Below are 204,852 nucleotides of genomic sequence, written 5' to 3'. Positions count from 1 at the left end.
ATACCGCGGCTTTATTGTCGCAACCTACAAACGACTGTCAGCTTTCTCAAGAACGTACCGTTGCCGCTGAAAGTCCAGCACCGAGGACAGCCAGTGGCGATGGTTCGATTAGACCAGCCAGTACCGGCAGTGTTAGCTCTTTTAATCCTACCAATGTTAGTGCGGCACCAAGTCCAGCACCTATACCAAGTCCAGCTCCATCAATGGCTCCCAGTCCAGCACCCAGTGCTCCTGGTACACCTGCCAAAACTAATCCTACCACAAACGATAATGAAAAATCCGAAAGTCCAGCACCGAGACAACCTAGCAGTACTAGCTATCCCGTTCATAAATTAAAAAAGGCATGGCTTCAAAGGCATTCAGGCGAAGATGGTACCGAGGATACAACAGGCATGGTTGGAAGTGGTTCCTGTGTTACCTTACCTCTCAACATTTCTCAAGCACCATCTCAACCACTCAATAACAAAGAACGCGAACCAAGCTCGAATTCGAGTAACACGACTACAACTACGACCTGTTTACCCAGCGCCGTTAATTCCATTTACAATATCGGTAGTATGGCAGTGAACAGCATCAACAAGAGTAAAGTCACTGCAAAAGGAAGTCGTAAGACAACGAATAAGGAACCTCTTAACGGTCATGCAACTGACGTAAAAAATCTTCAAGAAGATTCATCCAGCAGCGACACTGAACGAAAGTCGCCGCCTAAGAGAAAAACAACCAAGGTATCTATCATCTTCATATTGTTCTTATTATTAATTTGTTTTTTTTTTTTGAATGATTGTCGATAAAACATATGAATAATGTTTATCAGATATTATTTAGAAAATGTATAATTAGAAAACATTTTATTATAATTTATTATAGTTTATTTATCATTTTATTATTTATCTTTAGCATGAAATTGTTATCATATTTTTTAGATATTTGCTCAATATTTTATACGAATATCGCATGATTTATATTTAATATATGAAAATAAACAATTATTATGTTTCATAAGAAATAAATAAAGCACTCGCGTTTAAAAAATAACTAAATTTCGATAATCTAAACGTAAAATCGAAATATTTCGATTTATATTTGTTTGTATTTCGCAGACAGGAAGAACGGTTGCAGATACTTGTTAAATTTAAATTAACCGCCATTGGGCGCCACTACCATGAGCGCCGCCATTTTCTTGTAAAACTCAGTGGACTACGTGATTTCCGAGCAGTTATATAGCCGTTGTTGATTTTGTTCATTTATAAAGATAATATCATTAAAATAACATTTAATTGTTGTTAATTATTGTTAATTGAACGTGATATCAAAGTTTCTATAGAAATAAATATGGTAATACATTTAAATAATAGTAAATTATAACAATGCGTCTATAGCCACTTTACTTAACCTCTATCGCGGAACGTGATCGATTCTACGGTATATTTACTTTGTATTTCTTCAATATAATATTAAAAGATGTTTATTATTCAAATTTATTATCCATAATTATATTTTCAATAAAAATTTATTGATTATTTGAACTTTTTCAAAAGAATTTATATACTTTGGGTTGGTCTATACGTGGATACGTTTGTATGAATATGTATATGTATGCGTGAGTGCGTGTGTATATATTATATGTATAGATTTACATTATATTTCTTTTTTATATGTTCTCTGTTTCTTAAGCTATTTACATGTATTATTAATTTCTACTAGATTGATTTTTTTTTTGTTTAAGAAATATTTTTAGTTGTATTTAGTAGCTTTACGTTAATAGCAGGTACGAAAGCATGAACTTCCTGACTACTTAATAATCTGTGCCCTGTGGTAGGTAAAACGAAAGAAGGGAGCTGCACGGAAGCAACAAACTGCCGCAGAAGATCAGCGGAGACATAAAGAAGAGAAACAAAGCGTAGGGGCTGGAGCAGGAAGTGATTCTAGCCCTGAAAGCGATGCTGGATCTGGTAGCGATAGCGAACAATTGGGCTCGGTTCAACCAACTTCAAGAGTGCGACATACCACGGCCAATTCCAACAATTCCTCTGGAAACGGTTAGTTGACGTAGCTTGTTGTAAATGGACTTCCCATCAGGTGAACTAACTATTCACTTGCAGGGTAAGTGATACGCGTTTCATGATCATACATTTATTCCTTTCTTTAAAAGCTGTATGGGAAGTCAATAATAAGAAGCAAATTAATTTGATATTTTTGGTAATTTTATTCACTTTAACGTAGTTTATTTCTTAAATATATATTTTTCTTGTTATTATTAAACTTTAGCTGTTATGTTATATATATGATGATAATAAAAAGTTGATAACCGTGATAAATATTACACAAAGAGCTTTTTAACCCTGATATTAGTTATAATATAATTATTAAAATATTTAATAGATATTGTATTATTATTATTAAATATTCTACTCTCATTTGTTTGCATAGAAAATAATAATAAACTCAGGAAAAGAGGGAGAAGACCAAAGACTACTAAAGGTAACAACGATACAGGAGGAGAAGATCAACAACCGCGTCAAAAAAAAGAACGTAGAGATGATAGCACAAGTGGTGGTAACAATGGGCCAGGTGGAAGTGGTGGTCCTATACGAAGACCAGCCGTGTCACAGTTAAAGAAGACGGGTCAAAGCTGGTTGCAAGACGATATTTGTTTCTACGCCGCACCTAAATTAGCCAAGTGTCGTGAATGTCGGCACGCCATTACTAACGGACTTAAAAATCTTCCTCAAAATGTCTTCTGTAGATTCTTCGCATTTCGCAGATTACGATATACAAAAAATGGACAATTGGCTATCGCTGGATTCAGCGACCCGCACAAAGATACTTCCGAGGTAAATTTCTTTTTTTATTATTCGTTTATTGAATTATTTTTATTAACGCGCACCGTCTGAAAATTTGATTCATCATCCTTCTGCAGGAGTGTGATTGATAACGGATACCACTGTGCTGTTGCAGGAAGATCTACGCTTATGGTTGCCGGGAAAAGATAATCAGGACTCGGGCAATAGTAAAGATGATAAATCAGAAAAAAACAACGATAAAGATAAATTAGATAAAGTTATCAAAGGAGATCTAGACTTAGAGACAGCACACAGACTTCTTCGACAAGTAGGAGATCAATTTTGCGATCTCTTACATCAAGAAAAGGATGCACTTCAAGAACATATGGCTGAAGGTTAATATCACATCAATACTTACATACATATTGTTTAGATTTAAATTTGTCTAAGTTTAATTTAATTTATTTATTTGTCTCGATATTATCAAACATACACTATTATGCATACATGATGAAAAAAAAAAGTTGATAACCATGATAAACATTACACAAAGAGCTTTTTAACCCTGATAGTATGCAATATTAATTTAATATTATCATTTATTTAAAAAAAAAAAAAACAATTAAATATATCGTACAGCAATTATATTTGCATGATATCATTATTGTTGTCTTTTAAGTATTACATTATGTTAATTTTTGTGTTTATTTCGCAATTGTATGAATTTTTGGCTGAGTTATTATTAATTTTAATTTGTTCGCATGTTTACACGCTTTATGTATTCGTTGTTTATTTTACTCTTCATAGTGAGTGCGGGAATTACAGACGGAACAGTAGCATGGAAGAGAGTCCTACCAGGAGTAAGAGAATTATGCGATGTATGCGAAACAACACTTTTCAATTACCATTGGGCTTGTAGGAAATGTGGATTTGTCGTATGCATCGATTGTTATAAGGTAAAAAAAAAACAAAACTTTAATAAATGTATTGTACACTTTCACGGGAAAAATAAATCAATAAATAAATAAAAACAATTCTTTTTTTAGGGACGTAAAAATGGAACAATTAAAATATGGGGTGAAAGCGGCAAAGACAGGGATGATTTTTCATGGTTACTGTGTACGAACAGACAAGCTCACGAACCAGAAAGACTAATGCTAACGCAAATAATAGCTGGAGATAGTCTGCTACGGCTTGGACAACGTCTTCATGAGTGTAGATCAGAATGGGGAATCCCTCAGCATTGTGGTTGTTCTTTTGTTTCACCTGGTCAACCAAACGAAAGTTTAAGAAATTTAATTAAAGGAGAAACCGTTCCTGTTCTTAATGGTAACATTAAGCAAGAACCCAAAGAGGAAAAGAAGATAAATGAATCCAACGGTGCATCGGAAAACAAAGTTAATGGGGAAGATAAAAATTCACCTTTAAATTGGTTGGCAGATGTGGCATTGCAAAATCAAGATAAGAATGAAAGTGGTTCAAGTTCGGATTCGGATGAAGATCGTGACGGTAATTATTCTACCTTGAGAGAATTGTTAATAAGGCCATCCCACAAATCCAATGGTAATGGATCCAGATCTAATTCACCGACTAATAACACTAGTAATACCAATTCAGCATCCGGTACAAACACTCATAATAATATGACTAAATCTGGTAAAAAATCTAAAATGGATACACTTGACGAAGTAATAACCAGTGTTATCGAGCATACGGTAACTAAGGAAAGAGAAAGCGGATTGGATGACGACGAGAAACCAAGAGAATTGAAACACTTTGTACGCAGATATAAATGGACTCAAAGGGGTAGAGAACCATTACCGATAAGAATCATGACATTAACCGAAAGTAAAAGTTTATATCCAGATGTACCACATTCCTGGCTATGCGACGGTAAATTGTTAAGGTTAAACGATCCGAACAATCCAAACAATTATAGAATTTTCCAAGACCAATGGAAACGCGGACAGCCGGTCATAGTATCGGACGTAGCTAAATCTCTGGACATGGATCTTTGGCATCCCGATTCATTTGCCAGAGATTTCGGGGATAAGAAAAATGATCTTATCAATTGTATGACCGGTAACTTGGTACCGAATCAACCAATGAGAAAATTCTGGGAAGGTTTTGAACACTTTTCCAAACGACTTAAAGACGAGAGGGGAAATCATATGTTATTGAAATTGAAAGACTGGCCGCCTGGCGATGATTTTGCTGAATTGTTGTCGACGCGTTTTATTGATTTAATGAAAGCATTACCATTGTTGGAATACACTCATCGACATGGTAGATTGAATTTAGCGAGTCATTTACCTGATTGTTTTGTAAGACCAGATTTGGGTCCTAAAATGTATAACGCATATGGTTCCGCACTTTATCCTAACAAAGGTACTACCAATTTACATTTGGACATTTCTGATGCGGTTAACGTGATGGTATATGTTGGTATTCCTAAAGATGCCGATAATGATGAACACGTCAAAGGTAAATTTATGTTTTATTATAGAATTTAATTATTCTAGAAAACAAGACAATATATGTAATTATTTGAACATTATTTATACATAACTTGAATCAATGTTAAATGTTTTAAATGATAATATTAACGTTTATAAATTACAGAGGCATTAAGAGCTATTGACGAAGCAGGCTGTGATATTCTGACGCGTCGTCGTGTTCGTGAACGCGGTGAAGCACCAGGAGCATTGTGGCATATTTATGCGGCTCGCGATGCTGATAAAATACGTGACTTATTAAATGCAGTAGCATTGGAACGTGGTGCACGATTAGAACCACATCATGATCCTATACACGATCAAAGTTATTACTTGGATGGTCCTTTGCGGGAACGATTGTATCGCGAATACGGTGTCGAAGGGTAAGTTTGTTTCATTTATTCAAATTTAATCCCTTTCAACTCTTATACTAGTCACAATTATAATTTTCTACATATATATATATATATATATATATGTGTGTATAAACTTTTGAATATGAATGCTAAATTATTTAAATATATTTGTATTTTTAATTATTACAGATACGCAATCGTACAATGTCTTGGAGATGCCGTTTTTGTGCCAGCGGGTGCACCACATCAAGTTAGAAATTTACACAACTGTATCAAAGTGGCAGAAGATTTTGTATCACCGGAGAACGTGTCACATTGTTTCCATCTAACACAAGAATTTCGTGAATTATCCGATTCCCATACCAATCATGAAGATAAGTTACAAATTAAAAACATTATATATCACGCTGTTAAAGATTCTTTAACGGTGTTAGCTAATGCTAAAGAAGAGACCATTGCCAAAACTAAAACCGGTAATGAAACGAAGATTAAAGAAGAAACGTAGCCATAGGCCCCTCGTCGTGATCTTTAAAGATCCATGGAATGTGAAAATCATTGTCTTTTAATATATATTAATTACAAACAAATAAAAATTCGCGTTTTTATATGCGCGATTTTAGAAGTTACATATGCTTCGCCATTTTTCTAAAAACAAGATTTACAATGGAGATAAAGCAAGAACGAAAGGGAAGATGTGTTGCTGCGCGGTGTGTGTGAAAGAGAGAGTAAGATTTTTTTTTTAATGCTCAACACATTTTAAGAAAAGAATGAGAACAAACAAAGATAGAGAAAGAGAGAAGATTATCGGGAATAATGAACTCCGAATAAATAATTAATTAATTAATTAATTAAATATAAATATAAATGGATAACTAGATAGGTAGGGGAAGAAAAGCAGTGATGTAAGAAAAGAATTTGTTGTGATATTTGAAGGTATAAACTCGCGTTTAATTTTTCTAGAGAGAAACATTGGCTGAGCCAATAACACTGAGGTTTATTCGTTATTAATAATTTCGTTTGATACTTCCATTTTTCTTTTATTTCTTCTTCTTCTTCTTCTACTTCTACTTCTATTTTCTCTTTAATGTTTTTGTAATTATTATTTTTTATTATTATTATTCCTATTACACTTATTACTTTCTTTTAATATTTTTTTTTTTTCGAAGAAAAACGCTCTACGGAATGGACAATGAAGTCTATCGTAAGAGTTTTTCCATTGAACGGTTTTTTTTATAAATAAATTAAAATAAAATAAAATAAAATAAAATAAAATTAATGTCGGATCTCTCGGGATCGAAAATAAAACCGTAAAAATAAATACCCCGGTCTCCGCGGATTTTAAGATTGTGATACCAACAGGACTTTGGATATCATACCGTTATTTGTAATTAATAATTATCGTGCCTGTATTCAATACAGACTAAACAATGTCTCTATGTCATATATAAATGTAGATAATCGGTTATCGTATCTATTAAGAATCCTAAATAGAATCTTTAATGAGATTTTGTCTAGAATTTAGAATTATTAATAATAAGAATGATTAAGATAATGAATGATGATAAAGATATCTGATAATTATCATGAATAATAATAATGATGATGATGATGATGATGATGATGATGATGATGATGATGATGATGATGATGATGATGGTGATGATGATGATGATGATGATGATGATGGTGATGATGATGATGATGATGATGATGATGGTGATGATGATGATGATGCTTATGATGCTTATGATGATTACGATGGTGATGATGATGATGATGATGATGATAATAATAATAATAATAATAATACATACCTTTGTGCAATTAATTTGTTTGATTAAATTGTTAGCAGACTCTCGTTGCTGAGATTAAAACATTTGAGTTTCATTATCGTGTGCTCCCATCTTAATTCGGTGCTTTCGGTAGTGAATAATAATAATAATAATAATAATAATAGTAATAATAATAATAATAATAATAATAATAATAATAATAATAATAAATAATTAACAAATACATAATTAAATAAATAATAATAATGATAATGATAATGATAATCTTTTCAAACTCGAGGAGAGTTCATTTGATCATATTTTTCTCGCTTCTCTGTATTGTGCTCCACATATATATAAATAAACAACATAAAATTATATATACATATATATATATATATGTATATATATGTGTGTATATGAGAGGACATGATAATAAAATACTGCCTAATTGATTGACTTTGGAAACACAAAACAAAATACATAAATGCATGTACGTGTAAAATAGGATCAACAAATTTTGCGTCTATCATCTCTGCATATTTTGTCTGTGTGTATGATGTGTGTGGTGTATCTGTGTGTTTATTTTATTGTACGTGGTTGACGTGTTTACATCGTGTTGTTTGTACCTGTTTCTCTACAAACTTAATCTGTCGACTAAAAAACAATAGATGCATACATGCATACATACATGCATACAACATACTTTAAAACGTGAAAGTAATAATCGTCGTCGAGGAGGTGGGTGGGAAGGATAGATAAATTCAAGAATATAATACTTTTGGTGATTATTATTATTATTCGCTTATTCGAACATCTAAATAGAACAAGAAAGATTAGAAAAATGACAGACAAGAGTAATAAAAGTACACAATATATAATTGCGTATTGTATTATCAAAATTAGATGGATTAACTTTGTTTTATGATCATCCCAAATTCAAGGATACTAAAAAACAGGAGGGGTGGGAAGGGTGTGAATTAGCAAAAAGAGATTTTTTATTTTTTATCAAATTACCCGAACCATGTCTATTCGATAATATAAAATTTGTAAAGTAAAACAAAAAAAGAAAAACCAGTTAACGATAATGTAATTAATATCATAATAATGCTGTAATATTATTTGAAAAAAAGTAGAAAAGAAAAGAAAAGAAGAAATGAAATGAAAGAACCAAAAAAAGAAAATTAAACTAATGTAATAACTTTCAAAGTGCCAATGTTGAATGATGATGATGTGAATATGGACATCGAATTAAAACAAATGTGCGTACGCATAAATTGTTTAATCTCATATACGTAGGTGTGTGTAGAGAAGAATTTAAAAAAAAAAAAAAAAAAAAAAAAAAAAAAGAAAAAAAAAAGCAACAGGAAAAGGAAGCAAATGATTAAATTAAACAAGAACAACTAAAAACAGATAATTGCTGCAGATGACTGGGCAGAGGGGTAGGGAGGGGAGTTCCTATCACTGTGAAAAAAAGAAACCACACAATTTTGCGTCAAACAAATCACTATAAAAACCAACACAACAACAACAACAACAAATCGTCGGTCGCGTTAAAATGCAGCGGCTACGTTTACGTTAATTAATACGTAAACTGTAAAACAATTATTTCCGTCTTTTAATCGTTAAAATAGAAAACTAAAAGAAACTAAAATTCCTTGTATAATCCGAGCGTATAATGATTATTACGATAATTATAATAAGAACAATTCAGACTCCATTTTGAACTTCTTCAAGAAGAAAAAGAAAGGAAGAAACGCCATTGTATATTTATAGATGTTTTTAAAAGAAAAAAAAGAAAATCGCGACTAAAACAAACAAACAAATCTTTTATCGCGGGTCGCAATTTATTACAAGAAAAAAGAAGTAAATTAATAAATAAGTAAATAATAAATGAATAAAATAAAAAAAAAAATTAAAAAATACTTCCGACAAAAGTTATAGTTCTTGTTTTGTTTATTTTTTTTTTTTTTTTGAAAGATGGTCAAATGATTAATTAATTAATTGATTAACGGACTCGGTGAATAGAAGGAAAAGTGAAGTAGAAAAAATAATGGTAAAGAAATAATTAAAAACAAAAAAAATAAAAGGAGGAAAAGGGGGTAGAAAAAGAAAAAGAAGAAGAAGAATAAGTTAAAGCAAAGTAAAATCTTGAAAAATCCGCAATTTCTTTGATCTCAACATTTTTCTAGCATACAACGACTCGATATAATAATAATAATAATATTTAATGAATAAATCTTAAATATCGTAGTATTACTAAGTGCGTTAATATTATGAGGGATGATAATATGTATCAAACAAACAAACAACAGCAACAAATTACACTTTTATCGATTTAGAAGAAAGAACATTGTATAAAGTAACAAAAGACGTATTAGGTGTATTATTGCTAAAAGCAAAGCTATTATTATTATTATTATTATAATTATTATTATTATTATTATAATTATTATTATTACTATTATTATTATTATTATTATTATTATTTTCTTTTTTTTTTCCTTTTTTTTATTATTATTAATAATATTATACGTAATTAATTAATTATTGTTTAGACTGGCCAATAAGTTAATGCAGTTTGTGTCGTTTACTTTACTTAGAATAAAAAAACTGCTCGTATTTATTGGCCAACCTAATCAATTAATATTGTAATAATTATTATTATTATTATTATTATTATTATTATTAATATTATTAATATTATTAATATTATTATTATTATTATTATTATTATTTGTTCTCTTGCTACGTGTAAATATACATTTATACATACATATATGTATACATATACATATATAAATACGAAATTAAATAAAAAACGAAAGATAAATTTTAGAATTAAGTTGAAGAAGATGAAGAGGAAGAAGTAAGGATGAAACACTACTCGTAAAACACGAAAATGAAAATAAAAAGATTGAAAGAGGGTTACAATTAAAAAAGTAAAAGTAAATATTACACTCAATGCGTCTAGGTAGATAGTCCATTATACCATTAATTATTATTATTATAATTACTACCATTACTACGATTAAATATTATAAAAATACCCGAAGAAAAATACGATATCTAAATGTTGCTAAATATATCGCGGCCGAGCACGGTTATATGAGAGAGAGAGAGAAAGAGAGAGAGAGAGAGAGAGAGGGAGAGAAAGAGAGAGAGAAAATGTGAGCGTAATATTATTAATAATTAAAAAAAAAAAAATAAAAAAAAGAAGAAGAAGAAAGAAGAGAAGAAAAAAAACAAGTAAATAAAAGTCGAATGCACTTGTATATGTGTGTGCGAAAAAACCCTTAGGGATACGTATGTTGTGTGTGTGTTGTGTATGTGTGTATGCGTGCGTGTACGTGTGGTAATACGTGTGTCTGCTGTGCGATGAGATATACCTGTGTCTCTTACAAGAGCGTAAAAAATAGTGGAAGCCGGAGAAAGCACGAAAATAATTAAAAAAAAAAAAACAAAAAGAAAAAAAAAACAAACAAACACAATGGGGCCGCGTTTGGGGGCGGAATATTATAACGGAATGGATGAATTTACGTGTACAGCTCTTTAAAGAAAAAAAAAGAAAAAAATAACCCGGAGAAGGGAGGAACGATGAGGGAAAAAAAAGAGAAAAAAAAAAGATATCCTAAAAAGTAAAATCCACCCCCAGAGTCCCGTACCACCCCACCACCGGCCGCCCCTCAGTCATAGCAAGTTATGAACCGCGGGCCGGCAGGTCTGAGTATAATTTTTTGTACTGTGTAAATGTAAGAACATAAGTTTGAATAAGAAAAATGTTTATATTATGAAACACCTTGTCTCTTTGATTGTTATTATTATTTTTAATTTGTTGTTAATCTTTTTATATATTAAGAAGTACCATTGCTGTAGGAACTATACTGTGCATCAAATATGAAATAGTATGGATGTTTAATATTTCAGTTAAAATAGATTTTCGTAGTATTGCTTTTAATATAAATTATTATTAAATATGTTCGTTTTTGAGTATTTTAAAGGAATTTACTATTAATTAATTGGCTTTCTTAATTAGATTACTGGTGTATCTATGATGCATGTTGAATGCACCTAATATGGAGTTTTATTTATATTATATATATATGTGTAATAAATTATACATAATTATTTTGAATTTTGAAATCAGTGGCACCCTCTAGAAAGTAATACGTGTACTATCATGAAACACCGATTATCGACCGATATCGATAGTACACGTATTACTTTCCAGAGGGTACCAAACATCGATATCGGTCGATAATCGGTGTGTCATGATAGTACACGTATTTCTTTCCAGAGGGTGCCACTGATTTCCAAATTCCAACATGGCCGGAAGTTTTATATCGAATTTTAAATGTCACAATTTAATGGCAAAAATCGTGATAATATAAGTGATTTAAAATTGTGTTTCTTGCATTTAATCTCATAGTTGCTTAATTTTAACTTAATAAATATTTCACGTAACGGTAATGATTAAAAACATCTTTAATATTAGATTTTGTCAAAGTGAGTCAATCATTTTCAAGTGTTTTAGCTTTACAGAATAATTTATATATATACTTCTATATGAACAAAAGAAAAATTATTATATACTAGATATTTTCTATTGTAGATAATATATTTAAGAACATATTGTTACAAAAAATGAGTAGTATAACCCAAACCAAACCAATAGAGTCATCAATAAGAAAGAAACTGAAAGAATCATTAGACCCATATTTCATCGATGTCATTAATGAATCTTACATGCACAATGTACCTAAAGGCTCGGAAACACATTTTAAAGTAATTGTTGTATCCAAACAGTTCAACGACAAACCTTTGCTTACGGTAAGAATACAACATTAATCTCTTGCGCTATGATATAATAAACTGAGCCGCATGCCATATTCAGTACTATACTTCTTACTTTTCATATTTTGCTCATAAGATTTTTAAAATACAGAATGTCTTGTAATTAGTGATACAAGCAAGCAGCAAGCAAAACATAAAAGTGATATTTTGAAATATCCAAAAGTAATAAAATAGCAAAAAAAAACAAAGCCTTGTAAGAATAAATTGTATTTTACATTTTCGATTGAATTTTTCATATATAATTCAACCCCTTATGTTTGCTTATACCATCAGTTACAGGATACCCTGTATATTTCAATAAAATTGCTATACTTAAGTCGACGAAATAAATAAGATGTATTAGATATAATTTCGATATTATTCAATCAATTTATTTTTATTATAAATCATTATTAATATTAGACAATATTTAATTTGATTCAGCGTCACCGTATGGTACATGATTTATTAAAACTTGAATTACAACATGATATACACGCGCTTTCCATTGTAGTAAGTTTTCATTATTTATATATAATACTTTTAAAATGTTGAAATATGATTGATTGATTGATTGATTGATTGATTTCGTTTCGAATTATTAAAATAATCTTGTTTAAAACAAAAAGGCTAAGACACCTGAACAATGGGAAGAAAGTGACAAAACTTTAACGTCCAGTCCTGCATGCAGAGGAGGTTTCGGAAAGTAATGATTATATTGTATGTAATAGTACGTAAAAAGATTGTATATAATATTTCATACGATAATTGAAATATATATCTACCGAATAGAATTCAATAAAATAATTTAATATATATTTTTAAAGAACGGATCATAATTATTAAAAAAAAAAAAAAAAACAAATAAAATGTATTATTAATGTCACAAGGAAAATGTATCTAATCTTAATCTTCCCTCATTTTCGGTCAGATAAAGTATATCTGCCATAGACTGTTCAGCAATAGCTTCTTCTGCTTTATCATGCATCTGTAAATGGCATGTTACTATTAATAATATAAATGTAATATAATATCAAATTGAAATACAATTATTATGTTAATACTTACTCCACGGAAAGTGGTATCGGTAGGAGGACATTTAAAATTAGGTCCAAAATTGACTGAAACTGTTGCACTTTTATGTATTGAAACAGTTGGATAATATGCTCCTCTGTTGATATCTATAAAAGCTTCTCCTTGATTAACACCATTTTTGTAATACACTATTTTACTTCCCGATAGAGATTTCAAAGCTTTTAATGCTTCTGGTACTTGATCTTTCTCCTCGTAATAAAGATGACTCTTGAATTTTACTAATGGCTAAATTACAATGCATATTAATTATTATATAATTTAATGTATATAATAATAATATAAAATTGATTTAGTCATTTATTTACTCTGTCTTTATATGTATTTGGAAGATGCGACGCATCATATGTATCAGGTAAAGATATAAGAAATCCTAAAGTATCTCCTTCTCCATAACTATTGCTATAATGTTTTCCTCTACTTTCATGAAATCTTGTACCTTTCCTGTAAAATTAAAAACACATTTTATTATATATAAGAAAAAGAAAAGTAGATGAAGAAATCTTAACGCATACCTGGATCTCCAGGAATATCCAAATTTGTCGTAGCCTAACGGTGCTTGTAGATTAGCATATTCTTGTGCCCATCCAATTCTAGTGGCAGATCCTTCAGGCATTTCTTCAATTGTTGCTTCCCAATACCAAGTTCCTTTACATACACCTAAAATAAATTTAAATTAATGTTAAAAATATCATTTATTTATGATTAGAGTTATATATTTATATTATATGCAGTCTTGAATTCTTATTAGAAATATATAATACATACTATGCGTGGCTCTGACCATGCAATATCCTTTTTCACCGGTGACTGCTAATCTGTCTTCAGAAACCCTTAATTGTGGAGCACGATCATGTAAAGCAAGCAATACTGCGCTTGGACTTAAAGGTCTGTACAACCAACCAGGAATTGGTTTACCTGCCCAATCACTACTCTCGTCAAACTCCTATAACATTAACAATATATTATTCGTACACATTGTATACATTTGAAAAAATCGATCAAAAAGAATTAGATTTTATCTACTTGTCTAAAAGGTGCATGAGGATCTGGTTCAGCGAGTATATATCTGTATCCATCTTTGTTAAAAGGATGTTCTAAAGGATAACCATGTGCTGGTAATTTGGGTGCTGCCATATCCGAACTTCTCCCCTTTTTTCCAGGCCCAGCACCTGCACCTTCTCCAGGTAGTTTACGTTTTGCATTGCGACCACGTAGTCCTCCACTTAGCGGCACTTGATATTCCATGATAATAAAATTAATTACTAAATTTTTAATGGGCTAAATTATTGTGTCATTTGTTCAAAATTTGTTTATTATTATGTGAACTATTAAATTCAATTAATTTCATATATTTATTTTCATAAATAAATAATAATTATAAATATTTTGTTTATAAAAAAATTATATTCTTTTTTCTTCACAAGAAAATAATTTTATACAAAATTTATTTTGAATGTTAAACTATTTGATCTACACATTACTCTTATTAGTAGCTTGTTATGTGATATTGTAGTAGTGATTTCTTTGATAAGATAAGATATACATATATATGTATGTTAACATTAAGCTTACTAGTGTATCTCAACTTAAGAAAGATAGTATGACAGGTTTTGTTCATTATTATATTTTATTCACATAATTAAAAAAAAATATATATTTATATATTTTATTTTATTTTTATTTTATATATTTTATTGTAAATGTCTTAGAACAGAATTGAAATTAATTGAAAACCAGTTTATTTAGCAACGCTACATGTATAGAATGTCTGTGAATTTATGATAATGAAAAAAAACAGTACAAAGTCGAATAAATGGGGAATCATGGAGTGGAAAATTTGAGAAACCTTATATTAAAAAAAATAATGATAATTTACTTACCAACATGTTGAACACCCATTTCAGTAACTTTTAAATGACCTCCCTTAATCATTGCTTCATAATTAGGTTTAATTAACATAAGATCTGGGTTTGCAAGCCCAAATAGTGGGCCTTCTGTACTACTTTCATCCACGGTAAATAATGTACCAATATCTTTCATTAACGCTCTGTGTATCTACAATTACAAATGTATAAAATGATAAATTTAATTTTTAATACCTTCCAAATGGAATATACAAAAGCAATATGAAAAAAAGTGATAAAATTTGTAACGCATTAAGCGCCAAGCTTCTTCTGTTCAGCTTTCTCTGTAAAGTTTATTGTCGGTCACTAATGTTAAATAATATTTATGTGAAATTGTAAAAAGTACTGTAAAAGTTTAACTTTAAATTGAAATGTTTTAGCATTAACTTACTGTAACATGCCAAGAATTTGTGACTCTACGAGGCATTGTTGTCATACTTTCCCAATGACATTCGATGAAAGGTATTATATCTTTTTCCTTATGAAACATTGTTCTCTGTTCGCTTTCTTTTTGACAAATTTGTAATAAATTAGCTATAGCTGTTACGCACATTTGAGGAAATGCTGAAAACAACATTAACCATTAATATAATTTAAAAAATCAATTTATATAGACATACTTACGAGCTTGATTTTTTTTGAAACTTTCTAATCCGGTAGGCGAACAATTTTTACACATAAAAACATAATTCATCATGAAAGGAACTAATTTGCCTAATTGATATCCAATACAAGATTCGTGAAACCACCTCGAACAACTGGCACATAATAATTCTGCGATGTTTAGATTTCTTTCTTTTCCACTATAAAAAAAAAGATAAATGTTTTAATATACATATACAAATGCTGCATCATAATTTTCTTTTATAATACAAGTTGCATTTAGATTACCAATAACAATTTCCAGATTCGTTATTATTACTCCGATTGTTAATTTTGTCATTTGGTTCTGCTGGCTTTTGCGGTTTCTGTCTATTCTTGTCGTCTGGTTTAACTTTCATTTTATCGTCTACACTAACGGCTTGCACATTCTCCATCTTATCGCTGCAAAAAAAAAATAATTTCATTAATTAAACAATAAATATATATATATTTATATATATATTTGCATTTAAAAAGTAATAATAATAAATATTATCATGGCGGGAAAAAAAAAAGATAATTGATATTTAAGATTTTAACCTATAATGATGAAAATAGAAACAAAACAAAAGTAATTTTAATTTAGAGAATGAAAAGAAAAGAAAAATATAAATTAATTATTAAATAAAATTACCTTTCTACTTTTTCTTCTGCCATTGTTTTTGCAATTATAATTTATCTTATTTTTTTTTTATTTTTAATATGCAATGAAATAAATTTGATCAGTGAGAATAACTTTTATTGATTAAAAATAACAAATTTTTATTTTCGAAATAATTTTCTAAAATATTATTACGTAGATATATATACATAAAACATTTATTATCAAAAATATGGTATATTTATAATAACGCTAAATGATATTTTCATAATTGCAAAATATTTTTTATCATGTGTTTACAATGCGTCTGCGCATTGTTAAAGCTATTCACATTAATTTGCATCCGACGCATGCGCGACTGCAGCGACAAGCGTGGACAAAATATAAATTACAAATGCAACAGGAGTGTCTCTGACACACCTATAATATCATTGTAAATACAAAGCAGTTCATTGGTCAGTGTTGCATCGATAAAGAAACATCAGTGATCATCGCGCTATCTGGTGATGAATTTCGAAAATATTCCCACGTTTTGTTAGTATTAACCTCAAATGTAAATAGTTTTATATTCTTACCTTCAAAGTTTACGTGCTGATTTGTATGAGTTTTAAGATTAGAAATGTCAATTTTTTATTTAATTAATTAATTAATAATGTATTACATTCTATAGAAATACTAATCTTCTTTCAAAGAAACATTCGATGGAGTTTTAAATGTGTTTACTATTAAAGAAACAATACTTTTTCTAATCTATAAACTTACATAGGTTATATTAATAATAAACAGTGTTTTCTACATTCGTGAAAAATAATATATATATATATATGTGAAATCAGTTAAATTTGTGTCAGTTTTTAATTTATGTCAACAATTTATTAAATAAGATTATATCTTATGGCCTTCCTAAAATCACATAAGCATAGTTGCACAGTTGTTATATATTAGTTATAAAAGTTATATATTATAGTATTTATACGTCGTAATTAATAAATTGTAAAATATTTCATTAAATAGAATTGATTTCAGTTCTTTTATTGTACATATGTTCAATCGACGTTGTTAATTTTTAAAACAAAGTTTAGTTATATGTAATGCAATTTGCTATTATAGAATTGTATAATACGAAAAGAGCGCAATGATAAGCATTAATTTTATAATTTCATTAATTAAACAAATGGAAAGGATTAAACCTTTAACAATGTTATTGACGCATACAAAATCTTGCTTATATGCAAATCATTCACGATCGTTCTCTAACAGCAATAACATTGCATTTAACGCAGCAAATAATATTGATAATGATAAAATAGATAGAAATGAATTGGAAACTATAGCAATTAAGACAGGAAAAGAAAAGATGTTGAGTGATTTTAAAGAGCATACGACTATAGAAGATCTTGTAAATATTATTAATCCCAAACTAGGTGAAATTTGTCCTAGAAAATATATGAAAGTAATAACCGGTAAACTGGATATCTTCTATTTGATGGAAAAAAATACAGCTACAAAATTTGTCCAATTGATAATTAATGATCTTTCCAAAGATATAAGCTTTGTAGCGGAATGTAATCCTGGGATAGGTATATTAACGGAAGAATTGTTAGAAGCTGGTATTAAAAAGATATACGCTTATGAAACAAACCATTGTTTTTATCCTACGTTAAATAAATTACAAACGAAATATCCTAATAGGCTCGATATAAGAAACGCGAATTTAATTGAGATGGGTAAAATACATTTCATGGATCAACAGAATAACACAAATAGAATAAAAACAATATTAAATGGTATCCCTGATATACCTTGGGAAAATGAATCGACATACATGCAAGTTATCGGAGTATGTACTAATATGAAATTCTTTAAGCATTTAATATTGGCTATTGTGTTTCGTACCAGTTGTATGAAATTTGGAAGACCATCTTTTTATATGGCGGTAACACCATCTATTTGGAATGTAATTATATTTCAAATTATCGGACTACTGGATATTAATCTATATTCCTATAATAATTGATATTTTTTGTTGTATTTTTTAGGGTCTAAGTTCCCGTAGCAATAGAGCCATGTTGCATTACATTTACATTAACTATCAAATATTATTCAATTGTAAATATTTAGGTGATATAGAAAGAGTATCGTATATACCTTGGGCAAAAAAAATAGTAAGGTATAAAAACAAAATCCATGATCATGAGATCTTAAAAGTTATTAAAATAGAACCCAAAGCAGAACTTTTCAATAAATATTTAAAATTAGAAGAAATAATACCTTATTGGTATTTTCTTAAATATCATTATACAGACCAAGACAAAAGAGTAATACCCGAATTGGAGTAAGTGCAATAAATATAAACAAAATTAATTAAATCCCTTGTACTTTGATTTAACGTAATGAGCTTTTTGGTGCTATTTATCGTGCTTCTTAGATTTGAGCTGTAAAGTGTATGAGTTTTATACATTGTTATAGTACAAGGGATTACAAATTATTTTATTTGTTTCTAAGATGATATAATTACTATGTATAATGTATAATTAATGTCATATTTCAGAAAATGGGTACCAGGATGTGGACTGAAATTAATACGAATGAATTACAGTATATTTACTCGTTTTATAGATTTAACACCTATCGAATGTTTTAATCTTTATAAAGAATTTACATCCTGGCCGGAATTTAAAAGTTCTATGTTTCTATCCAGTGCGCATAATTACGTACAATTATTTAATCAAATCAATATACCTACCAAGGTTAAGGAAATATAATTGACAAATAAACAATTAATAAAACATTAATTTTAAGTAAATTATTATTATTATAGATCTTCGTTTTGTAAAATTTTGCAGTAAATAACTAAGAATACTCTATATATAATATTTTTCATCTTTAAAGTTACAGCAAAAAGTTTTAACTTATAAAGATATAAATTTTGTTAAAAATTGTCCAATTTATTGATTTAATTAACTTTCAAGATTAATATAATAAATAGATAAATTAGATTCGTATTTCTAGAGAGCCACATAACTTATATACACGTAAATTATATTAAATATTTTTATTTATAAATTAATATTAAAAGGTTTCCTTAATTATAAAAAAAAATATGAAGTAAAAATAAAATTAACATAGTTTCTTTAAGCATCAATACACAAATCTGATATATATTAATTGTTACATATTTTAAACATAATTAACATGTTCACTGAAGCCCAGGATTTATTTTTTGCATTAATTACTGTTACAAATATTAGAATACTAGGCTTTTGATGGAAATTGATGTTACAACAAATTACAGATATGTGACACTGGCAGTGAACATGTTAATATTAGTAATTAAATAAATGAATTAATATTAAATATTTAAAATATTAAAATAGAGTATTGCATACGTTCTTATCGATCATAGTTTTATACATACATTAACATATACATTAACAATTTTTCTCAGCTATACTAAACGAAGGAAGTCATATGGATTAAAGAATTTCTACAAAATATTCTATTTATAACTTAATAAATTCTTCATCATTTCAAGTCAGATTAACTCGATTCTTGTTGTTGACTATTACCAGTAGCTTCGATCAATTTTTGTCTTTCTCTATACATAGATACTTTCATATTTTCTATCTGATGATAACGCAATAGTTTTAACACAGCGAAAACAGATAAACCGACCCAAATGGACAAACTACTCCAGGTACCAAATTGCGCAGCACCCAATTCAATATGAAAACCAGAAGTATTGATACCATCTGCTTTATCGATATCATTACCAGCTGCTAATTCGCAAGAAGGAAATCGTTTAGTCATACATTGACACCAGGTCATAAAACCTAATGTTACAATGATTGCAGCAATCAATGTTATTATTGTTAGAAATATACAACTGACTACGTCAACAAAAGCTGATAGGAATGAACTATCTTCGCCACGATACATGAAAACGGAAAGTCTGTAAATCTGAAATGCTGCGGTTAAGAGTAATACGAGTCCAACGAATATGGTATAATTGCATGATATTTGTGAAGCCCAATTAACTACGAACTGTCCATCTGTTTCTTGCCAAGTTCCAGTCGAAAATAATAGACAGTGTCCTCTGAAAATTCATATGAAAAGTTATCAAATCAATTCTTCATCGTAACAATAAATAATAATTATTGTAAGACTAATTACTGAAATTCATCTTGATGTAAGCTCATAGGTACAATAATACAAAGAGATAAAATAAGTGCAACAACATAACCAGCTATTTGACTGAGAAGTAGAATATTAGTAAGAGCCATAATTATAATGCAAAACAACGATATGACAATTGGATGTTTTTTATTGTTGTTGGTTTTTTCCACTGGATATTATTACCAAGTGGTTTAATTTTTAATTCCAATAAATTATTATGGAAATAAAATCATTGACTTTCCATTAATGAAAGTCAATGATTGTCACTGAATATTTTTACTTAAAGCATCGATGGGCGTGTTTAGAAAATGCGTTTGACTTTAAACGCATGTGAATACTAAGACGTAAGGGTTACCAACCTCATAACATAAAAATTTTTAACTACACGTTTGAAGCAATAATATTTGTAGTAAACAAAGATAAAATAATGTTAATTAAAATAATATGGTATAATAATTGTGTAATAAGAAGAAAAATAATTGAAGAAAGTTTTGTTTATAATGCGCGAAACTATTCTCTCTTTGTCATATATAATATACATTGATTTAATCTTTTAATATACATATTACATTAGTAATATTTACTCATACGTTATTGAGATTAAGAAAATCTATAAACAAACACTATCAGTTTATTGATTTTAACGAAAGAATAAAAGAAAGAAATAAACAAAAAGAATAATCAAAGAATATATTAAATTGGAAAAATTAGACAGAATTTTCTTTCATTTTCTTTTTCATATCTTTCTTTACATTCTTTTATACATTATTATTTACATATACAAAAATAATAATAATTAACATAAAATAATTTATATCTCTCTCGCATAAACATATATACATATTATGATACATACATGTATATAATTATTTGATTAAAAAAAGAAGAAAGAAAAATTTGTAGGTTAAATTAAAGATAAAAAAATATTGTAAATTTTAATAAGTTGGTAACAATTAAATAGCAAAATTCATATTACAAAACGGTATATCCAAACGCATACATGCGTACATCTTTTACATAAATATATATGCATAGTTATTTGATTAATAAAAACAAAAAAAAATGTATAGGTTAGGTCAAAGATAAAAAAATGAAAAAGAATAGTATATTTTTATGAGTTGGTAACTATTAAGTAGCAAACTATTACTAATGAATAAAATGTAAAAGAAAAAGAGAGAAAGAGAGAGAGTAGAGTAAACAGAAAGAGAGGGACGGTGGAGTGGAATAGACGAGGGGGAGAAGAAAGAGGGGGAATGGTTTGGGAAGGAAGGGGTGTATAATACAGTCGACACAGGGCATGCTGTAAAGTCAGCTGATTTCAATCGATGGAAGAAGTGTGTAATGTTTTGGGCTGCCATTGAGTGGATAATGTGTACGTGAATTCTTATGAACAAATATATATATATATATAGAGACATGTGTACATATAACACGCGTGTACGTGCTGTGTAAGTTGTGTGTGTGTGTGTATTTAACTTGTGAAGGAAGAACAAAACATTGGGCCGAAGTTGTGTAGATTTAAAGGGGGAAAAAGAGAAAAAAAAAAGAAAAGAAACAAACACTAACTATTGTCTTTCGATCTTTTGCGCGTGTAATTTAACGCGATCGATTATGTCGCGAATTAGTTTAGTTAATTACAACACGTGTCGAGGATGTGATTTATTTTTGGGGTTAATTTCTTTGTCGATTACCATGCCAGCTGATGAATTATAATAATAATAATAAAGAAGAGGAAACATCTTTGCACGCAACACACGCACGGACGCACGCACGCACGCGCGCGCGCGCGCCCGTTCATACATGCAGAGATTTATTTAATTTTTTTTCCTCCTCTGTATTTTTATTTAAAATAATATCAAACACATGATTTTATTAAAGTAAAACAATTTATTCATCTCCCTCTTTCTTTCTTTCTTTCTCTCTCTCTCTCTCGTTGTAGGAAATTTTATTAGATAATTAACAAACAAACAAACAAACTTATGAACAATGTCTTGGCTTTGGTCGGAGGGGATAAAGAAAAGGATCTGCAGGTATTTACTGCAAAGATATCTCGGACAATTTTTTGAAGAAAAGTTGACGTTAGATCAACTTACTGTGGACCTTTACAATGGGACTGGTAGAGTTACCAATGTTACCCTTGATGTTCAGGTAAATCATATTTTTCTTTCTTTGTTTCCATTTTCTTATCAGTATTTTCATTTTATTTCATCGTAACACTATTTTTCACTCGCAGCTGCATTTTATTTTCTACAATGCAAATATTATATTCCATGTTATTCTTATTTTTATTTTCATCTTCTTTGTTTCCATTTTCTTATCAGTAATATTTTCATTTAATTTCATCATGACACAACTCTCGGACGCGTTATTTTCTTCGATTCCAAATTATTCTACAATTACACATTTATTAATTAAATATATGTACAATCAATTTGTTCATTTACATTGCTTCAATTATTCTTTTATGTTTCTTTTTTCTTTTTTTTCTAAAAAAATTTTATAAGTAATTTTATTAAGATAAAGTTTACAATGTAGGTACACGAGATAAGTTTATTTACGTTTGTTGTACACGTAAGCGTAATGTTTACTTATTAATTTTATTTTGTAGGCTCTTAATGAATTGGTCGAACAACAAAATCTTCCATTGGAATTTGTGGATGGTTTCATTTCGGAAATGTCCATTAGCATACCATGGTCGGCATTGCTCAGCGAAGCGAGTTATGCCGAAGTAACAGGTCTCAGGTTGACCATACAACCGAGACAAAGAACTGAAAATGGAACTTCCATGTTTGAATCCGTATGGAGTTCCATGACGTCCAGTATGCAACTTGCACAGGAATGTTTGCAACAAGATGCCAGTAATGCTGGAAATACGCAACCTTTGGAAGGTGTAGAATTGTTCGCTCAAGCAATTGATTCCGGTAAAGATTTTTAATAATAGTTAACAATTGAAATAAAAAAGAATAAATTTCACATTGTTCTATATGTGGATATAAATTTATTTATCAATCTATTTGTTCTTCAGTTCTGTGTAGAGCAAAAGTCAGATTCGTAGATACAGTTATAAGATTGGAACACGTACCTTTGGATTCAACGATGGGTGTGGCCCTAGAAATGTGTATACAGCACCTCGAATATACCGATGAAGCTGGGTTGGATCCTAGTCATAGTTCCATTGATCAAAATCAGTCCGGAAAAGGCTACGTGGTATCAGCCTTCTCGACCAAACGATTTTACTTGGAAGGTGTAACTCTTCATACTGATGAATTCCCATCTCGATCGAGAACCATTTCCAGAAGCATCATGACCACCAGCAGATGCTCTACACCTGACTCAAAAGTACTTTCATTATTATTTATTTTCTTTTAATTCAATTTTTTTCACTTCCACGATAATTCATTTATTTTTTTTTTTAGATTTCCGATGGCCAATTTTTTTCCGCACAAATATCACCGACTCAAAGTATGCAAAATTATCCTGATAGAAGTTTAATTAACAATTTAAGCGAATCGTACCCCATATTGTTCGCCAAATTTGCTGGTCGTCAAGAATTCAGATTAAAAATGAAACAAGGCGAAGGTGTATCGGGACCAAAGGTAAATTAGTAAATCATTTTCTTTAGGAATTTTATGTTTCTTGATATATTAACATAAAAATTTATATTATTTTAGGTAGAGTTGGAAATAACGTTGGGATCTTTCACTTCTTACCTGAGTCCTCGACAAGTACACGTTATTTTGGAATTAGCTCATGGCCTTGCATCCCCCGATTTGGAAGACGTAAGCAACGTTGCACCAAGGACTTGTACAGAAAAACCAATGGCTGGTAGCGATTTTAATAGAGTCGAACGTGAACTTATACATCAAATACATCCAACTCAAGGCATCAAATCAATGGTAATTGAATATTAATTTTGTTAGTAATCATAGAAAAATTGCGTAATACTTGATTGATTTATTGATTATATTTTTATTTAAGGATCTGAGACTTACGCAAGGATGGTCAACGGCATCTTTAGAAGAATCAGACGACGAAGAAGAATTTTTACCAATGCGTCTGCCTAGTTCCTCACCTATGAACGATTCAATACTGAGCAATAATTTAAGCATGGATGATAGTATAATAGCAAGTAGTATTAGTTCGAGAAGTTCTAATACAAATTTGCCAAAACACAGTAAACACAGGCATAGTTTGGATTCTGATACATCTGCTGAAACATCACAGTTTCACATCAGAGTATCATCTATTGCTGTAGTTTTATTACACGAAGATATGTTGACAACGAACGTAGAAGGCCTCGGTTTGACTAGCAGTAGTATAAAACAAATGAAAAATTCGGCTGAGGAATTTTTCAAACACTTAGGAATGTTTGCACCCAGTGGTTATGGAAATAAAGATTTTGACAAAGCGTCTAAATTACTTTTAGATGCTTGCCGTCTTAGCCATATTAGGTATAAATGTTAATACTAAATTCATTCTTATTAATTATAAGAACATGTATCTAAAGATTTATGTTTATTATTTTTATAGATTACTCGCAGCACCATTGGTCATCGAAGGAAATGAAAAAACTACTACGCAATATTCTGTAATATCAGGGAGTTTAACGTTAGCCAGTTTAGAAATTGTTGAATGTTTAGTTAATTCAAGTACTTGCAATTCGAACGGAACATTAAATACAGAATTCGTCGAATTGTTAGGATTTCAAAAAGAAACCTCCAATAATTATGGTTTCTCAGATAAAACTGATTTTAGAATGAGATTTCAGTATAGAGAGAAAGCCGTTCGACATGCTTCATTGATCAAATATGCACACCCACGCACAGAGATCAAGTAAGTTAATATTTAAATGAAATAATTCATATAACATTGTGTAAAATTTATTTAAATCTTTTTAGTATTCAACTGGAGCCTTGTAAGACTGAAATAGATATCACAATAGTGGATAGAATATCTGCTTTATTAAACCCGCAACCAATTTGTACCTGTAATCAAACGATTAATAGAGATACAGTAAGTTTTGTCAGATTTAAATGAATTAATATAAATATCCAATGAAATTAATAACTCGTTATATTTTGTAGAACCAACAAACATTGTTTTATCAAGCAGTAGAAAGTCCAGCGCTACCAGATTCAAAAATAGATATAAACGTATCTTCGTCGTCTTGTACAATTAAATTAAGGTGATTATACGATTGAAATCTAACATAAGAAAATATTATAATAAATAATTTTCTGATATATATATTCTACCGTATAGATTTCCTATACCAGACTTGAGACCTCTCCACGATATGAGTAGAGCACCGTGGTGGAAAAGATCTGTAAGACCAGATTACATGATACTCAAACTTACAGATGCACAAATCCATTCTACTATGGAAAGTCGGACTTCCTATTTGTCTAGGCACGAACTTCAGTTTAGAAATTTCTTATTGTCGTATTTCGAATCTGAGATGGATGTACCAATAGAAATAGCAAAAGCAACATCCGATGAAAAAAATGATGGATCATATCAACAAATAAACGAAGGCTTTGGTTGGGCAAGGATAGTTGTTACGATATACCCGATTCATTCGGGTGGACAATTGGAAGATAGTTCAGAAGGAGAAGCAGATTCAAGTTTAGATGACACTTTGGAAAATGCTCCTAGACATCAACCGTCGCCGTTCAGTTCTAAAAAAGTTATACACGAATCGGACACGCCTCATTCCAAACCTCACGCGCAAGGTGATAAAGGAAGTCCCGAACAAAAGTTAGTATTTATATTGAAACTTATTATAATTTAAAGTGATAAATAATAATATAAATATAAATAGTAGAATTTTCTTATCGACAGAGAAGGAGAAGAATTGATTATTCCCGGTACTCGGCAAGAAATGACAGAATTTATTGAAGAAGCAGCTCGTTCTAGAGTTCAAGTTGAAATTAATTTGCCTATAGTTTCTGTCCAAATACCATCTAAACGTCTTTACGAATTATTGTATAACAGATTCAATACGGATATGTTTTTGTGGGAACCTTCGGCCCCACGTCCCAAATATAATTCACATATCGAAAGTCATATCGGTCTTGATTTAGCTTCTACTTTGTTACAAGAATCAGCATACCCTAGGTAAATATTTTAATATTATTTATATACATATTTTATTTTATTTTATTTTATTTTATATTATATGAATGCATGATAAATATCCCATACCGTATATCTGTAAATATATATTATAGATTCAGCATGTGTAAAAGTGGTATACAATATGACTCTGATTCCGATTCAGACGAGGACAATATATTCCATTCTACAGCGGATAGAAGTTACAAACAACAACCTAATAATATTTCTAAGAACGGTCAAAGTAAATTTTCCTTGACACTGAATATTAATCAAGGTCTTTTGACTATGTACACACCTGTACGCGATTCCACGCGCAACGTTATTCCTGGCCAACAAGGCGAATTGATACTTCGATTAGAGGATGCTACGATATTTTCTGTCACCGCTTACAAAGGAAACATTAATATGGGATACATTTGTGCAATGATTAAAAACGCTTCTTTAAATCATTGCGGATTGACTACCACTCCCTCGCAAACTCCACCGCTTAGATCTATCAATAGTGTTATTCCGAGACACTGTCAAAGGACGATTTACAAATGCGAGTTGGGTGCAAACGTTACGACTAATTCTTGTAACAAAGATATGATAACTGTGGCTGTTCGTATACAATCCGCACATCAAACTCATCGCATAAAGGTGAATAAAATTTTTATCTCTCTTTTTTTTTTTCTTATATTTATTCCTTTTTTAATATTCTTGTATATTTTAATTTATGAAATATTTTTCATAGACTTTCAGAGTAGCAGTTGGCATAAGGAATGCTACATTGAGGCATAGAATGTGTTCCACGACGACTTCATGGTTTACACAGTTTACCGATTGTTTAGACGTCGCTGATCATCCAGTTGCTGGATATTCACCGCCAGGAATTCTTACAGAGTTACATTTACATCTTTGGGATTGCACCATTGATTATAGGTCTTTAATCGATTACAAATATATTTGAATAAAGTGTTATCGACAATAATATAATAAGAATTTCTTTTACAGACCATTATATTTGCCGTTGAAATCTGTTGTGACGCTAGGTAATTTTAGCGTGTCGAGTAATATAGCAGCTCAAACGAGTACTTCGACATTACGATTTATAGCCGAAGATATTGGATTATTTATATCAAATAAATTAGGAAAGGATGTTGATTTGAAAAGAGATTACGTGTGCGTAATGGATTTGGGTCTTTTCGAATTGTCATTAAGATTGAACGACAAAATGTGCGGTGGTGCACCGAGAGTCGATTTAAGAGCTAGCAACAACGTTTTACACGTACGCACCTGTTCGGATTCCGGTCGTGCATTGACCCAATTGTTAACATATTTTGCCAACGACGGGGATTTAACGTCTAACGCAGAAAGTACAGAAAATATAAGTCTACCTAATCCGGGAGACGAGGAAAGTTTACTCGGTGATGAGAGTATAAATACTTTGAGTAAAAGTCAAGAGGAAAGGGTTAACAGTTTAATGGAAGAAGCAATGGAAGAGACAGTTAAAGGTAAAATTATTTCAATCTTTTTATCTTTTGTTTTTTTTTCTCTTTTAATATTATTCATTTAATATTATATCAAATTAATTATTGTCTTAAAGGTACAACGATAAGTACAGATAATGAAAAATTACTGGTAAAGGAAACACAAGTAGAAGTATTTTTCTTTCCCGACGAACCACGTCCCGAGTCACATAATATTCCTGAAATATGTTCTAATTCGAAAGATTGTATTCAAACAATGTGTATAAGTGAAATAGAAGATGTGGATGAAGAATTTTGTATCTTAGGTGAAGAGGCAGGTGCCGGGATTATGCCGAGAGATGGGGTACCAGAAATACGTTGGCTTTCCGAAGAATCATTAAGGATCGTAGATAATCATTTTTCTATTCCACACGGTAAAACCGATTTGTTGAAAGCTCCCAAACATTATCCTGCCGCTGTATTAAGATATACGCTTTGCGAAATGACATTGATTTGGCATATGTACGGAGGAAAAGATTTTGATCATTCGGATGCGATATCGAAGAAACACGTTACCATTAACGATAATACTTTACGTATGCAAGGAAGGTATAGATCCTAAATTTTGAACATTCAATTTGATCTAATTAAATCTAAGAATTCATTAATAATACACTTTTCTCTATTTTTTTTTCTTCTTGTCATGCAGAAGTCGTTCTGCTGCCAGCGTAGGTTACGCAACGATTAATCCAAACGAAGTGCGTTTTGGTAGTGTACCAAATTCACCTCGTTTAAGAGCCAGAGAATCGATCAATTGGAAAACATCCGGTGGTCCTAATCGTCAACACGACGTATTAATGGAATTACAATTAAACAAAGTTCGATTCAGACACGAAGTATTTCCAGAGAATACGAAGGAAGCATCGAGACAAGTTTTATTAGTCAACGAGATTGAAATTAGGGATAGATTGGCCTCTTCTCATATCAACAAGTTCTTATATCAGTATAGTAGCGAGGCCAAACCTAAACAATCTCATGCTAATATGTTTACCATGAAGGCAGCTCATTTAAGGCCAGATCCTAAACTTTCTACTCAAGAATGTTGTCTGAAGCTCAGTGTACTGCCACTCCGCCTAAATATCGATCAGGATAGTCTATTATTCCTGATAGAATTTTTTAACGAATTGGGAGGTGGATCCAATCAAAATTTGGATAATTCATCGACGTGTAATAATTCTAAATCTTCTTCGGTATCTAAACAAGGAACACCTACTCATCATCCACCCGTTATGAGCATAAACGATTCGACTACGACGCCTAATGTTCAAATTTCAACGAATACGTCGCAAAGTAATACGATAGATCAAAATTTGCTTATACTTTTGGAAGATGAATTGACGATTAAGGAAAACAAAACTAAACCAAAGACGACTCATGAAGTTCGCGATGATTGTCAGCCGATATATTTTAGGTAATATTTTCTTAATCATTTCAATATTATGTAATTAAATGTTTCTTTTGTATATACGCGTAGTTTTATATCGTATAAATATTATTTTGTAATATTTAGGACGGTGATATTTGCACCCGAAGTTCTCGTAAGATTGGATTATCACGGTAAACGCGTAGATCTGACTCACGGGCCCTTAGCTGGACTTTTATTGGGTCTGGCGCAATTGAGTTGTTCTGAATTAAGACTGAAACGATTGGCTCATCGACACGGACTCTTGGGTTTCGATAAACTTGTAACATTTTTGTTGTCCGAGTGGTCGCAGGATATTAAAAAGAATCAATTACCCAGTTTACTCGGCGGAGTTGGTCCTATGCACTCGTTGGTACAACTGTGTAAGTAGAAAAATAAAAAATGCAAAAATATTAAAACGCGACAGATTATAATCTTCACTTATAAATTTCTTAACAGTTCAAGGTATTCGTGACCTCTTTTGGTTACCAATAGAACAATATCAGAAAGACGGTAGGATTGTACGAGGTTTGCAACGAGGTGCAAATAGTTTTACAACTTCTACGGCAATGGCAGCATTGGAGTTGACGTCAAGGCTAGTACATGCTTTACAAAGTACAGCTGAAACAGCGTATGACATGGTCAGTCCTGGACCAAGTGTACGGCAAATATCGAAAGGACAAAAAGGACGCAGAAAAAAATATAGTCAACCGCAGGATATTCGTGAAGGCATGGCTAATGCTTATATGCTGGTTAAAGAAGTATGCAAATTTGAATTTTCTATCACACTTTTAACTGCGATCAACGCTTAAAGAAATTTCAAATCTATGATAGAAATTAAATTCTCATTATTTCATTGATAATTATAAATACACAGGGACTTGGAGAAACGGCTAATCAATTGGTACGTGTTGCAAGCGAGGAACACGAACAAAAAGGTGTATCAGGAGCTGTGGGAGGTGTACTTAGACAGATACCGCCAACAGTAGTAAAACCTATTATTCTTGCCACCGAAGCAACCAGTAATGTATTGGGTGGCATGCGTTCGCAACTGGTTCCGGATGCTAGAAGAGAAGCAGCTCAAAAGTGGCGGCAAGATACTCACGATGCCAATTAACAATTTTATCCTCGAATTTAATCGCTAATGAACTTTGTTACGCTATAACAAATCTTGCTCAAAAGAAAACGAAAAAATAAAAAAAAAAAAAAGATAATACACAGAAAAATAAGTAAAAGATATTTAAAAAAAAAGAAAAGAGAAGAATAGAAAAGAAAAAAAGAAAGGAAAAGAAATAAAAAGTTTCGTCTACGTACTTGACTTATGTTAATAGATATCGATCCATGACGATAATTCAAAAAAATGAAAAAAAAAAATAAAAAGAAAGAAATCGCAAGACTTTCATATTCGTGTATGTATGTATATGTGTGTATCTGGTGCGTGTTTGTTTGCCCGTATGCACGAACGATATTATGAATGTCACATAATTGTGTCGTTTTTAGCCAAGCATACCATTCAAACTATTTACTTACGAATAGAATAATTTAATCTGTCTCAAAAGATGAGAGATTATTTTAAACGAAAAGAAAATATATATATATATATATATACATATATATATATATATATCTGTTTGTATTACAGGATATACGGAAAGTTATTATATTAAATTGTTAATACGCGTAAAATAGATGCAATATTCGCTGAAAAGATAGATGATATATAAAGGGTGTTCTATAATTAGCGGTGCAAGCAAGCAATGAACGCAATGGACGATTCTACGCGAAAAACTAACATAAGTCGAAAATGTAGAATAACATGCAATTAATCTTGGAAACTAAAAATTATGTTTAATAAACATAAAAGTAAAAACGATACAAGAGATATACCGACAATGTTTGTAAACGTGTTAAAAAAATACGAAATACAAAATTCGAGTTGAAATCGAATCAGGTGTATTCAAGAAATCTTTAAATTTATTTTTTATTTAAAATTGTATTCTACGTTTTCAACCGAGTTTTAAATGCAGAATCACTCCGTGCTTGCTTGTACCATCATTCGTTATAGAACATCCCGTATGCATATATATGTATATATATTTCAGTTTCACACTAATTTTCTTGTAACTTATAATATTATCGTAATTTCCTATAATAATTAAGTATAATAAATTATAATATCAAACATACGCTAATATCGTGAATAGTTGTTGCACTCAACTGCTTTCAGTGCGTATTTTTGTTCTAATATTGTGTATGTTTTATACGAATCTGTATCTAAACATTTTTATTAATAAAATGATCTATACTATTCACGGTTTGATTTCGTATAATATTATATAGTAGGATCTTTCTTTACAATGAAATATTTAAATTAGATTTGGAAAATTTTAAGTTAACATTTGAATTCAAATCTTTCAGCACAAAAAACTTGGCTATAACTGCAACAACAGAAAAGAATGAATAAGTGCTCTTAATAGCTCACTAACTGCTTAATCAAAATCCATATAGTTGCTCACTTTATTAATTAATTATTTAATTAGTTTATTAAAAAAGCTCGTATGTTTTACGTAAAGATTCCTTAATGATTAAATTATAATTTTTCTTAAAAATATATTGTACATATATATATATACTTATACTTTAACATTTCACTTAAATATGAATGTCTATGAAGACAATTATTTAATTCAAAGGGTGAAAAAGTAAGCTACTCGAATGAGCCACTATAGTGGCCATGGACCTGGAAAAAATAATCGCAAAAGCCACTTTAGTGGCAGGCCGGCTAAGGCCTATATCGGTAATTGTAGTGCTCTACGTTTATCATTTCGATCGTCGGTAACTGCCACTGTCGGTAACTGCTACTGTCGGTAACTGCCACTGTCGGTAACTGCTACTGTCGGTAATAGTACACTTAAATTTTTTTTACTCTACGTCAGTAATATTTTGTATTTAGGTTCCTGACGGTCAATATTATTAAAGTACAAACTCTTATTAAAAACGGTCGATGTTTTAAAAGTAGGAATCAGTTACCGACGGTGGCAGTTACCGACAGTAGAAGTTACCGACGATGGCAGTTACCGACGATGGCAATTACCGACGGTGGAAGTTACCGACAGTGGCAGTTACCGACAGTAGCAGTTACCGACAGTGGCAGTTACCGACGATATATATATATATATATATACAATATATTTTTAAGAAAAATTATAATTTAATCATTAAGGAATCTTTATGTTTAGAATATTCATCGTTGTTAATAGCAGCTTCTACTTTAATAATATTGACCGTCGGTAATCTTAATATAAAGTATTACCGACGTAAGTAAATAACTGTGCTGATAAGTTCAGTTGTGTTACTGATAAAAACACTTGTTTATCTAAATTTAAATATATTTTCTTTTCTAATAAAAAAAAAACTTTGTTTATCATAAACGACGAAAGTAAGTTGAAACCTGTTTGATATTAATTTGCTGTTTCTATTATTAAAACAAAAAATTTAAAAGAATTTAACGACAACGAAGATAAAATTAAAGACGACGAAAAGTTGTATAAATACAAAGACGATAATTTAAATGAATTATAAGACAGATTAACAGTGATATTTAATAATGCGTGTTATTTTACGAACAATTCGACGAGAATTAATGTTGACCCGATAGAAATACTTTTCTACTGGCATGTGAAAATGAATGCGGCCTACAGGTGAGAATAACGAGAATATTACAGTAATATTATTATTATCATAATTATAATTTTGTTTTTTAACTTTTCTTTCTACATGGTATATGTAATAATAGTTAATTTTGTAGGTTGAAATATTTTAAATTGTTTTTTTAAAATATGTGCGTAAATATGTCGTTTTTCTAACCTCCGCCGCCATCTTTGCTGCCATTTTAAAGATGCATTTCAATATGCATCTTAATCGTTCCTTAATTATATTTCTTGTAATTAATACTGAAAGTACAATTTTGTAGTTACTTAAGATTCATTTGTGTTGTAAGTTTTCTTAGTTAATACTTTTCTGTTGTAATGATTATCAATTTCAACGATTTCATAAGTGTTATTTATTTAATATTTAGAAATTCAAATGTAACGTTCGAATAATCTTAAATTACCCTAAAAAAAGTAATATAAATATTTAATTATTAGAGTATCGAAAATTAGGATGATTTGTATATATACTTGTACATATATATATATATATATATATAGCATGTTTACAAATATAATTATTCTTAACGACTAATTTTAAAATAAATTGAAGAAGTTTGTCCCTTCAAAGATCCAGGCAAACGTTTTTATACGCTTATATTATATATATATATATATATATTTTTTTTTTTTGTCGACAAACAATTATTGGCAATAGTATTTTAACAGCCCTACTCGTGGTAGGCTCAATACTTTTCAACCCACCTACATATGCCAGATTTCCTTTTTTCTTTTAATTAAATTATAAAATATGTATTTTTCCATTTAACTGGAAATGAACTGGTATACAATGTAAGAATATTTTTGAAGGTTCGATGGAGCCCTTTGTTAGTTAAAGAAGGGCAAGAGGAAGAAGAGAAAGAAGGGGACAGTACCAAGATGTGTTTTTGGTTGTGTCATCTATACTACGACCTATCCATCATCAACACCACCTACGTTGTTGCACTAGTGTGTTGGATTATGTTGGTATTGGTGTTGTAGAGTTGGAATGAAGGAACCCACTGGCCGAGTGGTTTCATTCATAAAAAAGTTCTTTATCACTTTCCGTAAGCGCATGTGATATTCCACGATGAAGGTCCAACCTCCCCCGAGTTAGAGTAACCATGTTTACACACGGTATTATTTTACTACCACGAATCCTCGGCACACACAGTTGCAACGTTGGTGTGGTGCATGGAACTGTTGTTACCTTAAAAATAAATGCAACACCATAGTTAAGTTTCCATAACCACTTGTCGTATCCAATCTAAACTATGGGGGTTGATTTTGTTTAAAGGTTCAGCTCTTTGATCTGTTTTCTCCTTGGTGAGTGGAATTCGAATAATTTCCTTATCTTTAATTTTCAATCGTATCTTCAATTAGGTCGATACGCTGATTTTTCTAGCAACGAATATTAACGAATTCAATTTTGGATTATACTGTAGTCGATGATAACCTACGATAACTGTATTTTCATTTCGTTTTCTTAAAATCGTAGTTATCGATAATTGTTTTGTTATTTACCGTTAAAGTATTTGCCGCGTGAAGTTCGAAGTTCAATCGATCGATCGATTAGTTTTTTTTTTTATGGGTTGACCTTTTCTACCTGCGTTGTTTTTCGCACGATTTTTCTCTCCACTAACAGCACACCGGTGCAATTTTATACCACTCGGACTCTTAAATCTTTCAATCACTTTTAAATCATCTCTGTTTTTTCTTTTTTCCTTCCCGCCATTTTGAACCCCTCATCCCTTCCTACAACAAACACTTCTCTACCTTCCCACACCTTTTTCATCCTCGTAAAATCTCGTTGTTGTTGTTATTATTATTGTTTATCTCCTCGAACCTCTAGCGTTTCTCAGCAAATTATCAATTACTATTCTTCGATCATGTTAGATATTTGATATCGTTCTCGCGTGTTTTCGATTTGAGAGAATATTGATTTTTCAAATTAAATAAAAAATTTTTCTAGGGAAATTAATTTATTTAATTCTTTTTTATCGATAAATGATAATAAGTCAAATACTTACCATAAGAGTTTAACAAATGATTTTTTTTTCTAATTTTTATATAAGAAAAATAATATTTAGCAAATAAGAGGGCATTTAGATATATTTTATTTATGATTATTCGTTAAATTTTCTTAGAAATATTAATCAAAATGAATATTTATATTATTTGAATTACCACGAAGGTAAATGATGATTGATTAACCGATAAAAAATAAGATTTATCGATCAGTGGTGCCCTCATGCGGTAGAATTAAATATTAACGTTAATTTGAAATAATTCGACAACTCAGCTGTCATGACGATAAGATTCGTTTACATTGGGTTCTTGATTAGTATCATTAAAACGATTGTAGTAAAGCGTGTCGGTAATCGTATTCGGTAAAAAAAAGGTGTCCTTTTCTTGTTTCCTTTCGTAACGAAAAAAAAAAAAATTGTGTTAACGTAAAGGACGAAAAAGAGAGTATAGTGAAAGTGAATTTGTATATGAAATGCAACGTATGAAAGAAAAATAGAAAAGAAATAATAATAAACCGAGTGAAATGTTACCCGTACGAAATTCATTCGCCATTTCTGGCCTTGAATCGAAAAAATTTAATAACGACGAGAATCAAATTAAAGATGGTGAATATAATAAATACGAAGACGAAGATTTCAACGAATTAGATGATAAATTAACAGCGATATCGATAACTAGTAATATTTTACGAAAGATACAACGCGAATTAGGTTTAATTCGATTATGTTGGCCCGAAAAGGATATCAGAGAAGAGGTTTACTTGTCAACTTTACCTAACAGTTATTGTAACCTAAATGATAAAGAAAAATTATTGCTCTTGTATGCCGAAAATTTTCGAAGACAATTTCATTTTAAATACAAGAAAAGGAAACCTATTTTATTGGCATGCGAAAATGAATGCGGCGTACAGGTGAGAATAACGAATATTATATAATAATATGATTGTTATTAAATGAAATATCAAATATATGAAAACACTATTTTTATGATAATATAATTATAGTTTTATTTTTTAACTTTTCTTTTTATATTGTATATATATATAATTATTAGTTTATAATTTTTTAAAGTTAAAATATTTCAAAATGTTTTTTAAAATATGTCGCGTTTCTCTAACCTCAGCCGCCATCTTTGCCGCCATTTTTAATATCAATTTGACACTTACCCTTGTTTCGAATTGCATCTCCAATTATTTCATTTAATTTAATATTAAAAATATATGAATGGACAAAGTTATTTAAAATTATTTGTCAGAAACTTTTAATCGTTGGTACTTTTACTTTTATTATCATGACGACAAAATTGAAATAATTTCTTTTCTGTTATCGATCAAACTTAAACACAGACTAACCATGAATCACCATATAAATGGTACAATAAGTATTTCATTATTAGAGTATTCAAAATTAAAAAAATGATTTGCGTTGTTTAATATTAATAATAAATTTGTTGACTCGATATCAAATGAAACAAAAATGAATTATAATATTAAAAATAATATCTATGTGTGTTATATAAAAAAGTTACGAATATAATAATTAAGAAATCATTTTGTATAGGTTATAATTACTAAGAAAAAAAAAGAAAGAAAATGGCGGGAGATAGGAAAGGGGATGATGGTGGTTAATAACGATGGAAAATAATTAATTTCAATCGGTGATAGATTGAATTAAAATGAATATATAGGCGAATATTTTTTTTGGTTTGGTTTTTTTTTTTTTTTTTTTTTTTATTATTATTATTATTATTCATCGTCGGTGTATTCTTTCGATAAATAATTTCCCTTTCGTCGTACAAAGGCATTTTTATCGTCGATATAAAAATTAAATCGCGCGTTTACAAATAAAATTATTGTTATTTACTATTTTGAAATATACATTTGAGAAGATATTCGTGTGTATTTCTTAAAAGGCATACGCGAATATTTGTGTGTCAACATACACACACGCACGCATAAACACACATACATATATATAACCATATGTATAGATGTGTTTTAAGTTAACAACGAGGAATGTTTTATACGTGTAATTTACACTATATATTTTTTGTTTTGTTTGTCTCTTTGTCACGTATATGTGTATTATTTAATCTTTACTTCTCTCTCTCTCTCTCTCTCTCTCATTTTTTCTTAATCACACATATACATACACATACAAATCTTTGTAATTGAACTAATCGGAAATATTTATATAACTGTGAACAGTTTTTTTATTTTTATTTTATTTTATAGGAATCTGTCTTTTTGTTTGTTTGTTTGTTTGTTTATTTGTTTATTTGTTCGTTTGTTATTCCGTTTTCTTTTATTTTTTTTTTTTTATAACATTACACTTTATTACACAACCCTTTTCCTCTTTGCTACTATCTAAATAATAAAAATAAATTTCCCTATACACGTTTATTATCCTAACATGCCTTTTTTAATTGTTTTCTTTTGTTGTTTTCTTCTCAATGTATCCCACTACACGTTACAATTGTCATACACTTTTTGTTCATATTTTTCTTCATATTTCTTCTTCGTCAATATCTCTTCTTTCGTTTTGTTTATTTTTCATTTGTTTGTTTGTTTGTTTGTTTTAATAAAGAGTACATGTGGTCACAGTCTTATTAACAATTACACTATTTTTTCAATGTCATTTTGTATTATTTATTATTAATTTGTTGTATTATCGTTACTATTTATTAATATATCGGATTATTTTCTATTATTTTTAATATAACTTTGGTTTATCGTTCAACTGTATCGCATATTTACAGGTTTATTTATTTAATTATATAATATTCGAACGGTTATTACATAATATATTTATCTATTTATATGCGTATTACACTATTTTCTTTATTTTATAATCGCGCGCGTCTATTATTTTATAATTTTAAACCTAAATAATTTGTTTGTATCGTTCTTAAAATCTTTTGTGTATACACATATTTACAATTATTTATTATATTACCTCTTACGCGAATAATTTATTAACTAATAATTTGATATTAAACGCAACGATAAGTTGATTAATAATATAAATTATTAATTAATATAATTCATTCGATAATAGAGGATTGATCGATCGAGAACAGGGTTTAAGAATTTTCAAACTATCATTTTATAATAATCGTTTAAATTTTTCCATATATGTATACACACGCACATTTATTTAATTAATTTATTAACTAAATTAGTTCTGGTCATTTATCTATCTATTTATTTATTTTATCGAAATGTTTAACACGTTGAATGTCGTCTGATTGCAAAAGAATTTTCTACTTTTTTCTTTTTCTTTCTTTTTTTTTTTCTTTCTTATTACATTGAAATTATATTTGAAACATTGAAACATATTAAATCGTATAGAAATGTAATATTTTATTTATTTATTTGTAATATTGGATTAAGCAAAATTTTCGATCTATTTTCAATCAACTATTGCAATTTTATATAACTTTTTAATAATAATTCGCATTGAATTATATTTGAATTTAGTTTTTTTCTTGAAATTAATTGCAAATACGGTACTTATGAACAATCAGACATTAAGCGTCATCTATTATAGTAATCTAAATACTTTACGAGGTCACCGATAACCCTTTTTCATTGCACATCGATAGCATTCAACGTGTTGAACAAGAAGTAACTAAGAATTAATCGCTAAATGTTGACTATTTTATTCACCGAAAAAAAGAAAAGAAAATACCCCCCCCCCCAAACGACGGGAATAAAAGGAAAATAATTTTGCGTCTTTCTTCATTTTGGTCAAAATGAAAAATCGATCGAAATGAAAACGAAAATACAAAATAATGATAATTAAAAAGAAAAACAAAAATTCGACAATGAAAACATAAATCAAAATTACACCGAAAACTTACGATTACGAGATGATAAAAACGGAAGACAAATATTCGTTATTAAGATACTTGTTAAAATAAAATAAGAAAAAAAATAATGGTGCGACGTAAAAAATAAAATTTGTTATTTCCACAGAAATTCGTATCAGTCAGTATAAAAAGAAGTACACTACCATATCCAGAATTAAATAATTGGCAAGGATGTGCGAAATTTGCTTCCGATTTTCTTATTTATGAGCCACATAACAATAATGTTTCTTTACTGGTAAGATATAATAATATTAATAATAATAAAAATTATATTATATAATAAAAAAGTAAAGTAGTCAATATATAAATATATATTTAATATATTATTAATAATATATTAAATATATATATAAATTAAAATATTAAATGAATTATATATTTTCATTTGATTGAATGAAAATTATTCCTTTATCCAAATTATTGTATTAGTTAATTTTGTTTAAAACTTAATTAATAATGTCACTGGAAATCATAATAATTTTTAACTCTATTACGTTTGATTTACTTTAATATAAAATTAGCATTGTTAAGAAATAAGAAAAAAAATATTAAGAGAACATTATATTCTGTTCTTTTTTTTTTTTGTCTTTCTAATCACCGTAATTCTAATTTCCAATTCACCGTAGCCGAAAATTAAAAAAAATTTAAAAAAAAACGAAATTTTAAAATTTTGCGTTAGTGCAAGTTATCATAGTTATTATGATAAAAATAATAATAAAATAGATAATAAAAATAAATAATAATGAAAAAGAGTAGGTAGAGTTGGTTTCTAAATAAAAAATTAACCTTTTCGGCTGATGTTGAAATTGGAATTATTATATAATCATATCATCATTTTATATCTAATCATTATAAAATAGCAAATAATTATGAAATCAATTATTACCAAATTAATTCTAATTTCTTTTTTTTTTCTTCTAATTTTATTTTTTTTTTTTTCTGATTTCTTTTTCTTTTCTTTTGTTTTTTTTTTTTTTTGTTACTTTTTCCAATTTTCTCTCCATTTTTCTTTTTTTTTTGTCGAATAAAAGCAATTATTACTACCTAATTCTATTAATTTTAATCTAAGGCAAAATTTCTTTTTTTTCTTTTTCTTTTTCTAATTTTCTCTCCTCTTACATTTCGAATGATTAAGTAAAAAATAATTATTAATTAAACTAACTTAAAATCCAAAGAGAAAACTTTTTTTTTTTGTATTTTTAATTTTTCTTCCAAAATTTTTTTTTATTTTTAATTTCTCTTCCAAAATTTTTTTGTATTTTTTTATTTTTTTGTATTTATTCATTTAAATTAAATTTTTAAACTCTACCCATCTTTTATAAGACGTTAAAAACTCCGTTGAAAATTTTCTAATGTAAAATCAAACTAATTTCAAAAATTAAATTCTAACCTAATGAATAACATATGGCCAATAATAGTACTAATAGTAATAATGCTAATAATAATAATAATATTAGTAATAATGTTATTATTATTTATGTGGCTCAGTCTTTTAATAATAAAATCGAAATTTAAAATTTTTTTAAATTTAAAAATAAAATCAAATGAAATAATTCAAATCGGAATATTCGTCTCCTTGATTATTTCTTTTTTGTCTAATTTATTCTTTTCCAATCGTTTCTCTATCATATTGAGAGATAGTTATAATTTTTTTTTTTTTTTTTTCTAGACCAGAAGAAAGCTATTGTAAATCGATTGGTGGTAACTTGAACATAAAAAAAAAAAAAAAGAAAAAGGAACAAAAAAATAAAACTAAATTCGAACGAATCACGTTGTTCGAAGTCAAAACTATGATAATATCGTATCGTTGGTATGAAATAAAAACGGAAAAAAGTAAAAGAACAAAAAATAAATAATCACCTAGCAGAACACGAAAAAAATAAAAAACTACGCATCTTATAATTATAATGATAATACGATTAAAAAAGAAGAAAAAAAACGAGGAGAATAGAAAAAAATAAAATAAAAAGTCGTATTGGGCGATCGCAGGGGGAGAGGAAAAATTTAGAAAAATAAATACAAAAATATATAAAATACAAAATGCGAAATGCAAATAGAAGAAAAATAAATCGAGAGATTCACGAAACAAGCTCCGCGTGCCCGCACTAGCCTCACTCGTATTCGTCCTTGACATCCGTTCTTTCCTTTCCTTTCCAACGAAACCGCGCGTGTCTCTCTTTTACATTTTTCCTCTCCACCTCTCTTCCCTCTCCTCATCGTGCAATCTCTTTTCTCTCTCCTTTCTCCCACTTCCACCCACCCCCCACCTACCTCCCACCCTACCTCACCAGCTTCTTCTTCTTCTCCTCTTTCTCGTCACGCAATTTCGCTAACTTTGTCGTATCGGACAAATCATTTGTATTTCATTATTTTATTCTTCGAAAGTATCCATTTTCCTAATTTACCCCCCCACCACCCACCCCCACCCCGAGCATTATCAGTCGTTAATTGGACTACTACCCTAATTCGTCTTTTATTTTTTTCTTCTTTCTTTCACATTTCTTTCTCTCAAATTTTTCCTATTCAATTTTCATTTTCTATCCCCTTTTTCTCTACTCGTCCCCCGCCCTCTAACCTCCTCCACCTAATCATGTTTTTTTTTGTTTTTCTTTTTTTCGTTCTCGTTTAGATCATATTTTCGATGTTGCCTTAGTTCTAATGAGATCATGTCGAATCGCTATTTATTTGATTAAAATATTATTTCTAAATTGCGTAGACGCGAGAAAAAAAGAAAAAAAAAAAAAAGGTATAACAATCGAAAAGTTTAAAATAAAAAAATAAATAAGGAAAGAAAAATAAATAATAATACAAAAGTTTAATCGTACGAAAAAAGTAGGGGAGATGGGGAATGGTATTAAAACCAAACTATTATTAATTAATTATTGAATAATACGTGCGAGTTGGTGAGTTCATTTTAAAAACTATTAGATTTGGTTGTTTCCATTTGGTTCCGGTTTCAAAATGACCTATCTATTTATCTATCTATCTATTGTTTATCTATTAATTATCTATCATTTCAATTTTTTTTTGTCTCTCTCTCATTTTCGTGCTTTGTCATTTTTTTTTTCTTTCTTTTCGTTATACACCCCTTTTTTTTTCTCTCTTTTAATTCTTTCGTCGTCATTCGTCTATTCGGAAATTCATTTATATTTTTTTAATCATCATCATTAGCATAATTATCACTTATCCAACGGTTACGGTTGCAGTCGTCATTATTCGCGCGCGCAAATACTTACAATGTTATATTAATTAATTTTTCGATTTAAGTTTTTATATCTTGTATATACATTTTACAAATTTATATACAATATATAAATTAAACGTACACATACATATACATATATATGTATCTATGCATATATATATATATGTATATGTACACATAGAAAAATGAATAAAAAATAGGATAACTAGGGTGGCCCCTAAAAGAGATTAAACAATTAATTAATTAATTAATTAATTAATTAATTAAAAAAAACAAAGTATAAAAAAAAACCCTAGAAAGAATGAATGATTAAACGAGATGAGAAAAGTATAATCGTCACGAGCGGTGTAATATTTAGCGTTGGAAACGAATCGGGTTTGTAGAAAACAAGAAGAATAAGAAGAACGAGAAGACGAAGAAGAGAATACACATACGTAGAAAGAAAAAGATCAAGAAATTAAGTCAAAGTCGAATAAGAAGAAAAACAAGAAAGAAATAGAAAGAGAAACCAAGAGAGTGAGAGAGTGAGAAGGTAAGAGAGAGAATGATATATATATTTTATATACTCGTGGTCGTGGTTACCACCTCCACTTCATCACAAGCAACACCAACAGGACACTAGCACAACTATAAAACAGCTACCACTACTGCTAGCTGCAACATTGCTGTTGGAAAGTGGTAGTGGTGGTGGTTGTGAAGGTGGCGGTGGTGTGGTGGTGGTGGTGGGGAGGGACCGGCCGACCGACCGAGTTGTTTCATTCATAAAAAAGTTCTTTATTACTCTCTGTGAGCGCATGTGCTATTCCACGGAGGAGGACCTCCCCCGAGCCCCCAGCGTAACCACGTTTACACATGGCATTATTTACTACCAACCGAGACACACGCCGGTGCAACGGTGCGGTGTACGGAACTCCTCCGATGCTGTTATTGTTAAAGTCTTTTACTTGTCATCGTTATTATTGTTATTATTGCTATTATTTTGATCGGTAATACCTACATCTCTCTCTCTCTCTCTCTCTCTCTCTTTTTTTACTTCCCATTCTGTTAGATAGATTTTTTCAATTCCAAGCTTTTCCTCTCTTCGACTGTCCGAACACCCACCCCCCACCCCATCTCGCGAATTTTAATTACCACCAATCCCCGATACATTAACGATAATCTAATAAAAGAAAAGAATGAAGTATAACCGCGAGGTTATTATAATGTCCACGAGCAGCCGCTTCTCGTGTATGTGTGTGTGTGTGTGTGCGCGCGCGTGTGATGTGCTTCTTATTTTATCGCGCATTCCCCGAATGTGACTTCGCGGAATACGAGATGGATTTCTGTCCTTATTCGTCTTCGTCCCCTTTCTCTCTTGCTCGCGACCAAAGTTCCCCCTTATGTACACGTCCCCCCCTCTCCCCATCCTCCGATCCCCATCCCTCCCCCCAACCCAGCATCGCGGACCCCGCGGTTCGTTCCACTCGATTCGTCTCGCGTTCGCGTCCTCGTATACTTTTCCCTTCTCGTTTCTTATTCCAACTTTCCATCCACCCCCCACCCCACCCTGCCACCCTTCCTCCCTCCCGTCCCGCTGTTTTCCTATTTTTGATCCTTTTTCTATGTTACGATCCCTAGAATTCCTATCATACATATTATACATATTTACATAAATACATATATACATATTTACATTTTTACATATATACATATATACTTACATATACATAAATATGTATGTATATTATTATTATTAATAATCCAAATTTTCAATTAAAACTTTAACTATATTGAATCACAGAGTAATATCGCGCGTTATAAATCAATGGTCTATTTTCTATTACGTTTACGGCTATTTGTGTTCCTACTATTTTTTAATTTTAATGATAAATAATGTATATTCATTAATTGAAATCTGGTTACCGATGGATCCTCGCATTGGTCGAGCCATTCGATGAGTCTGTCACAACATTTAATCGCATCCTCTTTAGTACGGAGGACATTGTTGCAGCAGGTTTCTTCGTCGGGTTCCCTGGTGTTGCTATTGTTGTTATTGGTGGTGGTATTGTTGTTATTGTTGACCGGGTTGCTCTTTGTCATTGTCGGCTGCTGCCTTTGCGTTTGTACCTCCGGTTGCAGCCGTTGTTGCTGTAGTTGCTGTTGTCCCAAAAAGGTATCCAAGCCCAATTTTTTGAAATAGCTTATTTCAATATTTTTCCCCACTTGTTCGATTGTTTGAGGAGGCGATCCAGGATATTGATATGGAAATAACGTTTTACCGTAGAACTTCCAGAACCATGGGTACTTTTCGTATAATGGTTGCATGTTAGACAGGTTCAACGGGATGTCTTGGCTATTTAACCAAGTAAATAATAACTCGCTCATACTAGACATGCTGGCTAATAGGTTGGCGGTGGTGATGTTGTTGATAACGTTGGTATTGGGCGATGATACTATGGGAGTGCTAGTGTTACTTATTCCCGTCCCAACAATTGCGTTTTTTCTTAATTTTTGTCCGAGAGCGATGTTGTTTGTGGTATAGACTCCACTATTATTCGGAGTAACGCAATTGTTAGTTCCGCTGGTACTGGCCGCGGGATATACAACACTGCCGTTAAGGCTTCCGTTGCTGATACTACTACTGCTGCTATTGTTGCTATTGCAGGCAAGGTTTTCGGTAGTTCTCTTTGGCGTTACCGGTGTCAAGTTCATCAGTGGTTCGGCTGTCGGTTTAAGATATTTTCTCGGGCATGACTTGCTTTCGGCATCTAGTTGGAGGAAGGTCGCTATTGCTGCGTTATGCATTTTACTGATGTTTTGGTTGTTTTGGCTGTTTCCCGCAGCATTGCATACGCCTAACAGAGAGTTGTTTTTCGCGTATTGTAATCCATTGTTACATAAAGTAACCGATGAGCGCGCATTCTTATTTACATTGGAAAGATGTTTAACGAAGTCGGAATAATTATTATCAAATGTATGTGCACTCATGTCGAGGTTGATGTTATTAATCACCTGTAGGACTTTTTCGTAGTTTTGTGGATCTATTCGCGACTGATGCATTACCTGCTGAAACGCCTGTTGTAAATTATTATCCACCGGTAACTCGCTGAAAGGACAATTCACCGATGACGTCGTCGTTGTTGTCGTCGTCCTTACGGTTTGATCTAATCGGGGCCTCTTTCTTGCCGGTCCTTCCTCTTCCATGATCGTTGACGATGATCCGGAAGCAATCCCATTCATATTTCTGTTAGGACTGGTGGATTGGCTTCCTGATGAATTAGATTGCTCGGAATTGGGCCCCGATACCGGACTGGCGTTTACCATCGCACGAAGTTTATCTTCGGATTTGTACCATCCTCTTAGCGTCGACTCAGGTACTCCGATATCGCGAGCAACAGCGGCCTTGCTTTCGCCACTGTAAATTCGGTTTATTGCTTGCAATTTTTCCGTCGTTGATAGTATACGCATGGGCCGTTTACCTGGCCTCGTTGCGCCACCCCTCTTCGAGGGGATCGTTGTCTTTTTCGTACCCGTCTTAAATGTTTTTTAAAACTTTAGATGAAAAAAGAAAAAAAATATCACAGATCGGTTTCCTATCACCGATCCAGAATAATGTCACTGTCTAGTCCAATCTATTTATATATATATATATAATAGTATTAAATCACGTGGGCGAATTTCACCCGATTAGCGCTGAATCGCGATCAGTGATCTCTCTGCCAAACAGTTCCAATCGAAACTATCAATGAAAATGTTCACTTTATTTATCTCACTGTTCTACTCGTAGTCAGTAAACTTGAATTTTAAATTTATTTGCAACTTACAATTAGTCCTCGTCAAGTTGATGCAATCAATTCACGAAACTTCGAATTCACAACGTCTCTCCTCTCCGATACGAATCGTCACGATTCTCGCACTCGTATCTAACTGTTATTTGCTCAGCAAAAAATAAAAACGAAAACTTCTCGAATTCGATTAGAAATGAAATATAAAATAAATTCTGTCTTTAAGAAGAAGTTACCTTAGAAAATATTTCTCTACAAACTTTCCTGTCGATGTTCTCTCTACTGCGCTCGAAATTATACTGATCTACCGGCCGACTACGGCACGGCCTTATACCCAATCCTTCTCAGCGGGGCTTCCTTTCCGCTACCCTTTCCACTCGTCGGGTTTCCCCCACCAGTCATCCCCACCACGAGTAAAAGACTCCCACCAATAGAGTTCCCCTCTCGCGACTTTCCGTGGGTACCTCTCCTCCAGCCCCCCACTTCTTCTCTTCGTCTACAACCTATCCGCGCATTTCTCATCCTCCTCTAACTTTCTCAGCCGCGAGATCGCGCGAACCTTTCCACTGCCCTGCTCCCGCTACCGCCCACGCCCCGTGGCCAGAGCTTACTACTCGTCCAACTTCTCGCTCCCTTTTCTACCCCTTCCCATCACCCTCTTTCTCCTCTCTCTCTCTCACTCTCTTTGGCAAACCTGTATACGGGAACCGTGTTTCTCCCTCTTTGTCGTCGTCGTCGTCGTCGTCGTCTTCGTCGTTGTCCGTCGTCCGTCGTCGTCGTTGTCCGTCGTCAGCCGTTTCTCTTCCCCCCCATCTTCAGCCCGCCCAACGAAACCCGCTCGCCCATTCGCTCGTCCATCTATCCATCCGTTCGTCCATAGGTCCGATAGGTCCGAAGACGAATACCGAATCAGTCTTCTATCTTGCGCACGCTTCCGGAATTTCGCAGCTTCCCCTCTTCCTAAGGACTACCCCCAAACCCCCCGTGGTGGATGCTCCTAACGACTCCACTTTTTTTGTTAGAAAATTATTTCCCAAATGAAAGAGGAAAGAAGTACACTTTTCCCTATCTTTTCGTCTTCGATATGTGCCATGACTTTTTTTATTAATTTTATTTTATTATTTATATTGTTTATTTATTTTATTTTATTTTATTTTATTTTATTTTATTTTATTTATTAAGAAAATTCTTAAAATGGGAAATGAGAGAGAAAAGTTACACTTTTCCTTTTCTTTACATCTTCAATATGTCAAATGATTTTTTTATTAATTTTATTTTTGTATTTATATTATTTATTTATTTATATTTATTTTATTTTATTTTATTTTATTTTATTTATTAAGAAAATTCTTAAAATGGGAAATGAGAGAGAAAAGTTACACTTTTCCTTTTCTTTACATCTTCAATATGTGCAATAATTTTTTTATTAATTTTATTTTTGTATTTATTTATTATTAAATAGTCGGTTAATTGATTTTCGTATTGATTTTGGTTGTTTATAAATCAAATTTTTATGTTTTGTTACATTATTTTATGATATCTTGGATGATATCCGCGACCGTCGTTTTCGTTAAACCACGTGTTTATGCAGTGAAATAGTATAAATGTGCCGTTTATTTTGAAAGTGACCTAACTCCACATAACCTTAAATTGAGATATTTAAAGGTTTGCGTTTCAATGCAATTAAAAATAAAAAAATGCAGTTAAAGAATAACAATGAGTTATGTTGCTTAAGTGTATCTAAAGGTGTTCAATTTACAGTTGCTATTAAAATAATGACAATTATTAAGTGAATAATATGCGTTTTCTTATCAAGAATGGTGTTAGGCCACTTTCAAAATTAACAACCAGATTCGTTATAAAATTTGAAGGAACCGAAAGTCCATTCAACATAATTTAAGATGCTTCAAATTGCGAAAAAACAATACTTATTTTATTTTACATATCTTTATAACACTTTAAAAACATCAATTATGCGATTGAAAATATTTTGTACAAACATAAATTACAAAACAATTTTCTACTCATCTACATTTTGCGTATGTGAGAGGGACTTAAAGAAATCATGATGTATGAAATAGTATAAATAAACGTTTTTATTGTTACGAATTTAGTTTTTGTTTTATTTTTATTTTTTTTTTAGTGATCGACAATGGCGAATTCATCGACAAATTTCTCAGCTTTAGTCGCGAACACGGTTCATTGTCTTCCAACGACTCGCAATTTTCCCTTCGTAAGAAAACCCTTCGAATATTAGAGGAATATTTTTGTTATCCTACGCAAACGTGATAAAATTTTTATTAATATTATTATTTATTATTAGACGATATATTCATTGATTTTCATATTAATAAGAATGTTTCTTTAATTAGAAGATTTCGCGTGATCAACCCCCCCCCCCGTGTGCCTAATGATATCTCAACCATTGTTTTTGCTCGACCACGTTTTTTTTTGCAGTGGAATAATATTAATAAACTAATAAAATAATTTGCATCGAGATACGAGTTTTATTTTTCAACCTTTTGCGGTCGGCAACATTTTCAGCCGGGTGAGTAGCAGGCCGACGCGATTTTCACGCATGTGTCGGGAACGTTATAGATACAATAAAATTACCTTCTACATAAATTATCTTATAAAAATTGGTATATTTCAATAATTTATCTATATTTATACCATTAAGAATATAATTTTGTAATTTTAATCTCTGTATTTTAGTTTTGTATGATAATTTACAAAACATTGTCCTCCAAGACTCAAAAGAACCGTTTACTAATTCTAATCTTATCTCTGTTAAAATGTTTTATTTGTCACTTGATACGAAAGGGTATCAACAGTTAAGGAACATTCTCAAATACCTATACGACATTCCTATTGTTTATAACGCAATTGTTAATTATTGTTAATAACGCAATGAAACATAAACACCGTTTTTTAGGCAAGTCAAAAATAGCTAAACTAGAATTTTGTTGGGCTACAATCTGATTTTTTGATCTAAGGGTAAATTAATGACGCTGAATCGAATAGTGCTTCGTTTTAGTTTGGCTTTTTTTTCCAAGCCTACGTTGTCGCGTCTTTTCATGTGTCCGTTGACCTCCAACGATTCAGATTTTCGGTTAGTAAAAAAAACCCTTGGAAGGTGAGAGAACTATTTTTCATCCTAAAAACGTGATAAATTTTTTATTGATATTTTTAATAATTTATAAACAATCGATTAATCGATTATTCGTATGCGTTTAATCGGACCATCTCGTGTAATCATCCCCCACGTACTCAATGATAGTTTTTCTTTAACCACGTGAAGTAAAACTGAATAAACTGAAATAATTGGAACCGATATGAATTTGTTTATTTATTCAATAGATGGACCGGACTCCTTATTGTATCGACGAACAAGATCGACATTAACAATTCAGAAATTATCCGGTTGTCAAAGAAAACCTTTCTTAAAACTAATTTTTTAAATATCGCAGAGTATCCATTGTATACCGTTGAGAAGGGATTCATCCCATGAGATGGCCATTAACTCACGGTTTAATATTTTTTTGAATGTTCCTGTAGTCCCAAGAGGATTTGTACATGAAAATTAATGGGAGGAATTTTGGGCACCTTTTTCTCGACACATATTGGGACAATTCAGTTCGACTAGAAATAAGCGGCAACTTTCTATTCGCCATGGTACGAAGCTAGTGGGCCAGTCCTGTCCGTTTACAAGACCCGCGTCTTTTCTTCGATCCAAGGTTCGACTACTAACTAGCCACGGGTTCTGTCTCTTTGTCCGCTATACGAAAATCATCAAATCACTTCTCCTACGTCCGGAACTTACCACCAAATTCCCTTGAGAAACTCGGGTTTACGATCACACGGTCTAAAATTTGTTGTCCTTTTCTTTTGCTTTTCCTTCTATTTGTCTATCTTTTTCTTTTTCTTCCTTCCCGATCTTTTTCCTTATTTTATAATCAATTTCGTTCTTTTCAAATGAACGATCCCTTTTCAACGAGTTTAACTGTCACGTGTCATTTTTCTTATTTCACCATGAACAAAAATCAGAAATATTCTTTAAGTAAATAGAGGAATAAATAAATTCCATCGAATGACAGAATCTCATTCTGTCATCTCCTGAAACCGATCAAATTTTACCGACATTTATATCAAAGAGTTATTTTTCGGCGAAAATTTTTTCGTAAAGATTGTATCTACGAGTCAACGTACCAATGAGGAGCGTACGCGTTTCGGTACCTCCTCCCCTAAACTTTCCTCGACCAATGGTCATCATTTTCGTTCCTTTTGGAGGTAAATTTTCTTTCGGCACGTTTGGGAAAATGTGATGGGAGTGATTTTTTTTTCCGAACGACACCATGAAGTTTGTCGGTATTTACGACGCGCGGCAAAGTGATTTCTTCAAGTATACGGCATGAAGTTGTTCTCTTCTTCTCTTCTTCTTCCTCTTTTTTTTTTATTCTCAAGCGGGTCACCCATCCAAGTACTAATTGTACTCAGCGCTGCTTTACTTAAATGATCGAGCGGGAACTGATACTATCACCGTACCATGGCATATATTATGATATTTTATTATTCTTTCTAATATATATAATATATCGATCGATTGAAAATATGTTTCTTTCCTTTTTTTTTAAATAATAATAATAATAATAATAATAATAAATTTTTCTTTTTTGTTAAGTTATTTTTTAAAGTTATTTTTGAGATTATTGAGGTTATGTTCGTTTTGGTACGGCAAAGAAGTATAACTTTTTACGTGCATACATAAATACACACACCAGTTTTTTTATTCTTTATTATATATACATAGATATATCGATATATTATATATATTATATAATAATTGTTATTATTTTTTTTTAAGTTATTTTTTTGAAGTTATTTTTGAGATTATTGAGGTTATGTTCGTTTTGGTACGGCAAAGAAGTATAACTTCTTACGTGCGTACATAAGTACACACACCAGTTTTTTTTTACTCTCCTTTCTTTCCATCTACCTTACCTTCCTCCTCTTTCCTTCCACCTTTTCCTATACCCCGTCCTCTCAGTCCTTCCGAGTTTTTGGAATCGTCCGTCGCGTGATTTGTTTTTTCTTTTCCTTTTTTATTTCTTTCTTTTTTTTTTTTGGACACCTTTTTTTTCTTCCACTTTCTCTTATTTCTTAATCCCCCTTTTTTTTACGTTCGTTCATTTATTCGTTAAATCTTTATTTTTCTTCCACCGTTCCATTCGGACATCTGCATTTTTTTTCTCTCTTTTTTTATACTCTTCTCTCTCTCTCTACCTGTGTGTGTGTGTTCTTTTCTTCAAAAGAAAAGAATGGACATCGTAGATTTGATTTTCCTCGGTAAGTGTCGTGTCCTTGAAACGGTGTCGTGGAGAGAAATGTAATATTTCACTGTGACTTTCCTTTTTCTTTTATTCTTTTCTTCTTTTTTTATTGTTAAAGGACAAATTTCGTCCGAATGAATTTATCGAGATACGTAAGTTCGAAAAAAGAAAAAAAAAATTATCTACTATTTTATTTCCTCCGACGTAAGGATTAACAAATTGTACAAGAAAAAAAAAGAAAAAGCAACAATCTTATTTATTCCCCGTTAAAAAACATTATCGCAATTATGGTTGGAAAAAAAATGGTTACGCGTAGAATTCAGATTCGAATCTAATGTCAACGGAAAAATCGTATAAATAAAAAGTCATTCCTGAAATACCATCGTACGTTACACGTACGTGTACACGAATACACGTATACGCGCGAAGTATGAGTGAGCGAGCGAGCGACGGATAGAAAGAGAGGGGGAAAAGAAAAAGAAAGAAAAAGAAAAAGAAAAAAAAAAAAAGAGGAATTCGCGACGATAGCGGAAATCCCTTATCGAAGGGTTTGCTTTCGAGGACCGGTGCGACTATTAACGAATTGAGTTGCGTGCTTGGTTACGTGCGTGCGTTTACAACACACTTACACACACACACACACACACACATACATACACGTATATAAATACACGCGTATAAAATACGTGCGTGAGAGAAAGATGAGGACGCGGAAAGGAAAAAAGAAAAGGGCCAATACGAGTAAAAAAGAGAGAGAGAGTGAGAAGGAAAGAAAATACGAAGGGAGGTGAAAAAGAGATAGAACGATGTGGGTCGGAGGGAAACAGGCGCCGCGGACGGAACACCAGAAAGGGGAGCTCACGGGCATTTGGGGGGTGGGACGGGGGTTCGGGGGGGTATTAGCAAAGAGGAAGAGGAGGAAGAGGAGGAGGAGGAGGAGGAGGAGGTAAAATCGATCGACGCATCCTGTGTGTGTACGACGACCCGTACTTTGAGTGCCGCCAAGAAAACAGTGGATATACGCGTGTGTGTGGGGCCCCTTCCCCTCCCCCTTGTCCTCCTTCTCTTCCTTCTTGTCTTCTTCTTCTTCTTCTTCTCTCTCTTCTTCTTCTTCTTCTTCTTGTTGTTTTTGTTCTTCCTACTCTTGAAACGTTCGACGAGCAAGCGAGCAAGCCGGTAACCCGTACAATTAATTTTCACCTGCCTTCTTCCATCGTGAGACAAGCTTTCGCGGAAGGATGTGCGACGAGCAGCACACGTGCCCTTCCATCTCTCTCTCTCTCTCTCTCTCTCTCTCTTTCTGTTTCTGTCTCTCTTTATTTATCATACGCTGACTCGTTCCTTCCTTTTCTCTCCTTCCCGTTCCCTATCTACTCCCCCTGTCTTGCTCGGTTGCCCCCCTTTTTTTCCCCCCTCGTACGACTCACGGTTAGTGTGAGTTGTCCTTACGTGTACACGCAGCCTATGGCTACGTGCCGCAATAATACTCTAACCGTGAACCATGAACGCCGATCTTAACGGTCATTGTTTCTCATTGCCTTTGCTGTTAGGTATTTTCAAACTGGTCATACGTTTTATATGGGGAATCTATAGTTTTTATATTAATACTGTTTTAAATATAACCTTTGTACTATAACAACATGCGAGACTCATGATATATGTGATCCAAATATTAGAAACACTAAATATAGTATAAAATTAGTCACATAATTTCACAGAATTAAAATTCAATAAGCATATACATGTTTAGAATATTTAATATAAATTAGAATAAAACAGAAATCGTTAGTGGTTATTTTTTTTCATTGATTTTGCTGTTAGATATTTTCAAACTGGTCATACGTTTTATATGGGGAATCTATAGTTTTTATATTAATACTGTTTTAAATATAGAGATATTAAACCCTTGTACTATAACAACGTGATATATGTGATCCAAATATTAGAAACACTAAATATAGTATAAAATTAGTCACATAATTTCACAGAATTAAAATTCAGTAAGCATATACATGTTTAGAATATTTAATATAAATTAGAATAAAACAGAAATTGTTAGTAATTATTATTTCTCATTGGTTTTGCTGCTAGGTATTTCCAAACTGGTCATACGTTTTATATGGGGAATCTATATTTTTTATATTAATACTGTTTTAAATATAACCTTTGTACTATAACAACATGCGAGACTCATGATATATGTGATCCAAATATTAGAAATACTAAATATAGTATAAAATTAGTCACATAATTTCACAGAATTAAAATTCAGTAAGCATATACATGTTTAGAATATTTAATATAAATTAGAATAAAACAGAAATCGTTAGTGGTTATTTTTCTCATTGATTTTGCTGCTAAGTATCTTCAAACAGGTCATACGTTTATGGGGAATCTATATTTTTTATATTAATACTAATTTTTGTTTATTAAATATACAGATATTAAAAATAAAATCACACAGTACCATATATACCTGTATACAATATTTCTAAAATATTTCCCGCGCGTAATTATAAAAACTAGAAAAAATAGATTATAATTTCTATTAACTAAACTTGAAGTAAAATTTCATTGACGACGACGAATCGATATCAATTATATTCAAAGAACCAAAGTGCACCTGTATTTGAATCTAATTCATCGAACTGTGATTCCGCAATATACGTTGTTACGTTTCCACGCTTTTAAACTTTACTTGGCATGGCGATGGTGATGGTACGATGGTGATGGTACGGTGGTGATGGTGGTGTACTCTTTGCCGAACGTGAATGAGGTAACTTTAATAAAGTGAACGAATTAAAACGTACCATTCGAAATGCAATTACCTTCCGATACTTCGAAATATGTACTGCCAGGTACGTACGTAGGAAGGTGTATGCGTGGGTGCACGTTTCACCTACGGTTTAATGTACTCGTATACGTGCGTGCGAATTCAAAGTATGCGCGTTGAAAACGTGTACTTGTAACACTCATACACGCGTACAAATATCAGTCCGAAGCTTTTCTCCTATCAATTTTCAAATAGGATCTATTTTTCTAACCAACCGAAATGGTTCGTTTGAATAAAAAATGACAAAGAGAGAGAGAGAGAGAGTATATGTGCAACGAAAAATCGATCAAACCCCATCGAAATATATATATGAGCCGTTTATTTTGAAAGTGGCCTAACTCCATTTTTTATTTTTTTCCGGTTACCCACGGTAATATGTACAGCTTCAAATTATCTATCAATAAAGCATTTAAGATTTTTTCTATTCCGAGTAAATACGGTCATTCTGGACACATAAGTTTTCAAAGTTAGTTGAATCGCTGAACCGTTTATTTTGAAAGTGGCCTAACTCCATTAGGAGTAGAGATTTTGGTGTGTTAGAAATGACATTAAAAACAAATAATTTACTGTTTGTCCCCCACCCCTCTCGATAAACGAAAATTACGATTACTTATCTATACCTTTGAAAGGAATATTGTTTTTCTATTTTTTTGTTTTCCATATGATTCATAGCACGTTTGTCACGTACTACAAATAAATGTTTATATTTGTTAACGCCAATTTCGTGATGAGTAAACCACTTAATCGTATTATTTGTAGAAATCTTGTACGTACTTTGGTTCGTTGATTAGAAAATCATATTTATTCGATATTTATCTGAAATATTTGATTTGTAATGTAGTCAAATAATAAAGTCAATGTGTGTGTGCCCGTGTAAATTGAGTTATAAAGAATGACAAAAGGGAAAGTAAATGAAGAATAAAAGAAAATAAAAGGTTCTAAAGGGGCCTTCTCTCTCCCCAACCCACCCCCTCCCCCCTCCACCCCGACCAACTTCGATAAAGATTACGCTGCGACGTGGTGGTTTCGAATGAGAGAGAGAGGAAGAAAGGATTGAAAAGTGGGGGAAGTTGTTGGATAACAGTGGGGGAAAATATAGAATGAGATGGTAGAGAGGGTTAAGTTCATTCATAAAAAAGTCAATTATTATTATTATTATAGTAGAGGAGAGATGCTGCGACTCCCGCTAAGGAAATAAATTAGAGGAATATCTTTCTCGAATCGTTCGCATTTTAATACGGACGATTATTTAAGCATAATTCTTTTTTTTTTTTCTTTTTTTTTCTTTTTATCGATTATTATTACGATTTCATTTGAAAATGATATTAAAGGTGAATTGTTGTGGTGATGTCCACGAGCCATCGATTCGCTTGTTGTTTATACGATTATTCGATTATTATATAAGATAAGAAATGTATTTATTTATATAATAATATCACTTATAATTAGAGTATATAATAAATATATAAATAAATAATAATAAAATATATTAATATATATATTTAGAAAATATTTTAGATTAGTATGTTACTTTATTGGTATTCAAATTTGTCTAATCAAATTTCTTTTCCTTTCTTTTTCTTTTTTTATATTTATTTGAAATAAAAATATTAATAAATAAAATTTTATAAAGTGTTAGGGGGGGTAGGAAAAATTGAATATTAAAATTTAGGAATCTTTTAGGTATCGTACACTCGACTCAAAAATTGGATAATATTTATAAATAAAATCTTATATAGTGTTAGGGGGGTGTGAGAAAATTGAATATTAAAATTTAGGAATCTTGTAGATATCGTACACTCGACGCAAAAATTGGAAAGAAGAAATGTATCGATGGTGGTTTATCGAAGCAATGTCTATTACCATTCCGATACACGTATATCCGATAGTATACCGACCCGTTGACCTTGAAACTTTTCTTTCCTCCCCAAGAATTCGCATTTTCTTCGAAACGAGTAACAACCCCTAGCTCGGTTCTTTTCTTTGGGTTATAACTTTAACCGATCAACGAGAGTTTTACTTCCGATTTCGTTTTCGTTCTTTTCAAAACTTTTCTCTTACCACTGGCTCTCTATGAAAACTGTTCTTCCTTCCCATTAATATACCATTTCTCCTCGTCGTTCTTATTTTTTTTTAAACATTTTTTTCTTCTTTCCACGCCGCGTTTTTCGTCGCGAAATTATTCTCCAATTTTTTTTTTCTCTAACGACCAATCACCGACCACCCGATTGTTTTTTATTTCAACGAAAATTCATTTTGTTGTTGTTTATATAATACAATTGGATCGATATTAAATTGTTATTATTAAAAAAATGTTTAATTTATCGATAAAACTTGTATTTAATTTCCTTCGAAAAGTTTTAGGCTAGACCGACTTTTTTTTAAAGAATAATTTTTCCTTAAAAGTATAAACGAAAAATAAAATATAAATGTTAATGAGACAATTAACTATAAATATTTATTACTCGAATAAAATCCACTTCGTAAAGTTAGCAAACGATTTTTATTCGTAGATTTCGTTAAATAGGAAAAGATATTAAGAATATAAGTGTGCAACAATAAGTGTGCAACAATAAGTGTGCTTATTCAACATAATGAAATAATTGGATACGGTTGACAAATCGGATAAATAAACGGATCAGAAAGTCATTTATCATTATAAGAAATTCTATTCAGGTATAAAAGTAACCATTCGCGATAACATTCAGGAACACTCAGTTTTCAAAGTAATAATTTGACCCGAGTTACAATGCTATAGCGCGCAAACGTGGTATACAGAAGGACAAAATCGTTAAAAAAATTTAAAAATGACGGTTATACTTCACGAACAAACGAATTTTTTCGTGAGGTCAGCCTAACGTGGCGCTACAGTGCGTCCGTCGAAGAACAAGAAAAATCCAGAAAAGACCAGCGTAAACGCGAAGCCATATTTTAGACGCGTCAGAGGAAATTCTTTCCTTAAATTTACGGCTGGAAAGTGGGAAATATATTTTGCTTTTTTTTTCCAAGACAATTTTCATCGGTTGATCCCACAAATAACTGCTCACCGTGTAGTCAATTATTTTAAATAATATATATCGTTATACATTTTTTGTATATTTGATTGATCAATTAACAACGTACCCATAAAACGTTGGATTATTTTCTTCGAGATTGTTCATTGTTTTGAATAATTTTCTTTGTTTATACGTATCAAACCGACCTACTCCCTTTAACCTACCCTACGTCTACCCTTTCATTATTTTTTTTTTTATTATTATACTTTGTCCTCCTTTTCGTCTCTCTCTCTCTCTCTATCTTTCACCCTATCGCGAGATTTCGGAATTTCCAGCCGATAAAAAAGAAGATCGATACCTCGGCACCCTATACCCAGCAAATGAGAGAGAGAGAGATAGAGCTAGAATACCCACGCTAGGTCGTACCAACCCTTGGGAACACTCGCGCATCACCAACACCTAAAACGCACACCTACATTCAAACGAGCGAGCGAGCGAGCGAGCGAGCAAGTATCCGACCAACGTCCGGTCTGGCATCGAACACAATTGTCCTTGGAAGAAATCCTCCAATTCTTCTGTTAGTTTGTGTCCGTCGGAATAGATGCTGTTGCTAACAGAAATACGAATAACTAAAAGAAGGAATAGAAAAATCAAAAAAAATAAGAAGAAGAAAAAATGCAACCGTGCCAGGGTAACCTAGAGAATAATGGGAAGCAGATTGGATAAATAGTCAAAGAATGGTGAAAGTAGAGACACGGTGAGGGTAGAAGCTAGGACGTTAAGGGATGACGGTAAGAAAATAAAGGACTGGGATGGAAATTGACCACAACCGCGAGTTTCCCATACACCCGACCATGGTTTTTTTAGAAAATTTCCTTTTCTTTTTTTCTTTTCATTTCATATTTCACAATACATCGTTACTCGTTCACTCACATTCGGTACGTTTCTTTTCTTCCCTTACTCTTCTTCTACTTCTTCTTTCCTTCTGTTTCTAACGAAATACAACAACGAGTACAAAATTCGGCGCGTGAAAGAATTTAGGAAGAGTAGCACCACACGTGTCCTTTATCTTATTTTTCGATCTAACAATAATAATAGTAAGAAAGAGTTAAGATTCTCGTATTGTCATCCGCGGGATAAAAGAAAAAGATTCAAGTTTAACGAAACTTTCTGTTACATGGTAACAATGGATTTTTATAATTGAATTTCGTACCTTTCAGCCTCATCTTCCAGTTGAATTGTTTCCTATTTACTACAATGACCGTTAGCTGTCAATGATTTTTAACATAGAATTTTCTGATATTTCTGACAATAACTACAATTATTAATAATCGAAGAGCATAGGGCATTGATGTTGTTAGATGATGGTTCGAGATTTTCGTGAAATAACAAAAGAATATTTAGAAGAAGAGAGGATAGAGTTAGAGGAAGAATAAAGTGAAATGACGTGAAGCGGGGAGTAGAGGAGTCGCAGCGGGGGGGGGGGGTTAAAGAAGGAAGGAAGGAAGGTACGAACGAACGAAGGTAAAAGAGAGAAAGAGAGAGATGAAAGGTTCTAGCGCAGCGTGTACGCGTCGTCGTGGGTAGAAGAAAGGGTGGGTTCGCTCATCGAACCCAGGCTCTGCTGCGGGTTGAGGGACGAACTAAGGGAAACCTCTCTCTCTCTCTCTCTTTCTCTCTCAGTCACTCCGTCAGAGTAGGGTGTTTCCATCTCTTTCTGGTTCATAGGTTGCCGTTTCTATCTCGCGTTATACCGTGAACTGGTGGTGCTCGTTCGCCGTGTATTCCGCGGTAAACGGGCAGGCTTGGGTTGGCGGACCCTCGCATGGCCTGCAGCTGTCTCCTAACCCCCCCTAACCCCCCTCTGTCTTTCTCCTTCTCTCTTTCTCTCAGTCTGTGGGTATCCTTGCTTTTCTCTTCTCTTCGCTCCTCTACTCACGGTCTACACCACCCTACGCGTTTACCAGATAGCCTCTCACTGACTGACGACTCGCTCGGTGTGAGTGAGTTTGACTACGTGTGTGTACTTGTGTGTAGGAGTGCGAGAAAGAGAGAGAGAGAGAGATTGGGGGGTGGGAGGTGTGCTGGCTGCCCTAGTCCCTATGTACTAGGTATCAGGGGCTGGCGGATCGTCCGCGAGGGACGCGGGGAACAGGAGGACTCAAGCTACCCTGGGTGTAAATACATAGCTCGACGAACGAACCAACGAACAAATGAACGAACGAACGAACCAACGGCCATCCAACCGCGGACTTTCGACGACCCGAGGAGCTAACTCGCGATAGAGAAAATGGGATATATCTACGGACCCTACCCTTCTCTATCTAACAAAACCTTCCTATCTACCTACCTACCTACCTAAGCTAGCTTCTGTACCATACCCTTGCTAACATCTGAAACATCTCTTCTCTTATACCTAGCCAAATTTCGTGAGGAATGTAATAAGAGTGTACGAAAAAATTCGGCTCTAGTTTTCGTCTTATTTATTTATTTATTTATTTATTTATTTAATAATATTTTATAGAGCCTAGGCTCCCTAAAGGCCATTAATTACAGCATAGTACAATGTAATGTATAGATAAAACAAAACGGAAATGAAAATGATGTAATTATTATTAAGGATGATTTGTCGGTACAATCGGAAACAAAAGTTAATGACATTTTCATCAAATCCATATCTCTTAATATCTGTTGAAATAGATGGAATTATTGTGAATTTAAGGATGATACAGTACAGTCACTAACAAAAGTTATTTCACAATTTTCACTTAAATTGAGATTTTTATGTTAATATTATTAAAATGATCACTAAATTTCATTCCTTTAGAAACTTTATATCAAAATTTCAATTATAAAAAATAAAATAGTTGGTTTAAATCATCTATTTCAACAGATATTAAGAGATATGGATTTGATGAAAATGTCATTAACTTTTGTTTCCGATTGTACCGACAAATCATCCTTAAACTTATCATTATATTAGTAGTAACGCACAGTAAGTAGATAAATGTAAAAATTAAATAGTAAATAATAAATAAAAAAAAGTATAATAGTTCTATAATAGTAGTATAGTAGTATTGGTTCATAGCAATAAACATATGGTTAAAAAAAAAAACAAATTAAATTAAATTAAATTTTATAATTTATTTAAATGGTTAAATAACCGTTACTGATTTTAATTCAACAAATTCTTTTTTTTTTCGTTTAAACATATAATATTAACGAACAATACTGTCGCGAAATATATTTACGTTAGATGAAAAGAATAAAAGTAATGAAAAGAATTCGAAAAGAGAAAAATTCGATAGAAAAATAATAAAAGTAACGTCGGTTAGGAACACTAGATTAGTATGAACGTTAGATTCTTTCTATGATTCAACGCACAGTCATCGATCCTATTGAACAATGATCTTTTCTATCTATAGAAATAATGAAGCTTGAAAAGTGAAATCGTTTTGATGAGACGCTACGATAAAAAAAAGACATTAAAATTTGTTTTCCTTCTCCCCTTGTCCCCCGAATCCGAATTTCTAAAATAAATATTTACCGGGTGTCCCCCTCGAGAGCCCTCGTTCTCCGTTTATTCCTTCATTCGAAATATTTAGCGATACTTTTTTTCTCTCCTTTAAAACGATCGATAAATTTTCACCGCGTTCCAAAAATCGACGGGTTTTTTTTCTTCTTCTCTCTCTAACCCTTTGTTATCCCTTATCGAAAATATCCCGCCGTTTTTCGCAGACGTTTCGAAACGTTACGAACGTTGTCGTATATCAGAAAGCCGAGTTATAGAACTGGGTCGATTTTATCTTTCTGCTTGGTGGGTGTAGCAGCAGCAGCAGCAGGAGGAGGAAGGGGGAGGAAGAGTGGGAAGTGTGAATTGGGGGTTGGTCGGGGTAGTTGCAACAAGTGCGAGTCAACATTTCTATTGCTGTTACCGTTATTGCATCTAAATTTCATTCCTCGATTCCCCCTCCATCATTTCCAATCCCGTCGACTGAAATTTTAGAAAAAAAAAAACCTAAGTCCTAGATGCTATCCTACATCTTTTCTTTTTTTGTTTTTTTTTTCATACTCGCAATTTGATAATAATGTTAATACATTTGTTGAATTTACAATGACAGGAACGTGAGGATTTACTCGCAAAATTTGATCTAATAGAAATTCAAATCATTATTTTTATGTCGAATATCAATTTTTTTCAAGTATTTTATTCGCAAATAACAAAACAACGTGCATTTTATATTTATATCATTATTAATATATATATAACTATGATATATTAATTATGTAACAATGAGATTTATTTACAATTTAAATTGAAGCAACAAGAGTGAATTTGTCGCGACGATAATAGAATTTTAATTATCCAGCTTAACTTGTTGCGCCTTTAATAAATCCTCGTGTAAACCCATATGATCCCCCATGGAACGAACGATATCATCATCGTCGTAGTCGAGTTGAATACTCGATTGAAATTTGTATGATAACAGGAAACTGCGAAGACTGTTCCCTTTTTTGTTTCTCCCTTTTATTTCATTTCTTTTTTTTTTTCTATACTACCCCTGGTATATTCTTCCCCCTCCTCCTCCTCCTCCTCCCCTCTACCATTACGGGATTCCATAGATGTTACTCTGGATTCGATACTGTTCAACCCATATATGCGAATGCGAATATATGTTTTCTGTATCGTTTATGGAAGAATACTTGGTAGTGTGTATGTATGTGTATGTACCGTTACATATATATTCATACACACATACACAAATATACACAAGTAAAGCAGCTAACGCAACAAGTTTCCTTTTTATACGGTGACCTAGAGGTTATTCAAAGGGAAACTTAATCCAAGCAGCGTGCGCGCGCGCACAGTTATTATGATATCCTAAAGATCGGGGAGGGATTTTAATTTATTGCTCTTTTCAAACAACACTTATAAACTTTCTTTTTACCTACATTCTAAAGTAACACTTTTATCTTCTCGTTTTATCTTTTATTTTATTGCTATTATAATTATTATTATTATTATTATTATTGTGATAATTAATAAACTATAATTGTAAGGGTCTTAATTGACTATTTGTCAATTAATTATTAGTTATAATAATATTTATTATTAATTATTCGTTTCGATAATAGAGAAGATATTTGAAATGAAATTTATATTTTATAGGTTAGGTGGATCGATTTCGATTTTACTTTTTCTTTTATTGGGCACAATTTCGAAGAACAAGTAAATTCGTTTCTACGTATTTTTCTTTTTGCGAGTTAATGAAAAATAGATTTTAAAAGAATAAAAGATAAACGGAGAGAATTCGATAATAGGTGTCCGATTAATTTCGTCGCGATTATTTTGTTTCTCGTTTATTTTGGCGATAATTATTTGAGGTTATGGTTTCATCGTATTACGAATGATAATGACTGATGGGTTTTTGATGAGATACTTAAGGTTACAAAAGATATGAAGAGGCGACAAATTTGATATAATAGTCAATACCCATTTATGATTATGATTATTATTATAACAATGACGTTGATTTTATCGTCAAGATTTATACCATTCTAAGATACTAGATTTTGTATTGATGGGGAGTAGGTTTTTACAAACACTACCACTTCCTTTCTCTTTCCTATTGTCACTTATTTTTTTCACTATTTGTCACTCATTTTTATAAGCTTATACAATAAAGCTACCTTTTCGTAAGCTCAGAGAATAAAATCATCGTAGTGAATGATGATAGTTGGCGCCAAGTTAAATAAAAGAATGTAAAAAAAGAAATGCACAATTCCACGAATTTTGAATTCGATGAAAATCAGATTTAACACTAGATTTACGGACTGAGCCAATTTGACTCATTGCAAATATTTGTTAACCGTATAAATATAACTTAAATATTATTTTTTAAAAACATATGTGTTGGTTTTTTAGTTACTTAATGAAATATACGTAAATATTAATTGCTCCCCATTACTCAATCCTCAATTCAAAAACAATGTTTGTAAGTCATTAGAAAAATAATGAACAAAATGTCCGTAAATCTAGTGTTAAATGGACAGGTTAGGAAACACACAAAAAAAAGTATTAGATTTTCAATTAATTTGTTCCCCGTACAAAAATTTCTATCTATAATATTTATTATTTATTTATTTTTTCCCTTCTTTTTTTAAAAATGAATGAAATGAAATAATTTCTTGTCGATATTTTGTTCTGTATATTTACATGTATATGTATACACGTACAAAATAAAATAGTAGGAACACGAAATAATCCTGAATATGAAAAGGATCGAGAAACTCTGGGTTTATCAGTGTGCACGTGTAGTATATATTTGCGTAGGGTTATTCGAGTAGTAATAGTAGTAGTTGTAGTAGTAGTAGTAGTAGTAGTAGTTGTGTAATGTTTATACAGGGAGGAAAATTCAACGATATAACAGAGGCGCAGTTCTGTTGGCCTCAAAACTAGACCGATAATATCTCTGCACTCGATGAAATCGAGTAAAACAAATCGAATCGGTCTTGCATTTCCGCCGTGTATTCGCCTGTTGCTCATATTAAATTGATATTACGTTAACAAATCATACTAAATACTATTATATAATAGTAATACACTTTCTCGAATGTTCTCATATGTTCGTTACAAGAAATAAATATATATTTTTAATAATTATTTCGAATCAAATCAACTTTATATCAAAATTTCAATTATAAAAAAAAAATAGTTGGTTTAAATCATCTATTTCAACAGATATTAAGAGATATGGATTTGATGAAAATGTCATTAACTTTTGTTTCCGATTGTACCGACAAATCATCCTTAAATTTATCATTATATTAGTAGTAACGCACAGTAAGTAGATAAATGTAAAAATAAAATAGTATATAATAAATAAAAGTATAATAGTTCTATAATAGTAGTATAGTAGTATTGGTTCAAAGCAATAAACATATGGTTTAAAAAAAAAAAGAAAAAAAAATTAAATTAAATATTATTATATATTATATATTATATATTATAAATATATATATTTATTTATTAATTTATTTAATTATTATTATTATTATTATTATCATCGATAGAAAATTAGATTTGATTTTATTTCGGCGCTAAAAAAATTTGTGTCCAAAATTTTTTTGACGTTGGGACGGAAAAGCAAGCAGACAAAAAAACGTTCTATTGAAAAAAGAATGCATTTGAAAAATCTTTGATGGATTATGGTATACCTGTATGCGCACGTGTCGTGCGTGTGTGCGTGTGTGGTCTTCTGTGCTATTGGTTCGATCGTGCTCTTTCGAAAAGCCACGACCCGTTTTCTTCGAACTTAACGATCGATCCCAAGCTTGGCGAACAACATCGACCATTCCATCCCTTCTTCCCTTCCCCTCCAATCCCTCCAACCCCCTACGGCAACTGCGACCTCTCGCACACTTTAAAAGCCCTTTCCGCTGCCACGGAATAGAACCCCGAACCGCGTCACGCTAGCGTCTTTTGTCTTTTCGCCATTAACCATCGTGATCGGTCTAAAGAAGTATAGTATAATAGTATTTTCACTATGCTCACACACACACACACACACGTGCAAACACACGCACCCGCATCATACTATAGCTAGAAAATGTTTATGGAAGTTTAATATTATTTAAAAAAAAAACCTCAAATGAATTTACTGTAATTTTTATCTCATCGCGTTTTTTTTTATTTATTTATTTATTTATTTTTAAATATTTGATATATATATCATTGTTATATATTAGAAAATAATCCGTATTTCCGGAGGATAATTTAATGCGCTACCCTGCCGAGTTGAAATGACAATTCATTGTCAGACTAGAAAATGGTTTAAGCGATACGAAATATTAACGGTGGAAATAGCATGAAAAAAAAAAAACCTATCGTTATTCCTTTGTAAGAATTTTCTTGCCCGGAAAAACGAAATGTAACATTTGAAAAACACGAATCTATTATATCTCATAGAAAATTTACGCGTTTTCTTGTCCCTTAAAACGTTCACGAACTGTAACTGCGTAAAAAATTATTCTTTCCAGGTATAGAAACATTTTGCTGTCCTTGAGCGGCACTTTGTCAAAGTGAAACTTAGTTTTTCTCTATTCCGACAAATTCAGGAAACGAATATATGTGTTCTGTGATAGTTTTTAAATATAATAATCATAATCATTTATCGTCAGAGTGATTTTCATTTTTAGATATATTCAATAAAATTTCTATACCGCCCGTATTGCACGTTAAAAATACAGAATATTATTTCAATAAGATTTATTATAAATTATTTTACTCCTCGACGTTTTTCACAGACAGAAATGACAAGAGGTTTCAATGAACCTTCTTGATCCAATATCGGTCTTCGAAACTAACGACAAAATTTTAAATAAACAACACCTTTAAATCATTTTCAAAGAACCTTTAAGAAACCATCATTTTTCATCGAATACAAAGAAAAACGCCGCCACCAAACTGTAATCCTTGACCTAAATTCTTTTTGAGGACTTTTGAAGGCCTACACAAAAAAAATAGCAGGTGAAATGCATAAAAAGAATATCCGCTATCAGACGTGGAATCAGGTGAGAAATACCAGAACTATTATTCCATTAATTCTGAGCAGCCGTGAATAGGGGCCAAGAGTTGTTGGGTTCAATGAAGAAAAAAAAAAAAAAAATGAAAAGAAATAATAGATAAATTTGGTAAATGGTGGTATTGTTTGGTAGTGGTAGAAGCAGTAGAGGAACACAGGGAACGGGGTATGGCATCAAAATCAAGCGATACTTTTTGACGAAAATTTCCTTTCAAATTTTCACGATGCTTTCGCACAGTGTGTGTCGGTGTAACACACGTTTCTGTCAGCTTATTCCGCGAACACCAGTACCACCAGTGTACATATACAAGGATTTAGTATTAGTAGAAGTAGTAATTGTGTGTATGCAACGTTTTGGTAGTAGTGGTAGGAAAAGGGAAACGCATTGGGGGGTAGGTCCGTCGCGTCCCTTTGACGGCGAGGGGTTAGGAATGCTACGATAGGAGTGTACGAGGGGTTCGGGGGGGCTGGGGAGAAGAGGACTGCTAGGTTAGAGTAGTAGCATGAGCGCGGCGTTAGCATAGAATATTTAAAAGCTGCTGCTTCACCGTCGCGTTCGCGTTGACACGCTCTCGAGAGCATGCGACACCACCACCACCACCACCACCACGTAGACGACGTTGGTACGAACCTACCCGTGCCCTTCGTCGCCACCCTTCGTCCTCGTCCTCGTCCTCGTCCTCATCCTCGTCGTCCTCGTCGTCGTCGTCGTCGTTGCCAGCCCACCCTCCGCCAACACTCATCCCCATCGGGGTTCGTTTCCATCCCCCTTCGGGACTCGCCAGTGATGCCAACACCAAACCAATACCACGAATGCTATATGTACGTGTGTATATGTGTGGGTTTCTACGTGTTAGTATACGATTGACCCTGTCCTTTTCTTTCTCTTTTGGGTACAGCTTTCTCTACTCCTCCTCCTCCTCCTCTCCCGAACCCCCCCATTGCCACCACCCGTCTATCTAAACGCGAAACGCTCGTCCTTTTTGCCCCATTCCCTCCACCACCACCCCCGCGGGTCCTCGCTATACCCCCAGGTCAACTCTAGTCGATATCCTCTGGCAGAAAAAGAGAGAGAGAGGTGTGTGTGTGTTTGTTTTAGTGTGTGCGTAAATGTATGTGAGAGAGAGAGAGAGAAGGACAACCGGGTCCAGATAAACCGGGAAAACTCGATAGAAAGCGTTCGTTCGGTCTATCTCTCTCTCTCTCTCTCATTTACTTTTTCTTTTTCTACTTTTCCTTCCTTCCTCTCTCCCTCCTGCCCTCGCCCTTGGACTTTGGCTGCTTTTAGGTTGGTTCGGGTGCGAACACGCATACAGGGAAAGGCTAATGGTCGGAACCTTACGGCTAGTTCGCGCGAAACGTCCAGATGTTGCTGCTCAGAACTTTTCTTCTGTAATATATATAACGTATAGATCGGTTTACTTTTAATGTTGAAACATTTGATATCTTCTAAAGGTTACCCCACGAGATTTTGTTCTTCTTTTTCTTTCGATCTTTAAGGTATATTTCTTATGGTTTTTTTTTTAGGTAGGGAGAGGGATTCTATGGCGGGGGTGCTGGTAGGAATTGATTTTGAATTCGTTCGATTGTTTCTTTTTGTGTCTTCAATTTTGTGTCTTCAATTTTGTGTCTTCAATTTTGTGTCTTCAATTTTGTGTCTTCAATTTTGTGTCTTCAATGAATTCAGGTTCCTGGGATCTTACGGGTTACAATGATACAGATTAAAGTTTACTTTTAATGTTGAAACATTTAATATCTTCTAAAGGTTACCCCGCGAGATTTTTTTCTTCTTTTTCTTTCGATCTTTTAGGTATATTTCTTATGGTTTTTTTTTTAGGTAGGGAGAGGGATTCTATGGCGGGGGTGTTGGTAGGAATTGATTTTAAATTCGTTAGATTGTTTCTTTTTATATCTTCAATTTTGTGTATTCAATGATTTCAGCTTCCTGGGATCTTACGGGTTACAATGATACAAATTTACGGTTTACTTTTAATGTTGAAATATTTGATATCTTCTAAAGGTTACCCCTTTAGTCGTCTTCATTTTTCTCTTCTTCTTCTTCTTCTTCCTCTTTATTTTCTCAAGCGGGTCACCCATCCAAGTACTAATCGTACTCAGCGCTGCTTTACTTAAATGATCGAGCGGGAAGTAGTTGTATCACCGCGCCAGGGCCGTTGACGCATAAATAGTCCACTGAAATAGGGCCATACACCCTACATTGGAGGTAGGGAGAAGGAAATTGATCTAAGGGTAAGTCGACGACGCTTGAATAAAAGAAAAACAATAATTATTTCTTAATAAAATTTATAATTTTTAGATTATTCCTGGCATAAGAAGAAGACGTAAACTGAGAATAAGAAGATAAGGAAACACAGAGAAATTTAGTTTCGTAATATGGGACCCATTTCTATCTTCTTTCTAAGGTTTCCTGATACCAGGAGGATAATCATAAGACATTCAATGGATCAAAACGCACAATGGATCAACGTCATCAGCTTAAGAACAACGTACAACGTTTTTTTAATTAATTATTATAAATTATATCTTATTTATATTAAAAATCAGATCTAAATTAAAGAAATGTAAAAGAAACTTTCTGTACACGATTGAAATTTATAAAATATACTTAAATTAAATCAAATTATTTGTTGAATTATTTATATTACGAAAAAACAATTCCTAATTCCTTTATTCTAAAAAATGAAGATATTTAAAGAACTGAAAAGTATGATTTAAAAAACATAAAAAAAGAATGGCGCGTGCCACTTCCTCACACATCATGTGATCCTGTTAACAATCTCAATTTCCAAGAAAACTTTAAAATTTTGTCAAAAATTAAATTTTGTAACAGGATCACATGATGTGCGAGGAGGTATCTCGATTCCGGACTTTTCCAAGAAATGACGTCATTTCCAAGAATTTCAGAAATTCCAAGAAATGACGTCATTTCCAAGAATTTCGGATTTTTCCAAGAAATGACGTCATTTCCAAGAATTTCAGATGACGTCATTTCTCGGAAAAGTCCGAAATCGAGATACCTCCTCGCACATCATGTGATCCTGTTAACAATCTCAATTTTCGAGAAAACTTTGAAATTTTGTCGAGAAAATTTTGAAATTTTGTCGAAAATTAAATTTTGTAACAGGATCACATGATGTGCGAGGAGGTATCTCGATTTCAGACTTTTCCAAGAAATGACGTCATTTCCAAGAATTTCAGAAGTTCCAAGAAATGACGTCATTTCCAAGAATTTCGGATTTTTCCAAGAAATGACGTCATTTCCAAGAATTTCAGATTTTTCCAAGAAATGACGTCATTTCCAAGAATTTCAGATGACGTCATTTCTCGGAAAAGTCCGAAATCGAGATACCTCCTCGCACATCATGTGATCCTGTTAACAATCTCAATTTTCGAGAAAACTTTGAAATTTTGTCGAGAAAATTTTGAAATTTTGTCGAAAATTAAATTTTGTAACAGGATCACATGATGTGCGAGGAGGTATCTCGATTTCGGACTTTTCCAAGAAATGACGTCATTTCCAAGAATTTCAGAAGTTCCAAGAAATGACGTCATTTCCAAGAATTTCGGATTTTTCCAAGAAATGACGTCATTTCCAAGAAATTCAGATTTTTCCAAGAAATGACGTCATTTCCAAGAATTTCAGATGACGTCATTTCTCGGAAAAGTCCGAAATCGAGATACCTCCTCGCACATCATGTGATCCTGTTAACAATCTCAATTTTCGAGAAAACTTTGAAATTTTGTCGAGAAAATTTTGAAATTTTGTCGAAAATTAAATTTTGTAACAGGATCACATGATGTGCGAGGAGGTATCTCGATTTCAGACTTTTCCAAGAAATGACGTCATTTCCAAGAATTTCAGAAGTTCCAAGAAATGACGTCATTTCCAAGAATTTCGGATTTTTCCAAGAAATGACGTCATTTCCAAGAATTTCAGAAATTTTAAGAACTGAGCCACCGATCTTTCTTAATTTGTTAGTTTTGGAATTCGTATTTATGTTTAAAGTTTAGTAACTAAAAAATAACTTACCTTAACGTTGCATTATTCTATATCTTTTTTTTCTGTTCACCTGTTTGGATTTTTGGTTTTGGAATTGTTTTTACGTAATAGAAATAATTCAACAAATAATTTGATTTAATTTAAGTATATTTTATAAATTTCAATCTTGTACAGAAAGTTTCTTATACATTTCTTTAAAGTAGATCTGATTTTTAATATAAATAAGATATAATTTACAATAATTAATTAAAAAAAACGTTGTACGTTGTTCTTAAACTGATGTCGTTGATCCATTGTGCGTGTTGATCCATTGAATGTCTTTTGATTATCCTCCTGGTATCGGGAAACCTTAGAGAGAAGATAGAAATGGGTCCCATATTACGAAACTAAATTTCTCTGTGTTTCCTCATCTTCCTATTCTCAGTTTTCTTCTTCTTCTTATGCCAGGAATAATCTTTGTCAGTTTTATTAGCTTTTTACCTAAGAGAGAAAAATATAGAAAGATTAGTAATCGAGAAGAAATAAATGCTACAAAGACTACACACTGTAGCAACTGTAGCCACTACACTAACTACATACTTCCAATCCTTCCACTTTTTACCTGGTCACCCTATATATACATAAAATTAAATTAAAAAAAACCGGGATCTTACGATTAGCGTAGTCGAGAGTTTAATTAATTAAGATTTCGGATTGATCTTTTAGGGTTATTCTTTGTTTCATGTTTAATCGTTTGGTCTAACCATTCCTCTCATTTCAATTTGATTTAGAAAGAAGAAAGTATTGCACGAGTCTTAATCGGTATTTATTAGTTTTTATTCGAATTCTTGACGACGAGTATGAGACTCGTGTCGGTATTCCCCACTTCCCCCATTGTAATATGTATATTATTCTGTCCAATTTCTCATTGAATGCGATTTTCATTCATCACATTCTTATAGAGTCACTAGGGATTTAAACTAGAGATCTCCTCTAGTCACTAGGGTTGTCGAAAGGACACAGGGTAAATATAGTATAGAATGAAGACAATTTTATTTGACGTGAAAAGATTTTTCTACGCCAATCATTTTAATCTTATTTTCGTTATTCCTACTTCATCGAATAGCCCCTTTGCACTTTTGTATATTCTAGAGTCAAGTGGTTCAACAATATCAAACACAATTGTAAATACAATTCGATTGTTCATAAATTCATACAAACATAGATAAATATTTATTACAATTAAACACAAATTTTGTTCTTTATATTCTATCTCCAAATTAATCTTACGACTCTTAAAATATACTCATCCAACACTCACATCTCTAAAACGAATGACAATCACATTTTGACCAAATTAAAACGAATAATAAATGAATCAAAATAAAGAAGATAAATTTATAAAAAATATAAACACAAATTTCCTTATTCATTCCCAGCAGTTTGACATTTCGATAAATTAATAAAAAACTAGTGTGTGTACTTATGTACGCACGTAAGAAGTTATACTTCTTTGCCGTACCAAAACGAACATAACCTCAATAATCTCAAAAATAACTTCAAAACAATAACTTAAAAAAAAATAATAACAATTATTATATAATATATATAATATATCGATATATCTATGTATATATAATAAAGAATAAAAAAAACTGGTGTGTGTACTTATGTACGCACGTAAGAAGTTATACTTCTTTGCCGTACCAAAACGAACATAACCTCAATAACCTCAAAAATAACTTCAAAAAAATAACTTAACAAAAGAGAAAAATTTATTATTATTATTATTATTATTATTATTATTAAAAAAAAAGGAAAGAAACATATTTTTAATCGATCGATATATTATATATATTAGAAAGAATAATAAAATATCATAATATATGCCATGGTACGGTGATAGTATCAGTTCCCGCTCGATCATTTAAGTAAAGCGGCGCTGAGTACGATTAGTATTTGGATGGGTGACCCGCTTGAGAATAAAAAAAGATGAAGAAGAATCGAAGAAGAGAACAACTTCATGCCGTATACTTGAAATCACTTTGCCGCGCGTCGTAAATACCGACAAATTTCATGGTGTCGTTCGGAAAAAAATCACTCCCATCATATTTTCCCAAACGCGCCAAAAGAAGTATAACCTCAAAAAGGCACAAAGTGTTGTGTACTTAAGCCATTACATTGAAAGACAGGAAAACCAACCCCCGTTCGAAAAAATTGAAAGATATTTTTTAAACAACAACAACAACAACGCGTACAATAAAATATAAACGTATATAAGGATGAAAATAAGGTAGTAGTAGGTGTTCTAACAGTGTTCTTTGTTAAAAGACACGATATAACGTGTAACCCGATAATTTATAAGAGAGCTGTGCATACGACAACGACGACGGGGGAAGTTTCAGTATAAAGTTCCGTACGTAAAAGCGGGTAAGCGTGTGCATATTATACGCGCGAGCACGTACCCACGCGCGACCAAGTAGAGCCCTTCGTATAGTACATGTACCTACTACTATCTCTTCTCCCTTTCCTCCCTTTCCTCCCTTTTTCCCTCTCACTTTATCTTTCTTTCTTTCTTTCTTTCTTTCTTTCTTTCTTTCCGAGGGTATACGTAACTTTATGTCTCTTTCTCTTACACATGCACACACGTGCATACACATGCACACACACTTTCCATCTATCTCGTTCCCCATATGCTCTTCTCTGTGCTCTGCGTAATGACGAGCAAGCGAACGAATGAACGACCGACGAAACGGAAGACCGCTCAAATTTCCCGCGTGAACGGTACACGACCAGTTACTATACGTAAAATGCAAAAACAGAGAGAGAGAGAGAGAGATAGAGGGAGTCAAAAAAAAGAACAGGCTGAAAAGAGAGAAATAATTGAAAATATTATTCGATGATTATATAATAGGGTGAACGTAAAATTCGTGCTTTTATTAGTATTATAAACTGTACAATTTATTTTGAAAATATTCAGAATTTCAAGACCCACGAACTTTAGATTCACCCTAATAGTTATATGTCATCAAAAATCAAAATAAAGGAATGTCAGGATTGGTCATCTTTAAGTATGCTCAAAATATTAAATGTGTGAGAATAAATTCAAAATATTTGGCATACGTTGACATTTGTATCAAATTTCGTACGATTTGAAATCGTGATAATTGAAATCTATGAAAAGAATGGTTTAAACGAGAAACGTTTTAAGATGATGAGAAATAAAATGAAGGTGAGAAGGAAGAAAAAAAGGATTGAAGATAGAAGAAGAAGAAGAAGAAATAAAAGTTTCCGAACGAGTGATACGATGTATCTCCATCGGAACATCCGGTTATTCCGGAAGTGTAAGACCTCCTGAGAGCAGAAGCGTCCTCTATACTTTCTGTTCGTCCTAAGATTTCCGGCCGTGATCCTTTTTAGTGGATGAACGTGTGCGCTTCTCTTTTTCACTGCATGCAATCCCACGGAAAAAGACGACATTTTGCTTCGGACTCGCAACGTTTCTCTTTCTTTCCTTTTATATTTTTCCCTTTCCTTTCATTTTCCTTTTCATTTCTTTTATTTTCTTTTCTTTTATTTTCTTTTATTTTCTTTTCTTTTCTTTTATTTTATTTTATTTTCTATCTTACGCCCACGGATTTCTTTTCTCTCTCTCTTTCCCTCTCCCCCTCCCTCTCTCTCTTCATCCCCTCTCTCTATTTCTCTTTCTTTTTGAGCTCGTAGGACGGTCCTCTGTCACGGACAAGTCCCTTCTTCTTCCATCTTATCGATTTTTCCTACGAAAAACTACGAACAACGTTTAACTCTGACCAATACTTTTTGACTTCAAAATCTTCCGAACAAAACAAAATGAAATAATAACAAAAGAAACACGTGTTTCATTCGTTTGCTTATGCTTCCTTAATTACGGTACACCCAAATCACTTTTGCTTTGCAATATACATGCATATTCGGAAAGTTTTTGCTAAGATTTTGACCAAAAAACAATTGACAGAGTGAAGTTGATAATTATTATTTAAAATAAGGATAGTTGAGTACGTGCAGATACTTGGTCATGTATTTAGAGAAAGAGTGAGATAGTAAAATGAATCCAATTAACGTTAATCGCTTAGAAATTCTATTGTATGGAATAATTATACGATTATGCGAACCAAAACCCGTGTTCATAGATTCATAGGACTGTAATAAATTTCTATCGGTCGGATCTAATGAACTATTTAATCGAGGAAAAAAAAGTAATCGAACTGATAGAAATGTTACAGTAAATAAACAAATGTATGTCGCGAATAATACGAAAAAAAAATAAGACGCATAGCAACGAAGATAGAAATAGAAAATGAATGAACGAACGATCAGTTAAAAGTTAGACAAACAGAAACTTTTAGACGAATAAAAGAGAGTACAGAAAGTGAAAGAAAAAATTAAGAAAAATACAAAGCAACGATAGACGCCATCCTCGAGATAGCCTAATTCTCCAAAGATATTCATAAATCCGCTAAAAATATATTCTCCAAATAGAAATTCTTTTATCGATGTGTACAGGTTTTCGGAGAAAATTAAAAAAGGAAGGGAAACAAAATGACGAAAATAACATGATCTCGATAGATTTCCATTGTACGAGGAAACGGTTCCATTACCTTTGCCCTTTCGAGGATTCAGCGTTGGCAGGAGGAATGCGCGCGCGCGCGCGCGCGCACGCAGCACACACACACACACACATACAGCTGCTACGTCGCACTCTGTGACTTTGAATGCATGTGTCTCTCTCGTGTAGGTGCATGCGCAGGGCTATTCACTTTCTTTACGGTCCGAACACTCAGCGTTTCTCTCTCTCAGCCTCTCTCTCTCACACTCTCCCTCTTTGTGTTTCTCGCACGCGCGCACCGCATTAGGTTGAAAGACGGTGGGAAAAAATGGCGGGCAAGGCGCGGAAAATGCGGCGGCTGAGTTTTTATTCGCGAATGTCAACCTCCTAACGTTTATTACCGTCCTGATACTAAGTCCATCCAATTGGCGGATTCGCTGGACGAATGGGACGCGATAACAACCTCTGATCTTAAATAAATCATTGGAAAATAAATTTATCCAAATTTGATCTCACCGAAGTATATAACTGGCGGCCATATTAAAAGCTTCCTAAACTATTTTTTCACGTTTATTCGATCGTCCTACTATGATGATAAGTTTATGAATGAGTATTGTATAAGATTGCCTCGAAAAGTTCACGCTAATTCATATTTTTAATATGCCTAACACTTGTATTAACGAAAATCGATCGAACGAGTTTCGATCGATCGTTGACTTTTTTTGAGGTTAGGTTTTCTCCTCGCGTTTCCAAAAGGAAGAAAAGAAATCTTTCTATATACAATTGGACGGAAAAATGTGACTGAAAATAAAATCATCGTGGTATGTGAATTTCTTTTTTCGCGAAATCCATTTGATATTTATCCAATGAACATAAACTAATTTATTCGATAATTAACAGTTACCGTACATAACTTCAAAGTCAACGATGCAATTGTGCATAACTCACGAATACATATATACATACATACATACATACACACATACGTACATCGAGAAGGTTACGTTTTTCTCTACCCTACCAGTAGTTCATTTTATTTACACGTATTTCATTCAGTCATAAAATCCAGTCTCTCTCTCTTTCTCTTTCTTTTCATCTCTTTTTGATCTTTTAGAGTTGTATCGTAGTATCTTCTTTACAACTACTACCATTACCAACAGCATAACATCTATTCATCCATACTACGTTTACTTTCTTACTTTCTCCCGAACCTAACTTTTATTACGCTAGGAAGAGTTATGAATGAAGAGGAAAGATAGTTTCAGCGCGATGCTTTGTACAATAATCGTCGAATGAGCGATGGCATAACCTTTTCCCGCTCTTTCCATTTTCCTTGTTCGCGCGTATAGAATACTTCACTATCTCTTTCTCTTTCTCTCTTTCCACCTCCCGGCCACATTTTCCACTGGCCATTTTGTCTTCTTTTCCACTTAATCTTCAGTTCCTGTCTCCGCCGTTCCCTTTGTCCGTTCCGCTGCTCCAATAGAAAAGAGGAATGGGAATGGTAATACGAAACATAATGTGCGACGGAATGCGAAATGAGAAATTTTCAATTGGATACATCTCGGATTTTTCTTTACCACTTTTTACCATCTTTCCTGATTCTACTCGTTTTTCTTTTTCTCTTTCTTTCATTTTCTTTATGGAAATAACGAATGATTTGACAAAAAAAAAGAAAAATAAAAAAGAAACAAGTTCAAGGGAAATCAAATATTCGTAAAACCGGCAACAGTTTCCCCTTCTTCCTTCTTCTTCTTATTCCTAGGAAACTTTGTAGGTAGGTAGGTGGGTAGATAGGTAGGTAGGTAGGTAGGTCAGATTTTCCTGTTATTACAAACTTCAAGCATCGATTTCTCTACTCTCTCTCTCTCTCTCTCTCTCCCTCGACAAACTTGGAATCGCTGAAAGTGTGTGCAGAACAAGAAAATAAAAAACCGACTGTTTTTTCAACCTAACCTTGCGATTCCAAACGCGTGCTTACTTCCACAGATACCTACCTACCTACCGATCACCAAAACGGGGTATCAGAAAAATCTTCTTCTCATTGACGATACTTAGAAATAATAGAATCCAAACAAATACAATAAAAAACTGTCTAACAATACAAAAAGGAATTCAACGAAAGCGACAACGTGATTGGAAATCCTAGAACAAGGGAGTGAGGCGGGTGGGATGACGGGGGGGGGGTCTTGCTATTTATCCTTTCAAAGAAGAAAACGGCCTAACGACGGTAAGAAAAGAAAAGAAAAGGAAAAAAAAAGGAAAGAGGAAATGTCTACGGAAAAAATCGGCGCGGCCATGATGGCGACGTACGGTGATGACGGTGGTGGCAACGCCAACGGAGGCGACGGTGGCGCGGCGGCAACAGCAACGGCATCGATTATAGATAATCGACCGGTCGTTCCACCAATCTGCGATTCGTAGCTCGAAGGGTAGCACCAGCACCAAGCGTTCGTGGTGATGCCGAGGAGAGGACGTGGCAGCCGGGCCGAGGGGGAGGAGGACGATTGGCGTAGGAGGTCGCGGTGAGAAGGGTTATGGGTGGTTGAGGAATGAGGGGCTGAGACTGGCTAGGGAGAAGTTCTGTTCTTCGGATGAGGAGGGGTACGGGGGGAGCGTCTGTGGAATGGGTCGAAGGGATGGGACTTGAGGGTGAAGAAGAAGAAGAAGAAGTAGAAGAAGGAAGAGGAGAAGAAGAAGGAAGAGAAGGAGGAGGAGGAGGGGGGACTCCGTGGAAGGTTGAAAACGCTGCGTGAGTCGCGAGAAGCCGTGAGGAAGAAGGACTTTAACGAAGGAACGGACCGAAGGCCGACCTGGAGTCGAGAGTTAACGCTCGAGGGGTCGTTAATTTTCCGATCTTGCCCTTCCCCGTTGCGGAGGGTGATGAGAGAGAGAGAGAGAGAGAAAGAGAGAGAGGGAAAGGGAAAGAATATTCTCTCTCACGAAAGCCACGGATACTACTACGCCGCGCTTTGGAAGGAGACATGCGCGCCGGAAATGGCGCGGCTAACACAGATTGGCCACCGATTGGCGACGGTGGCGGCCACGGTGGCAACACCGACACCTACCCAAAGATCATAAATTCGCGTCTACTCGCGATTTTAGAAACGATTATTTTTTTTCAATTATACTTCCTTTGGCGCGTTTGGAAAAAAATCACGAGAGTGAATTTTTACGATGCACGCGCACAGCGATATGAAATTAGTCGCGTTATAGTCAACTTGGTGTATTGTTCACGTGTTCGATTGAGTTCCGTTGAGATCAATTTTGATCCCTCGTCTTTATTTTGAATAGGACACTTTGGTATAAGTTTAGAAATAATAGGGAAAATGTTTAATATACAATAATTCGTGGGATATATTTGTTTAATTCTTCAAAGTGTTTAAGAATGTTAGTTGATAGGTATTTTTCGGTCTATCGTGTATTTGAAAACTGATCTTTTAACTGAAGTAAACGAGAATAATTAAGATTCCTATCTCGTAATAAAGCCGACCTTTTTTTTTTCTTTTCTTTTCTTTTCTTTTCTTTTCTTGATAAATTAATTGCTATTTCGGAATGCCGTTAACGCGCCGCCGTCGAGCGCTTAAAAATAGACTTCGATTGGTCGTCTCCGTGGCTCGTGATACGAAAGGCGAGAACCTAAGAAGTAGGTTTTAGACGTGATCAATCGATCGCGCAACAATTACAAATTACGAATCACGTTTGCGCGTCTGGTAACGTCGTAGACATTTTGTATTCGAGATTTGAATCCGCCATCTTGCCGTTTACGATTAACATTTAACACGGAACGAGCGAGCGAACGAACTAACAACAGTAAAAATGTGTGCACAAATCGATGAACTTCGTCGATATACGCTTAATAACAAATACAAATCAATCGTAAGTTTCAAACAATAACGAAAATATTGGTGATCGATAGATTGAGGTTAGGAATCCGCCTTATTGTCGTTATCGATTTAACTTCAATAATCCAAACAAAAAAAGAATTATAAAAAGTAACATCCGATTGATAAATTATTTTCAATCTTTGACAAACGAATGAAAACAAAATAAAATTAGTTTGAAAATACATAAGGTGGGAGTAAAAAAAAGAAAAAGGAAGAAAAAAAGAATTCTCAAATAAGTTAACCTCAAAATATCGATCGATCGTACGTACGTTGTAGGAAATCGTAAGTTGATGGAAAAGAGAACGAATGGTGTTAAAGAACAAATAGAAAAATATTCTAATAATAATAATAATAATAATATGTTGCAAACTATCCTCGAGAGGAGCAGAGGCAGGAGAAGGAAAGGTAGGAGGATTCAAGTTGGATCGAAGATTTCTCTTGGTCGTCTGTGTCTATGTCTATGTCGAAACGACGTCACTCGATGGTAGCAGCGGCAGGTGCGGCCGTTAAGTCGACGACGACGAAGAAAAGGAGGGTCTAGACTCTCTCTCTCTCTCTCTTTCTCTTCCCTCTGGAATAAGCCAGACTAAGGAGAGAGAGAGAGAGAGAGAGAAAGAGAGTGAAGGAAGAGGAGGGGGGGGGAAGAAAATACGGTGGAGAATCGTTAGTCGCGACGGGGCTCGTTCGCTGCCGCGTCTCCTCTACTCGAGGAAGTAGAAGAAGGAAGGAAGGAAGGAAGCAGGGAAGGGTAGGGGTCTTTGAAGGAGGAAGAAATGATGGGAAACAAAAGAACAAGAAGACAAAACTACTGGCAAATATTGTTTCGCAAATTTCAATCTCTAATTTGTATTCCGTAAATAAGATACGACAAAACGCACGAAAAAATCAGCATCCCGACAACTATCTTAATTCTTTATCCAGACGATTTCGAATTAACCGTTATATAAGTAATAGTTAATAAAATCTAATACTATTATACGTTGGATCTAACTGGTATTCTTAAATCGGTAAGAAACTTTTCCAGGGCAAAGCCCCACCTCAGCCCCCTGCCATTACGCGAAGGAATTCAGTTAACAAGGATCCAACAGTATTCTTTTATCATCCCAGCTCTTCCTCTTTTTCTATCTTTTTTTTTATTTCTGTTAATCCTCTCATTCCTTAGAAAATTGTGCAAGGTTCCTAGTAAAAGTATGGGCCCGAAGGTTGGTCGTTAATTACACGAGATTATGAGTCAAATCCAAAGAGGAGAGTAGGAAAAAAGAAAGAAGGGGGAAAAAAAAAGTTTTTCCTCGGTTTAGAGGAAACTGGTGGTAGCTGGCCTGGCTGGCTGGCTGGCTGGCTGGCTGGCTGGTTGGTTGGTTGGTTGGTTGGATGGTTGGATGGTTGGCTGGCCAGTACGCTGCTGCCGACAAACAAGCGCCGCGGCTTCTGTACGCTCGCGACTATGCGGGCTTGGATCGATCGAGGGCCTGGTCCTCTCTCTCGCGAGAGGAAACGTGAGAGGGCAAGGAAAAGAGAGAGAGAGAGAGAGAGAAAGACAGACAGAGAAAGAGAGAGAACGCCTTTAAATTTCACGCGAGAGAAACCCGTGTGTTAGTAGTCTCCACCCTACGTGCGATCCCCTTTAGGGTTAAAACCGTTCTCTTCTCTGTTCTCAGCTTATGCGAGAAAAAGAATCATTTTCTTGACCTTTAATTGACGAATCCGAATTAAACCAGTAACACAAACTTTTCTTCCAATTCATCAGAAGTATCTGTTATATAATATCGTTAATTGGAATCGTTCGATTAATTACAAATGTCAATTAATTTGGTCTGTTGTTTCTAGCTTAAAAGTATGTTACAGGTTCCTCGTTACCTAGGTTCTTTTCGAGGCATCATGTGAAATTAATTTTAACTCCAATTTCTAGAGTCTTTTGCTAACATGGAACCACCGAATCTGACTCTCGTTGTTTAAATTTGGACCGTAAGAAGTATCACGAATTAGACTCGTGGGTACTACTTTTTGCCCAAATTCCTAACCACGAGTCTCACTCGTTCGAGTGAATTCGTCTTGATTTCGTACACCTGAATAAAATGTATTACCTTGCTAATAAAGACTCGTCGATTCGAGACTACGATACAAGGAACGATGAGTAATAGATTTAATTGAATACGAGATATACTTATCTCTATCTCTGTGCATGTCTTTCTTTTTCTATCTCTCAGCGAGAGCTAGGAGTGAGATATTGCAATGGTGTTGTTGATGGTGGTGATGGTGGTGGTGGTGGTAGTGGGAAGGCTAGAGAAAGAGATGGAGAGATACGTGGAACGACTTCGCAAACGACCGTAAAGTCGCAAGGTCGTGTTTACAGTTTCACGTGCGTTCCCTTTCCGTTCGCGCGAATAACCTCGTGAACCATACCCATATACAAATCTGCTTTTAACGAGCGCACCAGTGCGCTCGCGCGCAACATACTAAAACTTCAAACTCCTATTATCTCTAATACGATTAAATTCACAAGCAATTTATATATCCAAAGTAAGTACAAATTCTTTTAGGATTCTATCCAACTGACTAAAGTAAGTAAGTATTAACAAAAGTGAGGTTAGTTTTGATCGATGATTTATGTACTGACCGAATGCAACTGTAAAATTGCATTTACGCATTTTTTATTAAATGTTGTAACCTCTTCAATACCAAAAATCCTGTTAGATGTTAGCTATAATTGTTCTTTGGGTTTTTGCGATTAAGATAATTAGATTGTTTCGAAGCTTACAAATAGGGTTATCTGTATTTCATGTTTCTCAAAGTGTATAGCAAGATATCTTCAAATATGAGGAAAGACAATTGACACTATGCTGTCCGCAGGTCTCAATTCTTTCGTGTGGCACCAACGTGGAACCCCATAGGGAAAATGGTGCCATTGTTGTAAATAAATATTTGAAATATCTATTAAAATCTAATAATTTTAAATGCATTTAATACCTAACAAGCGTATTACAAAAAAAAAGTAAGTATCAGTTTTAACACCTGACAAATAAGAAATGATAAATAACAAGTATCAATTGGGATCGACCAAAGAGTCCATGGGGGTTCCCAAAAATTACCTGTCGAACATAAAAAAATAAAGAATAGACTGGTAGAATAATGAGAAAAGCTTCATCTTTCAGGAGTCTATACTAAGTTTTACAGTTGTCAATAGTAAACAGTAAACATGTTTCTTTACAAATGATCAAATGATCAGATGACAAAAGCAACTTCTCCAAAATTTCGAACCATCTCAATAAGTTTTATTGTTAAAACATTTGATGTTAAAAATATCTTAGGGTAGATCTTAAAGAATCGCCCTAGGTAGAGTCAAAAAACACGTTTTTCGGGATGTTGGCACGTTCAAGGTTTCTCAGTTACTAACCGAAAATGACCCCAAAATGAAGAGATCGGAAGAAGAAAAAAAATGAAGGAAGGCAAGGAAAAAACCGGAAAGTACGAAGAAAAGATACTAAAAACGAATAAAATGAAAGAAAGAAATGTGTGAAAGGGAAGATTATCGAATGAACCAGCAACAACAAGGAGTCAAAATAAGGGTAGAATAGAGTAGAATCGAGTAGAATCGAGTCGTATGGACTACTAGGCAGGGAGTCGGTTGGGTTTAGTACCGAAAGAATCTTATTGTTAGATAAGTATCTGAAAAAACATCAATAATTTAATTTGACGATTGATCTTTGGTCATCATCGTGCTGAAATCCCAATTCTGAAAGAACAAAAGCAACAGAGAGAGAGAGAGAGAGAAATAGAAAAAGAAAAAGTGAGGGAAGGTGGAAAAGAAGAAGAAGAATAAGAGAGGAACAGAACTCACCGATAAAGAAAAGTTTGATGATCACAGGTAGTACCGTTAAGAGGATAACTCTCCATCTTCTCTCTCTCTCTCTCTCTCTCTCTCTCTTTGTTAAACTCATCGGAAGAAACGCACAATAGGCCGACGAAGGAGCCGCCGATCCAAAGAAAAAGAGAGAGTCTTCATTTTCTCTCCTTCGTGCGGCCATTCGCAAAGGGAGAGGAAGACCGTAAGATACCAAACGAGAAAGCTAGAACGGGAGTAAGATAGACAGAGTTGAAGAGAGAGAGAGAGAGAGAGAGAGATAACCGTCGGGTCTGTCGCCCCGGCCCGGAGACGGGCATCGAGGCGGGCTTTAATTAGCACGGGATTTCGCCGAACGACGGACAGCCAACGTCACAGACCCGCTCTACTCTCCACTCTCGACTCTCTCCACTCAACTCTGTTCCATTCCATTCCGTTCCGTTCCGTTCCGTTCCGTTCCGTTCCTCTATCATGGACGAGGAGTTCGTAGCCGGGCTGAGCTTTTCCGTCCGCAAATGAGAGAGAGAGAGAGAGAGAGAAGAGAAACGCGACTTGGTAAGTGCGAGCGAGAGGATGGTATGGTTCAGTTAGGTGAGCGGCAAGAGGTTAGGGGGTAGCAGGGGGGATGGCAGGGGGTTGTGAAGAGCAGCCGTGAGTCTGCCGTCCCGCAGCGTCAGACCGTTCCGCGCACCCCTCGCCGCACCCCCTTCGCATGTCCTGAACCGTGGGCGCAACTGAGAGATATAAGCCAAGTATGTGTGTGCGCGTATGTGTGTGTTTGCGCGAGAGAGAAAGATAGATCGTTGTTGAAGACGCGAGGGTGAACGCTGAGGGTAACGGGGGACCCTGGGTAAGAGAGAAGGTTTACGAATAGGAAGAGAAGGAAGGAAGGAAGGAAGGGTGACGGTGGGTCGCTGTGCAGAGTGTTCAGAGGGTGAGCAAAGGTAGAGAAGAGGAGGAGGAGGAAGAAGAAGAACAAGAAGAAGAAGAAGAAGAAGAAGAAGAGGAAGAGGAGGAGGGTGCGGGTAGTGGTAGTCGGTGGTAGGTCGCGAAGGGCCGTAAGCGCGGAAGGGCCGGCTAAATAACGGCCCTTTCCTATCCTTCTTCTTTCCACTGTTATAGAACAGCGTGGTCCGCTCCCTACGCGGCGACCACGTCGGTCACCCTCTTTCTCTCTCTCTCTCTCGACATCGCACCTTGTCGTAGTAGTAGTTGTAATAGTAGTAGTAGCGTTGGCATCGTCATCGTCTCCTCTCCGTCGCCATCTCTCTGTCGCCATCAGAGCGTCTATGTCGTTGTAGTACTAGTAGTAGTAGTAGTAGTCTTCTTAGTAGTAGTAGTAGTCGTTGTCGCCACCGCCAACGACGACGACGACGACGACGACGACGACGACGACGAAGCAAAGGATCGAGCGGTCGCGTTGCTAGCAGCTAGCTCGCGAGAAACCTGAAGAGAGATGAGGGGTTGGGTTGGCGAGGTTGACGGGGCTGGCGGGGGGGGTTAAAGGAGGGTTACGGGGGTTTCCAACGAGAACCCAAGACCAGCCAAGAAGAGACTTCAGACTACTAGAATGTGTATGAGAGAGAAAGAGAGAGAACGATATACCCTCGTGTTTTCAGGCTTACGTGCGCGTCTACGTAAGCGCGAACCCAACCATCTTTATCTTTCTCTTTCTCTCCTTCCATCTTTCCCTTTTCTCTCTTTCTATCTTTCGCACGCTCGTTTGTGCACCGTCTTTCTCATCGCGGTCTACGTTGTATGGAAGGTATACTGCTGCACCGGTCGAACGATCATCTTTCTCTTCCTCTTAACTATATACATCGCCAACGCCCCCTCGCCCTCCTCCAACTTTAACTACAACTCGCGGTCTCTTCCTCCTCCTGGTTATTAAACGAGAAAACGAGACCACGATGAAGAGAAGACCTATCTTCCTTTCTTCCTTCCTTTCTTCCTTCCTTTCTTCCTTCCTTCCTTCCTTTCTTCCTTCCTTCTTGTCTAGGGAAAACCTAACCGCGAATTTACAAACGCGAATTCTTCTTAGTTTCGTTTATATATGTTCGCAGTAAGATTAATTGAAAATCTCTTTCTTTGATCGTACGTTCAATCGTTTCTATGTAGAAAAGATATACTCGATCGATCGTAATCTTTTCCGAATAATTCACTTTTATCGGATATTTCAATTATTATTAGAAGTAAAAATTATTCTAACATAACCTAAAACTGAAATATATCGAAAGGACATTCGAGGAGTAGGAAAAGGGTTTACAAGTATTATCCAAGTTTAAGTTAAGTTGCGTTACGTTGAAAGTTCACTCTAGAACATCGCTTCGAAAGTTCAAATTCCCTTTTTGTTCGTTACTTTTATCGAATATGCGTTAAAAATCATAACCTCCAAACTTTCCTCTAATCCAATTATCTCGAAATTGCGTTAATTGCAAATTCAGGAATAATCAAATTTGTATGCGACGTAAAAGAAATTGTTCGAGTTTATCGAAATGCTTTTCGATGTTCATACGAAAATCGCGTTTTAAGGATTGAGATTTAAGATGGGACGATACAAAAATGGCGGTGTTACGTAACGAAAAGTAGAAGAATAAGAAGAAGAAAAAGGAAAGGAAAGTGAAGGTTCGTAGTTCGAGCACTGAAAAACTTTTTTTCGTAATCATTTGTTTTCGCAATCATATTTTCAGGTATCTGTTTATACAGCAAAGAGACTTATCAACAAAAATACTTTAGATAGTTGGATTATTTTGTATTTCATCTCGGGAATAATATCTGCGCGCGCTTATATCTCGCCCGTAAGAAGAAAGATCGTAAATATAGCATCGTTGGCGACGGTTTATCTACGTCAACAGCACAACGCAGCACGCGTCGGTGCGTGTTCTTGGAAAAAGGAAGAATACAAAAGCTAGAAAGAGATAAAAAGAGAAAGAGAGAGAGGAAGATAGAGAACACGTTTGTGCGTATGGGTGTGCACGGTGTCCCTCTTTTCACGCGTATTAAACGCCGTTCTCACGTATATAAGCTTATATACTAATACACCTTTTTCTCCTCCTCCCCGTTCGACACCCCACCCTTTTGAGTTGGTCATCGTTATCGTTATTGTCGTCAGCGTTCAAACTTCCACGAAATCCAACGTCTCGATTATTAAACGCGTTGAATCTATCTTCCGTGCATTAAATCAACCGTGGTCAGCCATTTGTAATTTATTTTACGCGCCAGTGATCCAGTTAGAGATCTAATATCGGGGGGGGTTACTGTTTTCCCTTTTAGATCATATTTTTTTAATTGCATACTTTTAATTGCGTAAGGGTTCGTCGTCGACGTGTGCGAGGAGGCTAACGAAAGGGAAAAAATTCAACGTTCGAAGAAAATAACGAACGAGAAAAGTTTACAAACGTCCAACGAAATCCCAAATTTTCAAAAGTAAGAGAAGTAGATGATAGTTGGAAGAAGTTTGAGATTTTTCGTTAGATTCGTACGAAGGAAAGAATGCAGGAAGGAAGGAAGGAAGAAAAGAAGAAAAGAAGAAAAGAAAAGAAAGGGGGGAACGAACGAACAGTGAACTTTCACCGTCGGTTAAACCATTCGGCGACAAAGTCATGACCTTGAGAAACGAATGAACGAACGAACCTCACTCACATTCCTTCCTTTTCCACGCTATCCATGTTTTCACGACAGTTACGGTGATCTCTCTCTCTCTCTCTCTCTCTCCCTCACTCTCTCTCGTTTTGTTCCGAAGCCTCCGACACGAAAACTTTTAACTGTGTATGAGATAAACACACAACCTATAGAAACTCTCATATACATATATGTTATATAGATTGCAGAGTGGAAAGAGAGAAAGAGTTAGGGGTGGGAAGGAGGGTGGGTGGGAGGTAGAAACAGAGAGAAAGAGAGTGGGGGAAGAGAGAACGTAAACACGAACGGAAAACAATGGCGCTCGTGTAACAAAACGGCGATTCTCGTCCTTCGTAGTAATGCGCACATGGTTCGATTTGTATATTCGTCAGGTTGGACTGGGATTGGTATAGGAGAGACAGAGATAGAATATAATCTCTTCCCTTTTCTCTTTCCTACTCCTATCTCTTTCTATTTCTCTTCCCTTTCGTTGGCATTCCGAGCGAGTGAGCGAGCGAGTGAGCGCGCGTGCGCTCGCAAACTCTCTACATCTTTCCTTTTCTACTCTAAAGCTGACGATTTATACCGTACATATAACTAGGTATAACTCGAGCTCGAGTTCCTTTTCTCTCTCTCTCTCTCTCTCTCTCTTTCTCCCTTTCTCTCGAGGTGTTTCTGTTTTACCTACCGTTGACTCGTAAACGCAGTTTAAGCGACTTCGAGTCGGTGGTAGTCAGCGCCGCTCTCGCATTACGGAAGTGAAGTTTTCAAGTTCCACGACACTGACCCAGTTTACTCTCTTTCTCCTCCTCCTCCTCCTCCGCCACCTCCACCTCTCGCTCCTTCCCCTCCTGCCGGTTCCCCGTTTCCCTCCTACCAACTGCTAACTCCCCCCACCACCGATCCGTAGTTCTCTCTCCATCCCCGTTTATTCCTTTCCTCGTCCGTCGCTCCGTTCTCTTCTCTTTCCCCTCTCCCCTACTGCACCCGTTATCAGCCCTCTTTGTCTCTCTTCCTTAATACTTCCAGACTGTGCGCGCTCTAGTGCAGTTATTAGTTTCCTCTCTCATACCAGCTCCCTTCCTCCCTTCCCTTTAGTATCTTCTCTACATATATGCATACTACATCAAGGAACATAAATAAATGTACATAGGTAAAATACGTGTTGCTTTAGATCGGGGACGAGTTTAACGATCAGACGATGATATTCCTCGGATGGGATCGATTCTACTAATCTCCCCTCACCCCTACCCACCCCCTTACGCGCCTGTCTAACATCTTAATCGTTCCAATTTTTCTTTTGTCCCTACTACTGAATTCGCTCGTGCGCGTTTTGAAGGAATCTTGGAATGTTGGCCCGAAAAAAGAAGAAGAAGAAGGGTCTTTTTGTTGTCCGATCGGGAACAACTGCATCAGACTTAGATTCTAAATAATTTGTCTTTTGACTCTCTATTAGCCAATCATATTTATAGCAGATATTTATTGGACAACGGCAACATTTACGGGCACGTTAAGACAACGTGACACGCGACACGTAGAAGAAAAAGAAGAAGAGGAAGAAAAAGGATCTCGCGAATGGAAAGTCATAAAAGTAGCCGTTGCCAAATCGCTGACACCGTCGTCGCGTCGTCGTCGAGCATCCGTCGGGCATCAGTCGCGTCCGTCGTTTCAGTTCTCCCCTTCCCCCATTAGGAGGCCCCTTCGAGCCCCGTACCCCTGTTCGCGGTGTTACTGTGTCCTTCTTCCTTCCTCGTCCTGAAATATTTCTTCTCTCTTACTCCTCTTTGGATACGCGTACGTTGTGTATAGAGAAAAAGAGAAAGAGAAAGAGAAAGAGAAAGAAAGAGAAAGAGAGAGACACACGCGGCATCGCATGCCACGAATCCAACTCACACTCCTTCTCATCCGCTTCATTGTCCGCGTCTCCTATATTCCCCCCTTCGGCACGTCTCACCTTTTTCGATCGTCGTCGGAAGAGACGCGCGAGACCTCGCTTCGCGATTGGAAAACGTCCCCCCCCCTTTCTCTACACACACTCGCGCTCACACTTACACTCTCTTACTTACTCTGTCGGCCTCGCATACACAAACACACACACACAGAAACAGACGACCCACACGTACACGTCTATAGTGGAAGCGTAGTAAGGCATGACGAGACGATTCGATACCTTGGCGTCTGAAACGACGGTGGCCGCCTGCCTGGTGGAAGAAAAAATGCTGTGTTCGAGGCTTGAAAGAGAGTAACAGGCCCCCGTGAGACTAACAGACCCAGCGAGACCAAAGACGATCGGCGACGACGACGATCCTGTTGATGACGAGAAAGAGAGAAAGAAGAGAAAGAGAGAGAGAGAGAGAGAGAGATAGGAGGCCGCAGCCGTCTGTGCTCGCACGAACGGAGACCTAACCGGCATAAGAGCGCGATATTATAGGGGTATGGGTAGGGCCCCGAAGGACTGGCCAACAGATCAACAGACAGGACAGACAGACGGATGGACGGACGGACGGACGGACGGACCAACCCAACAAGCAAGCAAGCAAGCAAGCAAGCAAGCGAGGAACCATCAGCCATCCTGTCATAGACAGGATGTGAGGGTCCGCGAGTCCCGGGTAGCAGCACCGTGCCGTACCGTACCTCACCGTACCATACCGTTTCGCGTTTCCTCGCGCGTCTCGAGAGCCTGTATGTCAGTATAGTCGCGTCCTCTTTCACCTTTCATCCACCTCATCCTTCTTCTCTTTGTTCCCTGTTGAAACAGACTGAGGTAGGTAGGTTTGTTAGCTGGTTGGTCGGTTGGTCGGTTGGTTGGTTGGTTGGTTGGTAGCTACATTACGTAGTCAGCACGCGTGTACGCACGCGAGACTTCACTCCGTGGACCGAACAAGACATCGCTGAGTCTGAAGAATTCCAAATGTATTAGAGTTTACTAAGAACGAGAAAGATAAATAGAAATAGGAATATCCCAAAGTAATGCTGCGGTGGTTTAACACGGCTAACCCTTCAAATGATTTTAGGCTTAGTTGCTAAATGGCTAGGGTCATGAAATTCTAGGCAAAATGTACAACGGCGTACTGAAGGTGGTGGTGGTGGTGGTGGTGGTGCTGTAATGGTACTGGTGGTGGTGGTGGTGGTGGTAGCCTTAGGGGAGATTATCGATAGCATTTGGTCGATCGATTTACATTGGAATCGGGTATTCCAAGGTAGAGGCTAAATTCTCTCTCTCTCTGTTAGGTTAGAACCAAAAGCATGAGAAATAGAGAGAGAGATGAAGAGAGAGGGGGGGAATGGTCGTTTCAAAATGACGAGGTTAGCACGGAAAGTCGTAACGCGTTGAGATTGTCTCTGTGTGAGTGATGTTTCTCTCTCTCTTTCTCTTTATCTCTCTCTCTATCGAGGACGCGGAATGGTTTGAGAAAAGAGAGAAGAGAGAAGAGAAGAGGGAAGGCTCGACGAGCACCCGAACCGTGCCGCTCGTAAATTCTCTCGGAAGGAACGCACCGTGGCATGAGAGTCTCTCTCTCTTTCTCTCTCTCTCTCTCTCTCTCTTTTTCAGTCTCTATCTCTCTCCGTTACCTTGCCGCTCAGCCCCGCGGTAATATTACTCGGTTTATATCGGGGCTCTGGGTTCGACGGAAGGTGTCCGCGACGGGTGCGCGAGCGCGCGCGCGCGCGAGAGCACAGCCGCGACCGATGCCGCCGCTGCTGCTTACAACACAACGCGCGCACACACACATACATACACAGACAGGCTACTCAACGCACACTCTCTAACGTACAACCGAGATTGCACGGATACGGGAGAGACAGCAAAAGCAGGCGGGCATAGGGTTCGGAGGGAGAGTCTTAAAAAGAAAAAAGAAAAAAAGAAAACTAAGAAAGAAAGGAAGAAAGAAAGATAGCGAAGAACGATCTGGAAAAAAAGGAAGAATGGGTGGGGTAGGGTAGAAGGGGGGTTGGGCGCATCATCGCGTTCGCTTTAGTGGCGTGCGGTGCTGGGCTCTGTGCTGCGGTATACCCAATGTTGGGTTTTACCGCACAGCGAAGAAGAACAGCGCAGATCAGCGAAGAGCAGAGCAAAGCAAAGCAGAACAGAACAGAACGGAACGGAACAGAACAGAACGGAGCAAAAGCAGAACAGAGCACCGCAACGAACCATACCCATGCTATGCCATGCCATACCATCCCATGCCATGCCAAGCCAAGCCAAGCCATCCCATGCCATGCCATGCCATGCCATACCGTGCTATGTCGCGACGCTACTCGCGTTGAATCGCGGCTTCGTGCGCGACCAAGGGGCTTGGAGGAGTGACGAGGGGTGTGACGAGACTCCGGAGCTGGGGCAAGCAAGCGCCTGGCAAGCGGGTTGCGAGGTGAGGCGAGGCAAGGCGAGGCAAGGAAAGGCAAGGCGAACAGCCAAGCTCAGGCAAACCGAACCCCGAGGGATCGAGACAGGGCCCAGCTCTTTGGAGTATATACTCCACTCTCGCAACACACACCATCGAACGAGAGAAAGAGGAACGATTCTCTCCCTCTTCCTCTCTCTCTCTCTCTTTCTCTCTCTATTGGCGTCGCGTCGTCGTCGTCGTCGTCGTCGTCGTCGTCGCGCCACCGCCGATAACCTATAGGCCTGAACACCGTGTCGTGGCTTTGCGTTAGCGAGCTACACGCGCATACACACATACATATACGGACTACGCGCGAACAGCAAAGGCTCACAACACAACGCGCGGCGTTGCCGAGCACGTTCGTGTCGGCTCCTCTCTCTCTCTCTCTTTCTCTCTCTCTCTCTCTTATGAATGTCTGCTGCTGCTGCTGCTTCTCTCTCCGCGTGTACGTGTGTTGGAGGGTCGCGCGTTATGTCCCACACTCTCTGCTGCTGTTGCTGCTGCTGCTGCTGCTGCGAGTAGTTCTGGCCCTTTGTGTGCACACGATCACGCGCACGCAACATCGCAAGGGACGGCGACGACGTGCCTGGGTGCTGTGCCGTGCCGTGCCGTGCCGTGCACGGATCCGCTCCGCTTCGCATCGACGATACCCGGCCGTACTCGCGGAACAGCTGCCCAAAGCCCTTTTCTCATCCCGTCGTCCCTATTTTCCTCAGCTTCGTCTTATTCGCATTTCATCCTACTATTCCTTTCTCTCTCTCTCCTTCCTCTCTCGCGCGCTCTCTCTCTCTCTCTCTTTCTATTTCTTTTTCTTTTTCCTCCCCCGCTCGAGAGACTAACCCGCATGCTACAATCGACGCGTGAGATCGAATGCCTCGAGGGGCCCCTCTTTACTCCTTTTTTTTTTCTTCTCCTCTTCCTTTTCTTGTTCTTTTTCTTCTTTTCTTCTTCTTACAAGTCCCTAGGTCCGATATATTCCTTTTCTTATTAAAGAATGCCGCGAATTCGCGTGATCTCATTTTCTCGATACTTTTTTGTCTTTTTTCTTTTGTTTTTTTTTCTTTTCTTTTCTTTTCTTTTCTCCTTCTCGTTTCACGTCGTTGCTTTTGTTTTCTTTAGGTTCCGCGTAAACCACGGGGCTATATGTATGCCTCGGTAAATTTGCGTTTCAACCCAAGAACCGTGCAATGGCAACAGTAACAGCAACAGCAGCAACAGCAGCAGCAGCTACAGCATCGGCAGCTACACCAACAGCAGCAGACACGTGGTACGACCTCGACTCGCTAATGGACGATGGACTTTGACGCTCGCGGATACGCAGCGGGTTGCTGCCTCGCGTACACACACACACACACACACATACATAAATTCACATACATCAACACATGTCTCTCTTTCCTGTACCGCTGTTATTCGATACTAACAGATACTACACAGATGTGTGCACGTCCATGTCATGCCGAGGACGCGACGGCAGGCACCGCTCCTCCAAAGTCCTCCTCGTCGTCGTCGTCGTCGTCGTCGTCGTCATTGTCGTCGTTGTGTCGTCGAATACTCGGTGACTAATCGGCGCAAAAAATCTCGCGTATTATGAGCCGTGCGTTAACATCGAGCACAGGGGATTTGCAATCGACTAGGGTCTCTGTCTCCTCTTGCCTCTCTCCATCTCTTTCTGTCTCACTCTCTCTCTTTCTGTCTCTCTGCGTGAATAGAAAAGATGAAGGGAAAAAGGAAGAGACAGCAGATGCGGGAGAAAAAGAGAACACAACAGGAGATGCATTCTTTCCGTCGTTCTTTAGACTGGGAATGATTTTACTTCGACAACCCCTTCCATCGGGGATTATTTTGTCAAAATCCATTGTCATGTGTATTTCTTATTTTTTTTCTTATAACATAACATTATTATTATTATTATTTTCCGAACTATTATTTTTTCTAAGTAAATTCCTCTACACATATATAGCACAACATGTCTGCTATTTCATTTTTCCAGGAATCGTTAGGTATATATTTTTTTATGCCATTGCAATCCTTCTCCAATACGTGACATTTTAAAGATGAGTGAAAAGATAAACGTATGCTGAATGTAACTGCTGAATGTAACTGATGAATGAGAAAGCGAAAATTACCTGGGTTCCTTTCCGATTCTTCTCATAAAATTCATTTTATTTTTTTTACCTGACTTCTCTCAGTAAATCGGGTATCTTTTTTTTCCATTGTCCCAATCTTTTCATTTTTATCTACATATCTGAATAATACTCAACCATGTTTCTGTTACTTTCGGACACACTAATCTTACCCAAACTATATAACAATGTTATTATGAATCTTTTTTTTTCCATTAATCTTAACAAATCCATAAGAGTTCGTATACACGGTTAAATCGACAATAGCAGCTTTTTCTACCTTTACCTAATTTCACCGAAATATCTAAAACTCGAATAGATTACCGATGATACCAGTTTAAAAATGTACTTTATCTTTGATACTATTTTCAGGACATCGTCGATCGATATATTTCGGAGTATCCGAAAAATTGTCGATTGATTAGCAATGGTATCAGTTTGAAGATGACAAGAAATACGCTTGGCGGCACCTGTTCGCGTCATCATTTGGGTTCCGCTTTTGCGCGTTCACCGAGTAACGAGACTCTAATTATATCGTTGATCGTCATAAATTAAAGTCAAGTTGCGTGGTCACGCTAGGCCCAGTGCTACCCAAGCGCAAGCAAGCAAGCAAACAAGCAAGCGAGCAAGCAAGAGTCGATTCGAATGATCTTTCCGTCTCCGTCTCCGAGCCAATATCTTTCCCGGTCTCTCTCCCCTCCACTTTTGCGCTCGCGCCCACAGATCGTTTTAACCTCCGATAAGGTCGGATCGCAGGATCCCTTTGAGCGTGTATACGTGCGTGCGCGCAACTGCTAGCAAGAAAATAAAGAAAGAAGCAAGGAAAAAAGAAAAGAGGAACGTTTACGTAGTAGACGCGGGAGCGCCCGCCTGCGCGCTCGCGCGCACACGCACATTTTTACACAGCGTGCTCGATGGGATCTTTTAGTAGGAAAAGTCGTCGTCGTCGCACGACTATGTAACGTGGAGAGATAACGACGTACGTACTACGTTTGAAAGCTTTCCTCGAGAGCCATTAACGGTCATCCGATAGGCGACTTATCGTAAGATTTCGAGAGCGTATCTCGTAAAAGGAAAAGGAAGTTGAAGGTAGAGTGAACGTGTGGATCTTTTTCAGCGAAACGAGAAAGAGAAACTTCTTTAACGAGTAAGAAAGAAAGAAAGAAAGAAAGAAAGAAAGATGGAAAGAAATAGCGTATGAGGGAATTTTCCTCGGCAAAACCGCGCCACGCCTACGATCTAGGGATTCGTAAAAATAATCGTTCAAAAGTTCTGGGACAGAAAAAACAACATCGAGCATTTCCTCGAGAATCGGTTGAAAAATGACGAACGGAAGAAGACTAACACAAATGGAGACTTTTTTTTTTTTGGTTGAACTGGTTAGTTTCTAATAAGGAGACATTTGTTAGCTTATTGTTAGTTGGAAGATTTCGTTTTCACTTTACAAAAGGTGTACAATAGAATAGGTGAAGAGCAATGTTCTATTGCTAGGTCAGTATTCCTAGAATTGTAAAGAAGGACAGAACCAAAAAATTACCATAATAAAATTTTAGACAATTCATTCTCGATTTACAAAAATATAATTCTCTTGTACGTCAAATCCTACAGCAGATATATATACAATACAATATGTTCTTTTTAGTGCCGCTTTTGTATTCATCGTTGACATGGATAAGAGAGCGGTGAATTCTAAAGGAAACAATAAAATTTGTAAAGAAATTCATTAATCGAGAAAAATGTTGCACGCTAGGCGGGAGATCGGAAGTTAAAGTGACAAAAAAAGAAGAAAAAAAAGTATAAAGAGAGACTTCCCAAAAGTGACAGATTATAAAGAGGATTCGTAGACGGATGAAAAACAGAGCAGGGGTCGGTTTGTTCGGTTTGGTTCGGGTCAGTCGGGGTCGAAACCGACCGACATGGAGCGGATGGTGCACAGAGGGTGGGTGGGGGGGGCCCAATGCTAAAGGAAGCTCGCGATGCGTGACTCACCAAAGCGAGCGTTGCGTTGAACGTACCGACCAAACGAAACGAAACGAAACGAAACGAAAGGAAACGAAACGAAACGAACGGTCTTTCGTATAGGAGAAAGCAAGCCGCGGCTATCAAACGAACAACGAACGAACGAACGAACGGAACGCGACGGAACGGAGCGGAGCGGAATGGAACGAAAGGAACGGGGACTAACCGACGTAGTAGAAACCGAAACAGGGGAAAAAGGAGCCCCTCGCGGCGTGACGCGAACGCGGAGCCTTTGTCCTCTCTGCCATCGGCTCGCGTTATTTCACACTCCCCTCATGCTCTCTCTCTCTCTCTCTCTCTTTTTCTCTGTCCCTATCGATGTTTCTCTCTCTTGCTCTTTCTCTCGTCCGTCGCTCGCTCGTTTAGTTACTATCCGTCGGCAACGGCCGGTGTGCGTAATTCTATGTATACTCGTATTCGTATGGGTGTAATATGTATTGTGTGTAGTGTGCGTGCACGTGTATGTGTACGTCGTCGTGGTCGTAGTGGTCGTCGTCGCGCGCTCGCGAGAACGCGCACCGGCCGGCGGCCCTGCGAGGAATTAGCGAGTCGCGAAGCTGAAGAAGGAGACTACCGAGAGAAGAAGAAGAGCTTGCCGCGAGTGCAAACCATCTACCACTCTCCGCGCTCCAAAGCGAGGTTAATGCGCTCTTCTTCTTCTTCTTCTTCTTCTTCTTCTCTCTTTTTATCTCTCTCTTTCTAGCTCATACACACTCCGTCTTGTTCGCTCGCGCATCGTTTGCTCCGCCGACGAAACTTAATGGCCGCTCCCTCCTCGCTCTTCTTTCTCTTTCTTTCTCTCTCTTTACGAGACAAGGAGAAAGAGAGAGAGAGAGAGAGAGTCGTCGGACTCGTCTCGAATTCGCGATAGCGTTCAGCTACTCTCTCTCTCTCTCTCTCCCTCTCCCTCTCGCGAAGAGAGAGAGCTATCGTTTCCGCGAGATAGGCGAGTTTACGCGCGTACACACGATCGCGCGGCGCTATTTTTGTAGCCTGCGTGTGTGCCGGCGTCTACCCTTCCCCCACACCCGACCGACCCCTTTTCCACCTCCTCCTCCACCACCTCTTCTTATTCGTTTCCCCCTTCCGACGCCGCCGCCACCGCCGCCGCGCCAGCAACCATCACCGCTCGGTGTCGTCGCGACACCGAGCCCCGCTATTTTTCTCGCGAGCGAAAGAGAGAACTCGCGAGGCCCCGACGGCCACCTTGAATTCCGATCTTCTCCCTCTCGATCACGGACGAATCGGGCTTTCTCGCGAGACACGGTTATAGACTTCGCGAACGAGGTTCCCTCTCCGTAACTCTTACTTTGTTATTGGCCTCCTCTTATTGGGTTGCCTGTTTCTTATATTGGAATTGAAATTTAAGACTATTTTTCTTCGTCGAATTATCCGTTTGCCTAACGGGAATAATAACATTTGTCTAGATTTCTTTTCGTAACGTTACATTTCATATCATTGGGAAATGGAAATTTCATTAGGAATTAGCATTTTGGGACCGATATGAATATGGATAATAATGATAGGATATTTTGACGAATTTTTAATATAATTCCGATCGACGATAAGTTTTATTCGACGAAAGTAAGAGAAAAATAAGTATACTAACGATGCGCGGATAATAAACATAAACCTTTCAAAAGTGACGACGCGTAACTGGTGACGCAACGAAGTGCGCGCGCGCGCACGAGCGCGCGTTACCATAACCGTCAGGGTGACTTTGGAATAATCGGTCCGTAACCGGAAACGTTTGGAATAACGAAATTAATGGAACGCGTCAATTCGAAATCTGTAACTCCTCCCCCAATAATTCGCTGCAATGCTATAGTAGAGACGTACACGCGCACACATCCATACGCGCGTGCATGCATGCATGCATGCATAAATATATAACATATTCGGTAAAGGCGCGAACTCGATTACAAAACAGACATTTACTGCTACGAGCATCTCGAAATATCAAACGAACGACGAGACTGGGTGATATCCGGTTTCGTGAAAACGGCATTCCGCGTATATTCGAAACGGCGGCGAGTGCGATAACGAAGCACTGCGCGCACGTTTTTCTTCTTCCTAGTCGTGTAAGAAGAAATAAAAGAAGATAAAAGAAAAAAAAAACAAAGAAAAAGTAATTGCCTTCGTTATATTCGATAGAGGAAGGGAACGCAACGACGGTGTTGTAGAGGAAAAAGAAGAAAAACGTTGTGGAGGATGCTGAGGAGTAGTGTAGTAGTAGTAGTAGGAGGAGTTGGAATAGGAGGAGGAGGAGGAGGAGGTTGAGGTGGCATTCGGCATTTCGTAACGAGAATCGCGGTGGTGCTGGCTCGTCGATCGTTCCCGAAGAAGATAGCAGTAGTAGTAGTAGTCGTATTAGTATTAGTATTAGTATTAGTCCAAGTAAACCGGGGAACGTCGTCGTCGTGGAACTTGCGTTCGCGAGTTCGCCCTTCGTCGGTGACGTCATTCGGGATATGCGGCGCAGTCGCCGACCGTGATTCGTCACGGTCTAGTTTCCCACCTCCCGTCTCTACCCCCTTCGCATTGGCTGGCCGATATGGCACCTTCCTTCCTACGTTCGTTTGTTCGTCGTACGTTCGTACATTCGCTTCTACGAACTTAACACGCAACTTGACGGAATTAGTGTGTTAAGCGTTTTCTTCGTTTCTTTATTTCTTATTTTCTCGTATGCATAGAACGGCGCGTTGTTGGGCTAGCGCCCGTTCCGACGTAGCATTCGTCGTTTTTGGCGCGGATGCACCAAACGGAGTCCAACGAATGACGGAGGGAGGGAGGGAGGGAAGGAAGAACACGAGGAGCGAACGAGACGAGCAGGGGGAGGACGACGACGACGAGGAGGAGGAGGTGGAGGAGCTAGGGGAGGGGAAGAAAGATAGACCGATAGAGGCAGAAGAAGACCTTTCTCCTTTGGGCTCGAATGACTGAGTCCCCGTCGTTGTCTTCTTCTTCTTCTTCTTCTTCTTCTTCTGCTTCTTCTGCTTCTTCTGCTTCTTCTGCTTGTTCTTCGCCGTCGTCGTCGTCGTGCCGGCTCACGAAGCTCGTTCCGATCGAGACGCGGCCTGATTAACGAAATTAAAGTCGGACCTTCTCGACGAGTAGTACGAGCGGAATCGAAGATGAGGCCAGCATCGACCGACCGACCAACCAACCGAAGGCGTCGTTGACCTCGTCGCGACGACTACTCGCGACCCATCCACGCTGATTAGCTGGAATACCATTAACCATATATCCCCGGCTATCATCCAACGTCTATCTCATTCGCCGAGCAATTCGAGCTCATTTTTCTTCAGCCCTTTTTTCTCATTCTCATCCCACGACCGACCGACCGACCCCTTTCCGATTGGGACAACCGAAAGTAGGCCGAATTCGATGCAATCTCGTATACCAACAAGATTCCCCCCCCTCTCCATTGTCAGTTCTCACCGATTTTCACACCATAATTCTATCCCAATACGAATACAACAACTTTTTTTTCGATACTCGATATCTCATCCCGAGACCCCCGGTTCCGCGTTCCGATCTACGGACTGGGCTAATCCTTTAGCCCCCCTCCCCCACACACCTTAAACATAATTAGTCCTAACTATCATTTTTTATTGCGTGAAAGACACCTATAGAAAGAGAAGAAGAAGAAAAGACGGAGAAGTAAAAGCGGTCGTCGAAGTCCGTCGGATGTCTCGCTGCGAGAAAGACGGAGAAAGAAAAAAGGTAAAGAAAAGAAAGGAAAAAGAAAAAGAGAGCGCGAGAGAGCGAGAGCGAGAGAGAGAAGAGGTAGAAAAGAAATTTTAATTCGAGCGAGCGTGCTCGATAACGCGTATCGAAACTCCTCGTCTCGTCTCGTCTCGTTTCGTCTTGCCCCACCTCGGTTCGCCACGCCACCGACTCGACCTCCTCCTCTCGACTCCCCCTTTGCTCCCTCCCTGGCCGGTGCCACGCACCCCGTTCCCCGCGTTCCACCTCGCCCACCTCCTCCTAGCTTCGTCTCCACACCTCGCCTCACCTCGTCTCGTCTCACCTCACCTCGCCAAGCCTTTCCTCGAGTCTTTCCAACGTTCCATCGGCCTCTCCCTCGTCCTCCCCTCGCCCCGTTCTCGCGACCCTTCTCTTCTTCTCTTCTCTTCTCGTCTCGTCTCGTCTCACCATCCGCGCTTTTTATCGGACGACGAAGGCACGGTGTGCTCGCCTCCATTATACCCACATCCATTCTACCATAGCCCTGTGCTCTGCCGCCGTCGGAAAAATCCGGCATCCGCAGTACCTCTCTTTTTTTTCGAGACCCAACCCAACCCTTTTACTACTCCTCCTCCTCCCCAACCGCCCTGTTTTTTCCCTACGTACACCTCTCTCTCCTATCGTTTCCCTTTTTCTCATCGTTCCTCCACTTCTTCTTCTTCTTCTTCTTCTTCTACTTCTTTTACTTCTTATTCTTTTTCTTACTCACGGTTGGGTTATTTTTCCGCGAACCCTTTCGTGAACGTCCAACATCGCGCTCGGAAGTACAAATTTTGTTCGATTTTCCTCTCTTTCTCTTTCTATTTACGGAAAATTTTTCTCTATTTTTCTAATAGCGAAAGAATAAGAACGGAGAGGGTGCACCGTTCGGAACGAATTTGCATCCTCCCTGTTTTTCCCTTTACTCTTTCCCGTCCTCCTCCTCCTCCTCCTCCTCCTCTACCTCTACCATCATCACCACCACCCTCGAGCCTCTAACAGGAATGAAAATTTCCAAGAAATCAATCGGTTAGGATTCTTATAGAATTCCATACGATGAAAAAACGAAGAGGAAAAGAGAACTCTTTGGGTTTACTTTAATTGGGGGGAAAAATTGTCGTGGGAAACGGAATAATAATCATCGATCAAACGATCTCTAGAAATATTTGGGAGATATGGCATTGAACTATGCTAACCATAATAATAATAATACCAAAATATCAAGATATAGATATCAGTCGACATTAAATATAAAGAAGATATATCGAATTACTTTATGCGTCATCGGTCATGGCGCGGTGATAGGACTACTTTCCGTTCGATCATTTAAGTAAAGCAGCGCTGAGCACGATTAGTACTCGGATGGGTGACTCGGATGGGTGACCCGCTTGAGAAAAAAAAGAGGAAAAAGAAGACGACGCGACTACTTCGTGCCGTAAATTTGAAATCGCTTTGCCGAAAAAATCTCATCGCATTTTCCTAAAAGAAGAGTATAACTTCCATAATTGTCGTCGTATTACAACGAAGAAGAAGAAGAAGAGAGGAAGAGAAAAAGAAAGAAAAAAAAAGAACAAAAGAAGGAGCAGAAGCAGCACGAATATAATATGTGTGTGTGTGTATAGAAATGAAACATAAATCGTATAACCGAGCTTTTTTAAACCAACGATTATTTCAAAGCGAAGGATCTCGAATTTGTCGACAATATCGTTCCGATTATTCGATTGACATTATTAAAGGTGGTAAAACGTAAGAGAACCCGATAAAGTCGTTTAATCGCGTATCTCTCGCTGCTATTCTCGAGTAAATACATAACTTCACGAGAAGAAGAAGAAGAAGAGGAGGAGGAGAACTGTTAGGAATGGGAGAAAAGGGAAGGTGAGGTGTGGGGTGAGCTGAGCTGAGCTGAGGTGAAGCGAGATGAGGTGAAAGGGAGAAGCCGTAGGGTGGCAGGAAAGAGAAACGAGGGAAGGAACGAAGAAGAAGCCTTCGATATACTACTACGATATGTTCAGGTAAAAACACATACACCAATAACCATCACCACCACCACCACCTACACAGATAAGAACGTGTTTATTGGGTTGCCCCGTTAAATTCCTTTCATTGACTTTTAACCAAGTTTTTCAAGGCTACCACCCGGTATATAAATGCGTGTTTTGATACACGTAATACGATAGCGAAGAAATATTCTAAAAACACGTGATAGAGAGAGAGAGAGTTTATCAAATAATCGTTATCTTGTAGTTGTTAATTGAAAAAGTTTCAACCTTGATTAAATTTCTACTCAAAATTTGTCGATTATATCTCTGAGCTAAACTTTTCTAACTTTCTTTTCTTCTTCTTCTTCTTCTTTTTTCCCGACGGACCGTGGATTATTGTACTAGCTTCTGATTTTTAACGAGATAAACGATTATACGAACGTACAACTGGAATCAGTTGCACAGTTGCGGAACGTTATTGGATTTAAAGATGTCTCGCACTTCTCGACGCGATAGGATAGGATACCAACCAACCAACCATCCGACCAACCCGTGACCCACTTATCTTTCTCCCTGTCGGCAAATCGCAAGTGATCGTGTACGGTGTTCATTTTTCTCGTGCCTAACATCTCTTCCCCCTCCTCCTCCTCCAGCTCCTCTTTTATCGAACACCTCTCGTCCCGCGAAAATCGATCGAACGACTACACACACACGTAAAACGCGTAGGCGCGTTTTACTTTTAGAATGAGAAAAAGAAAAGAAGAAAGAAAAAAAAGTCTCCCCACGAGTATATAACCGCGACTACGACGACGATCACCGGATCGGCGACTATGGTTTCTTGTCATGCGCCAATTTTATTTCAATCCTTAACCTTATCCATCCATCCACCTCGTCCGATAATAACCCATGCGCTACTTTTAAATACAAAACCTACGCCGGAATCGAACGATTACCACCAACTAAACCCCGTTAAATAATACGTTAGAACGCGTGTTAACCAACAACCCCCCGTTGATGATGATAATAATAATAATTAACCGATGCAAAACCCCGATCGTTCTAAATTTATTTCACGATTACCTTCGAGAGCATCATTCTAATAATAAAAAAAGGAAACATATCGTTAGATAATCCGATCATCATCATCATCATCATCGTCATGAAAATGTACGCGTCAACCTGGTGGTGTCTTCTCTCTCTCACCCTTTATCTATAGATTTTCTTTCATTTACTCAAATAATAGACAAGAAAACAGAGTAAAAACGAGTAGAGTAGTAGGATTCGAGCCACGTCGCGTTGGCAGCAGCCGAGAAACGCTGCGTCGTCGTCGCGGCTTCCCTGCCGATCGATCTATCGATCTCCTCCTCGTTCGTTCGTTCGTTCGTTCGTTCGTTGCTGCTGCTGCTTCTCGCCACGAAGAAACGCGAACCGTCGCGTTGCTTCTCTCTCTCTCTCTCTCTCTCGTTCTATCCTTCTCGCTCGCTTGCTCGCTCGCTCGCGATTGAACGCGAGAGTAAGAGAGAGAGAGAGAGAGAGAATGATGGGGGGCTCAAGGGGGGAGGAGAAAGGCGGGCCTAGCGCCGCGACATATCCGCTCGATTTACTTTCCCGACTCCCTCCTGGTCTTCCTGTCTCCCCCCGACCCGTCCCCCGCCACCTCCTCCCCCTCTCGCGCTCGTCACCCCTCTTAACCCTCCGCCACCTCCTCCTCCTCCTCCTCATCCTCCTCCTACTCCGAACCCAACCCGCTTTTTCGCCGCACAAAGGCGAAGGGAGAACAAAGAGGGGGGTAAAGCAAGCCAACCAAGCGAGTACGAGTGCGAGAGAGAGAGAGAGAAAGAAATACGCTCGGGGTACGAGTTAAAAAGAGACAGAAGTATATAACTGTTCGCCGGCGCGTCCTCCGTGAGCGCGAGAAAGCGGGTGCGTCGCGCGTTTTAAGTCGGCGGTGGGTTCTCTTCTTGCGTGTGTCTCTTCTTTCTCTTTCTATCATTCGTTTCGCGTGTGTTTATGCCGGTGCCGGTGCCGTTGCCGTTGCCGTTGCCGTTGCCGCCGGTTTATGCCGGCATTTCTGTGTACGCCGCGTGTAGTCGTACATTTCTTCTTCTTCTTCTTCTTCTTCTTCTTCTTCTTTTCTTTTCTTCACTTATTGCCTTACTTTTTTTCTACCCTTTTTGTTTCCTTTTTACCTTTTTCATGCCGGTCAATGTAAAGTAAGTAACTGACTGACATCAGTGAGTAAGAAAAAGAAAAGAAAAAAGAAAGAGAGAGAGAGAATGTATAGCAAAACGATTATGCGATCAACGTTAGTGGCGCAACCCCAATGGAAAATGAATGCAGTTAGATATGTTCGAGTAAGAAAAGTAATAGAAAAGAAAAGAAAAGAAAAGAAGAGTATGCGACGTTTGTCCCATGAATGGTCGGAACAATGCATAGTAGTAACATCCTCAATGATTGATATTATTATAGGTTAACGATAGCGGAGGGACGAGAGGTGGGTGTATAAGTATCGTGGAAAGGTAGTAGAAGAAGAAAAAAAAAAGAAGAAGAAAAAGAAGAGCTCGAGAGTCCAAATTATCAGGCGCGACTCTACAAAGCAGCACCAAGCCAAGCCAAGCCAAGCAGACGCGCAGCAGTTATTATTTGTTTGTTTCATTATTTAGAAATCCTAGTGTAGCGAAAAAACTGAGCGATGGGTTCTTAGTCTGATTCGCTAACGCATAGGACGACACTTTCGTAGGGAAAGGTCCACCAAAAGGGAGGAGGGGAAGAAAAATGGGGGAGAAGGGATAATAGGAGTGCGTAGCTGGCAGGGGGTCGGCTCTCTCTCGTTTCTCTCTCTCTCTCGTTTCTCTCTGGAAAGAAACTCTCTCTCCGGTCTCGATTATGTCGCTCTCGAATTTAGCCTTGTACGACGCGCTCTCTCGCGCGACTAATAACAAAGGGGTTGGTTGGTTGGTTGGCTGGTTGGTTGGTTGGTTGGTTGGTTGGTAGGTTGCTTGCTGCAGGGAGTGCTGCACGGAAGACTCGACTAGCGTAAAGGGCCGTCGGGCTCTTGGCTGGCCGCCGGAGTGTAAGGGAGTACGAACGAACAGAAAGAGAGAGAGAGAGAGAGGAAAAGAGGGCAGACTCGAGAGCGAGAAAGAGGAGGAGGAGGAGGAGGATGACGACGACGACGATGACGACCACGACGACGACGACGACGACGACGACGACGACCAAGAGGATGAGGTAGAAGAGGAGGACGAAGGGGGAGGGAAGGCGGTGACCCGCGGTGCCTGTCTGCTGCGCTGGCCGCGTTTCAGAGCCGCAGTTCTCCTAGCAAGCGTTATAGCCACTGCTCGTCTCTCTCTCTCTTACTCTCTCCCTCTCCTTCTCTCTCTTTCTCTCTCTCGCGTTCTTTCTCCCCGTATATAGCGCGTGTGTGTCGGGTGGCAAATGGGTGCGCGCGGGCGCGCTCGCTCACGCGATTCCGAGAGACCCGACATAGCACACACACACATACACACAGAAAGAGAAAATAGAGGAAGTGTGGGGGAGAGAGAGCACATGGACGGGTAGCTACGACGGCGACGGCGACGACGACGACGACGACGACGAGGTGGTAGTAAGAGGAGGGCGGAAGGGGAGGGAAGGAGAAAACGTCGACGGCGAAGGCAACCTCTCTTTCTCGCATCCACATCCACACGTATACACACACATATACGCGTTCTTACTCGCTCGGTCGCTCTTGTAGAGAGCTCGAAGAGGCTACGGCGAGGGCGAGGTGGCGAGGTGGCGCAGAGGAGTAAAGGGACGAGGAGGACGCGAACCGAGCGTTCTCGCGGCCCGGGGGGGGAGAGAGAACGGAGGTAATTTGAGCGTCACACGCCGAGCGGGCGAACAGCTACGAACGAACGAACGAACGTTGCCTGGCGTTCGTTCGTTCCGTTCGTTCGTTCGTTCGTTCGTTCTATGTGCTACATAAAGAGCCCCCCTTATGTACCCAACCGACCCATCGCGAACCTACGATGCGACGCGAGCCATGTACAACGCGTCCCAAAAGTACCGTGCTGTTAGTCCCTCTCTTTCTCTACCCATACCAGCATCTACTACCTTCCTACCTACTACCTATCTAACCTATCTACCCACACACCCATCCGTACACCTATACACCTACATATTATACCTGTATATCTTTGCTTTTGCTTTTGCTTTTGCTATTGCTCTTGTTGCTTTTGCCAGTAGTGTTCCCGATATGCCGCGCGGCAACGCGAACACGTTGCCATCCGTTCCTAGATATAGAACACCATACACGATACCACCGCCAACCCCCTTTAACCAACCCCGCCCGCCCCAATTCTACTATACTATACTCTAACCCCCTTCTCCTTATCCTCCTCCTCCTCCTTCTTCTTCTCCTTCTCTTCCTCCTCCTCCTCTTTCTATCTACCCTTCCTTCTCTACTCTCACTCTTCTAGCTGGGAAATGGCTTTAACCCAGGTTATCGAGGGTACCTTAGATGCCCTGGACGTTACAATCGAAGAACTGGGGGTTATTATACCGTAAACCCTATAAGGGAAGACCATCAGAATGCTTGCCAAATTTTTTACATGCCCGATATTCCTACCGGGATACCTCGCGACAGACGGTTAACGCGCTTAATTGTGGGTGTGGTTTACTTTTTTTTTTCTTTTTCTTTTTCGACAGAAAACCCTTACTTTTCTCTTTTTCTTTTTTTTTTCACTTTATTGGTCCCTTCGTTTTATTCTTCCCTACCCTTCCTGGTTTCTTTAGTCTGTTATGTTTGTGTGTGTGCATGTGTGGGTGTGGGTGTTGTTCATTCCGAGCTTATCTCGACCACGTTCCGTCATTCATTTCTTTCTTTATTTTTTTTTTCCCTTCGATTTGAATAAACGAGGGGGTATTTAAGAAAAAAAAGATAATAAAGATGACGATATCCGAAGTATCAATGCGATCGGCAACCTTTCGAGATCGTTCGCTCGTTGAAATATCGAAGCACTCGGGAAGTAATCGATAATCGAACTTGAATTTAAGTAGTCATTAGTGTATAATATTTATAAATCTATAGGGAATACAAATTGCAACTATATTTACGATCATTTAAATAGAATTCGTGTAATCAATCTACTGTGGTGTTGATCAATTGAGCAAATTAATGATTCGATTAACGATTACACTTGTAATAACGTGAATTAAAAATTCGATGGAATAAACTTTTGATATTTATGTAATAAACATTTGCGTAATAATTAATAATCATTAATCGTTTATAATACAATTTCTGTTCAAATTAATGTCGTTATTTATATCATATACATATATACCGTTAAAGAGAAAATTATATGCAAGTTGGTAAAATTAAGATGAACGAATAACTGGAATCATAAAAAGGAAAAAGACGCGTGAAAAAATGTGTGAAAATGTTGAAGAGAAAAAAATGAAAAAAAAAATATAATCAAATAACTGGAATCATCATGATTTTATGGTCCTTTCTAAAGCTCGGTATGTACAAATGTATATAAACTGCATACGCGCAGTTGTATACGTGCCTTGCTGATATACGACGAGTTCCGAAAGCCTTTCGAAGATAGGTAAGCCAAGATAGGTCCCTTCCATAGTCGGTCTACGACAAGAATCGTTGTCGTTCGATGGGAAAGGAGCATTAACGAAATTGTTGCGGCGTAACCACGTTCCTTCCACCAGCAACCACCCCTACGCGACCAGAGAGAGCTTTCTATACTCGTACGGTTTGCTTCCAAGAAGCGAATCTTTGCGAGAAGGGGATGAACAAGGGTGGAGGAGGAGGAAGAGGAAGATGGTTTCTCGATGGAATCGATGAAATTCGAGTCGACGATTAAATCCTTCCGTCGGACTTCAACGTTACATCGTTAACCCTTTATTTTTCTTCTCCTCTCGTTTGCATCAACTGCATTCGTCGGTTCTCGTAAGGATTTTCTTTTCTTTTCTTTAGAATTCGGTTCATCCTACGTATCGGATCGTATCGATTGATTTTGTTTGCAGTTACTATAGGGACTGAATTATTACGAACCAACACCCGATCCGAACAAAACCCTTGTGCTTGAAATGACACGACGTTTCTAATAGGACTCTCTCTCTATGTTGTTGCATGTTTTAAATTATACTTCACCCTTCTCTTATGATACGTATTAGTATTTACGTACCTTGACGTCTAGTAGTCGTCTTTAAGGAAGAGAAAAAAGAAGGAATACGAAGAAACAAAAAGCCCAGCTCGCGTATCAAACATTCGATATTTACGCGATAAGCTGAACAATGGTTAAGTACAATGTCGAGCGAAAAATTGATGCAGGTTTCGAATGCCAACATGTTTTCAACCGTTGAATAGGGGTATTAGGATTAATGATGAATGTTACGACAGATGTCACTCGATATCGTTCCAATCAAACCGAAAGTAATGACGCTATTAAAAATGCATAAATTTGCAATTCATCCATAGGAAAAACATGTTTTTACGTTTATACGGGCCTTTGATGAATGTTTCAATCCACATAACTTGTTATATAAAGCAGCTTGCGCGCGCGTATTAGAAATAAAACTAATTCAACATTTCGTCATTATATATTATCCCGCGTAAATTCGCAGATATAGTTCAAATCCAACTGCGCAACGGATACAAGTTTCGTCGAGCGAACCCGAATAGCGATGCAGCAACATGTTGGCGTACAACGACATCTGACAACTATCCGAACATTTCGCGAACAAGATGATACACCTAATTATTTCGGTCGTTCCCCCCTCCCCCGGTTTCAAACCGATCGAGAAATCAAACTAATTTTCTATCGAACATTTCCGAGAAAAGAGAGACCTAAAAAAAGAAAAGAAAGGAAAGGAAAGGAAAGGAAAGGAAAAATCGATCGATCCCAAGATGGACGACCAATTTTCTTAGAGTCCAATTCGAAGCCAATGGTGTGCTCCCGTCTTACCGTTTAATTACAAGCCACCGTTCGAACCAACCCTTCATCGAGGAAAACGTATCCCGAACGAAAACCGTACGTCTCCGTTTAGCCCTCTCAACAACCATAGAGAAGACCCCCCTGCCGATCCGCCATCTCCTCCTCGTCTGGCTCCTTCTCCCCACCCCCCTCGAGCAGTTCGTTTCGAAGACGTTCTCGCGTGACGCGAGAGAGTCGACCGGATCCGGCGAAGGGGACGGGACGGGACGGAACGGGACGGGTAGAGGAATCACGATTGTCGGTATTCGTGGCGCGGCACAAAGAGAGGAGGATAGAGGAGAGAAGGTTGATGGAAAGGTCGTGCGGGGCAAAACGCGAGAACGAGAGAGAGAGAGAGAGAGAGAGAGAAGAGCCGAGGAGAGGCGAGGAGAGGCGAGGAGAGGCGAGGGCGAAGGGGGCCAACGGAGGGAGAATAAGAGGGGGGTGGGTTAGGGGGCTTTAGGGGGAGGGTAGGGTCGCGCGATTAATTCGCAGAACGACGAAGGATATTCCCGCGGCTGGTCCCGTATAAGCCCCCTTTAACCCCCTCGGCTTCCCCTCGGCTTCCCCTCGGCTTCCCCTCGACCGAGCGAACGAGCTAACCCACCCTACCCCACTTGCCCCCTTTCCTATGTTCCGTCTCACTTCCAGCAACGTTGTCCGCCGCGGCATTAGGCGTCGATCTACCGAGATACGGAGATCGAGGCAGCGGTGCTTGCCTCTGGCCTCGTCGATGCCGAGCACGTCTGCCTTTTGGGGCGCGCGTTCTAACACATACATATATATAGTATATATGTACTTATATATATATATATATAGGTATATATAGGTATATGCTCTATGGTATATAGAAAATCGAGCTTACACGTTTCTCTTATGGTGTATGTATGTAGGTGTAGGAGGAGGTGGAATACATATATGTAATTCGCGAGGGCGAGTATATATGTATTCGAGGATTCTTATGTATGAATGTGTGTATATATACCTGGTGTACATTATGTAAACCCACGGTTCGCGTTTACTCGGCGTGTAACCTACTACTACCGATCCGCGAATTTCTACCACGTATAAGCGTACCACTCTCGCGATAGAGTATACCTTCGACGATAGAACCCACGTATGCGAATATATATATATATATATCTATGTGTGTGTATATATGCGTGGGGACGCGTATTTCTCCAACGAACTAGGATATATACGTCAACCTATGTATTCCTACTTGGTATATAACATAAATGTGTATGTATGTGTGTATTCCAGCAGCTAAACGTGGACCACGTATCTCCCACACATACATATACATATATATACTTACGTTATATACGTTATATATCTACCTACGTCTCTTTTCTACAAATACATAGAAGGAACCGCGTATTACGACACGTGTGGTTACTCGCTCATACGCGCATAGAAACGCACACGTATACGTAAACGTAAGGACGACCGACGACAACGACGAAGACGACGACGACGCGACGAAGACGACATCGGTCCAACGGTTGGTCCGTTCTACATACTCAAACACATATAGACACCCTATATATAAATATAAATGTATGTGCGCGTTAGCGTGTCTACGTGTATATACCTATCTATCGTTTTATATATATATATATATAACGTTAGCCTCATGTAAAACCGGGGGTAGGATCGCGGCTCTCCCTACTTTCCCCCTAACCTTCCCCCCTGACCACCTCATCCCACCCTTCGTTCGGACGCCCACCCACCCGCCTACCACGCTACTTGCTTTACTCTCTCTCCCTCTCGTTTGCTTGCTTGCTTGCTTGCTTGCTTGCTTGCTCGCTCCCGCAGTCTTTCGGTTGAGCGCGTTCACTCTCTCTCTCTCTCTCCCTCTCTCTCTCTCTCTCTTTGTCTCTCTCACGGTCTCCCTTTGGCTCCCGCGAGCTGCCGGGGTCACTTATGTATATAGAGGATCGAGAGCCGACTCTCCTCTGTTTCTCCCCTTCGCTCTTTCATTCTCCCATTCTCTCTCTCTCTCTCTCGCTCTCTCACTCTCTTGAGTACGCGCTAGCTAGTCTACGCTCGTCTCGCGAACTCGCTTGCAGACCAGATCCATAGTTAATTACCGGCCTAATCTCTATTCGCGATTGCCCGAAACCGCTCGTAAATCCCTATCGGTGTATGTGCGCGTTGTATATGTATAAGGATTCGCGCGCATATACATATATATATATATGTGTATGTATGTATGTGCGTGGGGAGACCGCGAGTCGCGCGTGGGCGTGTTTCGCGCGCGCGAATCTGACTCTCCTTCTCCGTAACGCTTCGTTGTCTCTCGGTATTCGCGATATTCTCTCTCTCATTCTCTCATTCTCTCAGTCTCTCCTCTTTCAGTCTCTCTCTCTCTGTCTCTCATTCCGTCTCTCCGAGTTGGAACCCGACATGTGTGTGTGTGTGCGCGGAGGATGCGCGAGCGCGAACCGCGGCGTGAGAACGCCGTGTTGCACGGGGACCGAGTAACAGAAAGAGAAAGATATAGAAAGAGAGAGAGAGAGAGAGAAAGGGAATACGATCTGGTATCTTGTCTATATATATATATATGTATGTGTGTGTGCGCGCGCGAGAGAGAGAGAGAGAACGCTAGGGTAAATGTATGGGTGGAAGGAAACGAGGAGGAGTGCGCACCACGAAGGATCGATCCCCACGATCGATCGCCGCGATGTATACCGTTAAGAGGGAATCGACCGAGATCGCTGTGTTCCGGGCTCGACCCGCGCGCCGCTTCCGGTCATGACGAGATAGAACCAGAGAACCAGAGAGAAATAAAAGAGAGAAAGCTAGAGAGAGACAGGGAGAGAGAGAGAGAGAGAGAAAACGGTCGCTGAGGAAGCCTCCTCCTCCTCCCCCCTTCCTTCCCTTCCTTCAGCTCCCTTCGCCCCCTCTCAACCCCCCTTCTACCTCCTCCAGCACCTTTCTCGCATCGACTACTCTCCTTCCCCATCCCCATCCTCCTCTTCTTCCACCTTCTCCCTGAACTCCCCTTCGACTCCCTAACGCCCTTCCTCCCTCCCCCTTCGCAGCCCCCCTTCTCTCCCCCTGGTCTCTCTCGCCCTCTCGACGTTCGTTTCTTCCGTGCTCAACGATGCGACCATCCGATACCGAGACTTCTATCCACGATCGGCCTCTGTTCCTCCTTCCTTTCTTCCTTCCTTCCTTCCTTCCTTTCTGCCTGAAAATCTCGCGGAATTATTGTTTTCAAAAATTCGCGATCGAGTTTTTAGGTTATGTTCATCGGGGAAGGAGTTCTTTTAATGTAACGGTTATACCTATCTCTGTTTTGTTTTTTAAGGGATTCGGATTTTTGGGGAGCATTTTTTTTGTCGACCGATCGATGAGAATTTCTCTTTTGTTTTCCGAAATCTCGTCGATCGTCCGCGTTATGAGATACTCATGAAAATTATTGACATTGCAAAATGGCCGTCGGATTAATCAGCGCGAAACTTTTTGTATAAGATTAACAACGTTTTTTCGATGTCTTTAGATCTGATTTCTAATTGTCGTATTTATTTATTACCTTGAACTGGTCACTTTGAATAATGATCGAATTAATTAAACATTACGCGTTATTATAATTGTCGCGAATGTTCAACAGGAATGAGTTAATAACTTCGATAGCAGTATTTTCATTTGAAATCGATAACCGGTTTGCCCGATCGGTCGCGATACGTTTAACGTTACATTTTCTTTGAATTATCATTTTACGTATGAGGATAATTAATTTCTTATTCAAATTAATCGATCATCAGTTTTACATTATTCGCGAGTATCTAAATTTCACGAGAGAACGGAAAGAAACGACAACCTCCATTACTGTTATTAATAATTATAAGCAAACGTGTTTAAAAACGTCTTGAAATCATAAGCTTGAAATCATAAGCTTGAAATCATAAGCTTGAAATAATCACTCATATAACAAATCCCAAAAAAAGAAAAAACAAAACAAAACAAAACAAAACCCGATCGTATTTTGTTCGATGTTAAAAATGTATACAGTAAAGTTAATAAACATTGATTTGAATTCTAACGAGAGAATTCGTCAAGCACCTATCGCATTTCTTTTATATAATAGTAATAGATGAAAAGGATCGATGATCTTGCCAAGGTGTGGTTTAAAACTAGCGGAGTGCCAAGTTCTCTCATTTTCTATCTTCCTTGTCGAATGAACGAAGGAACGACTTCGCGACTACTACCACTACGGTGCCAAACGAGAACGACAAGGACGATGAAGAAGAAGAAGAAGAAGAAGAAGAAGAAGAAGAATAAGAATAAGAAGAAGAGAAAGCAATAGATGGTTGCTCGGCCTCCGCACGACCGAACCACGAATCGACCCAACTTCTTGTATGGTCATCACTGCGATCTTTGAATCGTTGAGCCATGATGAGACGAACCGCTTCGCGCATATCCGCCACGTTCTTGTGAGAACTACCCGCTTGGCATCTCAATGTCGGCAATGGATAACGACTTCTTTTATCCTTTCATTCGACACTGGAAGAACAGGAATCGGAGACAGTAGTAACTCTCGCTTATACCAAGAAAATCTGAAATGTTATTCAATGTCTCATTCCGATTCCTCTCCCTCGAACCTTTATCTTATTTTCATTCATTTTTTCTTTACCCTAACTATCGATCAATCTTTCCAATAGATAATTGCGCGTGCGGGGAACGTTTATATTATGATTTGTTTTTATTCATATTATCGTTATTTGTTCTCAGTAATTTTTAATTGCTATCAGATATGTGTGATAAATAATTAAACCCAATTAGAATACTTTCCCGTGTAAATCTTTCTAACAATTATTAATATCATATACTTATTATATTACGGTATGTTAATTCCATAACCTTAATTTATGAAAACACATAATTTGTACTAGATATGTCAGTCTGCATTCCTTCAAGACATCTCGCAAAATCGATTAGTAATATATTAACACACACATATATATATACATATAGAAATTCGTGGAAAAATCGATGAAGCGTTTTGAGCCAGGTCCGTTAACTCGGTTGTCGCAACATCCTGTTGAAAATACTGTCGACACAGAGAGAACGCGTTAAACTCAGAGCTGCGTGCGTCAGTCGCGATTACAACAACGGGGTCTAACGGTCCCCGAGTAACGCGTCGATTCGCGAAGCTGCGCACTGTTTGCTGTTTTACTGCTGCTGCTGCTGCTGTTGCTGCTGTTGCTACTTGCCATCCGAATATTTCCACGAAACTCTTTGCCAAGCCTTAAAATCCCGATCCTACGATAACATCGCTTTATTATCTCTCCACAAAGGAACAACCACGTCATGACATCAAACTAACAGATTATCACCATTCATTCGAATTACCCATAAAGAGGAAACGTTCAAATCGAAAACTGTATACCCAAATCGTTCAATTCCCCACTATCCCTATTCCTATGATTTTTATTAACACTTACAACTGAATACCGATACCCAAAATGTACGAAGAATTATGAATTACTCTACTTTCTTGATCGGAATCGTTATCCAACATCGAATTTCGAATGTTGAATCTGGAATCTCGTATCTCGGCTTTACTGACATGAGAAACTGAGAGAGAGTATGGCGTGCATGTGTGTATGTCAGAGAGAGAGAGAGAGAGGGATCTGTAGGCCATGGTAGATTGCTGCTCGATCCTTTCACAGCGATCGATTCGGCAGTGGTCTCACCGACATTTTGTCCACACGCGATGCGCGTATGCGCGCAAACACGGTACCCATTATGGAGGACGTGTATAAGACACGACCGTGCTGCGGTACGGTCATGCCTAATAAACTAGTAGCCGACCGTATTCCGCTATATGTGTATACATCACCCACCACCACCACCGCCATCACCACTTGCCCAGTTTCTATACGTTTATCGAACCCCCAAAATGTTCACCTTATACTAACTAAGACTACTAAATATATAAAATACTAAGACTACTAAATTATACACACGCACACGCGCGCCCGCTTCTTTTTCTTATTTATTTTCAGCTTTCATCGTCATCTCGAGAATCAAAACGTTCCAATTAATTCAAAACTCACTTTTCTTATTCAATCACATGTACACCAATTAACGCTTTGGATCCAAAATTATGTTCGACGATTTCTTCAGGAATACGTTCAACGATTAGGATAATTTTGTATTAGGATTATATCGGGGATACGTCAGGGACCCTAGAGAAAAAATCTTCTACCTTTAATTCGATTAATTCGTACATTTACGACCACCCCAAATTCAATTGTCCAACCCTTACGAATACGCTCGGCGTGGACGTTCGAAACGCTATTGAAAGTAAAAATATAAGATACAATGATGATAAAAGCTAACAAAAGTAATAATAATAATAAAATTAAAAGGGAGATAAAAGGGTATAAAACAAGAAGCTTAAAAAACAGGATGATAAAATCCAGTATAATACTTAATCGCGTTCATCCTTTTTCCCTATTCGTTAAAAGTGAACTTAATCCCGTTTTGCATAACCGTATTGGAATCGACGTAATATCATAATACTTCCTGCTACTCCCCACCCCCCTCCCACACTGTCTCTCTCTCTCTTTTTCCCTCACTCATCCTCTTTCTCATTCCCTCTCTCTCGCTATACGCGCGCGCGCGCGCGACCGCCTGTGAGGGGGGCCTTGGCGGGAGGGTGGGAGGGAGGCTTGGTCGTTGGAATAAGAAAGAAGAAACTTCTTCTTTTTCTTCTTCTTCTTCTTCTTCTTCGGGTTTACTACTTTCCTGTTATTTTCATGCACCGAAAGAGAACGCGAAAATCCACAAGAAAATCCTACATATATTTTTATTGGTCAGAAAAAAAAATAAAATAAAATACAAGTTCTCACATTCGGTTAGTTATTTTATTATATTCCTCGATGACGGATTGATCTTGTTTATCCGTGCCATCTCTTTTTTGGAATTCTATTCGAAGAGGAGTTTTAGGCTCCTCTTCCCCGAATAAGGAATTGCGTTAAAAAAAAAGAAAAGAGAAAAAAGTATATACGAGATATACACGGTGAATTGTTAGGTGGCATGGGCAAAAGTACGAGAGGGGTTGGTGAAAGGGGGTAGAGGGGAGGGGGGGCAAAAGAAAAAAAGAAAAAAAGTATAACAAGCGGAGAGAGAAAGAGAGAAATAAAAGGAGTAGGATGAAAGAAAGGGAAACAGAGAAACAGCGAGACGGAAAGAGAGAAAGAGGAAGAGAAAGAGAAAGAGAAAGAGGAATAGGGTGAGGGGAGGGGGAATAACGGAGAAGTGGTAAAAAGAGAATCGAAAAGATTTGTCGTCGCACCCACTCGTGCGGAATATTACGACTCGGTGACGTCTGTTAGGACAGTTCCGCTTTAAAAAGAATACTTTAAAGCCGGAGGGTTTATAACGGGCCGGGGTATATAGCACGTATAGTATAGGGAAGGAAGAACTACATATAGAGGTGTAACGAGCAGAACTCAACTCACGAACTCACTCCCAGTTTTTAGTGGCAACTTGTTGCTCTATGCCCATTCATACGGCTCTAACTCCCATTACGTCACGTCACATCAACTTATAATAATGGTAATAGCAGGACCGTCTCTCTCTCTCTCTCTCTCTCCCTCTCTCGCTCTTTCTCTCTCTCTCTTTCTCTCTCTCTTTCTTTCTTTCACGACCGTGAAAAGCCGAATTCGAAACAGGACTTTATTATGCATCTCTACCACCGGTATGATTATGATGATGATACATCAACAGACCTTCTCATTTGATTAAATCTATTATTTTGTTTCATCTACTTGTAATTATGTCATTCGATTTATCGATCGTATACATTTATCCCCGTCGTCGACTAATTTTTCATTTTTATCAAGCGAATATCGTTGTTTAGAAATTCGTTGACACGTGACATTGTCATCGTTTCATTTTTTCTTTTTCTATTGATTTATTCGAATCCCTTTTGTATTCGCTAATTTGTATAACCCAATAAGATAAGGAATTATGAAATACTTTTTGAACAATTACATTTTGTTCAACTGTTAACTTTACGTTTTTCTATAATGTACTCTCATTTTTTCCAATAATATTTAATATAATCATTAACAAATCAAACACAAATTTATACATATTTTATCGTAAAAGGGTTCGAGCGGTATCGATGGATGTAAAAAGTATGGAAAAAGTCGGGAGGGGAAAACGATTGTGTATATTTTTGTTTGGCGTATACGTCGTTGAACCAAAAATGGCGAGGAGTAGTAGTATTTCCGGTGTATAAAATTATCAAGGTCCCGACTCCTTTACGGGTTAAACAGATACGCCGATGAATTTATGCAGATTTTGTGGTCCCCAAACGTAAGGCAAAACGTAAGAAGAGTGGGGGTAAAGGAGTGGGAATAAGGGACCGGGGATTTGTATTAGAAGATTAATAGAAAAGGAACGTAAATTCCTTTTAAGACAGATTTTGACATGGCGACGGCGAATATGCGTTTCGATATACTATCTAAAATTTATATTCGTTAAGGCTTTAATCTGAAATCTTTTGTAAAATTGCTTTACAATCGCACGATCGTTCGTTACACGATCGTCGTCAAATGACAGGGGATATTGTTAAGCCTCAAAATAGATACTACACTCAGGCATAAAATTCTTTTAAAAAAACACCATCAAATGTAACCCATAGCGCAGCTCGTCGTCTAACGTGACAAAAGTGACCATTTTCTTTTTGTGCGTCGGAGAGAAACAGCGGAAAGGGAGGGAGGATCGTGAGTGCCTATTTTTTCTTCTTTGTTGGTGGGGATAAGCAAAGTAATTTCCTTTTTTCCTTTTTTTCTTTGTTGTTCGCGGCGGCAATGTTGCAGACCCAAGGAATTGGTTCACCTGTTTCCGTGAAGGAGAAGAAGAAGAAGGACACGAGAGAGGAAACAAGGGAACAAAAAGAATTGCTATAGACGCTGCAACTTTTGGAATCTGCGTTTACAATTTTTCATCCTTTGTCTCATATTCTTCTTTTCTTTCTTTTCATTCGATGTGTCCTTGACCCGAAGAAAATTTATTGGCTTCTAAGGAATAAGAAATTTCTCGCCAATAGGCATGATTTTTTTCCCGAAAATATAGAATAATATATTATCGATAAATCCTACAGATAATTTTATCGTTTACTTAGAAAGAACATATCAACCGACAATGAGAGAAAAATGGAAGGGAGGGGGGAAAGAATTCCAAATAATATTCGCTTTGTCCCTTCCCCCGAAATGTTCCGTTCCAGAAGAATTCCAATAATATTCATGTTGCCCCCCCACTCCTCGAATTTTACCGTCGGCCAATCTCTATATCGCTATACAAAAATATTTCCCTGATCAAATGATTAGAATACGCGAAAAACATATGTAACATTGTCATTTCGATAAGATCGATAGATAATCGATTAAGAATAAATAAATGTTCATTTCTTCGACATATATGTATGTATATTACAAAAGAAAAAAGAAAAAAGAAAAAAAGAAGACAAAAAAAGAGGAGATTATTTCGATGCAAGATAAAAATACGCGGGTCACGCGTACCCGGTTCGAGAAGTATAACGAAAAGGAAGGGATTTTAAGAGAGAGACAGACAGAGAGAGAAGGAAAAAAAAGGAAAAAGGAAAAAGGAAAAAAAGAAAGAAAGAAAGATGAACGCAGCAGCAGCAGCAGCGGCGGCAACGGCGTCGGCCGCGCTTCCTCATTTCCTCGACGCGTCCCTTCGACCGTTCTTCCTTCGAGGATCCCGTCGGCCATCCCGGACGACCGGACGCGACCGGACCCGACCATCCCACAGAAGACCAACCCACCGTGTAGAATACGAACACTACCGATGTGAGTGAGCTTCTTCTTCCAGGAACCCTCTCGCGCCCTTTTTCGGTTGCTTACGGCACGTCGGCGGATAAAGAAAAGCAGCCTCTTTCGCGAACCGGTGCCGTACCTGGAATCGTTGGCGCCCCCGGGCCTAACATCTTTCTCTCTTCTTCTCTTTGTCTACCTTTCCAACTTATTTTTTATTTTTCTTCGACCAAAAACCAAGAATAAGAAGTAGCAGAAGAAGAAGAAGAAGAAGAAGGACTACTAAGGGATTTTTTGCCACGCGAATTATTATTGTTCCATTTCAAAAAACGTGAGAAACAATTCCTCTCTCTCTCTCTCTCTTTTTCTTTTTCTTTCTTATTTTTTTTCTCTTTCTCTCTCTTTTTCTGGCACCCTTAGAAAGTCGTACGCTCCTTTTTGAGAACCTCGACTACCTGCGGAAAATCGATAAAACCTGGATATATATATTACTTTGCCCTTTTTTTTTCTTCTTCTTCTTCTTCTCTTCTTTTCCTTCTATTTTCTTTCTTTCTTTCTTTCTTTTCATTTTCTTTTTATTTTTTTCTTTTACGATAACTCTTGTTTTTAATTGGAAGAAAATAAATTCATAGTTGATATTTCTTTACATTCTTAATACCGTCTAAATTTAAACGAGTATTTCATATTTTGTGCGATATTTTAGGTGGGGGCCATCTTAATTTGAACTCTGAATCATTTTTTCGTGAATATTGAAAATAAATTCCTATTGTAATAAATACGCTGTCTATAGAAGAATTCGAACAAATATCATTCCTTTGATCTGAATTTCTATGAATTACGAAATTACTCTAAACGATCAATTAAAGAAACAAAACCACCGAACATATTTATTATAACAAATAAGAAATTTATTCAAATTGAACAACATAACCTCATTGAATGTATCTACCTAACCTCATTGAAATGTAACAATAAAAGAAAAGAAAAAAATTGATATTAACTGATATAATACGGTAAAAGTTAACGAGTTAAGATCACGATGTTGGAATGATTAATGGAAAAGCGTAAATTCTTTTTGTAGTAATATATATATATATATATATATATAGATATGCGCTGGGTACGTGAAATTCGTATCACGTTCCTGTAGCAGCGAGGCTCGCGCGAAATGGGTCCCCGCGAGGCGTAACGTAGAACGTTTTCAGGGCCTCGGGCAGGGCAGATAGGAGGTAGTTAGCAGAGGCAGCCTCGTAAGATTTCGGTGTGGTGGTACGTGTACCTCATCCTGTCCACCCCGTCGGTATAAAGGCTCATTCACACCGAACTCGCAATTTCTTAACATCGACAAAATACTAATTTTCCCGTGCATCCTTATTTTAATAATAATCAAAATCGTCAATTTGAATGCACGTGCATAATTTTATATACCGACAACAAATTATACCATTAGTTTTATTTCTAATATCTTAATAATACAAATTAAGAATCGTACGACGACGCGACGAATTTAATGTCAAACTTTTATATAAACTTTTATACGATAAAAATAAACGCGTGCACGTTAGAAAAAAGAAAAAAAAAAAAGAAAAAAGAAAAATTAAAAAGACTCGTTGGATATCTTTAAACCAGTTAATATAACCAACAGCTTGATGGGAAGATCCATCCATCCAACGAGAAATTTGCTTACGTATAATCACCTTTAATGAAGTTAACTTTAGAACCCGTACCGTTCTCAATATCACCACGCTCTTAACATCATCTCTCCTCTCTTTTACGTATTACCCCTTCTATAATTCCCCCACCTATCAACATCATCATCATCCTTCTTCTTCTTATACTTATTCATCTTCTTTTTCTTCTCGTTTACGATCTTACGCGGTTACTTACGTCACCGTTTTGTTTTATAATTAAAATAACGTTCATTCAGAAAAAAGTAAACCTTCGCGTAAAAGGACACAAAAAAAAAAAAAGGAAGAAGAACGATAAAATAAAGGATGCTTACTACAATATCCACCGATATATTTAAAATACTCCTAACAAAATTAATCGAAATAAAACATCTAATAAAACAACCCGTTACTAAATACGATCGCATCGATATTATTATCCGAAATCAATTTGAAATCTATAAATGATATTGAAAATGATTGAAAAATACGTTGTGAGGGCACCTTAAAAGCACGGGTTTCGCCCACCCGCGCACAAACACATTCTCATATACGAACCCATAGCTATACACGTGGAACTCGCGTTGCACATGCTTGTGTACCCCTTCTCTCTTTCTCTCTCTTACAAAGAGAGAGAGAGAGAGAGAGACGAATACAAATACAGGCATACAGTGAACATCGGTAGGAGTTTTCCCTCTCGCTCTAACCATCCTTCGCGTTACGACTCTCCCTTCCCATGCTTTTACTCACTCACTCTCTCTCTCTCGCTCTCTCATTTTCATTCTATCTCTGTCTAGTCAACGTTTCAGTACCCTCGTCGTCGTCGTCGTCGTCGTCGTCGTCGAACCGCGGGCTTCTTCTCGTCCCTCCTCCCCCCTTCTCCACCACCTCCTCCTCCTCCAGCTCTCGTTCGTTTCGGACCTGAAGACCGAAGGCAGATCGATCGGATGATTTTCCTCGGGGTTTTCCTCCACGACGACGACGACATAGTCGACGACCACCCCGCGACTACGACTACGACGACGACGACGACGAGAGAAATTGCTCTCAGGACTCCCGATTCGAGTGAGGAAAAAAATTCAGGTCGATCGAACCTTCCCTCTCTTTCCCTCTTGCTTTCTCTCTCTCTCTCTCTTACTCTCGTTCGCTTAACTCGAACGAACGAACGAACGAACGAACGAACGAACGAGTAGGGTTGGGTGTATGGGGAGAAGAAGAACGGGGGGATTACAGGGGGGATTTGGGGTGACGGGAGGAGGGAGGACGGGGAGGGACGTGGAAAGAGCGACGAGCTGGAAAGCCGTTCCTCCGAGGAGGAGGAACGCGAAATGGGGAATGTTAGAGAACGAGCGAGCGAGAGAACGATAGAAAAGGGGGAGTTGGGTGATACTTAAGGGGGAATGGGTGGTAGGTAGGTAGGTAGGTAGGTTGCTTGGTAGGAGGTTGGGTGGGGTGAGGTGGGGGAGAAAAAGGTGTCCCCAAACCGTAGAACCGCGCGCGCGGACATCGCGAACTCTCTGACGGATTTACGTCGGGAAACGAACGAGGTCACGGACTGAACTGTGTACGTGTATCTCTGTGTGTATGAGAGAGAGAAAGAGGAGACTCTTATATATATATATATAGGTGGGGAACATAAAAAAAGAGAAAGAGAAAAAAAAAAGGAACGGACGCGTCGAACGCGGTACGTAAAACAACCTTGACGAGCCCTCCCAACACTTTTTCTTTCTTTCTTTCTTTCTTTCTTTCTTCTTTTTTTGTCCCTTTTTTGCTTTCTCTCTTTCGCGTTATTTTTCAAAAAGATCGGACTACCATTTTCCCTTCTTTTTCTTCTTTTCTTTTTTAGGGATGGGTGAGGTGGAGGGGGCGCCACGGTTACATTCGTTAATTTTTATTATTATTAACTATCGTTGAATAAAGTTTTGTGCAATCAAATTTTTCTTACTTTATAACTCCAACTTTTACTTTTCTTTTCTTTTCTCGCACACCTACCCACTTCCAACTATCCGCCATTTTGTTTTATTTCGTTGGCTTGAATGATTTCAATTCGTTTGATTAATTTTATAGAGATTGTCCGTTTCTACGCGTGTATATGTATATCTCTGTGTGTGTGTGTGTGTGTATCAATTAATTAATTCTTCAAACTTTTGTTGGTTTTTTTTAATTAAACAAATTGTCACCCCCACCCCTCTAAACAATGTTTTCATTTTGAAATATTCAATTGGTAATTCTATTTCGATCATTCGTATTACACACTTAATCGTAATGGTTTATATTCAACGATACTTCAACCCCTCAACCCTTTTTTATTCTTCTACCAAACCCCTTTCTCCATTGTTTCGTCTCTTTCCCTTTATTTTTCGTTTAATATTATTTCGCGATACACAGCGGTGGTACTATTTGATTTCTTTCTAAATTTACATCGAAATCGTTTCGTCCCCTAATTTTTTCTCTATTTAATTAATTAATTTGCTTCCATTTTGTTTTTCTTTTCTTTTTATCCAATCAACGAATGTCAAATTATTACGCGCAAAGTAATCGTATCGAATAATTATTATTATTTACAATCGTAACATTTGTTTCGTCCATTTATTTTTCTTCTTTTTTTGTTTAATCCGAACAAAAAGAATCAAAAAATATCTCGTACGTTAAAATTTGCGTTTTAGGAAAAATCGTGTCCGTAAAAACGTAACGTTTAATTCATAATTTTCCTTTTCTCTTTATACGATACGATCGATTAATCAAAATATTACTACATATATGTTAAAATGTTAGGTTAGGTTTTGAACGTCGAGACGTTGTTACGGTCCTGCTTTTCGAGAAACTCTCTCGCTGGCACTGTCGTCGGCCGATAATTCGAGTCGCCGCAAACTCGACGTCTGTTCGCGACGCGGTGCAAAGTTGGCGGTGGATTCGAGAAGAAAAAGATAGAACGATAAAGAGAGAAAGAGAGAGAGAGAGAGAGAGGGAGGACGAAAGAGAGATAAAAAAAAAAATCAGCTCGTTTCACAGGCCCGCGATCTAGAAGGAAGATAACTTCATAACTTCTTCTTCTTCTTTTTCTTCTTTTTCTTCTACTCAATCTCTCAATCTTTCTCTCTCTCTCTCTCTCTCTCTCCCTCGTTCTCTCTTTTTTCGACAATTCTAACACATCTTTCAAACGAGAGATCCAAATATTTTCTCCTTGTTTTATATCTACAAAAATAAAACAAACTAGACTCCTAAAACTTTATTTTTGCTTATAAAATCAAGCAACGTGTTGTTTTGAAGATGGAGAATATTTCGTCTCCTACCCCCTTTGAATACACGCCTTTTCGTGTATTAGTACTTCAGATCAATTTATTGTATCGATGTATAAAAGTATTTTACTTATTGTTGACGAAAAATACGGTATAACAAAGTTAACCCCTCTTCTCTCCGAGGGTCGTATAATCAATTCATTACTCGATTACAATTTAAAAAAAAGAAGATGACGCGCGATCGTTATTGTTTCATTTATTTTTTTTTTTAAATTACACCGAAAAAGATCAAACCAAAAAATATATATCGAAAAATATTCGTTTATCGTTATGGTTATACTTTTTCCTCCCACCCATTACTTTTAGAATCGGTACTTCCTTATCTCATCTCTTACAAAATCCTTACTCAAGAAACAAATAGTAAAAAAGAAAAAAAATAAAAGCAAAAGAAAAGAGAGAGAGAGAGAGAGAGATAAAAGGAGACCTTCTTCGCACGCTTTTATTTGTCCATCCTACAAAACCGTGGCCGTCCCTTCTCCCTTTATGCTATCTCTGCGAGCAACGATAATTTGCTTCGGCGCCTCCTCGAGTATAATGGTCGAGGAATGGGAAGAAGAGCAGAGCAGAGCAGAGCAGAGCAGAGCAGAGCAGAGCATAAAAGAGGGGGGATGGGTAGAAGGAAAGATGGGTTACAAGAAAGAGAGAGAGTGAAATTCCACGAAGACCGATAGACGAAAAGATAAATGCACTGCTTCTGAGTCTCTTTCCGGATGTCATCCGTCTCTATTTTCTCTTTCAATTTCTTATTATTCAATATCGATTTCGAATAATCGTACGTATACCGCCTTACTATACTCCTCGAACATTATAATCAATGATAATAGTAATAATAATAATTGTAATAACAATCTTAAACGTTCATTTTATTTTCCTCGTATATTTGAAATCTCTCTCAAAACGTTTTTCGGCGTCCATGTTTGTTTTTCGAGAAGGATTTCGACCAATGGCCGCTCGCGTTTATTTCCTCGTAATTTCGATTCTACTACCGCTTCGCGTTTTTAATCGTATTTTTCTTCGCGATTAATTAATTTTGCGATCATTGAAACGCGATTATACGACGGATAATAAATGAAATTGTTATTGGCAATGGTATTCGAAGTCATCCGACAAATTCAATACGACGAAATCCCGCGTAAATTTTTCGACTAACCTACAAATATATTCACTTTTTTCTCTTTTATTTCAACAAAAATTCTTTCCTTTCCACGAAAAGTTTATCGCGCGAACGAGGAGTATAGGGAGTCGGTAATTTCTAGCGGAAGTTAAGTTTTTACGGTCGCAATCTGCGCGAGCAGATATAACCTCTTGCGTATCGCATAAAAACGAAGCTTCATGACGTCATTTAACGACGCCAACGGTGACATTATCGTCGTAATACTTGCAGCCACGAGTTTCGGTCGGTCTCGAGATGGCGCACCGTCTTTCGAATCTTTTTTCGTCAATTTTTCAAAGATACCACGCATAGGTATTTGCAATTTTTTGTTCAAATCTTGTAGAAAACAGATAGTTATACGAATTATCCTAATAAATAAATTCTAAACAAGTATAACAGTGGTTTGGTATAATTCATTTCAAATGAATTCAACCGTGATCCAATTGATTATTCGAAAGAAGCGTGTAAGAAAGATAGAAGGAGGATCATTTTCGAATGAAAGTAGGCAAAAGTTAGGCTTGTAGTGGTGTCAGTCACCTTAGGTGGACCCTTTATTCGATTACTATCAGGTTCCTCGTCTCAAACCCTGCACCCTTAGCGACCCTTCTTTCCCTTTCCTCTTTCGGTTGGTATCCAACTGCCTTTCTATCTAGCAAATCGAACGAGTCCCATCAATTTCACGTAAGTGCAGTAGCTCTGAGAGAAGGAAAGATAGAATAAGCTCAACCTTTACGAGATTTCATCATAAACCCTTCCCCCTTTCTCTCGAGTTCTCCTTATCGTAACCTCTGTGCTAATCGTCATTAGCTGCGATACCTTTTCCCTCGGCAGCGTAGTAGTCGTTGGTGGTGGATATTAAAAAGTTATAATATTGTATAAGTTTGAAGGTTGCGAAGGTTGTGTCAGGAATTGACGAAATAATTTGTTGAAATAAAAAAAAAAAAAAATGAAGAAAAACAAAGAAATATAAGAAACGTTGAAAATAAATAAATTACGAATTCGTCGAGGAGATCCATGAACGCGTTTGCCAATTGACGAAGACCACTAACTTTCCCCCTACAGCGTTTTATTCCCGTGGAAAGGTTTTGCTTCGAAATAAGAACCAATGGCACATCGCGTGCCTCGTCCCCATCATCTTCGATGTGTACATAATTTCTCTTGGTTGGTCCCTAATCGAGCTTGGTCGACCCTACTCTTCATGCGTCCTCGTCGTCGTCATCGTCATCGTCGTCCTTTTCTGATCGCGAATCAGGTGCGTCACGAATAACCGCGTGCCCGCGGGACATTGATTTTGGGATCGTACTTTTTATATATATATATATGGGGGTAGGATATATGGGGGATACATGCAGATGCTATATATGAGAATACATAAACCCCCATACACATATATATATTTTATATAAACCCTAAATAAAAATCCCATATAAAAATATTAGGTGTCCCGAGAAAGTTTTGGCCGATTTTCTAACAGTAACTCTTAACCCAAGAGTTTACATATTTCTATAGATAAACGTATCCTATACAATACGAATACATCAAAATTTATCAATTTATACATTGGCAAAGAAGTTTCTTCCGGACAGGGGCTGGGCTGGGCTGAGCTGAGCTGGGCTGAGCTGGGGTGAGAGTGCGAGAGTAGCAGTATCTTAATAAATAATATATCGCTAACGAATAGATCAAATCCTAATGGTAAGAAATATATATTTTGACCAAGGAATGAACTACAAACGTGTCAAATATAAACTAGATCATATAAACATGATCGATACCAATTTTTGCAGTAGATGCATCTATTTTTTACGCATATCCAAGAATACTAGATAACATAAACCGTAACAAAAGCCATGAACACGAAACAAAAGAGAAGAGAACAGAGGAAAAAGGTACACGACGAAGGTATGGCAAGGCATGGCATGGCATGACAGGATAGGGCACGATCTAACGAAATCCTTTTTCAACGGCAATTTCGAGGAGGTTTCGACGTATCTCAGGGTTCGACACGTTCGACAGTTTCTATCGTTCGCTAAGATAGAACGTAGACCAGGCTGCTGGTTCTAGGAGAAGTAGGGTCATCGAGGTAGAAGAAGGTCGAAGGTGATGCTAGCTTTAGATGGTGGTAGTAGTAGAAGATAGTAGAAGATAGTAATGGTAGTAGTAGTGGTAGTAATGGTAGAAACAGGGCCGCGATATAGCAGTGGTGGTAGTGGCGTAGCCGCGCCAATGTCGAGGAGCGGGTGGACGAAGGATGGACCGAGGGGGAGGGGTGGCATTGGGTGGAAAAGGGGGAGGACACTTTGGAGGAGGAGGGTGGCGGTGGTGGAGGTGGTGGTGGGTGAGGTTGAGTCGGGAGCGAGGACGCGACCGAGTGGAGGGTGGGAAAGAGGGTGGCAAGTGAGAGAGAGAGAGAGAGAGAGAGAATGGCGAAGAGGCCGGGAATAGGAGGAGGAGGAGGAGGAGGAGGTGAAGAGGAGCGAAGAGAGGGTACCTAGCTGGAAACGCGACGGTTCGCCGGCACACTAAGTATAGGCGTCCTCGCGACGCCGGCCGTCAATATACCACCCCTAACTAACCCCTGGGGGGTCTGTGGGTGTTGCTACCAGAGTGTACGAGAGAGGAACAGAGATGGAGATACTAGCTTGAGATCTGAGCGAAAAGGAGGAAGACGGCTAGATATATATATATATATATACATAGGGTGGGTTGGTAGAGAGCGAGTATACGAGGGTAGGGTGGCTGCTTTTGCGCGAGGGTTGGTCGTCGCCGTCTATGTCGTCGTCGTCGTCGTCGTCGTCGTCGTCAGCGTCGTCGACATCCTCTTAGTGTGCGAGAGAGAAACAGAGGTAGATAGGAAGGTAGATAGGTAGGTAGGTAGGTAGGTAGGTAGTTAGGTAGTAGGTAGCTAGGTAGGTAGGTAGGTAGACAGGTAGGTAGGTAGGTAGGTAGGTAGATAGGTAGGTAGGTAGGTAGGTAGGTAGGTGGGCAGCAGCCAACCATCTATCCCATCCTATAGCGAACGACGCTATCCTACCCTGGCGTAGCTTAGTTTAGCTTAGGGCCCTGGGAGGCCGAGGGAGAGGAACCTCGCGAGAGAAAGAGAAGAACATCAGCGAAGCTTGAAACGGAGATAGAGAGAGAGAGAGAGAGAGAGAGAGAGAAGAGAACGATGGAGGATGCTACGAAGAGCACACGGGAGAGAGAGAGAGAGAAGTGTAGAGATACCGAGGGAGAGATCTGGTGGAAGAAGAGAAGAGATAGGATGAGAGTGTGAGAGAGATAGGACTAGCATAGGGTCGGTGGTAGGACATTGCGGATATATTCGCCTCTATCCGACGAAGCAGCAGCACCACCAGCACCAGCACCAGCACCAGCAGCAACCTCCGCGCGTACCATCCTCTTCCAACCAACCGACCAAACGACCAACCGTCCGACCAAACGACCGACGGACGGACGGACGGACGGATGGAACGACGGACCGAACGACCGAGTGAACATCCTCTCTCTCTCTCTCTCTCTCTGACGTTTCTCTCTTCTGACCATCCTGCGACGTAATCAGCGAGAGAACCACCACCCCAACCCAACAACCTCCGGGCCTCCTCTTCCTCATCCTCCTCCTCCTCCTACTACTACTACTACTACTCTTCTCGCACAACCACCCCGTTCCTCCTCCTCCTCCTCCTCCTCTTTACGCGCAACCACCCCTCCTCGGCATCCCTTACCGTTGCTGCCGTGGCATGCATCTATCCGGACGTCTATCTACCTATCTCGATGCACTGGGTGTTCGTCCGAAAAGCTCTTCCACGTTTCCTGCTCTTCTCTTAAACATATATAACTCTATTGCACAACCCCCAACCTACACCTAACTTTATTCCGATTATCAAGATGTATATATGTATATATATATATATAGATAGAGAGATACTCGAATTAAATGTTTCTACCTTTTTTTATATTCTTTTTCGTTCAATTGAACTATCGGTTAAACAATTTTTCTTCTCTTCATTCGTTCATTATACTTTCGGTAATATCCCAACAAAGAAATTTTCATTGGTTCTATCAACAACCCCTAAATATATATATAAGCAGAAACGTTTTAATCTTTGTAAGAATCTATCGATCTTTTTCATTACTTTAGCAACAAAGAAAAAATGTTTAAACGATATATTTATGATAATATCGTTTGTTTCTTGATTCTAAAAATGATGAATCGCGATACGTAATACTTGAAACAACAAATCTTTGATTTGATTTTATTTCATTTCATTCCTGAACAATCACTTAACGTATTTTAACTTATCGCCCGAATAAAAATCAGAAATGCTGATCCTCGCGTGGGAATGGGGTTTGGGCGTTGAGGGGTGGTTCCTTTCTTTTAAAGAATCACGATTATTCGGCGGACAGTTTATAAACTCGGACGTACCTTCGAAAGATCCTTCACCCTATTTAACGGCACTTTCGTAAAAGCGTTTAAACTTTCCTTCACCGAGTAAGAGTAAGAGAAAGAGAGGAATGAAGAAAGGAAGGAAGGAAGGAAGGAAGGAAGGAACTTAGCCTGTAAACGAACACTGGGTCATTAAGTATCCATCTTTGGTCGTTCGGTTCTCTCTTTCCTTCTTCCTTTCTTTCTGAATGAATGAATGACGAAGTTAAAAAAGTTGCTTGAATAAAAAGAGATTTAAACCAGTTGCGAAAATTCTTTAAATGGAAAAAATAAAGAAATTCACCCGCGAAGAATCAACCCTCATCCCTCTCTCTCTCTCTCCCTCTTCTCCATTTTTCGAAACATCGATTGATTTATCGATCCGGAAAAAAAAACGAAATGAAAATGAAACGAAAAAGGGATAAATAAAAATCGCTGGCGCGGTTTCGTTCGATCCGATTCCTACGACGCGAAATAACAAAAAATAAAAAAGAAAGGAAAGTAAAGTAAAGTAAAGTAAAGTAAAGTAAGGTAAAGTAAGTAAAGGAAAGGAAAATAACGGGTTGGGTATGGGTCGTATCTACAACAACCATAGGACGTAAATTCGCGGAAAAACTCGTAAAGAACTCGTAGGGACGGCAGTCGCGTAATCGGGTAATGAGCCTGAGATACGAGTCCGAGTTTCCTTTTTTATATTTTCTCGTTGTCGTTGTTGTTGTTGTTGTTGTTGTAGTAAAATTACTGAACTAGTTTGAGCAATAATATTCCTTATGTAAAAGTGTAAGAAAGTTAGGAGAGGAGAGGGAACGAGTGACCACCATTCCAGGTCAATACGCATACTTAAAGATAGTTCAGGTAAATGTTTAGACAGAGAAACGATGGAATTGCTAACCCTGTGCGCGAATTTCAATATATACGTTATTTGCGATATAGATGTTAATAGGTTAGAAGGTCTTTAGAGAATGCGAGGTGAATCACGATTTCGATAAGGGTTTATATATTCCTCCCTCATTCCTCTCTTACACTTCTACTACAACATTCCACCCTTAAACTCCAACCCTTTTACTTAGCCGTTCTCTTTCCCATCGTTGTCGTTCCGTTCCGTTCGATTCTGTTCGATTCCGTTCGATTCCGTTCGATTCCGTTCGATTCCGTTCGATTCCGTTCGATTCCGTTCGATTCCGTGCGATTCCGTGCGATTCCGTGCGATTCCGTTCGATTCCGTTCGGTTTTGTTCGGTTCCGTTCGGTTCCGTTCGGTTCCGTTCGATTTCATTCGATTTCGTTCGATTCCGTGCGATTCCGTGCGATTCCGTTCGATTCCGTTCGATTCCGTTCGATTCCGTTCGGTTCCGTTCGGTTCCGTTCGGTTCCCATTCTAACACAGCACAGCGGGACATATCATTTCGCTCCCTCTTTCAGCATCGCGTTCTCTCATTGAAAAGCGGCCTTCCGCGTAGGGTTTCAACCATGCCGATTCGACTACACGCTAAGTATCCATGTACTTGTACTTACGAGCTTGAATAATGACGCAAGCTACCTAAGTATTACGTACCTATAAGTATATATATATGTATGTTCGGTATACCCTACCTGGGTACACGTATACATATACGAGTATGCAAACATTTAAGTAAGTATAGTTACTTTATAGCATCGTTGTTAGGAACACGTGTAACCCTGGTTAGAATACACCAAGAGGATACGCTTAAACTTTATATGCGGGATACACGTCAATTGGGATTTTCAATGGTCCAAACTTTTCCATCGACAAAAAGAAAAAAGTATTACATTGGACACCCGTGTAAGATTCAACGAGAATTACAAAATTTATTTAAAAAACAAAAAAAAACAAAAAACATTATAGGCTCGCGTTGTACTATTTTTATTTGATCCGACATGTTGAACGATCCGAAACACTTTTGTTATTGTACAAGAAAAAAGAAAGAAAGAATGAAAAAAAAGGAACGAGAAAGAAACGGAAAATGAAATGAGTAAACGTACGGGTCAAAAATCTTTCTTCTCGTTGAGAGTTTAGCTGACGAAAGTGAGCGTACTCCATCCATTCTTATAAAGTTTAAAACTAGACTCGTGCTGGATTCGCTTTCTCCCCTTTTGTTCTGTTCTGTTCTCCTCCTCCACCTCCTTCTCCTTCTCCTTCTCTTTCCCTCTTTCTCTTTCTCTCTCTCTCTCACTCACTCATCTCGTTCTGCGCAATCAAAGGTATAATCCGTACAATTGCCGGCAAAGTTTCAAACTCGGTCTTTCCCTCGTTACGAAAATGAAAAGTACACGCAAGCGATTATGACGCGTATAGGGTAAAACACAACAATCAAACGCGAAACACAATAATAACTATGATACATTAAAGCGGATAAATTGAAATCTTTCGTATTTCTTTTCCCATCTTTTCTTCCCTTTAAATACCATTTCAATTTATCTAACGTCATTTCAAACGAATTCGTAATTAATTCGATCATTAATACAATTCCGTCAAATGAAACAATATAATACAACCCCGATTAATGTCAACGATATCGCAACGATAAAAAATAAAAAAAGTATCTTTTTGATATAGAAACGATCAATCGTATATCGATCGTCAAATTAATTTAACATTCGATAGAACGATTATCGATTAAAAGAAAAATTTCAAGTCAATTTAATAAACAAGCCCCCGCTACCCTACCCTCCCCGTTAAAGGATCTTTGTCTTTTTTTGATAATCGCGCGATCAACAATGCGATAACGAATATAATAAAGTAAAAAAGAAAAGGAAGAAAAATCATGAAGAATAGAATGACGGGGTTGGTGATTAAAGCATAGTTTAGGAAACACCGCGTAGATGTAAGGGTACGCGCGCGGGTGTGCATATTCTGGAACGTAGGTGTCTTTCATAGGTGTATCAGAGCGTTGACGGTATGTAAGCTGGCGTAGGTGTAAACCCTGATAGTGGTAGGTGTGGTAGAGAAAGATAGAAAGGGTGAGAGTGAGAGAGAGAGAGAGAGAGAGAGAGAGAGATAGATAGAGAGAAACGTAGGGCGATTCTGGAGGTCTGCTGAAGCTTGGGCTAGGTGTATTTGTATTGGTAAGGTAGGCATATACATACACGTACGTATGTATATAGGTTGGAAGGTATTAGATAGGAAGGTAGGTAGGTAGGTAGGTAGGTAGGTAGGTACGTAGGAAGGTAGGTTGAAACGTGTATTAGTGTGTTAGTGTCAGTGTTAGTGGTATTTGCGATAGAGTAGTGTTGGTGTTGCCCGTTCGCCTAACTCAGGAATACGAGGGGCTAACATCTAGGCGAAGTACATACATAGGTAGGAGGGACTAGGTACTATCTAGTATCTAGTAATACCGGGTACTAGGTACGTACGTACGCGCCGCGGACGCCAAATAGCGGTTCGCATATTCAGAGATAGCGACGTCGCTCGCTCGGCGCGCGATCGCCCCTGATTTAGGTTTCTCTCTCTCTCTCTCTCTCTCTCACTCTCTCGCTCTCGCTTGCTAACTCTAGCTAGGTCTGCCTTTGCTTCAACCTCTACCCGTTCCTCTACTATATACCTCTACACCCGTTCCTCTATCTCTTGGTTCTATCCACTCGGTGTACCTATACACCCCACCAACCACCCCCTAACCACCCCGTTCCCAACCAACCTCGTTCCATCCTGCTGCTGCTGCTGCCGCTGCTCCATCTTCCCGCTTCTCCACCCCACCCCTTCTTCTTCTTCTACATCCTCTCTAACACACACATACATACACATAGCAGACACTCGCGCCATACTTATTTGTATGTATTTGAGTTGGGGTGGGCTTGGTGGCTGGGGGTAGGTGGGTAAGCACGTATATACGCGGGAAATGACGTACACTTAGCCAAGACTAACACGCTTTGCCTTCTTCGATGTCCTTCGTCTCCTAGTCGTCCTCCTTCACCGTCCCTCCTCCCTCCCCTTTAGTCCTAGTCCGTCGTCAACGGATAACGTCTTCAATACTACGACGACGACGACATCGAAACCTTCCAAAAAAGGGTTCTCTCGTGATACTATACTTTAAGTTACACGATACTTTCTTAGATTGTTATTACGAACATTTGGAATTTCATCGATTACGCGTACGCTTCTTTCTTTCTTTTTTTTTTTCTTTTCTGGTTCTTAAATGTACGAGGCAAGGTTATGGGAACGAGGTTTTTACCAAATAACAAAAGAAATATAATTAATGAAGAAAGGGTTGGTTACTTATCGCGAACAGGAAACGAAAGGTTTGGACGATTCGGGGGAAACCCTCCAGTTTCGATGATACGCTTGAAATATTTAGCCAATGTCGCGAAAGGTCAAGGAAACTCCTCTACCCGACCCTCCCCCCCTCCAACTACCCAGAACAACTGTGATATTCAACAACAACGAGCAACGAGGTGCGTGCGTGGGTGGGTTAGCTCGGAAATCGTCGTGAAAAATGAATGATCAAAATTGGATCGTAGGATACGCGGCGTGGTTGTTAATTTCGTTATTCTCTAAATGTGTATATGCAAAACGAGATGTTCAAATGGAAATATGAATTCTTATAAATGATACGATTCGCGCCGGAAAATAAAACGTGGGGGGGATACGTTAAAGTTAAGCGTTAGATAAATGTTGCAATTATTATTTTGGAGAAGAATTTGTTTGTCCGTACATCGTTTATGAATGTATCATTGATGAAACGAATATAAAAAAAAGAAAAAATACAAAATTAATTTTCTAACGGTCGCGTCGATTATCGGATCCTCGATTACCGATGTCACACAGTGATGTTTGAATTTTTATCTAACAATTATTTGAACTATTGTACGAACAAACAAAGAAACAAAAATATATCTATAAAAGCATAGCGACGGTAAACGCGTTAAATCAAAAATTCAATCTTAAAGAGGGGTTAACAATGAACGGAGTAATTAATAATAACAATTTCTCCGACTAAAACGAAAGAATACGAATTACCTTATAAACACGTTGACTGTCACAGTGATTCCCATTTCACCTGTATTATAATATTATTTGAATTCTTATCTTTAAAATGTTTTCACTACTGTTAAAAGAGAAGGAAAAAAAAACTATGAAACTAACGTGACAGTCAACATCTTCAATTCAACGTTAAACGGCTTATTTTCTCGATTAAAAACATCGAGAAAATAATATTAATATTGACGAATGAGAGACACTGTTAAGTTTAACTTTCGAATAGATTAAAAATAAATAGACAAATGAATAATATCGATAATCCTAAATAGTACATATATCATTAAATAAAATGAAAAAAATAGAAATAATCTTAGAAACGCGTTAACTATCACAGTGATTCTCAAATAAAGCGATATTACGATATTGTTTCGATGATTATCTTCAAAATCTGGCTACTAATATGAAAAAAGAAAAAAGATAGATAAAACTAATATAACGGTCAACATATTGAATGAAAAAGAAATTCTTCCTAGTAGAAAAACGATAATTCCTATTTTTCGTGAATATTACCAATCGTAGTGCGAATTCTTATCTTAAAAGATCGATATAACATATAACGCACAATCGACTAAAATTTTACAAATGAAATATTCAAATTATCGAATAAAATGAAAGAAAAAGGAAACGTGAGAAATAATTGAACAGGAATGAGAGTCACTGAGCGCAGCTGCCGCGCGACGCGGCGGTATCTCTCCGCGTAGTCTGCTACCTCACACCCTCGTCATCTTGCGCGAACCAGCTTCAGCAACGGCAGCAGCAGCGGCAGCAGCAACGGCAGCAGCAGCGGCAGCAGCAACGACGGCAACGGCAACGGCAACGGCAACGGCTACGGCAACGGCAACGGCAACGGCAGCACGTGGGGAGAACCTTCCCCCACCATCACCACTACTACCACCAACCACCACCACCCAACCAACAAACCATCACCAGCACCACCCACTGACCATTGCCCTCCACCCTAAACTGCGAACCTCTCTCCACCCTTCTCTCTCCTCGTACTCTTTCTTCTTACCGACTTACCCTCGGACTTACGTCGAGGATGGAAAATTTCTCTCTTTTTCCATCACCACCCACTGACCATTGCCCTCCACCCTAAACGCGAACCTCTCTCCACCCTTCTCTCTCCTCTACTCTTCTTCTTCTTACCGAACTTACCCGACTTACTCGAGGATGGAAAATTTTCTCTCTTTTTCATCGAACAAAAAAAGAGAAGAAGAAAAAAATGACAACTTTTTTCCCCCCGCTTTATGATCGCTAAAACTTTGTCTTGTCGCTAAAATTCTTATATCTTGGTCATCTTTTAATCTATTATCTTTCAACTGTTGCTGCTAATTATCATCTCTGTTTTCCGAATATAATCTTCTTTTATACTTTTTTTTTTATTACGTTAGTATTGTGTAAGAATGAAATTTAAAAAAGAAAAAAGAAAGAATTTCGGTGCGATTTGAGTAAAGTTCTCTTAAGAAGAATTCGGAACTAAAGCTAAATTTAGATTCGAATATGTTTGATCTTTTTTTCAAATACCTCGGAGAAAGTCGAGAAATTCTTTCGAAGCGCAACCGGTACTATATATTCCAAGCGCATAGATCATAATACAATAGCGTAGGTCAGGAAACAGGGAAGATACGCAGCCCACTTGCCATGTGCTCGACGACGCATTTCGCTTCGAGTTACTCACCCCTCTACCCCACCTCGTTCATTCCACTACGCCTCCCCTCTTCCTCCCCTTTTCAATGATCACTCGCTCGCTCACTCCTTCTGTTTGCCCCATATTTACTCTTTGGTGTTGTTATTATTACTTCTGCATTTTCACTGACTGTTCTTTTTATCGACGGTGCAACTTCATTTCTTTTCTAATTATTTCTTCGTTGATATTGTCGCTTTATGAATTACCAAGAAAGTTCTGTTATCTACAGTAATATACTTTTCTTATCCGCCGATAATGTAGGTATGTCGCAAAGATATTGTTACCGACAGAAGTATTACCGACGCATACGTTACCGACAGAAAATATTACCGACGCATACGTTACCGACAGAAAATATTTATCGACAGAAGTATTACCGACGGAAATATTACCGACGCATACGTTACCGACAGAAATATTACCGACGCATACGTTACCGACAGAAAGTATTTATCGACAGAAGTATTACCGACGTGCTAAACATTTTTAGATAACAACACTTATCAATCCTCTCGTAATGGTGCAAGTTTTGAAATTTAAATGAATGCTTTTTTTCCAAATATCTTGAAATATAATAATCCGGAAATCTAGGATATATTTAATTGCTATTATTTTTTAATAATAGTATAGTCTTTCTTCTTTTAATATTTTTCAGCCAACAACGTTACGTTCTCCAACCTGGTTGATTAATTTTCGTAGAGGTAATAGTTTTGAGTGTGCAACATTTTTAACAAGTCTCCTACTAGGACAAGGATACAATGCATTTGTTGTATTTGGCTATGCATCTCGGGAACAAGTTCAATGCGACAGAACTAAAATTACCTGTCCATATTTACCAAAAGCGGAACCAAAAATAATAGAAGAAGAACATGCTATTAATTTAACGTATAAGCTCAAACCTCCCGCAGACTTCAGAAGTAAATTTTTATTAAAAATGGATGCTAGAGAAAAACTAAAAGTTGAAACCGCAATTCAAGAAGAAAAAGAGAAGCAAGCTAAAATTATAATGGTATGTAATGTTTTGTAATAAAATTTATATGTTATGATGTATAGACTAATATTCATTAAAATATTTAGGAATTAGAGAAACCACGACCAGATAAATATCATGGACACAGAGTTCACGCTTGGGTTGTCGTGCTACCTGCCATTAATGATACGAAAGGAAAACAAATTAAGAATCCATTCTTTATCGAATCCTCATCAGGAGAAATGTATGACCTAAATGATCCTCAAACTAATCTTTTGTACCTTGGCGTGGAAAGTATTTGGAATGATGAAAATTATTGGATCAACATGCAAGAAGATTCAATTGGTTGTGACAAAATAAATTGGAATTTAACTTCCACCAAATTATGGGAACATCTACTTCCTGGTGAACCATGGACCATGCGTGGCATAGAAGATGATTTAATCGAAGAAGATATTAAAATAGAACAAGAGAAACATTTGGATATGCCTGCTTCTTATGTTAATGAAATATTCATAAATAGTTTAGGTAACTCCATATTCATTACGTTTTTCTTTTCCAACTGCGATATAACAAAAATTACTTTATTTGTAGATTATGAAAGACGATATCCGCAAGGTCACAAAACTAAATTTTATAAAAAAGTAAAAGTTGATTTGTATTCACCCTACGTTCAGTTGGATGGATTGATAGAAAAAATAACAATATATGACGATTACGAATACACAGTTCCTATTGAAATTTATGAAAAGTATATTGACAGGAATGATCTTTTAGTACAATCAAAACGAAACTTAAATACCAATTATGTTACTGATTTTTATAAAAGAGGTCGAGTCGATGCTTGCAAAGGTAATCTATAAAAATTATAATTTTCTTTTATTTAATAATATTCTCTAATTATAAAAAAAATTTGTAGAACATCACTTTCATATAAATTACGATAACTCATCGATGTATGATAAAAGAATTTTACATTTCTATGACATAATTCGATCAGATGGATTATCAGAAATGCAGGTACATCCTTTATGTTTAACACAATATTATTCCAATCGTGAAGATTTCTTGTATTATAGGTGAGCTATATTGTATTTTTAATAGTATATTATAATACTTAAGAATATTATCGAATTAATACTTTGATGCAGGAATGTGGAATTCTCACCCGATAAAGGTGATTCTGTAGTAGATGGAATACATTGTCACATTCAAGTAAGTTTTTATACCTAACGATTGATAATATTTCTTGAAAACTATTGTATTTATTTATTCCAGAGAATAACTGAAAAATATCGAAGAAACGAACTACTACCAGCATCCAAAGATATCTCTATAAGAGAATTCATTTTGACAGATAAAGAAATACATCTAAAGTTTCATTACGAAGATGACAGAATTACAAGAGGTATACGTGTTTATAAAAAACCAGAACCAGGAGAAAATATAAACGTTCATACTGCTGTTATCCAAGAATACAACGTAATTATTCCTAAAAAGTTAACTTAATACCATCCTAAAAATTACATTTATTTTCTTTTTATTTTATTACTATTACAGCCGGATGCTATGTCAGTACCCGAACAAAATTTGTATTTATTCAAAGAATTGGAAAAATTATTAAAAGAAGAAGATCAATGCGTGTCTAATGTCAGAAATGCAGAAACTGAAATTTTATCGTTTATAAAAACACGAACAAATGAATATTTGAATCCAGAATTAATTATTTCTTCTTTTGATAGAAATCGAATCGAGGAAACAGGAAGATCTATAACGGTGTTTGCACAAATAAATTTGATACATAAATTACTCGTATATCAAAAATGCTAATCTAAATGAACTTGTAGGATACAATATCGATATCTCATAGTTTACGAGATATTATAAAAGCTGCTGATTACTTAGCTCCATACTTGGCACGAATAGGAAATCCGAAGCATATAAGCAAAGCTCAAGCGTATTTATTACGAGAGGATTGTTTGAGCGATTTTAAAGACTCGCAAGTGGATAAAGCTAATATCATTTTACGTAAATCCGAGGAGCTTACAGAGCAGTTGAATAAGTTGCAAACATTATTAACGCAGGTATATAAATATTGCATGATCCAAAGATTATATTAATTTACATTGTCGAAGTTATTAATAGGTTGACATAGAAAATTGTAATATTTTATATTTAGAACGAAGATTTAACGCGGGAGGAAGAGGATGAACTTTTAGCGAAAACCAACGAAATCAATTTTAATCTTCACTTGTTGGAAATGAAGTTGGATCGTCATAAGAATTTAGTTCCTTTACGATACAAAATGCTGGTTGAATTTTTACAACAAGACGAGCGCCTTTACATTCTCAACACGTAATAATAATGTTAAGATAAAAACAATGATGTATCACTCGTTGCACTTATTATGTGTTCAAAGTGAAAATTATTGGAACGACCAAGACCCCATTTGTCCGATGCACCTACCTTAAATAATTTAACTATTAATAACAAATTAAAAATTAATAGGAAAATAAATAAATTAATATAACTGCATCACCTTCGTCGTCGAACGTTGCCAATGTAAATTTGCTGAGTTTATTTGTAAAAGTACCAGTGTAAGTAGTCGTAGAATGATCCGATTGACGTTCGTTATTTGTACCATCGTTGTGAGAACTGTGATTGCGATTCTCTTCGGCGAAACCAGAAATTAAAGTGTCCATCATTATTGCCTGAAACATATGTTATTAAATTATCTATAATATTTATTATTTCTTTATTATTAATATTATTTTATAAAACGTACTTGTCTCGAGAATACTTGTAGAATTTTATAAACACGTGCACCATTTTCTCTAACAGGAAATTGTAAAAACAAACATGGTAAACAATCAGGGTTTCTTTCATCGGAAGGTTTAGCCATCTCCCAACTCAACTCCGAGTACTTCAATCCCAATAGAAGACTCTGTTTAAAAAAGAAATTAATTATTATTAATAAAAGTAAAACGTGAATGAAAGAATTCAAATGTTTTACTCTAACTTACGCATTGCATATCGTCAACGATGTATACTCCAGAAGTGTTAATAGCGATGAGAACTTGTAGATCACGATTAGTAATCCAAGATGCGAGTCCTCTTACTGGACGTTCAATTTGTCCTTGAAAGAATGCAGCACCGTAACAGGGTAAGCCCCAACAGAACTCAAGATATTTCCTAATAAGTTTTCGTGGATTTGTATTGGTCCCATTATGATTAGGTATTCTTTTATATTGTTCTAGAAGTCGCGCTTCCGGTGCTCCTTTACCTCCAACCAAACCTAATCCAAATCCTAATCCTAATAGAAGACTCGGTGAGGTGTAATGATGAGGTAAAAATCTTCCTCGGTGCCTTCTAAAAAATGCCAATGTATGCGTTTGTGAGTTATAAGGGCCTATTTCGATACGTGCTTGTAAAGCTCCTAAACTTGCGTATCGTGCTTGACCTTCGCATGGATATCTACCTATGACAAACGAAGTAAAGTTTTAATTATATATAATAATTCATACATCATAACGTAACTAAAATATTTTTACCTTGCAATACATTATGTCTTGCTTCTGCGTACAATAATTCTAACACTTTAGCTTCCTTTATTTGTTCTTCGTCATATCTAGAAAGAAACACATTCCTACGAAAGTATAATATAGGTTCCTCGTCAGTTTCATCTCTCAATGAACCATATTTGTTAACTAAACGGTTCCATCTTGCAGCTAATTCTATTGGCTTGTGATTTGGTCTTAATTGAATTTCTAATTGCGATGAGCACAGCCATAAAGCGAATACCGGCTGTCCGATCAAAGGTGGGGCTCTCGCTAATCCTAATTCTGCTTCTGTTTGTACTATAGTTAATATTTGTTGCGCTGTTGAATTTTGTTCGACATCCATTGCTATGAATACTCCGGTCATTAGATAAACTGCAATATGCACTGTGGCTCTTCCAGTGTTCATATACTGCGCTTGGCTCATCATCATTGCTTTGTAAAATATAATAATAAAAGAGAATGATTAAAAATTTAATTAAAATTCTACATCGCAATAATAACACTAAATGCATCTGTGCTTTTATGTATATCTATTTTTACCATAGTGAATTAAATGACCCGTCTTCAAAAAATCATATATCTTACATGGTACATTTAGTGTTAATAACATTGATAAAAGTTTATCAATCAAGAGTTACTGTAAACATTACGAATACTCACAAAGTGGAGTATGTCCATCATTCTTGTAATCATTTGGATAACGTTGTACTAATTGTCCTCTTCGAATCGAACAATCCTCCTGTGTATCCATATTCTTGAAAATAAACTATTTTATCTTCTCACTGAGACAATTGTTTTCTTCAAATGTTTATCATCCTTATATTCACAAACAGGATATGCAATCGATTGTTAAATGTTACAACGAGTGATACACATTTTTATTTTTTGTAACATGGTTTAGATTTTTACACACATTTGAATCGATTAAACAATTGTAACTTTTTTTATACAGCTTTTTTATAAACATTTAAAATTCCTCTTAGTGTCCTTTATCAATTATTATGATATTCATGAATGACAACATTGTAAATTGTGAATTGCTTAGATTTTGCAAAATAAAAATTTTGTATAAAAAAAATTAATTGAATTTATTTAATATAACTCGATGGAATGAACTAATTTTTCATTGATATTTGTAAGACACTAAAAGAATGCTCCAAAACAAGAATGTACTGCCATCTAAAGCATAGGTACAATTATTGATTATTCTGCTTGAGGAAGACATAGAATACTTTGAATAATTATTTTTTTTTATATAAAACATATTTTCTACTGTATGATATTTTAAGAAACACAAATCAATTAATTTATTTAATTTATTCATATTTTATGTTGCTTTTTATTTATTTATTTTTTTAATTTTATTTTTTATTTTTAATATGACAATTATCATTTATTAATTCTGACCCTGTATAGGCACCCTCATTTATACTACTTAATGCCTAATCATATGCGGACGATTGACTAGTATCACTTAAGTAGTAAGAATCAGATATTGTTAAGTTTAGTTAATATAAATTAAGCGTTTATATATGGTCAAATATTAAGTAGTATGAATCAAACTTGCATGTATGGTCTTTAACTAAGATATAAGACACTGATTAAAAATTTAATATTTCTTTAACTTTTAGGAATAGATTACATTTAAATGTCCAACATATTCTATAAACTTTTAAGGATAATATAAGTCTATAAAAGTTAATAATGTATGTTTAATTATTAAGGAGGAAATTATTTTAATCAACAATATTTACAAATTTGTCCACTATTTCTATTTATATCGAGTAAGCAATTTAAATACTACCCTCCAACCAAGTAAGGTTTTGACGTTTTTCTCTAAACCAATGAAAATCAAGATTTTCGAGTGAAAGGAAGATAGTTCACGTTGTAAACGCTAGATGGCAGCAGTGCAAGGTTTTGACCGTATATGCATATTTAAATAATTTATTTTTCAATAATTAGGAATTGTTTATAAACTTTTATAATTTTAAATGATTTCTAAGAATCTATAGAATATGTCGAACATCTAAATGTTTATAATTTATGTCTGGAAGTTGAATAAAAAATATTTGTATCAATAACGCATATACGCTAATATGTCATGACGCTTTTTTTAAAAATAATGTATTTTTAAGCAAATTTTATGAACTTTTATGATTTTAAACTATTTTCAAGAGTCTATAGAATATGTCGAGCATTTAAATGTTTATAATTTATATCTGGAAGTTATATAAATTAATTTTTTAAAAGTGACCAATATTGGATAATATGTCATGTCGCTTATTTTAAAAATAATATATTTTCAAGCATATTTTATGAACTTTTATGATTTTAAACTATTTCTAAGAGTCTATAGAATATATCGAGCATCTAAATGTTTATAATTTATGTCTGGAAGTTATATAAATTAATTTTTTAATACGTGACCAATAACTATGATGCTGGGCGTCTATTAAAAACTCATTGGTTAATAACCAACCAATTCTAGTTGTGGGACCGCCCATACTCTTGCCGGATACCTCTTATACCTCTTATATCATCATGCTTTCCTGTTACATTTCTCTCAATTTTGCGACGAGAGAAACCAATTTTAATACTTTTATACCGGGTGGGAAATTTCAAAATGATCATCAGAAAATCTGAATTTCTAAGGGAAATTGAAAAAAACGTCAAAATTTTGATTCGACGGTTGCGTTTAAAAAATCAAATTAAAAAAATATAAAAAAAAAAGAAAATTATAAAAAGACTCTTAGAAATAGTATAAATCTATATAATGTTAATAAAAATTATTTACTTGTTGACAAATATAAATTAATTACAATTATCTATTAATAATCTAATAATCCGCAACTTTTAAGTAACGTAATTCCTGTATATAGGAATTGTCCCTGAGTAGAATTGATTTTTTAACAAATTATTTAATAAAACCAAACGTTTCATTTGATTATTTAAAAAACAATGTGTCTGAAGGATCAAAAGAAAGTGAATAATAATTGAACATATAAATAAATTTAGATTGAATTTAGCACAGCCATTCGCCCGGTAGTACTTGCGTTACATAGTTTACGATTAGATTTGAATAGATCGTAAGTAATACCGACCCAGGTCTCACCGCGAGGAGGTTGCTGTGTTCGGAGACCCCCGGGCTAAGACTCTACTTCTACATTTAATTTTTTAATTAATTTAATTCATTGGTAATATATAAGAAAGAAATTTCAAAAAATGCAACACGGAAAACGAGTCACAAATTTTTTCATCCAACTTATTATTTAAATTGGATGAAAAATCATGAACATCGTTTCAAATCGACCTCCTACCTACCCGATTTACATTCCTAAATTAACGCAAACATGCAAACGCTTTAACATTCATTCGGTTTAACTTAAAATATATAACGCAAATCCTATTTAACAAACGCAAGAACGTAAACGTTTTGATTTACATTCGATTGAAACTAACAATGTAACAACACGCAAGTTGTTACAATACTAACGCACGCAAGTTGTTACAATACGAACGCACGCATTGAGTATTATTTTAATAATAAAAATAATACGCATTGTTATATAAAAAATATCTTTAATATTTTAATCTTACTGAAAATTAAAATATATTTATTAAATTTATATGTTAATATTTCGTAAGATTAAAATAATTTGAAAAATTCTTATTGTAATTACTCATTTTATTATCGTATCATATATTAATAACCTATCTTATCATCTAATATATAATCTACGATTAATCCTCTTCAGATGCTATTAACAATATTGCTACCTGTGAATAGAAACAATCTGAAAAAAATTATAATTAAACAGGAACCGATGAAAATCAGCAGCAACCAGTGAAAATGTCCTGACAATAAATGCATAATTAAAATATTAAACAAATACCAACAAAATTGTTCACACATACACACATATATTCATACATTCAGACACAAATACCAACACCACTATTACTACGAGAATAATTGAATTTTGCCAATATCGATTGGAATTAAATCTTGCCAATATCATCGATGATCCTGAAACAAAAATTAATTTCTTTAATTACTCAGAAAAATATCTTGAATGAATAAAAAAAAAAGTACGGATACTTCGTCTTCTGACTTCTTATTTTTTATAATACTAATTCTTCGTTCTAGTTCTTAATAAAAAAATTTATTTTTGTCTATTTCCATGATTCTTCTACCTTCATTTTTGTTGATTGGAAAATTTTTAAACCCTGGAACATAAATTAATTTTATATTAGTATATAACTCTTTCTTTTGTACATAAATTTTTATTAATTTATTTTTATATTATAAATGATAGTATTTCAAACCTTGGGACATTATTATAGACATGGTTGTAAATATGTCATAGATAGGAGCTTGAAAAAACAGTACTTTCTGTAACAAAAAACTAGATAAAAAGGGCATGTGTGGAAAAATGAAATTCAAGTTACAATCCGCGACCAAAATTTTTTAATTTGCATTATTTAATAAATAATGAAACTTAAAAAAATGAATTTAAATGACTGAGAAGCAATCATTATAAAATTTCGAATTCTCGATGCATTAGAAAATGTGTTCTATATTTAAACAGAAGTGAATATAAAAAAATCTATGATCTATATTTTATTCTTTTTTTAATATACAAATGTATAAATTAAAAAATATTTCAATTCCGCAGAAAATTGATTAATACAATTACAAATACACATAAGAAATTATTCAAGACACGTTATGAAAAACTTAAATAATTGTGAATATTTCACAATATTTAAAAATTAATTAATATCGCGTTCAAAGGAAAAAAAAAAAGAATATTGCACCTCGCGTCGTATTACAAAATGCATACGCAATTATGCATACCGCCATAACAATAACCATAACGAGATCAAATCTACATTTGATCGATAGATTACATAAATTTTGTATTTAATAACATTTATATTAACGCGAAGTATGCAGTTACATCGAGTGTCTGATGTACATATTACACCAGTTAAATATATACAAGACACTTTTTTATTTTTAGTAAACTATAAAAAAACAAAAAATAGTAATACAATTTCACAATTTTCGAAGTACATATTTTACATAAATATGAATTAAAGTACATTAATGTAATATGAAATCTTAAAAGAAGAAAAAATTGAAATTCAATATACAAAATATTAATTGAACATTGAAACAATATTGATAATTAATTAATTGCTAGTGCTTGCTTTAACAGATTCTAATCTAATCAAGTCTCATAGATTGTTAACCGGAATAATGTGAGTAATTTTTAATATTAATAAGTGCTGCAATCTTACATCGCAGCTCTGCCCCAAATGTGACAGATAAGCATACGTTCTTTATGATTGTAAAAAAATAGAAAAATAAAATAGTAAAAATATATAAAAAAAAAAAAGAAAAAAAAAAGATTATTCCAAGTTAAAATCTACAAGCTTGATAATCACCCAGGTGCATTTACAATCCCGTATACAAGCCTGGGCTCCCTGTTCTTAACTTATTCATAATAATCCACACTCTCTCGAGAGAGTGTGGGACAGCCTTTTAATTCGGTTTATTTGTATATCAAGATTTATGCATTTTTATTCATATCATATAATTTCTTCTATTATAAATCTCTGTGTAAAAATATTTCAATGATTTTTATATCATCTCTCTATGATTTCCTCTCTTTGGTTTCCTCTCTTAAAAAACTTTTATTTATATATATATTTATTAAAAATACTTTCTTTAAATATTTCTTATGCAAAGTTGATATTTATTTGTTAATAATTTTAGAATTAAAATGCACACCCTTGACATATTTATATGCACTCGCATGTGCTGGCTGTACTTTCGTGTATTTTCATTCGCTTAGCAAGATTTATACGTTTCTAATCAGAATGATTCAAAATAGCTTTTCATTTTAATTTGCACTATTTAATTATTATATATAGATTATATACAAAATGAAATTTTCTAATTATTATTAGATAAATTTCTTTGGTTAAAAAAAAAATAATACGAAGATTGAAATATTAAAAATATTTATTTATTAAATACTTTGATCAGTGCACTTATTCATTCATTTTTGATCATTCTGAATGAGAAATGTATATTCTTACCATATTTTCATCTGCATTTAGCAGGTATGTTCGACTGCATTTAGCAGTTATATTCATCTGCATTTGGCAGGTATGTTCGACTGCATTTAGCAGTTATGTTCATCTGCGTTTAGCAGATATATTTGTACTTACTGCGATTTTCGTATGCACTTTTCAGTGCAGGCAAGCCTTTTAAATTGTTTCATTTATGTACCAAAACTATACATTTTTATTCCAAAAAAATTATTATTCTACTTTTATATATAATAAATAAAAACATATATATTAAAAAAATTGTTTTCATATTACTCATTATTTCTCCTCCATATATCTCTTGTAAAATCTTTCTTTAAATATTTGTGTATAGTAAAAATAGTTTCTCCCACTCTCTCTTATGAACTTATTAACTTTTTCACTTGATATTTATTTATAAATAATTTTGGAATGAAAATATATTCCGGACATATTAATATGCACTTATGAGTGCTGGCAGCCAGCATAATTATATTCATCTGCATTTAGCAGGTATGTTCGATTGCATTTAGCAATTATATTTATCTGCATTTAGCAGGTGTGTTTGTACTTACTGCGATTTTTGGTATGTTCGATTGCATTTAGCAATTATATTTATCTGCATTTAGCAGGTGTGTTTGTATTTACTGCGATTTTCGTATGCACTTTTAAAGTGCAGGCAAGCCTTTTAAATTGTTTCATTTATGTACCAAAACTATACATTTTTATTCCAAAAAAATAATTACTCTACTTTTATATATAATAAATAAAAAAATATATTAAAATTGTGTTTTCATACTACTCATTAATTCTCCTCCATACATCTCTTGTAAAATCTTTCTTCAAATATTTATGTGTAATAAAAATATTTTCTCCCACTCTCTTTTATGAACTTATTAACTCTTTCATTTGATATTTATTTATAAATAATTTTGGAATGAAAATGTATATTCCGGACATATTAATATCCACTTATGAGTGCTGACTGCCATTTGTTTTATTTCATTTATTTAGCAAGACATATACGTTTCTAATCAGAATGATTCAAAATACCTTCTCATTAATTTGCACTATTTAAATATAAATCAATTATTATATAGATTATATATAGAATAAAATTTTCTAATTATTATTAGATAAATTTCTTTGGTTAAAAAAAAAAGTAATATGAAGATTGAAATATTAAAAATATTTATTTATTAAGTACTTTTATTTATTAGATTATATATAGAATATATATAATTATATATAGATTATTAGATTATATATAGAATAAAATTTTCTAATTATTATTAGATAAATTTCTTTGGTTAAAAAAAAAAGTAATATGAAGATTGAAATATTAAAAATATTTATTTATTAAGAACTTTTATTTTATTAGATTATATATAGAATATATTATATAATTATATAGATTATTAGATTATATATAGAATAAAATGTTCAAATTATTATTAGATAAATTTCTGTGTTTAAAAAAAAATAATACGAAGATTGAAATATTAAAAATATTTATTTATTAGATACTTTTATCAGTGCATTCATTCATTCATTTTTGATCATTCTGAATGAGAAATGTATATTCTTACTGTATGTTCATCTGCATTTAGCAGGAATTTCCATCTGCATTAAGCAGGTATGTTTGTACTTACTGCGATTTTCATATGCACTTTTCAGTGCAGGTATGTACTTACTGCGATTTTCATATGCACTTTTTAGTGCAGGCATGTACTTACTGCGATTTTCATATGCACTTTTTAGTGCAGGCATGTACTTACTGCGATTTTCATATGCACTCTTCAGTGCATTCAATAAGAATGATTCAAATTTTCTTTTTATTAATTTGTTACTATTAAAAAAAAAATTCAACGATCATATATTCAATAAAAAAGAAATGTATAAATAGGATAAAAGACTATGTAAAGCAAAGTGAAAATAAGAGTCTGGTAACCATTGGGATGCAATAAAAAATACATTACATTATATATATTCAAAAAATTATTATATCTTGAAAAAAAAATTGAAATATATTGAATTGAGAAATGAATTGAAACATTGAAATATTTAAAATATTTAATTATTATATATATATATATTCAAAAAATTATTATGTCTTGGAAAGAAATTGAGAAATGAATTGAAATATTAAAATATTTAAAATCTTTAATTATTATATACTTTGATTAATATGTTTATTAATTCAATTTGAATCATTCTGAATGGTGAAACCTTAATTTTGTGTCCTTATCTGCATTCATGAATGCAGGAATGTCCTCTTCTTCCATCGTTGTATCCAAATGCACTATTTGTGCAAGCTGCAGCAATCCATGAACGTCCACACAATTTAAACGAACGTGACTCTAATTTTATGAAAAATATCTAAGAAAAGACTCTAATTTATATACTTTAAAAATGCAATGACTCGACTATTAATTTATTTTAATAAGAAAAATGCAATGAGACTCTAGTTTTAATCTAATGTAATAAAAAAATTCCAATGACTCGACTTTTAATCTAATTTAATAAAAAAAATTGCAATGACTCGACTTTTAATTTAATTTAATAAGAAAATTGCAATGACTCGACTTTTAATATAATCTGAAAAGAAAACTGTAATGACTCGACTTTTAATTAAATAGAAAAAAATGCAATGACTCTATTAATTAATTAAAAATAGCAAAATCTAGATTCTAGTATTTAAAAGACTCAAATTTTTCACGAACGCGAGTGTGTGGAACAGCGTTGGGAGATGGAATGGTCCATCATCTCCATTCAGGAACAACTTATAACTAATACTACTACGAGCATAAGTGACAACGTGATAAAGGGGTAGAAAAAGGATTTTGATATGACCACGAACCATTGATCAAAGGGTTATCAAAGATATCCTTTGAAAAATAACTCGTAGTCGAATAGTTGCCCACTTGATACCACAATTTGTGGGGGCCTCTTCGGCATTTTGCCTCTTCTTTGCTTCGTGCCCTGACCACTGCAATGGAGCATTCCCTACGTGCGACGCAAGAAAAGAATTACGTGTCAAAAAACGCCCTACCGTTTGAAACAAAACATTCACAAAAATTGGCACATTTCAGTGGATTATATCAAAAGAATGAAATCGTCCCTGAGCTAAACCGACCTAATCCCGACCTGTTCTCACCATACGCGACAAGGCTCAAACCCTCGTGTTTAATAAAACTTATTCTATTATACGAGACGCATTTGATATTAAGCTGAAAGAAAATTGGGAAGGAATCAACACAGTTATTAGTAATTTTATTTCCGCAGGTTTTACGCTGGTATTTTTTTTCTTTTTGTTTGTTTGTTTTTATTTTTATTATTACTTAACCTAACGAGAGGTAAGAGCTTGCAACGTACAGTATCGATTTATTCTAAATAATATAACCACTGAAATATGACAAAGTTCATAAATGCATCATCCCAAACGCCACTGACGAATCCCAACACGCAAACTCAACTGCGTTCCTACCTGAGTGCGTCTCGATTTTTTCTAACACAAGTTTTAATTACTTACTTATTTGTAAAATAAAATAAAAAAAAAGAAATGTGTAAAAGATTGAAAAAATATTGAATTAATTCCGTAAATTAATCACACTAGCCTGTGGACGATCAATGGACTCGAAAGAATTCACCGATCGTACGCAACTACACAAGCACATTTAATCGAATGCTCCAGCAGATATAATTTTTCTGAATGATGAACCTATTACAAACTAGGATTAACACGTTGCACATTAAAGGTGAAAATGTTTCGATAAAAAGAAAAAATTACAACAACTGTAATAATCTCATTTTATTCGAATGGTTATATGTTATTTCTAACATTAAGAAGTATATTACTAAAAATCGCGAAGTGCAAGTGTTAATATACTTAAAAAACTAAGTATCAAGACTAATTCAAAATCCTTTGCTAAGCTCAAAAGATATTGGGTGATCTATCTAATGTTCTCATTGGTTGCAAAGTATTTTTGAACTGCTTGATACAATCATCTTAACTTAATGCAGAGTATCAGCAAAAAAATGGAGAGAAAAGGTATAATGGAAAGTGTAAAAATTTGCTGACACTTAGCCGAAACCCCGGAGGCGGGAATGTCCACCCTGTATGGAAGCAAACCCAGTGCCGTACCCGGTCCTTACCTACTTAAAATTAAAGTATTCACATACACTCAGAAAGTATGCTACCTGCCTGCCTATAAACCTATATTTAAAAGTGCAAACAGACACACCAACACAATCATTCCACGCTGGATCTGTTACTCACATACCACCAGGGTGCAAAAAACCTAAACTAGAGAGCATGCCCCGGGGCACCTCCGACACCCTAGTTCAACCACGTTTTCTAAACTTATATTCTAAAAGGTTACGTACCCCATGCTGTAATCGTCTGCCAAGGCTAGTGATTATTGCAATAATAACTAATGCAAAAATACTGGTACATACTAGTATATATCTGCATACTAATATGATACAAGTATTGTTAAATTTCCACAAATAAATGTGAAAACTCTACTACTCAAAACGATTCGGAAAAAAAAAATGAGAAAAATTTAATATAAGTATAAAAATACAAGTACATATCACACGTGACTGTACAAGTATTTATTTAAATATTGAATGATGCATTAATAAAAAACTTTCGCGAAACGATGTACAATACACACTACCTGATACGCACACACTGGTGTAAGTACATCGTGCAATCACTAACACAATGACAGCCGCCAAAGGAGGAAAACTTAAAAACTAAAACCCATGCAAACTTTTTCTCACCCATACGTGTAACACCTGGGCAACACGCATCGATGAGAACGAAGAGAGCATAGGGGGGAGAAAAGGGGAATTAGTATATTAGGCTGAAAATCCTGATCTAATAAAACATAATTAACATACATGAAAAAACATTTTTATAAAAATTCATCTAAACGGATAAAGGACTCTACAAGTCATTTGGTGAATAATGACTTAAGCAAGTGAATGAAAAAAAAAAAAATACCCCATAAGAAACGTTTTATATTATTATATAATACTGTTTCGAGGTAGTGCAGTGTAGAGTGATTCTAACGGTGATAAAAGATGGATATTTCTTAAAAACCTCGGACGACTCTTTCACTAAATGGCTGTTCTAATTAAAGAACTGGGTTTTAAACCACCACTTAATTGCCAGAATCTATCCGGTCGCGAATTTTGTTTGTCTTCTTGCTCATTTATTGATAACAATATCGAAGTATCGATATATTGAAGTAAATTACGATTTGAAAAACTAATCACGATTTAAAAAACTGATCATTATTGAAAATCTAATCACAATTGAAAAACTAATTACGAAGCAATATGCATATAAAACAATTTTTATATGCTTTTTATTGGCACGAAATCGAGTAAATTAATGCTCGATTTCACCATTACTAACACGATTAAATACGTAAAAAAAAAAATAAGTACAATAATTAATTGCAATGTTAATTAAGTGAATTGAAACCGATGAAACAAGAAGACCCTAGCCTGATCTAAATAAATCACATATATAAAAATCACATATATAAAAATCACATATATATTGGGAATCACTCGTGAGCAAAACCAAAGGTTCTACTCACGGTCGCTTATGCTCGTTTAAGACAAAACACATCTACGAATACAACCAGGAACCCGTGCCGATATTGGACCTTTCATCCTCGGCATGATTGGGTCACTGGAGGAACTTTAAATTTGTTCACTCACTCGTTACCAATTGTTACCATAAAAATAAAATAAAAAATGAAACTGAACAATTGGCAGTAGAAGTTCTGCGATGGCTCCAAAACACTCGTCCCCCTCGCTGTTGGTTGAACGATGTCGTGAAGTTGATTTAAATTGGATGAATTCTTGAATTGTTGAATCGATGAATCGATGAATTGTTGAATCGATGAATTGTTGAATCGATGAATTGTTGAATCGTTGAATCGATGAATCGTTGAATCGATGAATTGTTGAATCGATGTATTGTTGAATCGTTGAATCGTTGAATCGTTGAATCGTTGAATCGTTGAATCGATGAATCGATGATTGATCTGTAATTAAAAATAAAAAATAAAATTAATTATGTTTCATATCATTCAAAAGATTTTTCATGAATGAAAAACATGAATAAAAACAATCACGATTTAAAAAATGAATGTGTGAGAAGTAATAATTAAGATTACAAAATAATACTAACCGTTGATTTATCCAGACGAAGCCCCAGATTCGTCGATAAAGATGATCCAGAAGAAATAAAGATGAGAAGTTGATTTAAATTAGATGAATTGTTGAATCGTTGGATTGATGAGTAATCTGTAATTAAAAATAAAAAATAAAATTAATTATGTTTCATACCATTCAAAAGATTTTTCATGAATGAAAAACATGAATAAAAACAATCATGATTTAAAAAATGAATGCGTGAAAAGTAATAATTAAAATTAGAAAATAATACTAACCGTTGATTTATCAAGACGAAGCCCCAGATTCGTTGATAAAGATGATCCAGAAGAAACGAAGATATTTTAATTCACACTTTCGACCATGACAATATTTTAATCGAAACGCAAATCCTCTTCTACCGAATTGGTCGAAAGTATGTTAATGATTCTAATCGCGTACCGAGCAAATTGTTTTTTTAACAAGAATATTTTAACTAATTCTTGCACTGATTTTAAATTACGATTTAATTACTTTTAAAGCAATCTATGTGATTGCATAATAAGAAATGCAACATTTTTCAAAACGAACACAGACTCTAAGATTGCATTGCCCGCAATCGCAACTGAAGCTCTGAAAATCAAAATTTAGTTAAAGCAAGTCGTAGCGTACTTCTGTTTATTTATTATGTCACTAATAAAAAATATATTAATCGTTTTATAATTCAATTATTTAAACTACATATTTCAAAAATTCTGGAATCGTGCTACTATTTTTGTATGCTTTAATTATTAATGAAAAAAAAATTATTCAAAAGATGCAACCACAAACTTGTAAACTACATAAAAAAAATAAGATAAAATACAAACGAACAAATATCGCGTTGCATTCTATCTTTCAAAGAATAAATTTAATCGCGATAGGGTTATTTTTACAGAAGTATGCTAATTGCGTTAATACCTATAGGAAAGAATAGATATAGCATTAATGTAAAACTAAACAAGGTGCAATAGTTATAAATAATCATTTGAACAATTAATTAGAATCTCGATTGTACGTGTCTTGAATTATTTATATGAATTTAATACCATAAGAAATAAAATGAATTTATATTAATAAAATTTAAACAACAATTGCAACGCGTAATTAAATAATTAATTCAATAAATCATTTCATTTACATTGCTATTAATTAACGAAACGAGAAGTTAAAATTTTCTAATGCACCGAACGTCAGCCATTGGCCCGACAGTGCTTACGTTGTACCATAGAAATTCTATGGACACCGTAAGCAATATCGGTTACCGGATCTCACCACTGGGAGGTTGCTGCGTCGGAGATCCATTTGGAAATCGATACATTTTTTTAAATTAAAGAAAAAAAATAAAGAAATATACTTGGACGTCTGTACGCAATTGTATATACTACCATTGATTAGAATAATTTCCATGGGGCGGTGCAGAACGTCTTTCTGAAACCATAAAAAGAATGAGAGATTATGGTAAAAATCTTTATGAAAACATAGATAAATATAACATCATATAATTCTAATTACAAATTTTTACCTATCTAATTACAAGACATTCACGTAATTAATAAATTCTTACGCGAATGCGGAAAGAATTTTGACTTATTTCGACGCCGTCCGCAACGAGTTTGAACTTGTCTCGGCGTCGTCCGTAACAAAGCGAGTCACCCCTCCCCTCTTACTAACCTTGGCTAGTTATTCGTTAATGTTTTTCTATGTGTATTTAATAAAGGACTTTCCTAGAATTCGCCGGGGGATATAAACATAGCCGATGCTTGCTTCGTTTATCTTCGACCTTCCCCGTTCCCTTCCCCTATCTCTCTCACTCATTCTCTCACTCTCTCTCTATCTTTACATACATTCAAACGTATGGATTATTACTAAGCATAAAAACAAAAAGTAAATACGCACGTTAGAAAATAAACTTGTAGAAGTAAAAAAACATAAAAACTACATTGTTACTGATGTATTTTTTGCATTTCTAAAGATGGATTTTTGTTTATTTTTTAATATTTAGATGATGATTATTATGTATTTGTATGTATGTGTGTATATTTATATTGGTTCTTTTTGATTGAAATAATTATTAAATGTAATGTTGAACTCTTTTAATAAGCCTAATTAAAATACATATCCATATTAAAATATATATTAAATATATTTAATTGCTAGGAAATTTAGATAAGGAATAAGTATATTAATACGTATAGATATTAAAATATTCTATCAAATTGATAGGTTATATTGATTTCATTTTAATAAATAAAAATGAAACAAATAAATTATGATAATAGTAATATATGTAATTGTTCATTCTAAATAAGATTTTTTTAAGGAATTTTCATGGATATAACATTTGAGGGTAGAGAAGGACTGATTTTGTCAGTATTAATAAAATATTTTATTTCAAGTAGATAATAAAACATTTTCTTTCAAAAATGTTCATAAGGACGGTATTGTTAGATTTTATTAATCATTGTTGAAAGTATCATGCTATTTCTTTCAGCGCAATGATTTCTCACTTGCAATAAATGAATAAATGTATTAACGCTAAGGTAAGCTAATGAATAAATATACCTTTAGAATAAAGTAATATTCGTTTCTTACTTCTACAAGATTATTATCTTACTTTCTAAAAGCTTTCGGCTCTAACCATTTCTTGTCATCGCTACTATATTCTTTTCACATTATATTTAACTTCAAACCTCTTCAAAGAAAAAAATAAATGCAGTTAATATCCATATTGGTAACGCTAAGAAAAAAGAAACTTCTGTGAATTGATCCAATGTTACAACAGCGTCTTCTTCTTCGATGAATAGTCATCTTACATTGACATCAACGTAATGTAACTTCGTACTCCTGTAAATTATTAAATTAAATAATTAATATTTTAATAGTATTATACATTTTGAAAATAAAACGATTGATCATCACTTACATTCAAAAATAAAGTTCTGTATAATTCCATTGGTCAAAAAAAGTTAAATAAGAAACAGGAAATAAATATTTGATATACTAATATCTGTATCAAAAACCACTAAAGTACAATATCTAAGAGGTTACAAAGCACAGATAGCATGCATTAGTTTACTTAAATACGATTAGAAAATAACACAAATCTAGCTTTTCAACATACAAAATTCACACACCAACATAACCCAATTTATTAATATGTATCCATTATCGGTTAATAGTTTAAAACAAAAAAAAGACTAATAAAAAAAAAATACATGTAAATAATAAAGTTTAAAAAGAATGATAGGTTAGCGGCATATTCGCTAATAAGCTTGCTTACGGATTTCCTGCTACATTCGAAGTACATTGGCCGACATATTTGAACGAGCAAATTCGACCAATGAGAACGTTTGAAATATCATCGGCCTTCACGTCGGATCTCACGGATATCTGCATTTTTATTTAGGTTATAATTCGAACGTATTATTATATTGGGATATCATCTTAACCATCAGTCACATTTACGTCATTTTAATAATATTATTAACGTATTATTTAAAGTATAAATAAGTAAATATTGTTAGGCCTGGCCGGATTTATTGTGAATCGAAGAGATACAACCAACTTCAGAGGCGTGTCATGTTTGCAAGTAACGCGGCGTTATTGTTCGTTGTATTCTTGAAGGATTAATAGGTCTAAGTTTTATATATAAAAAATGCTTGCGTTAGGCCCAAAAAAGGATGGAGGACCGAATGCCAAATTTTTTGAATCTGCGGAAATCCTCGCACAACTTGACGGTGTTAAACAATGGCTTTTAAAAAATTGTAAAAAGGTATGTATCAGCTCCACTTACTAATACACGGCGTCGATAAATTTTATTAACAAATATCTAATTTTATACGTCTTACAATACTTATTTTGTTGTATTATTATTTCTTTTATTATTTATCATTAAATTTATATATATGTATACATATATTTAAATATTTTATCATTTGTTCTTATGTCTCAAATTTTCAACCCGCAAGCACTGATACATAATGCTCCTTTAATTGTTTCAATGTCCACGTGCACATACTTTAACCCACATTGCATATAGTTTGACACAATAAAATAATACTTGCTGCGATTCAAGTATCATATCTTACGCCTTTTCATACAATGCGTTGTTTAATATTATATTGAAAGACTTGATTGTGTGCGATGATGCATTACGAATGAAATTACTATGTTATAAAGTTCTCAATGATTGATCTCATACAGTTATATTTATTAATATTTCTTACAGTATGTACAAACAGATCCTCCGACAAATAAAAGTTTAGCAACATTAGTCGTACAATTGCTGCAGTTCCAAGAGGATAATTTAGGAAAAAATGTAACCAAACCACCCATGACAAGGGTACCGGTATGTATATATATATATAAATATATATATATAATATTTACCATTATAAAAATTACATATGTATATATATATATATATACAGGATGACCTGTAACTGGTGGTACAAGCAAGCAGGAAGTGATTCTACGTGAATAATTAAGTCAAAAATGTTGAATTAAATTAGTTTATATAAGACTTTGTTTTAGAGAAAAATAAGTTTGAAAATTTGTTGAATACGTGTGCACCTTGGTTACAGAACATCCTGTATGTACACTCTTTGTTAAAAAAATAACATACAAGGAGTGTATATGTAAAAATATATAGATATATGTATGTATGTATTTATACATTGTACAGACAAGGTAATAATTATTTTCTCTAGATGAAATGTTTCTTAGACTTTAAACCTGGAGGTGGTTTGTGTCATATACTTTCTACCGCTTATCGATTTAAGCAAGAACAAGGATGGCGTAGGTTTGACTTTCCAGTTGGAAAGGTATTTTTTTACAATTTATTTAACGTCAGCAATATATTATATCTGATATCGCAATGTAACATTCCTTTTAATTATTTTTAATATAGTCAGGCTCTCGTATGGATCGCATAGTAGAAATGTTAATGGCAGCAGAGCGCGCTTTAACTCAGAATAGATGTTTGACTATACCTAGCGTCTTTGTAAGAGCCGACGTCGATAAACCAACGGCAACAAAAGTAAAAGAAGCAGTAAGACGACATCAAGGCACAGTTGTTGAGAATGAAGCAGATGCTACACATATTATTTTTCCATCAGTAGATCCAATGGAAGAAGAATGCGCTAGACCATGTATGAGACGTGAAAGATCGGTTCTTCTTCATTGGTATTACTTCCCAGATAGTTATGACTCTTGGACTACTCTAGATCTTCCTTGGGAATTTCCTGAAGGAACTCTTAATATTACAAGTACAAGGTACAATTAATAATCCTCTTTTTGTTAATTTATTATTTTATTCGGTTAATTTTAATTATCTAAAATGTTATATTTTATCTTTAGATCAGTGTATAAGGTTTCCGCGACGTGGGCGCTCGATTTAGATTTATACAATGAATGGATGAATGAAGAAGATTATGAGGTAGATGATAGCGGACAAAAGAAAGTTCACAAATATAGACTTTTAGTAGAAGATTTAATGGCCCAACCTGCTCATCCACCATCAGGAAAAAAACCCAAAAGGAAAAGATCCCCAAGTCCACTACCAAAACTTGGAAAACGCAAAAGGTTTGGATTGCATATAACTAATTTTATATACATATGTAACAGGATCCTGAACAAAAAATATGTACTAAGTTGGAAACATAAGATAAAAGAAAAACAAAAAATTCGATAAAAGTTCATGCATTTTGTTCTTATTTTTTCATAAGGAATAAAAGTGCAACCACGTTGTACATATTATTCGATTGGATCCTGTAGATTAATTTTAATTGGGAAGAGATACGATTCTAATATAGCACATTACGTAATATGTTCAGTAGCAGGGCTCCATCAAATTTACAAAGCACTTCATCGACTTCTTCGGCAGCTACTCCAAAGAAATCCCGAGGTACTGGAGATGAGGAAGAAGATCTTACCCAAGGGATGGAGGATCCACCAGCTGAACCTCGCATTGTCGAAGTTGTTGCCGCTCCTGCTAATCCGCCAATAACAGGCCAGAACAGTAATGCGACGACAAGCAGTAGTTTGGCATCAACTGGAAATAAAAAACAGGATAATGAACTGCAACCTCTTAAATCTGGGAATATGGCAGATTTAGATGAGCCGATAGAAGGTTTGTCAAAATAATATTATTTTAAATTTTGTACATGCGTACACTGTAATATCTAATTGTAAAATTGTAAAATTTAAAAAGCAGGCGACAAAGGTAGCTCTCAGGGAACTCAAGACAGAGAGGAAAGAGATACGAGCAAAGAAAGAGGAGAAGGAGGTAAAGGAGACGAGCCAGAAGATAATGTTACAGAACAAACTCATCATATAGTTGTACCAAGTTATTCAGCCTGGTTCGACTACAATTCAATTCATACTATAGAGAAAAGAGCATTATCTGAATTCTTCAATGGGAAAAACAAATCTAAAACACCTGAAATTTATCTTGCATACAGGAATTTTATGATAGATACCTATAGATTAAATCCTACAGAATATATTACATCAACAGCTTGCAGGTATAATTTTGTGTAATATAATTTTAAAAGAATCTTAATCTAAGGAGAAATTACTTTGTATAACAAGTGTTTTCATATTTATACAGGCGTAATTTAGCTGGAGATGTTTGTGCAATTATGCGTGTTCATGCTTTTCTGGAACAATGGGGTTTAATTAATTATCAAGTAGATGCAGAATCTAGACCTACACCTATGGGTCCACCACCAACATCTCATTTTCATGTATTATCGGATACTCCATCAGGTCTTGCACCGGTTAATCCAAATCCACCAAAAACACCGCAACCATCTGCAGCAAAAACATTGCTTGATCTTGAGAAGAAATCTACTGCTATACTTGGAACAGAAGAAAAAGTTTCGGCTAATGCTATGTCAAACTTTGGTTTAAAAGTTGATCAGTATTCTAGGAAACCTGCAGTGTTAAAGAACAAACAAGCAGCTGGAGCAACACGTGACTGGACTGAACAAGAAACACTTTTATTATTGGAAGGCCTAGAACTTCATAAAGATGATTGGAATAAAGTCTGCGAACATGTCGGTTCAAGAACACAAGATGAATGCATATTACATTTCTTACGGTTACCTATAGAAGACCCATATCTTGAGGAAGGTGGTCCAGAAGGCTTAGGACCTCTAGCGTATCAACCAGTACCTTTTTCAAAGGCTGGAAATCCAGTTATGAGTACAGTAGCCTTTTTAGCTTCAGTCGTAGATCCTAGAGTGGCAGCTAGTGCAGCTAAAGCTGCTATGGAAGAATTTGCTGCTATTAAGGATCAAGTACCAGCTGCGTTATTGGATCAGCATTTACGAAATGTTCAAGCTAGTGCTAACTCAGATGGTATTTATATTGTTTCATAAAAAAATAATATATTTTATTATAAGAACTATTATAAAAAAAGATAATTTTTGATTATTAGGAAAATTTGATCCAGCTGCTGGACTTGCACAATCAGGCATTGCTGGTACGGGATCACCTGAACCACCTGATGATACTACAACACCGTCAACTACTGGAACTCAAGCATCATCTGTAACTTCTCCTCATTCGACAGGTCCAGCTTCTATAGAAGCAAAGAAAGAAGATCAAGAAAAATCGAAGGATGCATCGGACGTTGAACAATCACCATTAGAGATAACTCAGAAAGAAGATAATTCTAAAGAAAGCGAAGATGATACTAAATCTTCCGTCGATGCTGAAGCTATTGAGGCAAAAGAAAAAAAGGATAAGGTAAATCACATTAAATATTACATTATATATAACAAGAGTACAAATGATACAAATGATACATATTATATATAACAAAGAGTACAAATTGATACTGGTTAAACGAGTAATCAAATAATTTAATCAAATAAATACTAACAGATTTTCATTATTGTAAATAAAATAGGTTGTGAGGGACGCCCAATTACAATCCGCAGCAGCGGCTGCATTGGCTGCCGCTGCCGTTAAAGCGAAACATTTAGCGGCTGTAGAAGAACGAAAAATAAAATCGTTAGTCGCGTTACTGGTCGAAACTCAGATGAAAAAGCTAGAAATAAAGTTACGTCATTTTGAGGAATTAGAAACAACGATGGAACGCGAACGCGAGGGACTTGAATATCAAAGGCAGCAACTTATTACTGAAAGACAACAATTTCATTTAGAACAACTAAGAGCGGCTGAATTCAGAGCACGACAACAAGCACATCAACGTTTAGCTCAAGAACAACAACAACATACACCTCCGGAGCAAACATAAAACTCTATTGTGAGTTAATTTTTAATTTTAGTGACAAATCATAATGGCATTATTCTCATTATGCTTTTATGATTGTTTCAAATATGATGATGATGATAATGATGATGATGATGAATGATGATGACTCTGTAGGATAGTAAACATAAAAATTATACACTTATATATTTACAACACATTTTATCACCTTCATTACGCTGGAGATAGCAAACAGGTCGTCTTCTTCTTTTCTTTTTTAGTTTATTCTACTTTCATATTTCTTTTATGTTTATTTCTTAATTATTTTGTCAAATTTGTATAGATTTTTATACATGTATTAATAGTCAGCGGTACATATATATATGTATGTATATATATTCAATGTTTATATATATATATATATGTATTGAAAGATAAAAAATATCTAAAAAAAAAATACTTATCTTCTTTCTCTTCTATAATATATAAATTTATTTTGAACAATTTGTAAACAAATTATGAACGGAAGCTTCTACATTATATTTTTTTTATTTGGGAAAGATTTGTTTTTAAAGGAAAAAGAAAGAAAAAAAATAATAAGATATCATCACACAAGCATCTTGTTTCAGTCTAATTATTCCTTTGCGCTTGTAAATTTTGCATGTATAAATACATTAAATACGAAAATAATCCGCATTAGTGTCTACATTAAAAATCAATCATTGTAGTATACACTATAAAGCCATAAAAATAATAGTAAGCATTTTTAATACTTATTATAATACTATTAAAGTATTTCCATATTTTTTTTGTGGAAATTTTATGTTTCTTTTTTTTTGTTTCTTATTTTTTTCTACGATAACTTTTTCAATGATCAGTCTATAAAGCATGATTGTGTATCAATTCCAAAACTAAATCAGTCATCAATCTAGCACATTCAGCTCCTGGTTGTGGTGGTCGTGGTGGTGCTTCTTTACCAGTTTCTGCTCTTTCGTACAAATCTGGAGCTTCGTTGCTTTCACACGTACTAATTGGCAAAATATCCAAAGCTAAACCGACACCAAATCGTCCACATCTTCGCATCTCTTTATTCAATCTAAGAGATAACAAGAAACACAATGAATTTTTATATATATTGCGTATTCAAAGATATTGCATTTTCCAAAATGTTATTTAATCTTCTTTTTCTTTTTACTCACAATTCCCACATAATAGAAGCATTTTTTGGTGGTTGCTCTGGATTAAGTATATGTAGCGATGACATCAAATGAAAATGATAATGTTGAAGCAATTGCGTCATGTACGTCTGCCTAACTTCTCCACTTGTACAGCAGTACAATAAATTTGCAAGATCAAGAGCAAGGGAACCGACTCGACTTAGTTGAAAATCAACTAAGTAAATATCCTGCAAAATTGAAATATTATAAAGTACATTATTATTTTAGGGGGTCAAATTTAATGTTTCCTCTTTCTTTCTTTCTTTCTCTCTATCTCTCATTTTCTTTTCTATTTGGGAATATTCTAAATTAACAACACACGGAACTTAAACGATTTTATACAATTGATCTACTATTTACAATTAAGAGAACCTTTGTGTGTATTCCGATGCAAAGTATTTTACTAGTGTAAATAAATTTATTTATAAAGATAAAAAAAGAAAGAAAACAAACAGACAAACATTAATATAAAGATAATTAACAAAATATAGTATATTTAAAAACTAACAAAATACGAATAATACCGAATCTTATCCATGAAAAATATATTAAATATTTTCAATGATCATTAATATATATATATAATTAATATATATATATATATTAATTAATATCAAGATATATCATCACACACATTATATACTAGAAAGTTCAAAAGAGAATATCGAAGAATATTTGAAATTTGCTTATCGTATTAAGTATGTTGTATATTTTCAATGAGAGAAGTTATTTGCGCCCTGATGACAAAAATATAATTAAGACTTACACGCCCCAAATATTATGCGTTTATCATGCAAATAATATATTTTTTCTCTCTTTTTCCTCTTTCTTTTCTTTTTTCTTCTTACGTTCTTTTACATTCTAGATTCCAAAACCTTATAGCCTGATGAATGATTAAGTGGGATTTTTCGTGTAGAAATTAATGATGATAATTATAGAAAATTTTTTAAACTAAAAACCTTATAAATTTATATAATAAAAATACATTTAAAATAAATGTTATTCTATTCTTCATTTCTTTTTTCTATTGAAATAGATCATTCGAAATGAAAGAATATTAATTACACGATCCTTCTTTATATGCTTTTCTTATTTGTTAGTAAAACAAACTTACTTCGGTATCAGAATTTTGTTGATCTCGAAAAAGGATATTATTGATCCAACAATCACCATGGCAAAATACAGTGAGTGGACCCTGTGCAGCAGCAAGTTCACTCATCGTACGGAAAAAGACATTGTCGTTTAGAAATACTTTTAATTTCCCCATAATTTCTTCTCTCCTGTTTTCCATGCACTCAGGGAGACCTTCGGATACCATTCTTATGGCATTATTAGCTGCAGTTTTGTAATACTGTCGATACCAATCTTCATTCTCAATACGAAATAATACTTCTTGTATACCTTTGCCATCATTCGGGTTTGATAATTTTAAGAATTCTTCCGGTCTTTTAAAGCAATCAAAGATAAACAATAAATTAAATAAAAAAATAAGAAAATCAATATTTGTATACTATCTTATAAGAAATCAAATAAGAAGAAGAATAAATTTACCTTGTTTCTTTTAATGTTAGGCTAAGCGCATGAAAACCAGCCAGAGATTTCAATGCAAGTTTTAAATGTTCAAAATTAAGACCTTTTTGTCTATCTGCCATTTTAAAACCTCGTTCCCTTAAATCTTCCATTGCTATAAGATCGGTTCTTGCAGCATAGATTTTAGCGATACCATTGAAGACCTTTTTACCATTTACCTGTAACTGATTTAAAGCGGGCCAAACATACGTATAGAATGCAACTTCATTACGAAACAGAAGTTCACTTTTGAAAGCTTCCCTGCGTTCCTTGGATTGTGGCAAAACTTTATAGATGATTGCACATTCCCAATTATCCCATTTTCCAGTTTTGAATTGTTTTTTGCCTTTAGCACGAACACGATATAACATTGATGTATAATTATCACCTCTTCCTGATCCTGGTTCTTCTTCTACATTAGTAATCACCACGTCGGATTCATCTTTCATTATCAACTCACGAATAGACTCTAACGTTAGCCGCATAGTCTCTTCCTCTTTTTATATATTTTCTTAAATACTTACAAATATCAAATCCAATAAAAAGATCCTATCTCTCTCTCTTTAACTTGCTTGAATGAGAACAGATATGACTGTCTTAGTCTTTAAAGCAGATCAAAGTGTTATGACGTTATCCTATGTGATGCAGGAAATAGGTATTTGAGTGACAAGGGATTACGCTCTCCCACCATCGTACAATCTAATTCATTAATCGTTCGGAACCAAACTCAAGGGACAAGGACATTACGATGTACATGTCGATCATCTGCATCATGTGATTTACATACCTTAGGGGGATAAAGCTACTAAATTATATTAATAACATTCATGGTAATATATATAGTTTCTTCGTAGAAATAATTTCATTATTTAATATACGTCTCTAATATTTTTTTTCACTCTTACAAATATTACACGATATATTAGATAGATTTTTTTTATTATTAATAAATATAAAATCATAAGACACATATATATGTATATACATGTGCATTTAATAAATTCATCTGCTCGTGTTATCTAGTTATGAGGAAAATGTTCTAATAGTCAATGGTTTTATAGATTGGTATAATACAATAAAAAGGTCACAGAGGCTACTGTTCATTATGCATTTATGGGATTAGTTCTAATCGGATAGATTCAATTCAAGTAAATCATTTCCCACTAAATTGATCAACTTCTTTTTCTCAGTTGCAGTTAGTGAAATAACATCATTTACTTTTTTAGCCATCAAGCCGGCTTCTTTTAAGCCAGATTTCATTGACCATTCAATTAAAAGCTAGAAATCATCAAATTACATTAAAATAGTTCAAACATTTTATATATATGTATATATATAAAAATAATATATGTATATATCTTACGAGGGCAATTGATCCGTAACTTTGGGAAATACAAATTTCTAACAATTCATTGATTTGTGTCGCATCTAATTTACCCATTATCACTTCCTCATTGGATATCATGAAAGATATTATTTCGTACGCTTGATTTTCCCAATCAGCACGCAAGAGCAACAATAATATATCTTTCAAAATATCAATATCCCATATAAATTTTCTAATATTTGATTTTACCTGAAAAAAGTAATTAATATTTATTTCATAATAATGCTGATTAAAAAGATAAAATATCATAAATAAATATAATGAATTATTAACCTTTCGATTTAATTGCCAGAAATCCCAAGCGAATGATGCGAATGTTTCATGAAGTGGCGAGTCTTGTTCCATATTACATTGACAAGTTAATTTTAGAGCTATTTTTACTATCTTGTTGTTAGATACCATATTATACATATACATTTGCGACCAGAGTTTTGGTAAATTTTCTATAATTATTTCATTGGATTGAAGTTTTAAAGTTTCCAAAATATTTTCCACAATAGAATTTTCTGGTATATAAATATGTTTGCTTAATTGATAATAAAATTCGAAAAACTTTTCTATTGGTAACATTGCCAATTTTAAGGAGACGTAGTGTCGGTAATAAATGTTCTCCTAAAAACAAAAAAATAAAGGAACAATGAGCGAAATAAGTATTATACATAACAGAGTTATACTTTCAAACAATACGCATATTTTAAAACTTACAGAATATGCATTGGAAATAAATTTGAAATTGTTATCTTTTAGAAGAAGATTGTGGAGTTTTTCTCCTAATTTCAAATTACTATCCGTTTTAGCTATTTCCATAGCCATAGGAAAGAAGTTGGTATCAGCTGGATCACGTAATTCAATGGTATTTTTTTCTAATAAATTTATCATATCCTCTAAAATAGAGATTAAAGAATTGCCTAAACAAAAGGAATAATTAATATTAAATTAAATTATTAATAATTTAAAAAAAAGAGACATTTTGTAATTTCGTATAAATATAATATATATATAGTCTTACCATTTTTACTTTCCAAATGAAGTATATAGCAATACGAGGCCAATGATGGTTTTATTCCTATAGAGTTAAATTCTTTAAATAAAGTATATATAAACTCTTCTGCCAAGTCATAAGATCTCAATGAGTATACTATTTCCAAAGATGAATTCAATGTGCCTAAATTAGGATGTATACCATTCGTACTCATATCTTTCAGTATTTTGTATGTTGTGTTAATAGGATCTGTCGAATGTCCTACCACGAATGGTATTATTTTTATTATCGCGTTATACGTGTTAACGTTTAATGGTATCTTCTTTTCACAACATTGTAAATATAGTGGCCAAGCTTCTTGTATCTGTAAAATATATTTAATATTATTACATATATTAATAGTTTTTGAAATTTAGAAGAAACATATAACATATATTATAAAAATATTATCATACATTTAAATACTTAGCTTTGCCGCATATTAAAGCATTATATGCGGCAGCTGCAGTTTCTGCATCTTGTGACGTCAAGAAATTAAATAGTTTTTCAATATCTGCTGTGTGACTAAAATAAATAATAATTAAAGCGATATTACAGAAATAAAAAAGTAATGATGTGTTAAGTAAGATTAAGATGCAGTTACTCTATCAGATTTAATTAATCCGATAAAAAAAAATATTAAATTTAGTCTATTAGAATACGTACTTCCAAGTATTCCTTTTCTTTCGATCATCTTCAAACTTATACCATTTTTCCTCTTGAAAGGTAAATTCCGGAAGATCCTTACTATTAGTAAAACATAACAATTCTAAAAGATTTTGTTTAGCTTTGTTCGACACATTTTCTTCCAATAAGTTATATATATGTAAAGCTTCGATTGTTTTTCCATTTGATATCGTCCTTAACAATATTTCTTCTGAGACTTGATCTTTTTTTGTATACACGACTGGTGGCATGAATTCCTGTTGAATTATTCTTTATATATAATATATAATATCAATGTTATTTTAATAACATTTACCTCTATAACAGGATCAGCAATATCAGTTCTAAATAAATCGCCATGTTCTTTATGAATCCACATCGCTGTCTTTCTACCCGATTCCAAAGATAATGCATAATGTCGTTGCAATTGTTTGGAAGTAGGTACTAAATATGGATCATTAAAATATTTATAATGCGGAGTAGAAGAATCCCTTGAGATGGTTCTTTCCAAAGCCTAAAGCGTATTAATTATTTAACATATTATCATAATTATTAAAAAATAGAAAAATACTATCATTTTTTACAAACCCTAAGGATATCTGTTGGTCCACGTTCTATTCTATCTGGTATTTTAATATCAACATTAGAAGATGTGTTAGAAGACACTATAGAAGACGACGACTGCAATCGTCTTAAAATTTTGTTAACCATCCTACATCAGGTACAATTATATTATCAATAATGTCAAATAAAATAAAACATTTGTTATTAATAAAATATTAAACATGTTAATATAAAAAATAAAAGTAATTGCAAAGTATTGTTTGAAAAGAAGAATAAATATGTATTAAATCATGAATTCTATATCAAGTTAAATTGATTACGTATAAATAATAATATAATATAAATATATTTTATTATTATTTTTAAAATACTTAATTACATACCGGCATGACGTATTTGTTAAAAAATTCATTATGTTATTCCTATTCCGACCATTCAAATAGGTTACCTTAAAGTTAGGTTAGTACTCAAACACGTTTTTGATATCAAGTCTCGGCATATAACAACACTATGCCATTTATGCATCTCAGTTATTTGGTTGCCTATATACAGGCTTAATATTATTAGATCATCAAACCATCATTTAATTATTATAATACTAATATTTATTTCATTTTAATTATAATTATCATTAGAATATTATAAATCAATCTAGTAAATATATGATGCATATAGTTGTTCAAACTTTTTACATCTATTTATTAAAATGGTGTACACGATTATAGATCATCGTATGTAAATTAAAAAAATATCAAGAATACGTAATGTAATTATTAATTTTTGTATATAATATTAATTAGAAATAAGCTAATAAAAAATTGTTTTCATATAAGTAATATAATTTTAAAAAAGTATAAAAAATAAAAAGGTATTATACATGCTGCCCTCTACTTGTGATTTAAATAAGCGCGCCTTACGGTATGGTATCTACGTGCATCAAATCAAATACGTTACGGTTCATTAAATAAAATCAGTTAAGATAAAATCGTGATATCTGAGAAGAAATTAATTTGAAAATAAGATTTAATGTTACTGCTTCAACGAATTATTCCAAGCTTAAATATTATTAGTATCTTTACATTAAAACAGGTATAACTACAATTTATTATAATAAGTTTACTAATAATATTAATTTATATACATATATTTATATACATATATATTTATTTTTCAATTATAACGTATTTTAAATACTTTTTCATATTGCAGGGTGCGCTGCAGGCTACGACCATTAGAGTGAACGTAGTCGAATATTGTGTTTGAATTAGAAAAAAGTTATTAAAAAGATTATAATTTTTGTGTTTGTTTTTTGTGTTTTAATTAGAAAAATTAGTTATTTCAAAACAATTCTAAGCTTTGAAACTATGCCATTCAAAGAAAGTGTTATTCGTTCCGATTAGAAATACAAATATGAAAATAATATTTAGGTCAGAAAGATGGAAAAATGATAATCAAATTTTGAAAGTTATCGTCGTCTCAGCTACCGTTGAAAAATAATACGTCTTCTTGCTTTTTCAGGTTCTCGTATCATCCTTATAATCCCAGGATCTTTATTCGCCACCCTTGAAAACGGCACCACGACAGCTGTTAGGAACATAGCAAGGTAGAGAAAGAGATTCGTTTTCTCCAAAAAATTGTTCTTTTTTTTATAATTTTTAATTTTACATATGAATGGTGTATTTCTTATGCAGGATGAACCCTTTGCCCTATTGGGAAAAGAATTGAATAAAATTTATAAGGAAGCTAAAACAGCATCGCACACACCACCCCAAATACTATGATGGTGCATAAAGGGGGAAAAAGAAGTACGCAGTATGATGAAGAACTGCAACGAGAAAGAGAAAGATAGAAAGAAAGAAGGAAAGAAAGAGAGAGAGAAAGAGATAGAAGAGCATGGGTTCAGAACCGTGCCGTGAGAACGTAAGTATGTGTAAGTTTGAGTAAAGATCTTTACATGTATATGTATCTGTATATATATGTGAGTGGGTAAGCGGATGTACGTAGAGACGACGACGCGTTACTCACGTAAGAAGCCAGGTGTTTTATTTCAAACCGTGGGACTCTTTAAAGGGGATGCTTGCGGAACGCGTTACACGCGTCTTCCACCGTAGGATATGAATGAAAAACAGGATTCGCGATTCTATGGGGAACCCTCTCCCTCCCCACTACTTTTATTGTGTTTCCTCATTCGATCGAACGTAACGTAAACCCCCGTTTCTTCTTACCAGGAGGAGAGTGTTCCTTTTGATCAGGTTTTTCTTCTTCTTCTTTGTACTTTTTTTTCTCTCTCCTTTTCTCTCTCTTTCTGCATATGAGACGAATTAAAATGGCCGGATCTAGGCGTAGGTACGCATACAACGCATATCAAGAAAAAAGAAAGAAGGAATGAGAAGAGTATGCATGGAAAGAAGGACCCCAAAACGAAAGAGAGAAAGAGAGGAAAAGAAAGAAAGAAAAAGAGAAAGAAGATGGACTGGCACGATCAAGAGGGATCGGTCAGTGAGTGGTAGACAAAGGAAGAAGATGTATGTATAGATATATCAAATGTACACGTGTATACCTGCATTATGCATATATACATACATATATATATATACTTATTATATATCAAAAGTGAGAAAGAGATGTATATTTATATATATATATATATGAATATGGATATGTATATATACGTATACACTATATCAAAAGCATTTCTTTTTCACGCCTAAGGCATGCACGGTCGAGCAGGAAACCCGAATCTTAGGAGCCTACGAGAACAGCGATCATGTGAATTCGAGGTTCTCGCGGCGAGAAGAATCCTTTTCTTTCATCTTTTTTGCCTGTTCTCTTCTTTACCTTCTTCCTTCTTCCTTTCTCGCATCATTCTTTTTCTTTACCTTTACCTTTACCTTACCTTACCTTCCTTCATTCCTTCCTTCCTTCTTTCTTTCTTTCTTTCTTTCTTTCTTTCTTTCTTTCTTCTTTAGCGTACCTTACCTCTACCTCTGTCCTCCTCTTTTTTCACTACTGCAACCGTTTCGTGGAACGGTTACGTGTTATGTGTGAGGAGGAACACAAAGGGATGTGCGCAGCTTTATTTCCAATTCGTGTGATCGTTAATAACGATCGGCCAACTAAAGGATCCTTGTTATTTGTCGAGTTTTACCCTTCCAACTACGCGATACACCCCTTCGTGGTAATCCTTTTACTTATACCACTACAACTACTACTTTATACTCGCTTTTTGTTACTGTATTTAACTCTAAATGTTTTTTTGTATTTTAATTCTTACAGTAGATATTAAATCAATATTTTTACATATTGGCCAATTTATAGAAGATACGTTTTCTTCTAAACATCGAGGGGTTACGTTGGATATTTCCTTACGTATACATGTTCGCTAGCTATTAAGGTCAAGGTCACTCGAGGATGAACGTGCATGCATTCCTTTTCAGGAATCCTATATACAACACACACACTAGGTGACACACTAATACCAATAGAATATCATACCCTTGTTATCCTTTATACGTATTGTTTTCTTATTTTTATTGTAGATGGAATTAAACTCGGAAGGAAGATAACGGTCATTTGAAAAGGAAGTTCAAATGGAATACATCATTTATCCTTAATAATGTATGTATAATCATACTTTTATTATTATCTTAATACAAAAGATATATCCAATAATGAAAAAACATTTGCTGTTAAGATTGTTTGTTTGTTCTTAGGGATGATATACACAGAAGATCGACGAAATAAATTTTTTATTAGACAACAATTAATAATAAACAATGTCATGAACATATAAGAAATTAACAGGAAATTAAACGAAATTTAAATTGAAATCCAAACGGTTAGATGATATCGAGTAAATTTAGCAGGCCGGGACGAGTGCAATTTGAATTAAACCAAACAAATAATGCCCCCATCCTAGCCTGCCAAAGATTACTCTTTTAACATATTTTTGTATTAGTTTGTTCTTCATTTGTTGATCTTTCAGATGTAACAGAATGCATTCCGATAGGCCGGGACCAGTGCAATATTATCTAACTAAAAAGCTAAATATTGACACAAATCTCAGCCTATCTTCGGTGCAAATTTCACTTACACATACCCATATATATGTAGATACATGTATGGCATGTCCTTCCATGTAGTGTCTTATTTCCTTCATCGAAACTGGACCCAAAATAACGTAATACTTAAGTTGTAACAGCCCAAGCTTCGAGAGCAGATATTTAGTTATGATTTGCAATCCATGGTCAAGGAATGGTACACGGTTGGCCACGTTCAAGAGTGGGGTTACAAATCGACTCAAATTTCGGACAGTATAAAACCGCGTCTGCTTTCATCCTGAGCTGAACAAAGGAACTATATATATATATATGTATACCTTTACCTACACTATATTACCTTTCTTAAACTCTCTAAAAAAAGGGTCCAGAATATTTTTCATTTGGATATTCTTTTGTCGCACTATTTTTAAAACTCACAAATGAAAATAATTATCAATAAATTTCGTAGCACATTGCAAATACAATTTTCATTTGTTAAAAAAATTCAATTGATGTTCTATAACAATATAAATGATAATTTGTAAAAGAAAATGATAACTTACGAATGAAATCAATTTCAGGAACAACTTCGCGTGACTCTGGAATGAAAGGGAGTTACACACTAGGAATTCTTGGAATTTGGATGGTATAACTAAAGGAGGGGATCTATGAAACAATTTGCCTGGCCTCTTGTAAGCTCTGTTAGAATCTTCGACAACCACAACCACGATGATGACGACAACGACGACGAGGACGATGGAATACACCACCACCCAAGAGAGCCCTAATTTCGTAGGTTCGCGCGTTCTTGCCTAACAGAAAATGCATCCAGCGTCTCACCAAACTATATATCTCTGTATATACATATATGTACACATATGCGTGTGTATGTGTGCACGCGCACGAGACCCTACGATTTGGCCTTGGCGGTTTAGTTTCCAAATCGAAGAGCCCTTTCAGTTACATGTTTCTAGATATATCTCAAGTTAAACTATAAAATTAAGGAAACAATTTATATTTATAAAATTGATTCTAGTTAATTCCCCGAAATATTTTCAAATTCAAATTAATTTAATTTTATCCTTAATATTTGTCTTGTTTTCTTTTTCTTTGAAACGTTACTTGAGATGAGAAATATCTTTATATATTGTAACGACTTTACATTGAAACGTTTCTATTACTATGACTTATCCTGTTTCTGTTTTAAGTAAGCGTGAAGAGAAGCCCGGTTCCGAATGACATTCGAACAACGCGCGTGTTTGGACGACTATGACGAACTACTATGACGAAGACTACTACGCGACTACTGATGGAAGAATGAGAGTGAGAGTAAGAGAGAGAACGAGAGAGAGAGAAAGTGGGGTGTGTATGAGAAGTAGGGATAGGAAGAACCCGAAGAAGCCACGCGCGCACATCATCCTCCCAACATAACGAGTAATTCAAAAAGAGAAAGAGAAAGAGGGAGAGAGATTATTCTTTCTTTTGTAACGTTCAACGTAGAAAAACCATGCGATAACAATGAAATATATTCAATTCCATCCCAATATACCTTTTTCTTTTACAATTATTTATAAGAACGTTATTATATGTGTTATATAATGTAAACATTATTTATACTTATATATTTGTTGGATTGTCCTTAAGAAAATGTTCGTAACGATTTTAAGGAAACATTTAAAAGCAAATATATTATGATTATTTTCTTTTATAAAATTTTCCGTTATCCTGATGACAAATTATATCTTTGATGTTTATTAGTTTAGGCTATTTTTTATTTAATATTAGTACTTTATTTATTTCATTGCAAACAATATGCATCCAAATCGACAATTTTATTGTTTAGAATATGTTCATCATAAAGAATTCATTTCTACCTTTTTGAATATTTGTAATAACCAAAGGAATTTTAAAACGATGTACGACTTCAACTAAATAATTACCGGCTTTTAAATTGTAAGGACAACCCAATAAATATATATTTATGTATGTATGTATGTATGTATGTATATATGTTTATATATATATATATATAAATATATATATATATATAGATTTACACAAACCAAATCTCGACGAAAATGATCAAATATTTCTTCGAAACTCGAATCCTCTTGGGAGGAAAAAATTCCCTCGTGGGCCAACACGTTTACCTCTTCGAAGTTTCTTTTTCTTCTTTTCTTTTTCTCTCTTCCTCTCTCATTTATGTGTACATGTTAAGAAGATGCGAGGAATCTGTTCAACCGTGTTTTCCTTTCTCGACTTTTTCTTTCCTTTTTTCTTCACAATAATAACGCACAAACACTATTTAATTTAGCCGGTATTCCTTTCAGAACAACGACGATGCCTTCAGAAGATGCCTCGAAGAAAATTTAAGAGAAGATGAAGCACGTATTCTACAATATTCTGGTAACTTGGAGAAATCCCGACTGAAGATGAAGAAGATCTTGGAAGCTGATGGTGATCTTGCTGATGATGAAAAAGAAGCAAAGATGAAGAAGACGATGCTTCACGTAGGAAGTTTTCGAGCAAACTGCTGCTCGTGGCCAGGTGTTCCTCCTCTTTATTCCTTTTGGCTGCCGTGAGTACATGAAAGCCCCTGGCTATATAGGTACCCGTAGGCTTCTCATCGGTGGTGGGGAGCTTATTCTTATTTAACAGAGCGACGACGACGAAGCAGGAGCAGCAGCAACAGCACACCAACAGCAGCAGCAACACCACCAACAGCAACAGCAGGATCAGCACTCATACATAAAGAAACAGACGTATACATACATGGAGCCTTCAAATCCTTCCCCTTTCCACCATTTCGTCCCTTTTCTCGCTTTCTTTCTCTCTCTCACTCTCCTTGTTTCTTTCTGTTAGGTTTCTTCATCTATCCGTCCAGTGTCCCCCCTCTCTCCCTCTTTTTTTTTCTTTTTTTTTCTTTTTCTTTTTTCCTCTGGATCCCCTCTTACTTCATCACTTGTTTTCCTTTTGCTTTACTTACCACCCCTCTCTTTTTCCTCTCCTTGGCCGATACTTCTTTGTCGTATTCCGATCTACTCTGTCGAGGAGCCCGCCAAAAATTGTATCAGCTGTCCTGGATTTTCTGTTACGCACCTTTCAAGACCCAAACTATACACCATTTTTGTTTGTTCCTTCCTTCCTTCAATCTTCTACGTACATCCCTTTTTATCCTATATAACTGACGATGAAGACGTTGAGATGATGATCCACAAAAATATGAATCATCCTTGCAATCTGATTTATTATGACTGTTAACCGTCCAATTCCTGTGCTACTAAAAATTCATCTTTCTTGTCTAACTAATTTTCTTTTATATTTTTATAAGAATGGCTAATAATACATTTTTGTTCTTTCTATTTTAATAATGACAATAATTATGATTATATATATATTTATTAGCTACATATGTTTAGACAAATTCAAAATACTTTCATTATACTTATATATTTAAATATAAATACTCACTTAATTGTTTTCTTTTTTATAATTACTTTTATATTTACATTTTTATTCGTTTATTTTCAAAATTATCGACAAATATTAATATTATTAATATTCAATAATATACAATTGAAATATAATGAAATATATAATATATATATATATACAATAAACTATGTTCTCATTTGTAGATAACAAACTTGGTTGCTTTCAAGGACTATTCATCCGGTCGTTTCTTTCCTTCACCTGGGACAGCTGGAACTCAGGACAACCACGTGCTCTCGACTTCAACGAGCAATCCCAGCATAGCAGGTTGCAACAGTTTATCGTAGCATTATCGAATCGTTGATTAAGAGGAATCAACATAAATTCATTCAAGAAAATTATACACACCTATAACTTAATACGTTCTACTACAAATGATATTTACTCGCTACCATCGATTATAATTAATCGAAGAATTTCTAAAGACTGCACAGTTTCATAACAAAGTTTAAACGTTTACTCGAGCAAACTAATTTTCAATTTGATTTTGCAAATGGTCAAAATTTTATAAAACTCATTAAATAATTCATTTTAATCGAATTTTATTGTAATCGATGATCGTTCATCTCAACGTTCCTTCTTAATCTAATCGTTACAGTTTATTGTGCAATCGATGATAACATGTTCACACGGAACTGTACATATGTATTTAAATGAATCAGTGATTATGCAAGTGGTCTTTCGTTTAAAGATATATACATATATATATATATATTTTGACATTTTGAAGGGGTTTAAATTATTTTACAAATAATATTTTATTTTATAACAACATACAGAACAAGTAAATATAATTTAATATCATAGAAAAATAAAAATAACACAGTGTATCAAATTAGACTATTGAGGATTATGCGAGATGAATGTACGTCAACTATCGATTGTTTAGTTGTTTCCTTCTGGAAAAAGAAAATTTTTGAAAATCCAATAACAACGTGAATCCCTGGGTTGATTCGTTACATCTCCGAGCTCTCAGATTGTACACAATGCATACATACATATAAATTTGTACATATGTATGTATGTATATGTATCTAACAGTAAGGAACAAAGAGAAATCCGATAGGAGAAAAAGAGCAAGGGCAGCGCCGAGTAGAGTTTATCGGGTAGCAGAATGTGTATTACTACTGCGTTTTCCTTTGTCACACGCGGAAGCGTGCCTGCGCGCGCGCGCGCGCGAACGCTCATGCTCGTTCGTATCAGAGTCCGATTAGGGGGAGAAAGAAAATGAAGAAAAGGGATGATTGAGAACCACTTGTAGGAGGACAGCTGCACTCTGAGCGCATCTGCTGTTGGTTGCGCGGGCACGCGCTTATATATATATGTACATAAGTATATGTATATATATATATATACTTTTGTACATATATGTCGACACTGAAAAAGAAAGAGAGAGAGAGAGAGAGAGAACCAACAACATATACTCAAATTCATCCACACATATAGAAAAAGGATATGTGCGCAGAAGCATACTCTTCTCATCGTTCCTTATTTCCACTGTTGTTCCTTTCCTGTCTCTACTTTTCATTATCCATCTCACTCATTCCATTTGATCCCCGTTTGATCTCTCCTTTTCCACCATTTGCTTCTCTCCCTTTACTTACCTCTCAACCCCCTGCATCCCTCTTTCCCTTTTTCTCTATCGCTGCACAACACCGGCCGTTTACCGAAACCCAACAGTTGTCCCTGAATTTATTTTCCAGATTGTACGCGCGTGTCCTATTCGTTTCGTTTAATTTTATTTCATTTCATTCCGTTCCATTCTTGCAAGAAGTTGACCTTCTTTTTATTATTCCTCTCTCTCTCTTGTAATATTTCTCACCCTTAACGGAGGAACTTCAAATTTTAGTATAACGACCATCGAGTGTCAAGGTGAACAGTAGATGTCCACTCACACTTTTAAATGTTTATATACTATGCATTGGGTTTTATGAAATGTTCGTGTCGATTTTCAAAAAATATTTAGAAACAACGCTTTTATATTTGAATAACTCAACTAAACTTAACAATATGTTTTGGAAGAATTTGAGTAACAATTATAGATGTATATATATATATGTATATATAATTTGTAAAATAATCAAGTTGTCACGAACTTTCCTTGCAATCTTGACAGAGAATCTTGATAGAAGAAACGTATTTGATTCTACGAACACGCACTCGCATTTATTAACATATTTGTATTAGATTTCATGAGAAGTTAGTATCAACTTTCAAAAAAATATTCAAAGATAACACTTATACTTATATTTTCAATTGGCTATATAATTTGGAAAACAATTCAATACACATGCGCATCTATTTATATTGATAGAATAAGCGTATTTAATTGTGGTACATGTAAAGGCTATTGATTTTTATATTATAAACGAATATTTAAGTCTTCGTTGAATTTCGAATATATTTTGCAAGTATACCAGCTAACTTTTCTACGAACAGCGTTAAATCTTGTTGTGTATGTGCGTATATATGTATTTATGTAGAAGCGAGCAGGTCATTGTCGATGGTGCGTCGTAGCAAAGCGTTGCAGCTTGCCCCGAACAGGCCGGTTTATGTATGTATGTATGTATGTATATATGTACCATGTAGACCGACACCCCAAGGAGAACATTTTTCTTTGTTCGCCATCGTCAGTCTGTAGGGATTTTCACGAACCATGAACAGAAAAAGGAAGAAAGAGACAGAAAGAGACCAAATGCTTTTATCGGGAGAGCAAAAGACTATACGAATTTTCAAGAAAATGCTTAGGTTTAACCTACCCCTTGGTTTTCTCCATCTGTCTGGTTTTCTGTTCTATTCTTTTCTTCTGTAACCGCGCCTCTTCTTCCTTTTCCAAACCGTGGCTATTACCTCTCAAATGCATTTTTTCTCTTTTCCGTTCTCGTTTTTCTTCTTCTATCTTCTCTACTACCTTTTCTTCTTTTCTTCTTTTTCCTTTTTTCTTTTATCCTATTTTAAATCTTTTTTTCTTCTTTTCCTTTCTTTATTTCTGTCTCTCTCAAACTCATTCTTTGATCATATACCTACTTCGTCACTAAGTTTCAAACGGTTCTTGGTCCCTTATTCCTATACCTGCTTTTCTCGTTGTGTTTAAGGGCTCGTCAACAAACCCCCTTTATCGAGCTCGCAGCCCCAGATTTTGTGGATTCGTTCTTCGCATTTATCTATGCAATATACAAGGTATCCAAGTTTTTTTTCCAGACCAACGTTGTCAGCGTATTCTGTATATGAAAATTAGAAAATAATGTTATAAAAATGTAGAATATATAAAGATTTATACAAAAATTGTGATATTAGTAACAAATGTTTAAATTAATTTGACGAAGATTGTTCTTATATTTCTTCTAATTGATTAGATATATTTTTTCTTATATCTACTGATCAAAATGCCGAAAATATTTTTAAATCAAAAATATGTGGACATTAATTACGTGTATGATTTACCCGACAGAAATACTCGAACTGCTTAGTTTCGTGAACAGAATACACTGACACCGATTGGTCGGGAAAATCTCAGACACCCTTTATATATGCATATATATTTTTTTCTTTATCCTTGAAAACTGCTTTTCATAGGAAAAAGAAACCTTTTCCTTTCTAGACAAATTTTCTGGTTCATTGTTAAAAAAAGAATTTTCCTACCTTTTTCAAAGATGTATTTTTAAGAAAAAACATACTTTCTTTATCTTAATTATTTTTCATGAAATTTATAATTATTTGTATACATTTGTTAATGTTTAAAATTATTTCTTATCACTTGTTAATACTTCTATATTATTGAATTATCTAAAAAGTTCGTGTCGATGATATTTTAAGTATATGATATATATAGGTATCGTATGAATGAACAATGTGTAATTATATTTCTTTTGATTAGATTTTAAACAAATCGAATGATTCCATTAATGGAATATTAATTGTTATTAATAAGGTTTTAATCAAATCAGATATTCATATAATTAGCGTTTGAATTAACATATACAATTGCGTTTATTACATGCAGGGAAACAATACTTATCTCGTATTATTTAATTTTTAAATATTTCAAGGAATATCTTTAAATATATTGGAATTCTTATGAGAGTATTATTTTGTATCCGCCAATACAACACCGTATGCGTTTTACACGCCTTCGAGGCCCAGATGGCAAGCGCCGCCGATCTTCTGTTTAAAATTTGAACCACGAGTAGGAACTGCGCTCGTTCTCCTACCACCTGCTTGGTACCTATAGATCTAAACTATTTCCTATATAATACAATTTTTTGTCGGCCTATCTAACGATCTTTTGTTTTCCTTTTATTTCGATATATCCTAGAAATTAATTGATTACACTTTCGTGACTTTTGTTTTTTTTCTTCATCTCTAAATTATCTGTGTAGCATATTAATTTTCTATGAAATTATTTAATTAATTTTCTTACATGCTATAATGGTCGATAAACGTAATGAATAATCAAGAATAAAAATAAAATTGTATAATAGGAAGAATATTAGGTTTATAAGACTGTAATAAAATGTTTACATTTTTAATGGTATCATTCTATGATATTTGGATAATGTTAAGGGTCCATGTTTTATTTGTTAATTTTTATTAAATGTAATAGTTGTGAAAACTGTTGTTAGATAAATACAACGTTACAGTTTAGGATAAGTTTGAAAAGATCTTTGTTCAAGAAGGAAATGGGTCTGCTACGCAAGCGTAAATGCTCAGTGTACGAGCACTATGTTCTCTTCACAACCGGAAGTTGAATGTACGTAATGTTTCTGGGCGCGCCTGCTAAAGCTATTTTTCGCTTCACTGACAAATAAAAACAATATAATGATTGAGCATAACTCGATGCGCATACTTAAATGATCTTCTAGTTTTTCTATAACTTATAACTTCAATTATTATTTTTCATTAGTTTCATATTCATGCTGTTTATAAATTTACAATGAATTGCATATATATATATATATATATACAATATATATATAAGTCGAGAATAACACACACACATACATCTGAGTATTTTAATAAAGCATTTAAATTTTTGTATAATGTAGATATAATAGCAATCTGTTTTATCGATCAGAAATACTTACAAGCTCTGTTGGTAAGCATCTGAATTACCGACAGTACATTTCTTTTTCTACTTTATCGACGGTAGGCTTAGTTTCTACCTTATATATATATATATATATATATTTAATTATATATTTAATGACAATAAAAAGTAATTAATTTGAAAGTTCGAGAATAACAACACACACACACATTTAAGTATTTTAATAAAGCATTTAAATTTTTGTATAATGTAGATATAATAGTAATCTGTTTTATCGACTGGAAATACTTACTAGCTCTGTTGGTAACATCTGAATTACCGACAGTACATTTCTTTTTCTATTTTATCGACGGTACGCTTAGTCTCTACCTTATCGATTATCAAATCATTTGACAGATGAAAGCCCGCAGAATAAAATAGGTTAAAAACTTTCACTTTTAAATTTAAACAAATTTAACACGATTTCTTTTACGATGTTTACTCTAAAAAGTAGTTTTATTACCCACATACGTATTCTTCAAGTATTTTTAATATTATTTCATTATTTATTAGCATAAGTTTATGTAAGATTTTGCTTTTATTAACATATGGTATAGCATTGATTTGATATTCTATCAAAGATAATATATATTAATTCATACTTTTATATTTTTTAGGTAAATTAATATGTTATGTAGAACATAACATAAAGAAGAATCTTTTTTTCAAAGATCTGAATGAAAAATCGAGACACATATTTAACTTAAAAAATAATAAAAATTCATCATGGATAAAGTTAAAGACAATACTGTAAAAGTTGTATTTTTTTCTTTACTATTAGATTTATTAGCATTTACTATGATATTACCTTTATTACCAGCTCTATTAGATCATTACAAAATATTGAGTAATAAAGGACTGTATTCTATGATTTCGCACCACATCGAAAGCTTACGTATATTCTTAAATGCTCCTGACAAAGTTGATACTGTGCTCTATGGAGGTATATAAATATATTTGTAAAAAGTAAAATTAATTGATATTAACAGAGTGTAAAAACTATAACATAATGTTTTATTTCTCTTTAGGTTTTCTAGGCTCTATGTACTCATTTTTACAATTCATAAGTTCACCGATAACAGGAGCACTATCTGATACTTATGGACGGAAACCATTAATGTTAATGTGTTTAACAGGTATTACACTGTCATACTTATTATGGGCAATATCAAAAAATTTTGGCATATTTGTATTGGCCAGATTTGTTGGCGGTATCACTAAAGGAAATATAAGTTTATCCATGGCTATTATTTCCGATGTTACAACTTCCGATAAAAGAGGGAAAGCTATGGCAAGTTAAAGATATAGTGCGTTAACTATGCATATACTATATAAAAATATATAATCTATATTTTTTTTTCATTATAATGTTATTAGGCTCTTGTGGGAATAGCATTTTCTATTGGATTTGTCGTTGGACCTATGATAGGAGCATTTTTCGCATGGATTTCCAGTGGCAATAGAAATGAAACGTGGTACGTGGTACCTGCCTTATTCGCTTCTTTTCTTGCTGCAAGTAATTTGTTATACGTTGTATATAATTTAAAAGAAAGTTTACCTGTTAAATCTCGAGCTAAAAATGTCTTAAGCGGATTAATCCAATCAGTAGTTTATATTAATCCGATAGATCTTTTCCAATTTACTAGTGTATCTGGATTAAACGATAAAGGTAAGATAAACGATAGTTTGCTCTTGTATATTATTAACAGTAACTATTTTTTAAGAACACAGTGACAAATATTTAATTATTTTCTAAATAATTCTTTATACAATTTATTTTAATCTTTTTTTATTTTATAAATTTCCATAATGATTAAAGTATATTATTTTAGAGAGACATGATTTAAAGGTATTAGGTCGTACATATTTTATCTACTTGTTCATCTACAGTGGATTAGAATTTACCTTAACATTCCTTACTCATCACGTATTTAAATTTACGAGTATGCAACAAGGATATATGTTTCTCAGTATTGGATTAACTATGGCTATTTTGCAAGGAAGTTGGGTCAGAAAAGTTCCTTCGCATAAAACTAAAACTGTCGCTGAGTTGGTAATTAAAATTAATATACATTCAAATAAACCTACATTGTTATAAACGTCCACATATTAATCTATGATATATCTTTATAGGGTTTATGGTTAATAATTCCAGCCTTTATATTTATCGGCTTAGCAAAGAATACAATGATGTTATATTTTGGAATATTTTTATTCGCTGTTTGTAAGTTTATATGTTATTTGTAATACAATTTATGGGTTCATATAAAAGATTATTTTAAAATTTTTTAAATATTATATAATGCATGTTAATTTGTAATATTTTAGCAACGGCTATGGTCGTCACTTGTATGATGACATTAGTGACAAAAATAGGACCAGAATATCAGAAAGGTACGATAACTGGAATATTCCGCTCATTAGGTGCTTTAGCACGTGCAGGTGGACCACTTATAGCTTCTGCGGGTAACTTATAGTTTTGTTTATTATTTCTTCTTCTTTTTTCTTTGTTATGATATGTATTGTGTATTTTTTATTAATATCTATAATGACTTAGGATTTTGGTATTTTGGAAGTACTGCAACGTACCTCATTGGAGCTGTTTTTCTTTTACTGCCACCTCTAATACTCCATACTATGAAATCTTTATAATAACAAGAATTCATATTGTTCAACATATTTTTACTTATATTATATATATATATATATTTTTATATTTACAAATAATGTTCACACAAAAGTGCCCAAAAGTATTATTTACTGTTATACGATAAGAAATTTTAATAACTAAAGTTATTTTTATTAAATCATTCTATGATTCATGTTCAGACAAACATGCATATACAATTTTAAAATTTTATACAGAGATATATCTGTAGAAATTGTTTTAAAGTGTATATAAGATATTTATTATGAAAAGTATTTTTTAAATAGTATTATTTTGTAAATATTATCAGTTTTGTATACTTGTATTGTCAAGCATATTGTCAAGTATACAAATTTATTTAAATTTTATATATATTATAATTATATTTAACAAAGAGTACAAAGTACACTTTTTTAATGCAAGTATTTTTTACTCTGTCAAAATTCTTTGCAATACAATCATTATAGAAAGGAAATATTTTATATAATCATTTCTATTTAATTAGAAATAATATAATTATATTATGAGATAATTTTGTCCTTTATTGTATGAAGAATAATTATATTTTAATAAATATATCTACATTATTAAACAATAATATTGTGAATAATATAAATTTATAATTATTAATATAATAAGTTTTGTATGCACTTGTTTATCAACTTATGTGTATAGGTTACAATTATCGTACCAGACAAAACAAAGTTCTGCAATATTTTTATATACATTTTTTTATTACATAATTCATTTATTACATTATTATTTAAATTAAAAAAAAAAAAATTTAATTAGAATAAAATATTAATGTAGATAGCAATAAAAATATTTTATCCAAGGATTTAAAATTCCCGGTACGAAATTCTGTATTCTCATTGGATACTCTTATATGAATGATTTAATTTCATTGGTCAACAAAAAAAATAAAAAATATTAAAAATTATTAATAATTATTTGTTAACAATTCAAAAAACTCTATTAAACTTAATACTTGATAATTTAATACTTGAAAATTTTAGAAAGTTCTAATAAATAGGCGGGACGCCATATTGAATAATCGACTAATCAGAAAGCAGTATTGTTAGTGACCTATCAGAAAGTCAGGATTATTTTGTAGAGACGTGTTTGAATTCGTGGTCCATTCCACGTAGAATGTAATCCGTGCTCGTTGATTTCACGACGACTCTTACCATTTTTATTTATATGTAGTGTGGGGTAACGAAGTCGTGGAATATCGTTTTAGTGGTTTACGCTTGTGTTTGAAATATAATATTACATATTTTAATCCAGTTATGTAGTTGTGGCGTGATAAATAATAGTATACACAAAATAAAATACATTTCCGTAATATCAATACTATTTATATTGATATAAACGGTGAACGGTCTAGTGATCACTGTGTACACGATTAATTTTTTCACGTCTGTGCTCAACATAAAATGGATTATCGCCCAAAGGTATATCTTTAATCGATCTAATATTAACTAATAAATAAACATTTTAAATAATGTTAGATTTATTTTAACAAAAGTCATAAAAACTTTGTTTAACGTATATTTCTATATATATATCTATATATATTCTATATATATTCTATATATATTCTATATATATATGCATATATATGTATGCATATACATGTATGTATGAATATATGTACATCTAATAACCTTACCGTGAATATACAAAAATTATCTCGTAGACAAACTTCTGAAATTTGTATTATTAATCAAAATTATGATATAATTTATTTTTATTTTCTTACCTTTTTATAATTCACATTAAAATAATTGCAAAATTAAATATAAGAGAATTTTTGTTTTAATCTATTGTACAACAATATTTACAGATGGTTTTGGCTTCTCAACATAAGTTTCATACAAGCGACGACGATGAAGAAGATTTAGATGCTTTACGTTTAGCTGCACTTCAGTCGTTAGGGACTAAAGATAATTCGCATAATAAAAAGCAACCTTTAACACAATTACATAATGTTGTACCGCAAGTAACACAAATTGCACGACCATCATATAAACCGCAAAGGATACCAAGAAGACCCCATTTCCATAATAGAATACAACCAAGGCAAAATGGGGTAAGTTCATTCATTGATGAAAAATTGTTTACGAATATTAAATTTTCTGCACTATAATTGAACGTATTGAGCTGTACACTATATTCGATGCTACATTTTCTTTTTCTTTTGTTTGGCCAGTAAAATTTACTACCAGTTAGATCCATATTTTTCATATTTAAGTGTAAAATGTATCACCAGTTTCACATGTTATTATAATGCAAAGATTTAATGATAAAATTGATAGAATTTTAATTCAATCGTTGTTTGCATTTCATTTTTAGATTATATATTATCAAAGCCCTCGAAATCCAAATCTCATAGCTATTGTTCCTGTGGAGGAACATCCAGAGATACAAAATGTCGAAGTAACTTCTGCTGCGAAAGTAGAAAAGACTGAAACTTGTACAGAAGTGGAAGAAACTGGTAAATAATATTCTTTTTCCTTATTTATAAAATATAAAACTATTGTTAATTCTTTTATCGATGTATAAAATATTAAAATAATTTTAATTATATATCTAGAAGAGTCTAAGTTTCATCGCTACAAAGATAGCAGAAGCGGATCTGAAGAAGATGATCGCAAAAGTCATACAAATAATTTGGCTCCATTGAAAGAAGAATCTATTAAAACTGGTAGCGTAGAAAATGAAAATGCTACTACTAAACAGAAAAAAGAAAATGAGTTAGAAGTCGTAGATGAATCACGAAAACAAGAAGAAAAAGAAGAGATCAATGAGAATGACGATGATGATGACGACGACGTATTGTTCATGGCCGATTCAGAGGAGGAAGATAGTTTAGAACGATTGATGGATGAAATGGAACGTGAAATAAACGTACCAGTTGAAAAGAAAGATAAAGAATCCCAAAAGAAAAATAATAAATCGAGCCTCGATAAAAACGTCATTCATGAAGTAAAAAAGAATGAAGACAATGGCAATAGAAAAGAAAGTAATAATCACGCTACGTCTTTAACAATAAATGTTAGATGTGAAAAAAGATCGGCATCTCCACATATGACAAGTGGAAATTCTCAAAAGCGAAGATCTTTGTCACCAAAGTCTCGGAGTAGAAAAAGATCTCCTAGAAGGTCTCCTCGTAGATCACCACCTTCTTTAAGACAAGTTAAAAAATCTCAAAGAGAAACGAGCAAATATAAGTCTCCAGTTAGAAGATCTCCTCATAGAAAATTATCACCAAGAATAAGATCACCTAGATTATCTCCGCATTCTAGATCTCCTAAATTATTGAGATCTAGATCACCAAGGATATTGTCACGTTCACGATCGCCTCCTAGAACTAATCGTTCTCCTAGAATAACGTCAAGATCACCCAGACATACTCGATCGCGATCTCCGATGAGATTGTCACCTCAATCGAGATCACGTTCAAAAACAATTTCGCCACGTCGATTGTCTCCGACGTCAAAGAGAGTCTCACCTAGATCTCGTTCACCGGGGTTTTCTCCTAGAAGAGGATCACCCCGTAGAATGTCACCTCCTAAAATATCACCAAGAAGATCACCTTGGTCATCACCCAGAAATTCTCCTCGCCTTTCACCAAGACGAAGGAAATCTCCTAAAGTATCACCAAAAGAATTACCAAGAAAACGTGGACCATGTTCCATAAGCCCTGAGAACAATTTAAATTCGATATACGTACGAGAATCACCACCGATGCATAAACGAAGATCTCCTGAATCTTATAGAGAAAAAATTAAACAAAAAGAAGAGAATTCTGAAAAGGTTGATTCGAGTGACATTAAAGAATCAACTGAGAATACGATAAATGATCCCATCTTGGAAGCGCGAAGAAAAAAATTTGAATCTACAAGACCGATAGATCCATTATTGGCTAATAAAAAAATTAAATTAAGTAATAATGCGAATAAAAAGACAGAAGTAATAGAGAGGACACATACTACAGTCAGCATTAAAAAAATAAATAAATTAACAGACGACGATCACAATGTTAGAGATAGAGATTTGTGTTTGGATACCAGTTATGAATTCGAAGATTTGGAAGATATTATGGAAAATACTTCCCCAATGCCTATCAGTAGTTCCATTAACTCGTGTATAATCGTCGAATCGTCTAAAACAGAAAAAGAGAAGTCGTCTAAGAAGAAGAAAAAACGTGACAAAGAAATATACCAAGTTGGAAAATTGAAAAGTGAATTGCCATTGTCAGAACGCATCGGAAAAGATAAAAAATGTAAGAAAAGGAAAGATATTTCCGAAGTACAAACTGAGGAGGTTGACGCTACAGTTGAAGATACTGCTGTAGATGAAGAAGGTGATTTACGAGCTGAACTTAGTAGAAGACGTGCTGAACGATTAAACAGGTCTGTGCCAATTCAATCAGCGAGGCTAGTACAATCGGCTTTCAAAGGAGTTGTTAACGAGTAAGTTACTTTTATTTTTTATATTATTATATTTTCAATTATAGTTTGTATATTTTAAATTTAATAATATATATATAAACATGCATGCGAATATGTATATAAATATATTATTTTTTTACAGTGTTGTAAAGAACAATGCAAAAGTAAATCAGAGGCACGTAATCAAAAATGATGAGAAAGGTAATTTTCTAAACTTTAAAGATAAGAATGCTAATTCGTATAAAATGTTATTTATAATTTAATCTTTTAATTCTTCATAGGCAATCAAAAAGATGTCAGACGAGTTACTGTTGTTAGATCTGTTTCCGAATTACATGATTCTGGAGGTAAATAAATGTTATATAAATTTTCCTATAATACTGCATTTCATTAATTTTTCAACAAATTTTCAAATTTATTTTTCTTCAAAATAAAGCCTTATATTTAATTACATTTTTTTATGTAGAATTACTCCATGCTCACTTTTACCACCAGTTACAGTAAATATATATATTTATTTTGCTTATTTTACAGACGAAAGCAATCATGACTCTAAAGTGCCAGTACGCTTCAGATTAGGTCTTAACAAACAAGTTCAAGACACTAGAGAAACAAAAGTTTCACGAAAGGCATCCAAAAGACAGAATCGCAAGGTAAAGCACAAAACTAATTTGACTTATAACAATCCTGAAAATATTTTGTAGTATTATATCATTAATTAATTGTATAAATATTAAGCACATCCTAACTTTATAAAAAAGAAAGAAGAAAAAAAAGAAAAACAACACAATTTTTAAGAGATTAATTTTAATGCAACTTAGCACAACAATATGCCCAATATAACAATACTATAATAATAATAATAATAATATTAATAATAATAATACTATATACATATATATACATATATATATATATATATATATATTGTGTAAAACATAATTAATTATGTTTTTTTTCATGAATCTCATCAAAGAAAAAATCATAAATAAAAAAAAAAGATCATTGATATCTGAAATAAAGAAAAATATTTTTTAAAAAGTATATATGTATATATTAAGTTAAAACATGTTTTTCTTGTCTGTGATAATGCATTATTTTATTTCAAGTTTATTCTTTGAAATAGTATAGGAAAAAAAAAGAAAAAAAATAATAAGGATTATTTACACCACATTTAAATAAAATTTTATTTGAAATATTTGGAGTATCACATGAAAGTAATATGGATGAATAGTAGTAATAATACTCTGACGCAGTTTTCATATTTCAGTGGTTTTCTTTACGTTTCAATATCGCAACAGATGGTGCATGATTCAAAGAGTTCTATGATTATAAATAATTTCATTAAAAAGTCGTTTATTCTTTTTAATATAGTATATTTAGCATTGACTGATTAGAGATAGAATTATTGTTTCTTTTCTTTTTTTTTTTTATGATAAAATGCTTTGTTATATTCAATGCACATAATATATATATATATATATATATGCATATATATATGTATGTATATTTATTTCTTCTTTAATTTAAGGATTAAACAAGATTAAAGCAGTGTGTGAAAAAGATAAAAGCAAATTCAGGTTTTAATATAAGTCATTTTGGTGGTCTGTTTTATCTTGCTGTCTTCTTTATTTTTCTTGTATTCTTGTATATTTCTTGTATTATTTGGATGTCACTTTTTTTCTAAATGTATTTATAGTATATTATTATTATGTTTACTTTTAAATTTCGTTTATATTTTATTTTTTAATTCTCTTATAGTTCTTATATATACATATATATATATATGAGTTTAATATACAAAAGCTTAGTAAAAATTTATATAAATTCTTGAAATGTTACAATCGCTTATACTATTCTCTATATTGTAACATTTTTTTTGCGTGTCATATTTTTATTATTTCATTTATCAACATTTATATATATACATATAAAGGATAAATTTAGTTTAAAAGTCTTACAAACAGAATATATGGGATAACATTATTAAAATATTTAAAAAATATCTAATAGATATTTTTGATAACTTATTTACGTATATATATATATATATATATTGAGTTAAAATGTGTTCCGCATCTTTAATAATGCATTATTTTATTTCAAGTTATTCTTTGAAATAGTATTTAAAAAAAGTAAAGAAAAATAAGGATTGTTTAAACAATATTTAAATATAACATTTTTGTATATATATATATTAAAATTTTATTTGAAATATTTGAAATAAAATTTTAACTTAAAAAAAAATATATATATACACATATATATATATATACGTATATGTATCATACATATGATCAAATATTTTGCAAAGAAATGTGCATGTATTATCTTTATACATAATAATATTTTTAACAATAACACGCAACACGTACCAAATGATATTATAAAAAGCTTGTATATAAAGTTAATAGCTTCCTTTGTAAAGACATATTATTTGTATACAAAATTTCAAGTTTATCTCATCAATTAAAAACTTATTAAGGATATTACATTACTTATGTTCAAAATATAGAATTTTCTTTAAATTCTCATTTAAAATCAGGCTATATATCAGTATGTTAAACTCAACACAAATTCAACAATTATACGATATATATTTATCGAATTAAATATAATAAGAGGTACTTTACAATAATATTAAAAAGAAACGTTTAAAAATATATCACTACAAATAATGTACATACATTATCGACAAAATGTTAGTAATACAAATTTGCAAAGGGTGTCCAAGCTTTTTCTAGTCGAACAGTGTTTGTGTATTGTATGCATGAAAATAAGAAAAATATGTTATATAAATATAAGTCATAATTTAAATTACAAATTGTTATATTAATTCAGCAAAGATTGTATTTTTTTGATTTGTAATTGATTGTATTTAGTATTTCGAGATGATGTTACAAATTCCAATCGATATCAGTTTCTTCGATGGAATTCTACTGATCGAAATGTAGAAAGTATTTTCAAATCAAGAATATGTGTGAGCATGTTAAAACAATAAAATTTAATAATATAAATTTTTAAAATAAAATCTTAAAAATAATATATATGTTTATACAACATTACTTTCTTATTTTCATGCATAATATATGATAACAATGTTTGACTGAAAAAACCTCTGACATCTTGTATATTCTCTTTTAAATATTAGTTAAAGATACGACTTGTGTCTGATTAGTTGTTGCACCGATGCAAATAATATGTCTGGATTAAATAGTTTTCGATGATTATAAATATGTTAGAAAGTAGTAGCACACACACATATAAAGAAAGCATGAGAGAGAGAAAGAGAGAGAGTGAAAGAAAGAGAGAATGAGAGAGAAAGAAAGAAGTGCTTAAAATCAATTCTATATATATTTCTTATATAGTAAGTTTTTGAAAAAGGTACAATATTCCGGTTAGGAAAATAAAACGTGATCTCTTTTTTGTTTAGGAATAAAGTTAATCCGCGTTTGCACCTGATTGCTTGAGTATTTATGCGAAGAAAATAAGAGAGAAAGAGAGACGATGTCCATCTTCCCTCACTTTTTGTCAACGTAGGAAGATGTAAGCATATTAGGCGTGTTAAAACTATATAGCAAGTTGCAAATATACTTATAAAAACCAAACACACACATATACGAATACACAGTTAAGGATAATCCGTGTGTCGTGTTATTAATTTAATGAAAGACAATATATATAATTTGCACATTTAATGTTTAAATTCTTATTTAGTTATTTATTGTTAAGTCCTTGCTATTAGATTTTTGATTTAACAACAAAAATAATGAATATTAAATCATGACTATTTCTGTTGAGAAGTTACGTGTACATAATTTAAATCGATCATTCATTTAATAAACAAGGATCATTAATTATCCCAAAGTCACCCTTTATGCACCTAAAACATGTATTAAGATGTAGCAAAATATTATATAAATAATATCGTCTGTATATATATATATATATACACACATATATAACAATTAAACTGATTAGTTAAAAATTGGTTAATCGTATAAGAAAAAAAGAAAAAAATGAAAAATATGTAGAATATTTTGTAAATCGTATTAATGTATATCCATCGAACATCCTTAAGGACATCGTATAAACTTATTATTTAGAGGAAAGATAAACCATGGTTTAGCTGATATTAAATTATTAATACTGTGTACGTCATTTTAAGTAATTAATACTGTGGATATATTCAAATTCGACTGATGAATATTATGCTATATATATATCAAAATAGCTACCTGCAAAATATAATTATTATTATTAATTCATATTCATATTCATATTTTAGCTATATATATATAGTAGTACTATACTTTTTTACATATTTTTATGACACTCTTTAGGAATGTTAGTAATTTTTAAAAAGTATTTAACGTAGCAATATTTGATTACTTATATATTACCGTGAGTAATTAATATTATTATATTTACTGGCATTTTCTTAGTTTAATAATTATTCAATAAATAATATTAAATATTAAATATATCAAATAAAATATATAAAATATAGCCAGGAAGAATGCGTACACGCTACCAATGCGTGGAAATTTACAAACCGATATATATATATATATATATACATGTATATATACATATATATATATATTAAAACGTGTATATATAATATAATATAATTGTAGTGGTGTAATTAAGAAAAAAAATATGATTTAAATATATGCAAGAGAGTTGCGTACCTCATAGTATCTATGAAGGTGTAAGTGTTAATTTAATTCAATAAAAGAGAATTACATTTATTCGAGGTTTCATTCGCAAAAACTTTAATATCAAAGTTGTCATAGCTAAGTTAAAAGAAGAAACTTTAGTATCAAAGTTTTTTAAACAGCGGAAACTTATATTAAATGATAACAACTAATATTATTATTCACCGTTGCTACATACGTGCCTTGATTTGTAATTAATTTGTCGGAAGGGGAAAAAAAGAAACTAAAAAGAAAAGAAAAGGAAGAAAAATATTAGGAAAATATATTTTTTCACATATTTTCTACCAAAGTAATAATCCCTGCGTGACATCGCATTACTCCAGTCAAGAAATTAAACGCATAATACATTTTATTTATATGATATATCTAGCGCGTGTGTGTATATAAAATGATCAACTCTGGGAGTTGCAATAATAAATAAATATCTTGTAAATATATATATATATATATACGTATGTATATATTTATAAATTGTCCTAACAGAATTATACATTTCTGTTGAGAACAAATTATCTAATAATGTGATAAAGCGACATTAATAATTTTACCTAAAACAAAATTCATTATCGAATAACACAGTTATAATCATATTCTGTATTTAATTTGTTTTATATGTATATAGGTGTATAAGAGATATATCATATTGTTTTTTAATCGATGGCCATAAGAAAAAAGTAAATATATTATTTTATATTTACTATGATTTTTAATAATTTTAACAGGAAAGTTTCCTTTTTTCATTTTGAAATAACTTTTTAGAATCAATGTACATAATTAAATAGTTTTAAATGAAACCTCTGTGTTATTCCATAATAAATATAGCATTTTTGTACTCCGTATTTCTGAACATTCTATCGTTACATTATTTCATTTACATGTCTAAATTTGTTGTCATTGTGGTAAAAGCGGATGGCGATAGGAATTCAAAATTTCAGAACAAATTTAATGAAAAATAATCTTATATTTTTTAGGAAGAACTCGATAAACTTTGTTTGTGTTTTAGCATTATGAAAAGAAAAAAAACAAAATAAGAAATTAAAATACACCGTCGTACCATCCGTTATTTGCTACGTAATTTATTATTAGATTGTGTATATGTGTGATTGTACTATTTTAAATATTATACAAATAATATATACATATATATATATATATATATACATATGCATACATATATTTTTATATTTATATAGAGTGGTGCAACCAAAACTGCAATTTTAAATAATAAATTTCAAAAAAAGTTTTTTTTTTAATAATTTATATCTAATTAGTGCCCATGGGAATTATGCATGAAAAATGATATTAAACATCAGTTACAAATGACGATTCTTCGAGTTAAATTTTCCATAATAGATAAAAATTGCAATTCTTGTTGCGTCTCCCTATAGTATCTATAATATAAAAATATATATGTATAATATACTTATATATATAAATGAATATAAATATGTGTGCGTTTATAGATTTTCGATGGATGGAGAAAGAAAAAGAAAAAAGATATAAGAGAATTTTTGATTTAGAATTAACAAGCATATATGTATGTAATATACATATGCATATAAAATTAAGAACTGAAAATTAGTTCAGTAATGCTTGTCTCGCGTGTTGCTTCGGATTAATACGGATCTCTCATTTCAGAAAAATACGGAATAAAATATTTTTGACCTATGAATCACAAGTGTGTTTTCCTTTTTTTATATAATATATAAAACCTGTATGTATATTATATATTGAAAAGTTCTTGCAATATAAAAATAATTTACATTTATATTTAACTCATTAATTATTACACTTTATATATTAGTATATTTATTATACATTATATATTATTTTTATTTTTCATAAAAAAAATCTATATTTTAATAACATGTCGATGATAATGAGTTAAAATATAACAATAATATATTACATTTATATTTTATTAACTAATTATTATATTTGAATTACATGATAATTAGTTAAGCTAAGCACCGTATCGGTAATAGTAGTGCTCTATTTTTATCTTATTTACCGTCGATAACGGTAGTTTTCTACTCTTAAATTGCTTACCATCGGTAATAGTAGAATCCTTTTTAAAAACATCAACCGTTGCTAATAGCAGTTTCTAGTTTAATAATATTGACCGTCGGTAACTTCAATATAAATTATTACCGACGTAAAGTAAAAACAAAATCAGAAATCTACTATTACCGACAGTCGATGTTTAAAAGTAGAAAATTGCAATTACCGACTGTCGATATTTGTCGTTACCGACGGTGGGTATGATAAAGGTAGAGTACTGCAATTACCGATATGGTCCTTAGCCGGCCTGCCAATATAGTGGCTTTTGCGATTATTTTTTCCAGGTCGATGCGCCACTATAGTGGCTCACTGTATACCATATATAATATATAGGTATATACACATAAATACTTACATGCGTCAGCTGCCTCGCAGCATACCCTGTGTACGTCGGCAGCACACAAGTGTACAAGTTATACACACACATGACAAAAAAATGAAAGATGCGCACGATAAGTTGCGCACAAAAAACGTAACGAGGTCATTCGATCACTAAATTTTACTGTTCATATTTTTTTTATACCGAGCGTCTTATATGAAAATCGATTCTTAAGGAGTAAACTCCAAAAACAATTAATAATTAAAGTACAAGGCTCGTATTTTTTGTAAAGCTTACTAGAAGAAATATGTATGAAGGAAAACATAAACGCAGGCGCAGTAAAGATATTGAGGCATGTAGTAGTGGTGATTGTAGCATGAACGAACGTACCATACATTATATTTATAAAATATAATATAATATTAAATAAAAAAATCTATATTCGAACATTCCCATAATTTGCAAATTAAACAAAAATTATCAACTTATGCAGATACATTATATAGCTACAAATCAGCTAAAAAAAAAAATATAGATCATCTAGACAAATTGGTTTAAGATATAAATAATAAATAGTGTACGCATATGAATATAATTAAATATTAAGATTTATTACTTAAATAAGAAACAAAAATAATATAATAAGAACACGAAGCCTGTTTTTCTTATAAAGCTTACTGGAAGAGATTTGCAATGACGGGAAACATAAACGCAGGCGCAGTTAAAGTATTGGGGTTTGTGGTGGTGGTGGTGGTGAACGAACGGCGAACGATAGCAAGCCCGGTAATCAATGACACGCCAGGGTGCTTAGATAGAAGCATTGCTATACAATCGAGATAGTACGCGTTCCTCGCACGCGTAGAACGGAACACTTCGTCCCCGTTCGGTCATTTAATGAGCTTCTTCTAAAGCTTCTCAAAAGGAAGAGGAGGAACTCACAGTAGTGAAAAACGATTAACACACTTTCCAACAAACGTACACTAACTTCTAATCCATCCGAATATTTTACCCAATTTATTTGTATTCCTTTATTTCCTATTAACGCTCGTCGACACATTTCTATTTATTCTTCTTTTTTAAATTGTTTTCAAAACGTGTTAGATAAACAACATATTGTTATTAGATTTTCGTTAATTGGGCAGCCATAAAACGGACAATTCAGGAATAGAAGTTAAGAAAAAAGCGCGTTAATTGTCATCAATAATTTTTGACCGATTTTGTCCTGAATTTTTGTTCCTTTCTTTCTTCCCTTCCTTCCTTCCTTTCTTTCTTCTTTCTTTCTTTCTTTCTTTCTTTTTATAGCTGTTCTTATTATTCTATTTTCTCTTTTATTTTTTTTCCTTTATGTATATACATATTGTACGTAGCATTGTGTAGTTGTCTCTCGACGTTATTGTTTCTCATTCTGCGTGGTTGACAATAAAATAAAAGGTTAAGGAAAGAGACCATGTACAATGGAAGGTTCAAATTTCGAACGCAGCGTAAACTTCGAGGAGAGCCGTAAAGAAGGTACATTAATTTTGTTCTTTTCTGTGTTCCAATCTTTGTTCATTGCTTGAAATAACGCTGTTCGATGTGAAAGGGGTAACTTTATAAAATGTCTACGGTTGGATAAACGTGTTCCTTTTATTTTCAATCGTATACACGTTTTATTGTGACCTGCAATAAAAATTCGAATATTAATCTTAATAAAATAATAATAATTTTGTTTCTACGTATGTATGTACACGTCGTATGAGATTTATCTCTAAATAAAATGAATAAAAGTTAGATTGAATTATACAAATTATGAAACATTTGCAGGAGGAATAACAACGTGTAAAACGATTGCATGATTCTAGTTGCTTTATATTTATTTAATTTGTTTGTTAAATATTAAAAGAAGAAAAAAATAACGAAAGGGAGGCAATCGTGTCCTAGTTAAAAAAGAAATTAAAAAAAAAAAAAGAAAAGAAAAGAGAATAATGTGACAAGGAATATTTTTTTAATCATCACTCTTCTCTAGTCACGCGATTCTATAATGAACATAAATTATTACGTGCTAGTCTAACGTACGCGAGAGTAAGATTTTTAACAATTAATATTTTCTTATACTTTTATTTTTCTAGTAAATATTTTATTCGAAATCTTGCAATTAAAACGAAAGGTATCGTAAAAAGAAAAGAAAAGAAAAGAAAAAATAATGTCATTGTTCAAATTCAAAGCAAGCGATCCATTATGTTACGCGAAATTGTTTCGTGCACGCTCATGCTTATTAGCTTTTGCGGTCACATTTAAAAAAATTAAAAAGAAATAATAAATGATAAAATAATAATAGATAAAAAAGAAAGAAAAAATAAATGAAGAAAATTAGTTGAGTGCTTTGCTTCGAGCTTAACTTCGTACACAAATTATCTTATATTTTACCCTTATATATGGTTTCTTTCATTATTGTTGTTGTTGTTGTTGTTGTTGTTGTTATTATTATTGTTGTTTTGGAAGATGGTAAGTGTCGAATGAAATTGTACATCTAAAATAATTATCTTGACTTATTGAAAATCTTCAATTAATATTCCATAATATTTAAAATTATTAACAAGATCGTCATAACGTTCAACTAAAAAAGAAAAAAATAAATGAATGCAGTTTTATACTCGACCATCAAAATAAACTCATTTGAGTGAAATTAAAAGCAGACACACGTGTGATCGTATATCTTGAAAAGAATCCTTTTACAAGGATGAATGATTTTTTTAGAATCCAGAGTGAAATCATGGAGCGATTTAATCGTTACAACTACCACAACTACTGGTACTACTGCTACTACTGCTAAGACAGATCTTCTTTCATGTGCCTTCTTCTTCTTCTTCATCCTCCTGATTATCTTCTTCGGCGAATCATCTTCCATTGCCTGTTTCGTGCAACGTTTTCCGCACGATTTTATTTAGATTAAATCAATCGTTTCCCGGTAATTTGTGGATATGCTGAACGATACCGTTGAAAAATGTTTCAAAGAGCAAACTTAAACATGGGTAGCGGAAATGTTGGGGAAGTAGCAACGATATTTCATCCTCGACGATCTCGTGCACCAAGTATAGTCCTTAGCGAGGATCAACAGAACCATGGTCCAATTGCCAGTCCTATTCAAGTTGTGCTGGATTCGACAGGTAAGACGCATTTATAGGAGCCAAAAGTTACTACTACGAATATACGAACGAATGAACCATATTTAAATATAAACGGGATGTCTCCTTTAAGTTCAATATCATTTAAATCAATGTTCTCAGCTCAGACTGAACTAATTTATTCCTAACAATATAATAACCCAAATGCTTCAATTATAAGATTTTAATGAAACCGTATTCATTGTATTTTAATCCACTTAATATTTATTAAAGATATTGTTTTTACTGTAATGAAACATTAAATGAGACACCCTGTAATACGTATAGAATAAAACAAAAGAGAGAACACATAGAAAAACTTGGTTTCATCAAAAATGACTTTCTCTACATCATACCAGTGTTACGTTAAGAGCATAAGAAGCCAAGAGGAATAAACTCCTTTACAACCGGGGTGATGTCTTATCTTCAGGGTACGCGTTTTGTGGTAGTTATGGTTTAGAGAGTTCTAGAATAGAATAAAAAGTGTATACCGTATATATATATCTGACGTTCATAAATCATCGGGCACTTTAATCATAAATATTCAAATTTTCATTATTCTACATACTATTTATTAAATCAAATGAAATGTATACCTAGCTGTCCGATATGACTCATGAACGATAGTACAAATATACGAGGAGTTCATGTTCGCTTTGATTTAGTTCATTTATAGCAATATCAAAGAAAGAGCTTCGTTCTTTGCATTGAAAGCAATTAAATGGCTGGGTAATAACTTGCCGGACACACACTTTTTCTTAATGGACAATCGCTGAAATAAAAACAAGAAATATATTTGTTAATTCTTTGTACAATAGCACCGCTTATTGCTATTCATTAATACTACACATTAATCATACACACATCATTCATTTGTTATCTCTTCACATTGTTGCTTTGCTCATACTCACCATTGTTTCTTTTTGTGTAATTTGATTATACATAAAATATACTAATTCAGATGTTTTATTGTTTCAGAGTGCGAGCAACAGCAAGGTTGCAGCGTCGCCGGTGGATGCGGTGATTCAGCATCTAGTTGTAGATCTTTAGAAACAAGTGGTAGCGGTGTAGGTTCTGGAACTGGTACTGGTATCGCTACCGGAAGTACAGGAGGACCTGGTGGTGGTGGTGGAGGAGGAGGTCAGGGGCATGGTTCCTCTTTAAGTCAAACTCAACCTACGTGTAATGTGACTACACCTTCTGTAGCTTATCAACAATCCAGACCGAACAAACTCTCCGCTTGTTATGCATCCTGTTGTGCAGAATCTGCAAAAAAAGTATATTAATTAATTCTAATTATTTATTGTCCATATGTTATATTATATACTAGAAAAAAGCACATAGAAAATATTTATACTTATTTTCTTCGATTATTTCAGATATATTTTGGCGTGTGTGTTACAATATGTGTGACAGCTAGCTGGGTTGGAGCAACTCACTGCATAAAATATTTATACTTTCATAAACAAACGAGCCCTAGTTATACATCCGCATCAAATGTCTCCGTTACTGAGCCCCGTCATCAGCATGTAATTAGACACGGTGCTTCAATTCTTTAAGACACTCTTTTGTCACTGCCAAGAGGCCTTTACCCACTTCTCACTTTCATATCTTATATTCGTCTTATTTAATTGGATGCACACGATTACGTTCTTCCATTTATACAATTCAAATCTTATTTTCTATTAGTTGCTTTAAAAACAAAGAATAATACCACATAAACAATCATTTAGATAAAATAAAAAAAAAACAATATTCTTAATTTAGATGTTATAACTTTATCATTACAATTAACATTAATATTTCATTGTAGACTGTGCTTCCATACAATGCACCCTTCTTCACAACATGGTTCTGCACGAATTGGGAAGTATTATACTTTCCAGTTTATTTCATTTGCCGAGCGGTTAGAACGAAATGTACGACGCCATCAGAAATATTAGCGGAAAGTCTTCGTGGATTTCGAGACAAGGGTTTCACTGGTGGACGTTTCCTCGTTAAATGTAGTCTCTTTTGTGGACTTTGGGTTGTTACTAATTACATGTATATCTACTCGTTGAGGATACTTTTGGCTACTGACGTTATGGCTTTGTTTGCTACCAATGTTTCCTGCGTTTATCTTCTATCTTGGGTGATCCTTCACGAGCAATTTGTTGGAGTTAGGGTAAGACTATAGATAATGGAAATATTTAAGTGTTTCTTGATTCAAATTTCACATCCTGTATATATTATATGATTTTATATATAAATATTCATAAAATTTATTACCAGATAGTAGCAGTGATCCTATGCAATACTGGAATAGCTCTTCTAGCTTACATGGATGGTATAACAGGAAGTCCTACATTGGGTGGCGTAGTACTAGCAACAACGGCAGCAGCTGGATCTGCTGTTTACAAAGTAACGACTCAGTGAAAAACGTTCGAACATTTAATTGAAAAGATAGAGGAAAATAATACCAAGAACAAATACCTTTTTTTTTATTTCCAGGTGGTATTTAAGAAAGTTATAGGAGAAACGACTTTTGGCCAAATGTCATTATTCTTTTCTCTGATCGGTCTTTGCAATGCTGCTCTTTTATGGCCAATCTGTTTGGCCCTTTATTTCTCGGGTGCTGAGAGCGTAAATTGGACTCGATTACCATGGGCAGCTCTTTTGTCAGCCAGTATACTTCATCTAGGTCTGATCATATATTGACTTCTTTCAATTAATATTCTATAGCCTATTCCTCTCTCTTTCTTCCTCTCACTCTATTCTAATGTGATGCTGGTGAACGATAACACAATTTAACGGAATTAGTAAACCTTTTAGAATTGTTAATTAAGTGAGCACTCATTATGTTACAGTTGCAAATATGTTAGGAAACTTCAGCATCGCACTTACTTATGATCTATTCATTACACTTGGTCTGATAACTGCTGTTCCTGTTTCTGCAGGTATGTACATCGATAACAATACATCAGGTCTTTGCATCGCATTTAGGTTTTTTTCTTTTTTGGGTATAGCGCACAATTTGATCATTATTTTAATGAGTTAATTCTAAAGAAAGAAAAATAATTAGTTATTTATGTATATATACATATATATATATATATATAAATCATTTTCTAATGCAATTTAAATTTACAGATATAAAATTAATTAATGAAAATGCATACCATTTAATACCTATAATATATGTATGTATACAATATATATGCATGCCCTCACTTATCACGTAAAAGATCTTTCGAAGGAAGATACTGTTCCTCAGAAACTTCATTGAGATAATTCCTAATCATTTAGATATCATCAATGAAGTTCCAGAGGAACAGTCATACAAATTCGAAAGTTTTATTAAAGAAGAAAAAAAAAAGAAAACACGACGACTACAATGTTAGTAATCGCCCCGTTGAAATGATTGCATAGCTCTGGATGTCGTTCTATATGGAGCGCACTTCATGGGCATGAAGCTGGCCGGAATGATCTTCATTGCTGTCGGCTTCTTTCTCGTGATGTTCCCAGACAACTGGCCCGATTACATAACAAGACTCCTTCGGTATGCACACTATGATCTTTTTTATTATAAAGCAATTATGTGGTATGCACTTTACAATCCAAAGTATTACAATTTTATTTTAAGTTTATATTATTATTATTAGCATTTAGTTTGATCTTTTAGTGATATTCTTCTCTATCTATCTATCTATCTACCTGTCTATCTATCTATCTATATCTTATTTATATATTTTTATATGTATATACAATATGAGTATTTTATATCAAAAAAATGATAGATACATAGATAAGACGCATATAAAGTGTGCACGTATGGGCACAATATACACACACTTATATTCTTGCAAGAATATGAAAATTATTATTTTTGTTTAATCTTCTTTCGCACCTAGATAGAGGGCAAGAATGTAGTCTCACTTAAGTAGGATACGCTTTGTATTTTATAATGATTGCCTCATAGGAATATTCTCCATCTTCTTCTTCTTCTTCTTATTCTTATTCTTTTTTCTTCCTTTATCGCGCGTCCTTCCTTAATTAGAAAAATTTAATGTGGAAATGTTTAGAAAAAGCTTTATATCTCCTTCTTATGTTTAAAGTTGATCTAGCCATCGTGAAATATTTCAAAACGTTTCTTATGGTAATCAGAAGACGTTTTTCATGAACAATCGTTGAGGTCTTTTTAAAAAATATTTGACTAAAAGATATTTCGATGATGAACCAGCTTCCAACAAGAAGAATAAGATAGAAAGTAAGAACTTACATATATAATTTGTTTCTTTAGAATACATAGGGAAAAAAGTTCTTTCCAAATTCTTTCTGAAAGTCAGCATTAATCGTAGAGATTTTCTTTCGCATGTAGAGAGCCAATTTGTGCATCCGTGCGACATTTTTAAGATGTTTTAAAAAAACCAAGCATTGGTATTGTTTTACAGGATGCCTGGAATATGCAACAAATGTAAAGTGTAGTTTCTAAAAGAGAAAAGAAAAAGAATAGAAAGAAATAATATAATATAGAGAAATATATTTTAAGCATTTTATTGATGATCATCGATAAGTAAGATGAAACAATAATAACAATATATATTTTTTATAATTACTTTAGATGACATCTCGTAAATTAAAGTAATATTCGATTTCTTTTATAAATATATATATATATTTTTTTTTTCTTTTTCATTTTCATTTTTTATTGGGGTATACTAGTTATCGCGTTATAGCAATAAAATCTTAGATTATGTTATATATATACATATATAAAATCACGTTATATACTCGTTATGTTATATTTAAATAAGTCCTACGAATATTTCAAGAGTTAACATTAATAATAGATGAATATATACATATATATTGTGCCGAAAAGAATGCATTGTCGAATTATTATCGATTAAAGAAAAAAAGAAAGAAGAAAACAATTGCAAGAATTTAGAATATTATAAAAGAGGATATTAAAAAGAAAAACAAACCCCAAACAGTATACGACTGCCAAGTAATTCTCATTATCCTAGTTAGCTAGTTAACCTCTTTTTTAATCTTGCACAACAATAACGAAAAGAATTATTTTTATTCCTTTTTAAAAAAAAACAATTAAATATATTTACTTTATCCCCATTTAATAAGATTTTTGAATTATCTAACGATAACTCAAAATCGATATGTATCTGACGTTTATCGATACATATATCGATATGTTAGAAATTTCGATATGTTAGAAATATCGATAGGTGTTATTACAAATGGGAATTTTAATTAGAGAGGTTGTTTTGCAGAGGAGATCTATCATTTGTTTTACTTTAATTATTATTTTAATTAATTATTAATTGGAAATCTAACACAAGCCGAATTGCTTGTACCGCTTAAATGTGTTATGTGTGAATCGACATCAACACTTCATCGCTCGCTTCCCAACTATCAGGATCCATTATATGCTGTTACAGAAACATTATCCTCATGAGTCACAATTCAAGGTAAGAAAATACATATCGCCTAATAACGTCCTGCTAACTGACAATACAGAAAATTCATTTTAATCTTAATAATATAGAAAATATTGTATTTATTTATCGTTAAACCTTTTTACCAAAGCTAACTAACCTGTAACTAACCTTTACAAGCAATCAAAAAAATACTTTCATCTTTACAATATGTAAGAAAATTTGTATCTATCATAAAAATTAATTTATACTTTTTATATTTTTATTTGCAAAGTTTTTCATAAAGTAATGAATTTTCTGTATAGTACACGAGCGTAAGGACAATATAAATGGCGGCATGATTTATCCCTCCGATATAAAATTCAATTGAATTTTTGTATACGTGAAACATGTTGCTTGAGCGTGGTGTGTGAATGCATGAGCTTTTCCTTCAAAATACAAAATTGATTAGTGTAATTTCTTCTCTTTTTCTTTTTTCTTTCTTTCTTTCTTTTTTTTTTCTTTCATTCACTTTTTGCTACTCACCGTTCTTTTAAACACAAATCTGGATTTCAAAGCTACCGAGCAATCACTAAATAAAAGCTTTAACGTATAACTCACATGCTTATGATTAATCAATGTAATATATATATTATTTTAATACTGAATTATATTATAATAATAACAATAATGTTTATCCATTTTAAAATGTTGAGAGAAAAAAAAGAAAAGAAATTTATTAAGAAATTAGAGTATCTATCTTTTCCGCGTTCTGATTTCTCCTTTCTCATATTTTCATATCTTCTATTGAAATTGCAACCTGGCATTATATTTTTTACTTTTTTATTTTATTTTTCTTCTTATATTCTTTTAATATAACGATTCAATAGTTGGGATTCGTTTACCTTTTCCCTGCGTTATTATCTAAACAATTTCTGTTAAATCCCAATGAGATTCCTGTTACGACATTGAGAGTGCTTGCGAATTTTCTATCGTCTCTTTTTTTCTATCTCTTTCTCTATTTTTTTTTTCTATATATTTTTCTTTGTAATCCTAAATTATATAAAACGGAGGAACGAACGAAGAAACAAACGAATAAAAGAAAGAAAATAAAAAGAAATAAAGAAAGAATAAACAATTATATCACGGAAATTAAGTTCCTAGCGAAAAGGAGAAAAGTCTAGATCTATTAGAGTCTCCCCCCTTCAAAAAGGAGATCCAAACTCGAGAGAAATGAGATATCATTGATCACTGATGTATGGTGGCCCTTGATACGCAGTACGACGCAGTGCCAGCCACGAAGAACAACAGTTAGGAGCAGAATGAGTCAACAATGGCAATATAGGTTGAGGAGCTATGGGGTTGCGAGCTTGCATGGAGATGGACAAACCCTTCTCCCAATAACTGCTAATAACAACAACAATAACAACAACAACAGCAATAACAACAACAACCAGAACACTGCCACCAGCTCAAACTTTAACAATCGACATGTTAACACATCGTCTCAACAGAACAGCTCGACCCCATCTTCCGAATCCCAATCGCACCGGTGCTTCCCTATCCCAACCACGATCTCAACCTCGACCTCGACCTCAACTGCCATCGTCACCAACAACCATCGTTGATTGCTCATCGGCGTCTGCTAGGACGCAGAAAGGTATGAGAGAACAAGCACAGTTAGACTCGGATCAAGCTCGCGTTCATCGTCCAAAGTTTCCTTCTTCTTCTTCTTCTTCTTCTATGAGAAACTTCTGTGAATAATATGGAATCTTATGTGAATAATAGATCAATGTTCTCGTACTTGACACATGTCGACAGTTCTTTATTCGAGGCTGACTGTATTTGTAATTGAATAATCTCCAGTTCCCCCTACGAGAAGATTTGATTATTTAATAATATAGGAAGTAATCTGATATTGAGAGATTTACAGAATGTTTGCATAAGACCTAGTGTAATGTTTTAAATCTTTCTACATTGTACAAGGACTGCATATATGGTATCACTTTCAAGTGTAAATTTAATACTACAACATATGCAATCCTTGGACAGTGGACTATTTAAAGCGTTATCGAATTTTATGTATAAATTTTTTTAAAAACGATGAAAGAAAATTTCAATTATTTTTTTCTATGTACCTCCACATTTTTTTATATTTAAATAATAATTTAAATATGCAATACATAAAAATTAAGATACTTTCAACGCTAGTAAGTATTTTGTTTCGGATTTTAAATAAAAATATAATATTAATACTAAGCAGCTATAGAAAATGCTTTAGTTCCTCTTAATCCCAATAATGCTATCTGAGAGTTGTTTAGTATGAAAATGTTGTATAATTGCCCTATCGAAAATTAATTATAATAAGATTGATTGTATTAACGAAAGTAAAAAACAAAAATTTTGATGTGTACTACAACAAACGTGTACAACATATATATAAATGTATTTTTGATGAATTAGTTTTTTCTTCATATTCGGCATCTCCTACCTGTAGTGTGATTAGAGTATGGTATGTTTAATATATTACCCCCGTTTTTGTTTGTAACTTTTTTTGAATGTTATATGCATACTTTACTTACACATTTATAGATATGGAATGAAGCATCGTGAGGTGTGATGATATTCAATTTAATCTGGATGTATATCGATGAACGATGATATTTACATTACGTCCATGTAGGATTTCAATAAAGCTTCTATTTTTATATACTTTCATTAATTATAAAGTTGCAGAGAAACTATATTCATGGAACAGTATCATCATTCTTCGTTATTGTAAAACCTACAAAAATAGAAACATTCTGTATTCATACTGTCGACATTAAATGATCTTTTTAAATTTTGATAACACAATATCATTGCACAATGTTTCTTTATTGTGGTTCTACCATGTTGTGTGAAAATCGAGCTCGTGAAATAGTAAAAAGAAAAAAAAATGATTGCAGTGTGATATTTGCATGTTCAATTTGTTGGCTGTAAAAATAAATACATCAATAATGGCTAATCAAAATCGACTCTGTTCGCAGATGGAGTAGGAGACATAGGCATATGCCAGGTGGTGCATCTCGTGATGTGATAGATTATCGAACAGGATATATAAAGTCTCATCTACGTTCGCCATCAGGAAGGGTTCGGTGACTAATTGTAAGTGCATCATTTGTAAAAGCATTAACCAAGTTTCAAGTTCCAATCATCAAAGTCCTGTCTAAGGTATTGTGAACATAATAATGTTATGATTAGGAAAAAATGGGGAAAAAAAATAAAAAGGAAAGGAAGACAGAATAATTTGATTTAGCGATAAGATTGATAACACACAAATTGTGAGATATAAGTTCCAAATAATTTAAAATTAACTTATCCTTCTAAGTTCTTCTTTCTATTGGAGGAAAAAGCACAAGGCTTTTATTAGACGCACTATCCTTTCTTATACACAAATATTTAATTAATCGAGCAATACATTCGCTCTTCTTCTCTCTTTCTTGTGATCCTATTCTTTCATTAATATTATTCTATTTAATCTTCTTAACATTGAAAAAGAAAAAGCATATATTTGTTATATGTATCTCTTACACTTTTGCAACGATTATTCAATTTGTTTCTTCTTGCACTTCTTCATGCCATTTCCTGATCGTGTAATATATTTAGTATCGAAACGTGTGTAAATCTTATGATCTCCTAAAATGCCTTCTTTCTGAAAAAAAAAAAATAGAAACTGTATAATATAAATAATAGTATATAACATTAATATTTTTTTCAGAGAATGATATAAAAAGTTGTTCCATTTATTATGAAAAAATAACATTGAAGATAGTTTCATTTAATAAC

The 204,852-nt window shown here is 34.3% G+C and overlaps 16 protein-coding genes and 7 long non-coding RNA genes across 46 annotated transcripts in view; 11 read left to right on the top strand and 12 right to left on the bottom strand.

The window, feature by feature from the left end:
* Nucleotides 1-6,399, top strand: part of LOC122513374 (serine/arginine repetitive matrix protein 2) — a 205,319-nt gene extending 198,920 nt beyond the window's left edge. Inside the window, 8 exon segments of the mRNA XM_043629696.1 lie at nucleotides 1-725; nucleotides 1,820-2,039; nucleotides 2,431-2,834; nucleotides 2,959-3,178; nucleotides 3,591-3,739; nucleotides 3,830-5,267; nucleotides 5,406-5,661; nucleotides 5,824-6,399. The exon segment at nucleotides 1-725 is cut by the window's left edge and continues 1,501 nt beyond it. Coding sequence (XP_043485631.1) covers nucleotides 1-725; nucleotides 1,820-2,039; nucleotides 2,431-2,834; nucleotides 2,959-3,178; nucleotides 3,591-3,739; nucleotides 3,830-5,267; nucleotides 5,406-5,661; nucleotides 5,824-6,139 — 3,728 coding nt within the window. The 3' untranslated portion in view covers nucleotides 6,140-6,399.
* Nucleotides 6,400-11,697: 5,298 nt separating this feature from the next.
* On the top strand, nucleotides 11,698-13,033 carry LOC122513385 (bolA-like protein DDB_G0274169). Of its 2 annotated transcripts, none has more exons than XM_043629706.1 (4): nucleotides 11,698-11,912; nucleotides 12,019-12,236; nucleotides 12,684-12,752; nucleotides 12,869-13,033. In XM_043629706.1, exons 1-4 carry the CDS (start codon nucleotides 11,876-11,878, stop codon nucleotides 12,947-12,949), a joined length of 405 nt encoding a protein of 134 aa, XP_043485641.1. In that variant the 5' UTR covers nucleotides 11,698-11,875; the 3' UTR covers nucleotides 12,950-13,033. The 2 variants fall into 2 exon arrangements, with proteins under 2 accessions (XP_043485641.1, XP_043485642.1); XM_043629707.1 differs by having other exon boundaries at nucleotides 11,700-11,872.
* Nucleotides 12,971-16,550, bottom strand: LOC122513383 (set1/Ash2 histone methyltransferase complex subunit ASH2). Its single transcript, XM_043629705.1, has 11 exons — nucleotides 16,515-16,550; nucleotides 16,130-16,282; nucleotides 15,863-16,041; nucleotides 15,630-15,802; nucleotides 15,215-15,389; nucleotides 14,358-14,566; nucleotides 14,100-14,277; nucleotides 13,847-13,991; nucleotides 13,640-13,775; nucleotides 13,308-13,559; nucleotides 12,971-13,227 (listed from the first exon to the last, which is right to left on the bottom strand). Exons 1-11 carry the CDS (start codon nucleotides 16,535-16,537, stop codon nucleotides 13,123-13,125), a joined length of 1,728 nt encoding a protein of 575 aa, XP_043485640.1. The 5' UTR covers nucleotides 16,538-16,550; the 3' UTR covers nucleotides 12,971-13,122.
* Nucleotides 16,551-16,785: 235 nt separating this feature from the next.
* Nucleotides 16,786-19,276, top strand: LOC122513319 (dimethyladenosine transferase 2, mitochondrial). Of its 2 annotated transcripts, XM_043629636.1 has the most exons (4): nucleotides 17,999-18,091; nucleotides 18,174-18,438; nucleotides 18,521-18,816; nucleotides 19,033-19,276. In XM_043629636.1, exons 2-4 carry the CDS (start codon nucleotides 18,205-18,207, stop codon nucleotides 19,244-19,246), a joined length of 744 nt encoding a protein of 247 aa, XP_043485571.1. In that variant the 5' UTR covers nucleotides 17,999-18,091; nucleotides 18,174-18,204; the 3' UTR covers nucleotides 19,247-19,276. The 2 variants fall into 2 exon arrangements, with proteins under 2 accessions (XP_043485570.1, XP_043485571.1); XM_043629635.1 differs by having other exon boundaries at nucleotides 16,786-18,438.
* A 320-nt stretch (nucleotides 19,277-19,596) lies between these two features.
* On the bottom strand, nucleotides 19,597-21,009 carry LOC122513320 (transmembrane protein 179). Its single transcript, XM_043629637.1, has 2 exons — nucleotides 20,655-21,009; nucleotides 19,597-20,577 (listed from the first exon to the last, which is right to left on the bottom strand). The coding sequence occupies exons 1-2, from the start codon at nucleotides 20,762-20,764 to the stop codon at nucleotides 20,022-20,024; spliced, it is 666 nt and encodes a 221-aa protein (XP_043485572.1). The 5' UTR covers nucleotides 20,765-21,009; the 3' UTR covers nucleotides 19,597-20,021.
* A 585-nt stretch (nucleotides 21,010-21,594) lies between these two features.
* LOC122513318 (autophagy-related protein 2 homolog B) lies at nucleotides 21,595-31,992 on the top strand. Of its 3 annotated transcripts, none has more exons than XM_043629633.1 (20): nucleotides 21,595-22,029; nucleotides 22,597-22,805; nucleotides 23,266-23,578; nucleotides 23,683-23,996; nucleotides 24,074-24,253; nucleotides 24,329-24,553; nucleotides 24,636-25,108; nucleotides 25,188-25,490; nucleotides 25,556-25,670; nucleotides 25,742-25,842; nucleotides 25,920-26,414; nucleotides 26,499-26,774; nucleotides 26,888-27,413; nucleotides 27,508-27,695; nucleotides 27,768-28,267; nucleotides 28,360-28,831; nucleotides 28,932-29,693; nucleotides 29,793-30,067; nucleotides 30,144-30,445; nucleotides 30,562-31,992. In XM_043629633.1, the coding sequence occupies exons 2-20, from the start codon at nucleotides 22,644-22,646 to the stop codon at nucleotides 30,799-30,801; spliced, it is 6,222 nt and encodes a 2,073-aa protein (XP_043485568.1). In that variant the 5' UTR covers nucleotides 21,595-22,029; nucleotides 22,597-22,643; the 3' UTR covers nucleotides 30,802-31,992. The 3 variants fall into 3 exon arrangements, with proteins under 3 accessions (XP_043485568.1, XP_043485569.1, XP_043485566.1); XM_043629634.1 differs by having other exon boundaries at nucleotides 21,595-22,327; nucleotides 28,549-28,831; XM_043629631.1 differs by having other exon boundaries at nucleotides 21,595-22,327.
* A 2,026-nt stretch (nucleotides 31,993-34,018) lies between these two features.
* Nucleotides 34,019-58,625, bottom strand: LOC122513220 (putative uncharacterized protein DDB_G0286901). The gene is made up of 4 exons (XM_043629484.1): nucleotides 58,613-58,625; nucleotides 57,919-58,028; nucleotides 44,379-45,989; nucleotides 34,019-34,583 (listed from the first exon to the last, which is right to left on the bottom strand). The coding sequence occupies exons 1-4, from the start codon at nucleotides 58,623-58,625 to the stop codon at nucleotides 34,410-34,412; spliced, it is 1,908 nt and encodes a 635-aa protein (XP_043485419.1). The 3' UTR covers nucleotides 34,019-34,409.
* Nucleotides 35,600-40,984, top strand: LOC122513334 (coiled-coil domain-containing protein lobo-like). Of its 2 annotated transcripts, XM_043629662.1 has the most exons (3): nucleotides 35,600-36,311; nucleotides 39,378-39,506; nucleotides 40,941-40,984. In XM_043629662.1, exons 1-3 carry the CDS (start codon nucleotides 35,925-35,927, stop codon nucleotides 40,959-40,961), a joined length of 537 nt encoding a protein of 178 aa, XP_043485597.1. In that variant the 5' UTR covers nucleotides 35,600-35,924; the 3' UTR covers nucleotides 40,962-40,984. The 2 variants fall into 2 exon arrangements, with proteins under 2 accessions (XP_043485597.1, XP_043485596.1); XM_043629661.1 differs by lacking the exon at nucleotides 40,941-40,984 and having other exon boundaries at nucleotides 39,378-39,573.
* An 11,809-nt stretch (nucleotides 58,626-70,434) lies between the features above and the next one.
* LOC122513349 lies at nucleotides 70,435-77,156 on the bottom strand. Its single transcript, XR_006302725.1, has 2 exons — nucleotides 76,883-77,156; nucleotides 70,435-70,485 (listed from the first exon to the last, which is right to left on the bottom strand). It is a non-coding gene; the product is annotated as an uncharacterized LOC122513349 (long non-coding RNA).
* Nucleotides 77,157-92,871: 15,715 nt separating this feature from the next.
* On the top strand, nucleotides 92,872-94,254 carry LOC122513347. The gene is made up of 2 exons (XR_006302723.1): nucleotides 92,872-93,408; nucleotides 93,547-94,254. It is a non-coding gene; the product is annotated as an uncharacterized LOC122513347 (long non-coding RNA).
* On the bottom strand, nucleotides 93,991-97,896 carry LOC122513356. Its single transcript, XR_006302731.1, has 2 exons — nucleotides 97,365-97,896; nucleotides 93,991-94,118 (listed from the first exon to the last, which is right to left on the bottom strand). It is a non-coding gene; the product is annotated as an uncharacterized LOC122513356 (long non-coding RNA).
* Nucleotides 97,897-100,078: 2,182 nt separating this feature from the next.
* Nucleotides 100,079-137,841, top strand: LOC122513219 (dynein regulatory complex subunit 7-like; the record flags this gene model as incomplete). The annotated part of the gene is made up of 10 exons (XM_043629483.1): nucleotides 100,079-100,189; nucleotides 134,810-135,163; nucleotides 135,232-135,652; nucleotides 135,719-135,976; nucleotides 136,044-136,203; nucleotides 136,276-136,339; nucleotides 136,403-136,606; nucleotides 136,685-136,900; nucleotides 136,972-137,208; nucleotides 137,304-137,841. Coding segments are annotated over 10 exons (2,205 nt in total), but the record flags the coding sequence as incomplete, so codon positions are not given.
* Nucleotides 137,391-141,382, bottom strand: LOC122513317 (FERM domain-containing protein 8). 2 transcript variants are annotated; one of them, XM_043629630.1, is made up of 6 exons: nucleotides 139,345-141,382; nucleotides 138,676-139,116; nucleotides 138,148-138,602; nucleotides 137,910-138,068; nucleotides 137,664-137,835; nucleotides 137,391-137,590 (listed from the first exon to the last, which is right to left on the bottom strand). In XM_043629630.1, the coding sequence occupies exons 1-6, from the start codon at nucleotides 139,433-139,435 to the stop codon at nucleotides 137,550-137,552; spliced, it is 1,359 nt and encodes a 452-aa protein (XP_043485565.1). In that variant the 5' UTR covers nucleotides 139,436-141,382; the 3' UTR covers nucleotides 137,391-137,549. The 2 variants fall into 2 exon arrangements, with proteins under 2 accessions (XP_043485565.1, XP_043485564.1); XM_043629629.1 differs by having other exon boundaries at nucleotides 137,391-137,586.
* Nucleotides 141,383-142,821: 1,439 nt separating this feature from the next.
* On the bottom strand, nucleotides 142,822-143,137 carry LOC122513355. Its single transcript, XR_006302730.1, has 2 exons — nucleotides 143,011-143,137; nucleotides 142,822-142,911 (listed from the first exon to the last, which is right to left on the bottom strand). It is a non-coding gene; the product is annotated as an uncharacterized LOC122513355 (long non-coding RNA).
* A 10,435-nt stretch (nucleotides 143,138-153,572) lies between these two features.
* Nucleotides 153,573-154,274, bottom strand: LOC122513343. 2 transcript variants are annotated; one of them, XR_006302719.1, is made up of 3 exons: nucleotides 154,124-154,274; nucleotides 153,926-154,038; nucleotides 153,573-153,846 (listed from the first exon to the last, which is right to left on the bottom strand). It is a non-coding gene; the product is annotated as an uncharacterized LOC122513343 (long non-coding RNA). The 2 variants fall into 2 exon arrangements; XR_006302718.1 differs by lacking the exon at nucleotides 154,124-154,274 and having other exon boundaries at nucleotides 153,926-154,117.
* A 30-nt stretch (nucleotides 154,275-154,304) lies between these two features.
* On the top strand, nucleotides 154,305-175,842 carry LOC122513299 (SWI/SNF complex subunit SMARCC2). 7 transcript variants are annotated; one of them, XR_006302714.1, is made up of 17 exons: nucleotides 154,307-154,774; nucleotides 155,231-155,350; nucleotides 155,712-155,825; nucleotides 155,912-156,276; nucleotides 156,361-156,585; nucleotides 156,837-157,132; nucleotides 157,214-157,526; nucleotides 157,613-158,364; nucleotides 158,444-158,754; nucleotides 158,918-159,277; nucleotides 167,166-167,250; nucleotides 167,339-167,567; nucleotides 168,966-169,111; nucleotides 169,187-169,265; nucleotides 170,269-170,483; nucleotides 172,018-172,265; nucleotides 173,326-175,842. XR_006302714.1 is itself a non-coding variant. In XM_043629591.1 (12 exons), the coding sequence occupies exons 2-12, from the start codon at nucleotides 154,582-154,584 to the stop codon at nucleotides 159,266-159,268; spliced, it is 2,961 nt and encodes a 986-aa protein (XP_043485526.1). In that variant the 5' UTR covers nucleotides 154,307-154,408; nucleotides 154,527-154,581; the 3' UTR covers nucleotides 159,269-159,441. The 7 variants fall into 7 exon arrangements, 6 of the variants coding, with proteins under 6 accessions (XP_043485524.1, XP_043485526.1, XP_043485523.1 ...); XM_043629591.1 differs by lacking the exons at nucleotides 167,166-167,250; nucleotides 167,339-167,567; nucleotides 168,966-169,111; ... (2 more) ...; nucleotides 172,018-172,265; nucleotides 173,326-175,842 and having other exon boundaries at nucleotides 154,307-154,408; nucleotides 154,527-154,591; nucleotides 154,671-154,774; nucleotides 158,918-159,441; XM_043629588.1 differs by lacking the exons at nucleotides 167,166-167,250; nucleotides 167,339-167,567; nucleotides 168,966-169,111; ... (2 more) ...; nucleotides 172,018-172,265; nucleotides 173,326-175,842 and adding an exon at nucleotides 162,658-162,745.
* On the bottom strand, nucleotides 159,842-162,642 carry LOC122513324. Its single transcript, XM_043629642.1, has 4 exons — nucleotides 161,992-162,642; nucleotides 161,555-161,885; nucleotides 160,423-160,628; nucleotides 159,842-160,319 (listed from the first exon to the last, which is right to left on the bottom strand). The coding sequence occupies exons 1-4, from the start codon at nucleotides 162,492-162,494 to the stop codon at nucleotides 160,103-160,105; spliced, it is 1,257 nt and encodes a 418-aa protein (XP_043485577.1). The 5' UTR covers nucleotides 162,495-162,642; the 3' UTR covers nucleotides 159,842-160,102.
* LOC122513218 (protein PTCD3 homolog, mitochondrial) lies at nucleotides 162,517-166,284 on the bottom strand. The gene is made up of 10 exons (XM_043629482.1): nucleotides 166,031-166,284; nucleotides 165,672-165,795; nucleotides 165,400-165,597; nucleotides 165,084-165,340; nucleotides 164,834-164,942; nucleotides 164,406-164,742; nucleotides 164,102-164,304; nucleotides 163,670-164,008; nucleotides 163,373-163,585; nucleotides 162,517-163,287 (listed from the first exon to the last, which is right to left on the bottom strand). Exons 1-10 carry the CDS (start codon nucleotides 166,057-166,059, stop codon nucleotides 163,135-163,137), a joined length of 1,962 nt encoding a protein of 653 aa, XP_043485417.1. The 5' UTR covers nucleotides 166,060-166,284; the 3' UTR covers nucleotides 162,517-163,134.
* A 2,765-nt stretch (nucleotides 175,843-178,607) lies between the features above and the next one.
* On the top strand, nucleotides 178,608-181,097 carry LOC122513322 (major facilitator superfamily domain-containing protein 10). Of its 3 annotated transcripts, XM_043629641.1 has the most exons (9): nucleotides 178,679-178,789; nucleotides 178,883-179,208; nucleotides 179,294-179,556; nucleotides 179,643-179,740; nucleotides 179,912-179,934; nucleotides 180,098-180,318; nucleotides 180,399-180,489; nucleotides 180,594-180,731; nucleotides 180,823-181,097. In XM_043629641.1, the coding sequence occupies exons 2-9, from the start codon at nucleotides 178,992-178,994 to the stop codon at nucleotides 180,915-180,917; spliced, it is 1,146 nt and encodes a 381-aa protein (XP_043485576.1). In that variant the 5' UTR covers nucleotides 178,679-178,789; nucleotides 178,883-178,991; the 3' UTR covers nucleotides 180,918-181,097. The 3 variants fall into 3 exon arrangements, with proteins under 3 accessions (XP_043485575.1, XP_043485576.1, XP_043485574.1); XM_043629640.1 differs by lacking the exon at nucleotides 178,679-178,789 and adding an exon at nucleotides 178,608-178,646 and having other exon boundaries at nucleotides 179,643-179,934; XM_043629639.1 differs by having other exon boundaries at nucleotides 179,643-179,934.
* Nucleotides 181,098-182,075: 978 nt separating this feature from the next.
* On the top strand, nucleotides 182,076-189,172 carry LOC122513301 (serine/threonine-protein kinase PRP4 homolog). 2 transcript variants are annotated; one of them, XM_043629595.1, is made up of 8 exons: nucleotides 182,076-182,366; nucleotides 182,759-183,004; nucleotides 183,268-183,409; nucleotides 183,509-185,390; nucleotides 185,512-185,570; nucleotides 185,651-185,716; nucleotides 185,904-186,022; nucleotides 188,803-189,172. In XM_043629595.1, the coding sequence occupies exons 1-8, from the start codon at nucleotides 182,349-182,351 to the stop codon at nucleotides 188,806-188,808; spliced, it is 2,538 nt and encodes an 845-aa protein (XP_043485530.1). In that variant the 5' UTR covers nucleotides 182,076-182,348; the 3' UTR covers nucleotides 188,809-189,172. The 2 variants fall into 2 exon arrangements, with proteins under 2 accessions (XP_043485530.1, XP_043485529.1); XM_043629594.1 differs by lacking the exon at nucleotides 188,803-189,172 and having other exon boundaries at nucleotides 185,904-186,102.
* A 4,000-nt stretch (nucleotides 189,173-193,172) lies between these two features.
* LOC122513308 (putative thiamine transporter SLC35F3) lies at nucleotides 193,173-204,366 on the top strand. 8 transcript variants are annotated; one of them, XM_043629610.1, is made up of 11 exons: nucleotides 193,173-193,979; nucleotides 196,592-196,890; nucleotides 196,993-197,142; nucleotides 197,427-197,777; nucleotides 197,885-198,013; nucleotides 198,104-198,293; nucleotides 198,460-198,549; nucleotides 199,022-199,151; nucleotides 201,049-201,078; nucleotides 202,304-202,684; nucleotides 204,054-204,226. In XM_043629610.1, the coding sequence occupies exons 1-10, from the start codon at nucleotides 193,925-193,927 to the stop codon at nucleotides 202,650-202,652; spliced, it is 1,773 nt and encodes a 590-aa protein (XP_043485545.1). In that variant the 5' UTR covers nucleotides 193,173-193,924; the 3' UTR covers nucleotides 202,653-202,684; nucleotides 204,054-204,226. The 8 variants fall into 8 exon arrangements, with proteins under 8 accessions (XP_043485545.1, XP_043485542.1, XP_043485546.1 ...); XM_043629607.1 differs by lacking the exon at nucleotides 193,173-193,979 and adding an exon at nucleotides 195,462-195,616; XM_043629611.1 differs by lacking the exons at nucleotides 193,173-193,979; nucleotides 202,304-202,684 and adding an exon at nucleotides 195,462-195,616 and having other exon boundaries at nucleotides 204,054-204,366.
* On the bottom strand, nucleotides 193,797-194,912 carry LOC122513357. Its single transcript, XR_006302732.1, has 2 exons — nucleotides 194,877-194,912; nucleotides 193,797-194,129 (listed from the first exon to the last, which is right to left on the bottom strand). It is a non-coding gene; the product is annotated as an uncharacterized LOC122513357 (long non-coding RNA).
* LOC122513348 lies at nucleotides 195,934-196,720 on the bottom strand. The gene is made up of 2 exons (XR_006302724.1): nucleotides 196,210-196,720; nucleotides 195,934-196,079 (listed from the first exon to the last, which is right to left on the bottom strand). It is a non-coding gene; the product is annotated as an uncharacterized LOC122513348 (long non-coding RNA).
* Nucleotides 204,367-204,852: the final 486 nt, after the last annotated feature.

This window comes from Polistes fuscatus, unplaced genomic scaffold, assembly GCF_010416935.1.
Source record: "Polistes fuscatus isolate 324 unplaced genomic scaffold, CU_Pfus_HIC Scaffold12, whole genome shotgun sequence".
Lineage (NCBI taxonomy): Eukaryota > Metazoa > Arthropoda > Insecta > Hymenoptera > Vespidae > Polistes > Polistes fuscatus.
Note: the sequence above shows the minus strand (reverse complement) of the source record. Positions and strands in the feature narration are given on the sequence as shown.

Coding starts and splice junctions, on each gene's coding strand:
- LOC122513299 (XM_043629588.1), top strand. CDS start 154,658: ATGCTTGCGTTAGGCCCAAAAAAGGATGGAGGACCGAATGCCAAATTT. Junction 154,775..155,230: donor TTTTAAAAAATTGTAAAAAG/GTATGTATCAGC, acceptor TATTTCTTACAG/TATGTACAAACAGATCCTCC. Junction 158,365..158,443: donor AGCTAGTGCTAACTCAGATG/GTATTTATATTG, acceptor TTTGATTATTAG/GAAAATTTGATCCAGCTGCT.
- LOC122513324 (XM_043629642.1), bottom strand. CDS start 162,494: ATGCGGCTAACGTTAGAGTCTATTCGTGAGTTGATAATGAAAGATGAA. Junction 161,886..161,991: donor CTAACATTAAAAGAAACAAG/GTAAATTTATTC, acceptor TTGCTTTAAAAG/ACCGGAAGAATTCTTAAAAT. Junction 160,320..160,422: donor GCTTCTATTATGTGGGAATT/GTGAGTAAAAAG, acceptor GTTATCTCTTAG/ATTGAATAAAGAGATGCGAA.
- LOC122513220 (XM_043629484.1), bottom strand. Junction 45,990..57,918: donor CGATGCCAGACCGGACGTTG/GTCGGATACTTG, acceptor AAAACATTTAAG/ACGGGTACGAAAAAGACAAC. Junction 34,584..44,378: donor ACCAATGCGAGGATCCATCG/GTAACCAGATTT, acceptor TTTATTTTTAAG/GTAACAACAGTTCCATGCAC.
- LOC122513385 (XM_043629706.1), top strand. CDS start 11,876: ATGATTAAAAACATCTTTAATATTAGATTTTGTCAAA. Junction 11,913..12,018: donor TAATATTAGATTTTGTCAAA/GTGAGTCAATCA, acceptor TTTCTATTGTAG/ATAATATATTTAAGAACATA. Junction 12,237..12,683: donor ACGACAAACCTTTGCTTACG/GTAAGAATACAA, acceptor AATTTGATTCAG/CGTCACCGTATGGTACATGA.
- LOC122513320 (XM_043629637.1), bottom strand. CDS start 20,764: ATGGCTCTTACTAATATTCTACTTCTCAGTCAAATAGCTGGTTATGTT. Junction 20,578..20,654: donor TTACATCAAGATGAATTTCA/GTAATTAGTCTT, acceptor ATGAATTTTCAG/AGGACACTGTCTATTATTTT.
- LOC122513322 (XM_043629640.1), top strand. CDS start 178,992: ATGGATAAAGTTAAAGACAATACTGTAAAAGTTGTATTTTTTTCTTTA. Junction 179,557..179,642: donor ATAAAAGAGGGAAAGCTATG/GCAAGTTAAAGA, acceptor TAATGTTATTAG/GCTCTTGTGGGAATAGCATT. Junction 179,935..180,097: donor ATCTGGATTAAACGATAAAG/GTAAGATAAACG, acceptor ATATTATTTTAG/AGAGACATGATTTAAAGGTA.
- LOC122513317 (XM_043629629.1), bottom strand. CDS start 139,435: ATGGATACACAGGAGGATTGTTCGATTCGAAGAGGACAATTAGTACAA. Junction 139,117..139,344: donor TGATGGACATACTCCACTTT/GTGAGTATTCGT, acceptor TATTTTACAAAG/CAATGATGATGAGCCAAGCG. Junction 137,587..137,663: donor GGCAACGTTCGACGACGAAG/GTGATGCAGTTA, acceptor TATTTAAGGTAG/GTGCATCGGACAAATGGGGT.
- LOC122513383 (XM_043629705.1), bottom strand. CDS start 16,537: ATGGCAGAAGAAAAAGTAGAAAG. Junction 14,278..14,357: donor CTCATGCACCTTTTAGACAA/GTAGATAAAATC, acceptor TTAATGTTATAG/GAGTTTGACGAGAGTAGTGA. Junction 13,560..13,639: donor CAAATACATATAAAGACAGA/GTAAATAAATGA, acceptor ATTGTAATTTAG/CCATTAGTAAAATTCAAGAG.
- LOC122513319 (XM_043629635.1), top strand. CDS start 17,617: ATGATAAGCATTAATTTTATAATTTCATTAATTAAACAAATGGAAAGG. Junction 18,439..18,520: donor TAACACCATCTATTTGGAAT/GTAATTATATTT, acceptor TGTATTTTTTAG/GGTCTAAGTTCCCGTAGCAA. Junction 18,817..19,032: donor AGAGTAATACCCGAATTGGA/GTAAGTGCAATA, acceptor GTCATATTTCAG/AAAATGGGTACCAGGATGTG.
- LOC122513301 (XM_043629594.1), top strand. Junction 183,410..183,508: donor TACAGAAGTGGAAGAAACTG/GTAAATAATATT, acceptor TTATATATCTAG/AAGAGTCTAAGTTTCATCGC. Junction 185,571..185,650: donor AATCAAAAATGATGAGAAAG/GTAATTTTCTAA, acceptor AATTCTTCATAG/GCAATCAAAAAGATGTCAGA.
- LOC122513218 (XM_043629482.1), bottom strand. CDS start 166,059: ATGAATTTTTTAACAAATACGTCATGCCG. Junction 165,796..166,030: donor TTAACAAATACGTCATGCCG/GTATGTAATTAA, acceptor TACCTGATGTAG/GATGGTTAACAAAATTTTAA. Junction 164,305..164,405: donor TCATTTGGAAAGTAAAAATG/GTAAGACTATAT, acceptor CCTTTTGTTTAG/GCAATTCTTTAATCTCTATT.
- LOC122513334 (XM_043629661.1), top strand. CDS start 35,925: ATGTTACCCGTACGAAATTCATTCGCCATTTCTGGCCTTGAATCGAAA. Junction 36,312..39,377: donor AAAATGAATGCGGCGTACAG/GTGAGAATAACG, acceptor TTATTTCCACAG/AAATTCGTATCAGTCAGTAT.
- LOC122513308 (XM_043629607.1), top strand. CDS start 195,478: ATGGGTAGCGGAAATGTTGGGGAAGTAGCAACGATATTTCATCCTCGA. Junction 195,617..196,591: donor AGTTGTGCTGGATTCGACAG/GTAAGACGCATT, acceptor TTATTGTTTCAG/AGTGCGAGCAACAGCAAGGT. Junction 198,550..199,021: donor TGCTGTTCCTGTTTCTGCAG/GTATGTACATCG, acceptor ATGATTGCATAG/CTCTGGATGTCGTTCTATAT.
- LOC122513318 (XM_043629633.1), top strand. CDS start 22,644: ATGTCTTGGCTTTGGTCGGAGGGGATAAAGAAAAGGATCTGCAGGTAT. Junction 27,696..27,767: donor GATTGCACCATTGATTATAG/GTCTTTAATCGA, acceptor TTTCTTTTACAG/ACCATTATATTTGCCGTTGA. Junction 30,446..30,561: donor CTTATATGCTGGTTAAAGAA/GTATGCAAATTT, acceptor ATAAATACACAG/GGACTTGGAGAAACGGCTAA.